Source organism: Pantherophis guttatus, chromosome 2, assembly GCF_059756535.1.
Source record: "Pantherophis guttatus breed Tessera chromosome 2, ASM5975653v1, whole genome shotgun sequence".
Taxonomy (NCBI): domain Eukaryota; kingdom Metazoa; phylum Chordata; class Lepidosauria; order Squamata; family Colubridae; genus Pantherophis; species Pantherophis guttatus.
In genome coordinates this window covers 293,099,480-293,366,466 of record NC_142064.1, presented here as the reverse complement: position 1 = coordinate 293,366,466, position 266,987 = coordinate 293,099,480, and the positions used below count along the sequence as shown (strand labels likewise).

The following is a 266,987-nucleotide window of genomic DNA, read 5'->3' as shown; positions in this document are numbered from 1 at the left end:
GCTGGGGGCCCTCCAACACCTCGTCCCCCGTAGCTTTTCTTCCTTCAGACGGGGCAAAAAAGGCGGGAAAACCTCCCAGCTGCTTCTGAGGAGCCTAAAAGGCAGGAAAAATCCTCGCACCACATGGGCCAGGTGAGCCTGAGGGGGAGGAGCCTAAAAGGTGAGAAAATCCTCACACCACAGGCCAATTGAGCCTACGGGGAAGAGCCTAAAAGGCGGGAAAACCTCCCAGCTGCCTCTTAAGAATGGGGGGGGGGGAATCTAAAAGGCGGGAAAATCCCTGCACCACATAGGCCAGTCGAACCTGAGGGGGAGCTACCAAAAAGGCAGGAAAATGTGCCTGAGCAGCAGTTCTCTGCCTGGGTATGAAGCTTCCGGAAGGATCCTCCCACTGGCCTTATTTGGCATCCCAGACAAAATTTGGCAAGGGGACCGGAAACAGCAGACGACACCGGCCCACTTTTCCCCACCGATGGTTGGGTGGTTCATTCATGTCCAATTTTTGGATCACCTGCAGCTTTCTTGCTAAAGTTTCCCACAAGTGATGTGCCATTGCCTCTTTCTGGGGGACTGAGGCAGAGTGACTGGCACAAGGTCACCTAGCTGGCTTCATGGCTGAGGCAGTTGGGGAACGCCAGTTTCTGGCCTGGCGCCTTCGCCCCCAAGCACCAAACTGGCTCTCATTTATTAGTTATTTAATAAAATTTGCTTAGTCACCTATTCCAGGGTCTCAAAGCAGTTTAGAAAATCTGAAACAGAATTAAGTTAAAAATACAGACCAGCATGGCTGGCTGGGGAATTCTGGGAGTTGGCCCACAAATCTTAAAAACTGCCAAGTTTGGAGACCCCTGAAATAGACTTAAGCAAAAAACCCCAACTTGAAAGTTTGACCGCACCTCTCGTTGTGTGAAACTCAGGCCTGAAGCCAAGATTAGATTTTAAGGAAAGGGGTTGTTAAGTGAGTCACACCCAACTTTTATCACCATTTTTTTTGCCGCAGTTGCTAAATGAATCACTGCAACTAAGTGAGCCATGCCTTTAAGGGAATCTGGGTCCCCTCCCCCACTGACTTTGCTTGTCCTAACTCCAAAAGATGGTGACCACATGACCCTGGGATCCTGCAACCCATCATAATAAATACACTTAGTTGCCAAGTGCCCAAATTTTAATTATCATCAGGAGAGGACTTTTTTTCAGTGACATTCTGATTTTGAACAGTCACTAAACAAATGGCTGTAAGCAGAGAGGACTACCTGTATATATGGCTGCCCATCTCACAAAACTGTGGGACTGGCTGGCATACAGGTTTTTGTACAGATAGTCCTTCACTTATGACCAGGCATTTAGTGATCTTCACAAAATGACCTCCTCCTAAAATCCTGTGGCCATGACTGTTTACTTCCAGATTTTGGCAAAGGTGTCCCATCAGCTAACAAGGAGTTTGCTTAATGACTGCCACCCAAAAAAAACCTGGAAAATCAAAATTATGTGACACATTTTGTCTATGATCCAGGTTGTGGTTGTCCCAAAGGTGCTTTTTTCAAAAGGCAACTAACTGGACTTTTGTTTTTCCTTGAAGAAGTTTCGCTTCTCGTTCTTCAGTTGAATTGAGGAATGATGAGAAACAAAATCTTTTCAAGGAAAAACCTTAGAATCCGTCTGAAACAAAGGTTTTGCCATGAAAAACGTATATATTATATTAACATTCTATGCAGCACCCAAACATTCTCCTGCACAAAGGAAGCATCAGAGGACTGGAAGAGAACATGGCTATTGCAGCCATTTTGTCCCCGTCTCCCCCATTGATCCCATCAGGCCAGTTGCTGGAACAGGGAATGTTCATCTTGGGGACCCTCAAGGATAGATTGCTGGGGGGGGGAGGAGGGGAGAGCAGACCAAGGGGGGGAGGACACCCCCTACAGATTCTCTAGAACAAAGGTGGGGAACTATGTCGTCCCCTTTATGACTTCAACTCCCAGAATTGCTCTAAAAGCTCAACCTTCAACCTCTGCACCCCACTCAGCCCTCCAGACACCGGCTTGTACCATTTTTTTTTTTATTTACATGTTAAAGAACCAGAAGATTTAACATACAGTAAGATGAAACAGAGCCCTAGAAGATGAACAAGTGGGAATAAAAGAAACAGTAGAAAAAATATACAGTCAACGTAAAAAACTCAAGAGGGCCGCCTCTCCTCTTCCGAAGGGCAGCCGCCCCCGAGGGGCAAAGAACATGCGGTGGCGATTGTGCCAAGGACATACACGGTTGCACTCACTCCGGGTCCCAGGGAAGCCAACGAGGGGGAAGAAGGAGGAGGAGGAGGGGGAATAAATAAAGAACCTCGAGTGCTGGGGGAGGGGGGGAGCAAGTGAGAGGAGGAGGAGGAGGCAACTTTCCTCCCCTCCCCCACCTGAGAGGGGAGGGGGCTCCAAGCTGGAGCATGGGGGGGGCACATCCCGCCCCAGGCCGTCTCTGTCCCTCTGGAGAAGGAGCGTCAACAAACTCAAAACTCGCTAAATGCCGGATAAAAACTACACAAAGGCTTTGGAGTTCAAGGCAGCCTCCCTTCTAGAGCAACCTGTACACAGTCCCAGCAACCCCCCCTCCAACCGAAGCACAAACAGGGTGGGGGACCAGCTCTCGCCCCACCACGGTCCAGTGGGGAGGAGAGGGGAGCCAGCGGCCGAGCCTTCCCGCGCTGACCCCGAGGGGGAGCCCTTCGCTCGTCTCGCTCTTCCGGGTTCCGATCCTGCGGAACCGGCCTCCTCTTCCGGCTTCCCTCTCGCCTGGCCGTCTCTCCTCGCTTGCCCCGCGGCTGCCTAGCTGGAGTCCGAGTCGCTTGTGTCCGAGGAGGAGGAAGAGGAGCTGGAGCTGCTGGAGTCGGAGCTGGAGCTGCTGGCGCTCAGGCGGGAGATGGGCACCTGCTGGGCAGACTCTGGCTTCTCATTGGCTGCAGGAGGGGAACGAGAGAGACAGGAAGGTCAGCCCTGGACCAGGAGAGCCCCCCTCCCACCCACCCAGGCCCATGGCGCCGGCTGCTGCTGTGACTGCCTGACTGACCTTTCTTGGGCAGCTTCTTGGCCGAGTTCAGCTGCCCACTGACGTCCTGCAAGCGCCTCTCCAGCTCCCGCTTCTTCTCCAGGGTCAGCTCTTCCTTCGTCTTGCCCACCGGCTTCTTCAGGGCTGCTGAGGAGAATCCTGGTCAAGGGACTCCCACAGGGCTTGCCACACAAGCACAAACCCTGATGCTTCAGCTCCCCAAAAGGACAAGCTGTCCGGCAACAGAGGCCACCCAGCTGGGCCCCCGACTAAGCCCCTGAAACCCCTATTGCTGCCATGTGATCCTTATGTCAGGCTGATGAACCCACCGGACTCTGGCTTATATATTAAACCATGGTTAAAGAAACCGGTAATGTAAAATGTGAGCCCAGCAACCAGTGTCTCCAGGCAAAACGGAGGCCACCCAGCCGCCTCCTTCTGACAAAGCCTTCCACGCCAGAGAAAACAGCAGCAAGAGCCACGGGGGCATCTGGGCAACGTGATGTGCGGTGGAGGAAGTGGGTTGGAACTAATCCCTGCCTAAAACACCATTTATCAGGACCCTCTGAGGAAATCCAAGTTCAGACCCCCAAGTCCTTATTTTTAAAAATTAAGGCTTTCTGTCTTTCTAGGGAGTTTTCTGTGCCCCCCTCCCAGCTGGGCGGCTTCAATGAAAACCTGGGCAGCAAGGCCGGCACCAATGGCCACCCTCCTAAATGACCCACTTAGAACACAGCTGGGCGGCTCAAGTGGTGGGGAGGCCTCCCACATGAATCCAGCTGGCCAGAGGAGGGAGTTCAAGGACAGACCCACACGAGGAGGAGGAGGAGGAGGAGGAGGAGGAGGAGGAGGAGGAGGAGGAGGAGGAGGAGGAGGGAGGAGGCCAAGAGCGCTTTCCAGGAGCCAAGCAAAATTCAAGGTTGTAAAGCAGCTGAAATCACTGAAAGGCTGCAACTCCCCCCAAGTAGACAAGATGGGGAAGGTCACAGCCGTATCAGGCTGAGCATATATTCCCCCGCACAGAAAAAACCTCAACATGATTTTCCTATCCAGGTTTGTTTGTAAAAAAGGCCAGAATGAAACCCTCCATGGGATCAGGGCTGCCTGCGCCATGAAGGGAGACACCATTTCTACTGCGGGGAGGGGGGAGATTGCCTGAATCTAGCACTGAAACCCTCCTGGAGCCCCCGAGCGGAGGACCAATTCAGGCTGTTTTTCAAAACCAAAGGCAACACGGGAGAAAAACGGGCATGAGGAGACATGCAGACATCTTGCTCTCTTTCCTCCCCCCCCGCCTCGTACCCTGCCTGCGTGAAATAAAACAGGGCAAGGCAGATCGCCCGCCTAGTCCAGAGGGGGCCCCTTCTGCCAGGGTCTTCAGCCCCCCTTCCCCCCCCAGCAGACAAAGTCAGAACAGATTTCCCCACAGAAATGGGAGACCAGCCACGTTCCCCACCCCACCCCCGACTCACTCTCACTGTAGGGCTTCCGGGGCTTCTTGCGCAGGCAGGAGAGGACGTAGTGCTCCAGCTCCCGCAGCGTGGAGGCCTTGAGGGTTTCGAAGTCGATCTCGATCTCCTCCGGGTTGGAGTCCCTCAGGGAGGGCTCCCGCGACTGGATGATGTGCACCACCCGGCCAAGCTTCTCCCCAGGCAGCTTGTTGATGTCCAGGCTGAGCTGGCGCTTCTCGTCGTAGCTCATTGGCTTGCTCTCTTCCTCCTCCTCCGAGTCAAAGAGCACAGGGACCGGGGGAGCCACCACCACCTTGGAGCCCGACTTCTTGGCGTTCCTGGCAGGGGAGGCGGAGGGGGGAGAGGGGCGTTCAGGTGACGGGCAGCCCACCGGCCCTCGGCCGCCAAAAGGGTGGGGTGGGGGGAGCAACAGCTGTCAGACTGTCTTGGCTTGTTTACATACAGAGCTCGCCACGGTCGATCCGCCGGGGAAAGAGTCTCATCACCCAGCTGGTGTTCTCTCCCCCCTCCCCCCGGACACCATCCCCACTACTCACTTGCTCCCGCCGCTCCCACCACCGCTGGCCTTCTTCGACTTCTTCAGTTGGGCCGGGTGAGCGCGGGCTTCCTCGTCTCCTGCTTTGGCTTTGCGCTTATCCGACTTCTTCTTTTTCTTCTTCTCCTTCTTGTCGCGCTTCTTCTTGGGCTTGGAAACCGGTCCCTGGGACAGGGCTGCCAGCTGCTCATGCACTGCCCGCAGCTGGAGGAGGAAAGGCAGATGGAGAAATTGCAGAGGGCCCCCTTCTCTTCCCCCTCTCCCACAAAGGCCAATGGCGGCTCTGCCTCGTCCCCCTCACCTGTTCCTGCAGCTCAGCCAGCCGATTGGCTCGCTCCTCTTCGGAGTCCGAACTCTCCTCCTCGGAGTCCGAGGAGCTCTCACTGCTGCTCTCATCTTCGTCCCCGTCGTCGTCGTCGTCCCCCTCTTCGTTGTCATCGTCCTCCTCTTCCTCCTCATCGCTCGAGGAGTCATCTGTGGAGGACTTCATCAGAAGCCCCGGCTGTGGGAGCGATGTCGAGGGGGGGCTGACATTGAGGGGTTCATCAGGCATCTTGGCGTAGCTGAATTCAAAGACGTCCTGCAGGACCATGGAGACAAATCCCCCATTATTGCTCTGGCCACCAAAACAGGGAGGGGCGCAAGGAGGCCCCCCATCATCGGATTCCCGTGGCTCACCTGCAGCTTGCGGGCCATGGCCACCACATCGTGGTCAGGAGGATTGTACTTGTAGCAATTGGAGAACATCAGCCGCACATCAGAAGCAAACTCCTGTGCATCGTGGTACTCCCGGTTCTCCATCTTGCGCTGCGGGGGGCCCACGGGACAAAGGGGAAGGAAACAAGGGGATGGGAAGAAAAGAACACAATGAGGCCACAAAATCCAGAGCATTCAACACACACGCAGGGGGTAATACAATCTCTGGCAACGAAATATCCCCACGGGACCCATTTAAGTCCCAACTGAGAGTGCTGCAAGTTTATTTATTTATTTAATCACATTTCTATGCCGCCCAACCCCCAAGGGACTCTGGGCGGCTTACAACAAAGGTTGCCCCTAACCTTCCACAAAGTGACTCGGGCACATGTCGTGGGGCCCGGGGAGCCAAACCCTTTTCCGCACCCCATCATTTATCACCCACAAACTACAGAACCCATCACTTCTGTGCATTAGTGCACAACAACTATTCGACACAGGTGCTACCAGCCCAAGCAACCAGCTTCATCTCAGGCCTGCAAATATATGCGGTACTGCATATATTTGTCAACCTTCCCCACGCCAAAAGCAAGACCACCAAGCAAAATTGCAGCGTTTTCGGAAATGCCTTTTTATTGCTGAGAAAATGCTTGGGGGCCTCCCCTACTATAGGCTGTAGGCCAAGCACTGGAAAATGTTTTCTGACACATTTGCCCTATCTTCTCTCTCAGGGCCAGGCTTTACACCCTATTGGCAAGGGAAGCAGAGCAGAGTGGAGGAAAAAAGGTGGCCCACTTTGGGGGCAGGGAAGCGCAATTCCCCCCCCCTTTTAACGCTATCGTTCCACATAGAAAGCCGGTTTGGTCTACCGGCCAAGACACCAGGCTAGAAAGTAGGAGACTTGCAAGTTCAAATCCCTCTCTCCCAACCCACTTCACATCGTTGTTATGGGGAAAATGAGAGAATTGTGTCTCATTGTGGGTTCCCTACCTTGGTAATTTATAAAAATAATGAAGGTGGGCTAGGAAGAAAATAAATAACCAGATAGGAGAAGGTGCAATCAATGTGTTTTCATTTCCATCTCACCCGGTGAAGCAAAGCAAAAGCAAGGAAAAGGAAGCCATCAGGAGAACCGGTGAATGCCTGGCTCTATCCCTGCACTCTACCCCAAGGAGATTTCACTGCTGCCATCCATGGCCCACCCACCCGCCTGCCCGGGAGCCCTGTCAAAGCAAGTTCAAGAGAACCACCAGATAGATCCGAGGCGCTGCCCTGCCCTCCAGCTCACCTTAATGCTACTGAGGTCCATTGGGTGCTTGATGATCTCGTGGTAATCGTGGAGACCCAGCGCGGAGGCGTCGACAGGCTTGTAGAAGGGCCAAGCATAGGCCGCGTGCTTCTTGGAGACGAGCTCCTTGAGGATGCCATTACAGTACTTGAGCTGTTCAGAGAGCTTGCCTCTCTTGGACGTCTGGTGCTGCTGTGAATCTGGCAGGTCTTTCCGGGGAGGCTTGATGGGGCGCCCGCTCTCCCTCCGGGCAGGAATCTTGGCCGCCTTGGTCTCCAAGATGGCAGCGGAGGGAGAAGACTCTCCTCCGCTGGTGGCAATGATGGCCGTGGGCGTGGGAGTCGTGGTATCTGCTTTCCGCTTGACGCCTTTTTTCTGTGGATGGCAACAAACAACTTAGTTGAATTCCCAGTGACCGGGGGATGCTGATGGGACCCGAGGACAGCATCCCCCGGTTACAGTGCTGTAACTGGGGGATGCTGATGGGACCTGAGGACAGCAGCCAAAGCCCCTGGCCCGAACAGCAGCCTCCTACCTAGCCGACCACGGTGCCTGCCATCGTGCTCCGAGCTCACCTTGGTCACCGGGTGCGTGGGCGCAGGGACGGCCAGCAGCGGCTGGGAGGCAGCGGTGGAGTGCAGCGGCTTGAGGAGAGGGGTGGAGATGACGGAGGGATGGGGGATGTTGATGATCGTGGTGGGGATGTCTGTGCTGCTGGAGAACAACCCGGTGTGGGACACCGAAGAGATGGCCGGAACTTGTTGGGCAGCGGCATTGGCTGCTGCCAGGAGGGCTGGGGAACAAAATCACCACAGATTAGCAGAAGAAACAAGTTCATCCCCACTGTCCCATTCCCAAACCAGGAGCACCTCCCCCTCCCCACCCCTCTTGTAAGGCACGCAGGGTTTAAAACCTCTCCTGGTCCTTTCTCCCTGCCAACTCCATGACTAGTGCCTGGATCTCTGCGCCTCTGTTACCTGCTGCCCGAGATGCTCCCTTCTTGTGGCTGTTCTTGGCCACGGTGATGACAATCTCCTGCTCCTCCTGCGGCATCTGGGCCACTTTCTGCAGAAAGATCTTCTCCAGCGTCTGGGCCATCAGCACAATATCGTCTGTGGGCTGCAACGAGCAACAATCAGCAAAAAGGCAAGGGGCAGATTGCGTGAAGCTTCGCAGATTGATGCCGTGACCACCTCAGTACCACTTTCCTACCAAAACCTTCAGGCAGAACTAAAAAAAGGTTAGCACTAAGAACCCTAAAACTGCAGAAAGTCTCCAGAAACTTTCCAAAAACAGCTGATGAGGATTCAGCAGTCGGCACATCTGAGGTTACTGTTCTTAATCTCAATGGATTCTCAAATTAAGTTTGAGCCAGACCTTCCTACAGTAGGAAAACAGCCTCCCATAGCTGACCTGCACTAGAAGAAAGCAACTTGCTGCAGATCTGACCAGCTGGACAAATTCACTGTACGCAGGGCAGTCGTTTAGGTGCCTGGCACACAGGATTTAAAGCAAACCAGTCAAACCAAGTCCACTGCTTCATCCCTTGAAGGACCAGGAGCACCCAGAGACGCGGCTACAGGCACCTCCATCTCCAGGCTCACCTTGTTGTAGATGTAGCAGTTGGTGAACATGGTGTTGAAGTCCTGCATGCATTCGGCTGAACTCCAGTAGTAGCTGTTCTCCAAGCGTCGCTTGATGGTGCCCATGTCCATCGGCTGCTTGATGATTTTGTGGTAGTCCTGCAGACAGAGAGGGGCATGCAGGGCCCGGCCATCAGCGACACTGCAGCCGCTCCTCACGCAGACAGACAGACACCCGGGGTCCCCCTCACTGCCTAGGCAACTTTGCAACTAAGCAGCTAACTTTGCAACTTTGCAACTAAGCATTCAAAGTTTATAAGAATGCGTCAAAAACACAAGGAAGCCCCCCCCCCCATTCTGGCCTTAGGGACACATCTACGGCCTATTTCTGAAAAAGCTACTACCTCCCCCTCACCCGGGCCACCCTACTACTTGAAAGGACTGCGCTCCCATGTAACCAAACAAGCTGACAAGCATAAACCTAGACAGATTTTACCTCTGGGCTTTAACTCCTTAGGTGCCGATCGTTAATTTTGGGGGGCCGCTTGATGTCTTCTACAAAGTCATGGATGGGAATCTGCAAAACGCATTCAGGTCAGAAGAGATTAGACGGGGAATGGCGCAGAAGCAGCTGCATCCTCTCATCCATGCCTTTGTAGGGACATGAGGGAGGAGGACCGGCTGCAACCTCCACATGGCCCCCCAGAGCCTTTCGGTGGGAGAGACCCTAACGACTCGCAAGGACCCTGACTGACTGTCACTCCGCTAAGGGAAATGGCATCTTGTCGGGGAGACGGAGCCCGAGATCCAAAAGCCAACACGGCAGCAGCCAGAAAAGACAGAGATGATGGACCCGACACCAGCGCCACTCCTGACCACCCCAAGCTCTGCCCCAGCCGTCAGCCAGAGGGAGGGAGGGAGGGAGTCCTGGGAAAAGCCAGAAACCACACAAGCGGGATGTGCACGACCAGGCCCCCCACCAGGGAAGGAAGGGATGGTTACCGGGAGCCCCAGCTTGACCGCGTCCACCGGCTGGCGGAAGGGCCAGGCGAACTGGTGCTTCCAGAGCGCTTTCATCACCACTTTGTGCAGGTACTGGAGCTGGTTGGTAACCCGGCCAGGCTTCTTGGGGTTGGAGACCTCGGGAGGGGCCGGGTTGGCCTGGGCCAGCTGGAGGGCTGGGACGGAGGCCATGGTGGGGCTCTCGAAGCCCTCGTAGAGCAGCGACGGCTTGCGGATCCGCTTCCCCGGCGTCGACTCCACCGCCAGGCCCACCAGGCCGGCATTGCCCTCGCCCAGCAGCCTGCAAGAAGACGGGGACAAGGGCCGCTCAGCGGAGCCGGGCAGGAGCGCGAAGAACGCCGCCCGGCACCGTAGCGGAGCGCGACACAGAGCCAGCGAGCGAGCGAGGCAGGTCGATCAAGCCGGGGAGCCCAGTGGCGGGTCGCGCTCTCCCTCCCTCCCTGCTCCGACCGAAGCGGGAGCCTCCCGATCGCGACAGGCGCGCGAGGCTCCGGGCGGGCTTGCAGGAGGGCGCCCGGTTGCTAGGCAATCCGGCCGCCGGGCCCAGCCCAGCCGCGCCGGCAGGGAGACGTCCGTCACCGCCGCCGCTCCTCCCTATCTCCCTCCCTCCCTGGCCGCCGGTACCTACTTGCCGTTGGGGTTCACGTTCTGCAGCATGCCCGCCGCCGATGCCCCGCAGCCGCCGCCGCCTCCTCCTCCTGTCTCCCGGGAGGGTTTCGCTGCAGCAGCAGCAGCAGCCGCCGCCGCCGACGGCGCCTCCGTGGCCTCGGGGGAGCCCCCCACCTTGCTGGGCGCGCGGCTCACAGGCGCATCGCGGGGAGGGGCCGCTGCATGGCGGGGCGCGCGGGAGCGCCGGGTCTTCCGCCTCCTCCTCCTCCTCCCGCTCCTCGGTCGGCCGAGCGGCGCAAAAGCTCAGAAAATGGCGGCCTCCGCAGCTGCGCGGCGCTGCAGGAGAGTTCCCGCTCGCGAGGCCTCGGGGGACGCCGCCTGCCGCGGGGCACGAAATACGGGGCGCCGCCAAGTCCCGGGAGCCGCCGCGTCCGGAAGCGCCGGGAGCCGGGCCGGTCGTCGCGGGCGGCGCCGCGGATGGCAGTGGATTGTAGGGGGGACTACGGTAGCCGCGCTCCGCCTCGGCCGGCGGGCTCTCCCTGAAGGGTGGGACGGGCGGGGGCGGCCACCGCTACGGAAGCCGGGAGGAGGATCCGAGTGGTGGCTACAGCGACGGCTGGCGATTGGGGCCCGCCGGCGACGATGTCTCTGGATAGAGTCCGCCCCCTCTTCGCCGCACTCGCGCTGGCTCCCTCGCGCGCAGAACAAGATCCTTCCTTCGCTACAACGAAATGGCGCCTATCGGCCTGCCCCCGACCGCCCTTATATAGACGCTCGCCGCGCCCCGATTGGCCGAGAGAGGGGCTGACATCACCATCCCGCCCAGCCACGCCCGTTCGGAGCCTCGACAGATCGCATGGGGCGGGACGACGGACGGCGGCGACCCACGATTGGGCGACACTCGGGTCAATCACGCTTCCGCTCTCCGCCCCCTCCAGTGCCCCCGACTCTGGCGGCCGGTTCACGCATTGGGCCTCGCTGCTATTCGTTCCCTCCCGATTGGCCCGCGCGCCGAGCGGGGGCGGGGCGGCAATAGGAGCGCGCCCGTTGGCTGTTGTCGTCCTCTGCTCACCGCGGGGGGAAGGGAGGGGAGACGGGAGAGGCGCCATTTTGGACAGCGGAGAATCAGGGCGGCGGAAGGGGAACGGCGGCCCCGTCCCCTTCCTCCCTCCGAAAGAGTCCCTACCCCGGGAAATGAAGCGTCAGGCGGGAAAGCGGGCATTGGCCGCCTCAGCCGGCGCTTCCTGCCAAAATCCGTGTCTCTCCTCAGGCGCCGCACAAAAGATGCTGAGCCGCAGGGGGCTCGGCCGAAGCGCCTCGACGGAATCCCTCACCTAGAACGCCCACGGCCCCCCCCCTCGGCCTTCCAACGCAGGCCGCGCTCTTGCGAGTATGGCAGCCGAATGTCGCCGCTGAGTCATTTCCGGTCGGGGAGGGTCCCCGGGTCTGAAGGGCGCACGGGAGCGAGCTCCCCCCCCCTTCGCCAGGACGCCATGACTCAGCGATTCCACGGGCGCTTCCATCTCGCGCGGAGGGAGGGGGGATGCCCGCTGATTCTATCACACACCCCTCCGTAGATTCCATCAAACACCTCCCCCCCCCGGTCCCTCAGGTTGGCCGCTGCGTATTGAGGCGCCGCCTGAGTCCCCCCCGGCCCCCTCAGCGCCTTCGAGGCGGAGGCGGGAGCCGGGCCGTCACGTGACCGCCGAGCGCCGTTCCCATTGGCCGACACTAGCGGGAGGGGCCGCGAAGCGAAAGGCCCCGAGTTCGCCTTCCCCGCTCGCCGGACGGCGCCGCCGGACCGGGAAAGAGCGGGAGCGGGGAAAAAAACTGGTCCTCTATGTAGTTAGTGAAGCGAAAATCCTACCAAGCGCTGCCGCGGCCGCCATGGGCGGGCGGGTAAACTTCACGTCACCGCGCTCCGATTGGACCCCGCCGTCACGTGACCTCCTCGCGGCCGTCGTTCCGAAAAGCCCGGATGCCGTCGGAGAACCGTTCGTTCCGCCTTTCCCGCCGCGCAGCCTGCCGCCGACTGAAACGAGTCCCGAAAAAAACGGCCCGCCGATGCGGTCCCTTTCCGTCGGCCCCCGCCCCCGTCCGAGTCCCGCTTTGGGCGTAAAATCAGCATGGCTCCCGCGACGCCCGGAGATACCGACTGCGCATGCCCCGCCTCACTCCCCCCTCTATCTACTACCGCGCGTGCGCAGCGGTGCGGGAGCGGTGGGACGCGTGCGCAGTCGCGGTTTGTTGCAGCCCGCCGCCGGGCTCCGAGTCCGAGTCCCGTGGCGCCTGATGGGTGCGGAGGTTTCCTTTCTGGTCCCGCAACGGCGGGCGGGACTAGGGGGCCCTCTGCGCACGCGCAGAAGGTTTACGCTTTGCCCAGCCGGAGAAGCGCCGCGCGTGGCTGGCTGGCGGGTGGGAAGGAAAGTCCCCGGGGATCCGGGCAGATGACCTCTGGTGTCCCCTGCAGCTTTCCGATTGAAGGAAGCTCCTCCTCAGGGGCCAAGGGCGGGGGTATGGGGTGGGCGGTGGGGGGAGGGAGGAATGAAGGCGAGCCCCCAGGCTGGAAAGAGCCGCCTCGGCCGCTCAAGGGGGCCTGGAAGTCCCCGCAAGCCCCGAAGCTCCCCTTAGAAAGAATCCCCTCCGCCAAGCCGATCGCAGCAAGCCCCCCCCACACACATTTCAGCCCACCCCCTCCCCCAATTAGGGGTTCCCTTCCCCCCCCCCGCTGCCGTTTCTCCCCGGGGCCCCAGAATGGAAGGTGCGGCATAAACGGCCAAGGGTTGCTGGGTTTGGGGGTTGAGGGGGGCACTGATGGGGAGGGTGAAAACGGGGGGTGGTGGTCCTTGAAGGCACCTGAATGAAGCTGGTCTGGTGGAAATAAAACCTTGACTGGGTATTTTATTTATTTATTTAATTTATATACCGCCCTTCTCCCAGAAGGGACTCAGGGCGGTGAACAGCCAAAATTAAAAAACATACAAATACAAAAGTTGAGATAATTAAAAAGAATTAAATCACTGGCTTCCCAATTTAAAACCCCCAAATCCATAAAATTTAAAATCCCAATTTATTTATTTTATTTATTTATTTACTTTGAATTTGTATACCGCCCTTCTCCCTGAGGACTCAGGGCGGTGAACAGCCAAATAAAAACATCAAATACAAATATTAAAATACAGTTAAAAATATATATATGAATTTGGCCCCGTTAATTAAAAACGATAAACTAAACAATTAAAAAACACTTTAAAAAATTAGGCCAGCCCGGCTTGCTGGAAAAGGAAGGTTTTAAGGGCACAGCGGAAGGCACTGAGGTCGTGGATTCTCCTTATCTCTGGAGGCAATTGATTCCAGAGGGTAGGTGCCCCCACAGAGAAGGCCCTCCCCCTGGGGGTCACCAGCCTGCACTGTTTGGCTGATGGCACCCCGAGGAGGCCCTCTCTGTGGGAGCGCACAGGTCACTGGGAGGCCGTTGATAGCAGCAAGCGGTCTCGAAGATAGCTAGGCCCTATGCCATGGAGCGCTTTAAAGGTGATAACCAACACCTTGAAGCGCACCCAGAAGACCACTGGGAGCCAGTGCAGCTCGCGCAGGAGCGGTGTTACATGGGAGCGCCAGGCTGCTCCCGTCACTACCCGCGCTGCTGCATTCTGGACCAGTTGGAGCCTCCGGGTGCTCCTCAAGGGGAGCCCCATGTAGAGAGCGTTGCAGTAGTCAAGGCAAGAGGTGACGAGGGCATGAGTGACTGTGCACAGGGAATCCCGATCAAGAAAGGGCCGCAACTGGCGGATCAGGCGAACCTGACAAAAGGTCCCCCTGGTTACAGCCGTCAGATGTTCCTCCAAGGACAGCTGCCTATCCAGGAGGACTCCCAGATTGCGAGCCCTTTCTGTGGGGGCCAACGACTCGCCCCCAATAGTCAGGGATGGAGTCAACTGACTATATCGGGATGCCGGGAGCCACAGCCACTCAGTCTTGGAAGGGTTGAGCTTGAGCCTGTTCCTCCCCATCCAGATCCGTACAGCCTCCAGGCACTGGGACATCACTTCAAGGGCATCGTTGGGGTGGCCTGGGGTGGAGATGTACAGCTGGGTGTCATCAGCGTACTGGTGGTATCTCACCCCAAAGCCACGGATGATCTCGCCCAGCAGCTTCACATAAATGTTGAACAGGAGGGGCGAGAGGACCGACCCCTGAGGCACTCCACATATAAGAGGCCTTGAGGTCGACCTCTGCCCCCCTGCCAACACGAACTGCGACCGGTCGGAGAGAAAGGAGAAGAACCACCGTAATACAGTGCCCCCCATCCCCAACTCTTCCAACCGGTGCAGCATAATACCATGGTCGATGGTATTAAGAACCATTTAGGCTAGGCCGGCTTGATGGAATAAAAACGTCTTCAGGGCCTTACGGAAAGTGCGGAGATCCGGAATCAGCCGTATTCCGGGAGGTAGCTTGTTCCAGAGGGCGGGTGCCCCCACAGAGAAGGTTCTCCCCCTGGGGGCCGCCAGCCGACATTGCCTGACAGAAGGCACCCTGAGGAGGCCCTCTCTGTGAGAGCGTATTGGCCGGTGGGAGGTTATCGGTAGCAGCAGGCGGTCTCGCAAATACCCTGGCCCTAAGCCATGGAGCGCTTTAAAGATGAGAACCAACACCTTAAAGCGCACCCAGAAGGCCACCGGGAGCCAATGTAGCTCGCGCAGGAGAGGTGTTACGTGGGAGCACCACGTCGCTCCCATAATCACCCGCGCGGCCGCATTCTGCACCAGCTGGAGCCTCCGGGTGCTCCTCAGGGGGAGCCCCATGTAGAGAGCATTGCAGTAGTCCAGGCGTGACGTAACCAAGGCATGAGTGACTGTGCACAAGGAGTCCCGATCCAGAAAGGGGTGCAACTGGCATATCAGGCGAACCTGATAAAAAGCCCCCCTGGCCACGGCCGTCATATGCGGGTATAAGCATAATTTTATTTCTATACCGCCCTTCTCCCAAAGGACTCAGGGCGGTGTACAGCCTATTTAAAAACACAAGACAAACATCAATTAAAAATTTAAAATTATTAAATAAATTCGGCTCAATTTAAAACCCCAGAAATTTAAAATACCCCAATCTAAAATTATTATGTTGATAGCCCGGCCTGGCGGAACAACAGGGTCTTCAGTGCACAGCGAAATACCCAGAGGTCAGAGATCTTACGTATTTCCAGGGGCAGTTCGTTCCACAGGGCTGGGGCTCCCACAGAGAAGGCCCTCCCCCTGGGTGTCGCCTGCCAACATAACTTGGCCGATGGCACCCTGAGGAGACCCTCTCTGTGGGAGTGAACTGGCCGGTGGGAGGCTATCAGTAGCAGAAGGCGGTCTCGAAGGTACCCGGGTCCTATGCCATGGAGCGCTTTAAAGGTGGTGACCAACACCTTGAATCGCACCCGGAAGACCACTGGGAGCCAGGGCAGCTCACGCAGGAGGGGTGTCACATGGGCACAACGAGTTGCGCCCATAACTACCTGCGCGGCCGCATTCTGGACCAGTTGGAGCCTCCGAGTGGTCTTCAAGGGAAACCCCATGTAGAGAGCATTACAATAGTCCAGCCAGGAGGTGACAAGGGCGTGAGTGACCATGTGCAAGGCGTCCCGGTCCAGAAAGGGCTGCAACTGGCGAATCAGGCGAACCTGATAAAAGGCCCCCCTGGCCACGGCCGTCAGATGCTCTTCTAAAGACAGCGGTTTATCCAGGAGGACGCCCAGATTGAGAGCCCTCTCCGTGGGGGCCAATGATTCACCCCCAATAGTCAAGGATGGCACCTGCTGACTATATCGGGACGCCGGAAGCCACAGCCACTCAGTTTTGGAAGGGTTGAGTCTGAGCCTATTTCTCCCCATCCAGACCCGCACGGCCTCCAGGCAGCGAGACATCACATCAAGGGCATCGTTGGGGTGGTCTGGGGTGGAGATGTACAGCTGGGTGTCATCAGCGTACTGGTGGACTTTCACCCCAAGACCACAGATGATCTCACTCAGTGGCTTCACATAAATGTTGAACAGAAGGGGCGAGAGGACCGACCCCTGTGGCACCCCCCAAGCGAGATGCCTCGAGGTCGACCTCTGCCCCCCTGCCAACACAAACTGCGAGCGGTCGGAGAGGAAGGAGGAGAAGCACCGTAGCACGGTGCCCCCTATTCCTAACCCCCTCAACCTCTGCAGCATGATACCATGGTCGATGGTATCAAAAGCCGCTGAGAGATCTAACTCAGGAGGACAGAGGAGCAACCCCTGTCCCGAGCCCTCCAGAGATCATCCACCAACGCGACCAATGCCGTTTCAGTGCTGTGCCCCTGCCTGAAGCCCGACTGGCACGGGTCCAGATAGACAGCTTCCTCCAGGTACTGGGGTAGCTGTCATGCCATCACACTCTCGACAACCTTCACCACAAAACGAAGGTTGGAGACCGGACGGTAGTTGGCTAATTCAGCCGGGTCCAGGGTGGGCTTCTTGAGGAGGGGCCTCACCACCGCCTCTTTCAAGGCGGCAGGAAAGGCACCCCCACTCAGAGAAGCACTTATAATTCCCTGGGTCCTGCTTTGGCTTGGCTGCCCTTGGAGGGCGATGGGGACTCTGGCCGAAAACCTCTTTTGGAGTCCCTGGAGGGAACCATTTGGAGTTTTCTAAAGAATTCTGAAGAAATTCCACCAATGGGGCATCCCCTTCTCCTCCTGCTGTGGGATCCCCCCCCCAGACCATGGCAGAGGCTCTTGCTTAAGTCACCCCCCTTTGGGAGTTGGGAGAGGACGCCCCCGTGCTAAAGGGAGGCCCCTTGGGAAACCTAGGCCCAGCTCAGCCTGCAGCCCCCCCCATCCCTGTCCTTCCCCTCCAGGTTCCCTTTTCCCAATTCCAGGAAGTTTCCGGGGTGTTTTCCTAACCAACCTTGGCTCTGGAGGGAAGCTGCCCTCCTCCCCTGTACGCAGGGGGCCCATTCTGGGTCCTGGAACAAGGGCCCCTGCCTCATCCCAGGAGAGGTTGGGGGCTACTCAGGAACAAGAGGTGGGCTCCCTCTCCCCCCTCCCCAGCCTCATCCTCTTTATGGCTGATTGCTGCTTTTGCACACGCATAGAACCCAAAGCGAAGAAGGAACATCCACACAGACCAGGAAGTTCAGGCCCAGCCCCATAGCCAGCACTGTTCTCTCTCTCACCTGTTCCTGCAAAGAGGCAGCAAGGAATGAAAGCTCTCCCCAAAAAAGGGGCCCGGTTCCTCCTCGGCTCCCCCTTCCTGCCTTTGGTGAAATGCGAAAATCCAGAGGCAAATTCACCAAGCAGCCTCCATGCTCAGGTGAAGAGGCTCCTGTGTTCTTTGTCCCTGGGCTTCTCCTCTGCAAGGGGGCCTCTCCCTTCTCTGATCGTTCCCCTGGCAGAGAGCGACCCACAGGCGGCCCTAGGGCAGTGGGTCTCAACCTTCCTAATGCCGCGACCCTTTAATACAGTTGCTCATGTTGTGGTGACCCCCAACCATAAAATTATTCCTAAGACCATTGAAGATACGTGTTTTCCGATGGTCTTAGGCGACCTCTGTGAAAGGGTCGTTCGACCCCCAAAGGGTTGAGAACCACTGCCCTAGGGGGAGGCAGAGCACCCCAGTCCTGGGGGGGACGGACGGACGGACACGGTTTCCAGATGGTGATTTCATCCAGCCCCCACCCCAGGTGCCCCCCTCCCCGTTAATTCCTATCCAGGTTCGGATTTGTACCAGTGGATATTTACAAGGCTGGTTTGTGGCCTCCCTGCTGCCTAAGGTCTTTGCTGCCTTTGGGCTGCAGGTCAGGCGGCCGTCCCTGGCAGGCTGAGGGCCGGTACAAACGGCTGGCCAGCTCTGGTAGCAGCCCTTTTGCCCCCTTTCTCTCCCGGGACCTCCCGCCCAGACTGGGCCAAGCCACGCTCGCTCCCAGGCCCACCCAATTGGCCTCTCAGTCAAAAGCGGCGCCCGCTCGCCCAGCTGTACTATCTCCACTTGGGAGCCGAAACTCGAGGGCTTCCCCTTGGCTACAGGTGACGAGGGCGCGCAAAGGAAGCGGATTGGCCGGCGGGCCCCAGAGGCGGCTCCGGTGGGCGCGGAGCGTCGGGCTTCTCCCCGGGCCCCAGAAGGACGCTGGGCGAGCGGACAGGGAAGGAGATGGGTCCCGCACTCCGCCGGTGGGCGCTGCCGGCCTTGGCTTTGATCTGGGCGGCCATGGCCACCGCTGGAGGTACAGACGCGGGCTGGGGTGGGGGGGGCTGCCGACCAGCGTCTGCCACAGCAGGAGCCCCGCTATCCCCCCGCGTCCACACGTGCCCTTGACCCGAATGGGGCCGCTTCCTGGCTTCCTCCCTTGGCCCGTCACGTGACGAAAGAAGCCGCGTTCGTTCAGCAGGCAAAAAGCTCCCCGCCACCGACCAGCGGGACCCCGCCCGGTCACGCTTTGCTGGCTGTGCGGACGGCCTGTTGGGCAGAACAACAGGGAGCAGCCGGGACGGCGGCTGGGCACCCCCTTCGCCCTTCGTGCGGAGCTATTCCCGCCAACCCCGGCAGCTCTTCCAGCTCTCCCCGGAGCCTCGCCTTCACTTCCGCGAGCGGCGCCCGGACGGCCTCGGCCGGGGGGACTTTCCCCTGCGCTCCTGAGCCCCCCCCGCCCCTCGACGTTTGCCTCGGGAGAGCTGTCCAGGGAGGGGGGGCTCGGAGCCGCTGCGCCCCCTCCCTCTCCTGCTTCTCCTCCCAGTCCCTCCTTAAGCTCGGGGGGCGGAGGGGCGGCTAAAACCCCGTTTACCGGACAGATCAAGGGGCTGGTCTCCGAGTTCAGAGGACGCCTCCGCCCCTCGTTTGCTCCCCCCCCCCCCCGCTGGCGCTTCTGCTGAACGGCGAAGGGCCCTCGCTCCAGGTTTCGTTTTCTCTTTAAGGGAAGGAAGTTTCAATCAAGGGGAATCTTTGTGGCTCTATTTGAGGGGTCCTTCGTGCGCTCTGAGCCTCTCTGCTCGCTTTCTTGCACCCACAGTAGGTAACATCATCAGGGCCAGTAAGGAGTGCTGGCAACAAACATCGCTCCTTGGGTAGCACTGATGGTGTTACCTAGTTTGGGTCATGAAACGCCTGCAAGGAAACAGCCAGAGAGGCTCAGAGAGCACCAAGGACCCCGCAAAAGGAAGCTTCCTTCAGCCGGGCTCGCTGCAAGAATGTCTCTTCCGTTGGAGCCCAGGCAACCTCTGGCAGGCGCTTCAGCTGCCTTCGCACGACCCCCCCTCCCCAAGCTACCGGGGATGGCGAGGACCCCGCCGGGGGAGGAGGGACTCAGCGCCTACCGAAGCGGAGGGGCGAAAGGCGAGCAGGGGCCCTTTAGCAGTTTCAGGCTAAAGCTTTAGGCACAGCCAGAATGCGGGTTACTTCAGAGAGGCTGTGTGAACGCAGCCAGTCGATGCGCCCCCAAGAAGGAAGTCTTGTCCTCCCCAGCAGCTGAGAAAGGACCAAGGGGGTGAAGGAAGGTCGAGGAAAGCCAGAATGACAGGGGTCGGAGGTCTAAGACTATTTGCACAGTCCCAGACAGGCTTTCCCCCTCCCCCTCCCATTTCAGGGGCTTTGGAACTTCCCAAATGGCAGCCACCGCCCCCGATCCATGGGGTGGCTGGGTGCGGGGGACCTGCCAGAGGAAGGCGCCGTTCTAGGAGTCCCAAAGGCCCCGACATCCTGGGATGGTGTCCCTCTGTCCGTCCCCAGTGCCTGGCATCCCATGGGGCAAAGGAAGGGGGGTTGCGGGTTCTGTAGTCCCAGGCCGATTGTTAAGGAAATATACAATCCTAAAGGGACTCTTAAAATAAGTTCTACGGGACTGGTTCCGTCAAAAGTCCCTTTTACATTAGACTTTTATTATGTCAATCTCGCCCCTCCCCCCCGCCCACCGCTGTTTTCTTCCCTTTAGTCGAGTTTCTTGGAGGGAGGGAGGGAGGGTGGGGGCGCTCTGGTCCTCCCGGCCGGCACTTCAGGCGGTTCCGTCTGCTGAGCCCTTATCCGGGGCAGCCACGGCTCTCTTAACCACAGCAGCGGTCAGAAAAGTCAAGATGGCAGCCGCGTCGGGACCATTCTTTATGATCCGCGCCGTGCCTGGCGGAGTTCGGGGGGGGGCTTTGACCGCCCTTTGAACGAAATGAGCCCCGCGTGGGGTCTCGCGCGACCTGGCCACGGGGGCTGCTTCCCAACCACGCGACGCTCCAGGCGCTGGGTCCAGCCTGCCGTGTGTGTGTGTGTCTCCGTCCGCCCCCTCCTCCTCCTCCTCCTCTTTTCCCTCTCGTCCCCTCCAGAGCAGCCCGCGCACCTCTCCTCCGAGGTGTTTTTTTGCCAGAAGGACTCCCCGCTTTACGGCCTGGCTCAGACGCTGGACGATGACCTGCTCTTCTGGTACGACTTCCCGGGCTCCAGCTGGCGCTCCCGCCTGCCCGACTTCCAGCCGGAGACGCAGCTCTCCGAACCGCAGATCGAGGCACGGAAGAAAGTCTGCGACAATGTGCTGCCTTACCTCACCTGGTTTTCAAACCAGTCCATTTTTATCCAGTTCCCCAAGGCCAGAGGTGAGGCGCGCGGTGGGGCTGGGCGGGGGGGGGGGGGGAATAATCGGAAACCCTTCATTGGAGGCTCGCTTACCAGCTCTCCCTCTCCCAGCCAGCGGCCTGAACTCTCTTCCATCCTTGAATGCAGGAGTATCCAAGCTGTGCTGGCTGGGGAACTCTGGGACTTGAAGGCCATAGGTCTTAAGATGCTCCTGATTTATGGCTGCTTCCTTTATTTTATTTACTTTGTTCGTCTGCAACTCTGCACCGCCAAAGGTCATTTTACAGTAAAGTGGGCAGCCGCAAGGTGTCATTCAGCATCCCTGCCAATTAAAATGCAATTTACGCCCATTAAAAGGAAATGGATGCCGGAAGTATCCTAATGTGGATGGCAGCCAACTCTCTCTGGGGAGGGAAGTCCACTGACCGGAGGGGGGCCCCACCCTGGTAAAGAGCCACTGACCCCTTTGGGTGGGGAGGGACCTGGGGGAGAGGAACGGCTGGACACCCTTCAGGCCTAGGTACATGTGGGAGGAAGTGTGAATAGAATCACAGAGTTGGAAGGGACCTTAAGAGGTCTTCTAGTCCAACCCTCTCTTGTGCCAGAAGGCCTCTTAAAGCCTGGATGGGGTCTCTCCGGACTTTGGGGTCTCTCCGGGTCTTCTGGGTGCTGAGCCTGGTTTTCGTCCCTCCGGAAACCCTGAGGCCATCCCGGGAACTCACTCGGCCATCTCCTGCAGGAATCCCCCACGTGGAACTCTTCACCCTCCGGCCCCTGGTGCTGGGCCAGCCCAACGTCCTGGTCTGCTCGGCAAGAAACATCTTCCCTCCTGTGGCCAGAATCATCTGGGCCTTCCAGGGCCAGCAACTGACCCAGGGCGTCTCCTCCACCCCAGTCTTCCCTGTCCAAGAGCTGGACTTCCAGATCTTCTCCTACTTGGAGGTGACGCCCCAGGCGGGGGACGTCTACAGCTGCAACGTTAAAAGCCTGGGGGGCAAGTTCGACAGCATGGCCTACTGGGGTGAGCCACAGCCTCCCACCTCCCCTCCCGGGCTGCCACGAGAGACCCCTCCCCACCTGACCCCTTCCTCCTGCTTCTCTTGCAGTCCCCAAAGACCCCATCGCCTCCAAGCTCCTGGAGAACGTCCTCTGCGGCCTTGCAGTGGCGGTGGGAGGGGTCTTCATGATCGTGGGGATTGTCCTGCTGGCCCTCTCCTTCAGGGTCCGGAGCTCAGGTAGGGGGCAGTGGGTGGGAGGGCAACGTTGGGTGGGAATCAAGGGCCTGACTTCCCCGGGAACCCCTCCGCTGCTGCCTCAACCTGTGGCTTGGCTCACTGGCAGAGCTTCTCCAAATGAGGAGCAAAGCTGCAGGACAGATTTTAGGGTGTGTGTGAGAGGAGCCCAGGCAAGGCGGGGTGGGGGGGAAGCAGGGTCCTTCTGGTTGGGGGGGGGCAGAGCAGGCAGGACCAGGGGTGAAATCCAGCAGGTTCTGACAGGTTCTGGAGAACCAGTAGTGGAAATTTTGAGTAGTTTGGAGAACCGGCAAATGCCACCTCTGGCTGGCCCCAGAGTGGGGTGGGAATGGGGATCTTGTAGTATCCTTCCCCTGGAGTAGGGTGAGAATGGAGATTTTGCAGTATCTTTCCCCTGCCACGCCCACCAAGCCATGCCCACAGAACCGGTAGTAAAAAAATTTGGATTTCACCACTGGGCAGGACCCCACTTTTTAGGGTTGAAATCACCCTTCTTCTCTTGTTCTTAGACTGAAGGTGCCCTCAGCAAGAAGACCCTCCTTTCCCACCCCCCATCCATGGATCGGCATGACCCGGAAGCCTCGCTGGGAAGACCCCCTGGATGTCAGAGTTCCCCCCTCCCCAAACTGAGCAGGGAAAGCCATTTTTTGGGGAGCTGTTTCCTTCTCTGGCCCTCAATCCCAACCAGCAGCAGAACAATCTTTCCCTGGCAAGGGGGGCTGGAAGTGGGGTCCCACCTGGGTCACCCCAATGGATGGAGGCAGATTGCAGATTGAACCCCATTTCTGCCACTAAACTGCCCCCCTTCCCTGCCTTTGAGCCTCATTGTTACCAGGGTGGGAGCTGCCCCCCTCTTGTGTTAAATTGGTTCCCCTCCCCCCTCCCTCCCTCCCCCCCCAGAACACTGCAAACCAGAAGAGGCGTTTTTGTTGGCTTGTAGCAAAAAAAACCTTGATCAAAGCTGGAGGAACTGAAATGGGTCCAGGTGTGCTGGGGGGGGCAGAAATTGGTCCCAATCCCCTCCTGCTTCTATTGGGAGGAAATCCCATGGAAGTCAAGGTGCCTTGGAATTGCCCTCCCTGCCTCCATCCTCCCAGGGCTGCCATGAAGAAGTGAAACCGTGGGTGGGTGGGCGGGCGGGTGGGGGAAGGGGAGAAATCTTCCTGGCCAAGAATGGCCAGAAGAGAAATTCTTGTGTAAAACATAAATCTGCATACTATGGTAACACGGTAGAAGGAGGAAGCTGAGAGAAAATTACTAGGCTACAAACACTGTAAAACGGCTTAAATACAGAGAGAGATCTTTGAAGCTTTATTCAATTATTAAAAGTTTTAAATCACATGCACAACCTGTGTCTGGATTCATTGGCTGGGGCTTCTGAGGTGGTCAAAGGAGGAACCCCCTGCCCCATCGTGCTTGGGGTGGGAGACCAAACCCTTGGATGCTGTGGGGGGGGGATTAGTAGTTAAAACAACAGTGATTAAATCTGCTAGTTTGAAGAGATTTCTAGTTTGTGGATTTACAGGCAGCTGCTACCTATAAGTTGGGTTGACAAAATCAGAAACTTGCAAGCCTCCCTTTCAGAAGGGCTGAATTGAGGGGAGATGAGCAGCAGCCCTGAGACTGGAAAAAGGCAGTGAAACTTCGGGAGGGGGAGGGGGAGGGCCCACAGGCCGGGATTGGGGGGAGGGGGAGGCTATGGGTTTCAAAAAGAGGAAGGCCTCAGCCAGAGGCGCGTGGGAGAGAGACTTTTTAGGACTTTGGATCGGGTGGTTCTCCTGGGCCAAACCCTTCCCGAGCCTCAGACTGGAGGGAAGGCGGCGTCCTCGCGCTGGCCTGTAATCACGCCCCCCCCACCCCCCTTTGGATGAGATTGAACCCACCGAGGCGTGGACGGCTTCGCTTGGTCTCGGGTGTCAGCGATGCTCCGGGCCTTACAGAAGCTTTTCCTCCAGGCAAAAGCGCCCCTCCCTACCCGCGCGTTTCCTCACAGGGAGGGCCAGACGGGCCCCTAAAAGGCCCGCTATTCCCACGCCCGACCTCCTCCTCCGGCGCTTCTGGCTGGAGGGAGTTCCACTGCTGCGAGGCTCCGGAATGGAGGAGCCATTTCCATTTTACAACCGCCAGAGCCCAGAGCGTTGGGCTAGAAGCCCCCTGTTGCACGGCGCTTTGGGAAGGCAGCTATGGCTGAGCTGGGCTCAGGGCGCGAAGGGACCCTTCTAGATCCCGAAACTCCGCCTGGCCGACCTCGGTGCTGCGAGGCCCAGCTGCCGGGTCCGAGGCCGGCTGCCCTCCTGCCCGGTTCTCCTTCCCTACAACTCCCGCCCCGTCCTCTACTTTCGCTCGGGGCCGTGGAAGCGAGAAAGGGACTGCTGCTCCCCGCCTCGCTCCTCCGGCGACTACAAGGCCTAGAACCCCCAAGTGGAGAAGGGAACGACCCCGGGAGCCTTGATGCTTGTTCACGGGGAGACTCAGGCCAAGCCAGGCCAGCCCCCCCCCACCCCCACCCCGCGGCTGGAGCGGAAGCCGGAGGCTTAAACACACAAAGGACGGTTGCAGGAACTGGGTACGCCTGGTTGAAGGAAAAGAAGGCCCGGGGGTGACAGGGTGGCAGTCGTCCAATATCTCAGGGGCTGCCCCAGAGAAGAGGGAGTCAAGCTACCCTCCAAAGCCCCTGAAGGCAGAAGAAGCAACGGAAGGAAACTCATCAAGGAGAGAAGGAGAAACTTTCTAACTGTGAAAACAATTAATTAGTCAGTGGAAGGATTTGCCTTTAGAAGTTGGAGGTTTTTAGAAGAGACCGGACTGCCATTTGTCCGGATTTATACAGGGCTTCCTGGTTGAGGGGGAGGTTGGACTAGAAGACCTCCAAGGGCCCTTCCAACCCCGTCATTCCGTTATTCGGGACTCCTTTCAAGCGCCTCGGGACAATTTCCCTCTCCGGCGCTCAGACGGCTGGGCTTCCCCAGCGACTGATGACGCGCCGGCGTCCGCCTTCGCCATTGGGTGGCCGCGTCGGTAGGACGCTTGGCCGGGGGAGGGGCGGGCGCGGAGAAGGGCGCGCCAGTCTGGCTCGGGGTCTCGTCCGGGCAGCCCTTCCCGAGAGTCTGCCAGACCTTCCGCCTCCGCGGCCCGCCGAGATGCCGCCTCCGTGGCTGCTGCTGATCCTGGCGCTGAGCGCCCCGCCGGCAGGTAAGGCCGCGCCTCGAGGGGAGCCATTCCCGGCTGCGCCCCTCCCCACGCCCCCCGCGACCCCCCAGGCGCCTCGCCACTGGTCCTTCCCGCAGCCAGAGCCCTGGCGAAGGGGGCCCGCCGCCCAACCGCACCTTAAGGGGCGATGAGTTTGGGGGTAGACCCGGTGGGGCAGCAGGTGGGCTCGCCGCGGGGCCAGGTAGAACTTCCATGCCCGGCGGCAGTCTATCTGTGAATTTCAGTCATCCGGAGGCGTTCCGAGGTAGAACGGGGGGATCCCGGGGAATCTGCTTACTCCGCGCGGAGGCGGGGGCGCCATCAACCTGGGAGGCGGGAGGCCCAAGGGGTGCGGATTTGGGGGTCTCCTGCCCATGTAAAGAGCGCTTTTCCTGGCCACCGAGTTCCTCGGACGAGCCTCTCTCCGCCCCGGTTTCGCTTTCTTTTTTAACCGCCGGGACTGAGACGGAGCGCCGAGGAGGCGGGAGTTCGCGTCTCTCTGCCTTCCAGCTTCCCTCCGGGCGGACGTCTTGGGCTCCGATTCCCATCCTCCACGGCGCGGGGGCCGCAAGGGCTGGGCTACTCCCGGAGGCGGGCCCGGACCAGGACGGCTGGGCATTCCCCGGAAGAAGGGCGGGGGTCTCTGGGCTGAGGCGTCCCTCCCGGGCAAGGCCGCAAGACCGCGGAACTCCCTGCCTCTGGAAAGCCACAGCAGTGGGCGGGCAGGGGGCTTCCTGGCAGCCGCGCCCTGATCCCCGCTTCCTCCCCCCCCCGCCCGCAGGTGGCTTCGTCCTGCACCTGGAGACGGACTGCTTCCTCTCGGCCGACGGTCGCCTCCTCCAGCCCCGTTGGACCCTTTTCTTCAACAAGATGCCCTTCACCTGTTTCGACTTCCAACGGAAGGCCTTCGTGCCCTGCGGCCTGGGCGCCTCCGTGCCCTGGAACTACAGCGGGGAACCCGTGGCTCAGTGGCTCATGAAAAACTCCCAGGAGCTGCCCCAGGAAGACGCCCAGCGGTGCCCGCTGCAGGGCCAGGCGCTCTGGGGGCAGACCGGGGACAGGCGGAGTGAGTGGGGGACGGGCGGGCGCTGGGTGGGAGAGGAGCGCCTGACTAAAGGAGGGGGCTCCTCCTAGAATACCGGCTGGAAGGGGTCCTAGAAGTCATCTAATCTGACCCAAGTAGACGGGGGCAGAGGAGTTGATTAGAAAAACCTTCCAAATTGCTGGGCGGGGGGGGGGGCTTGACCTCCAACTGGAAGCGGGGCAACTGTGCAGAATGCCACAGTCTGGTCCCGCCTAGCAGGCAGGGCGTTGAGCAGGAGTTAGTCCGGGTGTCCTTTGGAAGCTTTGATTTCAGATCAGAGCATTTTAATTTGGGGAGGCGCTTCCAAGGGAGGGGTGGGGGGGAGATCGGTGGGGAGTGGGGTGCAGAGAGAGAGGGAGGGCGCAATCCAGCCTTCCCTGTCCGTCTTCCTTCCTCAGCTGCGCCGAAGGTCCTCATTTCCCCGGTTGCCCCTCAGAACACTCCGTATCCCATCATGCTGGCCTGCATGGCGTGGGGCTTCTACCCAGGGGACGTCAACATGACCTGGCTTTGGAACGGGGAGCCCGTGAAGGATCGGCTGGACCCCCCACGGGTCACCAGTAATGGGGACTGGAGCTACCAGGCGCGGCTGACGCTGCCGGTCGATCCCCAGAAAGGGGGCAGCTACACCTGCTCCGTCCAGCACTCCAGCCTGGATGCGCCCCTCACCGCAGAATGGGGTGAGTGGGAGGGAGGGAGGGGGGACAACTCACTTTGTGGGATATCTCCTCCTGTCAGCTGCCCCCGAAGCAGCAGGGCTGGGCCTCAAGGGGACCTCTGTGCATGTGCAGTGTTCTCATCTCTCAGGGGTTTGCAGGAAAGCCTCTGGACAAGGGAGCAGGCAGTACAGGGACCTGTCCAAGAATTGAGGCCCCCCCAACTACAACCCCCCCCCACTTAGAAACTGCATAAATGTCCATCTTGGGGAAATCGGAACAGCCTGTGGGACTCCCCTCCACTGGGGGACTGATGGTTTTTCTTGGACAGTGTCAGTTTTAAGATGCCTGGACTTATTCCCAGAATCCCTCAGTTGTTGAGTCTGTGTGGCGGCTGGGGAATTCTGGGAGTTGAAGTCCTTGCATCTTAAAGTCTTAACGGTGTTCAAGGGCAGAGGTCTCCCTTCCTTTGGCGTAAGTCGAGGACCCTAACCCCTCGAATGAGGGAACCAGAAGCGTCTTCAGCAGCAGAAACACTCGGGGGGGGGGGGGAAAGCCTTGTGTTGGGCAAAGGAGCCCGAGGGGGAACCCTCTCTCCATTAAGGGGGTGACATTAAGAGACCCCCCCCTTTTCTGTCTCCCTGCTCAGCCCCAGGCCTCCCCTCGGAGCTCTGGATCAAAATTGGGTTCTCGGTTGCCGTGATGGTGGTGGGGACGGTGTTCCTGGTGGCCGGCCTGGTCTTCTGGAAGCGGTCAAGGCTCCAAGGTGAGCCCCCCCCAAGAGCGGAGGGGGAGCCCATGCAGGGGGCCGAGGGTGGGGGAAAAAGGCCTCTGGGGAGGGGCTGTTTCATGCAGGGAGGAGGGGCTGCAGATGCTCCAAAGGGGTCTTTGGGGTGGTCCCTGGCTCTCTGGGGAACTGAGCCCCCCCCAACCCAAAGGGCAGGGGCTTCAGCCATGGAGGGGGCTCAGAAAGAGGGCACCTGGGAGGTCTCTGCCTGTGGATGTGGATGAGGGAAATTGTAGTGCAGCAGCAGCAGAGGTGGGGGGAGGAGGGCTGGCCCCCAGTACTTGGGCCCACCTGGGACCCCCAAACACCTGACCAACCCATTGCCTCCCCTCCCCTGCAGGATACTCCCTCCTGGAAGGCGACAACTACCCCCATGAAGGTGAGTCTGGCAGCAGTGGGGGGGGCAGACTGACAGCCCCCCACCCATGCTTGGGCCCCAGCCCCCCCTTCCCTTTTGGCAGCCCCAGGAAGCCTCTGAGGCAACAGAGGAGCCCAGCAGCTGCTCCGTCAGGAGGGGTGGGCTGGGGGTGCCAGAAGACCCCTCCCTCCGTTTCTCTTCCTGTCCACTCCCACCGTCCTACCCCAAAGACCGGACCAGGTTTGGCTCTTGTGGGCCTCCTCAGGGGTTGGGTCTTGGGTGTGTGTGTGGAGGGGTCCCCCACCCCAATTTCTGTGTTTACTGGAACATATTCTTACCCCCCCCTCTTCCCCCTCCACAGGTCGGTAGCTTTCGGACTCCTCCTCCCCGAGCTCAGCTGCACCCCAGCAGCCCCTCCCTTCCCCCTTCCGAGGGCAGCTTGATCCTGGGGGGGTCTCCAAGAGGCCCCTCCCTCCCCGTAAAGGCCTTTGTGCACCCAAGTGCGGTTGCAGCGGCCCCAGAATGAGGAGCTGGGACCCCCGGCAACCCCCCTCCCCCACGCTTGTAGATGTCGGGGTGCTGGCTCTTCCTGCGCACCGGCTTCTCCCCCAAGGCGGGGCTCAAGAAATAAAAACATGGCTTCCACCCCCCCCAGTTGCACTGCCTGATGGTGTTGGGAACCCTTTGGGGGAGGGGGGAGAGACGGGTGCAAGTGGGGGGATTTCCAGGAGAGGATTTGCTGTTTCACAAAAGGGACCTTGAACTTCCGGGCAGGAAGCGGCAAAGGCGGTGCCAGTCGCTGCTCACTCGCTCGCTCGCTCTCGGGGAGGGAGGGGGGCGAGGCCTCCGGTGGCAGCCAGAGCTGGCAAGGCTGGTGATGCCCAGGGACCCCCGAGGGGCAGAGGCCTCTCCAACTTTCCTCCCCTGTGGGGGTCCCTCTTCCCCCCCCGTGTCTGATTCTGCCGAGCAGCCACGCCAACCCCCCCATGGCCCGCTTCTCCCCCCCCCCATTCCAAGGCTTGTGGGCTCCCCAGGCAGGAGAGCCAGTGTGGGGTGGGTGTATATAGGCGAGCAGGATCCCCCCCCCAGCCTACCAAAAGCTGCCCCATCAGCCCTGAAAAAGAGGAAGCGAGAAGCGCAGCTCCTCCCCCTTCGCTCAAGGGTGAGAAATTACCCCCCCCCCAAAAAAGAGGGAGGGAAGCGAGGAAACCCCCTTCCGCAGCTCAGTTCTTAAGGTCTAATCACATGAAATCTTTTTAAAGCTGAGTTTGGCAAGGCCGGGGTGGGAGGAGGGGGAGGGCCTCCGTGCTCCCTCAGCTGCAAGACCCCCCTCCCCCCCCAAAAAGACGGGCTGGGAGTGGGCTGCTTCCCAGAGAAGTGAGAAAGACGACATGAGGAGCCTGGTTTAAAATGGGAATCCAAAGTTAAATCTGAATAAAAAGCTTTGCAGCCTTTAGAGTGGAGGGGGGGGGCTAGATGACCTGAACCCCCCCACCCCCTGCATAGGTCAGGGATAATACCAAGGACAGAGCTTCCCTCGAGGGGGGAAATCCGATTCCTGCTTCTCAGATTCTTTGAACGTTTCCCCCACTCCAGCCGATAGCTCTGGATCTCCTGTTGGTCTCCCATCCAGGGACCGAGGTTGCTCTTTCATCACATGGACTGTGGGGATGACAATGAGAGGCGCACGGCAGTTCTGGAGGGCTCCCCCAAAAGGGACACATGTGGGGCCTAGAGACTTTCTGCCAGTTCCTCCTTGGGGGACCTCTGAGCAGGGCCTGGAAGCCAAGGATTTGCACCCCAAACACGAAGGCTGAACTGCCACCCCAGGCCCCTCACAGCACCCCTCCCTCTAAACCCAAGGGGGATGCACTGCCAAAAGCCCCCTCCCCCCCTGAGTTGAAGCATGGGGTCCCCCAAGCCTTGGGCAGGTATTTCTGGGCCGAGGATGATGGGCCCCGGTGGAGCCGAGAGAGGGCCGTTTGAGGCTAAGCCAAAGGAACCTCCCTCCTGACCTCCAGGGCAGGGCAGCTCCCATCATCCACAGCTGGACAGCCAACAGATAAGGAGGGAAGATGCTAAGTGGACCCCATGACAAGACGGGAGGCCCAGTGCCAAAACCCAAACCTCGGATCCCCCCCCCTCTGACCCTGGCAGACGAGGACCCTGCCAGGCCCCCCTTCAGACCCCCTGGAGCCTGCCCTGTTTTGCTGTCCCCCCAGGAACACCCCTCCCCCCCAAAAAAAAGAGGAACGCCAAAGACAGATGTCAAAGGAGCAATATTGTCATCAGTTCCACAAAAACAGCTGTAAAAAGGCAGGAAACAAACTTTGCCCCCCCCCCATCGCTCCTCCTCCCCCCCCCACTGGAGGAGAGGGACAGGGAGGGCAAGAGACCCCTCCCCCCAGGCCTCCCTGGGAGGAGGAACCGAAAAGCACGGGCCTCTCTGCCCTTCCCCATTGGCCCCATTGAAGGTTTGGGGGGGGCGAGTGAAGCATTCCCCCCCCCAGCGAAGCATCTTCTTGAAGAAGCACCTTGAAGGCAAGAGGGGTGCCCCCCCTACCTGCCCCCCCCAGTTGCTGTCCATAGGTTGCCCCCCCAGCCCTCGGTTATTTCTGTTCCTTGGTGGGGGCGTAGTAGAGCTCAAGGGGCCTGCTCAGCTTCCAGTATTTCTCGTTCACCAGCTCCAGAGTCGCAGAACCGTTCAGCGTCTGAGCCAAGGAAGGACACGGGGGGGGGTGGGGGGGCTGTCAGTTAGAGGGTCTTCTGCCCCTCGGCCCAAACCCTCCCCTCACAGACCCTCAGCCTTCCCTGGAAGAAGGAATTCCTCTCACTCTGAGGGAAAACGGGTGACTTGGGCAAGCGAGTCAAGCTGCACGGACCCAACCGGCAGCATTTGCTGGAGGGGAAATCTTAAGCCCCCCACCCTCATAAAGGGACCCCGACTTTCTGGCTACCTCTTCCCACCGACCCCAGCCCCGTGGCCCCCACCTCACCGTGAAGGCCCCTCCGGCCGTGGTGATGTAGATGGTGTACTGCTTCTCGCTGACATCGTCCAGGGCGGGGGGCTCGGGGCCCAGGCCCGGGGTCTCCTCCAGGGCGATGCGCAGGGCCAGGTATTTGGACAGGTGGTCCACCGTGGCATTGGCCGTGGTCTTGACGTATCTGCCAGCCCGGGGGAGAAGAAGTGAAGGTAAGAGGAAAGGATGGAGGGGGGGGGCTACCCCAGTGCCGGGGTGGGGGAGAGTGGAGAGGAGCTGCACTCCAGGTGGGGTTCACACATGCCAGGTCCAGAAGAAACCCCCACCTCCCCAAAGACCTTCCCCCCGTCAGACCCCTTTAAACTGCCCCCATCTTGGAAGGCTGCCCCACAGCTGCAATGGGCCCCCACGGAAGAGCCCCTCGTCCCCTCACCTGGTCTGGGAGTAGCCCCCCTTCTCCACCAGGATTGGGTGAGGCCGGAAAACCAGCTCGATCTCGCTGCTGCTGGACTCGGCTCCGGGTTCAGGGCTGCCGCGCCCTCCTTCGTGGGAGGTCTCGGGCTCGGCGCACGACTCGTCCGAGGCCCGCGAGCGCTTGCAGCTGGGCCCGGCCTCCGGCTGGCTGGGGGCCGAGGCGTTGCTGAGATGGGACCGGCTGTCGCAGTTGTCCTCTGCCCCACTGAAGGTGGTGTTGTCTGACTCCTGCGGGTGCTTCCGAACCCGCTGCCCCCTGGCGGAGGACAAAGGCCGAAAAAGCGAGGGGGGGGAGTGGGCACTGTGAGGAACACCAAGTCTCCCCTTTCACCCCCTGTTCCACCCAAAGGATCCCCCCAGGGGTGAAATCCTTTGCAGGCCGCTATTGGTTCACTGCCCGCTCATGCGTGGTACACGCCAGATGCATACTGTGCGCCCACATGCAGTCAGATGCACGCTGCATGCACGATGCGCGCCAGACACACGCTTCACGTGGAAAAAGGAGCCGTTTGGAGGTAAGTAGAACAGTGAGGGGGAGGGACTTTTTTTACTACCGGTTCGCCAAACCGGTAGATTTTATCACTACCAGTTTGCCCGAACCGGTGTGAACCGGTAGGATTTCACCACTGGATCCCCCCAGAAGAAGACTGGGAGGGAATGAAGCCTCTGGTTTGAGCGGGGGTTGGACTAGTGGACCTCTGGGGCCCCTTCCTAAAGGAACCTGGAGGGGAAATGCAATGGCAGATTCGTGGGGGTTTGCCCTCACACTCAAGAAAACAATTCCTAAATTCCAGGTGACAACCCCACCCTAAGAAAAAAAAAAAAGAATATTTTTGTGGCAATGACAGAAGTGATTTCTGGGCACAGCGGCAAAAATTGCACGAGGAATTGAGCCCCCCCCCCCCGCAAGGGCTCCTGCTTTGCTTCCCTCTGATGGGGAGGGGCTTCCCAAGATTTTTTGGGGTGAGTGCATAAGAGGCAGAGGAAGGGGAGGCGCCCGGCTGCCCCTACCGGTTCATGGCCTGCATCTTGAGCCCTTCCTCCATGCTGCTGCGCAGAGCCTGCTGGTTGTGCAGCCGGTTGAGCTTGGCCAGCACCCGGTCCTGGTGGGCTTCGTACTCATCGCGGCTGGGGTAGATCTTGGAGATGAGGGCATCGAAGTTGGGGTCGGGGCGCAGGGAGCGCTTGGACACCAGCTTCTTCCGGCAGGTGGGGCACTCCTTGTTCCTGCAGGGGGGGCAGGAGGAGGAGGAGGAGGAGGTGGAGGCGCTGGGGTGGCCCCGCCGGACCCCCTCGGAGGCGCCCCTCGGCCCCCTCCTACCCGCTGCGCAGGGCGGTGACGATGCAGTCGGAGCAGAAGCGGTGCAGGCACTCCTTGGTGGTCATGGTGTGCTTCAGCATGTCCAGGCAGATGGGGCACATCAGCTCGCTGTGGAGGCTGCGGGGAGACACGGCGATCTCCGTCCCGTCCATGACGGCCTCCTGCGCGGAGAGACGGGGAGGGGGCCGGGTCAGCAAGGGTTGGGGCGCCTGTGGTGGCCTGAGGGCTCTGCCAGCGAAAACCGACTCGCGAGCTCCGTTTTCAGCTGGGTCGGCCTCCTGCAGCCCTCTGCCAGGGAAAACGGAGCTCCGGAGGCTGACCCAGCCGGAAATGGAGACTGAGAGCCCCCTTTTGCTGGTCCTTCGCTGTTTCCAGCCCATGGGCCTTGAGTTCGACACTCCTGCTCTTTGGGGCCTTGGTGAAAGGGCCCCCACGGGTGGAAGGAGCCTTGAACCCTCCCTGCCAACCCTGGGCCGCTTGCCCCCCCCTCCCTCCACCCACAGCCCCTCACCTGGGGGGTGCGGTGCAGTTCATACAGGCTGAGCTCCCAGGTCTTGCTGGTGGTCTGGGCGTTGGCTGGGGCGGCCATGGCAGCGCTGGGGGTCAGGAGGGGTGGGGTGTGGGGGGGGGGCTGAGCAGAGAGGGGAGCTCCTGGGTGCAGGTGTGTGCGGCCTCCGAGAACAACCCTGCAAGTGGATTTAGAGAAAAGCCTCAGAGTAGCTGGGCTGCCAAGCAACGGCCCCAAGGAGCCCCCAAATCCCAGAACGGACAGGGCCTGGAACGGGCCTTGGAGGTCATCTAGTCCAGCCCGGAGAGTGGCTGGTGCAGGGCTTAAGATGGGGGGGGAAGCAGCCCGGCCGGATTCTCTGCTGCTAAGGCCGGATGCCCTCACCCGTCAGCCCCAGCCCCGTGGCCGGGGAGGATGGGTCCCGTCCTCGGGCTTTGGAACCCCAGGGGCGGCCGAGAGGCTGCGGCCCCATCTGCCACGGCCGGCGGGAGGGGCCCCGGGAAAGCAGCCAGTGCGACCCCCGCCCCACCCCCCCCAGAGCCGAGCGAGCGGAGCAGGGGCCCCACCGCGCCCCCTTGGGAAGCCCGAAGGCTCCGCGGCCGCAAAACCGAGTCTAGGAAAGGCCAAATCTTGTTTTTTTGGGGGGGACGGCGGCCGCCATGAAAGGGTCGCCCCCTCCCCACATTTTCCTCTCCGATGGGCTTCCAGTTCCCCCAAGTCCGGTTTCCTTCCTTCGGGCCGGGGCGCCTCCCCCCTTTCGCCCAATGAAGGAGCCGCAGCCCCTGGCTGGGAAAGGCCGGGCGGCGCTCTGTGCACGCCCAGAGGACCCCTCCCCCTCCCCCCCCGCCCCCTCCCTCCCCTGCAGCCCCGGCCAGCCCCCCTCCGCCCTCTGCACGCGCTCAGGAGGCGCCTCGCCCGCCGCTCCGCTCTTGAGCCGGCGCCCTCTGCACATGCTCGCCGTCCCCGCCGCTGCGCCCGAGCGGCAACAAAAGGGCCGGGCCCCCCTTATGGGGAAGGTCAGTCGCCCCTCCCCCCCCACTGCAGCCCCCCCGCCGCGCCCCCCACCTTCGGTCCCGCGGGGGGAGGGGCCACCGGAGCCTTTTTCCCCGCTCTTCCGTCCTCCGCCTCCCGCTCCGTCTTTCCCTGCCGGGGAGGCGGGCGAGGGTGGGAACCTCCGAGAGCGTCACTTCCCCTCCCCGCCCCGTGACGTCACGAGAGGGGTGTTCCCCCCCACCAAAGTCGCCCCGCCCCCCCCGACAGCTGCTCCGCGGGCAGCCCCCCCCGCGCGCGCGCGACCCGCAGGTGCACCAGAGCCCCCTCCCTCCCCTCCCCTCCAGGGGGCGGGGGGCGCGGAGTGGCTGTCCCGGGTGGGAGGCAGGCGGCTCCTGCCCTTCGGGGTCTCCCGCACCGAGGGTGGACGGGGGAGGGCTGGGGGCGTCTCTGGGGGCTTCTCCGGAAGCCGGATCGGTTCCGCCCCCCCTGGAAGTTTGGGTTAAGGGGCGCCTTCTCCCCACTCGGTTTGAGGGGGTGGGCTTTCCCTCCGAGGAATCGGGAGCCTCTCCCCAAAGAAAAAAGTCGGGGGGGGGGAGTCTCAGGCTTGCGGTGGGCTGGGCCGGTGGCTACCCTGACTTTATTGCCCCGTTTTTAAATAAACCTGATATGTTTGCCCCAAAGAAGGAAAAAAATGGGGGGTTTTCTTCCAACAATTTAATCTGAGTAGAGGAAAACACAAGGGCACCTGGCTGATTTTGAACTCAGAGCAGGACCCGGGATGGGGGACCACCAGGCGATCCCAGGCTGTGCCCCAGATGCATCAAGGGCGAGGTTCTTCGGGGCTCCTGCCAAGCACGGCCGATCCAGGGCCCGGCGGGTGGTCCATGGGGACTTGGCTTCCTTTGGGTAGCACCGGAAACCGTCTCTGGCCAGAAGCCCCTGCCTGACTGTTTCTTGGGTGGAAGAGCGACCCCCCTCCCCAATTGCCCCTGGGGAGGCCCTCTCCCTCTGCCAGTTAGTGCCCTCTGGGGGCTGCAACCAAGCTGGCCAGCGACTCCCTTTGAGCCTGGGGTGGGGCCCCTGATGGGGCAAAGGGGGGCCCTCCCTCCAGGCTCTGGGCTCCCCATTTTCCAAGGGACAGAATTGAGCCCAGGGCTAAAGCTGCCTCTGGCTCCTGAGCCAGCCTCTGGGTGGAGGGGGGTGAGGGGGGGACTGGCCTGGGCCTGCAGAAATGCCCACCTCCCTCCCAAGAGGGGGGTTCCCTTCCAGGCTTTGAGGGGAGATGAGGAAGGCCCTGGAAAGATGGACCCTCGGAGAAATTAAAGGCCAGCCTCACCCGCATAGTGAATGGGGGAATAGCAAAGAGGCCAGTTGGGCCCAAAGCCTTGGGGGGGGGGCTACGGGTTTTGTTCTCCTCTGCGGAGGGTCAGCCGGAGGGAGGCCTGGCTGCTGGGAAGGGCCGGCTGGTGGGCCTGGACGGAGCGAGAGGCTGGCAGGATCCTGAAAGGGCCTGGACCACCCAGGCGGAGCCCGCCCACTCTGGCACAAGAAAGGGGCCTGAGGTGGGGGGCAGGAGAGGGGGGCAGGCTGAATGAGGCTCAGGGATGGGGACCGCTCTCTGTTGTCCCCCCCTCCAACCCAAAGAAATGGGAAGCCCCCCCCTTTTTTTTTTACATGGGAAAGTGGGGATGGGGAGACTTTTTGAGGGCTGGGATGCAAAGGGCATCCCAGGCATTTTTTATTTTTATTATTTTTATTATTATTAATAATAATAATAATAATAATAATTTAATTTGTATACCGCCCTTCTCCCAGAGGGGACTCAGGGCGGTGAACAGCCAGAATTAAAAAACATACAAATACAAAAGTTAAGATAATTAAAAAGAATTAAATCATTTAGGAAGGGAAGTGGGGCTTCAGCCCATTTTACACACCCGGAAGGTGAGGCCAAGAGAGATCTGGAGAGGGAGAAGCCTCCCCCTGCCCCTTTCCCTGCTTGCAAAGGAGGGGGACACCAGATTGGGGAAGTGGAATGTGGGGGAAGGGCTCCATCCTGCAGTGGCTCCATTTCCTTGCTCAGGCTGTCCAGAGAACAGCTTCCGGTCAGTTTCCAGCATTCCACGGAAGGTGAGACATCAGGGAACAGCCAGAGGCTCTGCATCGCTCTGGGCCACACCTTCCAAGTGGGACTGCCCCACTTTGCCATGATGGAAACGGGATCTGGCATTAGACGCTGTTCTGGTGCCCCGAAACTTATGGGGCTGCCGTTCCCCATTCACACGGGTCCCCCATGGGGGCAACTCTCAACAAAAAGGCAGCGCAGCCGCAGGGCGGATCTGACGGGAGCCCTTTTTCCTTGGAGGAAGGGTGGGGGCCAAAGCGGGAGGGGAAGCGCTTGGGGGTTGCAGCCAAGATGGCTTTTGAGTCGGTCTCGGGGGTGCTGTGTGGGGCAGAAGCTGGCGGGTCACAGAAGAAGAGCTGCTTGCGCCCTCTTGGACCCAGCACTGAGGGTATTTCGGGCAATTTCTTTACTTCTTCCTTTCCAAAACTAGACCCGTAGCCCCCCCACCCCAGCCAAGAAATATATATCCGTTGAATCCTGTGCCGCAAATCCTTCGGAGAGCCGGAGGGCTGGGCCCCGGGGGGCCTCTTGGGCCGCTGACCACCAACCCCGGCTCTTGATGTCCAGACTCAACTCTCGGTGGAGAGACAAGAATTGCGTTTGGACAATCACAAGCCGGGGCTCCAGGTTGGGGGGAGGGAGAACCGAGAGGCGGCCATCGGAGTCAGCAGAGCTCCGGGCCCCGGCTGGCCCCGAACACCCCTGGGAGGGGAACAGCGTGGTGTCCCAGCCAGCTGCCCCTCCCAAGGCAGGCCCTCTTCCGTTCTTGCCCCTGCCAAGTTTTCCTCATTCTGTACGCGTGAGTCTTTCCAGGGACGGAACAGATAGAATAACAGTGTTGGAAGGGACCTTGGAGGTCTTCTAGTCCAACCCCCTGCTCAGGCAGGAACCCCTATGCCACTCTAGGACAAATGGCTGTCCAGTCTCTTCTTGAAAACCTCCCGTGATGGAGCACCGACAGCTTCTGGAGGCAAGGAGTTCCACTGGTTGATTGTCCTCACTGTCAGGAAATTTCTCCTTAATCCCAAATTGCTTCTCTCCTTGGCTGCTTGGTTCCATCCGTTGCTTCTTCTCCTGCCTTCAGGGGCTCTGGAGAACAGGGGGAGCCCCTCTCTTGTCTCCCAGGGGGTCTGGGTCTCCCTCAAGAGCTTTTCTGAAGGTAGTTGTGGGTGAAGCTGCGATGAGTGAAGCTTTGCCACATTTTTCGGATGTACCGGAAAGGTGTCTCCAGTTTCGGACATTTTCCCAGACCAGAAAGTAAGCTAAGTAAGCAACAGATTAAATGTGTTGTGTTGGATGCGTGTCATGTGTGTTTTTTTTCAAAGCACGTGAAGCAGAGAGGCAGGTTCTCTTACCTTGGGCCCCTAACCCCCCTTCCTCTTGTGCCCAGGGCCAAAACCCACCACCCTTTCGGAAAAGGAGGACAACTTTGGAAGGAAGTTTCCAGAGTCAATTAAAATCTTTCTTTCTTTCTTTCTTTCTTTCTTTCTTTCTTTCTTTCTTTCTTTCTTTCTTTCTTTCTTTCTTTCTTCTTTCTTTCTTTTTCTTTCTTTCTTTCTTTCTTTCTTTCTCTTTCTTTCTTTTTTCTTTCTCTTTTTCTTTCTCTTTCTTTCTTTCTCTCTCTTTCTTTCACTCCCTCCCTCTCCCTCTTCCCCCCTCTCTCTCACAAGCTGCCTTCAGCCTCCCCCCACCTGCCTGGGGGATGAGGACTGCTGGGACACCCATGCGGAAGGAGCAGCCCCTAACCCCACTGAGAATAGCTGCCGTCCCACAGCTTCCATTCCTCTTCCCTCCTCCGGCTTTTTTCCTTCCATGTTGTCGCCGTGACCCCGAAAGAAAAGAGAAGCTGCAAACAGGAGGCCTGCCCTCTCGCCTCCAACACGTACAGAGTGCAGACTTCAGGAAATAATGTTAGCAGGGGGGAAAAATCACATAAATTCTGGCTTCTCTCTCTCTCTCTCTCCCTTCAAACCAAGGACCAATGAGGGTTCTAAGTGGCCCCACATTCTGATTTTCTTGCCAACCTCCCTGTGTGGCTGATGTGTCATCCCTGAAACAAGGACCGCTCAACTGACCCTCCTCTTTTGACCCCTCCTGCAGGGTCGCCTGTGCCCTGGGTGCCTTTTCTGGATGGCCTCGAAGCACGGGGCATCCTGGCTCTCAGAGCTCCCTGGGATGCCAAAGGGCAGGGCAGCAGCTGGGCAGACCATGCTGGGGAGGGCGGCTCTGCTGGCTGCCAGGAGGAAAACTCACCACCCAAAAGGGCAGCCTGGGTGGCCAAAGCAGCTCCCTTTCCTGCTTCCCAGACAGCCCCGTGACCCCCTCCCCTCCCTCCCTCCCTCCCTGGCTGGCATCCACTCAGCCCTGGCACCTGGGAGCCCCGAGGCCCTGCCGGGTTCAGGGGGCAGAAGGAGCCTTGGGGAAAAGGACTGGGGTGCAAAAATGGCTTTGGCCAATGGGGCACTGCGAGGGGGCTGGGAGCGGCTGCCTTTCGCTGCCTCCTCCGCCTTTGGGGTGGGGAGCAGGGGTGGGGCCCCCGGGCCCTACATTGCCTGCTGAATCCAGGCCCGCCCGGGGACGCAGCAGGCGAAAGCCAGCGCGGGATGCAGCCCTTCGGGAGCTCCGTCGCAGCTTCTCTCGCCGCTTTTCCGCCCGGGCTCCAGAGGCGCGCCGAACAATACCTGAAAAGAAACCCGGGCGGAGGGGGGGGGCAAGTGACGTCATCCTCCGTCCCGGGAAAGGCGGGCGAGAGGCGGCTTCCCACCGGCTCCGCTCCTGCCCCGGGCGACAAAGGCGCTTCCGACACAAAAAGCGGCAGGCAGAACCCGGCAAGATAGGAGAAGCTGCGTTCAGACGACGCGCCTTTCCGCAACCCGGGTCAGCTCCGCGCTAAGAAAGTCTGGAACAAGAGAGAGCCCGGACGGCCTCCCACCGCGCCGGCCAGAAGTGAGCGGCCACCTCTGGGCCGAGCCCGGCAGCCCGCGCCAGGCTCCGAGGCACCTTTAGCTAGCCGGCGGTGTCTGCTTAAACCAGGTTTAAAGGAAGCTTAGCAAGATCGTTTCCTCTCACTCTCACTTCCCTCACGGGGTGGCTGGGGGAACCAAGGAGGGGCAGTCAGGGACAGGCAAGGGGGGCCCGGCTGCCCCTCTCCTCTGCCTGTGGGATCCCACTGGGGCTGGACTACAGTTCCCATCATCTAGCATACGGGAGCTGTAGTGCAAGGCAGAGTATTCTCGTAGCTAAGAATGGGAAGCCTACCTTGAGGCCATCTAGTCCAGCCCCTGCTTGGTCCAGGGAAGCAAATAATATGGGGACCAGCCCCCACCACCCCGCTCTCGGTCACGCGTTCCTCAACCCAGCTACTCCCTTAACTTGGATAGCAGCAGAGCAGAGGGATTCTGGGCACCATCCGCCCCAGCCTGCCTTGGCCGAGCCCATCTGCTTCTTGGCAGCGCTAAGGACAGCCGTGCTGCGTGAACGTACCTGATGTAGGCTTCCTCCTCTCTTGGGGGGCGGCGACCCTTGTGCGGGTCAGAGAGATTCGATGCCCCCTCCATTCCCCTCGGTCTGGAAGCGCAATGGGTTTCCCCGTCTCAAGGGGGGAAGAGCTGGAGCGCCCCGTTTCCAAAACGCCCCAGTCGCGGGATGGGTGTCCACGACTTCAGCCCCAACCGCTTCCTTAGCTGTGCCCCCAGACTGTCCTGCGGGGCTGCCCCCCGCCCCCCTCCAGCAGCCCCGGGACCAGAGCCCCCAAGACTCAGCTCTCGCAGGACGTCTTCGCAGCCCGTGGCGGGGGCCCTGCTCTCCCCCGGGTTGGAAGCAGGGAGAGCGGGGGGCTTCGGCGGCGGCTCAGCCCCAGAGGAGTGGCGGGACATTCCAGACGCTCCAGACGAGCAGGGAAGGGGCGACCGAGGCCGCAGCAGGGGTCGCCGGGACGGTCCGTCCCCCAGGCTAGGAAGCAGGACGCGGGAGAGCGGATTCCCACAAAAGAAGAGGAGGAGCGGGGCCAGCAGCCAGCGGGCAAAAAGGCCGGCCTCCGCTCTACAGAGCCTCCACATTCGAAGGCAGTATATCCCGGAATGCCAGATCTTGGCAGCCATCTCTATTTCACGGGCCCCAAACCGCCCGCAACCCCCATGAAGGAAGGGACCCCAAACTAAGGCCGGCGGTGGGGAAGCCCCTCGACTTCAGCCCAGGGACTGACCGTAAAGGCTGCGCAACAGGAGGGAGGCGCAGGATGGACCGCGGTCCCGCTCCGCTCGCGGAGGCGCTGACTGACCTGGTTGCCGGGCGGCTGGTGCGAAGGCAGCGGCGGGGCCCTGGGCGGCGAGGGCTCCTTCCCTCAGCCTCCGCGCCCCCGGCAGCCCCGCTCAGGTGCCGCCGCCCTGGTGCCGGGGCGGAGGGAGGCGGCGAGGAGGGCGCGGCGGCCTCGGCGCTCCAAGGCCATCCTCGCAGGTCGAGGGACTCCGGGGCGCCCGCAGGCCCTTCCCGCGCCTCCGCTCAGCCTTTCTCGCCTCCCGCGGAGTTGGGCCCCCCGCTTTCCGCCACGGGCGCTTCTCTCCAAGTTCCCGGCCAGCACCGTTCATCCCTCGGACGACCCCAGATAAAGCTCGGTCCCGCCCCTCGCCCCCCGACGCCGAAGGGAGGTTGGGAAGGAGCCGGAGAAAGTGATTCCCCCTGGTCCCCAATGGCAGGGGTGGGTGGGCTTCCCCACCTCCTCCACGGATGCGGATAAAATAAGGGGGACCCCTCCCCAATTTCCCCCCAGCGTCGCTTCCTGGGGGTCTTGCTGTCAGGAAAGTTGCCCCTTCTCTCCGCCCGCCTTGGGGGAGCAGTCCCCGCCTCCCCCGGCCCGGCTGCTTCTCGGGGGGCCTGGGCAGCTGTGCCCACAATAGGACGGAGGGGAGGGGGAGGAGGGAAGGCGAGCGGCTGAATAGGGGAGAGGCCGCCTTCCGTCCCCGCTCAGGAGGAGGGGGGGCCGGAGCCACCCAGGGAGACGGGGGTCGCCCGTTGCCCTGGAGATGGGAAGGGATGCCAAGAAGGCCCCGGCGCCCGAGGACCCCCCTGGGGTTGGGGAGCACCCAGCCCGGGCCCCGGTGGGTTTGGGGGGGAGGCGCACCAGCTCCCGCTCGCATCCCCTTTTATGCCCCCTTCGGTTGCCCCGGGTGACGAGGCCGTGAATGGGAGGTATGGGGAGCCGGCGGCTTCAAACGGGGCCCAGAGAATAGAGACCCCGGGCTAATCCCTCCCGCCTTCCCCACCTCCTCACCCCCGTGCTCTGCCCGCCCCCTCCATTCATCCCGGCCAGAAAGAAAGGCTGCCAGGCCGCCTTCCTGAGTGTGTGCGTGTATGGGGGGGGGGAGCTGGGGGGGGGACGGTGTGCATATCCCAATTTTGGGAGCTCCCAACACGCAAGGAGACCCAACTGATCTTCCCTCCCCTCCAGACCTCCAGTTCCACTGGGAAGACAGAACCAGGACAGGCTCTTCTTAACTCAACCCCCCCCCTTTTCAGGCTGGTCTCCTCTACCTTTTCCAGCTCTGTGCCAGGCGGAAGTACAACCGGTGAAGCTTTCCTCAGCACTTAGGAAGCCCCCCGAAAACCCTCCCAGGGCAATCGTTGTTAGGGCATGTTCATTCTGTGAAAGGATTGGACTAGAATGCCCATTATCCACCGATCTGTGACTGCTTCCCACTTCCCCAGGCAGGGGACGGACAGGGAAGAGTTCATGGAAAAGGGTCCTTTTGCCCCTGGAGGGGTTAGAGTTAGGGGTCTCCCCTCTGCAAACGGATCTTGCAAACTTTGCTTGACTCAAGTGGGGAGGGTCCAGGCTCAGCCTGGCATCCTGTGGGCCTCCCTGGAGCTCTGGGTGGGTGGGTGGGTGTCCCCAGCAGATTTGGAGAAAGGAGGCTCCGGGTCCCCCCTCTGGGATCTGACCTGGTAGAGAAAAATGGCCGCACTCCCTGAAGCAGCTCCCTGCGCTCCACTCTCCCCCCCCCAGAATTGCTGCTGGGAGAGGCACTAAAGACCCCCAGGGACGTTACCACCCCCAAACTGCCCAGCCTGATGGTTTATCAAGCCGTTTCCCAGGAGAGCCATCCCGTGATATATTGCCACGGGAGGCTGAAGAAATTCTCGTGGCACATTCTGTGCCTGGAGGCAACTGGGGGTCCAGGGCCGTCCTCCAGCCCCTGGAAGACCCTTCCCCACTGCCAAGCCAGAGCCTGAGTGCTCCCAGGGAAGAGACCCCCTCCCTTCTCCCCTTCAGGCGGGGCTGAGGGACACGGCTACCTTGCACACCCCCACTAAACGTAAGTTAAGCACAATTCACAAAAGTCCCTGGTGGAAATGGGTCAGCACATTGTGGGAAGTTGTGTGTTGCGTCTTTGCTCCCTGCGGAGGTTGTGTGTGTGTGTGGGGGGGGGGTTTACGGTCCTGTATTTTATGAATGCAGCCACTAGGTGCATCAATCTAGTGGGTTTTAATGTTTTAAATGTTTTTTTTTAATGCATTGTAAGCCACCCTGCGTCTCCGGAGAAGGGCTGCATGTAAGTTGAATTAATAAATAATAAATAAATAAATAAATAAATAAATCTGCATGAAGGCTGGGGAGCATTTCTGCCCCTCGGCCCTTGTGGGCCGATGCCTTCTGCTTAATCTGTCATGCTGGAGGGGGGGGGGCCGCCTTGTTGAGGGGACCAGAGAGGCCGCTCCCCCCTTAATCTTTGGAAGAGTCCCAAATGGTCTGAAGGGGCCTGTGAGCCCCCCGCTAATCCCCTGCCCCACACCGTCCTTCCACGCACACCCCAGTAATCCTTTCAGCAAACATTGGTTAGTGTGCCTGCATCCCCAGCCCAGCTCTCCGTAATCCCTGGGAGGAGGGGGCTCGCTGACCCCCAACTTGCAGCTGGCACATGCCCCCCCCCGCGACCCACAAGCCTTTGGGGGAAAGAACCACAGAGGTCACGGACAGCACGGCCCCCAAGAGGCCCCTCTCCTCGGCGTCTCCAGGAAGCCACTGGCTGGTTTGGAGCACATATCCCCACTATGGGAAGGGTGCCCACATGATGATGGGCTGGCCAGAGCTGTGGCAAAGCCCCATCCAAGCCCGAAGGGGGCAGGAGGTGGGGCAGCAAAGCCCCTGCTGGCTGGTGGGAGAAATTGCCCAAGCTCTGCTCCCAGAAGGACCAATCCTCCCAGTGTAGATCCCATGGGGGACCCCCGGGAGACTAAAGGCGGGGACCCAGGAGAGGCTCCCCCATTTTCCCCAGGGTCCAGTGGGGCCTCCCAGAAGCCTCCCAGGGGCCTTCTTGCTCCCTATGCCAGGCCTGGCATTGATACCAGCCCTCCCCACACATGCCAGCCCTCCAACAGCAGAGACAGCCATGGGGTCCCTGGCCGATTCTGGAAATATGACCACGGGGCTGGGGGCTTTTTAAGGGTCTTGATCATCCTCCAGCAAGGTTTTGAGCCAGGCTGTTTATCAGGGGCCGAGATGGTGAGCAATATTCAAGAGGGCCCAGAGGGGGCTGCAGGTGGGGGTCCTTCCTGCAAGGAGCCTCCCAGAGGCCGGAAAAGCCTTTGGTGGCATTTGCACTGGCACTAGACCTGGGCCAGCCTTCCCCGCTCTGCTCCCCCCACCCCCGAGACCCCTTGGGAAGAGCTGCTTCCTGGCTCTGCTTCCAGTTCCAGGCTCCCTTCTACCGCCCAGCACTTTCCCCCCTGTGCAAATCCCTCCGTGGGTAACTCCTCCGTGACTGGCAGGCTCCCCGGCTCCCCCTGGACTGGCTTCTTCTCCGAAGCCTTCGCTCCGACACAAACGCGGCCCCTTTTTCAGCCTAAGTCTTATTGAGTGTGAAAAAGCACCTTTATTTTAATTCAACCGATTGCTCAATTAATCCACAGGTGAATATAAAACTCCTCCTAGCCACCACCAGCCTGAAACAGCAATTGTACCACTCTGCTGGGGTGGAGGGGGGGAGCCAGGGCAGGAAGAGGCTCCCTCCGTTCCGTACAGGTCCAGGGCCCATCCTCTACGGCGCCCTGGCAGCGACGGGCATCGGCCGGGCACCAGGTCCGTCCATGGATGCAGCGTCTACTGGAAGAGGCCCAGGATCCTTCCTGGAAGTGTGTGCCTGATGGTCTCCCCCAGCAGGGGGCGGCAGAGGCTCAGATGAAGAGGCCCCCTGGTGGAGGAAGCAGTGCTCAGAGCTGGGAAGATGAATGCTGGACCAGCCCCCCCCCCCCCCCTCCCAGGCAGCCCTACCTGTCACTTCCAGGCTGGCCCCTGTGATATACCGGCTCTCGTCCGAAGCAAGGAAGGCACAGACGTCGGCCACATCTGGGGGGGGGGAGGAGGAGCGGGGGGGGGGATCAGAGTGACCCCCGGAAGAGAGCGAAGAGCAGAGCCCACTCCAGATGCCCCGGGGGGGTTAAGCAGGTTCCTGCAACCAGGCTGCTCTCCTGGCCACCAAACCCAGCTGCCAGATCTCGGAAGGAGCCCAAAAGCCCTTTTTCCCAGCTGAAGTTTTATTCTAAGGAAGAAGCTTCTGGAAAACTCTGGAAAAGGGGCTTCTGCCTTCCGAGGTCTGGCTCTCACAACGCCTTGCGAGCGGCATCGGGGTCTTGCACCCAGATTTGGTCACCAGACTATAAAAAAGGATATTGAGACAGTAGAAAGAGTGCAGAGAAGAGCAACCAGGATGGTGAGGGGACTGGAGGCTAAAACATACGATGAAGGAACGGTTGCAGGAACTGGGCCTGGCTGGTCTAGGGAAGGGAAGGACCAGGGGAGACAGGAGAGCAGTCTTCCTATATTTGAGGGGCTGCCCCAGAGAGGAGGAAGGGGGTCCAGCTATTTTTTCCAAAGCCCCTGAGGTCCAGACAAGGAAGAATGGATGGAAACTGAACGAGGAGAGATTCAGCCTGGAAACAAGGAGGGATTTTCTGACAGGGAGAACCATCAACCCGTGGAAGAGGAGTTGCCTTCGGAAGTTGTGGGAGCTTCATCCCTGGAAGCTTTCAGGAAGAGACTGGGCTGCCCTCGGTCAGAAATGGTGGTTGGGCTGAGGGTTGGACTAGATGACCTACAAGGTCCCTTCCAACTCTGTGATTTTGTTCTGTTCTGAGTTGAGCATCCTGTGTGGACCCAGGTGGGAGCTAAGGGTCCTCTCCTCATGCAGTCCAGGCTCAGCCCCTCCAGCAGGGACGCCTTTTCTCCCCACTGGGCCGATCGCTTCCTTGCCCCACAGCAGACTCCAGACCTCTTTTTTTGGGAGCTCCCCCCACACCCCAAGGGACGGACGGAGGATGGTCGCGTGGGAGGCAGAGAGGATCTTTGCCGAATGTCTCCCCAGGCCCAGATGACACGGGGAGGGGCAGCTTCTCCTGAGCGGCAGGCAAGAGGCACTCTGGGGGTGAGCAGAGGCTCCCTTTCCCTCCGGGTCCCCCCCCCAATGCAGCAGCTCGATGGAGGCCTCACCTTCAGGCTCCCCCAGGCGTCCCATCGGCACCATTGCAGCAAACTGGGGAAGAAACGGAAGGAAATCGGCCACACGTCCCTGGGACCCCACCTTGTCTCTCTACACACACACACACACACACACACACACACACACACACACACACACAGAGGTCCTGCAGGAAGTGCTGACCTTATCCAGGACTTTGGTGGGGACCTTGTCCGTCATGGGGGTGCGGATGAACCCTGGCAGAACGGTGTTGCAGCGGATGCCGTACCTGGGCAAAGGAAACGGAGGAAGAGGAGGAGGAGGAGGAGGAAGAGGAGAAGGGACGGGGGGAGGGGCGGCTTTGGCACTTCTCTCTCTCACAGAGGAGACCCCCACCGTTCGCCCGCTTTGCACAACAGCACTAACGTTAATTGAAGCTTTTGTCCTCGCCTCTCCCACTAATGGCTCCCTCTTAGAGCAGACCCCATGGAGTACAGGCAGTCCTCGACTTATGACAGTTCATTTAGCGACCAAAGTTACAACGGGGCTGAAAAAAGCAACTCGGGACCATTTTTCACACTTACGACCCTTGGGGTCATGTGATCAAAATTTAGATGCTGGGCAACTGATTCGTATTTATGACGGCTGCGGTGTCCCGGGGGTGTCCCGTGATGCCCCCAGGAGGCCTTCTGACAAGCAAAGTCAATGGGGAAGCCGGATTCGCTTAACAACCAGGTTACTAATTTAGCAACTGCAGCAATTCCCTTAACAAACGTGTCGAGAAAGGTCGTAAAACGGGGCAAGACTCACTTAACAAATTCCTCCCTTAGCAACAGAAATTTTGGATTCCATTGTGGTCGTAAGTCGAGGACTACGTGGGATAAGGACGGAGGAGCTTCCGGCCAAAAACTGCACCCCCAGAGGCAAAGGAGAGGAGGAGGGAAGAGGAGGGAGCCTGGCCAGGCAGGAGAGGAGGGTGAGGCAATCTTTTGTGGAGCCCCCCCCCCCGAGGGAACCTCACCTGGCCAGCTCCTTGGCCGCCGTCTTGGCCAGGGCCTCCACCCCTGCCTTGGAAGCTGCATAGTTCACCTGGCCCAGATTCCCCACCTGGCTGGGGCGAGACAGAGAGGTGGTGAAGAGGGGGGCCCTGAGGGCAAAGAGGGGGCCTGGGGCCCAGCCTCTCACCCCCCTGCCCTTCTTCCCCTCCCCTCGCACCTTCCCTACCACGCTGCCCAGGTGGACGATGGAGCCCCCGCTGGCCCTGCTCTCCACCAGCGCCTTCGCCACGGCCTGCGTCACCAGGAAGGCCCCCTGCGAGGAGGGAGAGAGAGAGGGAGGTCCTTGGTGGCCTCTGAGCTTTCTTGCAGGCTTTGCAAAAGAAGGGATGGGGAATAGAATAAAGAATATAGAATATAGAATATAGGATAGAATCCGGAAGGGACTTTGGCTCAAGCAGGAGATCCTAGATCATTGCAGGCTAAGTGACTGTCCAGGAAAAGCCTCCATCTGCCAAAGGGGGCAGATCCAGGGTCATCCGCAGATGTCACCCACCCCTCCAGCGAGGGCTGATGGCGTTCCCTGGCTGGGTGATGAGACGTCTGGAAGGAAAGATCTTCCCCCCCCCCCACCACCATCCCAGCCCTTTCATCTTTGGGGGTGGGGGGGGGAAGGGGCACCTTCAGGTTGACCCTCAGGACGGCCTCGAAGGCGGCCTCGCTCTGCCGCAGCAGGAACTCGTCGCGCGTGATCCCCGCGCAGTTCACGCAGACCGTGGGGGGCCGGGAGAAGCGCGCCTGCGCAGAAAGGGAGGTGAGGAGGCGGAGCCCTGCGGGGGAGGGGTTTGTTCAGGCCCCGCCCCCGCCCCCTCCCCCCCCACCTGCAGCCCCCTCAGCAGCTCCTCCACGCTCTCGGCGCAGCCCACGTCCACCCGCGCGGCCTGGTGGTCCCCCGGCGGCATCGCCCGCAGCGTCTCGGCCGCCCCGGCCTCGTCCACGTCCGCCGCCGCCACCGTGGCGCCTTCGCGGGCCAGTCGGAGGCTCACCGCCCGCCCGATGCCGCTGCCGGCCCCTGCGAGGAGGGAGGGAGGGAGGGAGGGGGGAGACCCCGTCAGGCCCAGCCAGGGACCCCCCGCCCCCCCACAACCGACACGCCCCTCCCCCACCTCCCCCCCCCGCACCGGTGACCAGCGCCAGCGCCCCGCGGAGCCTCAGGTGCGCCGCCATGGCCGGAAGCCCCTTCCCGGAAGAGGGCGGCGCTCTAGGCGGCACTCTCGGTCCTCCCGAGGGAGCGCGCAGGCGCAGATCGTGGCAGCTATTCCCACCGAGATCCACCCCTCCCTCCCCGCGTGCAAATCCCTGGTCAAGCGCTGGGGGGCAAAAGTTCTCGCGCGGAGGGAGGGAGGGAGGGAGGAGAGGAGGAATGGCCCAGCTGCTGCAGGGGCAGGCAGACTCACGCACGCGCAGAGCGAGAAATCCGCCCCCCCTCCCTACACAAACACTGCAAAAGCCCCCAAGGGCTGCGGGGGTCCCCAGTGGCCCCCTCCCGACTCGGCCTGCCGGGAGGGCTCAAAGCCTCCATGGTGGGGACGTGGTGGGGGCAGCTGCACAGGACCACCTCCCCGTCTGGGGGCGTTGAGAGGCAGTCCTCGACTTATGACTTACGCTTGAGCCCCAAATTTCTGTTAACGGCCCCGTTTTACGACCTTCCTTGCCACAATTGTTAAAGCCAATCCCAGCAATTGATAAGTTGGCAACCTGGTTGTTAAGTGAATCTGGCTTGTCAGGAGGTCGCAAAAGGGAGACCGCGTGACCCCAGGAGACTGCAACCGTCATAAACACGAGCCCACTTGCCTAGCGTCCGAATTTTGACCATGTGGATATTGCAGGTGTCAAGTTTCCGAAAGATGCCCTGTGTGAAACTTTTTCAGTGCCGTTGCAGGTTCAAGCGGTCACTGCTGTAAGTCAAGGACTTCCTGTATTGGGGAAGGAATCCCTTTTCCCACAGGGCACCCCGGGAATCATTCCTTCCAAGGCCCCAACCGGATTGGTTAAGAAGGGGGCGAGGGCCCTTGTGGGGCACTTTAGTGGGACAACGCAACGCATCACAACGCACAAATCGAGCCCTGTGGAAAGAGCAGAACGGAGCTGGATGGGACCTTGGAGGTCTTCTAGTCCAGCCCCCTGCTCAGGTGTGGCGGGAGAGGGAGGGACGTGGGAAGCTGCAGGAAGGGAGGGCGCTCAGCACCCCCACCTGGAGCCAAGGGGGGGGGGGGGCGTTTCCAGCATCTGGAGCACAAAGACCACAGGAGAACCTCTGGAGTCTGGACGTCTTTATTGAAGGAGTTCCTCCTCCCTTTCCTGGCTCCTCCTCCTCCCTCCCTCCCGGAAACAGAAGCCGGGTGGACGGCCACGTCTCCTTAGATAAGAGGCCGGGAGCCCTTGGCAGCCTTCCAGGGGGCAGCCCTTCGCCCATCCCACCACTCACCCCACCCGTCATATAAAAAAGGAGATACGAAAGAAATGTATACCGGAACCTTCTCTCTCACTCTCGCTCACTCGCACACCAACACCTGGACGCCATCTGGCTCCTCTGAAAGCATGATTTTTGTTTATCCCCCCCCCCCCGCAACCCCCACCCCTCTGCCCCTCTTCCCTCAGCAGGCCAGGCGTGGGGAGGAAGAGACAGAGGGCAGGAAATGCGATCTGGGTCTGCACCGTCCAGCAGAAAGCTTGTGGGGGGGGGGGGGGTTTAGAAATTGCAAGGAAGTGCACAACTCGCTGTCATCCACCTTCTCTCACTCACACACATACACACACACATACACAAACAGTACAGGCGCACCGGTTCCCAGGGTGCCCCATGGGACAGACAAGTTGGTCCCCTGGACGGCCAGACCCGTTTCCTGCTCCCGTCCTTGCCCTGGAAGACAGGAACAGCCGGGGCCTTCCGTGGAGTCCTCTGGAGCAGCGTGGGGGGAGGAGGCAGGGGGGCACCCACGCGGGCAGGGGCGGCTCCTTCCAGCGGCCTTGCTGACCCCCCTCGCCCGACGCCAAATCTCCGCCTCGTCCTCTCTACTCGTATTGGGCGATGAAGACCATCATGACTACGCCGCCCAGCAGGCTCAGCACCTCCAGCAAGGACTGGACCGGTCCCGCCTCCTGCAGGAGCTCTGGGATCACGGAGACGGTGGCCACGTAGATGAAGCCGCCGGCCGTGAAGGGCAGGATCCAGGCAGTGGCCACCTCGCCCACGCCCTCCGCCAGCAGGGAGCAGACTGTGCCCGCCAGCGCCCCCAGGGCCGTCACTAGCTGCAGCTTCATGGCCTGGGCAGAAGAGGAGGCCGGTCAGCCGAGACCAGGGAGACCCCCTCTGCCCCTCTTTGAACTAAGGACCCGTAGTGCCCCCCCCCCCAGCCCTCCACACACACACACGCCCGTCCTCCCGGGAGCTACATAGGGAAGAGCCCGCAGGCTTTTTGGGCCGGGGTCCACGAGGGAAGCCTCCCCACCCACCTTCCGCTTCGTGCAGCCAGACTGGACGAGGATGGCGAAGTCGCCCACTTCATGGGGCACCTCGTGGAGCAGCACGGTGAGGGTGGTGATGGCGCCCACGGTGCTGCCCGCCACGAAGGAGGCGCCCAAGGCCAGCCCGTCCGTGAAGTTGTGGGCGAAGTCAGCAGCCAGGTTGAGGTAGCCGGCCACACGCATGGCTGGAGGAGGGGGGGGGAGAGAGGGAGCAAGAGGTCAATCGGGATGCTCTGGCCAGATGAGCCCAGCACGCCCGCCCCTCTGGATGCCCCGAGCCCCCCTCACCAGACTCTGGAGGTGCCTCTGCCTTCCTGGCAGGGGGGGCGGCTGCTTTCCCTGCCGGCCCTCGGACCTCTTCCTTCTCCCCTTCGTCATCGCTGCTCTTGGCCTTGGCAGCTGCAGGAGAGACGGAGGAGGCGTGTGAAGCAGGAGGTGGTTAAGGACGAAGCTGCCCTGATGGGTCCCCACATCCGCTGGGCCTCCCTGCCCCAAATCTCCCGGGGGGAGAAAGAGGTCGGAGGGTTTCATCCACCCAGAGGAGTCAGCAGACTGGACCCAGAGCTGCAGCAGCAATGGCCCTTAGTCCGCTTCACAGCCCTCTCTAAGCGGTTTACAGAGCCAGCCTCTTGCCCCCCAACAATCTGGGTCCTCATTTTACCCACCTCGGAAGGACGGATGTCCGAGTCAACCTTCAGCCAGTCAGGATCAAACTGCTGGCTGTGGGAATGCGGAGTCTGCCTGCAATGCTACATTCTAAGCCCTGCCCCACTGGAGGCCTTTAGGAGCTGCTATGGGGCACAGATTCCAGAGGGATCCCCCTCCCCATCCACGGGGGGTGGCTGGCCCTCCACCCCTCCCAGCACCAGCAGCCCAGCAGCCGGCCGTGGCAGCCGTACCCACCGTGAGCGTGAGTGTGGCCGTGTCCCCCTTTGACGTGTCGGACGAACTTCTCCACCACCAAGAAGGCCACGAGGCCACTCAGGACCCAGAGGCCGACGGCCATTGTGTGCTGGTGCTCGGGGCCTGGAAGGAGGCGAGGGGCAACACTTGAGGGGGGGAGGTTTTCTCTTTCTAAGGATTGCCCCACACCCCATAAAAGCTGAGGGAAAAAGAAAGCTTCTCCTCCGTTTGCCCCCCAGTTCGGCCACCGGGGAGCAAGGTGTCCAGACACCCACTTCAGAGTTTCCCCTCTTCGGCCACCAGGACTTTGCATCGCCCCCTACCTTGGTGGGAGTGGCCGTGGCCGGAAGGCTTGGTGTGGGAATGGCCGTGGCCGCCACTGCCTCCTTCTCCGTGAGGAGCGTGGGACTCTGCGGGGGGAGAGAAGCACCGGGAGTGGGGCCTCTCAGCTTGGGAGAGGGGGCCACCCACCCACCCACACCCACGGACCCCGTCCCCTCCCCCTGGGGCCCGTCCCTTGCTGCTGGCTTCGGCAGCCTCCGTGTGGGGCCGGGGGGGGGAGCCCTGTGTGGGTGTGTGGGGGGGAGACTCACCCAGGGCGTGGGGGATGAGGTGCAGGAAGGCGTCCCCCAGGAGGCCCCCCGAGGCGAAGCTGAGCAGCAGCTTGAGCAGGGCCTGGTGCTGGGGGCTGTTGGACTCCACGGGGATCAGGAAGAGGATGAAGTAGGGGGCGGCGCTGATCAGGAGGGTCGCCCCGAGGGCCTGCGGGGGGAGGGAAAGGGCAGGGTGGGCAGCAGCCCCTCCTCCAGCGGAGAAAGCAAAGGGGGGGGAGAAAAAAACCCCTCCAGGATGCATGCTGGGAGAGACCCCCCCCACCTCCACTTCTCTGGAGGCAGCCAGGAGGGCAGTAGCCCCCCCAACCCCACTCAGCCCCTGCGGGGATCCCACCTGCACCCCACACCGGCTTTCCCTCCCACCGCAGAGACAGAGAGAGGGGGGGGTCGGGGGGGGTGTTGCCCCACTCACGTAGCTCCACAGCCGGAAGGGCTCCAGCTTCTCCCTCCTGGGCGGGGCGGAGGGCCTGGGACCCCCGTGGCTGTGCGGGGGCTGGTGGGCGTGGTCCTCGTGGGAGTGGGCGTGGCCGTGGATCTCCTCGTGGGCGGGGTCTCCGGGGCCGGGGCCGTGCCAGATGTGCTCGTGGCTGTGGCCGTGGCAGCCGTGTCCCTGGTGTCCTCCGTGGGAGTGGGCGTGGAGCCCCTCGTGGGAGTGGGCGTGGTCCTTGTGGGGCCCCTCGTGGGCGGGGTCTCCGGGGCCGTGCCAGATGTGCTCGTGGCTGTGGCCGTGGTGTCCTCCGTGGGAGTGGGAGTGGCCGTGATGCGCGTCCCCGTGCTGGCCGGAGGCGGCACACAGCAAGGCCGCGCACACCGCCAGGGCCGCCGTCGCCCCCCGGAGCCCTCCGCCGCTGCAGCCGCCCATCGCCATCGCCCTGCCGGGGGAGACGCGCCTTAGCCGGGAGCCCCCGTCGCACCCGCTTCCCAGCCCCCCTCCCCCCGCCTCCGCTCTGCCCGGACTCTATGGCCGGGCTCCCCCCGGGGGGGCCCCTCTGCGCCCGCACTCTATGGCCCCCGCGGGACCCCCAGGCTCACCCGGCTTCCAGAGACGCGCCGGGCTCAGACCAGACGTGGCACCCAGGCCCCGCCCACCGCGCCAAGGCCTCGCGAGAACATCCACGCGCCCTCGCTCTCCCGCCCGCTTCCGACATGGCGCCGCGGGGCGCCCCGCCCGCCACCATCATGGCGGCGACCGCGGCGGCTCCGTAGAGGAACGAGAGGCCGGCCCTTAACAAAGATGGCCGCCGCCCGGACTACGCGGGCGGGGAAAGTTTCCCTCCTCAGCCTCCCCGGTTCCGGCACCTCCGCCCTTGGCGGCACCGGAAGGCCTTTCGCGCACGGAAACTCTCCTCCTCCGCGCGGCCAGGGAGGCGGCCCCCGCGAGGAAAGGGGCCCCGCTCAGGCCCGCCGCGGAGCACGCCGGGAGTCCCCGCCGGGGCCAATCGGCGGCGGCGGTCGCGGGGCATGCCGGGAGTCTGGCCAAGGCCGGAGAGCCGCGCCGAGGGCCGCGCGGTGCATGGTGGGTAAGCGGCGGCGGCGGCGGCGCCCGGCGGGGGCGGGGGCGGCGGGAGGGAGCGGAGTCCGGGGCGCCCGGCGGGACCCAGCGCGGCCATGGGGGACGCGGGACGGGGAGGAGGAGGAGGAGGAGCAGGTAGGGGCCGCCCCCGAGGGAGGGGAGGGGAAGGGAGGCGCCCCGAGGATCCCCTTCTGCCCTCGGCGGAGGCTCCGCGTGCCCGGCGGAAGGTCCCGGGACGCCCCGATCGAGGCTCTTCCCAACGGGGAGCCCAACGCCCGGAGGCCCCGACCGGCCCTTCCGCCGTCCTCGGCCTTCGCGGGGAAGGAGGGGCGGCCTCTCGAGGCTTCCTCCCGCGGGCAGCAGCCCCTTTTTTGGGGGAGGGGGAGGGGGGGCGGGTGGGGGGCGCCCAGGCTGACCGTGGGGGGAGGGGAGAACCGTCCCGTCCTTCAGGGGAGGAGCCTAGACGGAGCCCCGCCCCTTCGCCCCTGCGGGCTCTCTCCCCCCCCCGCCGGAGACTTGATCTTTTTTTGTGGGGAGGGGTCTCTCTCTCTCTCTCTTCATCTGCCAGGATCGGCCTTGAAGGCCCCCCCCCCTTTCGCCTTGATCCCGGGAGGGGAGGGGTCCCTCTGAGCCCCGTTCATCCGAGGGGGCCGCGCTAAAGGGCCGGGAAGCCCCTTCTGCCCCCCCCCTTTCTCCTCCTTGGGGGAGGACTGGCTTAGTTTGACACCCCCCCCCCCCCAGCTTCACCCCAGGAAAAAAGAGCCTTTTTTCCTTTTATTCCCCTTTTTCCAAAGGGCAGCTGGACTTTCTGGCCAGTTTTCTTTTCCTTCCTCTGAAAACCTTTTCCTTCTCCTCCAAGAAGCTTCCCTGGTTCCAGTGAAGGGAAAAAGCTTCTTCCAAGAAGAGCGAAACGTCTTCCAAGGGGGGGGGGGAAACAAACAAACTCAAGACATTCCGGTTGCTCTTTTCCAGGGGTCGGGGGGAAGCATCTTTGGGAGAACCGGAGGACGGGGACTCTCGGGAGACGTTGAAGCCCTGGTGGTCTGGGCTGCTGTCAGTAGGGCAGCCCCCTCCCCACCCCTGGAGCTCTGTGGCCTTCCTTTCTCTCAGCCCCCCATCGTCCTCTCCCTCCCTCCCTCCCGCCCATCAAACCTAAAACAAAATAGGCTGGGACGCCGCTCTCAGCTTGCTCCGGTGCTGATCTCTGTCAAGAGAGAAATTCCCTCAAATCCATTTATTTTGCTGCCTCACCTCAGCTCCCAGCGTTGGCTTCTTCTCGGGTGCTGAGCCCTTCTGGCCTCCTAACCGTTTCGGCTGCCCTGTTTTCCTGACCCTCCTCCGAGGAGCCGCCACTGGTTCAGACCCGGCCAGTTGGCTTTGCCCAGCCCGGTCCCTCTTGTCCGCTCTGACTGGCAGCGATCGCTTGCCGGGATTTGGGGCAGCAGGCCTCGTCCCATCTTTCCGGAGCTGCAGGATGCAGGATCCAAGCCCCATTGGCACAAAGGGAAGGAAATGGTTCCCTCAGCCACCCACACCCCCCCCACTCACTCACAGGTGTTTTTTTTTTTTTTTTAAGACTTATGATTTGGGAAGGGAGCTGGCCAGAGGCAGAATTCGCCACCTGTGCCCACCAGGATGCGTGGCTGAACGTGGGGGGGCAGGAGAGGCCCAGGGGGGCTCCTGTCGCAGGAGGAACCTCCGTCCTTCCCTGTCCACGGGAAAGAACCAGCCCAGCCCTCCTGGGGGAGTGGGGGGTCCTCAGGAGGGGCTGGGCCGGGCCTGGCTTCTCCAAGGACACGGCCAGTGGGGCAGCACTGGGGTTCTGAGCCCCCTTGCTGACAGTGGTTGCTGTGGGCAGAACGGGATGCTGCCTGGCTGCCCCTTCCTTGCTTAGCCCTGGCCCACCCAGGGAGGGAGCCCAGCTCGGGGACGGGGGGGGGGGGGGCTGATCCCCCAGGGTCTGTTTCGAGCTTTGCTTGAAATGCCCCCCCCTCACCCGAAGAGGTCTTCCCATGGGGCTGAGAGGGTGCTGTGCAGGGAAAGGTCGGCTCTGAAGGGGTGGGGAGAGGGAAAAGGGCAGTCCCGAGGACCCCTCCCCACTTCTCCTCCCTCTGTCCCAGGAAGCAGCGGCGGCTGGGTGCCAGCCGGTCATGTGACTGCCGAACGCCTTGCAAAATATCCGGAGAGGGAGGAAGCTGTGGGAGTCTGGGTGGGGGCTAAGGAGGAAGTCTTCAGGGAGAGACTCTGCAACCCGACATCTGGGGTGGGTGGGTGGGTGGGTGGGGGCTCCAACTGTTATATTAACGTCCCCCCTCCTTTCTTTTTCCTCCTCCTCCTCCTCCTCCCCACCCTCTGAAGACTGCAGGAGTCCGGACAGCTCTTCGCTCAGCAGCTCTCCCCCTTTGCGGGGCCTGGGATCCTCCCCGCCGCCTGAGCCTCCCCCCCCTCTGCACCCCTCCATGATCGGCTCGGCCATGACCAGCTCCATCGGTGGGCTTGGCTCCCCCTTCCCGGTCATCAGCTCCTCCATGGGCTCCCCGGGGCTCCCGGCCACCCCTTCCATCGGCTACGGGCCCGTCAGCAGCCCCCAAGTAAGCAGGGACCGCAGACGATGGGCGGGCGGATGGGGCGGCAGGGGCCCTGGGCCCCGGCTCTGAAGGCCCCTCCACCCCTTCCAGATCAACTCCACAGTCAACCTGTCCGGCCTCCACTCGGTCAGCAGCTCGGAAGACGTGAAGCCTCCGGTGGGCATGAGGGTCCTGCCAGGGCACCCCCACAGCGGCCTGGTGCCCGGGAAGCGGCTCTGCGCCATCTGTGGGGACCGGTCTTCAGGTAGGTGGGGCAGAGCCACCCACGTGTTTGCGGAGGAGGGTACCTGAACGAGGGAGGGTCTTTTGGGGGGAGGGGCTGGTCTTTGGATGGGCTGGGATTTTGCGGGAGGGAGGGAGGGAGGAGGCCATGCCGGGCCCGGGGTGAGCCCTCCTGTGCCCCACAGGGAAGCACTACGGGGTCTACAGCTGCGAGGGCTGCAAGGGCTTCTTCAAGCGCACCATCCGGAAGGACCTCACCTACACCTGTCGCGACAACAAGGACTGCATCGTTGACAAGCGCCAGCGCAACCGATGCCAGTACTGCCGCTACCAGAAGTGCCTGGCCACCGGCATGAAGCGCGAAGGTAGCGCAAGGGGGTGGCAGGCGGAGGGCCCAGGGGTGGCACCCCTCCCACTGCTTTCTTCCGGGAGGGAGGGGGGCTACCCCCCAGCAATGCCTACCACCCCTTTTGCATTCATGACGCAGCCGTGCAGGAGGAGCGCCAGCGGGGCAAGGAGAAGGACGGGGAGGGGGAGCTGGCTGGCACCGGCGCCAACGAGGACATGCCGGTGGAGAAGATCCTGGAGGCCGAGCTGGCCGTGGAGCAGAAGTCAGACCAAGGCGTTGACGGAGCCGGCACGGGGGGCAGCTCGGTGAGTTGGGGAAGGGGAGCAGCGGGATCAGAGCGGTCCCTCCACCACCCCACCGAAACAGACGAGGTAAGGGGGCAGGGTGGGGTGGAGGAGGGGGCGGGTGGGGGAGGGAGGAGGGGGAGCTGTCGGCGAGCGGCTCCGCCTGGCGTGGGGGGTCCCAGTGCTGGCTCAAGCGTCCCCCGTCCCACCCTCCACCTGCCTGTTGCCCCCCCCTCCTTTTTTCCTGCAGCCCAATGACCCGGTGACCAACATCTGCCAGGCTGCGGACAAGCAGCTCTTCACCCTGGTGGAATGGGCCAAGCGCATCCCCCACTTCTCGGAGCTGCCCCTGGACGACCAGGTCATCCTGCTCCGGGCCGGTGAGTCAGCCTGGGGCCTGGCCTGGCCCTCGTCCATTCGGGAGGGTCTCCCGGACACTCACAAACCCCTGGTCTCACGGCGTCCTCTCTCCCTCCGGCAGGCTGGAACGAGCTGCTGATCGCCTCTTTCTCCCACCGGTCCATTTCGGTGAAGGACGGGATTCTGCTGGCCACCGGGCTGCACGTCCATCGCAACAGCGCCCACAGTGCCGGCGTGGGGGCCATCTTCGACAGGTGCGGGGCGGGCAAAGGGGGCTCGGGGGAGTAGGCTGCCCCTTGGGACCAGAGACCCCGGTTGCAGAAGGGCAAAGGGGACCCTCTTGGCTCTCCACCCCCCAGCTGAGCTTCCCCCACCAAAGGTGGCCCTTTTGCCTCCCCAGGGTGCTGACCGAACTGGTGTCCAAGATGCGCGACATGCGGATGGACAAGACGGAGCTGGGCTGCCTGCGTGCCATCATCCTCTTCAACCCAGGTGGGCCTTTGCTCATCGACAACCCCCCCCACCCGGAGAATCGCCTCCCCCCTCCTGGGCGTGACCCCCTCCCATCTTGCTCTCTTCCCTCCCCTCCCAGACGCCAAGGGCCTCTCCAACCCCGGGGAGGTGGAGCTGCTGCGCGAGAAAGTCTACGCCTCGCTGGAGTCCTACTGCAAGCAGAAGTACCCGGATCAGCAGGGGAGGTAGGGCTGGCGAGGGGGGGAGCTGGGCGGGAGACCCCCCCGGGCCCTCCCAAGGGGTGGTGGTGAGAGGAGAGACCTTGGCAGGGGGGAGGCTCCCACCCCCATCTCTGCCTGCCTAGGCGCTCTCTTTGGGGGGAGGGAACGAAGGAGGGTCTTCCTATTGCACTCCAGCCCCCGGGCCCTTCAAAGCCTTCCTGAGGAGGGACAAGAGCCCCCTCCTCCCCACTGAGGGCCTGACCTTCCCCCCCCCAACCGCCCCCCCCTCCCAGGTTTGCCAAGCTGCTGCTGCGTCTGCCTGCCCTGCGGTCCATCGGGCTGAAGTGCCTGGAGCACCTCTTCTTCTTCAAGCTGATCGGGGACACCCCCATCGACACTTTCCTCATGGAGATGCTGGAAGCCCCCCACCAGATGTCCTGACCCCACCCCCCACCCCAAGGACCGGAGGATTGCTGCCAAGAAGGCCGGGAGCTCACCCACCCACCCACCTACCCACGCACGGTGCTCTGTGTTGAGGCTGGGGGCTGTACTTCCCAGCCACAGTGGGGTGGGGGCTAGCCCCCTCCCCGCCTTTGCATAAATCACGGGGTCCCCCTCAGCCAGCCTCTGAGTGCTGGGGGGGTCCTCGCCCGGGGAAGGGCTCCCTGTAACGCTGCTCCTCCCAATCGGTTTGCGTGAGAAGCCCCCTGGGCTGGGGGAGGGATGTGCCAGGGCTCCTCCCCCCCCTCCATTGCAGCTTGGGAAGTGGGCCCCCCCAGCCGGCTTTTTGGCACTGGGTTTCTGGCAGCCCCGTCCCGGTTCTGAAGTGGTTCCCGTTTCTTGTGGGGGGGCTTCATTGAGTTCCCCCCCTCCTCTTCTGGCTTAGCACTTTGACTGTATCGGCCCTCATCTATGCAAGGGGCACGGCCTGGGGGGGGGGCAGAGCACGCCCTCATGCCAGACAGCCTGCTCGCCCCCTCCTGGCACAGGGGAGCCCACTGCCCCACGTCCTTGGGGTGCCCAGGGGCTGAGCTCCCCCTCTCACCCCCAAGAGGGTCGGGGGCTGCCCTGACTGTGGCCGAATTGGAAGCCCCTCCCTGCCCCACCCCCTCCCCTCCCTTGGCTGATGCCCTTCCCTCGCGCTCTGAGCACTGGCTTTGTAAGGCCTGAGGGGGTGGAGAGGGGGGGGGTCTCCCTCTCAGTCTCCCCCTGACTACAGGCTTCCTTCCCCCCTCCCCCATTTATGTGACCTCCCCCAAAGACCCACTTTGGGGGAGCTGTTGGTTTAATCAGCCTGCTTTTTCCAAAGGGCAAATCGTTTGCGCCCCCCCCTCCCCCCGCTTTGTTTCTCTTCCTTCCCCCATTTTAATTGTTTGGGCGCCCGGGGCACTCTCTTTGCTCCCCCTCCGCCTTACCCTCAATCAGGAATGCAGAACTTCTGAGCATGTGCAGAGTGCCAGGCTGCGATGTCGCCAGAGGCTGCCCGGCTATTATGGAAGAGATGGACCTCCGCCCTTTGAGGGGAGGGGGGGGCACGGATGTTGAAACTTTGGGGGGGCTCCCTGAGCATCCCCTGGAGGGTGGCCACAGGCGGTTGGAAGTGGGCCACGGGGTTCCCCAGCCCAGGCGAGACCGGCGTTCCCGCCGCCTGCAAGCCGGGTCCTCGGACGGCCACCTCTGTGCAACGGACTACGTTTCAGTCGTTTGGAATCCTAGTTAGGTTTCTCTGTGGCTTCTGCTCAAACCTGGTTAATAAAAAACACAGCTGTTGTGTTTGCATTACGTACCACGCAAATAAACCATGTATTGTGGTTTTAAGGTAGTAGTCTGATTTCTCACTGGGTGCAAAGCCCCCCCCACAGCCCCCCCTCCTCCTCCCCCTCCCCAAAAGACCGGCTCTTTCGTCGCCTGGGTCGGGGAAAGTCCCCCTTTTTTTACTCCCTGCAGTTCTTCCCTCGGCCGCTGGGGGGAAGCCGCCCCCTCTCACCTGGGCAAGGGCCGGTTCCCCGCTGCGCCGCCTCCGGGGCGATTCCCTCGCCAGGCTGGATGTGGGGCGGGGGGCTCCTGGACCCCAGAGCCCCCCAGGAGCCCCCCCGCCCCTTCAGGGAATTCCCCGCATACCGTCGGCTGGAAAAGGCGGCCGGGGCTGCGCTCTCCCCCCCCCCGTGGCCTGGGCTGACCCCCGTTGCCGGCCGGCCTGCGCTCGTCTCCCCCGGGGGTTCCTGCAGGCTCCTTTCGCCCGACGCGCACCGAAGGGCCTCGTCCGTCTCTCGCCGGGCGGAGGCGGGGGGCTCCCTGCGCTGGGCTGAGCTGCGGGGCTCCTGAGCACGTGCAAAGGGCGCGAGCGCTCCGGGGCTGGCAGGGCGGGCGGAGGTTCTGCGGCCGGAGCCGCCACACCCGCAGCCCAGAATAGCCGGCCGCGCATTCCTCGCCGTCCTGCCGGCCTCCACCCAGGGCGCCGGCTCTGGTCAGGCTCCCCCGGGGGCCTTTGCCCCCTCGCCTTGCGACCGCACAGGGCTCCCCGCGCGCGCCGGGGTGGGGGAAAGGGGGGAGCTGGGCATTGGGGGGGGCACCGTGCCTTGGCCAGCTCCCGAGAAGGGGCAAAGGCAGAAGGGCTTCCTGGAGGGGGGGGCTCCTCCCATCTGTCCCCCACTTGCTGAGCCAAGAAGCCCCCCTCCCCCCTTAAGACACCAGCAGCTCTTCCTCTGCCCCAGAGGGGAGGGGCCGGCCAGATCCTAGGAAGAAGGCTGCAATTAGGCAGGGTGGAGTGGGACGGCCGCAGCACCCCACCCACCCCAAGGCTGGTCCCCGGAGGGAGGGCTGCCCTCCCTCCCTCCCTCCCTCCCTCCCCTGCCTGCAGCTGGGCCACCAGAGACGCCAGAGCCCCTCAGGACGCCCCCTCCCCTCCCCCTTCTCAGGACTGGCCTGGGTCTTGCATCCACACATGTCACTTTCTCGCCCCTGGAGCTCCTTTCTCACGCCCCACGGGCTTCCCTGGTCTCCGTGGGTGAGGATGGCCGCCTCGGGAGACGCAGAGGGACCTGCCAGGGTTGCGCAAGGGGCACACTGAGACCCAGGCTCCTGTGGCCGAGGCTGGGAAGGGGTGGGTGGGCAACGGGAGGGCCGCCTGAGCTGCGCCTTGTTGGCTGCGGATGGCTGAAGAAGCTTGATACGGATGGATGCATATCATCGGAAGGATCCCACGGGCCTTTTCTGCAGCTGCATCACAGCTGGGGCTCACTTTGTCTGCCTGTAGCTGCCTCGGTTACTTTTTACAAATAACAAGAGTTCATGATCTTTTCTGCGGGTACTGTGTGCCAGTATGCCCCCCCCCACCTGCCCCAAAACACCTGCCTTGGTCTGCCTTTGCATTCTGTGGGGCCCAGATGCCTTGTCCGAATCCAGCAAACGTCTCCCAGCGTACGAGCAGCTCAGAAAATTCCTAGGCCTCTTGCGAAAGGCTGCTCTGAGGCTCAGCTCGGGGGCCTCTGAACGTGGCCACTTTAAGGACTTGTGGACTTCCACTCCCAGAATTCCCGCATGGCTGGCTGAGGAATTCTGGGAGTTGGAGTCCACAAATCTTTGGCTCAGCTCAATGGTAGCAGAGGAGATGGTGTTGCCCCCGGCTGAGAGAGGAGGGGCAGGAGGTTGCTTCTCTTCTGGAAGAGTCTGGAAGGGTCCAGAGACCCCAATACCAGGTGGGGAATCTGCATGGGTAAGAGCGGGGGGGGGGGGGGGCTCCTCATTGCAAACCAAAGGGAGAATTGGGGACCGAGAGGGTGGGGGCCCCTGATGCTACTCTGCAGGGAGAGTTGGGAGGGAAGGGCTGCTGTCCCCACTGGCTCCACATCGGCCTGGCCCCACATCACACTGAGCCAGGGAGATGTTTGTTTGGCTCAGCCCAATTTAATGGCTTAATGACTTCTCTGGACCCAGAGAATGATGGTTTGTGCAGGAAACCATGTTTTAAGGAACCGCATTGTGCGACGCCAGCCTTTGTCTCCTCCTTCTGGGTCAGGATCTGGCCAGGAAACACCAGATCCTCTGTGTGTGTGTGTGTGTGTGTGTGTGTGTGTGCGCGCGCGCGCAGGGATTCCGCCTGCGATAGAAGTGGGGCTGTTCTGCTTCCAGTGGCCTCCTTGCCTGCCCCGGGGAGGGGAGGGGAGGGGAGGGCACAGCTGGGATTCCCCCTCGCAGCACCTGCTAGCATCTTTTGAGAAAGTTGAGGGTGTCACACCTGTAGCCTCCCCTGCGCAAGCAGGACTTCCCCCCTCCCAAGGCAGGGAATTCTGAATTTTCCAAATATTATGTTTGTACGATATTGTGGAGTGAGAAGCCTGATGCTGATTTCAGCTCCTTCCCCAACTGAGCCTGGGAGGCTCTCTTGGCCCAGCACCCCCTCCTGCACCAGCCCCACAGAGAAGGACAGGAAGGCGGCCGGCTAATTTCGGCCTCCTAATTACAGTCTCTCTTCTGGACTCCTGGCTCAGCCGGAGGGGGAGGAGAGGGAGGCCCCTGCCGGCCGAGGAGAGCACTGTGAAGCGGGACCACATCTGCCGGAGGGACGTCCAGCTGTGGCCAGAGAGGGCTTTCGAGGCAGAAGAGCTGCGGTCAGGGCAGGGCTGGCCGGGCACAGCTGCGAGAGAAGCGGCTGATGTGCAGAACGGGCAGCTATCATGCTGGGGCAGGGAGGGCAGGAGGGAGGGAGGTTCCTGGCTGCTGTTTGAAAATGGGGCCCTTGAGGGGATGGGGTGACCCTCTTGTGGGATAACAGCAAATGCGCCTCTGCACGCACACACACAAGCACAGCCGCTCTGAGTACGGGGGCACAATGGTGGCCTGTGGAACTCATGGCTACAAAGAGGGCCAAGGGCTCAGGTGGATCTAAAAGGGCCTGAAAACTCCTGGGGGCAGCAGGGCTGCGACTGAGGAGTTGGAGGAAGAAGGGAGGGCGGCCCCCCCAGTGCCCAGGGGAGGGGGCCAATGGGAGGAACCCCGTGCCAAGGGGGGCCAGACTGCAGGCCATTCTCCTATCAGCCGAGGGGGGGGGGTTCCCCTCCTGGCCACTCTTTTACTTCATGGACTCCAAATGGGGCAGGCTCCCAACTTCACGGCCTAGAATAGTGTTGGCCATCCAGAAGCCCTTCGCGGCCTGTGGGGGGTTTCCTGTGAAATGTCCAGACCCCAATGTCCTGGCCCTTGGGGCAGAAGCATCCAGACCCAAATGTGTAGAGTTCCAAGCTCACTACTTGATTGCATTCTGCCTGTCGTACAGGAATCTCCTTGGACTGGGAAGAGATAGACGGAGCTCCGTGCAGCTGAAGGGGTGGGTGGGTTTGAGTTCTGGACCCCCTGGCAGACAGCTATGCAGGGACTCCAGGCTAACGCTGGGTTTGAGGCGCTGCCCCCTCCCTGGCTGGGGGTTCCCCAACAGGAGCCTCTCTCAACAATGGGAGATGCCACCCCTCCCTCGCCAAGCCCACAAGGCTGCCTCTTGGCCCTGCCCACCTGGAGAATCTCAGCCCGCCCCTCCCTCCCCTCTCTCGGTAACAGAAACAACAACAGTAACAGGATAACACAATGGGAAGGGACCTTGGAGGTCTTCTAGTCCAACCCCTTGCTCAGGCAGGAGATCTTACATGATTCAGGACAAATGGCTGCCCAATCTCTTCTTAAAGACCTCCGCTGATGAAGCACCTACAACGTCTGGTGGCAAGCTGTTCCACGGGCTAATTGTTCTCGTTGGGAAGTTTCTCCTTAATTCCAGATTGCTTCTCTCCTTTTATTAGTATCCATCTGTTGTTTGTTGTCCTGCCTTCAGGGGCTTTGGAGAATAGGTGGAGCCCCTCCTCTTCTCTGTGGCAGCCCCTGAGATCCTGGACGGCTGCTATCATGTTCCCCCTTCGTCCTCCTTTTCACTAGACTGGCCAACCCAATTCCTGCAACCGTTACTCTCCATATGTTTGAGCCTCCAGCCCCCTAATCATCTTCCTCGCTCTTTCCAGAGCACCTGCTCCCATCCTTTGGGCCAAGGGTGGGAGGATAGCAAGGGGGGGGGTGTCTCCTGGCTTGACCCCAAAGTACAAGAGGAGCAGCTGCTGTGGGCACCTGAAGAAAACCTCTGTCTTTGAGGGTCTCCTGGGAGATTGGACCTCTGGAGTTGGGGGGGGGCAGTTCTGGGTATTGCTGACATAGCAGGAGATTCCTGAGGAACTCGCAGCTGCCTGTGGCTGGGCTCACTTCCTTGAGCTGGGCACAGCGGGGGGGGGATGGGGGCTCTTCTCCCAGCATCTGTAAAGAGGCCTCTCCTTTGATGGGCTTTTAATGTGGATTTGAAGCTGTATTCTTACCACTTCCTAGGCTGTTCTTCAGCACCCCGTGGGGCAGAAAAGACGGGGCATCTCTCAAGGAAGTTACACCCCACTCCCCCTGAAATGGGGAATGGAGGGCAGGAAGCTGCCCTCAGCAGCCACTTGGGGCTCCCCAGGGTCCGTATCACTGCAGAGGAAGGGGACAATCTGGGTCTGGGGGCTCCTTTGGGGGTCCGTGTTGGGGGAGGGGCGTTCGTGGGTGCCAAGCCGTGGGATGGGTGGGGGGCTCAAAAAACTCCATATTTTTTTGGGGGGGCAGGATGGAGCTAGAGGAAGGGCAGGGCCGGAGGAAAGCGGGGGATATCTTGGAGGACCCCCAGAGGAGATCTAGCGGGCTCCAGGGCGGGCATCCAACCGGTTGAGAGCCGCTCCAAGGGAAAGGAGACGGGGCAGGGCGAGGGAGGCGCCCACGCGGGAAGGTGGCTGGCGGGGCGGGGGCGGTCAGGCCAGGGCGGCCCTGGGGGTTGGGCGGGGCGGGGGCTGTCCAGGCCGGCCGAGAGGCAGAAGGACCGGACGGCGAGCCAGGCTGCCTGGGGCTGCACCGGAGCCACAGCGAGACCGTCGCTCCCGAGCCTCTCCGCCGACATCGCCGCGGCCCCAGAGTCGCCCGTTCCGAGGGTCGCTTCGCCTCCGAGGGCCATGGAGCTCGCCCGGCGGCTGCTCGTGCTGGCGTTGCTGGCGCTGCCCGCCTGCCTGGCCGCTCAAGCAGGTAAGCGCCGCGGACGCGCCCTCGGGTCGCCCGCCTGGAGGCAGCGCCGGGGGGAGAGTTGCCCGCCCCCGCAGGCGCTCTGCTTTGGGGGGGGGAGGACCGAAAACGCTCAATTTGCGGGGAGAAGCTCGGCGGGGGCGCGAGAGCTTCTTTGGCCGCCGCTACCCGTCGAGCTGCCAGGCGCGCTTCTTGCCCCCTCCACGCTCAGCACAGAGCGGGGCGGCGCTGAGGGGCCTTGCAGGGCTTCCAGTCCAGCCAAGTGGCCGTCCAGGCTCTGCTGAACCCCCCCCCCCGAAGTGACGGAGCGGCCCCGATGTCGGGCGGGCGGCTCGCCTGAAGGCCGGCAGGTGGCGGGCGCGGGTCCGACGGGCGCCGCCACGTGGTGAGGTGCCTCCCGTGGGTGGCTTGCCCGCCCGACGGGGACCGGGCAGGGAGGGGCGGGGGAAGCGCGGACGCGGCCCCGGGCTGGAGGGGCGAGCCTCCCCCGCTCCCAGCGCCAACAGGCAGCGCTTGTGCGGGTTGGCGGCGGGCGCGGAGCGTCGAGGCGGACGGGGAGCCGGGCTCGCAGCGGCCGCCTCGCCTGCCCTTCCCTCCCCGCTGCCCAGACAGGGCGGCCTTTGTGCGGCGGGAACAGAGGCCGAGTGTGCGGTGCGCTGCCTCCCGGGCGGGGCTTGTTTGCCTTTGGGCGGCGGCCCGAAAAAACTCCGCGGCGGCCGCCTCCCCCCGCCCGCCCCCCCCCGGACTCTGCTTTGCCCGCATTTAGCCGGCGCCCCACTTGGCTCTTCTGCCTTTGGGGGATCCCCCCCGCGCCCCCCGCCCCCCGCCCCTCTCAAGCATCCCCGGCCCTCGAGGGGGGCCGCCTAGGGTAGCTTCGGAGAGTAAAACGGGCACGGATACATTTCATAAATGAAAGAATAAGGGAAGACAGCCCCTCTCCCACTGCGCTGCCCAGATACTCATTGCCACTTGATGTTCCCTTGTCCCATTCTTGCCTGGGATGACGGGGTGGGTCAGCCAGGCAGCCGCCGCTCCCCTGAAGTCACCCTGCCAGGATGGGAACCCACTTGCACTGGGGAGCCTCAGGTGGAACAGGTGGAAAGGCGGGAGGGGAATCAGGCGCCATTGGGGGGGAGGGGGGTCTGGAGAGGTCATCTAGTCCATTTTCTCATGGGGGCCTGCAGGCCTACAGGGGACCTGGGAGGGACCAGCTTGGAGTCACATCATGATCTGTGTGGGGGCCAAGAATTGACAACAGACAGATAATAGCCACCAGGCCACGGAAAGGGATTCTATGGCTTTACACACTTGGAGTATTTTATGCAGTTTTGGTCACCATGACACAAAATATGTGGAAACTCTGGAAAGAGTGCAGAGAAGAGCAGTGAAGATGACGAGGGGCCTGGAGCCTAAAACACACAAAGAACGGTTGCAGGAACTGGGTATGGCCAGTCTACTGAAAAGAAGGATTAGGGGAGACACGGTAGCAGTGTTTCAATATTTGAGGGGCTGCCCCAAAGAGGAGGGGCTCCACCTATTCTCCAAAGCCCCTGAAGGCAGGAGAAGAAGCAATGGATGGAAACCAGCCAAGGGGAGAAGCAACCTGGAATGAAGGAGAAACTTCATTGCAAGTTAGAAAAATTAATCTGTGGAACAGCCTGCCACCAGAAGCTGTGGGTGCTCTGTCCCTGGAGGCTTTTAAGAGGAGGCTGGACAGCCACCTGTTTGAAATGATGTAGGGCTCCTCCTTGAGCCGGGGGTTGGACTAGAAGGCCTTCGAGGTCCCTTCTAGCCGTAGAATTCTAGATTGTAATAGCAAAAGCAGTTAGACTTATATAGTGCTTTCCAGCCCCCTCTAAGCCTCTGACCCACAACAATCTGGCTCTTCATTTTACCCACCTCGGAAGGCTGAGTCAGCCTGGAGCCTGGTGAGATTTGAACTGGCAAATTGCAGGCAGCTGGCAGGCAGCAGAGGTAGCCTGCAGGACTGCACTCTAACCACTGCACCACCTTGGCTCGTTGCGGTAATCATTGCCATTGGCCCAGCCTCCCACCTGGAGACTGATGGGGGCTTTGTAACCCTCCCAACTCTCTTCACCGGTAAAATGAAGCGTGGCACAACTGTATCTGTTGGACTTCTGTCTGTATGCTCTGTGATCCCACTGCTGGGCTTTGACTGGATGACTTTGGGCCCAGCCACTTTGTGCCAGCTCAGCTTACCCCGTATAGCCTGGTCCATATGCCAAAATTCAGACAGAAAGTAAGTGAGGAAAGTTTCTGCCTTGCTGAGGTTTAGGGGACCTTACCTGTTGGGCTTCTGCCTATTCAGATTCCAACTGAAGTGTAGATGACTCCTCCCTCCCTCCCTCCCTCCCTCCCTTCCTTCCTTCCTTCCCTTTCTTCCTTCCTTCCCTTCCTTCCTTCCTTCCTTCCCTTTCTTCCTTCCTTTCCTTCCTTCCTTCCTTCCTTCCTTCCTTCCTTCCTTCCTTCCCTTCCTTCCTTCCCTTCCTTCCTTCCTTCCTTCCTTCCTTCCCTTCCTTCCTTCCCTTCCTTCCTTCCTTCCTTCCTTCCCTTCCTTCCTTCCTTTCCTTCCTTCCTTCCTTCCTTCCTTCCTTCCCTTCCTTTCTTCCCTTCCTTCCTTCCTTCCCTTCCTTCCTTCCTTCCTTCCTTCCTTCCCTTCCTTTCTTCCCTTCCTTCCTTCCTTCCTTCCTTCCTTCCTTCCTTCCTTCCCTTCCTTCCTTCCTTCCCTTCCTTCCTTCCTTCCTTCCTTCCCTTCCTTCCTTCCTTCCTTCCTTCCTTCCTTCCCTTCCCTTCCTTTCCTTCCTTCCTTCCTTCCTTCCTTTCCTTCCTTCCTTCCTTCCTTCCTTCCTTCCTTCCTTCCCTCCCTACATTTCTGCCCTATACCTTGTGCAAGAGACCAGTCAGGCTCAGTCAGGTCCAGCATGTGGTTCAAGAGACCAGGAAATATCAGCCCCCTTTTAGCAGGAAGGGGGGGCTCAGCCCCTCCTTGCCAGCCCCTAGAGACCCCTCCGGACGGGATGCCAGGAGCCCTTTGCATTCTGACTCCTTGGAAGGCTGGCGGTGGGTCTGAAGGGCTTGGCCGCACTCAGCAAGAAGGGAGAGAGAGCTGTGATGGGGGGGAGGGGCTGACACCCCCACCCCACCCCGGTTTATACTGGGGATCTTCCCTGCTGGCTCCTCCGCCTGGAGTCCTGGGGCTGCACCAAAGAGGGTAAAAATAGCAGGATAAACTATGCAAAAGCTCCGTCAGGAACGATGGAGGAGACTTTGGAGTTAACACAGAGCTCTTTGTCGGCAGCAGCCAGGCTGGGCAGGAGGAATGTCCACCCCCCCAACCCCCCACCCCTAAGGGCAAAGGCAGCCCTCTGAGCCCGGAGCTCTCCGCCCGAGCTGGGGGGGGGGTGGGGTTGCGGGGAGACCCTCAGATGTCTCTGTGTCGCCCCCAAACCTGGCAACGCTTTGCATCAAAGCTCTTTTAAGGACCCCTTCGCAGCCAGGACGGTCCAAGCTCTCCAGCACGGTTCCCTCTCAACTCCTGGGCAGGCGCTGGCTGAGAGAGGGGCCTGTGAGGTCATCTAGCCGGACCTGTGGCCAAGCAGGAGAGCCTCCTCGTGGGCCCTGCAGTCTGATCCTTCCAAAAAAGTGAAAAAATAGTGAAATCATTCCCCTCCCCACCTCCGGAGATGGCTGGTGTGATATTAGGCACGGATGCCTAAGTTTGCCATGGGAGCGGGGGGTGGGGTGGGGGAGCCCTACAGGTGAGATAAGGACAGAGAAGCAATTGGGGGAGGAAAAGAATTTTGGTGGCAAGAAAAAATAAGAGCCCCCCCCACCCCTCCTCCCCTGCTGTCCCACACTTGTGAATGCTGGCCTGGCAGGCTGGTCCGGATCAGGCAGCTCTTTGGGGCAGCTGGTGGGGCAGGAGAGGCTGCCTGGGGACACGGTCAGAGGGACTCAACAACTCTCGGCTTTCTTGAAGGTCAAGAGGTATTCCCGGTGGTGCCCTTTTCCCCAAAGAACAAAATGTGCCTAAGTCAGACCCCGTGGCCGGGGAGGGTGGCAGCACAATCTTGGGGGTGGGGGTGTTTCTCTCTCTTGGGGGGGGCTGCATCAACACAGGACGGATGTGTAGGAAACCAGGGTTGACAGACATTGATGCTAAACCATCATCACCGCTCAGCTTTCTATCTAAAACTCCAGAGGGAAAATGTTCCCACATGTGCAGCAGCTGCTCGTAAGGCCAGAGCTCTTCTGGTTGCATTAGCCATCAAGATTTGCTCCCTATATATTCTCAGCTCTACGGAATTTATTCATTTGTATTGATTGATTGGTATTTCCAAACCTCCCGCCTCCCTCAAAGAGGAGCTCAATAGATGGTGCACAATATAATATAACCCATAAATTTTAAAAATGTATAAAAATTAACATTAAAAATTAAATTACGGTTAAAAATTTCAAAATTGTACAGTAATGACAATTAAACATCAAAAGGGAGAAAAATTCCTTTTCTTCCCAAGGGCCAAAGTTTTTTCCTGCCTGGAATCTGGGATTCTTTTGATCAGAAAATCCACCCAAAAATTATTTGTCCCTGATTTATTTTTCAAATGTTTAAAACTCTCCCTCTCTCTGTCTCTCTCTCTATCTATTTTATCATGTCTATCGTTATCTATCATCTCTCTATTTGTCTATCTATCTTATCATATGTATATATCATTATAATCTATCTATTTTATCCCCCCCTCTCTCTTTATCTTATCATGTGTATATATCATTATCTATCTATCTATCTATCTATCTATCTATCTATCTATCTATCTATCTTATCCCCTCTCTTTATCTATCTTATCATGTGTATATATCATTATCTATCTATCTATCTATCTATCTATCTATCTATCTATCTATCATCTATCTATCTATCTATCTATCTATCTATCTATCTATCTATCTATCTATCTATCTATCTTATCCCCTCTCTTTATCTATCTTATCATGTGTATATATCATTATCTATAATCTATCTATCTATCTATCTATCTATCTATCATCTATCTATCTATCTATCTATCTATCTATCTATCATCTATCTATCTATCTATCTATCTATCTATCTATCTTATCCCCTCTCTTTATCTATCTTATCATGTGTATATATCATTATCTATCTATCTATCTATCTATCTATCTATCTATCATCTATCTATCTATCTATCTATCTATCTATCTATCTATCTATCTAATCTATCTTATCCCCTCTCTTTATCTATCTTATCATGTGTATATATCATTATCTATAATCTATCTATCTATCTATCTATCTATCTATCTATCTATCTATCTATCTATCATCTATCTATCTTATCCCCTCTCTTTACCTATCTTATCATGTGTATATATCATTATCTATCTATCTATCTATCTATCTATCTATCTATCTATCTATCTTATCCCCTCTCTTTATCTATCTTATCATGTGTATATATCATTATCTATCTATCTATCTATCTATCTATCTATCTATCTATCTACCATCTATCTATCTATCTATCTATCTATCTATCTATCTATCTATCTATCTATCTATCTATCTATCTATCTTATCCCCTCTCTTTATCTATCTTATCATGTGTATATATCATTATCTATAATCTATCTATCTATCTATCTATCTATCTATCTATCTATCTATCTTATCCCCTCTCTTTATCTATCTTATCATGTGTATATATCATTATCTATCTATCTATCTATCTATCTATCTATCTATCTATCTATCATCTATCTATTTATCTATCTATCTATCTATCTATCTATCTATCTATCTATCTTATCCCCTCTCTTTATCTATCTTATCATGTGTATATATCATTATCTATAATCTATCTATCTATCTATCTATCTATCTATCTATCTATCATCTATCTATCTATCTATCTATCTATCTATCATCTATCTATCTATCTATCTATCTATCTATCTATCTATCTATCTATCTTATCCCCTCTCTTTATCTATCTTATCATGTGTATATATCATTATCTATCTATCTATCTATCTATCTATCTATCTATCTATCATCTATCTATCTATCTATCTATCTATCTATCTATCTATCTAATCTATCTTATCCCCTCTCTTTATCTATCTTATCATGTGTATATATCATTATCTATAATCTATCTATCTATCTATCTATCTATCTATCTATCTATCATCTATCTATCTTATCCCCTCTCTTTACCTATCTTATCATGTGTATATATCATCTATCATCTCTATCATCTATCATCTATCACCCTTCAATATGCCTCCCACCCTGGCACCCCTTCCCCTGGGGGTGGGCTGGAGCTGTGCTCCCAGTGAGGGCCTGTCGAGGGGTGGAAGTGGGGACCCCCTCCTGGTTGGTCTCCAGCAGCTTCGGAGCCTTGTGGTGCCCCCCGTGTCTGGGGAGGGGTTGACACAGAAACTTGTAGGCATCACTTGGTGGCCTCCCCTTCCTGCCTGGTCTGGCTGTGGGAGAACCCATTTTGCAAGGGCCACCCTGCAGCCAGGGGGACCCCCATAGCGGACGGCGGGGCAGCCCCCTTCACTTCCAGCTGCATCCCAGAGGTGCCCCCTTCCTTCCTTCCTGCTGGGTGTGTGTCCGTGTTTGTGTGTGCTTGTGCACCACATGTGTGTGTGTGTGCGTAGTGTGCAGGCGTGAACAAAGAGCCTTTTCATGGCCATTAAAACGTCTGGCCTGGCAAGAGTGAAGGTGGGCATCGGATGTTTCTGCTGATGCCCGAAAGGGGGGCTCTGCCTCACGTGGAGACCCTCCCCCCAAAGGGAGGCAGCCTCCAACCTGCCTGGGGCCCAACGGGGCCCACTAAGCAGGGCCTCCTGAGACCCAGTGGGTGAAATCGCCCTGCGGGAACAGGAAGGGGGCTGCACCAAGGGGAGGAGATTTGGGGAGGGGGCTCCATCCTCAGCCAGCCTGTCTCTCCTCCACCCCCTCTTACGCAGCTGACCCAGTGGTCGATGTCCTGGCGGTGCTGCAGCTGCAGAAGGAGCCCGAGGGGGTCCGCAAGACGCCCGGCTTCTGCCCGCAGAGGCGCACAGGGTCCAAGCCGGACGCAGCCTTCCGGATATCCAGGCGGGCCCAGATCAGTGCCCCAACGCGACAACTCTTCCCAGGTATCCCCCCGCCCAAGGCTGCAGGTGGGACGGAGGGACTTGAGGTCTCGTCTTTCACCCAAGCCCAGAAAGGCACTTAACCAGATAAACCAGGACACGGTGAACCCCGGATCATCAGCGCTGCAAGCAAAGCCTCACCTGGTGAACTCTGGCCTGCAGCGCTGTCCAGGGTGGGCGTCGCTTTTCTCCAACCGGCCTTGGGGACCCAGAGGCTGGGAAGGGGCAGCGGATCCCCCTCCCTCCCGGCCACAGATCCTGCCTGTAGCCGAGCCCCCTTTGTAGCTCCTCCCCCCCTCCCCAGGTGAGTTCCCCGAGGACTTCTCCGTGATGGCGCTGCTAAAGGCCAAGCCGGGCCGCCCCGTCTTCCTGCTCTCCCTCTACGACCGGCACGGCGTGCAACAACTGGGCGTTGAGCTCGACCGCTCCCCGCGATTCCTCTACCGCGACCAGAGCGGCCGCCCCGCCCCTGAGGACTACCCGGTCTTCCGTGGGGCCAACCTGACCGATGGCAGGTGAGTCCCCTCCGCCCTTGGGGGAGCCCGGTCAGCCCCGCCATGCCAGCTCCGGGGTGGGTGTCCTCCTGGGGGACCCTGCGAGCAACGGAAGGCGAGACACACCAGACAGCCGGTCATGGCAGTGAAGCCTGTCTCTCCCGGGGAGGGAGGGGTCCCTAGAGGGGGGCCTTGCCTTCAGTGGCTGGACGGTTCTCCTTGGGGCGCAGAACAGCCCGTGGGACCCCAGAAGGCAGCTTCCATTGGGGGTCCCTGCGGTGGAGAAATAGGGTGAGATGGGGGGTGGGGTGGGGTGGAGGAAGAGTCTCCTGGTTCCAAGGGTCTCCAGGGCTCCTTCCTTGCCCATCAGCCTCCTCCCTCCCCCAGCTGGCTCAAGGCAATCCCCGGGTCGGGTAGAGTCTTGCCTGTAGTGGAAGTGGGGGTGGCTCCCCCTTTTTGGCCAGGTGCTCCAAGTGGAAGCTGGAGACCCTCCAATTGGTGGGGCTTGACTTCGGCTTTGTGCTTGGACCGCATGGGGTGGACTGCATGGCCTCACGGAGCCCTGTGGCTTTGGGATTCCCCAGCTCATGTTCCTGGGCTGCGAGAGGCCCCGGGACCTTCCTGACGCTGCCGGGGAGCATTCAGTCTTGGGGTTCCCCTCCCACAGGGCCCTTTGGCTCCAGCTGGCAAAACCAGAACTGGAGACGGGGGAGAAAATTCCAGGCTCTTTGGTCCTTTCTCCCCTGCAGGCCAGGCTTCCTGCAGCTAAAGGCCGGAGGGGCTTTTGACTCTTCCTTCTATTTAAAATCGTGTGTGTGTGTGTGTGTGTGTCAGAGGAGGGGAGAGCAGACAGGAGCAAAAGCAGAGAGTTTTAACTTCTGGGGCTGAGACCCACCGGGAGGAAAGGAGCGAGAGGCCGCTGGAGGCTCCTGCCCCAAACACCCACCCGGAAAGCCAGAAGCTCTTGACCTGGCACTGCAGACGGGCAGATAAGTTGGCGCCTGGCAGGCTCCGGGCCCGACAGGCCAAGCTGGGTGCCAGGCGCCACTCTGCCCGTCCTTCTCTGGAGGCCCGGCTCAGCCTTCCGGTGCCCGTGTGGCCTGCGGGGGCTGAGTGGGGGGGGCTGCCTTGTCCCTGCAGGTGGCATCGGGTGGCACTCAGTGTGAAGAAGAAGCAGGTGACGCTATTCCTGGACTGCAAGAAGAGAGCCACCGTGCCCCTCCCTCGGGGGAACAAGCCCGTGCTGGACACCAAGGGCATCACCGTCTTCGGGGCCCAGATCCTGGACGAGGGGGTCTTTGAGGTAGAAAGCGCCCACCACCCCTCCCTCCTGCCGCCCTCCCCTGTTGTGGGTCTGAGCCCCCCTCAACCGCCCTCCTGTGCCTCTTCCCCCCCCTCCCCCAGGGAGACATCCAGCAGCTGCTGATCAGCTCCAGCCCCCAGGCTGCCCACGACTACTGCCCGGACTGCGGGGGGGCCCCCCAGAAGCCCCAAGCCCAGGAAGCTCAGCAGAGGCCCCCCAGGCCTGAGGTGAGGAGGGGGACAACCTGGGGGCATCTTTTTCCACTGGCCTTTGGCACTCAGGGCTAAAAGGAGGTTTTGTGGGAAGGGAAAGGACCTGCCCGCAGATTCGAAGCCCCAGAAAAGATCACCCCAATTTTAATAAGAGGGAGAGGGGAAAAGGGGGAGCAGTCTGGGCTCTTCTGAACAGGAATGAGGAAAACACATCTGGACTCCATGCCACATTTGAATGCCAACGGGAGCTACCGTGGCACAGAGTCAGGGTACTGAGCGGCTTTAAAATTTGATGAATAAATAAATGTATTTTTGTCAAAACCTCTTTGAACCCCGATGGAGCTTCCAGATGGAGTACGGAAGAGCTTCAAACTGCCTCAGGGTTCATAGGATTTTAGTCGGGAGGGACTTTTTGAGGCCATCTAGTCTGACCCCCCAGCACAAGACTCCCAGGCGGGTGCAGCCCAAAATCACTTTCGCCTTTTCTGCAGCCGCCTCACCCGGCTGGCTCAAAGTCTCTTTTGCAACCGAGTTTGTCCTTTTTCGTAAGAAGCCGATCAAAGCTGGCACGAAATCTCCACCCTGGACGGTGCATTTCTCAGTGCAGGATCTCCGAGCGATAAATAAATGACTTCAAGGGATAAATAAATCCAGGAGAAGTTTTGGCCTCCGAGAAGAAACTTCTGGGATTGTTTTGGCAACTTTCTTGGCCACTTGGGAAAGACAGAGGGCTTCTTTCACCAACAGTTAATCACTTAATCATTAACAGATTTATATAGCCGTCCATCTTCACACAGGTAAGTCCTCAATTTACAACAGTTCCTTAGTGACCGTTAAAGCGGCACTGAAAATAGTGACTTATGACCATTTTTCAAACTTATGACCATTGCAGCATCCCTATGGTCAAAATTCAGATGCTTCACAACTGACTCATATTTATGATGGTTGCAGTGTCCGGTGGGGGGGGAGGTCCCGGTGATCCCCTTTTGCGACCTTCCGACAAGCAGAGCCAACGAGGAACCCAGATTCACTTAACAACTGCGGCCAGAAATGTCGTAACAACAGAACAACATAGCGACAGAAATTTTGGGCTCAATTGTGGTCGTAAGTCGAGGTTTACTTGGAGTCAACAGCTAGAGCAGTTCAAACAATAATTAATAACAGGTGTAGTTACCAATTAAATTAAAAATAAAACTGGGAGAATGGGCCAGCATTTTACGTACAGATGGTCCTCACCTTATGACCAGAGCCGAGACTAAAATTTCCCATTGCTAAACAAGTACAGCGCAGCCCTCTCCCCATATCTCTGGGACCCCCAGAACTACTGAAACGACCAGGTTTTGGGGGATTTCCTAAATGCTGATAGGGTGGGGCTAAATTTACCTGCGGGGGAAATGAAGCATATTTTTTAGAAAATCTTTTTAGCATAATAACCTGGGAAGGGACCCTGGAGGTCTTCCAGTCCAACCTCTTGCTCCTATCCCATTTCAGGTAAATGGTTATATGTATATATTTATGTCTCCCCCAGAAAAGGGAGGGGTGCACCCACCAAATCTAGCAAGGAAGCTCCTGCATTTAACTGGGATTAAACCCCACCATTGTGGCTGGAACGGATGAAGGGAACTTCACTTCAAACTTTCTCCCTCAAAGTTTCACGAGAGGCTGTAATGGATCTTCTCCCCAGGGTTCAATGGAGGGGGGGGGCTCATTCTCCCCCTCCCAACATGAGCCCATTGTGAATTGTTCTCCTCTGTGGGGCCGACCGCAGAGCTGAGCCCTGTGAAGTCCTGCCAAGCCACTCGCTTCAGATGAAGTCGAAAGATTTGGAGTTCTGCGTCCGGTTGAGAGAGTAGAGGTAGTCCTCGGCTGAAGACCACAACTGAGCCCGAAATTTCGGTTGTTAAGTGAGACATTTCAGTGAATGTTGCCTCATTTTACGACCTTTCTTGCCTCGGTTGTTAAGTGAATCATTGCAGTTGATAAGTTAGTAACCCGGTGGTTAGGTGCAGCTGGTTTCCCCGTTGACTTGGCTTGCCAGAAGGTCGCAAGAGGGGATCACGTGATCCCGGGGCACTGCAACTGTCATAAATATGAGTCAGTTGCTAAGCGTCCCAATTTTGATCACCTGATCATGGGGGGAAGCTGGAAAGGCCATAACTTCCAACTATTGCTTAGCGCATTGTAAGCCGCCCTGAGTCTCCGGAGAAGGGCGGCATATAAATCAAATTAATAATAATAATAATAATAATAATAATAATAATAACAGCTGTGAAAACTGGTCATAAGTCACTTTTTTCAGTGCCTTTGTAACTTTGAGCCGTCACTAAATGGACTGTCGTAAATCGAGGACTACCTGTACAAGAGCGACAAAGAGGGTTAGGGGACTTGAGGCCAAAACGTACGATGAACGGTTGCAGGAACTGGGCCTGGCTAGTCTAGTGAAGAAAAGAGAAGAGAAGGACAGGATAGCAGAGGTCCAGTATTTGAGGGGCTGCCCCAGAGAGGAAGGGGGTCCATTTACTCCCCATAGCACTGAAGGCAGGACAGGAAGCAGTGGGTGGAAGCTCCTCAGAGAGACCTGGGGAGGGGGTGTCTCTCAGGGGAGTGGGCTCCATGTGTTCAGACACCCCCTTGGCCCCGCTTTCTGCTGGACCGGCCCTTCCTCTGGCCACCTTCCTCCATCGCTGCCTTTGTGGCCCCCGCTAGACACCGGCCAAGACGAAGCCCCCCACCAACGCCGAGGCCAAGCAGCCCCAGAAGCGCCAGCTGCCCGGCCCTTCGCCCACCGCCCTCAAGACGGACGCCCTGAAGGGGAAGCGGCCCGGTGGCCCCAAGGAGCCCCGTGACGGGAAAGCGCTCGGCAGCGGGAAGGCCTCGGCTGCCGGAAAGCCCCCCAAGGCCAACAGCCCCAGTGCTAAGGCGACGTCGGCCGGCAAGGCCTCTGCGGGGAAGAAGGCAGGGGGCCCGGCCCAGGCAGCCCGGGGGCCAAGAAGCAGCTACCAGCAGGTAGAGCCAGAGGGAGGGGCTGGGGTTGGCAAGTGGGGGAGGGGGGAGCCCCGAACAAGAGAAGCATTCCTCCTTGGGCTGGTCTGGAGTGCACGGGGAGGACCCCAGCTTCTCCAGCCCCCCTCCAGCTCCTCTTGAACCCTCCGGTGGGCCTGGCTCAGCCCTGGTTTCGTGCCCCAGCTGGGCGTGAGACCCTCCGCTTCCCCCATTCGTTGATTCCTCTGGGCTTAAATGATCCCCGTTGCAGAATTGGGCCCCGGAGCCCGACGGGGACATTTGCACTAACCAACTAATCCTCCCTTCCCTCTGTCTCCTTTCTCGCTTCTTTCTTCTCTGAATTCACCACCAACCCTGATTTTACCTCCGTTGGTGGGTGCCCCTCCCTCCCTCCAAGGACGCCGGTCCTCTTCCCACTGAGCAGCCCCGGGGGGCTCACCAGCACCCCAGCCGCCCCCCACCTCCTGAGGCTACTTCTCGGAAGGCCTCACCTCCTCCCCTCTCGTCACCATGGGTGGAGGTAAATGACGGCCCCTCCCCGTGGCCCCAGCATGCTGGTGCAGAGGGACTCGGCCCAGGGGGCAGGAGGTATGGGGCGCGGGGCATCCCTTGCTGCTGGGCAAGGCTCCCCCACCGGTGGGGTGCCTGGCAAGGTCTCAGGTGCTGCGGGGCGCTTGCTGCAGACAACTTCCCTTTCCTGGGCTAACGTCCCGTTGGGTTCCCGTCCTGCCTGGGCCAGGAGGAGGCAGCCAAGGAGGAGGAGGAGGGTCTCGTGCCTGACGTGGGGCTGGACCATGGAGACGGCGATCCCAACCCTGGCGAGATGGGTCCCCTGCTCTCAGCCCAGGCCCCCTACGATGCCGTCGTAAGTGGGAGCCTCCCTTGTGTCCTGTGTCACTGTCTCTGTGTCACCTGTCCATCCGTCCATTGCCCGTTGCTGACTGGCTCTCCTGGCGCCATGATTCTGGCTGGCTTTGTGGGGGGTGGGAGTTTCCCTTCTTTTGTGGCTCTTTCGCTGAACCGTGTGATGCTGTGGGCACCTCCGTGTTTCCCGTCTGTGTCTTGTGTCCGTGTCCGTGTCCTGGTCTGGTCTGGTGGGTGGCTGCGGATTTCCTTTGGGCTTCCGGTTCCCAGCTGCCTTTGGGTCCCCTCTTGGTTGGCACAGGGGCTTCCTCCTGCCTTCCCCACCACCCAACACTGGGTGGCAGCAGCACCTCCTACCCCTTCCCCTATTTTGCCATGCTCTGAACCCCTCTCTATGGTTCGACCGGCTCTGGCTTCTCCTGCACTTGCTCCTGGATTCCCTCATTTGCATGGCTCGGTCACCATTCTCTTATGTCCTGTGACATCACCCCGTTTGATGATGTCACTTCCTATGAAGTTATGTCACGTGACATCTCTTCTTCTGATGATGTCACTTCCTATGAAGTTATGTCACGTGACATCTCTCCTTTTGACGATGTCACTTCCTATGAAGTTATATCCCGTGACATCATCCCATTGATGATGTCATTTCCTATGAAGTTATATCCGTGACATCACCCCATTGATGATGTCATTTCCTATGAATTATGACCTGCCCCATCTGTCATATCATGCTTTTGATGACATCATTTCCTACTAGGATGTGCCCTGTCCATCCTTACGCCTTGATCTCTCTAACCATGAAGCTGATTTCCATGGAAATGCAGACAGGCCTTTTTCCCAGTATAACAATACCACTGGTCCCAGTCCCTGCTATACTGGAAAAGGCATTTCCTCCCCACCCCCCACAATTAGCACACAGTAATTCCAACCCCATTCCTTCCCGCCCCCCTCCCTTCACTCCAGAGCATTTCAAGAACATTTTTCAGAGTATTTTTTTCCTTAATAGGATTTGGTTCCAAATATTTTTTTTTTTTAACTCTGAGAAATTCTTGTGTATTTTGACAGATTTTTTAAAATTCTAAAGTAGGCAATGTGGGAGCCATTGGGCCCTCGTTTTAGAGATACTCTCTTACCGGATTCCTTGGTGCCTTCAGCCATGGCAGAACTTCTAATGGACTTGGAGAGTTCTTAATAATTCTTAAATATTCAGAGCTCCCGCCTGGACTGGAAGACCTGGGCTACGTCCAGAGACGATGGCCCTGCCTTCAAACGAGCCCTTGTTGAACTGGATGTCAAACATCAGCTCAGGAAATGTTTTATGACACTTTGCATTATGTCATAACCTGTTTTATAACCCCTGCAGTTTTCTTTTGGCAAGCTCCTCCCCCCCGCCCCAAGTGCTTTGCCATTGCCTCTTTCCTAGGGCTGAGAGAGACTGACTGGCTCAAGGTCACCCAGCTGGCTTGGTGCCCAAGGTGGAACTAGAACTCACCGTCTCCTGGAACTGGCTGTCATTCATACGTTAGCCATGAATGACTGGTCGACTGAATTCAGTCCCTGGGGTCAAAGTGCCTTTTCAGTTCTCCGTAGCCGTAGCAGCCACATTTAATCATCTCTGTGAGTGTAGGGGCTTCAGGGGCTGCCCCAAAGAAGGGGGGGGGGCTTCCCACCTATTCTCCAAAGCCCCTGAAGGCAGGACAAGAAGCAAATGGATGGAAACTAATCAAGGAGAGAAGCAACCTGGAACTAAGGAGAAACTTCTCACTGACCGTGAGAAAAATCAACCAGTGGAACTGCTTGCCACCAGAGGCTGTGAATGCTCCAACACTGGAAGTTTTTAAGAAGAGATTGGACAGCCATTTGCCTGAAATGCTATAGAGTTTCCTGCCTGAGCAGGGGGTTGGACTAGAAGACCTCCAAGGTCCCTTCCAACTCTGTCATTCTATTCTATTCTAATGTCCCAAAGATGCTTTTTTCCCAAAAGGCAACTGGACTTTGTGGGTTCTTTTCTTTCTTTGAAAATGTTTTGCTTCTTATCCAAGAAACTTCTTCAGGTCAAAAGCTGAAGAAGCTTCTTGGATGAGAGGTGAAACTAGAATAGAATAGAAGAGAAGAGAAGAGAAGAGAAGAGAAGAGAAGAGAAGAAAAAAGAAAAAAAAAGAAAAAAGAAAAGAAAAGAAAAAAGAAAAAAGAAAAGAAAGAAAAGAAGAAAAGAAAAGGAAAGAAAAGAAAAGAAAAAAAAGAAAAAAAAAAGAAAAGAAAAGAAAAGAGAAAAGAATAACAAAGTTGGAAGGGACCTTGGAGGTCTTCTAGTCCAACCCCCTGCTCAGGCAGGAAACCCTATAGCATTTCCGACAAATGGTTTTCAAAGTGGGGGAAAAAAGCAAGAAAATCCAGTTGCATTTTGGGGGAAAAGCCCCTTAGGGCAGGGGTCTCCAACCTTGGCAACTTTAAGACTTGTGGACTCCCAGAATTCCTCAGCCTGCAAAGCTGGGAGTTGAAGTCCAGAAGTCTTAAAAGTTGCCAAGGTTGGAGACCCCTGCCCCAAGGGGACCCCCATGATGGAGACTCTCCGCAGATGTTTTCCCACGAATGTTCTCACAGTGGCCACTTTTTCTTCTCTTTTGATCCGGGGTGTGTGCACAATAGTCAGGATATTTTTTTTGGGGGGGGTGTTCCCCAAAGCAAGTGGGATTAAAATAAAAAGCCTTAAATGAACCGAGGCGATGCATCTCGGTCCTTACGAAGAACCCTAGAAGGCAAGGGCTAGCAGGGGTCCTGGAGACCATCTAGTCCACCCTCCTGCCCAGGGCGAAGGAGAGTCCAGCAACAGTTGAGCTGCTGATGATTGAAACTCGGTAACTTTTGTGGGGATTGTGGTGGTTGTGCGAAAGACGTGTGTGTGTGTGTTTGTGTGTGTAAGGGTAGAATTCTGTTTTTCCTCCTGTCGGAGCCCCTCTTTGTGCCACTGAGATGGCTTGGCGTGTGGCACCTCCCCATGCAGGAGGAGGGCATTCGGTGTGACTGCGTGTTGTGTGTTTGTGTGCACGTGCTACAGCAACACAATGCTGACAATCTCCTTCTTGTGGCTACATGTGTGCAATCCCCAGGCAGTTCTCGGAGCCCGAGGCCTGAAGGGAGAGAAAGGGGAACCAGCTGTCTTTGAACCTGTAAGTCTCCGTGGTTGTCGGTGTGTTTGTGGGTGTGTGTGTGGGGGGTGTTGTGAGGCAGACAGCCTGAAATGTTGGCTCCATTCCCTTCTTCAGCCACAATTCCAGCTTGGTCCTTTTTCCCTGGTCCCGTTTTGTCACCTTTTGATCTCAGAAAGTCCAGAGTCGTCTCCCCTCCCCCACGAGCCCCTCCCCACCTGGGACAGAGATGAAGGTGGCCAGTGGTCTGGACGTTGTCTGGACACCCCCCCCTTTCCCATGTGGCAGCTGGGGCCACCTCTGGCCGGCCTTGGCTGATGGGAAAGGAGATTGACAAATCCTGGGCTTTAAGGACAGGGATGGGAGGAGGGATGGGAGGCCATCAGGCGATCCCAGGGCAGGAAGGAACCTGGTGGGAAAGGTGGGCAGATCCCTTCCACAGAGGTCAGAGCTGGGCTGGTGGGAGGATCCTTTGCGGGGTGTGTGTGTGTGCAAATTGGCTTCCATGCACTTAAAGTTGATATTTTTCAACATTGACAGCTTGACGATGGGTGGACTTCAACTCCCAGAATTCCCCAGCCAGCTCTGCTGGCTGGGGAATTCTGGGAGTTGAAGTCCACCCATCGTCAAGCTGTCAACGTTGAGAAAGAGTAGTAAATGAAGACCAAGCCATTGGAGTGGAGAGCCTAGTGCCCAATTGCTGCCGGTCATTGCAGGGGGGGTCAAAGGTCAAGATTAGCATCCCTTCCTGGCCCCCCTGTCCTGGGTCTCCCTCCCTCCCTCCCTGGTGGGATGGGCCCCCGCTCCGAATCATCCCCAGTGCCCAGTTTTATGGCCAGCCATGCCAGCTTCTGACGGCTTCCCCGCAGGGAGGCTCCTTATGCCCACCTCCCTGGACAGAAGGGGGAGAGGGTCTTTTTTTTCGCCCACCTGACCTCCTTTTTCCTCTGCAGGGGATGATCGTGGCGGGCCGCCCTGGTCCCGAAGGACCCCAGGTAAGAGCTGCGGGCGCTGGGTGCTGGGAGGGGTTGGGCAGGTGGGGAAGAGACGGCTGAAGAGACGCCTTCTTCCTCTGCAGGGCGTGAGTGGGCCGCCTGGCACCCAAGGGACGCCCGGACCTCCTGGCGACCCCGGAGAGCGGGTGAGTGGGGCACCCTCCCCATTGGGGGTCTCGAAAGGGGCAGAGGGGGACGCAGGACGGGCTGGGGGCAGGTACGCCTGCAGTCTCTGAGCATGTGCAGAGTTCTACTATCGCAGCTCACCGGGCGCCCCCGATTCCGTCTCTTGGAATCACTGCAATGCCAATTGTTCCTGAGTCAAAGGTTAAAGGCACTTTGCGCATGGCCCAAGACGCCCTTTTTCCCATCGGCTGTCCAGTCCACTAATTCAATAAGGTTGGAGCTCGGGGTCTGTGGGGCTTCCACCCCAAGTAGGTGGCCTGGAAGGAGCCCGAGGACTTTTTTGTATGGGTGAATAGTTCCCTGCCCCCCACTCCCCCCCTCGGCTGCCTTCAAGCTGTGCTTCAGGGGGATGATGGGGGTTGTAGTCCGGGTAACGCAGAGGGCACCGTGGAAGCTGGAACTGACACTCCTCCTCAAGGAGGACTCCTTCCCCCATGGGTCCCGGCCAGGGATTGGGGCCCGGACTTGTGTGTGTGTCGGGGGGGTGTGTCGCTGTGTGTTTGTGTGTTCAGCCTCTCTGCCTCCTTCGCAGGGTCCCCCTGGACGGGCCGGATTCCCGGGGTCAGACGGACGTCCAGGAGCCCCCGGCACCTCCATGATGCTTCCGGTGAGTCAGGACTGGGAGGGAACGTCCTGGGGGGGGGCGGCTGGGGGTCGGTTCAGCTCCCCAGTCCGGGAGGAAGCGGCTGCTGGCTCTTTTGGGTTCCTCCTGTGAAGCTCCCTCGATTCTCCCCTCCTGACCGCAGTTCCGCTTCGGGAGCCCCGCGGGGGGCCAGAAGGGGCCCGTCGCGATGGCCCAGGAGGCCCAGGCCCAGGCGTTCCTGCAACAGGCCCGCGTGAGTCCAGCCGGCCCCCTTCCTACGTTTATGGGGGAGGGGGGAACCGGAAGAATTCAGAAGAGCAAAATAAGCGTCCCCTATTCGGGAGCTCCCAATCCGGGGCCCTGCTTTTGAGCCTCTGGGTGCCCCCGACTTAAAGGTGGAGGATGGGTGAGTAGCTGAGAGGGCCTGTGGGGTCTCTGGGGTGGGGAGAAGGACACAGTGGGGATGGGAGGATTCATGCCAGCCAGGTGTTGGACGGGGGGAGGGAGGAGGCGACCCCCTTTTTCTTAGCTCTTGGGGGGAAATCAGACAGGAAGCCCCAAACCCGCCTAGGTTCAAAGTAAAGGGGGGAGGCAGCTGTCTGGAGCCCCCCTCAAGCCCAGTGCCTGATGCTCCAGGGTCTCTGGGGGGTGTCTCTGCTTGCCTGACCCCTTTCCTCCCTTGCCACAGCTGGCCTTGCGTGGCCCTCCAGGACCGATGGGGTACACCGGCCGCCCAGGACCCATGGTCAGTGTGGGGGGGGGGCTGGATATGGGGAGGGGGCAGTGGTGAAATCTAAAATTTCTTACTACCGGTTCTGTGGGCGTGACTTGGTGGGGGGGGGTGTAATGTGACTGGGTGGGAGTGGCCAATTTTTTTTTTTTACTTTTAAAACCGTTTTTTACATGTAAAACCATGTAAAAAATGCTTTCAAAAGGCTCTGACGATCCCCGCTGAGTTCAGGAGGGATCGTCAGAGGCATTTAAAAGAAAGAAAAGGCTCTGATGATTGGCAGGGGGGGCGGGGGCAGGGATTTCTCCGAACCGCCTGCCGCCATCGCTACCTACTCGCCCGAGCCGGTCCGAACCGGGAGCATTTCACCCCTGGGAGGGGGGCCCTTGGGCCCTTTGGTGCTTCAGCCTCTGCTGGGCCCCTGGCTGGGGAAGGCTCCCCACTGCGTTTGGCCCTTCCCTCCCCAGGGGCCCGGCTGCCATATCCCCCTCCTGTTTCCTCTCTCCTAGGGTGAAGCTGGAGGCCCCGGCGTGAAGGGAGAGCCTGGAGATTTTGGGCCCCAGGTAAGGTGGACTGACTTGTGGGTCCCCTCCCCTCCACACTTCGCTCTCTAGGGCAACCGATAACTTTGTGCTCTGCTGAGGGCCCCCATGCAACCGGGATGTGGGGTGCCTGGAAGGGGGGGGTCCCCTCTGATGGCTCTGCCAGCCCCTGGTAGGTCCCCCCTTTTTGCCCGACTAAATCTTGGTCCCTCTCTCTCTCTCTCCTCCTCCAGGGGCCCCAGGGGCAACAGGGACTGAGTGGCCCCCCAGGGAAGCCCGGCCGTCGCGTAAGTCCACTTTTCTTAGTTGAAGGGGAACACAAGTTGTGTAACAATCACAGCACAACAGGGGAGGAGGGGGAGCCTCCGAGCGGAAAGGGGGGCCTCCTCCTGACCCCCCCCCTGTGTGTCTCCAGGGCAGGGCTGGCGCAGACGGCGCACGGGGGATGCCTGGGGAGTCCGGCCTGAAGGTAAGGACCCTGTTTCCACAAGGGGGGAGGACTCGAACTCGGCTCTCCCACCCCTCACCCTCTGCACGAAGACGGTGCTGGCCTTGCAGCCAAGGGCTCTGGGGTCAGGCCCTCACTGACCTATGTGGGGGGACCCCCCCGGGCTCCCTTCCTTTGGGGGACCCCTCATCATCCTCCCCCATGCCCCACCCCCGCCTTTTTCTGCTGCTCCTGCTCCTCCCCCTGCGAGCAGAGCCAGAATGACTGGGGCGGGTCTCCTAGTCACCCCTGCGGGGGTCCCTTGGGGACTCTGAGCCCCACATCTGCTGCCCCCGCCCCTTCTCTCACCCTCTTCTCCTGCAGGGCGACCGGGGTTTCGACGGGCTGCCCGGCCTCCCGGGGGACAAAGGATACCGGGTGAGTGGGGAGGAGAGTTGGGGGGAGGGTTGGGGGCCGCCGCTCTTGGTGGGGCCCCTCACTGTGCTGCTTCCGTCCTTGGCAGGGGGACCCCGGTGCGCAGGGTGTCGCTGGACCTCCGGGCGAAGACGGCGAGAGGGTAAGGCCCGCGAGGGGAAGGGGGGAGTGCAGACATCCCTCTAAAGAACACATCCCACCTTGAGGACTAGCAACTTGAGCTTTCATACGGACCCAGGGGAGGTCCTCAGGGGGAGGGGCTCTGGCGGAGGGTTTCCCTCTGCCTCCATACACAGAAATGGGAGGGTGAAAATGGAAGCCGACTGGCCCCCTTGCAGACCCCCTTCCTTTCCCCCCACTGCAGGGAGACGATGGAGAGATTGGGCCCCGCGGCCTCCCCGGAGAACCGGTGCGTAGCATCCCCGGTGTGGAAGGTGGGGGGGGGGGGCAGCAGGTCCTGTGCTCTCCCAGGCTTGCGTGGAGAAGGGCATTTAAAGACCCTCACCCATGTCCCCCACCTCAATTCCTTGGGGTTCCCCAGAGCAACGAGTGGGGGGGTTGGTCACCCCCCCAAGGCTCCTCTGTGGGCCCCTCCCACCCATCCTGCCTTTTCTTTGCAGGGACCGAGAGGGTTGCTTGGCCCCAAGGGGCCCCCGGGCATCCCAGGGCCACAGGTAAGTGCTGGGGAGGAGGGACCCCCCGGGCCCCCCTCCCTCGGGGATTCCTCCGGCCCTGCCACTGACCACTGGCTCTGGCCTGTCTTTCCCTTGGCAGGGCGTGCGTGGCGTGGACGGCCCCCACGGCCCGAAGGGGGGTCTGGTAAGTGGATGGGGGCCGGCTGGGCAAAGGCAAAGCAGCAGCCGTGGGTTTTGGAAGGTTGGCCAAGGCATGCTGAAGAGCTTCTGAGCATGCGCAGAGCGCCTTCCCCACCAGTCTTTCTGCCAGCCTCAGGGGGTCGGAGGGAGCAACTTCCGAGGTCTCGGGGTCCCAAAAAGGCCCCTCTGAGGAAGACGGGGCCCCTTCGCCACACCTGCAGCCGGAGAGGGCGGGTCTGGGCCCTTTGGGGCGGTGTGGTGGCCGGTTTCGGCCCAGGTGTTACAGGGGCAGTTGTCGTCGTATAGTGGCTGCCAGGGATGATGGGAGCTGCAGCCCAGGACTGGCGCTTGGGGGGTCCCAGGCGGAGGAAGGATGCACAGGGGAGGGGGCTCTTTGCATGTTCATGGACAGCGAGGGAGTAGATCCCTGCCAAAGAAGGGCTGGGCTGGATGGTCTCCAGTTACCTCTTAAGGGGCTGATTTGGGAAGTTGAAACGGGATTGGCTCCCGGAAGGGACACCACCAGGAGATCCCAAACGTCCCCCAAACAGGCCAGGGAAGCCACTTGGTTTAGGCTGCTGGGGAAATATCTAGGGTGCATCCAAGAAGCCCCCCCCTCCCCTGGGCTCTGTCTTGATCTGACGCCCCACCTCTGTTTGTCTGAACCAGGGTCCGCAAGGGGAGCCGGGACCCCCCGGCCAGCAGGGGACACCTGGGGCTCAGGTAAGTCCAAGAGGGGCGGAGGAAGACTGGGGTGAGTGGCCGGCTGGGCGAGGGGCAGCGGCTGCTTCTCACAGGGGTCTATACCGCTCGTGGCTTCCCAGCTGTCAGTTCCTTAAGGTAGACTGCTTTTGACTATGGAGGTTTGGCGGAGGATTAAGAGCCCCTGGTAGCTCCGCAGCCTTACCCGTGCCTTGAGTCCCCCCAGGGCAGCTCTGGAGAGAAGCAGCTGCCCCCCCCAAACACCAGGGGGCTCTTTAGCCCTTCATTAGCCCTGGAAAATGCCTGCCCCCCTCCCGCACTTGCCTGGGGGGCCAAGGGCAGCCCCACTCCTCTCCCCAGCAAGGGCTGTCTGGTGGGGGGGGGCTGGTTTGCTAGGTTCCCCTCCAGGTAGGCAGGTGGCGGAACAGTCCTAGCTGAAACTTTTCTGCTGTTGATGCAAACTTTAATTCCCGGTTTGGTTCCAGTTCGTCTCTGTTTGTGATCCGAAGCCTCTCAGGCACCCCAAAAACTGCATCTCCAGCCCTCTGTGTGTAGGGGGGGGGACAGGAGGGTCTTGGCCTCCAGGACGCCCCTCACCCCCCTTTTCCTTCTCTGCTTCCAGGGTTTGTCGGGACCGCAAGGCGCCATGGGGGCCCCGGGGGAAAAGGTGAGAGTGGGGGCAGTGGGGCAGGGGGCCCTCTATCCCCAGAGCCCAGGGCGGGGAGAGGCTTCCTGGCCTTCTGGCTCCAACAGGGTCTCCCCCTCTCTTGCAGGGACCCCAAGGGAAACCCGGCCTTCCCGGGATGCCCGGCTCGGATGGACCCCCGGTGAGTGTCCCCCATCGCCCCAACCTTGGCCTTTCTGGAGGGGCCCAACTCCTGAGTCTGTGCCCCGGATGGGGGGAAGGAGCAACGGGGCTGAAGGGCTGCCGTGGGGCAGAGTGGTCCCCTGGCAGAGCCCAAGGAGCCAGTGGGGTGTGGCTGAGGCCCCATGGTAGGGCTTCCCCAAGATTTTGGGGGCCCCCTGACCCCCTGCCCTCCTCTCCCTGCAGGGCCACCCGGGCAAAGAGGGACTTCCTGGCACCAAAGGCAACCCGGTGAGTGGACGGGCGTGGCGGCTGCCCTGGGCTGGCACAGCCTCTCCGGGTGGCACCCGCCTGCCCCGCCCGAGCCTCCCCAAGCTGCCCGCGGGGGCTGTGGGGGCAAGGAGAGCCCCTGGGGGCGAATGGCGGGCCATGGGAAGGGTGGCTCCGTGGCTGCCAAGGGCCCCATCCTGGCATGCAGCGCCATGAAGGGGACCCTCCCGAGCGGGCACTGCTGCCCCCCATCTGGGGGAGGGAAGGAAAGCAGCGGGGGTGGGGGTGGGGCTTTTGGAGGGATCTTAGAATGGGAGCTTCAGGAGAGGTTTTTTTTGGGGGGGCTGAGGGGGCCTCTCTGCCTGGGGGCATTTAAACGCTGTAAGAGCCACATTGATCATTTATTCATTTTTGATTGATTGATTGCAACTGCCCATCTCAACAGGTGACTCTGGGCGGCATGGGTCATATAAGTGGGGGGAGGTTGGGCTTTTGTCATGGGGCCCTTTTGGAGGTGCAATTCCCCTTTGAGCCACCAGGGGGAGGAGCGTGAAGCAGCTATCCGCTTCCTCGGTTCTCCAGCAGGGGGCAGACCTGAAACAACTCCCACACACAGACTAAGTCCAAGCAGGGCAGGTTTCCTGCTTGGGGGGGGGCATAATTCTTGGGGGGGGGTTGATGGTGAGTTGATGGTGTGGGGCCTGATCCTGCCTCTCCCCTCCTCCCTTGCAGGGCCCCTCTGGCCCCCAAGGCCTGGTGGGCTATCCGGGTCCTCGTGGAGGAAAGGTGAGCATGTGTGGTGACCCCCCCCAGGGATCTTGTGGAGGGGGGAGGGACTCAGGAGGAGGGCAGTGTCTGGCTTTCTTGGGTGGGAAGGGGGGGGTCATGCTGGGTCTTCCCCCCCTTGGGGAGGGGCTGAGCTCCTCAGAACTGGGGGGGGGGGCTGGAAGCAGGGAGAGCTCCGGAGGGAGAATGGGGGGGGGGATGAGGGACTGAAGGGGTCTCAGGAGCCCACCTTGGCCCCCCAGTCCAGAAAAGGGCCCCCTCCCTGCACATCCCGTGCGGCATGTTGTTCGTGCACTCAGGGACAACTTCTTCCCTTGTCCTGGGGTCTCTGCTGGGAAGCATGGGGCTTGTAGTCCGACCCATGTTGCTGAGTCCGTGTTCCCCCTCAGGGTACCGATGGCGTCCGAGGCTTGAAAGGGCAAAAGGGAGAGAAGGTGAGAGCTTCCCTTTTGCTTAAGGCTCTGCCCCCCCCCATCCCCCACAAGCCAGGCCCACCTCACTCGCATCCTCACGACAACCCTGTGAGGTGGGCCGGGCAGGAAGGGGGAGGGGGAGACGGGCCCAGCGTTACCTAGTGATTTCCACGGTGGGGTGGATTGGAATTTGAGTCCCCGTGTCTGATGCCTGATGCCTGCAGCCCCATGACGCAACCGGGGCTGCTTGAGGTCATCCAGCCCACCCTCCCTTGCCCAGACTCTGTTTTTCCTGCAGTTGTGGCTGATGGGTTTTATGCCCTGAATGGAGGGGAGACATTCGGGGGTTCCAGCAGGGCCTCCCCTCTTTTGCAACCCGGCCCCTTCTTGGGGTGCCCCCTCATCCTCAGAGGAGGCAGATCTTTGGGGGTCTGGGTGTTTTCATGTGGGGTGCCCCATTTCCTCCCCCCCTTGCTCTGAACTGACCCTGCTGTGAATCACCTCGATGGGCACCCCTGGAGGGCAGCTGAAGCTCCCCATCTCTGAGCAGTTCCCCTCCGCCAGCCCCCCCATCAGAGGGGCAACGGGGGGGGTCTGAGTGGAGTGGGGGGGTCCATCCAAAGCCCCCTCCCTCGAGCATCTCCTTTTCCTTCTGCTGTGCGATTCTGTCTCTGAGCTGGCAGGTTGGGGTTTTGGGGGTCCTGGTGCAGCTGTTTTGGGGTCCCACCTGTTCCTTTCCCTCCCCCCTTGCTGAATGCTGCCCTTCGGCCCCCTTCTTTCCTTCCTGTAGGGCGAAGAAGGCTTCCCTGGCACCAAGGGCGAGGTGGGGCCGAAAGGCGACAGGGTAAGTCCTCCCACGGGGGTGGGGGGTGGGGGGTGGGGTTGGGATCTGGACTGGTTGGGCTGGCCCCTCGGACGACCCTCTGCCTTCTCTGTGCAGGGTGAGTTGGGGGTCCCGGGATCCCGTGGGGAAGACGGTCCCGAAGGCTCCAAGGGGCGGACGGGCCCCCCTGGCGACCCCGGCCCCTCCGGACTCACGGGCGAGAAGGTGCGTAATGGGACAGGGAGGGGGCTTCGGAGTTGGACCTCCCCCGCCTCCCCCACCTCTGCTGACCCTCCTTCTTCCCCTTCTGGCAGGGCAAACTTGGGGTGCCGGGTCTCCCCGGATATCCCGGCCGACAAGGCCTCAAGGTGAGTAGGGGTGGAGCGAGCGGGAGAAGAGAGCAGGGGGTGGAAGGGGAATCGGGGGCTCCCCGTTGGGGGTCGAACCAGCCGAGTGAGCTGGAGGGGGGGCTGGTCCCCCAATGGTGGCCCTCCCCTTGTTTCTGACCCCCCCCTTTCCTCTTTCCTCCCCAGGGTTCCCAAGGTTTCCCCGGCTTTCCTGGGTCGAGCGGAGAGAAGGGGCTTCGGGTAAGTAGCACCCCTTCTTTTTGGGGGGCCCTCCTGGGGCCACTCAGAGGCCTGGAAGGGCCCTCAAGGGAGCCAAGAGGAGGGCCCCCTGAGCTCCTGCAGGGAAGTGAGGAGGGTGCAGAGCATCCCACAGTCCCAGAATCTCTCAAAAGCCCCCCACCCCACCCCCCACAGCTTCCCTCCTATCACCTTCAGTCTGCCTAGTGCGCTGTTGTTGGTTGCAGCTCCAGCTGGGGTGTGTTTGTGTTGGCTCAACACAAGAGACACAACACAACACAAGGAGACAGACGGAGCCTACAGAGGCTCCGTCTGTCTCCTTCCTTCCTTCCTTCCTTCCTTCCTCCCTTTCTTTCTCTTCCTCTCTTTCTCTGTCTCTTTCTTTCTTCTTTCTTTCTCTTTCTTCTTTTTCTCTCTCCCTCCCTCTCCCTTTCACAAAAGTTGACGTCAAAGAAACGGCCTGCAAAGTTTCTCTTGGACGCTTTTCCTAAGAACTCTGCACATGCTCAGGGTCCTTCCAATGCAGGATAAGGGGCCCTTGTGAGGGATCAGGAAGGAAAGCTTCCGTTCGTGTTAGTGGAGCCCCGGAATAGCCCCTCCTGGGATGTCTGGGTGCAGAGGGGCAGGGCGTGGGGGGGGGATGTTGTGGGGAGGGGGCTGCTTCTTAGGCTGGTCTTTGCTCTTCCCCTCCCCTCCCACAGGGTCTCTCTGGGAAAATGGGACCGCGAGGAGAACGAGGACCCTCCGTGAGTGACAGGGATGAGTTTGGGGGGAGGGGTCTGGCAGGGAAGGATTTGCCCCCCTTCCCTGCCCCTTTCCCTTCTGGCGCCAAGTGCGAAGGACGGGTGGAGGGTCTGGCGGGGTTTGTCACCTGCTGGTGGCTCTCAAGCGGGGCTGGGGTGGCCTCCGGGGTGCAGGGCTGTGGCCCCCGGACGGACGGACGGACACTCTCTCTCTCTCTCTTTCAGGGCCCCAGAGGACAGCGGGGGCCACGAGGAGCCACTGGGAAGTTCGGAGCCAAGGTGAGCCTGATGGTGACGGTGATGGGAGATTCGGAGGTAGACTGCTCCTGGATCTGGAGGTTCCATGTCGGGAAGGAGGGGAAAGTCGATAGATTTTCAAAATCCGAAAGAAAAATTTGGAGGGGAAAGGAAGCTAGTTGCACACACCGCTTGGGCATCTGTGCGTGATAAACTGGCACATTTACACAAACCGATCTCTGTGTCTGGAAGCTGCGATGCCCGGATTTGCGCAGACGGGCATTTCTTCCTGGCACCGCACCCTTGTGCCCCATCTGCACACAACTCAGCGGAGGGTTCGGCTGCCTTCATCCAACCTTTTTAACACTTAGCGTTGGTGCAAATCCTCCCACGTGGTTGTCTCTTACGCCGACGCAGAGAAGCTCAGGGCGTCCGGCGGGCTGACCGCGGGCACAAGGGCCCTGCCCTACGGCCTGACCCCTCTCTCTTCTCCCCCCAGGGCACCTCTGGTGGCGAAGGGCCCTCGGGGCCCCCAGGCGAACGGGTAAGCTGAGCCTCCTGATTTGGCCCTGTCCAGCAACTGGACACCTGGCCTTAAAACACCTGGCGAAAGGAGGGGTCCCCTCGCCCTCCGTGCTCCACCATGGGGGGCTCCCGTCTGGAGGTGGATCGGGGAGGGGGTCTCTGTGGAAGAAGCTGAGCAGGTTCAAGAGCCCCGGAGACCATCATCCTTTCCAAGCCAGGGCTGCTGAGCTCCGTGGCCGTCTGGAGGTGCTGAGTTCCCGTTTGGGTCCAGCTTTGGGGGGGGGCACTGTGGCACGACCCCTAATGGGGGGGCTCTCCTCCTCTTCCTCCTCCTGCAGGGGCAACCAGGAACTCAGGGGCCGAACGGATTCCCCGGACCGAAAGGCCCCCCGGTGAGTCACGGACCCCTCCCCTCCTCTGTCCCCCCACTGCCTGCCCCCCTCCCCAGCCACTGACTCTGCCCCCTTTCTTTGTCCACAGGGGCCCCCCGGGAAGGACGGGATGCCGGGCCACCCGGGACAGCGTGGAGAAGTGGTGAGCGACGACCCCGTTATGTCCCTGCCTTGCGAGGGTCCCCCAGCCAGCTACTGCCCCCTCCCCTCCCCCGTGGGCTGATGTGGGGCTCAGATTAACCCTGAGATCGACTTTTTAGATTTACGTCTGAATCAAAACGGTTCCTTCCTCCAGCACCCAATGGTTGAGATTAACATAATAATTTGTGCAAATTTCCTGGAGGTTTCATCGAGAACCGTTTTCTAACTCAAAGCAACCTCACAAGGTCGGTTTTCTGGGGAGGGGGGGAAGGGACTAGGAAGAGGCCACTTTCAGAATGAAAGAGTGATACAAATCAAAGAAGCCAATAAATCTTAATAAATCACTAGCAAGACTCCGAATTCTTCAGTGCGCTCTGCACATGCTCAAGGGGCCTCTTCTTCTCCATGCCCCCCCCCTCACCTGCTTCTGGCTTTAGAGACTAACAGGGAAGACTCCGGTTTCACTTTGAGAGGGTTCCGGGTGCGAATTCCGCCCTTTCCCGGCTAGGCTGGGGCAACCGGGTTGGGCCCGGTTCAGAGGGGAGGGGGTATCGCTGCCCCCCCATCTCCTCCCTGCCACCCTCTCCTCTTCTGTCTCCCAGGGGCTGCAAGGCAAGGCTGGATCCCCAGGCGGCCCCGGAATTGTGGGGCCACAGGTAACGACGGATGCTCCCGGAAAGGGGGTGGGTGGGAGGGAGGGAGGGGCAGCAGCCCTTCAACCGGTCTCCATCCCTGCTGCTTTTTCTGACAGGGGTCCACGGGAGAAACGGGCCAGATGGGGGAGAGGGGCCACTCGGGCCCCCCAGGACCTCCAGGAGAACAAGGCCTGCCAGGGCCCTCCGGGAAGGAAGGGACCAAGGTAAGCCCCCGTGGCCGGCCATGCAGAGGCTTCCTGCCACCCCTCCGTCCCCCTCCCCTCCCTTGTGGCCCCTACGGAGGGAGGGCTCCAGGGGACCTAGGGCTGGGCACCCACTTCCCCCATTTAGCGGCTGTCACCCCCCCCACAGCTGTCCCTTGTCCACCGGGCCCTCCCTGCGAGGGGTGGCTTGGCCGTGCAGAGAATCGGGGGGGTGGGCTGCCCTCGTCCTCCGCTGTGGGGCCGGGGGGGGCATTGTGACGCTCCGTGTTTCTTTCAGGGCGACCCAGGAACCATTGGAGGCCCCGGGAAGGATGGACCCCCAGGGCTACGGGGCTTCCCCGGAGAGCGAGGCCTTCCTGGCACGGCTGTACGTACCTGGCCTCCCACTGGAGCGATGGTTGGCGGGGGGGGGGTAGAGACCCCATCTGGGGAGGGAGCAGGAATAGGAAGTCCCCATAGAGTTTCTTTCTTTCTTTCTTTCTTTCTTTCTTTCTTTCTTTCTTTCTTTCTTTCTTTCTTTCTTTCTTTCTTTCTTTCTTTCATCCTTCCTTCCTTCCTCCCTCCCTCCTTCCTTCCTTCCTTCCTTCCTTTCTTTCTTTCTGATCCGTTCTAGAGGGGTCCTTGGTCCCCCTGGAAACCTTTCCAGGATTCTCCGTGCTGGATTTTCCCTCTTGCTTTGCCCAAATAAAAGGCTGTTTCTGAGAAGGCAGCAGGTCCTGCATCTACAGAGCCAGAGCCGGAGGCACCTCAGAGGTCATCTAGATTAGCCCTTGGCCCGAGCTGAAAAAGAGAAAGTGAGAGAGAGCCACCTGCTCCCGGCAGACCCCAGAGGGGCATCCCAGTGGCTCAGGGGCTGCCCTATGGCAACTGTTACTCAGTGCTAGACTGCTCCTGAGCTGGAGGTTTCATTGGTACTCCCCAGCTGCCGGCCACCTCCGTCCTGAATCTCCTGCCCCTTTCGGGTGGCCCTCGTTGGATTAGGAGGTGGTGGGTTGAAGGACTCTCTCTCTCTCTCTCTGCCCCCCTTTTCTCAGGTCTGATCCTCACCAAGCCCCCTCCTTCCTCTCCCTTGTCCCCCTCAACCTGGTGGGGCTCCAGGGCCCGCAGGGAGCCCCCTCCTCCCCCAGGCAGTGGGGCAGAGGGAATACTTGCAGGCAATGAATGGCAAGACTCAGGGTGGGCTGAGGGAAAGAGGACCACTCGCTCGGGCCCCCTTTTCCAACTAGGCCAGTGGCCAGCAGGGAGCCTTGGGGGGAGAGGGTCCTGCTGACCCCTCCTCCTGGAGAGCCAAAATCCAGATCTGCCCCATGGCCAGCTTCTGTTGGGGTCAACAGCTACCCGTCTGTTTGGGGGTGCTCAAAAGGGCCCACCCTCTCCTGAATTGGGGCCTACCAGAGCCCCCATTTCTGCATTGGGGCCCTGCTCCAGGGGCCCGTGGCCCTAAGGACAGCATCCTTCTGTGGCTCCCGAAGCAACGGAGCTGGTCACTCTTTGAAACGGCCAAAATTGGTCAGGAATGGGAAGACATCACCCCCCCCCCAGTCCAGACCTGAGGGTTGGGGGGAAGTGGAAGGCGGGAGAGAGGGGGTCTTGAGGGCTTGGGGGGGGAGTCCTTCATCTGGGGGAAAGCCATCGAGGGGAGGTGGGCCGGCTAAGCCTCTTCTCTTCCCGAGCAGGGGGCCTCTGGACTGAAAGGCAACGAGGGACCTGCCGGCCCCCCAGGACCAGCGGTGAGTATTTTGGCCCCTCCCTTCCAGTCACCCAGGGATCCGGCTGTAGCCCGATCTTACTGGATCACGACCTCCTGATACAATCGGAAATTGAAATCTCCAGATCCTTCTGGGCCTGTGCTGGGCTGCTTCCTTAACAGACACCCCCCAACTATCCCCACTGCCCCCCCAAGGCCAGGGGACTGCGTTGGGAAGGAGAAAGGGAGGGAGGGATCCAGCCTCAGCCCCCCCCCGCTCATGAGGGGCCCAGAGGAAAGAAGGAGACCCCCCCCCACTCACTGCCTTGAACCCTCCCAGTAGAAGATTTCCAAGCTTTTGGTCCCTACCGTCTCTGCCTGGTCCCAGCCTCCTTTGCTGGCTGGGGAGGATGGGCTTTAGAGTGAGAGGCAGGGTCAGCGTGGAAATCTCCTGCCTCTCTCTTTGTGCCCGTCGTGTGGAGGCTGGGACTGACCACCATTTTCTTTCTCCTTCCAGGGATCTCCCGGAGAGAAAGGTCCCTCAGGATCAGGAGGCCCTGTTGGGCCCCCAGGCAGACCTGGCCCCCAGGGGCCACACGGACCGGCTGGAGAGAAGGGCGTGCCTGTGAGTAGAGGCAGATGCCTTGTGGTGGTGGTGGGGAGACAGGGAGGGGACACTGAGGAGCTGAGGTTGAGGGTCTACAGGGGAGGGGGAGGGGGAGCTAGCGGAGGGGGGGACTCCATCCTCTCAGTCTAAGTTTCCCTCTTCTCCCCCAGGGTGAAAAAGGGCCCCTTGGCCCCGCTGGTCGTGACGGTGCCCAGGGCCCCATTGGGCTGCCGGGCCCTGCAGGGCCACATGGGGGCCCGGGTGAGGATGGTGATAAGGTGAGTGGTTGGTGGGTTGACCCGGTGGGTGCATCCCCGTCCTGCCCCCCGTTCCCTGGACTGAGCCTTCGTACTCTCTGCCTTTTCTTTGCCTCTGCAGGGAGAAGTGGGGGACCCAGGTCGCAAAGGGCCCAAAGGCGGCAAAGGCGAGCAGGTAAGCTGAACCCCTGCGCTGGAGTCGCAGTGGGGCGGAGGGAGGCGGGCTCTGCGGCTGTGACTCTGCTTGTCGCCCAGGTGATAAACTCCTCTTCCTCCTGCAGGGTCCCCCCGGGCCCCCAGGCTCCCTCGGTTCTCTTGGGCAGCCAGGTGCTGCGGTAAGTATCCATGGGGTTCCACGGGTGGCCCACCTCGTTTCCGGTTGTACCTCTGGTCCTCCGGGTGCCATCCCTTGGGGGTCTCTGGAGTAAGGCGAGGGGCCCCTCGGTGGAGACCTCCACAGGAAATGGGCAGGAGGGGGGCGAGGAGATCTGGGTGTGGCTCTCCTTTGGGTACCAGCTCTCCGACTGCCTCTTTCTATGCTGCCTTTAGGGTGCGGATGGTGAGCCTGGAGCGAGGGGCTCCCAGGGCCCTTTTGGGACGAAGGGGGACGATGGCATCCGAGGATTCAATGGGGCACCAGGACCGATTGGCTTACAGGTAACAGACGGCCGTGGCAAGTGTCACCCTGCTGCCCACTGATGAGCCGGACGCCACTCACACGCTCTTTCTCGACAGGGGCTGCCTGGACCATCTGGGGAGAAGGGGGAGACCGGAGATGGGGGACCCCTGGTAAGTGCCACCGCCTTCCTCAAGGGGGATCCCTCCCAGACCCCCAGACCGCCCCCCATGTGGCTCCTACCCAGCTCTGTTGTCAAGAAGTGAGATGTGGACGCTCATCAGTATTTTCTTGCAGGGACCCCCGGGACCCCCAGGACCACGAGGCCCAGCTGGGCCCTCCGGAGCTAGCGTGAGTGTGTCTCCCACCCTCTTCTCCATTTGATTCCTTCCCTCAATGGATTGCCAGGGCTGAGCCCGGTTGGATCTCTTTTTCCCCACAGGGTCCGCAAGGCCCCCCAGGAGGGATCGGAAACGAGGGGCCGCCGGGACAAAAAGTAAGTGGGTTCTAGGGGTTGCTTGGCAAAGGGCAGTGCGTGGTATTTGGGGGGAGGCCCAGAGGTAGGGGTTTCCCAAGCTCCTTGGGAGGATCTCACATCAGAGGTGGATCTTGGCCATGGTCCTCGTGGCTCTCTCTGCACAGAATCCTTCCTCTCCTGTGGGGGACACTGAGACCCCTTAGACCAGGGCCCCCCAATCCCTGAGCCGCAGCCCATTCAGAACCAGGCCGCAGAAGCGTTGGGCGTGTGCAACAGGCGAGATTGCAAGTGCACACACGCAGCTCCATTTGTCTGAGCAGTGGGCACACGTACTTGCCACTCACACAAATGGAGCTATTCACACGCACACTTGTCCGCTGCTCGCGTGGAACCATTCCCCCCCGTCTGCCGCCCCGCTCGTTTGCAAAGCTGGAAATTTTGCAGGCTGCCCTCTTAGACGGATCAGCTCTCGCAACCTTTGCTTGTCCAGCCGGGCTGGACCATTGCTCCCATCATCCCCAACCACAGCAGGGAGAGTTCCCGCCCTCCTGGGAGGGCCACTTCAGGGCCAAAGGCAGCTTTCCTTAGTTGTATCAAGCGTATCGTTGGGATCACCATGTCCCGGGAACCAAACGGTTGTCCGCAACCAGCCGACTCCCCGGGACTTTGGAGGGTCAGGAGGCAAAATATAGCAGAGGAACACAAGGGGGGCCTGATTCACTAACCTCCCTTCTCCCATCCCAGGGCGAATCAGGAGAGCAGGGTGGACCCGGAGTCCCCGGAGAGTCCGGCCCGAAGGTGCGTCTCTTTCTTCTGCCCCCACGATTGTGTCGCCATACCTGCTGTGCCCCCCTGGACCCCTCTTCTCCTCCTCCTGCCCCTTGGCACCAGAGCAGAGCTCCGTGGCCCCGGGTCCCACGTGGAGCAGGCTTCGCACACCCTCCTGCACATCAGGGCGGGAAAGTGGGCCACCCCGTGCCCCTGACCCCAAGTACCACAGATCCCCCCCAATATGGCCTGGCTGCCTCCCCCCCCCAGTTGAAGGCTTAAGAGGAGCTTTGGTGCAGCAGGGCGCCCTGTTTTCCACTTCCTGCGTGTTGAGCGGTGTACTGCCCCTGCATCTGGAGGCTCCGTGTCAGCTCCTCAACTCTAATAGCCCCTCCTCTCTCCTCAGGGCCCGCGGGGTGAGCAAGGAGAGAAAGGGGAAGCCGGAAGCGCTGGTGTGGCTGGGCCCCCCGGAGGGAGAGGCCCCGTTGGGGACGATGGGCCCAAGGGGAACCCGGTAAGGGAAACTGCAGAAATGAGAGGGGTGGGTGGGGAGGAGGAAGTCTGCCTCCCCCACCCTAGAGTCATGTAGATTACAAGCTCCAGTAATCTCAGAACCAGATAAGAGATGGGATTTGTAGTATGCAGTCAGGGAAAGTTGGTGTAGCCAATTTATTGGTGAATAAAGCTGACATAATGGCAAAATCTGGTGGGTTTTTTGTGTGTGGGGGGGGGAATCTAAGGGTTAGTTGAGGATGAAAAGAGCTGAATTCAATATTTATCTGGGGGGGGGGAGCGGAGACAAATGGGAAGCCGGACTCTGGTGACCTTTGACTTTTCTCTGGGCACAGGGCCCGGTCGGCTTCCCTGGAGACCCCGGACCCCCTGGAGGAATCGGGCCCCGGGTGAGTATGACCCTCCCCTCATGGCTGGGCCCTCCCCCTCTGAGCCTGCCCTCCCCCAAGGCCAAAAGGCCACCAGACCCATGTGCCTTTCCCCACAGGGCCAAGACGGCGCCAAAGGCGAGCAAGGAGAAAACGGTGAACCCGGAGAGGCGGTGAGCATTTGTGGGGGGTGGGGGGGTTAACTTTAGACACTATCTGGGATGTGGCTGGGTCGAAGCCCCCTGCCCACTTTCCAGCAGGAAGCGGGCCACCTCTGCCCCATGGCTTCCCACTACACCCCCCTCGGTGGCCTCCTGCTTCTGCCCTGAAGCTCCTGTCTGTCCCTAACCGCTCTCCTTCATTTCCAGGGGTCTCCGGGGCCATCGGGTGAGGCTGGTCCCCCTGGGCCACTCGGGAAGAGAGTAAGTTGGGGGCCCACCTCATTGGGGTGGGCAGGAGATGTCCTGCACAGGGACCCGGGATTGGGAGTCACAGCACAAGGGGAAGAGAAAGGCAGCCAGGGCCCATCCAAGGCCCCCAGCAAAAGACCACCCCCAAAATCTGGACTCGGGGACCACTTCTCCTCTGGGGTCAAAGCACGGTGTCCTCCCCCCACTCCTTCAACTGCAGGGGGCCAAGAAAAGCCCCCTCCCTTCTTGAGAACAAGGTCTCTGGACTGCATTGGCCCCTGTTTCCGCCCAGCCCCATCTCTCCAGAGGGGCAAAGACCCCCGACCCAGTCAACGGAATCTTCTTTCTCCTCTGCAGGGCCCCGCTGGATCCCCCGGCCCTGAGGGACGGCAGGGGGTGAAGGGCAAGAAGGTGAGTGGGGCTTCCTCTGGGTGGGGAGGTCACCATGCCCCCTAGAAGGAGGGGGGCTGGGCTGGGCCTTCCGGATGGCATCTAAAACTCCCTCCCCCTCCTCTCCCTCGCAAGGGGCCTTTACTCCTCACTGAAGGGTCTTTTCCAGGCAGAAAAGGGAGGGGGGAGATGAGAAGGATGGGGGTCCCAACTGCAGCGAAGGGGGCAAGGCTGCTATTGAGCAGGGGCTCCCAGTCCTCTTCTTGGGCCCCAGAATTGGGGAGGGGGCCTGCCCAGGCTGCGCTGGCCCTCTCAGCTGGTGCTCTGCTGGTGCCTCCCTCTGGACCAGAAGCTGAAGGGGACTCCATCCTGAGTGGGCATCGCAGGGTGTGCAAGTGTGGAGGGACCGTAGAGGTCATCCAATCCAACCCCATCAAAGCTGGAAGGAGCCAAGCTAAGCCCTCTCCTCTCCTACGGGTGCTTTCTTCCCTCGGTCTGACCATTATCCCACCCTAACTCTGCCCTCTCCAGGGAGAATCGGGAGTCCTCGGGCCCCCTGGCAAAACGGGGGCCGTGGGGCCCCAAGGGACACCTGGAAAACCCGGCATGGAGGGCTTGAGAGGCGTCCCTGGATCTGTGGTAAGAGGGGCAGGAGCTGCCTCCTTGCTTGGGGGGCTGTCCGGCTCATGCTGGGGGTAGGAGGCTGGGAAGGTTGGGGGGGCCAAAGGGAGCCCCTTTCAGAATCATGGACCCTTGGAGGATGGGGTGTGTGTCCGAGTTCTTAGGGGTCAGCAGGCAGCCCCAATTCCCTCCCTGAAGGGGGGCCGACATTCAACTCTCGGTCTTTGGCCTCTTGCAGGGGGCGCAAGGCAAACCAGGGGCCACGGGCCAGGCTGGGCCCCCAGGGCCTACGGTGAGTAGCCACCCTTTTTTGGGGGGGACCAAATGGGTGAGTAGGGGGGATGTCAGCCACCGGAGGTGCTTAAGCTTCCTTGGGGTGTTTCTTCCCGCAGGGCCCCCCTGGACTGCCTGGCCTGAAGGGCGAGACGGGCCCCAAAGGAGAGAAGGTAGGAGGGGCCAGGCGAGCTGGGTTTGGCCCTCGCCCCGGGTGAGCAGCCTTCTGGGGAAGGGGAGGGAGCCCCCCCACCTGCTGACCCCCCCCTCTGTCTCCCCACAGGGCCACCCGGGACTCATCGGCTTGATTGGACCGGCCGGAGAGCAAGGAGACAAAGGGGACCGAGGGGCCCCTGGCCCCTCAGGGAGTGGGGGTCTTAAAGGAGAGACTGTAAGTGCTGGGGGGGAGGGGGGCTTGGGAGGGGGCTTAAGGGGCAGGGAGCAGCTTAACTCCCCCTTGCTCTCTCCCTGCAGGGCATCCCTGGACCGACGGGCCCTCTTGGCCCCGCGGGGCCCCCTGGACTTCCTGTGAGTAGCACCTGACCCCCCCCCCACCCCTGAGCCCCCTTACGCCTCCTGAACAGAGACCCCCAACTCTCGCCTTCTCTTTCAGGGGTCTCCCGGTCCTCAGGGCGCCAAAGGAGCCACGGTGAGTTTGGGGGGGTGGGGGATGGGGGGTGGGAGGAGCGAGGGGGGGGAGAGAGAAAAGGGAGGAAAGTCTCTCCTTGAGGACTAACCTCTTGGCGATTTGATTCCAGGGTGAAGCTGGACCCAAAGGACAACGAGGCGTTACCGGGCCCCCTGGGAAGCCGGTAAGATCCGACTCCACCCTGCCTCAGTTTCCCCTTGGCAGAGGAGATCCAGGAGAGGGCTGGGAGGTGCCTTTCTTCGTTTTTAGCCCCAGTTTTTCCAAATCTGCCTTAAAAAGTTTCCTAAAATGTTTAAAATAGCAGGAATAAGGCCCTGGGAGCACTTCAAAGGCTGAGAGTGGATCCTGGCCAAAGAGTTCATTGGATTATCTGATTATTTTATGTTTTAAATGTACATATGGGAAGTCCTCGACTTATGACCAAATGTCCATTGCTAACTGAGACAGATGTTAACTGAGTTTTGCGCCATTTTACAACCTTCCTTGCCACCGTCCTTAAGTGAATCACTGCAGTTGTTAACTTAGTCACACGGTCGTTAAGTGAGTGGCTTCCCGGTTGGCTCTGCTGGTCAGAAGGTGGCAAAGGGGATCACGTGACCCCGGGAAACGACAACTGTCATAAATACAAGTCAGTTGCCATGTGTCTGTATTTTGATCATATAACCACGGGGATCTGTGATGGCTGTAAATGTGAAAAATGTCACTTTTTTAGGGCCGTTACAACTTCAAATGGTCACTAAATGAAGTGTTATAACTCGAGGAATACCTTTAATCAGGGGTGAAATGCTCCCGGTTCGGACCGGATCGCCTGATCCGGTAGTGATGGCGGTGGGTGGTTCAGAGAACTGGTAGCAAAACTCCCTGCAGCCCCCCCCCCACCATGCCTAGCTGAGCCACACAATCATCAGAGGCTTTTTTTTTTTTTTACTTTTAAAAGCATTTTTTCTACAACCTCTTCCGACGAAAAAATGCTTTTAAAAGTAAAAAAAAAAAAGCCTCTGATGATCGCGCGGCTCAGCTGGGATCGTCAGAGGCTTTTCAAAGCATTTTTTTCTGCAACCTCTTGGCGGAAGAGGAGGTTAAAAAAATGCTTTGAAAAGTCTCTGACGATCCCAGCTGAGTTGCCTGATCGGCAGAGAGGCTTTTCAAAGCATTAGAAAAAATGCTTTGAAAAGTTTTTTAAAAAAAAGTTGGCCACGCCCACCCAGTCACATTACACCCCCCCCACCAAGCCACGCCCACAGAACTGGTAGTAACAAATTTTATATTTCACCCCTGCCTTTAACACCACCTTTAATCCAAAGCGTCTTTTGACCTGGTTCACACCATTTTCGCAACCCAGCTGTTTCCTGGGTTCAGGCAAGATACAGGGAGTCCTCAACTTACAACATCATCACTGAAAAAAGTGACTTAGGACCATTTTTCACACTTACGACCGTTGCATGGTCACATGATCAAAATTCAGGCAATTGGCAACGGACTCCCATTTATAATGATCGCAGCGTCCGGGATCACATGATCCAGGGGTGAAATGCTCCCGGTTCGGACCAGATCACCCAATCCGGTAGCGATGGCAGTAGGTGATTTGGAGAACCGGTAGCAAAAATCCATGCCCCCCCCAGCCCTTGCCCAACTGAGACGTGCGAACATCAGAGGCTTTTTAAAAAACTTTTAAAAGCATTTTTAAAATGCTTTTAAAAGGCTCTGATGATCCCAGCTGAGTTGCCTGATCGTCAGAGGCTTTTTTTTCCTTTTAAAAGCAAAAAAAAAAAAGCAGCTTTTAAAAGAAAAAAAAAAGCCTCTGACGATCCCAGCTGAGCAATGCGATCCTCAGAGGCTTTTTAAAAACATTTAATAGCAATGCTTTTAAAAGTTAAAAAAAGAAGATTGTGTGCCACAGCTGATCACCCCCCCTCGCGCGCTGTTCTACTTACCGCCTGCCTCCTTTTGGCCTGCACTGCGTGTGAGCACCTCACATTTGGTGCATGGTGCGCACTGCACATGCGCAGCCAGGGAACCGGTAGTAAACGGGTTCAGATTTCACCACTGACGAGCCAAGTCAAGGCCAAAGCCGGATTCCCTTAACAATCATGTTGCTAACTTATCAACAGCGTTGATTCACTTAACAACTGCGGCGAGAAAAGTCATAAAAGGGGGCAAAACTCAACAAACGTCTCACTTAGCAACATAAATTTTGGGCTCCATTGTGTTCGTAAAGTGAGGACTGGCCGGGTGGCTCCAACCTGCTTGAGGCGCCCCACGGGAGCCTGGAGCGTTGTGTGAACGGGCGTAACTTCTTGGGCAGGGTCCGCCGGGCGAGGCCATCCAGCCGCTGCCCATCCAGCGCCACAAGAAGAGCCGGCGCTCGGTGGACGGAAGCCGGCTGGTGGAGGAGGAGGAGGAGGAGATGGCGGCCGACGGGGCAGCGGGGCAGCCGGCCTCCCGGCGCGTGGAGGAGATCTACGGCTCCCTGGAGTCCCTCCGCCAGGAGATCGAGGGGATGCGGAAGCCTCTGGGCACCCAGGACAGCCCTGCCCGCACCTGCCAGGACCTCCGGCTGAGCCAGCCTGAACTGCCCGACGGTGGGTGTAACGGGATAACAGAGCTGAAAGGGACATCTGAGGTCTTCTAGCCCAACCTCCTGCCCGAGCGGGAAACCCTTTCAGACAAACAGCTGTCCGGTCTCTTCTGGAAAAAAGGGCTGCTTGCTTCCCCCAGGGTGATTCCCGGGCCCCCCCTCCTGAGAGGCTTCTGTCCTGGGGGCGGTGGTGCAATCCCTTTGCCACCGGGGCATTGTGCCATGGACTACATTGATGGGACAGCCGCTGGGGCCTTTGTCAAACCCAGAAGCTGCTGGACTAACTACAACACCCAGCAGCCTTTTCCAGCAGAGGAAGGGGGCAGCCCCAGGTCCTCAGATCTGTCCCCCCCACCTCCTCCGTGCCTGGACCCCACCCAGGGTTCTCCCCGTAAGACCTCTGGGGCACCTGTGGAAGCCAAACAGGAAATCCTGGGGGGGGGGAATATATACACCCCAAATCACCACCATCAAACGGCGCCCTCTCTTTTTGGGGGATGGGTTTGCAAAGGGGCCACTGGAGTCATGGGACGCCTCCCCCCCCCCAACTAAAGGCTCAGTGGGGAATTTTGGCCCTTCCTTCTTCCCAGGCGAATACTGGATCGACCCCAATCAGGGCTGTTCCCGCGACTCCTTCAAGGTCTATTGCAACTTCACGGCGGGGGGCGAGACCTGTGTCTTCCCCAGCTGGGAGTCTCGAGAGGTGAGGAGGGGGCCCTGGGAGGGAGCCTGCTGCCCCCCCAAGCAAATGCTGAAAACTGACGTCCCCATTTCTGCCATTGGGGGGTGGGCAGTTTATGAAAATGAGGATGGGTCCTGAAATAGGGAATCCAGTGGCACTCCTGGCAATGTTAGGCTGACCCTCCTAGGGTGGGAAAGCACCTAGTTTGGGCACCCCTATGTTGCTCCAAGTGGCCGTGGTGGGCACAGCCTGTCCGGGCAGGGGGCAGAGGCTGCGTTTCAGGGTGAAGGGTTTTGCACAAGCATCTTCCGGCCGAGGCTGCAGTTCTGTGGTTGCCTCTTGGTCTCCCATCCAGGTACTAACCAGGCCTGGCCCTGTGAAGACCAGGCCGCCTTTGAATGGGGCAGAGTGGCTGTGGGTCTCAGCCCCATGGATCAAGCCCTCGGGTGTGTGTGTGTGTGGACCCCTTTAGAAAGCCAAGGGGCAGAATTTGCCTTTGGGGCCAGCCAGAACAAGGCCCCGCTGCTCTTGGGTGCCCCCCTCTCTCTCCGGGTCAGAAAGCACTTGCTTCGGCCCCTCCTGGCTCAAGAAAGACCCCCAATTTCCTGAGCCCCCTCTCCGTTTGCAGGTGCCAATGGCTGCGTGGGAGGAGGAGACGCCCCCAAGGTGGTTCAGCCACTTCCAGAAGGGCCGTCGGGTGAGTCCCCTGGCTGGAGGGCGGGGTGGCTGCAATGGGTCCTCCCCCTCGGTCTCTCGCCTGAATCTCTCCTCCTGGAGGGTGTTGGAAAGACACGCAGCAAAGAGGGTGCCGATCCCAGGATTCCTGGGCTGGAGGGGTGCCTGACCGCAAAGCTTGTGATGGGGAGACCTCTTCCTTGGGGGGGGGCCTCTGGGGGGAGGCGAGGAACAGGGGCTTCCACCGGGAAATCCTCCTTCCGTAACACACTGCCAACCATGGTGGCCACTCAGCGGCTCAGTCCTTGTGCTGCATTCACGCAACACCCCAAATTGCATTCCGAAGGACCTGGAGTGACTTTGGTGAAACTTGCCAAGCCTGGGCGGGGTGACTCTGGGTGTGTGTGTGTGTGTGTGTTGGGAGCAATTGACTTCATTTTTCTTGGAACTTGATGAGTTGTGTGAACGCAACCCTTGCTTGATGCTGGATAGGGACACCAACACAGTCAACGTGGTTCCCCAGGGCTGTGCAAAGGGATCTGTGCAGTGAGGTGGAGGAGTGACAGAAACCCCTGAAGGCCATCTAGCCCACCCTCCCGCTTGGGAGAGCAGTCACCCCACCCCCAAGATCCTCACCTCCCCCTCCTCCCCGGTGCCTCCCCAGTTCTCCTACGTGGACGCGGATGGCCGCCCGCTGGGCGTGGTGCAGCTCTCCTTCCTGCGCCTGCTGAGCACCTCTGCCCGCCAGAACTTCACCTACCACTGCCAGCACTCGCTCGCCTGGCACAGGTCGGGGTCCCCCGCCTTGGAGGGTTACCAGCAGGCCCTGCGTTTCCGGGGCGCCAACGAGGACGACCTGAGCTACGACAACAGCCCCTACGTCAAGGCCCTGGTGGACGGCTGTGCGGTGAGCACCCGGGAGGGGAACAACCGCAAGGGAGGGCGGAGGACAGGACTCCCTACTCAGAGAGGGCAGGACGGAAGGCCTTGCCCCTTCCCTCCTCACCTGGATGGATTCTGGGGGTTTCTCCCACTATCGGGTGCTGGTGATACGACGTTCCCACCTTCCTGACCGGTGGACGGCTGGTGGAAAGCAGGGCTCCTGGCTTTCCTTTGGGGAGGGGGGCAGTGACCCGCCTCCAGCGGTGACCCTTCTCTTCCCTCCCCAGGCACGGAAAGCATCCGGCGAGACACTCCTGGAGGTCAACACCCCCCAAGTGGAGCACCTGCCTTTGCTGGACGTGCACCTGACGGACTTTGGGGAGCCCGGGCAGCGCTTCGGCTTTGAGGTGGGGGCCGCCTGCTTCCTTGGCTAGAGCAGAGACCCCAGCGCAGCCGGCAGGAGGAGGACGACCACCTTCCTGGTGCCCACCAAACAACCGAGAGCATGGGTGGGGCGGGGTTGGGGGGAGGATCAGCCAGAGGCCCAGCAACTGGGAGATCGATGGGGCGCAGAGACACCCCCCTCCTGAGGATTCACCAGTCATGGGAATGTTCTCCCTCCAAATTCTCTCCTCTCTGCACCCCTCCCCAATGCTACTGAACCCCCCCTCCCTGCCAAATCCCCCACAAGGCTCTGACCCCCCTCCCCAGATGGACCTCATCCTGCTTCAGTGGTTCCTTCCATCCATGCTGATGGAGACCCCCCCCGCAAATAGCAGAGTCCTTAGTCAGCAATGGACACCCCCCCACTAAACCCCACCTGAGCCCCACCTACTTCAGCCCTTTCCAGCCCCACGGAGGGCAACTTCAGCCTTGCCCCCCTCCCCTTGAATTGGGTGGCAGGCTTGGAAATGGGGTGGGCTTCCACATCGTCCAAGGAAAGCCCCCCCCAGCCATTTCTCTCTTCTTCCTCTCCCTCCCCACCCCCGTCCACCCCTCCCCCCATCCTTTATCCCGCACAAAAGTAATTGGCAAGAAGAAAAAAGTCCAAAGAAGAAAGAGGAACCCATATATTTTATTTTGTTTTTTATACAGAAAAAATAATAATAAATTAATTATATTATTTAATGGAATCAATATTAAAAAGAACCTTTTTTTCCTTGCTGCAAATTTGTAATCTTGAAAATGGGTGTGTGTGTGTTGGGGGAGGGGGGAAGTTCCGTGAGTTTGAGATCCCACTTTTGCGTGCAGGAAATTTAAAGAAATATATTGAATTTTCTATTGGTCGGCTGAATGTCCAACCAACCAATGATTGGGTTGGAAAGAGCTGACATAAGGAATGTTGGACAGATCACCCTATATTTTGCTGATTTGTGGGGGGGTCCCACTTCCTCTTTCCCTGCTTTAAAGGGAAGGTCCCTCAATGCCAGGTGCGGCCCTCCCCACTTATGGGTTGTGGACCAATGGTTCCTGCCAATGATGCCTCCCCACCTGCCCAGATCAGTCCCACCATCAGAGGTGCCCAACCATAGCCACTTTAAGACTTGTGGACTTCAATTCCCAGAATTCCCCAGCCAGCATAGCTGGCTGGGGAATTCTGGGAGTTGAAGTCCACAAGTCTTAAAGGGGCCAAGGTTGGACACCCCCGTTTTGGAACGCACTACATTCCTGAGAGAGGGGCTGCATCCTGTTTCAGAAGCACTTTTTCTGCTTTCGAGTTGTGTGACTGCGGAACCACAGCTGATGTGGGAGAAGGGAAGGAGGGGCCAAAGCCATCGAAAGGAGGCCGCCATCATCATCGCATCTTGTGGTGGGGAGTTCCACAAACTTACATCTTGTATTGAGGATCTTCTCAAAACCTCTCTGGATAAGAATGGAATACAGTTGGTCATTAACTTATGGCTGCTCGTTTAGTGACTACGTTGTGACAGTGCGGAAAAGCGTGACTTACAACCAGTCCTCACACTTACGACCATGGCAGCATCCTCGTCGCAGTCGTGCGATCGCAATCCGGGCGCTTAGCTTGGCATTTGTGACCACTGTGTCTCGTGATCGCCACTGGCAGCCTTCCGACAACGGCGAAGCCAGCGGGAAAGACGGCAAACGGCAGCTGCCGACACCTCGCTTAAACCACGGCTAAACATGGTCGTAAAATTGGATGCGGTCACATGTGACACCTCACTTAATGACTGGGTGGCCTGAGGCTGAATTTGCCAGTCCCAATTGTGATTGTACACTGCAGACTGCCTGCATCTGGCACCCAAAGAATTGTGACATCACCAATCCGCGGAATGTTAACCTGGGAGAATTTTGTCAGTCGCTGCACAGAGACACACCTGTTTCCTTCTTTAGAGAAGGGCAGGCAGTCCTCAACGTAACAGCATATCATTTAGTGACTGTTCAAAGTTACGACGGCACTGAAAAAAAGGGACACGACCGTTTTTCACACAACTGTTACAGCATCCCCATGACCAGGCCATCGAAATTCAGCCACTGGGTGACTATATCTATGACGGACGGAGAGTCCTGGGATCACGTGATCCCCTTTTGCGATCTTTTGACAAGCAACGTTAATGGGAAAACCAGATTCAGTTTACGACCGTGTTACTAATTTAATAAGCAGTGATTCACTTAACAAACGTGGCAAGAAAAGTTGTAAAATGGGGCAGAACTCTGTCTCACTTAGCAATGGAGATTTTGGGCTCAATCTGAGGACTCTGTGCTCCAGCTCATGTGACACACACTCACCAACCCTGAACAAGAGCAGCCACCAGCAAGCTGCTCCCGTGGGGATGGTAGGGGGGGTGGGTGGGGAGTGTGGGTGAGTCTGGCCCCCAATTCCGTTGCCCCCCACTCCCCACTGGATTCCAGGGAGGCCGCCTGAGTCAGAAGAGAGTTTATTCACAGGACTGTACAAGGGGAAGGGGGCCTGGGGGGGGGAGGGCTCTGCCCTCAGAAGTTGGGCCGGTGCTTCTTCACCTCGACCATCAGGTGGTGGATGTTGATCAGCTCCGAGCGGACGGGCAGCGACTTGAGGGGGGGCAGTGCCAGGACCTTGTGGAAGCGGTGGTAGTACTGGATCAGCTGTGTCAGCGCCCCCTGCAGGTGAAGGTGAGGCAGTGAGGAGGAGCTCGGCCCCGCCTCTTCCCCGGGCCCTGCCTCCTCCCTGGCCCCACCTGAATGATGGTGGTCCCGTTCTTGAAGTTGGTGAAGGAGCGCATCACGTCCTGGCTGAGGGTCTCCACCGAGGCCTTCCAGGTTGCGGCGAAGCCGCGCACCAGCTGCGTCACTCGGGCTGTGGGGCAAGGAGGGGGGAGTGAGCGGCACCAGGACCCCCTCCTCCTGCTCCTCACCCCCCTGGAGTCTGTGCCCCCCACTCACCTTCCTCTCCTCGCAGGCGCTCCAGCTGGCCCCGTTCGGCCAGCCCCTCCACCTCCTTCACGAAGGCAATCATGCCCCCGAACCCCGGGGCCAGGAGCTCCTCGATGAACTCCTGCCAGGGAAGGGGGAGGGTGAGCTCAGTTGAGACAGAGGGACCCCCTCCCCAAGGCTCACCTCAGGGCATGGGGCGCCCCACACTCTACCCACTGAATACCTCAACTTCCTGACTCTACACAGGGAGAACGTATCAGTCCTGCATCTGAGCCAGCTCTGCGTCAGCGCCTGGTGTGTACCCCAAACACCTCTCCCCCGTTACCCCAGGGGAGGGAAAGGTAGGACCCTCACCCCTGAGATGTGGCTGGAGACCCCCCCCCCCGGCTTCTTGGAGATGGGGAGGGGGCCTCCTGAGAATGGAAGCTGCAACACCTGCTCCCCCCGACCCACCTGTGTTCGGGCATTCAGCAGCTGCTGGAACCCATCCACCTCTTTGCTCTCCTCCACCGCTCGCTCCTGGGGAGGGCAAAGGGGGCAGACATGAGGGGGGGGAGGCTTTGCCCTTCTAACCCTCCCTCCTCGCTGGGCACCCCCCTCGGCAGCCTGCATACCATCAAGACACCCAGCATCATGTCGTAGTTGTTGATGAGGAAGATGAGCTGTTCTGTGCGAGAGGAGAATTCAGCCGCCACACGCAGGACAAAGTTCTCCACTTCGGTCTGGGGGTTGGGAGGGTGGGAGAAGCAGGGAGCATGAGAAGAAGGCCCACCCCCACCTCTGGACCAGCCCCACCAATATTAGGAAATGCAAGAACACCCCTCCCCCCAATTCTAGGAGGTGCAAGATGCCACCCTACACCCAATGGGCAGGCTGAGGCCAGAGGTTAGCCAGACGGGCCAAGGAGAGGCAGGATGGAGGCCCAGCCCCTCCCCCTCCCCCTCCCAGAAGACACCCCCCCACCCTTCAGTCCCTGGCTGCATCTGGCATGCAGAGAACCAGGAAACCAGACAGTCCAGAAACGTTTGCTACCCTGTGGGCAATGCCCCATGCAAAGAGCCAGGGAGAGGAAAGGTCCCCTGGAGGCACCTATTTGGGGAGGGGAAGGGTCTTCAGCAGCACTGACGGGCTGCTCCCCTTGCAAGGAGGGTCTCTCCTGTCCCGAAGAAAAGCCCACCTGGAGCTGCCCCAACAGGGCCAAAGTTCGCTCATGAGGGAAAGTCTGGTTGATGCTGACGATGGCCGAGGAGAACTCTGCGTACCGCCGGGTGATCTGTGGGTGGAGTGGGGGGGGGGAATGGGAGTTCAGGAGAGCGGAGAAGTGGGATTAGGGGCCTCTGGGCTCCCCAGACACAACCACGGAAACTCCCTCCTTCCTGCCCGGACCACAGGCAGGCAAGTGTCCTGGCATCCCTGCCGGCCCCTCCCCAGCTCTGCTCCAATCCACCGCCAGCTCCCCCCACCCCATCTCCAGCAACTTGGGGGCTGTTTGGTGATAAGTCCACTGCGCACATTCTGCCCTCCCCACCAAGAATGGGGGGCATTCAGCCCTCCCTTCCCGAGGGGGAGTGCCGCCCCCGCGCACACATACGTAGTGGGGCCGCGTGTCGAGGAAGCCCAGCTTCTGGGGGTCCGTGCTCTGGATGCTGTGGATGTTCAGCTCCAGGATGTACTCAAATCGCGGCCAGAGCAGCTCCAGCAACGTGTCCCAGTATCTGGAAGGGGTGCGTGTGAGGGGGGAGCATCACCCAGACAGAAGACCCCCACCTGACCCCCACCAGCCCTGGCTGGCCGAGGGAGAGCCTTGGGGAGGGAAAGAGGGGGCTCACTTGTCGATGGCCGGGACGTTGCGCTTGGCCACCAGGGTCTTGAAGCGAAGGACGATGTGGATGCAGAGAAAGACGGCGATGCTGTCGTAGCAGTCGCTCACGTAGGCATCCATGTGCTTCTGCGGGGGGAGGGAGGAAAGATGCATGGGAGGGGCCCCCCACCTCTCGGGCCCCACCCCTCCCAAAGGGTTCTAGGACTGCGGGGCCCCACTGGAGCCAGGCGTGAAGGTCCCGTGAAGGCCCCAGGGCCAGAAGGATCCGGAAAGACACGGATAATGGGTGCCTCCAAGTTATGCCTGAAATTTCGATTATTTTGAGTTCCTTGCCGACAAAATCGAGGAAGAACAACAGAAAAGCAGAGTCGGAAGGGACCTCAGAGGTCTTTTAGTCCAACCCCCTGCTCAAGCAGGAAGCCCTAGGCCATTCCAAACAAGGGGCTGTCCAGCCTCTCCTTAAGAAACCTCCAGTGATGAAGCACCCACAACTTCTGGTGGCAAGCTGTTCCACTGGTTAAGTTCTCACTGTTAGGAAGTTTCTCCTTAATTCCAGGTTGCTTCTCTTCTGGATTAGTTTCCACCCATCGCTCCTTGTCCTGCCTTCAGGTGCTTTGGAGAATAAGTTGACCCCTCCTCTTTGCGGCAGCCCCTCAAAGACTGGGGTACTGTTATCACGTCCCCCCTAGTCCTTCCTTTCATCAAATTTTAGTAAGGAGCTTTGACTCCCCCCAAGGGAGGGAGCCCTCCTGGTCTAGCCCCCCCCCCATCGGACATGGCTGCAGATGCTCACGAGGAACATGGTGAGGGTCTTGCCCATGATGGCGTTGAAGAGGTCCAGGGCGGGGGTCCCGGCCACCAGGAAGAAGTCGCAGAGGAAGAGGTATTCCCGGCAGCTGTTGTCCAGCAGGGCGTAGTGCTGGCTCCGGAAGAGGGACTCAAAGGGATACTGCGCAGAGGAGGGGGGGGGAAGGCAATGCTGGCAGGGCCGAAGGGGCAGGGCCCTCGGGACCCCCAGCCCACCCCGGCTCCACCACCTCCCTCCTCCACAAAAACCCATTTCTTCCCAAGACTTTCCATCGGACGGGAAAAGCAAGCAAACCCCAAATGGAACGACCTGCCAGCAGTCCCATGCTCTGGACTACAATTACCCTCATTCCCGGCCAGGCTCTGCTTATGGGCCAAAAACCTGCCGACCTGGAGGCTCCCCCCCCCCCCCATGACATGAAGCTACATAAACCAAAAGGCGCCCGAAGGACATAGAAATGCAGCCTGAATAGGAGGGGCGGGGCCGGACTTACTCGGACGTCACTCTTCTGCGCCGAGTGGGGGACGATGATGGGTCCTTCCAGCTCGGCGCTGCTGATGACGTTCCCCCGGTTCCCCAGGGTGAAGATGGTGTTCCGGCTGCGGAGGGACGGCTTGGAGAAGAAGCGTGTAGGCAGCCGCAGTCAAGGGCCACCCTGTGGCAAAAGGGGCCACCCCGTCCACGCCAGGATCCTTCCTCCCCCTCCCCTGGCCCCAAACACGAGGGGTGGGGGAGACACAGCCAAGCTGCCTGCAAACCCCCCTCACGTGCCGGTCCGGCCCCCTCGGGAAGGATATCCTTCTTGCCGGTGTCTTCCACCCCCATCAGGTCGTCCTTCTCAGCCACCTCCTCGTACTGTAGGTTCAGGAGACAGAAAACGGGGCCCAGCTTGGCACGGAGGGAGAGGGGGCCGAGTCCGGGGGAGGGGAGACCCTCTGCCCCCTGCCCCGGGAGCTCACCTGGAGCTTCATCAGGCGGTTGGTGTAGGACTTGAAGTAGCTGAGGTAGATCTTGCTCATGGTGTCCACGTACTCATCCCGCACCTCCTTGGCGATGACCCTCTCGTGGCCCAGCAGGAACTGGTAGAAAAACCTGCGCCCCAAAAGAGGAGGAACTTCACTCATCCCCTACCCCATAAAAGAAGGGGAGGGGGTCCCAATTTACTGTCCCTAAACTGAGCAGGTGCCCCTTGGTCAAGTGGGCTGGGATCGCGCCCAAAGCATTCTGGGAAGCCCCAGACCGCTCCCCAGGAGCCCCAGGGAATGCTGGGAGACGTTGCAGCCGCCGGGACCAACCTCCTACCTGTACTTGAGCAGGGCATTCTGGGGGATCTGGTAGTTGGTCATGGGTTTGCGGAAGGAGTAGACTTTCTGCAGGATGAACTCTCGGATCTTGGCCACCGCCTGGTTGAGGAGGGAGAACCACCCGTGTGGCACCTCTAGCCAAAAGCTGGGCACCAGCACCCCCAGGTCTGACCCCACCCTCACTCCCCTGGCAATGCTGCAGCCAGAGCTCTGCAGCCAAGGGCTGAACAGTGATGCCTGGACACATCAGTGGGACTATTGGGCAGACAGGACAATCGCGAGGGACAGAAGGAAGAACCGCAACTGAGACAGCAGAGAAAAGAAACCGGAGTCTGGGCCGGAATGGGTAACGTGAGAAAGCCCCTCAAACGTGACCTTCCCTAGTCCTCACAAAGGCAGAGGAAAGGAAGGGGAAGGGCATTCAGACATGCAGGTCTCTGGAGATTCTCAGTCCTCCAGGTCACGGTTGTCCCAAAGGTGCTTTTTCTGGAGGCAACTGGACTCTCTTGTTTGTTTTTTTTGGAAGACGTTTTGCTTCTCATCCAAGAAGCTTCTTCAGCTCTGACTGGCTACTTCTGCTCCCTGCCGGCTGCCTGCAACTTGGCAGTTCGAATCTCACCAGGCTCAAGGTAGACGCAGCCTTCCAAGGTGGGTAAAAGGAGGACCCAGATTGTTGGGGGCCGGAGGCTGACTCTGTCAACCGCTTAGAGAAGCGGATATAAGCGGGATAAGGGCTACAGAAATTCGCAAAATCTCTGACCTCCGTGTATTTCGCTGTGCCCTCAAAACCATGTTGTTCCACCAGGCTGGGCTATCAATATAATGATTTTAAATTGGGTTTTTAAATTCGGGGTTTTATAAATTAGGCCTACTATTTAATAATTTTAATCAATTTTAAATACTGTCTGTCTTTGTGCTTTTAATTAGGCTGTACACCGCCCTGAGTCCTTCGGGAGAAGGGCGGTATAGAAATAAAATTAATAAATAAATACTGCTATTACTATTTTGCAGGAGTGACACCTGCACAGCTGAAGGGCCCCTCGCTCTGTGGTGCTACCGAAGGGGGTGGTGGGTGGGGAATCCAGCATCTGAGCCCTGCTGCTCCGGCCCTTAGTTCCCTCGGGGCCCCGGCCAGGATCTCGGCTTCTCACCTTGGCCTTCAGCTTGTCCAGGATGTCGGCCACGTCCGTGCAGGCCATGGTCTCTCGGAAGGCCTGCTCTTTGACGGCATTGATCTTGTTGTTCAGCTCGTGCAGCTGCTCCAGGAAGGCCTGCTCGGTCACCGGCGTCTCCAGGATGGTGCTGGGGACGGGAAGGGGCATCAACGGGGCGTCCTCTCCCCTCCCCCTCCGGACCCCCACGCTCTTTCCTCTGCCAGGTCTTCTCCCCCTCCTAGGGGGATGGGCCCCTCGGCCCTGCCGGACCTGATCATGACGTTGGGCACCACCAGCTCATCCACCAGCTGGGAGAGGCGCCCGCGGACGGCCTGGCGGTTGCGCAGCCGGACGTTCATGGCGACCGACTGCTCCTGCAGCGTCTGGATCTCACAGCTGATGCTGCTCAGGTCGGACTGGAAGGAGCTCAGCATGGCCTCCATGCGCTGGCGGGAGGAAGGAAGGGACCACCCTCAGTATCGGGGGAGGAGGGGGGGAAGGAAATAAGCAGGACAAATCCATCGTATCCTCCCTCCAAGGACAAGCATTCTGGGGTGTAGGAAACGGGTCCAGATCTGCACACAGGAGCCCCTTCAGATCAGCCTCCCTAACTTCTACCAAAAGGAAAAGGAGGCACCCACCCAGACGCCCCCACCCCCCACCCCTTACTCCCTCAGGACACCTGGGAGAAGCCCCACAAGGGGGAGTCTGGCCTCGGAATCCCAATTCGGCCAGGCTACGTGGGGACTTTGTTCACACAACAGGAGAGACGTGAGGGGTCCCTGGGGGAGGCAACATCATCAGTGCCCAGAGAGCACCAAAGGCCCCTCATGTCTACCCTGGGCCGTACAAATATTCTCCTTTATTAGGACAGACTCGGTTACACTGGGTTGGCGTGTTGTGTGAAGGACGCCCGTGAGTCAAGGCACCTTCACCTTATATAACCGTAGCCAATGACTTTGGGAAGCCCTGAGTTAGTGCACTGACCCTCTAATGGCTCAATCTTTCCCTCCCATCCTCCTTCCCTCCAGGGAAGCCCAGGCCCTCCCTCCAAAGAGGAGAAGGGTGAAGTCCCCCGAGGGGAGGAGAAAGGCAGCGAGGTCCAGAGCTCACCTCCAGGACGGCATCACAGGCCGTGATCTGGGTGTGCAGGGAGGCAATGTTCTTGCTCTCCTTAATATCTGGGGTGGGGGTGGGGGGCTGCTAAGGACAACAGTGGGTTGAAGGGGTGAGGTAGGGGGGGTTTCAGGAAGCCCCCAGGATTCAGCCTCCCCTGAGCAGGCGGAGGATACAGTCCTTGATGGAGGCGTTTTCGATCTGCTGCAGCTCCTGTTCCACCTGCTTGGAGTACTGGCGGAGATCCACCCCCTGCTAAGGCAGAGAGAGAGAGGGGAGTGATGAAGGGAGCCCCTCCCCTCAAGGCCATAGCTCCCCTCACCCCCAGCCCCAGCTTCCATTTTTTCCCACCGTCTTCAGGGCCTCCTGCACCAGAGCGTCCTCCAGGTTGGCTTGGATGTGAACTGAAAGAGAGTGGGGGGGGGGGGGAAGGGAAGTAAGGCCTGCAGCAAACAGACTTTGGCCCCCTCCCCAGGTGACCTGACCCCCCCCCTCAGGTGCTGCCCCAGGACTAGAGCCCCCTCCCCCCCACTTCCTCAGCTGCACCAGGAAGAACGTCCTTTTGCCAAGCTGGAAGGAGGGAGGTGGGGGGCTGTTGAGACACAGCAGCTCGTACTGGGAGATTGGGAACGGCTCTTTCCAACAGCAGAACCTTTCTGGGAGAAGTGGGACTAGAAACTTTCTGTGTGTCTTTCCTGCAGTGTGTGTATGTCTGTATGTGTGGGCGTGCGCGCGATGACAAAGACACCGCGATGGATGCAACGTCATTGTGGCTTCTCCTGGACACCTGAGTTTCCACCCTCTCTGAAAGTGTCTCTAGGCTGCAGGGGTCTCCAACCACCTCAGTCCTAGCTGTAGAGAGGCTGCAGGGGTGGGGTGGGAGAGGACCCCCCCCCAAAAAAAATTATGCCCAGCTTACTGTCCACTTCGTCCAGGATGAACTCTTCGGAGGTCAGGTCCAGCTCTCCCAGGTTGAGGGGCAGCGCCTCATCGCTCTGGCCCTGGAGGGACACAGCAAAGGCCCCCTTTATGCCCCTGATTTTTTTGGGGGGGAGGTCAAGCAAGGCAGCCCTGTGCTGATACAAAGGGCCTTGCACCCCACCCCCGACCCTGCTTCCAGCGGGTTTAAGGGCAGGGGCTGCTCCAGAGGGCTTGCAAAGAATGTTCCATTCAGCAGGGAAGGATGGGCCACGTAGTGCAGAGGGCCAGAAGGAGAGTGCTCTCTTGTGCTTTTACCCCTCCCTCAAGGAACTTTTAGAATAGAATAGAACTGGAAGGGACATTGTAGTCCAGCCCCCTGTTGAGGCTGGAGACCTTAGACCAGTGATGGTGAACCTTTTTTCCCTTGGGTGCCGAAAGCATATGTGCTCTGCCCCCCAGTGTATGTGCACATAACCCCCCCACGCTGCCCCACACCCCCACGCATGCGGTCACGACCCCCCCGGCCCCATTTTGGGCCTAACAGGCCTCCCTAAAGCCTCCAGAGGCCAGAAATGGCCCGTTTCCAGACTTCCGGTAGGCCCGTTTTTTGTCGTCCCCAGGCTCCAGAGGCTTTCCTGGAGGCCGGGGAAGGGTGAAAACAGCCTTCCTGGCCCCCCGGAGGCTGGAAATGGCCCATTTCCAGACTTCCGGTAGGCCCGTTTTTTGCCCTCCCAGAGTCTCACCACAAGTGCTGCGCTTACCTGGAATCCAAAATGGGCCGCATGGAGACTTCTGGGAGGGGAGGGGCGGCATGGGCAGGGCCATCCGAAAATCAGATGGCTGGCACGCACATGAGCGCTGGAGCTGACCTAGGGCAACGGCTCCGCGGGCCACATCACAACTCTAGACCATTTCAGACAAATGGCTGTCCAATCTCTTCTTAAAAACCTCCAGTGATGAAGCCCCCACAACCTCTGATGGCAACTCATTAATTGTCCTCACTGCTAGGAGGTTTCTCCTTAATTCCAGGGTGCTTCTCTCCTTCATTAGTTTCCATCCGTTTGCTTCTTTTCCTGCCTTCTGGTGCTTTGGAGAATAGTTTGACTCCCTCTTCTTTGGGGCAGCCCCTCAAATACTGGAATACTGTTATCATGACACCCCTGGTCCTTCTCTTCCTTAGACTACTAGACATACCCAACTCCTGCAGCCGTTCTTTGTGCGTTTTAATCTCCAGGCCTTTTCATCACCTTAGTTGCCATGGAAGCTGACAGTAAACAGCCCAACCAAAGAATCACCAATGGGAGCAAATCCCATTTCTTATTAGCCCTGATGACGGTCTCTAGTCGGGTAATGAAACATCTGCGCAAAAAAACCCAGCAAGCAGCCAGGGCTACAAAGATTCTCCTTTATGGGTTTGATTCCCTCCAACCCAGAAAGTCCATGGGGGAAGCCACTTATCACCTGTTTCACTAATTTAAAAACAGCAGTGATTCACTTAACAACTGTGACAAGAAAGGTCGTAAAATGGAGCAAAACTCACTTCATAATGGATGGAAACTGAACCAGGAGAGATTCAACCTGGAAATAAGGAGAAATTTTCCGACAGTGAGAACAAGAAACCCGTGGAACAGAAGTTGCCTTCGGAAGTTGTGGGAGCTTCATCACTTGAGGCTTTCAAGATGGACTAACATCTGTCAGAAATGGTGTAGGGCAGGGGTGGGCAATTGTGGCTCTTTTACAACCTGTGGACTTCAACTCCCAGAATTCCTGAGACAGCTTGGCTGTCTCAGGAATTCTGGGAGTTGAAGTCCACAGGTTGTAAAAGAGCCACAATTGCCCCACCCCTGGTGTAGGGTCTCCTGCTTGGGTGTGTGTGTGTGTGGGGGGGGGGTTGGACTAGATGACCTACAAGATCCCTTCCAACGCTATGAATCTGAATTTAATCTGACTACCTGCATACGTCCAAATCCAATTGCAGATTTAAACAATGGGCGCGTATGAATTATGTTAGCGGGGTTTCAAGCATTAAACTTTATGCTTTACCCCAGGATGAAAGCATGATAAAATCGCCATGATACAGAACCCTAGAATCGCCATGGCCAAGGCCCCCGTGTGTGTGTGTGTGTGTGTGTTAGAGAGAGAGGGGGGGGAGAGAGAGAGGGGAGGGGGTCTCCCCCCCCCGCAGTCAGGCGGGGGAGGGGTCGGGCCAAGCCCCCCCATCCCATCTGTGGGCCCCAAAGAGGCGGGTGGGGGAAGAGCCCCTCCTGCAGCCCCTTCACCTTATGGGGCGCCCCTGGCAGGCAGCTGGGGCACAGGGGCAGCTGCCATGCGCAGACCAGGCTCCCTGCAGAGGGGCATTGTGGGAAGGTCCTGGCGGGGCCGCTCTTGGTCTGGAGGGCCTGGGGGAGGGGGAGGGGTCTTCACCCCCCCGAGGAAGGGAGGGGGCGCCCCAGGAAGGCCCGGAGGGGTGGAAGCGGCCTTGCACGGGAGTAGCATCTCCGCCCGTCCCGCAGGCAGGCCGAGACTCCACCGGTGCGTCGCTTCCGGGACCCCCCAAGGTCGCAGGCGCCCACCCGCCAGGTGCTGCCCGCCGGGGGTGGAGGGGTCAAAGGTGAAAGGGGGCGTGGCCGGGATGGATGGCCCCGGAGCGAGGCCGAGGGAGGGAGGGAGACCGAGCGCCGCCCACCTCCTCCTCCTCCGTGTCCCCCGGGCCGAACTGTCCCTGCGGGCGCCGCCGCATCTCCTCCGGTTCGGAGCCCACCGCGGACGCCATCGCCGCACCGGCTGAACCACTTCCGGGTTGCGGGAGGGCACTTCCGGTCCCTTCTAAACCTGGGCCCAAGGGACTCCGACTCCCAGGGATCCCTGCGGCGACGTTAGCCTCCACGGCAGGAGTCACTGAGACTTCCTTCCGTCTGGAAAAAATAATAAAAAAGGCGCTTCTGAGTGTTAAGCGGGTCGGAACATTTGTTTCTCCTTTCTAGTTTCCCCTCCGGACACAATAGGGCGGGCACACTTCATCCCTCGCTCGCAGAGATGTTCTGACTGTACGATATATGGCCTCAAGCCTCCTCTACATTTTAGCTCTCTATGATGTAGGCCCAAGTGGCCTAGTAGTCTAAGGCGGCGAGAGACGCTCCTTCGTTTCTAATTCTATGGTCGCCATACCGGAAGTGTCGGTAGTTTCACTTCGGCTCCGTGGGGCGGGACCGACGTCGGGCCTCTCGCGCTGCGCCGCTTCCTTTTCCGGCCGAGTCGAGAGCGAGAGGAGCCGGTGCGCAGCCATGGTGAGTGATGGGGAGGCCCATAATCCACCGCCATCCGCCGCGGGGGCCGCGCTCGGCGGGTCAGGAGCGGGGTCGGGGGCGCCGGGGGTCTGCTGCGGGGACCGCGGGGCTGGAATGGGTCGCTCCCCGGGCAGGGCAGAGCTTCACCCTCCCCAGGTGGAACTGGACCGCTTGAACTTCAGCCTGGACGGAGGGGTCCGGCCTGTGTCGCCCCCCCGGACCTTTGACCTGTGCCCTCTGGCGATTCTGGGGCTCTACAGCATGGCGGTTTTATCATGGTTTCATCCTAGTTTGCTTTAGCTCGTGTGTTGCATGGCCAACATAGTTTATATGCGCGCTTATATTTAAACCTGTAACTGGGTTTGGACGTATGCATGTATTCCTCGACTTACGACCACAATTGAGCCCATCATTTCTGTTGTTGAGCGAGACATTGAGTTTTGTCCCATTTTACGACCTTGTCACAGTTGTTAAGTGAATCACTGCCGTTTTTAAATTAGTAACGCAGGTAATAAGTGAATCTGACTTCCCCCTTGACTTTGCTGGTCAGAAGGTCGCAAAAGGGGATCGCGAGACCCCACCGTCGTAAATAGGAGCCAGTTGCAAAGCATCTGAAATTGTGCAAAACGGTCTTGTTTCAGTGCCATTGTAACTTTGATGGTCACTAATTGAACTGTTGTAAGTCGAGAACTTTCTGTAATACAGCTTATTAGCATTGTGTATCAGTGTTTGCATGACCTCTGTGGGTGCCATGGACTAAATAAATATTGAACCTGGTTCCCGGTGCCCGGCTGGTGCCCTCCTCTTCTCCAGCCTTTGTCTCTGGTGCTGCCTGCGGAGAAGAGCAGCGGAGCTCACTGGGAGGGGGGGGGCGCTGCAATGGGGACAGCGCAGGAGTCTCGCGCCAGGAAGCCAAGCTGCGTCCCAGGAGAAGAGCTCCTCCCCCCCCCGGCTTGTCCCCCCCTTGCAAGGCCGTTTCTCACGCAGCCGCTTCCTTCTCCCCACAAGTCTCTCGTGATCCCAGAGAAGTTCCAGCACATCCTGCGTGTCCTCAACACCAACATCGATGGGCGGCGCAAGATCGCCTTCGCCATCACCGCCATCAAGGTGGGTGAGAAGGCGCTGGGAAGCCATCCCGGTGGGGGTGGTGGGGCGACTGTATGATGGGTGGGGGGGGGCGGGCTGGCCCTTCCCTTGAGCTGGGCGAGAGGGTGGAGAAGCGGTGAGGCCTTTGTTGGGCCGAGCCCTGACTGGCACTGGCAGCTCTTGCCAAAGTCTCTGTGGAGCCCCTAACAGCACATACAGGTAGTCCAGGAGCCCCAAATTTCTGTTGCTAAATGAAACATTTGCTATGTGAGTTTAGCTCCTTTTACGAATTTTCTTGCCACTCTTAAGTTGAATCATTGCATGTTTTAACTTAGTAACACGGTTGTTAAGCGGATCTGGCTTTCCCCTTTGCTCGTCGTAAATACGAGTCAGTTGCCAAGTGTCTGAATTTCGATCACATGACCATGGGGATGGCACAGCAGTCGTAAGTGTGAAAAACTGCCCAAGTCACCTGTTTCAGTGCTGTTGTAACTTTGAAGTGGTCACTAAGTGAACTTTTGTAAGTCGAGGACTGCCTGTATGTGCGGGGTCCCCACAGAGCTGCCTTAGGGAGGTTTAATGCCTGAGAAAAGGCATTTGATTGCATAAGCTTAGAAATTGAATAACGTTAATAATACCCGACCGGTGCTTCCCTTGAGACCGGTTCTGCTCCGGCCAGGCCAGCCTCCTTGACACCAAGGGCTGAGCGAGGGTCTTGGGTTTGGACCCCCCCCCCGGGGCCTTCATTGAGGGGGCTGTTCCAGTTCCACCCACCTGAGCAAAGACCCTTGTCGGGTCAGCAGCCAAGTCTGGAGTCTGGAATTTTGAGCTGTGCTACGCAGATTGGTTAAAAAGCACGTTTATCGTATTGGGTGCATTGGCTCAACTTCCATTGGGGCTCTGCTGTATTGGCTTTGAATTGGGGGGGTGGGCAGAAAAGCTGCAGTGGAAGCCCCTCTTTGTTCTGTTCAGATCTGAAAACATGACACCCCCCTCCCTTGCATCTTGGCATTCTCTGGACTTGCTAAATTGTGTGAATTCATAAAGCCAGGTGACATGAATGCTGATGGCAGAGAGTATCGTTCTAGTCCCGGAGGCGCAAGCAACTGGACCAGACGGCCCCTGGGGTGGGGGTGGGGGGTGTTCTGCCTGGCATCCCCGGGGGTCTCCCTCTGAGCGTCTCCCGCTTCCCTCCGCAGGGGGTGGGCAGGCGTTACGCTCACGTGGTGTTGCGGAAAGCGGACATTGACCTGACCAAGCGGGCTGGGGAGCTCACGGAGGATGAGGTGAGAAGGGCTGGGGAGCAGTGGGGGTCTGGATTTCGGGGAGGGGGAGGATGAAGCCGGGGTGGGGGGAGGAGTCCCTGCAATGGCTAGAGCCTCTTGGTGAGCAGGGAAACCCAGGACCCCAACGGTCCCTCTGGAGGCAAAATAGCTATCATGAATGGCGTGGTGGGTCATGCAGGGATTAGGTGACCTCTTGGCTCCTTCTACGATTCTACCCCCAGCCCTTTTTTTGGCACCCCACGAGGGGAGGGGTCTGGAGCCCCAAAACAAGGCCTTGTCTCTTCCCTGGAAGCCAAGGCAGAAATTGTTCCGGCCCAGGCCGTACCGCAAGGCACCGGGAGTGTCCGTGGGAGGCTGTTCCCCTGTGGGGAACAGGGGCTCATTGCCAGCTGGGTGTGTGTGTGTCTGTGGGGTGGGGTTGTCAGTGGACCCAAATGGCGTCCAGCTGATCTTCTGGCGGGAGCCCTTCCTTCCCCACCCTCGGCTCCATAATACCAGGCTGGACCGGCCTCGTGCCCTGCCCAGTGGGGGCCCTCTGACCTCTCGGACTCCCCAGGTCGAGCGCGTCATCACCATCATGCAGAACCCCCGGCAGTACAAGATCCCCGACTGGTTCCTCAACAGGCAGAAGGACGTCAAGGACGGCAAGTACAGCCAGGTGAGAGCCGGGGGGCCGGGCCTTTTCCCGGGGGTGGGCCTGGGCGGAACTGGCAGCCAGAGGGCCTTGGGGATGTTTGGGGGCAGAGGCCAGGCAGGGGACTCTGAGTGGGCAGCAGAGCCTTTGCTGAGGCCTCCTCCCCCTTCTGACAGGTCTTGGCCAACGGGCTGGACAACAAGTTGCGCGAGGATTTGGAGCGCCTGAAGAAGATCCGGGCCCATCGGGGCCTGCGCCACTTCTGGGGGTGAGTGGGGAAGGCAGAGGGGACCCCAACAGCCGCACTCTGGGCTCCTGGAGTGAGCGGGGGTGGAGTGCATGGCCTCAGGGACCCCTTCCTGATCTGTTGTCCTCATGGGTCCCATTCTTTCCCAGCCTCCGTGTCCGTGGCCAGCACACCAAGACCACCGGGCGCCGTGGCCGAACGGTGGGCGTCTCCAAGAAGAAGTAAACCTTTTGTGCTAATAAAATGTTTTCCTCACAGGTCTCTGGCCGTCTCTTCCTTGGGGCGCGTGGGGGGGCAGAGGTGGGGCACCTGGCAAGTGCCGTGGCCGTGGCAGGGCCAAAGGGACGGGGCTTCCGGGCGGTCTCCCGACCAGAAGGGAGAGTGCAGGACTGGGCCATGGCCAATTGTGGCCAGGGGTTCCCAAGGCCAGGCTGGGAGTGGGCCATTCCCTTTCCCTGGGGGCCCCAGGAGAAGCTGGGGCTGTTGTGGAGGGCTGGACACAGAGGGTTGTGAAGGTGTGTAGGCAGGCACCGACACACACAACCTGGATTGAAACAACAGAGGCCTCTTTCAAGCTGAATCCAACACACTTGTCTGGTGTTTGTTTATATACATTCGATCTCTTAATTTCTGATCGACCTCTTGAGGGCCAGACAAGGAGAGACGGACGCTGTAAAATGCCCAGGTCTGCTCTAGGTGGTTCTGGCTGGGGATGAGGGTTGCTGTAGTGGGACTGGACGGGGACGCCAAGTGACTCTGTTCTCTGGTTCCTGGTGGGCTGAGCACTGTTTGTGTAATGATTTGGGGGGGGGGTAACTGCACCGGTGGGATTCCCGCGTGTGGCTCCATTTAAGGTGCTGCAACTGGCTGGGTTGGCACAACTAACGGAGGTTAAAATGAGGCCTCCTTGGCCTCTTTGCAGCTGCTGGGCGCCAAAGGTGCCACAAGAGGCTCTCCCTGCCCCTCCCCCCCGTTTCCTGAGGGGGGGCAGCCATTCCGAAGTGGCCTTGGGGGCCCAATGAAGGCCCCACCCGGAGCACCGGGGACTACAGCTCCCAGCGCAGCCCTAAAGCCGAGCGAGCGAGCGACTGCGGCGTTTCCCGGGTCCGCCCCGCGCTCGCCCTGCCTTAACGAGGGCAGGAAGGAAGCGTCCGAACAGCCGGTCCGCTCGGCGGCCGCCGCCTCTCCGCTCGCAGCCGGATCCGCTTGCAGGCTTTGGCGCGGCGCCACCCGGCCTGTGACCTCCTCGCCCGGCTTCCCGCTAGAGCCGCCTCCGGGTGCCGCAGCCTCCCGCCTTCCCCGCGATGCGCCTGGACGGCTGGAGCCCTGCCCGGAGGCGCGGCGGGTCCGGATGCTGAGCCGCTCGCTGCGCTCCCTCCGGCTGCCGGGCGACGGCGAGGGCGAGGCGGCCGTCACGCTCCGAGCCGTCCGCAGCCGCAGCCCCGATGCCCAGGAGCGGCGCCAGCCCGACGCGCCGCCGGTGAGCAGCTCCAGGGTCTCCGTTGCCCCCCTCTTAAGGCGCGGGGCCGGGCGAGGCGCGCTGGGCGTCCCCGGAGCTGCGGAGCGCCAGGGCGGCGGCGGCCCGGGACCTGGAATGCAGCCCGGCCTGTTTGGGGAAGTGGCGCTGGGCGGGCGGGCGAGGCGGAAGGCGCAGCAGGTTGGCGGGGCCGGCGGCGGGTGGGGGCTCCCATGAAGGGGCTCCTCCGCCTGGGGGGCTGCCTGGAGCCGGGGGGCGCGCCCGAGGGGCCGCCGCTCACCCGCACGCGCTGGTACTGCCTGCCCGCCAAGGTAGCTGGAGGGGGGGCCGCGGGGGGAACCGGGGGGGGCGGGGGTCTCCCGGGCGCCTGCAGACCCTCTTCCTCGCCCTCCCCTCCCGGCAGGCCCCGCTGGCGTCGTGGGAGGAGGCGGAGGAGGGCGCCGTCTACACGGTGAGCGCGCGGGGGCCGGCGGGGCCCGGCGGAGGCGGAGGCGGCGGCGGGGTAAGTGGGGCGGCGGGGCCGTCGGGGGGGGCGGCGCGGGGCCGGGGCCGCCGCTTCCTTCCCGCTCTCCGCCTGCCTCCTTCTCCCCCTGCAGGTCGAGGGGGCGGCCGGCGGAGCGGAGCCGTCCGAGGGCAGCGCGGGAACTTCCTTTGCCGCCTCCGCCGCGCAGTCCCGGGCGCTGAAGGCCGGCTCGCTGCCCCGCCTGGTGCGGCACCTGCTGGAGGCTCCGGCTCTCGGGGACGCGGGCTACCGGCCGGCCTTCCTGGCCACCTACCGCAGCTTCGCCCAGCCGACCGTCGTCCTGGGGCTCCTCCTGGAGAGGTGGGGGACCTGGGGGGGTCGCGGGTGGGATTCCACAGGGATCCTCCTTAGAGAGCCAGGCTGGGCGGCCCTGCACCGCCCGTGAGCTCCCTCTGCCTCAGCCTGGCCCACCTCACAGGGCTGTTGTGAAGGGAACAGGGGACCAGCTCCTCTGGGTCGGGGAGAGCCAGCCTTCCGTCTTTTGAAGCTGCTCTGTTTCCCTCCCCCCCCAAAATAGGCTCCAGGCAGTGACCGGATCCAATGCTCGCAGCCCCCAGAAGATGGAGGACCTGCAGCGGTGAGTCTCCTCCCTCTGGCCCTCATCCCTCCCCAATCCCTCCCCCCTTTGCTGGGAAAAGTGGGGCTTCTCCTTCCGCAGTGGCTGACCCTGCCATGCTCAGAGGCACCCTTGTTCTGGATTGGGCCCTTTTCATCCTTTGCAGCCCATCTGTGTCCCCCCCCCCTTGTCCCTCCACTGAGCTTTGCAGCTAGCCAGTCCATGGCGGGGGGGGGGAGACAGGCTGTTCCCCTGCACCCCCCTCCTTGCAGCTGCTCAGGCTAAGCAGGGCCCCATGGACTTTGTGCCCCTCATTTGGGGCACAAAGCTGGTGTGGACCAAGGAAGGACCCAGACCAGCAGCTGTTTGTCTGAGGGCTCGGCAGAACCTCCCGCACCAGGAGCAGCTCATCTCAAAATATCAGGGCCCTGCTGGTTGGTCAGTGAGGGGCTTTTGTGCTGGGAGAGTTTGCACCATTGCGCCCGGTGGGGGTGGGGGTGGTCCAGCCCTGATTGTGTCTCTGTCTTCCCCCTCCCCGCAGAGCCCTGGCTTCCCTGCTCTGCTCCTGGCTGGACGGCTACCCCCAGGACTTTATGGGGCTGGAGCCCCGCCTGCGGGAACAGCTGGTGAGCTGGCTGCACTGGGCCTGGGGAAGCAGCCCGGGGCCCGAGAAGAGCCTGCCGGAAGTTCCGAGCAGGAGGGACTCTCTGGCGGTTGAGCGTGGAGGAGAGGAGGGCCCCGGCCAAGATGGGGACCCCGATCCCCACTACATCCTGGGGCTGCAGGCGGAAGAGGTGGCTGCGCACCTCACAGCGCAGGACGGGGTGAGTGCGGAGGGCCGGGCTGAGGCCTGCACCCTCCCTTTCCAGCTGTGGCATCTCTCCCTGCTCCCCTGGCCACAGAGTTGTGGGGAGGAAAAGGATTTTGGGGAGCCCCCTGCCAGCGGGCAATGGCTTATAAGGGGTTTAGGGTGTCCAGGCCCCACACCTGGCTTGGAGGGCTCAGAGCCCCCTTTATTTTTCCTCTGTGCAATACCCAAAAGTTATTTTTTCCTGCAGTGCACCTAAATTTTCCTGCAGTGCGCCACCTGGAGGTTGTGCGCCTCCATTGCAGGCTCCTCAGAGGCCTCCTTTTCAGCTTTTATACCTTTGTGGTTCTTTTCTTACCTGTGGCTCTCCCAAAGGTGCCCTTTTTTCAAGAGGCAACTGGACTTTTTGGGTTTTTCTTTGAAGACGTTTCGCTTCTCATCCCGGAAGCTTCCTCAGCTCCAACTGGATGGTGGGGAAGGGAAGGATTTATATTCCTTGCAGACAGCTGGTCACTTGAGGCCCCTTGGAGGTTTGTCTGTGTCCTCAGGGTCACCTGAGTGGTGCAAATGGGTGTGGAGCCTTCTTGGAACGGTTGAAAGGATTTTGTTGTAGATTGGAGATAGGTGATGTCATATCCCTCCCCCTCTGTTGAGAGAGGGTTGCTCAATTTTGACGTAGACGGCCTCTTGGACCCCTCTTTCAAACCAGCAGTCCTCCCTGTCCAGATTGTGGACTTTGCTGTCTTCAGAAGAGGGGCCTGTGTCTTTTGAATGCAGATGGACTGCTGAATCTAGTCCTGATGGGTTTGTTTCTCCTGTGTTGTGCCATTTGTTTGTGAAGTGGCTGTTTTGTTTCCCCAGTGATCTGCACATGGCTCACTGCATTGTACTGCATATTCCACGTGGCTCAGTTTCTGTCTTGGGTGTCTTATCTTTGGGGTGGACAAGCTCCTGCCTTAGTGTATTCTTGGGTTTCAAGTGTGCACATATGTTGTGTTGGCTGAAGATCCTCCTGAGCTGTTCTGATATGCCTGCAACATACGGAATGACAACGTTGCTTCGTTTATTGTTTTCTTTGTTATCTGTCGTGGAGGAGCTCCCTCAGGGTCTTTGTTGCCTCTTGAAAAAGCCCCTTTGGGACAACCATGACCTGGACGGCTGAGAACCTCCATAGACCAGGGGTGTCAAACTCAATTTCATTGAGGGCCACATCAGGGTTGTGTTTGACCTCGGGGAGGGGGGGACGGTGTGTGTGTGGCCAGGGGCGTGGTCAGGGTAGGCATGGCCAGCTTGACGTCGCTCATCAAGGCTTCATTTTTGGCTGCAACGGCCTCCTGGAGCCCTTTGCCAGTGGAAATGGAGTCAGGGAGGCCACGTCCCACCTGGGCTCTGTTTTCACTGGCAGAGGCCCATAGGCCAGTCCTTTACTGTTCCAGGGCAGCCCCACGGGCCAGATCTGAGCACCTTGTGGGCTAGATCCAGCCCATAAGCCTTGATTTTGGCACCCCTGCCCTGGTGTACCTACTGTGTGGTTGCATGGTGTCTGTTTTGAGGTGGGGAGAGACACGTCTGGTCTCCGGTGACCCCTCTCTGGCTGTTCCCCTCCAGGACCTCTTCCTGCGCCTGGTGCCCCACGAGTGCCTCGGCTCCGCTTGGTCTCAGCGTGACAAGAAGGGCCATGAGGGGGACTGCCCCACCGTCCGGGCCACCGTGGCCCAGTTTAACCTTGTGGCCAACGCCGTGATCTTTTCCTGTCTGTGGGACACGGGGCTGCGTGCCACCCAGCGGGCCCGGCTGCTGGAGAAGTGGATCTGCGTGGCTGAGGTGGGTCCCGATTCGGCCCTCCCAGGAACGGCCTCCCGGATCAGGACCCACAACACCCCTCTCTCTCTTCTCTCTCTTTTTCTGCCCCCTCTCAGGAGTGTCTCCTCCTGCGCAACTTTTCCTCGCTCTACGCCGTGGTCTCCGCCCTGCAGTCCACGTCTTTGCACCGGCTGAAGCGGACCTGGGAGGAGACCTCCAGGTGGGTGAGGAGGGGGCAGGAAGGAGCCGCCAGCTGCCCGTCCTCGTTCCCCTGCCCCATGCCGAATGCCTGATCTGTGGGGAGGGAGGAAAATGGGCCCTGCCCCCTCATAAGGCAATTGAAAGGGCCTCGGCCAAGATGGAGGTGTGGGGGAAAGAGGAGACATCTGTGGAAAAGGGAGTTTCTGCTTTTTCAATGCTGCTAGTTGGGTTTAATCTCTCCCCCTTAAAGTGATTTTAAAGAGTGCTAAAATACGGTTAGTCCTTGACTTACAACCGTTCACTTAGTGACTATGAACTTACAACAGCCCTCCAAAAAAGGCTTTCCACACATAAAATTCAGGTGCCCCCCCCCCCCCAACGGACAGGTATTTGCAACAGTTGCAACATCCGGAGAGGGGAGGAATGTCATGTGATCACCACTTGGGATCTTCCTAGCCAGCTTCCAGATGAGCAAAGCCAATGGGGAAGCTGGATTCGCTTTACGCCCGCATGGTTCATTTAACGGCAGTGATTCACTTAATGGTTGTAAAATGGAGCGTCATTCTTTTAACCACTGCCTTGCTTAGCAATGGAAATGCTGCGCTCAGTTGTAGTCATAAGTCAAGGAATACTTTTAATTGTAAATGGATTTTAGTCGGGAGGTTTTAAGTTTTGGGCCAAAATTTGTTTAATTCTTTTAAAATATTAAATTTTGTATTGGGATGTGTTTTATTCTTGGCTGTGCACCGCCCTGAGTCCAGCAGGAGAAGGGCGGTATAAAAATTTAATAAAATAATAAATAAATAAATAAATACCTGTAAAGCAGAGCCAGTTTACAATATATGAGGAAATGTGCTTTGACTGATAATTCTGAAAAGGCTGGGGCACTTTTCCAGATGCGCCTAAATTTGCCCCAGAAACAGGGCTGGGAATTCTGGGAAGCAGGTGCCATCCCAGGAAGGGCCAGATCCTCTGCCTCCGAGAGCCGCAGTGGAGGATGGGCTCTGTGTCCCCGGGAGCCCCATTTTTCCACAAGGGGCCATTAGGCCCATAATGGCAACCAGGAGCGTTCCTGTAGGACCAGACTGATCCCCCTGATCTTGAGGGTCCGGGGTGGGGTGTCCCCCTTCTTCAAGGAAATCAGGTGCCTTCTCTGTTGGCAGGGAGTCTGCCCGTTGCTACGAGGAGCTCAGCACCATTTGCTCGGAGCAGGATAACTACAGCCAAAGCCGGCAGCTCCTCTTCCAGGTAAGGCCCCATGGTGCTCTCCTCCCTGCTGCCCGGGCTGTGAGTTGGGGGTGTGACACCTGCAGGGAAGGGGCTGGAAATTTCCACTGAGATGCAGCCCCACCTCAGGAATTTCAGCAGGAGAAGGAATTGTGATGCGGGGTGGGGGGAAATCTCTTTTAGCAGAAGAGAACATCTATATATCGGGGTTGAACCATGATCGTTTGAACTTTGGTTGTTTGCTTGTGAGGTGTTTTGTTTTCCAACATCAGTGTGAGGGAGTGTGGGGTTTGCGCCCCATTTATATAGAATAGCTGGCCTTGCCGGTGTTGGTGGGAGTGCGATTTCCCCCTTGGTAGTTCCTTGGTATTGTTTTATGCTTGATGGTTTGTCTGGTATTAATCCCCGTTTATCTGGCTGGTAGCAATAGAAGACAATCTCTGTGGCTCAGGAATGGACTGTGGAATCCTTTGTGCTCTCTGAGTTTGTTTGTTTGTTTTCAGACGTTTCATTACCAGAATAGATCACACCTTCAGTGCTAATGAGTGTGTGGTTTCCTCTCTGTTTTCATACAGCAGCTGCCAGTGTTGATGTGAGTGTGATTTTCTCCTCCGTAAATCCTTGATTAGGGCATTTTTTTCTGCTTGGTTGTTTGTCTGGGGTTAATCCCTGCTTATCTGGGTGTTGGCTGCTGACAAGGAGGTATTCTAGTCATTTTGTTCCCATCCTTCCTTGTCTTTTTGTTTCCAAGTAACTTGGTAACCGAATAACAACCCAACTTTTGTAAGAACAGAATTCAGATGGATACAAACGTATTGCAGCAACCCAGAACACCAGGAAAAGGAAGCAGACCGCCATTTTCCAGCAAAACGGAGACAATGGCAACTTTATTAAAATATACCTGACCATCTAGTACAGTGTTTCTCAACCTTGGTAGCTTGAAGATGGGTGGACTTCAACTCCCAGAATCCCCCAGCCAGCGCTGCTGGCTGGGGGATTCTGGGAGTTGAAGTCCACCCATCTTCAAGCTACCAAGGTTGAGAAACACTGATCTAGTAGGAGTAGATGACCTGCAAGATTCCTTCCAACTGTTAAACTCAACCCACGACAACACAACCAGCCTAAGGTGTGAAAAGGGCAATGTTTATGGATTAACAGAGTTGGAAGGGACCTTGTAGGTCATCTAGTCCAACCCCCCGCCCAAGCAGGAGACCCTGCACTATTTCTGTCAGATGGCAGTCCAGTCTCTTCTTAAAAGCCTCCAGGGATGAAGCCCCCACAACAGTGGTGGGTTTCAAATTTTTTTTACTACCGGTTCTGTGGGTGTGGCTTGGTGGGCGTGGCAGGGGAAGGATACTGTAAAATCCCCATTCCCTCCCGGTCAGCTGGGACTCGGGAGGCGGAGAATAGATGGGGGCGGGGCCAGTCAGAGATGGTATTTACCGGTTCTCTGAACTACTCAAAATTTCTGCTACCGGTTCTCTAGAACTGGTCAGAAACCCACTTCTGCCCCACAACCACTGAAGGCGACTTCTGTTCTATCGGTTGATTGTTCTCCCTGTCAGAAAAATTCTCCTTATTTCCAGGTTGAATCTCTCCTTGATCAGTTTCCATCCATTGTTCCTTCAGGTGCCTTGGAGAATAGCTGGACCCCCTTCCTCCTCTCTGGGGCAGCCCCTCAAATATAGGAAGACTGCTCTCCTGTCTCCCCTGGTCCTTCTCTTCCCTAGACCAGCCATGCCCAGTTCCTGCAACCGTTCATCGTATGTTTTAGCCCCCAGTCCCCTCATCATCCTGGTTGCTCTTCTCTGCACTTTTTCTACTGTCTCAACATCTTTTTTATAGTGTGGGGACCAAAACTGGATGCAGTACTCTAGGTGTGGCCTTACTAAGGCTTTATAGAGTGGTATTAGTACCTCCCTTGATCTTAATTGTATCCCTCTGTTAATGCAATTTAGGATTGCGTTGGGTTTTTTGGCAGCTGCTGCTGCACACGGCTGGCTCATATTTAGCTGGTTGCCCACTAAGACTCCAAGATCCCTCTCCCACTTACTGATATTAAGCTGTTGCCATACGTTGAAAATATCTCAGAAACAACCAAAGGACGATTATCACCACACAGCATCACCATAACACACAAACCAACTATAAGCCCCTCCAAAACATATTAAATGGTTCAAGAGACCCGGAAGCCCCAGGGGAAAAAAGAAAACAGAGGAGTCATCTCCCATATACAGTGTAATGACTGCAACAGCCATTGTCAAAGATAAACAGGCAGATTAGCACCGGGGTTTCCAACCTTGGCAACTTTAAGACTTGTGGATTTCAAACTCCCAGGGATGATGACTGAGGAATTCCGGGACTTGAAGTCCACAAGTCTTAAAGATGCCAAGGTGAAAGACTCCTAGATGAGCAAATGAATCCATGAACACCAAATGGTGAAAATTCAGCATAGGGACAGACTTGATCATAGTTTCCGCTATGCATCCTAGGCCAAGCTAAATGTAAAAATTCTAGGGAATTCCTGCAAGGTTGGCATTCAGACAAATGAATGCAAAGAGCCTTGGTAGTACAGTGGTCTAAAGCACCCTGTTATTAAGAACAGCTGCCTGCAATTACTGCAGGCTCGAATCTCGCCAAGGCTCAAGGTTGACTCAGCCTTCCATCCTTTCTAAGGTAGGTAAATTGAGGACCCAGTTGTGGGGGCAATAAGCTGACTTTGTATAAATATATACAAAAAGGATGAAGGCTATTGCTGAGCACATTGTAAGCCGCCCTGAGTCTCCGGAGAAGGGTGGCATATAAATCAAATTAAAAAAAAAAAATCAGCCATCAATAGCCACAAAGAGATGAAACACGTTAGCTCGCCATTCGAATGAGACAGCAAGAAAACTAAGAAGGAAACAAAAAGTACCCAGAACAGATCCCCTCCAATAGCCAATGCCCAGATAAGCAGGAATTAACCCCAGACAAACAACCAAGCAGAAAACAATACTGTAACCAAGAAACTACAAACAGTCGCTTAGGTGAGATGGGCGGTATAGAAATTTGATAAATAAATAAATCTACTCCCGTTGCGAAAAACCCCACCTGGTAGAGCAAACAACTGTATGTAACATGTAAATGAAGACTGAATCAAAAAGGCAACTGTACATATTAAACTGAGATGTTTTGTTACTTATCCAAGTAACTTCTTCAGTCAAAATGGGGGGGAAAATTGGGTTTTTTCCGTTGAAAGAATTAACTCTGCCATATTGACTGCAGGGGTTTCTCCCCAAAATGAAATGCAATATGTAAATCGTTTTGGGATTTACAGAAACCCCTGCAGTCAGTATGGCAGAGTTAGTACAGGTACAGATTAACCTAGTTGGAAGGGACCTTGTAGGTCATCTAGTCCAACCCCCTGCCCAAGTAGACCCTGCACCATTGTAGTGCATTGTAGTACATTGCAACAACTCTCCATGCCTACCCAAAAAATTGTTCATTTTCACTGAAGAAGTTACTTGGGTGCCTCCCACCGTCCTTGGGTTTTCAACTCCCATCATCCCCGGTCGCATCCTAGCAGGGGGTGATGTGTCCCTCCAAGACCCTTGAAGGGGATTTGAGGCTTGGTTTGATGGGGGATGGAAGCTGGATGTTTGCTGTGCTTCTCCCGTTTCAGTGCTGCATTGTGGGGGCTCCTGTTGGCCTTGGGGGGCTATTGGAGGGGGGCGTTTCCTCCCCCTCCCAGCTCTTTCCGTTTTGCTCCCCCAGGAAGGTGGGCCTGGAGCAGCAGCGGGAGGGGCCGAGCTCCCCCATCGCAAGCATCAGCGGAGGCTGCTGGAACAACGCCCATTGGTGAGGGGGGGTCTGATCTCAAGGAGGGGGGGCTGGTCTCTGGGAGAGGACAGGGGGGCCATGGTCCTTAACCTCCGGTGTCCTTGCAGGGCGTGATCCCCTACCTGGGCACCTTCCTGAAGGACCTGGTGATGCTGGATGCGGCCACTCCCACCCGCCTGCAGGTGAGTGGGGGGGGGGAGCCAGAGGAGTTTTGCTGCTGCCCCTCCCCCAGCATGGGTGGTAGAGGGAGGGGTCTGCAGGCCAGGAGGGAAGGGGGACAGCAGCAAAGCTGACACATCTGTTGGGTGCCCAAAGAGTTGCCTGAGTTGTGTGCACAGATGGTTCCCAAGTTACAACCCTCTATTGATTGTTCGGGGATAAGATGACACTGAAAAAAGTGAATTAGAATTGGTTTTCACACTTACGACCGATGATTCGCTTAGCAACTGCAGTGATACATTTAAAAAGGGTGAAAAAAAGGGGACAAAATTCACTTAACAACTGCCTTGCTTAGCAACGGAAATTTGGGGCTCCGTTGTGGTTGTAAGTCGAGGACTCTGTGCATGTGTGTATGTGTATATGTGCAGTGTTGCGCCAGCCTCTTCCAAGAGGGCCTGTGGCAGCTTTCCCCCCTGCTTGGTGGGTGCTGTGGATTATGGGAACAGAGGGTGTCCATTTGGGGGAGCAAGATCCGGAGAGTCTCATCTTTAAAGAGTGTGGCCCTGTTTCGAACAGCTCTGCAGAGGCGGGAATTCAACTGGTGAAGTGTGTTACTTTAGCAAAAAGCAATCGGCAGAGTTTGCATTGGGGGAGGGGGTGTTTGCCAGCCGGACACCTCAGGTGCTCCTCGAATTGGGCCGCCTTTCTTTTGAATTGTGCCGCCCAAAATGGAATTGTGTAGGCCGGGGGTCTCCAGCCTTGGCCACTGTGAACTTCAACTCCCAGAGTTCCTCAGCAAGGTGGCTGAGGGATTCTGGGAGTTGAAGTCCACAAGTCTTAAAGTGGCCAAGGCTGGAGACCCCTGGTGTAGGCGACACAATTGCAGCTGACCAACTGAGCCGGTTGCTGCCCGGCCCAGATCCTCTGTGTGTGTGTGTGTGTGTGTGTGTGTGTGTGTGTGTGTTCGTCATGCAGGTGGTGGGACTCAACAGTTACCAGTGAAGCTCCCTTGAAGGGCAGCGTCCTGTGTGCCTCAAGGTCCTTCTCTGAAATGGGTGCAGTCTTGGGGGGGAGGGGGCTTGGGTGCAGCTGGGCCTGGGGGCTCACCGGGCATCTCTCGGCTCTCTTTGCAGACCAGTGGCTACATCAACTTTGAGAAGCACCGGAAGGTAAGTGCCGTGTGTGTGTGGGGGTGTGTGGAGTAAAGGACCCCCTTGGCCCCCTCCCACCTTGGCAGGACCCCCTGCTCCTCTCTCTTCTCCTCCTTCCCTGCAGGAGTTTGAGATCCTCACCCGGCTGCGCCTCCTGCAGGCCAAATGCCGCAACTACGCCTTGGCTCCCGACCGGGCCCTCCAGCGATGGCTGCGGTGCCTGCCCCCCCTGACGGAGACCCAGAGGTGGGTGCGGGGGCTCTGGAGGGGGGTGGGCTGGGCCTAGACCCCCAATCATCTCCCCATTTCCGATTCACCCCCCTCTCTCCCTCCCAGTTACCAGCTGTCCTGCGCCATTGAGGTCCCCAGCGAGGGAGGAGCTCCCCCCAAGCCCAGCAAGCCCACCTTGGTGATAACACGCTGCACAGAGTAAGGACCGGGAGAGGAGGTTCTCGGGGGTCTCTCCCCCCCCATTTCCCACTGACCCCTCTCTTTCCTCTCCAGCCTGATCGCCTTGCTGGGAGTGAGTGCCCCACTGCCCTGGGACAGAACTGGCTCCCCCCACGTCTCGCCCAACCTGCTGGGCCCATCAGCTGCCTCCCCCACCGCCCTGGGGGCCCCCCAACCAGTCCAGGTGAGTCAGCCCCCTTTCCTCAGGACTCTTCTGGGGGGGGGGAGGCTGACCCCCGAAGTGAAAAGAGCTGAGTCAAGCGTTGCTGAGCCAATGGTCTCGCCCAAGTTTCTAGTCCTCAGTATTATTTAAAAGCCAAGCCACAGAGAGGGCAGGGTTCTTCCTCTCATGGGGTCTTGTTTGGGGGCCCCAAACTTGTTCTCCGAGATCTGACGGACTTCAAAGGGCCCCTTCCCCATGCTTCATGCCCCCCTGCATGGAAGGGACTTTGCAATGTGAGTCCATCATCCTAGACAAAAAAGGGGCCCTCCTGTCACCCCTTTGGGGCCTCTTCTCTCCTTCCAAGGGGGACCCACATTTAAGGAAGCCTTCAGTGCTCCTTAGGGGGAGGCAGTGAAGGTTGGAACAGTCTTTCCTCTTCACAGAATAAGGGGAGGAGGAGAAAGAGAAGGAGAGGAAAAGGAGAAGAAGGAAATGTGGAGGGGGAAGAAGAGGAAGGAGGAAGGAAGAGAAAGAGAAGAGGTGGAGTAGGAAACAGAAGGGAGAAGGAGAAGGAGAAAGAGGAGGAGCAGGAGGACAAAGAAGGCAGGATGAGGAAGGGAAGAGGAGGAAGAGGAAGGAGAAGAGAAGAGGTGGAGGAGGAAGAGACAACGAGGACAAAGAAGGAAGGATGGGGAACGGAAGAAGCAGGGAAGAGGAAGATGGAGGAAGAGGAGGAAGTGGAGGAGGAAATAGAGGAGAGGGAAGAGACAGGAGGAGGACAAACGAAGGATGACGAAGGAAAGAGGAGGAGGATGGGGGGAAGAGAAGAGGAAGAAGAAGGAGAAAGGAAGCAGAAGGAAGGAAGAGGGGGATGAAAAAAGAGGAAGGAGGTCTCTAACACGGATGGACCAGTGAACATACATGTAACCCAGGTGGATGGGGCCCTCCTGGGTCCTCAGCGCCAGTTTTCTGCCAGGGACCCTTTTTTAAGCAGGAGGGCCACAGGACAGCTTCCCTGGTGACTCTCCATGGCTGGGACCCTGCGGGGCCCTTTCCCTGAATCCAGTGCCGATCCCCGCTGCCTAACTTCCCTTCCCCTCCTCTGCAGGGCAAGTGGCCCTCCGTCTCAGCCTTGGACATGTCACCCCCATCCTCCCCCGGGGACGGCCTGGCCCCGCTCCCTGACACAGGGGGCGGCTTCATCAAGGGCCACCGGCGCTCGGCCTCCTGCGGCTCCGTCTACCCCCAGGCCCCCAACAAGGGCGGCGCCTCCCCCTCGGACTGCTGCATCATCCGGGTCAGCATGGCCCTGCAGAATGGCACCCTGTACAAGAGCATCCTGGTGAGTGGGGCGGGGGGGAATTTGGTGGTTTTCACATGACCGTTGTAGCATCTCCATGGTCACCTGATCAAAATTCAGACGCTTGACAACGGACTCATCTTTATGTCCCTGGTTCATGGGATCCCCTTTTGCAACCTCCTGACAACTCCGTGTTACTAACTGAAAGACTGCAGTGATTCACTTAAGGACTGTGGCAAGAAAGATCGTAATAATGGGGCAAAATTCATTTGTCTCGCTTAGCAACAGAAATTTTGGCCTCGGTTATGGCCGTAAGTCGAATTTATTTAGTTTATTAAATTTATATGCCGCCCATCTCCTTGATAGGGTGGGCAGTTTACAGATTATAAAAAGATAAATAAAAAGCAATTAAAATTTTTTAAAACTAAGCAAACCACCATGGTTATAGTTTAGCTCTCCAGATTTCAATCAATCGTGGCTGAGTTCCAGTTTTCAGCAAGTGGTGCTGAGCTTTTCCTCTGACCAACCGGACCGCCATTCCACTTAGAGGTCCCTAGAAGGGCTGCAAATGCTGAACAGGCCAGACCAAGCATGGGACGGATGCTGATCTCGCTCAGCAAGCGCTGAATGGCATTTCTGTCTGGGGGGGAGGCACCTGTGGGGCTGGCTGGCCGACCCCCTTTCTCCATGTTCCTCCCCAGGTAACAAGCCAGGATAAGGCCCCCACTGTGGTGGCAAAGGTGCTGGAGAAACACAACCAGGACCAGAATCTGGCACATGACTACGAGCTGGTGCAGTTGTTGCCGGATGGCCGAGGTGAGGGGAATGGGGGCTGTTGGTGGGGCTGGCCAGGCTGCCCCACAAAGGGGGCCAGGGGGAGTGAGTGTTGTGGCCAGTACAGAACTTTTTTTGGAAGTCAACCTGGGAGGGTGGGGTCCCTGCAAATCTGATTCCGGAAAGCGACATCTCTGCACACTCGAGACCCCAAGGTCCTGTGTTCAAATTCAGATTTGAGTATGGCAGCCTTGATGAGGCCTGGCCTAGATGATGTGTGTTGGAAGGGGGTTGCTGGGGGGGGTGTTGGGGAGGAGGGAGGGGCTTTCCTCTTGGGGCTGCTCCCTTGATCCCCCCACTCTCTCCCACAGAGCTGGTCTTCCCCCCCATGGCAAACGTCTTCTATGCCAGGAACGGCTTCAGCTTGGACTTCCTGCTCCGACCCAAGGGGCCACCGAGGAAGACCCCCCCTCCGACCCCCCCACCCAGGAGCCCCCGAGCCAGGGAGACGGACATCAGCGCCACCTTCCCGAAGATCAAGGCCACCGGCCGCAGGATCGCCCGGGCCCTTTTCTGAGGGGGAGGAGCTCTGGAGTGGGGGGGCCACATATGGCTCTGTTGGGGACCCCCAGACAAGATTGGGACCTCACTCAGGACACGAAGTGGGGGGCCCCTCAACAGCCCCCCAGGTTGTGCAAGAGTTCTGGAGTCTCTGCTGCCCAGAGGACCGAAAGGCAGGGAGGACTGTGGGGCGGCCGTGGGGCTGAGTGGGGCGTCCTGGAAAAGGCCTCTCAGGGGGTCTCAGGTGACTGAAGGGCCTTCATTGCTGCTTCTCCAAGGAGAGTCTCTCCTCTGTGTGTGTGTGTGTGTGTGTGTGAAGACCTGCGTGCCTGTTCAGCAGAGCCTTTGCTGGGATACAAATATGGGGAGGGGGGCTGAGTTTTCCCCCCTCATCCCCCTCGTTGGCTTCTCTGCCCTCCCAGCGTCTCTCAAGCGACCCGTTTTCTGCTTCTCCTTCCCAGAGTGAAGGCTGGGATCTCCCTGGATCTGGTGGCCTTGGCTAAGGGCAAGAGGGGTTTCAGCTGGAGGGTCGCAGCCGTGGCTGTGAGTGGTGGGGGGGTCTCTGCTGGTTGGGAGGTCCGGGGCGACAGGCAAGCCTGGGCCAGACTAGATGGCCTCTACTACCTCCTCCCTCCGAAGAAAGAGAGGAGGCCGGGGAGCCTCAGCAGGAGAAGCTCCATCCCTCATTCTTCTCACCCACCTGCCAGGTGGAGCCTCCGTCTTTCAAAGGTTGCAGGAAAAGCCAGAAATTCATCAGCTACAGAAAAACCAAAATCCTTTTGCATCCGATAACTGGATTAACTCCTGAGTGCTCTGGGAGGAAAAAAGATGAGGAAGAAAATTAGAATATGAAATAAAATCTTTGGTGTAAATGTTTCTGGAGAATCTATGGGGGAAAACGGACCCCTTCCCTTTCAGTTTCCCCTCCCCCCCATGAAGGCCTACACTGCAGGGGGGTGGTTGATGGGCAGGGACCGGAGGGAGGGAGGCTCCGCCCCTTTCAGGGAGGAGAAGGCTGGGAGGGGCCAGATGACGCCTCCCCATCTCCTTCCCTGGGACTTCCAAGGGGGGGGCCTGAGTTCAGCCGTGGGGCTGCAAAGGGGGGCTCCTCCCTCCCTCGAGAGGATCCGTATTGAGCAGGAGGAAGATGGGGTGGCCATGGGGGAGGCAGCAAAGGGGGGAGCCAGAAATGTCAGAAGGAAAAGTGGGGGGGGGGGACAGGAAGGGCAATTTAGAGCCCTGCAGTGCTCCCTCCCCCTCCCCCAATGACAGGAATCCTCCCCCCCTTCCCTCCCTCCTGCAGCATCCCAGAACCTGGAAGAAGTTTTAGTGTTGTGTATTGGTGTTTGAGGGCACCTCATTCTGGAGTTTTGCATAAGGAAAATTTGAAATTTCAACACTTTTATTTGTCTAGAGCACGAAGGTCGTGCAGGGCAAATTCGAGGGCGGTTTGATTTGTTTAGAAAGAATTTTTTTTTTAAAAAAAGGAAGAATTAAAGGATTTTTAAAAACGGGGGGTGGGGGGAGAAGTTCAGGTGAGGGAAGAAGAGGAGAAACTCACCTGCAGGAGGTTGGATGGGAGTTGCTGGAAGGAGAAAAAAGAGCCAATCAGGAGCCTTCCTGGGCTGGGGGAGTCAGGGGAGCCCCCTCCCTCTCGATAGATCCGATGACGTTTCTGGATGGGAGGAAGCTCTCCAAGTAGATTTCTCCCCACTTCCTACCTATCTAGACAGGCTGGATCCCTCTGTCGTGTGAAGAAGGGATCATCCAGATCACACCCAGCCCTTCAAGATCAGACTTTGCCCTGCAGGTGTTAGAGAGCCGGCTCCCCTCCAGAGGTTGTGGCTGCTCCATCCCTGGAGGCTTTGAGGGAGAAACTGGGCGGCCCTTTGACCAGAGGGGCATAAGCTCTCCTGCTTGAACAGGGGGTTGGACTGGATGACCTCCAGGGTCCCTCCCAACTCTGTTATTCTGGATCCCGTGTGTTGCATTTCCAGGTGTCAGAAAAATCCCCAAATCCATTTCTCCACCCTGACCTCGACCTACCTAGGCAGGGTGGATCTCCCAGGGGTCAGACTTCCTGGCCCAACAAGACCTTCCTCCACCAGATGACCCCCTTCCTCTCCAGCCCCACAGACTCCCCTTTCCTGCCCTTCAGGGTGAGGGTCAGGCATTGACCAAATCCCCCTCAGTCAATTGCGGAAGGCAGCTCTGCTTGCAACTGCTGAAATCCCGCCAGGAGGAGACCTTTGGCGCCATCAAACTCCCACCTCCGCCTCTCCCGGGTCCTCGGAAGGGCTCGATGGGCGGACAAAAAGGCCAAATCCAGGCTGAACAGCTGAACATCCCCCGGCCCCTCCGAGAACCATCTCCTCCAAAGGACCCCTCGGAGGCTCCTCTGCCTGGAGACGGATGACGCTTCCAAAGCTCCATTTTTCATTGGATGTGACAGACATTCGACTTTCTGGAAGTCAGAAAGAGAATTCCGCAGCGCTGCCGCTCCCTCCCCTCGCTTTTCCCCTTCCCTCCCCCTCTCTCACTTCGCTTCCCACTCCCTCTTCCCACTCGCTCCCTCCCCACTCCCTCCCACCCCCCATTTTCCATTCTTCTCTGTATGAGCAGCTTTTCCTCCCTCCGGACGAAAGACTGGGGGTCGGGCTTCCCTAACCCTAACCCTGCACCTGAGACCGGCAGGAAAGGGGGGATTGGCCTTAGGGGGGCCGGGGAAAGGGGCTTGAAGACCCCCAATTTCCTCCCTTGGGCCCTGAACCTCAGGCAGCAGGCAACAAGCCTCAATTCTCCCTCAGGGCAGCTCAGGGACTCTCCTCCTCTGCCCCATGGCTGAGTCTGCAGGTGGGACAACCCCTTGGTCCTCTGGCCCATTGGAGGCGGCTGAAGGGGCCCTTCCCCACCACCTCATTATAGTTCTCTAGTCCTTTTCTCCCTCAGTTAAAGCCCATTGAAGAAAGGAGTCCTTGACTTGTAACGGTTCATTTAGTGACCATTTGAAGTTAAAATGGCACTGAAAAAAGTGACTCTGCCTAATATTCCTTCTTTTAAAAATATTTTTATTTGTGAAGACAGTAGAAGCTTATTCGTTCCCATCAGTGTCTTGTCCATTCGTTGCAGCCTCTTTAAATACGTTCCAATTTCTGCCCTTGAAGGAATCTCCTTGTAGAGCCTCCACGGCTTCTGCCGGCCAGTCTCCCTAGTTCTCTCCTGGGTCCTCTGATGAACCTTAAAGGCTTCTCTGCTGTCCGGAGCCTCCCAGAGAGAGGATCGGAGGGGCCAGGAGGGGGAGGGGGAGGGGCAGCTTTAAAGGCTCCCTGGGGGTTGGAGAAGGCCCCGTCCAGGGTCTCCCGTCCCCTGGTGGCAAAGGCCCCGTATGGGGGGAGAGGAGGGGGGGCTGCTTCCAAGGCGGCCTCTGGTCTGCTGGGTTTCCCAGGAGCCTCTTTCCTCTTCCACCAGGTGCAGAACCTGCCTCCCAGGTGAGGCCAGGGGAGTCCAAGCCCCCCATGACTCTTGGGGGGAGCTTCCTCCGGGCCTCGGCTAATTCACACAAAGTTCATCCGTTTCCTCTGGTTGGTTGGGAGGCTCCGAATATTCCCCCATCCCTCTTTCCCCCCTTTTATCTCAACCCAAATGCATTGAAGGAGGTTTTCGTCTTTCTTCTGTTGCATTTCTAGATCAGTTTGTTTATTTTATATATATATATATATGTGTGTGTGTGTATATATAGTGAAACTCCACCTCCTCTTTTATTAGGTCTGTTTCTTTCAAACACTTTAGATGTGAAGATATTAAATGGAATAGCTGGAAGAGGAAAGTGCACAATGGTGCAGAACAGTCGAGGGAGGGAGGGCTCCTGTATGAGGAGATCTGCACTCTGATTGGTTGCTCCAGTTGGAAAGGGGGAGTTTCCCTTTTTTCCCGCCTTTTTCTTCTGTGCGCTGTTTGAGATTTACCTCAGGATGTTCCTGACTGTTTTCTCTGCAGTGAATCTTAAATACATTTATATGGATACGAAATAACAAGTTTGTGTCCGTGTCTCCCACTTCCTTTGGACAGCAGCTGCACGATTCCTCCACACTAAACCTCTTCAGTTGCACCTTCCAATTTTGGGTTTCTTCCCACGAAGTTTCAGTGATTGCAGCAATGTCACACCTGCCTTTGGGCTCCACCTTCACCCCGTTTCTTCCTCGTACTTTGAGAATTACAGGCATCTGAGTCCCTTTCGACTGACCCCAAATTCGGCTTCTACATCTCCTGTTTTGTCTCCGAGTTTCCCTTCCTTCTTTCAATTTGGCTGATTCCTGCGAGATTTGAGTTTGGAATTTGCTTCTAAAACTTTGTCTCCCTCTCACTTCGGTCTCACTTTCAAGCCCTTCGGATGAGGCGAGCCGGTTGGTGTCCAAAGCCGACCTTCTCGGTTCTTGTGAGGGGCAGCTCATCCCCTGCCAGAAGCCCCCCATGTGGCTGTTGTGGACCATGGTCCAAGAATCCCAATTCCTCTCGAGTGAACCATCCCCTAAGCCAGGCTTGACTTCCAAGGTGCTGCCTTCCCTCCTTGGATGGTTCCCTTTATTGGGAGAGTGGAAGAGAAATCCCCCTGTGCCCCCAACTCTTTGGCTCCGTTGCCCACCTGCTCCCAGTCTCTTGGCATCGTTTCCAGGGACTTTTTCATTCCTCCCAGCATGAAAGAGGAAAAAGGGATCAAAGAATCTGTGAGATGAGGGGGATGGAGTGACAGGTCAGCCCAGTATCCCTGGGGACAGTCTAGGCCAGTGGTTCTCAACCTTCCTAATGCCGCGACCCTTTAATACAGTTCCTCATGTTGTGGTGACCCCCAACCAGGGGTGGGTTTAAAAATTTTTAACAACAGGTTCTGTGGGCGTGGCTTATTTTGTGGGTGTGGCTTGGAGGTCATGTGACTGGGTGGGTGTAGCTAGCTGATAATGTGACCGGGTGGCCATGGCTATGTGTATAGGGACTACTCAGAGGGCTGAAAAAAGTCATTTCTGACAGATCCTCGCACTTTTGACTGGTCCTCACACTTATGACTATCCTCACATTTATGCCCGTGCAGCATTCTTTTTTTTTTTTTCAAAATATTTTTTTTCCCCAACATAACACTTAAAACACATCTCTTTCGAGAGCGAAGTCTTGATCCGGTCATGAATAGGTACAATTGCTTACATTTTAAAAAGGCTCCATTCACAATTTCCCATTATATCTTTTAAAATTCAAAATCAAAATATAGAAAAATTTTTAGTCAAAGCTCTACAGTAAAAGTTCGAAACCTATAAGAACAAGTTTTAATATAAATTCTAACATCATCATCTAAACAAATCTATTATATCAATACAATTTTAATTTCAAATTAACTCACTCATTTTTATTTCTATTAATCAATCTTAATCATATCTTTTTTTTTTATTGAAAAAGTTTTCAAATACAAATTTCCCCCCCTTTTTTTCTCCTCTCCCTCCCCCTCCCTAACCCCCCTCCCCACCCATCCCCCCCTGTGACTTCTTCATAACAAAAAAAAAACCTAATTCATAACAGATTACTTACTCCCTCCTCTAGATATTGACCTTTACTTACTAAAAATATTATTAATATTATAACATCCCCCTTTATCCATACATATCAAAAAAGAGAAAAGAAAGGGGAAAAAAAAGACATTATACTATGACATTATAGAATAACTTCTCCACTTTAAAACTATACGATAAGTCCTACTTTGACATTTAATCTTCTATATATATTACTATAACATTTCAAAGCGGCCTTCCCCATAAAATCTAGTTTAACATTTATTCCACTCTATCCATTTCCTCCACTCCCCTAAATATAACACTTAAAAATCCCTTTTCTTAGACTAATCAATCTACTAACTAGCTTATTCCCCCACTATCATGCAAAATTGCCATACACAACATTTCTTAACATCTTTGATTCACTGCCCACACTACTTAAAAATATATGTCTATATTTTCCATTATATCTAAATAAAAGAAAAAGAAAAGACAATGACTTTAAATTTATAATCCATATAGTATCTTCTTTGAGGTCTTTCCACTGGATTGGTAGAACCAACATCCATAATCGGGTAAAATAGCTTGCTGGTGCAACAGTTTATTCAGGATCTTCAATCATATCTGCCCCCATCAGTAGTAAATATCTTCTTATATGTATAAAAGTAAAAACAACCACCCGAGTGACATTATAATTATATTCCATATAGTAATAATTGTGGGTTTCATCAGGATTATTAATTCCCATCATCGTAGTGGGTAACAACCCGATCTTCTGCATGCCCCAGCATAATTCTCTTGCCTTGTGATTCAAGATAATATAATATGTTTATCAACACAAAAAGAAATTCCAAAATGGATAATTCAAATCCATCAGTTTAAGGCTCGTTTCACGTCCCCAGATTACGGCCATGCAGAGATCTGCCACAATCCTCAGGATGATATTAACCAATACGTCGCCTCTTCTGTGTTTACACATAATCGTTCATATTTTAAAATCATTGGCTTCACTGTTGCCTGATTTAGAAATTTCTGTTTTTATGCCACCTATTTCTTTTTTTCTTTTCTTTTTGTGGGTTTGGTTTCCATCCTGGTTCCCTTTCTACAAAATGTGTATCATCTGGTCGGTTTTTATTCTGCTTTGTAGATTGGTCTTGTTGGTTTTGCTTTTGTATCTCATATTTCTTTTTTATCCCTTGTATATCCCCTAATTGGTTTCCATGTTTATCCTTGCCTTGATAAGTCATCACATTAAGATTAGATGCCTCTTCTCTCAAATTTGTAGATAGTCCAGCTGGGGTATCCAATAAATCCAAAGGCAATTCATCTGGTACAGTCTCTGTAATTCGATATTTTACCTTTATTTCCGGCTCCTTCTGCTTATCCTGTATTATACCTGGAGATGTTAAGTTCATTTTCAACCTATTTTGATAAAATTCTTCCGCTCTTTCAACAGTATTTAGCTGATATCTTTCTCCTTGGTATCTAAATATAATACCAACTGGGGCGTCCCACCTGTAGGAGATATTTCTCTTTTTTAACTCATTCACCAGAAAACCAAATTTCTTCCTTTCCATCAATATCTTAGGTGGGAGTTCCTTGTAAATCCAAATCTTTCTTCCATACAATTGCAAATTAGAATTGAAGGAATTTTGAACGATATTATTCCTAATTTCCTTATCTGTAAAATAAATCACCACATCTCTAGGCAATTGCCTTTGCTTAGCAATCCAGGAGTCGATTCGATAAACTCTGTCAATCCTACAAAACACTTCGTCAGGTTGAACCTTTAGAATCCCAGCTAGAAATTCAGAAGATATTTTCCTTAAATCATCTCTATTATTTTCCTGCAAACCTCTTAATCTTATCGCATATTCTGTGAAATTATATTGTACCATTAAAATCTCTTTTTCAATCTTCTGTTGCAGATTTTCTGCATTACCATACTTTTGATCAGCATCCATTTTAGGTTTTTCTTCTAAGCTATTATCCTGAGTGTTTGTCAAATCATTTTCAATTTTTTGAATTCTATTGTCCAATTTATCTTGAATTTCTTCCATTTTAGACTCTAGTACATTAGTATTTGTGTCCAACTGTATCATAAATCCTGTAAAACCATTAACCACTTTTGAGAATTTTTTCTCCAAAAAATCAAACTTAGATTTCACCAATTCTTTAATTTCCTGCTTAAATTTTTCAAATTGCTGATTCACAATCTCCTCCCTTCTTTCAATCTCCTCTATAAAAAATTCTATTATATTAAAATCAGGTTTCTGAGACTGAAGAATTAAGACTTGTTCCTTTAAGTTGTTGGTGGGGGGATCTTGTTTATCTGACTTTATGAGTCTCAGTGCCATGTTTCCGCCCAGGCAGGCTTTGTTAAAAAAAAAAGCAAGAAAGACTTCTTTCCAATCAACAACAACATCAGGTCTCCAAGGGAAAAAAAAAAAAAGAAAAAGACACAGGAGCGAAGTTTTGTCTACAAATGTAGCCAGTGGTATTTATTCCGCTACATTGTAGTAATAGAAAACGGAAAGACTTTCCCTTTCAGCCTCTCCTCCAGCCGACGCCATTTTAAAAGGCTTTTTTTTTTCCTCTTTCTTCTCCTCCTCTCTCTTAAGTAATTTTTTTTTTAAAAAAATCAGTAAAATACTTGCGGTTCAATATTACAGGTCCAGCTCACATTTTCTTTGAGTAGTCTGTTAAATTTGCAGGCTTGCTTTTGACGCCTGGCTCTGCATCAGCAGAGGTCTCCCAAAGCCCGGAGTAGCGGCTGGGGATACGGGGCATCTCATCCGCTCCGTCCCAAAAGTAAAGGAAAAACTTTTGGGACTCCGCAGAGAGTTCTACCCACCCCTGCCGGCTCTATCTCCGTTTCCTCATGGAAACGGAGTTTTTTCGAGCCGCCATTCCGTTGTGAAGGCAGCTCTAACAGGTGATGGAAGCTGACGATCCCAAAGGAACGTCTGGCAGCGACAAACAGCAACCCGGAAGTCAATCTTAATCATATCTTGTTCTTCTTCACCTTATATCTTTTTCCATCAGTATCAAAAAAGAATTTTTTTAACAATATTCTAACCTCTTGTTCTAATTATTTACCTTACAATTTTATCACCACAAATCTTGATTTCAAATTCTATGCCCCTCCATTCTTATTACACTTTATAAAACAAAGTTCTATCTAGTTCTTAGTCTCTTGACCCTTTCCTTAATTCTTAATATCTTAAACTTTATCAATTTATCTTTGATTTTATCTCCCTTGTCATCTATTACTCTTTTCATGTTACACAGATTTATCACAAAAATATGTTTTGTTTAATCTAATTTCCAGTATATTTTCTTCCATACCTCCCTCTGTTATTTGGCTATTATTCAACATATTCTGTTTGGTTAGTTCCCAACATATCTTTCTCCAGAACACCAACTATTTTTGGCTAATTTCAATATAATCTCCTCCGAGCCTATCATCATTATTGGCTGCTTTCCAGCATATTATATTTGGCTGATTTCCAGCATAGTTTCCTCCTATACTCCCTCCATTGTTTGGCTGATTTCCAGCATATTCTCCTCCAACTCTACTCCTGTTTGGCTGATTTCCAGCATTTTATTGGCTAATTTCCAGCATATTATATTTGGCTGATTTCCAGCATAGTCTCCTCCAGGACTCCCACTCTTATTTTGCTGATTTCCAGCATAGTCTTGCTCGAACTCTCCTATAATTATTTGGCTGATTTCCAGCATTTTAACTAGTTCCAACATATTTCCTCCGAGTCTCAAACTCTTATCTAGTTGGTATCCATCCCTCTTATTTTAACTTCCCCTTAACATATAATTATCTATTTTATGTCAGCTTCCAGCACAATCTTTCAAATTAATTCTCAATATATTTCATAATAATCATCATTTCCAGTATATATTAAATTAAATCACAATTTATCGCTAATATCTGTGTGTTTGATAGTTTGTTCAATAAAGCCTTAGTCCAGCATACTCATCAAATTAACATTTGTTTACCAATTAAAATTAAAGCATATTACATCAAACAGTAAATTTTCCTTAAAATTGTCTCACAATAATATATACTCTTCTTTATTGTTTTTAACCACCTGTATATTATCCTCTATTTTAATTGCCATCTCTTATTTTCTATTTTTATTACTCAAAAATCTTTTCTGTTTTTATCCAAAAATCATATATACTTTTAGGCTTTTAATCTTTACATTTCAGTTCAGTTACATTTAAAATTTATTACTTTATTTCCTCCTTTTCTTTCTTTTTCTATCTGTCCATAATTGTTCCATTTCAATGTTCATCCATTCAAATTAAAAAATTCTGTATGTCCCTTTAATGCTTTTATAATGTCTGTTTTGTGTGTAGTGCATCAACTTCCTATCTTTTTTCCCTGCGCCACACCTAATTTTTTTTTTCCAAGGCTTGTTAATTTTCATTGTCTAATGTCCAAAATATTCCTTCTTTCTTCTTAAAATCATCTGGGACAGAATAGAAACCTCCAAAGTCCATAAATCCAATGTAAATTTCAAGGCAATCCAAAGTAAAAAGCCATTTAAAATGTTCCTTTTTCAAACGGAAAGAAAAGTATCTTCAATCCACTTTCCTGCTTAGTCACTGCAGACTCCATGGCAATTTTGTAGCCATCTGTCTGTCTATCTTCATTAGCTTCATTAACTTTCAAAGGTGTAAATTCCCAAAGAGACATTTCTCCCAACCGTTCCAAATAAAAGCAAAGTCAATTTACTGGATTGTTAACAGTCAATTCTTCTAAGCCAAATTTAACAAAACAAAGACTATTTTGGGTCCTCATTCCATTTTTTTTCTTTTCTTTTAAATCTTCAAGCCCCATGGCTCTGTAGCCGCTATTTGAAGTTTGGGGTCTTATTTTTTAAAGTCCAAATATGTGTGTTGTTTTGCCTGAGTTGGTGTCACTCACCCGGTTTCGAGACGTTCGCTCCCTATTCTTCTCCACTACTCCTCCTCTCCTCCAGCACGATCCTTGTTCCCGGCTGTCGCAGTATCAGGACAGCCGCCATGGCTGTCGTTCCACTGCCGCCAACGTGAAGGAAAAGCCTCCGGCCCCGAGGAACCTGCCCGTTCCTCTCGGCCACCCAAGGGGTCCCTTCTTGTCCCCCTGTCCCTTCAAGACAGGGGAGGTCCGCAGACCTGTCAGTGGCAGTTTAACAGATGGGATTTTGGCAAAGCTCTACGGAGCTGGCCATTTCCCATCTGTGTCCCTGCAGCACCAACCGGAAGTCGCAGCATTCTTAACAACCATGTCACACATTTCACAACTGCTTCTCTTCACCATGGTGATAAGATAGGGCAAAAAACGTAAAATGTGAGGATAGTCGTAAATTCGAGATCTGGTCAAAAGTGCGAGGACCAGTAAAAAATAACTTTTTCAGCCCTCTGAGTAGTCCATGGACACAAAAGGACTACCCAGAGGGCTGAAAAAAGTGATTTCTGACAGGTCCTCGCACTTTTGATCGGTCTTCGCACTTATGACTGGTCATCATTTATGCCCATTGTAGCATTCTTAACAACCGTGTCACTCATTTCACAACTGCTTCTCTTCACCATGGTGACAAGATAGGGCAAAAACGTAAAATGTGAGGACAGTCGTAAGTTCGAGGACTGGTCAAAAGTGCAAGGACCAGTCACAAAAAACTTTTTCAGCCCTCTGAGTAGTCCATATGCATAAAAGGATACAGCAATAGAGAGGGATGAAGGAAGGAAAGGAAATTAGAGTAGGAGGGAGGGTAAGAGAGGGAGGAAGAGAGGAGGAGAAGGAGAAAGGAAGAGGAAGTAGGGAGGAGAAGAAGAGGGGGGGAAGAGAAAGTAAGAATGAAAGAAAAGAGAGAGGTGGTAGGTTTGAGGAGAAAGATTGCTGTACAATAAAAAAAGATGAAATGGAAGAAAGGCAACCCCAAACAAATATAAAAATATTAAGATAAAGAATGAATTGTTAAACTTTCAAGAATAAAAGAGAACAAATATGAATAAATAGCAATAATTAGAAACACACATACAAACATACAATGTATTTTCTTTGAACAGAGTATTTGGCTGGTTCACAAATTTAAACAGGGTTTAGTCATTTCAATTAAATTTACAATTTCTATATTTCCTTTTTGCCATATTTATTCCTCATCTATTTAAAAAAAAAAACAATATTACCCTTCATCCTCATCTCTAATTTGAATAAAATTCAATTTTTCCCTTCTATTCTATATTATATCCCTTCCCATTGTCATCTATTTTTATACCCATCCTCACATTGGTTAATTATGTAATTATGTAATACAGTTGTTTAATACAAATTCAACATTTTAATATAAATCAATTAGTTATATAACTAATATATCTTTTTTTTATATTAATCAATATGAATAAGAATAAGAATAATAATTTTTATTTTTTTAAATTTTATTTTGAATTTAAGAAATAATTTTATTTCTATACCGCCCTTCTCCCGAAGGACTCAGGGCAGTGTATAACCTATTAAAAGCACAAGACAAACATCATTTAAAATAATTTAAAATTATTAAATAATTCGGCTCAATTTAAAACCCCAGAAATTTTAAACACCCAATTTAAAATTATTATGTTGATAGCCCGGCCTGGCGGAACAACAGGGTCTTGAATGCACAGCGAAATACCCGGAGGTCGGAGATCTTACGCACTTCCGGGGGCAGTTCATTCCACAGGGCTGGGGCACCCACACAGAAGGCCCTCCCCCTGGGTGTCGCCAGCCGACATAACTTGGCTGATGGCACCCTGAGGAAACCTTCTCTGTGGGAGCGAACTGGCCAGTGGGAGGCTATCAGTGGCAGAAAGCGGTCTCGAAGGTACCCGGGTCCTATGCCATGGAGCGCTTTAAAGGTGGTGACCAACACCTTGAATCGCACCCGGAAGACCACTGGGAGCCAGTGCAGCTCACGCAGGAAGGGTGTCACATGGGCACAACGAGTTCCGCCCATATCCACCCGCGCGGCCGCATTCTGGACCAGTTGGAGCCTCCGAATGCTCTTCAAGGGGAGCCCCATGTAGTCCAGCCGGGAGGTGACAAGGGCGTGAGTGACCGTGCGCAAGGCGTCCTGGTCCAGAAAGGGCTGCAAATGGCAAATCAGGCGAACCTGATAAAAGGCCCCCCAGGCCACGGCCGTCATATGCTCTTCTAAAGACAGCCATGCATCCAGGAGGACGCCCAGATTGCGAGCCCTCTCTGTGGGGGTAGAGATTCACCCCCTGTAGACAGCGATGGCGTCAGCTGACTATACCGGGACGTGGGTAGCCACAGCCACTCGGTCTTGGAAGGGTTGAGTCTGAGCCTGTTCCTCCCCATCCAGATCCACACGGCCTCCAGGCAGTGGGACATCACATCAAGGGCATCGTTGGGGTGGTCTGGGGTGGAGATGTACAGCTGAGTATCATCAGCGTATGGATGACACTTCACCCCACAACCACGGATGATCTCAACCAGTGGCTTCACATAAATGTTGAACAGAAGGGGCGAGAGGACCGACCATTGCGGCACTCCCCATGCGAGGCACCTCTGCCCCCCTGCCAACACAAACTGCGAGCGGTCAGAGAGGAAGGAGGAGAACGGTGCCCCCTATTCCTAACCCCCTCAACCGCTGCAGCATGATACCATGGTCAATGGTATCAAAAGCCGCTGAGAGATCTAATAGGACTAGGACAGAGGAGCAACCCCTGTCCCGAGCCCTCCAGAGATCATCCACCAACGCGACCAATGCCGTTTCTGTGCTGTACCCCTGCCTGAAGCCCGACTGGTACGGGTCCAGATAGATAGCTTCATCCAGGTTCCGGGGAAGCTGTCATGCCACCACGCTCTCAACAACCTTCGCCACAAAACAAAGGTTGGAGACAGGATGGTAGTTGGCTAATTCAGCCGGGTCCAGGGTGGGCTTCTTGAGGAGGGGCCTCACTACCGCCTCTTTCAAGGCAGCAAGAAAGGCACCCTCACTCAGAGACGCACTTATAATTCCCTGGAGCCAGCCTCGTGTAACCTCCCGGGAGGCCAGTACCAACCAGGAGGGACACGGGTCCAATAAACACGTGGCGGCACTAGTCCTACCCAGAAACCTGTCCACATCCTCGGGAGCCACAGGATCAAATTCTTCCCAGATAACATTCTCAAGACCTACCCTCGTCTCCTCCCCTGGACTCATCCAATCGGAGTCCAAGCCATCCCGAATCCGAGCGACTTTATCATGCAGGAATTGCACAAAATCCTCAGCACGACCCTGCAAGGGATCTTCCCACACTCCCCCCCAAAGAAGGGAGTGGGTCACCCTGAACAGGGTGGCTGGGCGGTTCTCTGCAGATGCGATAAGAGCGGAAAAATGGTTAGATTTTGCCGTTTTTATCGCCACTAGGTAGGTCTTGATATAAGACCTCACCTGTGTCCGGTCGGAATCAGATTGACTAGCCCTCCAAATGCTCTCTAGGCATCTTTTCCAACGCTTCATCTCTCTCAGCTCCTCAGAGAACCAAGGAGCCAATTGAGATCGGCATCGGGTCAGAGGCCGCAACGGCACGACGCGGTCCAAAGCTCCGGCGGCCGCACCCTCCCAGGTGGCCACCAGCTCTTCAGTCGAGTCGTGTGCCAGAGTCTCAGGAAACGGCCCAAGCTCCGTCACGAACCTTTCGGGGTCCATCAGGTGCCTGGGATGGAACCATCTGGTCGGTTCCATCTCCCTGCGGCGGGGGAAAGCGGTAGGAAAGTCCAGGTGGAGGAGCAAACGATCTGTCCATGACAAGGGTTTGATATCTAGGTCCCCTCTACCAAGATCATTCAACCACTGACCAGAGACAAAAATCAAGTCCAGAGTGTGTCCCCCTATGTGAGTGGGGCCTTGAAATAACTGGGCCAGGTCCATAGCCGTCATGGAAGCCATGAACTCCCGAGCCGCCTCAGACGCCTCACCTGCAGATGGAAGGTTGAAATCCCCCATGACTATAAGTCTGGGGATATCAACCGCCACCCTGGCAATGACGTTGAGTAGCTCGGGCAGGGTCGCTGCCACGTGGCAGGGAGCCAGGTACGTAGTCAGCAAACCCATCTGCACCCCACGGCCCCACTTCACAAAGAGGGACTTGCATCCAGCTATCTGAGGAACAGTGGTCTCCCTCGGACAAAGACTTTCCCTAATAATCGCTGCCACTCCTCCACCCCTCCCCTGGGCCCTTGGCTGATGAAATGCAAGGAAACCTGGTGGACACATCTTGATGAGGGGGACCCCCCCCTTGGCCCAACCAGGTTTCTGTAATACCTGCCAGGTCCGCACCCCCCTCCAAAATAAGATCACAAATGAGGGGGCTTTATTAACAACCGCCCTGGCATTACATAACATCAGCCGCGGACCCAGGGCCTGAGGCTCTGTGCAACCCCGGACACGAGTCGCGCATTGGGGGCCGGAGTGTGCAATATGAACATGAATATTCCAATTATTTCCATGCAATCCAATTTCTTACAAATCAATTAATTATATTTACCAATAATAATAAACCAAATAATTTCCCCCATATATTCCTCCAAACCACAACTTAACCATTTCTGCCTTCAACACAATATACAATTAATAGTATCTCAATTATTATAATTCCCTAGTTAAATAGAGCTTTTTTTCTTTTGTGTTTTAAAATCTTGAACCTCCTCTTTTGCCCTAAATTTCCCATTGTTTGCAGTTTTGCACCTACCTTTTTTGGTGAGGAAAAAAAAGAAAAAGAAATCTCTCTCTGCCTCATTTTGTTACATTGCAGCAAAGACCCTGCTTTACTTTCAGTTTCGCTTTTTCAGCATAGCTAGGGGGAAAAAAATCTGCTCCAGGAATTTATCTCTTTGCAGCTAGCTAGCAACAGAGCCCGCTGCAAAACAGCTGAGAGCAAATCAGCTGAGAGTCGGGATGCTGATCAAATCAACTTATGGTAATTAACCTATGCGTAAACGGAAAGGGGCTATTTTTTTTCTATTTTTGCAGGCACCAGTCTACTCATTTGTTTTCTTTTAACACTGATCAGCTGTAGGGCGGCCCTTTGAAGCCCCGCGGCAAGAATTTAAATGGTTTGTTTCACTCTAGCCATCAGCTGGGACTCAGGAGGCAGCAATAGATTGGGAGTGGGCGGGGTAAGCGACCGGCGACTGGCGATCCAACAGAGGCAGAGGGTGAGGGTCAGTGAAGGTGTGGGGGGGGGTGAGAGAGGGCTTTGGCGACCCCTGTGAAATGGCCGTTTGACCCCCAAAGGGGTCGTGACCCCCAGGTTGAGAACCGCTGGTTTAGATGGTCTCCACCCCTCCCTCACAAGGAAGAGCGGCCCTGAAAGGAAGCTGGGGTCTATATGTGTCTCAGCAGGAGAAGGTCCAGGCTGACATTCTCATCCTTGCCCAAACCTGCCACCTTCAGCCTCCATTTTTCAAAGGTTGCAAACAGGACAAAGAGTCATCAGCGACTAAAGAAAAAAATATCCTTTTGCATTGGAGAGCAGGATTAATTCATGAGTGCTGTAGAAAAAAAGATGGGGAAGAAAATTAGAATATAAAGAGAAACATTTACTATAAATAACATATTTTTCTTCCTTTTTAGCTCCCACCCACAAGGCAGGCCCACACTGCAGGGGGGTGGTTGATAGACAGGGACACATAGAGAGAGAATCCGCCCATTTCAGGGAGGAAAAGGCTGGGATGCTTCATATGAAGAAAGAAGACGGGGCTACGATGGGGGTGGCAGCAAAGGGGGGAGCCTGGAGTCACTTGGCCAGAAATTGTGGGAATTCTCACAAGGAGAAGGGGGGGTCAGGAAGAAGAGCCTGTCAAGGTTCCAACTAATGAACGTAAACGAGTCTGTATGGGGTGCCAAGAAGGATCCTCTCGGATTGGAGTGAGGGGGGGGGTTTCCAGTTCACGGCAAAAGTTTTGGAGGGAGTTCATTAAGATGAGAGGGTCATCTCAAGGGCTTAGCTACCCCTTCCATCTGAGTACGAATGGAGCTGTAGAACGAGCTAACGTAATGATAGAACAATTTAATTTAATTTAATTTAATTTATCAAATTTCTATGCCGCCCAACTCCCAAGGGACTCTGAGATGTCAATACCTGAGATGCCATGTTAATTATCAGCAATTCAGCTGGGCAGACCTCCTGCCATTTGCTGAAGTGGCCTACAATACCGCAGTGCATAGTAGCACGGGATTCACCCCTTTTAAAATAGCCACGGGGTGGAATTTGTCCCCTGAATACCCTCGGGAACAGTGAGCCTAACAGAATGGGTGGGTTGCTTACAAAATGCATGGGGGAATGTAAACATCGGGTGTTCCCTCCCCAAGGGAGGAATGGGAAGGAATGGCCCCGACCTTCCCTTTGGCAATTTCCCAAAACTTGGAAAAATTCTGGGCAAGATTTTAGCATTTGTGTGCGTTTTGTTTTTGATTGCAATACTTTTTCAAAGCTTTGTAAGGAAAAGCTGCCCAAAATCCAAAAATCTGCTCTATCCAAAGCAAGGAGATATTGTTCAGGCATGTTTTTTTTAAAAAAGGAACAATTAAGGAATTAAAAAAAATCACCAATAACTTGTAGGAGGGGCTGAGATGAGGGAGGAAGAGGAGAAACTCACCTGCAGGAGGTTGGATGGGAGTTGCTGGAAGGAGAAAAAGACCCAATCAGAAACCTTCATGGGCTGGAGGACTCAGAGATTCCCCCTCCCCATTGATAGCCCATAACACTTTGGGGGATCTTCCCTTAATATCGCCTCAAAAACAAATTTATGTTAGTATTTCTCAAAGGGACCCTCTTGGCCACCTGCTAAGCTTGAGGAGAGGCCTCCCCTAGAGGGTCCCCTCCCCACCACCTCTCCTCCAGCCCCCCAGACTCACCTTTCTTGCTCTTCAGGTAGGAGAAGAGCCCCACAGCCAGGAAGGCCACTCCTATCACGGCCCCCATGATCCCCGTCCACAGTTTGCTCCTGGCAGAGCTGGAGGAACGGGGCTCTGGGGAAGGAGAAGGAGCCTCACCTGAGCAGGAGGATCAGGCCCACCTTCCCCCAGGAGGCTCCATTCCGGCTCTCCCCATGGGGTGGATCTCTCCCCCTTCTCAGGGCAGGATTGGGTCCACAGACCAGGAGGGGAGGGAGGGGAGGGAGGGGAGGGAGGGAGGGGCTTACCCCACTGGCTGGTGATGGGGGCCTCCAGGCTGGCGTGCTCCACCTTGCAAGTGTAGACATCCCCCCATTGGGGCTGGGTCTCCAACATCACCTGGAGCTGGTAGGTCCAGTCTCCGTTCTGGAGCTCCTCCCCGAAGGCCACGCCCTCCTCCTCCGGCCGCCCGTTCTTCAGCCACTGGACCTCGATCTCCACGGGGTAAAAGCCGGTCGCGGTGCAGAGGAGGATGGTGTTGGGGGAAGAGGGCTCCATCTTGGTGGGGGAGATGGAGACGGTGGGCTTGGCTGGAGGGAAGGAGGAGAAGGAGCCACATGAGAGACACAACAGGGCCCAGAATGGAAGACCAAGTTGGTTAGTTCAGGCCAAGATCCCTTTTTACTTCTGAAAATATACTGTGTTTTAAGTCATCTTCCAAAGTAAATTTCAGCAAGAAATTAAAAGGATCCTGAAAGAGGGAAAAACGTTAAATCCTTCCTGATTGGGATCAATTGCAGTCTCCAAAAAAGAATTCCCCAAATAGGCAAGTCCGACTGGGATAAAAGCTGGAAACGCCCCAGAGGTGGAGGAACCTTCTGCCAGATGTGGTGGACATGGAAATAAATAACGCAGAAAACAGGAAGGACAGATGCAGCACAAGTCGGATGATTCTTGGGATCTCGTTGAAAATGAAACCGCACTTTTAATTAGGTCTAATACCACAACATTTGTTTGTTTGTTTGTTTAGTAAACTTAGTTATTTAGACTCAGAAGTGATTTTTCCCAGAGAAATGGAGGCTGAATTAATTGTGGGGAGAGTTGAGGGAAGGTTGGGAGCCTCTCTTGGTGGCTGGAGAAAAGCTTTGGCCTCTTGGGGGAAGGAGACGCCCGGATCTCCCCGGAGAGAAAAGTCAGCTCAGAAGTCCAAGAAAAAGGAAGAGAAAATTCCCCCAAAGAGACTCAAGAAACATCCGGTGATTTCAGGTCTCCTAAACTGGAGCCGGACCAACAATTGGCTTTAAATACACGGAATATTTATTGACAGAACAGGAACCCCTGGAGAATTATTGGCCTCTTGTCTGAAGTATTTTCATGGAAGTAAAAATAATACTTTAGATGAAGAAGAAATTATATGAATCACAATGAAATTCAGGATCAATATTTTGGATTTATAATAAAAATGCATTCTATTTATGTGGATGAAGCTTGTGAGGAGCTAAAGCAAAAAAACATCCAGAGATTTTGGTCCTGTCCCTGAACCAGAGGAAGGAAGGAGGGGGGGGCGGAAAAGAGGAGGGGAGGATGGGCTTTGGAGTCTTTGGGCAGCTGATGAAGCTCCTTTCCCTGAAGGGAAAATCCCCCCCCCAGAGACCCCCAAAAGGAGGGAGGAGGGAGGGAGGCTCTGAGAGGCCCACAAAAGAGAGACACTCACAACACCAACACAATTGGCCCTTGGGGCACTTTCGGAGGTTATGAAAAAATCACTAGATAAATTAATAAAAGTGGTGAAATTTCTATGTTAAATATTATTGGAATGAGAAATATTTCAAGTACTGTGCCAGATGAGAAGAATGTTGTGTTCATTGTAGGGGAAAAATACACTTTAAACATTGTCCAGAAACAAATTAAATAGGTGGATATTATTTTCTCCATGAAAATATCCTCTTTGGTAGTAAAAACATTTCCAAATGCATCTTATGTGGCAGCTGAAAATCCTCCCAGGTTGGCAGGGAAGAATTTAGGACTGAAAATGAGTTTTGCCTCCAGACTGAATATGTGGAGAGCAAAATCTCTGTTGGTTCCCCTAAAATATTTAATGATTTCCGGAAGGAGCAAATGCTCCAAGAGGCTTTTCTCTCTTCGGATCTGGAGGACTGCCTGCATGGAGCAGGAGAGAGAGAGAGAGAGAGAGATCTGGCTGGATTCCCCCCCACAAAAAAACATATTTGGATGGATTTTCTTGTGTGTGGGGGGGGATGGATCAAAGAGCCTTGGTACTACAGTGGTTTAAAGCACCCTGTTATTAACACAGCTGCCTGCAATTTACTGCTGGTTCGAATCTCTCCAAGGCTCAAGGTTGACTCAGCCTTCCATCCTTTCTAAGGTAGGTGAAATGAGGACCCAGTTTGTGGGGGCAATAAGCTGACTTTGTATAAATATACAAAAGGATGAAGGCTATTGCTGAACGCACTGTAAGCCGCCCTGAGTCTCCGGAGAAGGGCGGCATATAAATCAAATTAAAAAAAAAAAAAAAAGGGATCCCAGATTCCAGAGAGGAGAGTTTGGATTCTGGGAAGAAAAGGGAGATTTTGCACATCTGAGAGTGTAGAATAAATAAATGAGAAGTAAAACCTCCATCCGGGAGGATCCCAAGGAATGAAATGAGGGGGGGGGTGTGTCCTGGCATCCCCCTCCCAGAGAAGAGCCCCCCCTCCCTCCCTCCCAGACTCACCTCTCCGGCCAATCAGGCGCTCCTCCCTCTTGGGCGCCTGGTAGCTGTACACCTCGTAGTTGTTCCGGCAGACGGAATCCACGGCCGCCTTCGCGCTCTGCAGGTAGAACTTATCCCTGTTCCAAGCGTCCGCAGCCGCCTCCCCCAACTCCGTGACGGCCACGAACTCCCCGAGGTCGCTGTCGAAGCGGAGAATCTCCTGCCGGTCGTAGAAGTAGCTCTGCAGGAACCTCACCCGCTGCGTCCCGTTGAGGAAGCGGCACTCGGCCTTCCTCTGGTGCAGGAAATGGGCTGCGAGGGGGAGGAGGAAGAAGGCGGTCAGGAGGGACTCCAGGGCCCATCGCTCCCAGAGGAGGAGGGGGAGGGTGGCAGGGGACCTTCTGAGAGAGACTGGGGGAAAACGCCCCCTGAAGGAGGGAAAGGGAAGTCTCTCAGTCCCAGAGAGAAAGGGAGGCTTCCTGAGGGGGTCTGGAGGGGGGGGAAGAAAGGGGGGGAGGGGAGGGACCTCCTCCAGCCTCCCAGGGAGGAAAAAAGGCAGGCAAAAGCTCAGCTGGTCGGGCAGATCTCCTCTCTGCAGGAAAGGTTGGTTCTCAAGGGGCAGGAATTAGGGGGGGGGGAGAAAGTAACGTCCATACCCCCCCACTCTCTCTTCCTTTGGGAGGGGATATGGGGGAGTGTACACAATGAGGACATCTAGACGGACTCTCCCGGGGTCTCCCAGCCATTCGAACCCCCACCTTCCCTGGGTCCCCCCAGCTTTTCTTCTTCCCCCGAATCTTCAGCCCAACTCCCTCCCTTTGGGGGATTCTCGGGGATCACCCCTGTTTCCTCTCCCCCTCCCCAAAAAGACCCCCTGCCACCTCCGCACCTCAAAGGGAGGGTCTCCAGCCCCCTTCGCAAAGGGGAGCCCCCAATCTCCTTCTCCCTCAGTACTCCCCCTCCCCCTCCAGGTCCCGATACAGCAGTGGGGGATTATAGTTTCCCTCTTTCGCTTTTCCTCCCCTTCCTCTTTCCATGCAGCCCCCTCCCCCCTAGACGCTGCGGGGGGGGCGAGAGGGGGGCCCGGCTGAGACCCCCGCTTCGGCTACAGTCGGGGAAGGGGGGAGGGGTCCTCCTGGGGGAGATGTGGAGAGAAAGGGGGAGGAGACCACGCAGAGATCGAGGCTGTTGGAGGCTCTGGAGACCCAGCAGCTTTTTTCCCTCCTCCGGGGGGTCCCTCCCAGCCCCCTCCTCCCCCCAGCCCCCTCCAGCCCCTCCTTACCGGGGGTCTCCTCCCCCCCTTCGCTCCCGGGGATCCGGGCCAGCGCCCCCAGCAGCAGCATCAGGGGGAGCCCAGCCAAAGCCATGGAGGCTCCCCACAAGCGCCCCAAAGAGGCGGAGGCTCCCAGCCCCACAGGAGGAAACGGTGGGTCTGGATGGGGGGGGGAGGAGTTTTCCTCGGACTTTGGAATTGGGAGTGTCCAGAAGAGCAGGAGGACCAATGGGAATCCTCCCTTCTGCAGCGTCATCGGTCTCCGGGCAGAGCCTCCCTTGACTTCGCCCGATGCAGGAGATAGTTCTGCGCAGAGAGAGAAGCGGAGAAAGTGGGAGGGGGAATAATTTCACTCTTGGGGGGCTGCATTCTAGAGGGTCTTTCATGCCAGCTCCGGAGGGGAGGGTGGACTTCCTTTTCCCACCCACCCAGGATTCTCCTCCAATCCCTCTTTGTGCGCCTGGAGGGGCGGACTAGATGCCCTCTGAGTTCCCACCGTGCCCAGAAGGAGCCTAAGCTGGAGCTGCTGGAGTCCAGAAGGGCAAAGTGGATCCAGAGCTCGAGGGGTCCTTCGGGGCTCAGAAGGGGAGGAGGGAGCCCCCAGCAGCTGCGCTGGATGACAAGGGGGGAGGGGCAGCCCCACAGCCAGCCAGGACTTGGGGGTCACACGCTCCCCCCAATCCGAAGGGAAGCCAGGAAAACCCTCAGCTGACAGTCCAGGCAGGATCTGCAGGGATCTCTCCTAATCCATCCAGATTCTACACCAACAACTTAACTTAATCCGTAAATTCCAAAAATCCAGATTTGGACTTCTCTTCTTTCCTCTGCTCAAAAAGGTTTTGTCTCCATCTCTGCCCACTTTTTCATTCCATCCCTTCGTCCCTCCTGGGGATGGAGGTTTCTCTCCATTTTTGCCTATGAGGAATTCTTGCTGCAGTCAGCAGGTCCAGTAATAAAGTCATAAATTCATATTTCAAGTTCCTTGTCCAGGAATCCCGAGAGGAAAACTTCTGGTTGTCAATAAGTGCTGTGGGGTTTTCTGACCCACCGCATAGAGGTCGGCTTCAGTTCCAGAATGGCTGCTGGTGAGCTGGGGGGGGGAGAGAATCGGGGGGGGCGGGGAGAATCATCCCCCTGAAGGACCGGAGGAGGGGAGCCCATCGGGGGTTCAGCCCAGCGCCAGGAGGGTCCCCGGCAGCTTCCCCTTTTAAGGAGAGTCCCAGGGTTTCTCCCCCTTCCCCCTATGCAGGAGGGGCTGGGGGGGCCGAAGCCTTCGGGTGGGGGGAGGGCCGAGGGGGAGAGGGAGACTCAAAGGCTGAAGGGGGCCTTAGAGATCTTCTAGTCCAGCCCCCCCTGGCCGAGGCAGGAGCCCTTATCCCACCCTGGACAAATGGCTCTCCGACCTCTTGAAGACCTCCGGGGATGGCGCCCCCCTCCTCCCCCCCCCGATTCCAGATGGGGGAGGGGCTGCTGCACTGATTCATTGGTTCTCAGGTGATGCCTCCCCATCTCCTCCCCTGGGACTTCCAAGGGGGGGGGGTCTGAGTTCAGCCATGAGGCTGCCAAGGGGGGCTCCAGGGAGAAGAGGGAAATTGTCCCTAATTGACTTAATTAGGGGCTTAATCAAAGGGGAGGCCTCCCACCCTCCCTCCCTCCCTCCCTCCCTCCCTCCTGTCAGGGAGGTGCCCACGACTCTTCGGAATTCACGAATGTGTTCCTTGATGGGCTTCCCTCTCTGGACTAGGCTTCTGAGTTCGTCTTCCACATGGGTCCTCCCCTACTTCCTCGTACCTCGCCCGCAATAGTTGCAAGAAATCATCTGCGTCTTGCAGTTGGGGGGCTCTATTCTTGTGGAGGGCTGATGACCAAGTCTTTGCTTCTCCCTCCAGCCCTTCTGAAATGGCATTTTAATTGTTTTGTTTATCATTTTTAATTAATGGGGCCAAATTTATATATATCTTTTAACTGTATTTTAATATTTGTATTTGATGTTTTTACTTGGCTGTTCACCGCCCTGAGTCCTCAGGGAGAAGGGCGGTATACAAATTTAAAATAAAATAAAATAAATAAAAATAAAAATTGACCAGGGCTCTGGGGAATGGGTAAAGGTGCCCATAGCTCTCGATATAGACCTCAGCTGTGTCGAGGAACTGCGCCACCTGGTCTGGATCCCCATCAAATTTCCCTCTGAACCGGGGTGGCTCTGCCCTCGGTGGCCCCTCCTCCCATGGCCGGGCTCTCTGTGCCTGTCTGGGGTATTGTTGGGCTTCTTCCTCATCTCTCATTTGGGGGCGGGGGGAGTGATGTGTGGAGATGGTGTTATCTCAGTTGCCGGCAAACCGCACTGGGTAAACAACGTTACCATCTGTCCTAACCTTCTTAGAAATGTAAAACAGGATGTGTGGCAGAAGACCTTATCTCAGACATACCAGGCATGGCAACCCAACACGTAGGCCATTGTCTGTTACAGGAAATAACATGAGGGAAACACGAGGGATCCCATGTGGACTTCACGAGCTTTCTGTAGCCAATCAGCATCCGTAAATGTTGATTGAAGTTTTGCCATGATAGTTGTAAAATGTCAATAAAAGGAAGCCTCCTGGATGGAGTCAGGGTGCCTTCCCCAAGGTACTTTCACACTGAGGTACCTTGATCAAGGTGCCCTCCCACCGAGGGGCCTTCCCGTGAACCATCATCCTGCCTACGCGTCTTTCTTCATCGAAACAACATCTGGTGACCCCGACGTGATTCCTCTTATGCTTACTTGGCCGGACGAGCCCAGGTGCACCACAGCGAACTTCGCTCTCAAAAATTCGTAAGTATGGGGCGGGGGAACTCTCAGCTCAGCAGAGGCTTCATGCAAAAAAGCTGCAGACAATACTTAGAGATAATGGAATGGCAGGAATTAAGTGAGTTAGACTCACCGCCACGAGCAGAAATAAAGCATTTGTTGCGGTGGCAAAAATGTAAGGAAGCAGTAGAGGTTATGGGGACTCATAAACTCAAGGCACCGTCTCCATCTCTCTCTCTGTCTTCTGATCAGGGGTCTGCTCTCCCTCCCTCTCATTTTCAGCTAACTTTGCCGGCTCCACAGCCAGTAGAAATTAGTTCCCCGACAGCTCCCTTATTGGTTTCTCCTTTACAGGAGATGTTTTCAGCTGTCAGAGCAGGGTTTCAGGAAGAGCAACAAAAAGGAACTCTCACTGGGGAAGAAATAACAGAGGGTCTCCAAGCTTTTCTTGTCATACAGATGGTTAATCCCCAGAGACAAGATCAATATCAGTGGAATCTTTTGCCATATAAAATTTTGAGAGAGCAAAGGAAAGGAATCACAAAGACAGGTTTGTGTTTCACCTATAATACTGAGATGGTGGAAGGAATAAACCATGAATATATTTTGTTTCCTGAAGATTGGAAGCAAGTTTTTCTAATGATTTTAACATCAATAGAGTATGTTGTTTGGGACAGAGCAAAAAAGAGTTTTTTCCTATAGTCATGTCTCCTCCTCCTGTCTCTTATCTGCAGTTCCAGAGTCAAAGCAGATAATGCTGGGTTAATTTAATCACTCAGGAATCTGTGGAATTTAAATTTACTTTGGAGGCTCTGGGTTTAGTGGGTCTTATCTTACCTTGATCTATTGCTAAATTTTATTTGGTATATCATCGTATGGATGATATTTTAATTGGAGCTTAAAAATATAACTTGATTGGCTTTCTGAAATATAAAATGATTTATGTGTCTATGGATTGTAAATTGCACCAGAATAAATACAGCTGCACGTTTCTTATCTGTACTTAGGACATAAGGATTGCTGAGAGGCAGAGCTTTCCCTTCTTGAATTTAAAACTCCCGGCTGGGAGATTGCTTCAAAATGATTGGAGGTCAGCTGCTTGAGACTGCAACATCAAATCTCTCCCCCACAGATTTACATGAATGGGGAGAATAACAGGCTTTAATTGAGCTGTGTGTTTGCCATCAAGAGCTGTTACCGGAAGCCATTTGGTGCTGAGTCGAGCTGCTTGAGAGTAGAATCAATTTCTTGTTTATAGGAAAGCAGGCAAGAAATAAATGCAAGCACAGCGTTTCCAGGCTAGCCTGTTTAAACTGTAAGAGTAACCCTTTTTTATATCCTAAAACGTCTTTTGATTTTCTATGTGACCCTTTAAAGTCTTTTGAAATTCTTAAGAAATAATTGTTTTATAGTCTACTCTGTTTTTCCTAGCCCTTTGTAATTGTTCGTTCTCTATAATTATTCAGCTTGCTATTTCTGTGTTTTCTCCTTTCCTCATGTGTTAAAAATTCTAGTTGCTTTAACTTGATTTCTTTTCCTTCTTGGGTGTTTGCTTTTCTTTCCTGTGTCCCATATCTGCTTTAATGTTGCTGGCCCCTGTAATTTCGTCCTTCCTTTGTTGTGTAAAATAAGGTGGCTTCAGCTTCTTAATGTCCCATGGAGAAAGATGGGGGCTGAAACTCTGCCTAAGTTTCTTCGATCTTTCAACAAGGGTAAAACATTTTTGATGGAAATGAGGCAAATAAAGCCATTCAATACAATATACTTTTTGCTGTTCTAAAACTCCCAATATTTTTATGTAGTTTACTAGTCGGAAATATTAAGAAATAACTGACAATCTCTATGAGAGATTCAAACCACAAATTAAATACTCAAGATGTTATTAATTTTCTCAACTGTAGCACATACTACAGATGAAACTATAATTAAATCTCCTGGCTTTTTCTTTTTAGTCAATAATTCAAATAATGGATTAAGTAAATGCGTAGGTAAGAAAAAATATGAGCCAATCCAATTAATAGTACCCAGCAATTATTGCAAATTTACTAAAGAAATAACTTTTGGTAACTTTAAATAAGGAAAAGCCGGAGCAGGAAAAACTGCAACAGTTTATGTCAGTGGTTCTCAACCTTCCTAATGCCGCGACCCTTTAATACAGTTCCTCATGTTGTGGTGACCCCCAACCAGGGGTGGGTTCTAAAATTTTTTACTACTGGTTCTGTGGGCGTGGCTTATTTTGTGGGTGTGGCTTGGAGGTCATGTGACCGGGTGGCTGTGGCTAGCTGGTCATGTGACCGGGTGGCCATGGCTATGTGTATAGGGACTACTCAGAGCGCTGAAAAAAGTCATTTCTGGCAGGTCCTCGCACTTTTGACTGGTCCTCACACTTATGACCATCCTCACATTTATGCCCATGCAGCATTCTTAACAACCATGTCACTCATTTCACAACTGCTTCTTTTTACCATGGTGATAAGATAGGGCAAAAAACATAAAATGTGAAGACAGTCGTAAATTCGAGATCTGGTCAAAAGTGCGACGACCAGTCAAAAATAACTTTTTCAGCCCTCTGAGTAGTCCATGGGCACAAAAGGACTACCCAAAGGGCTGAAAAAAGTGATTTCTGACAGGTCCTCGCACTTTTGACCAGTCTTCGCACTTATGACTGGTCATCATTTATGCCCATTGTAGCATTCTTAACAACCGTGTCACTCATTTCACAACTGCTTCTGCTCACCATGGTGACAAGATAGGGCAAAAATGTAAAATGTGAGGACAGTCGTAAGTTTGAGGACTGGTCAAAAGTGCGAGGACCAGTCAGAAATAACTTTTTCAGCCCTCTGAGTAGTCCATATGCATAAAAGGATACAGCAATAGAGAGGGATGAAGGAAGGGAAGGGAAATTAGAGTAGGAGTGAGGGTAAGAGAGGGAGGAAGAGAGGAGGAGAAGGAGAAAGGAAGAGGAAGTAGGGAGGAGAAGAAGAGGGGGAGGAAGAGAAAGTAAGAAGGAAAGAAAAGAGAGAGGTGGTAGGTTTGAGGAGAAAGATTGCTGTACAATAAAAAAGATGAAAGGGAAGAAAGCCAACCCCAAACAAATATAAAGATATTAAGATAAAGAATGAATTGTTAAACTTTCAAGAATAAAAGAGAACAAATATGAATAAATAGCAATAATTAGAAACACACATACAAACATACAATGTATTTTCTTTGAACAGAGTATTTGGCCGGTTCACAAATTTAAACAGTGTTTAGTCATTTCAATTAAATTTACAATTTCTATATTTCCTTTTTGCCATATTTATTCCTCATCTATTTTTTTTAAAAACCAATATTACCCTTCATCCTCATCTCTAATCTTAATCAAATTCAATTTTTCCCTTCTATTCTATATTATACCCCTTCGCATTGTCATCTATTTTTATATCCATCCTCACGTTGGTTAATTATGTAATTATGTAATACAGTTGTTTAATACAAATTCAACATTTTAATATAAATCAATTAGTTATATAACTATCTTTTTTGTATATTAATCAATATGAATAAGAATAAGAATAATTTTATTTCTATACCGCCCTTCTCCCGAAGGACTCAGGGCAGTGTATAGCCTATTAAAAGTACAAGACAAACATCAATTAAAATAATTTAAAATTATTAAATAATTTGGCTCAATTTAAAACCCCAGAAATTTAAAACACCCAATTTAAAATTATTATGTTGATAGCCCGGCCTGGCGGAACAACAGGGTCTTGAATGCACAGCGAAATACCCGGAGGTCGGAGATCTTACGAATTTCTGGGGGCAGTTCATTCCACAGGGCTGGGGCTCCCACAGAGAAGGCCCTCCCCCTGGGTGTCGCCAGCCGACATAACTTGGCTGATGGCACCCTGAGGAAACCCTCTCTGTGGGAGCGAACTGGCCGGTGGGAGGCTATCAGTGGCAGAAAGCGGTCTCGAAGGTACCCAGGTCCTATGCCATGGAGCGCTTTAAAGGTGGTGACCAACACCTTGAATCGCACCCAGAAGACCACTGGGAGCCAGTGTAGCTCGCGCAGGAGGAGTGACATGTGGGCACAACGAGTTGCACCCATAACTACCCGCGCGGCCGCATTCTGGACCAGTTGGAGCCTCCGAGTGGTCTTCAAGGGGAGCCCCATGTAGAGAGCATTACATCCAGCCTAGAGGTGACAAGGGCGTGAGTGACCGTGTGCAAGGCATCCCGGTGCAGAAAGGGCTGCAACTGACAAATCAGGCGAACCTGATAAAAGGCCCCCCTGGCCACGGCCGTCATATGCTCTTCAAAAGACAGCCGTGCGTCCAGGAGGACACCCAGATTGTGAGCCCTCTCTGTGGGGGTAGAGATTCACCCCCAATAGTCAGCAATGGCACCTGCTGACTATATCAGGATGCCGGAAGCCACAGCCACTCGGTCTTGGAAGGGTTGAGTCTGAGCCTGTTCCTCCCCATCCAGACCCGCACGGCCTCCAGGCAGCGGGACATCACATCAAGGGCATAGTTGGGGTGGTCTGGGGTGGAGATGTACAGCTGAGTATCATCAGCATACGGATGACACTTCACTCCAAAACCACGGATGATCTCACCCAGCGGCTTCACATAAATGTTGAACAGAAGGGGCGAGAGGACCGTCCCTTGCGGCACTTCCCATGCGAGGCGCCTCGAGGTCGACCTCTGCCCCCCTGCCAACACAAACTGCGAGCGGTCAGAGAGGAAGGAGGAGAACCACCGCAGAACGGTGCCCCCTATTCCTAACCCCCTCAACCGCTGCAGCATGATACCATGGTCGATGGTATCAAAAGCCGCTGAGAGATCTAATAGGACCAGGACAGAGGAGCAACCCTTGTCCCGAGCCCTCCAGAGATCATCCACCAACGCGACCAATGCCGTTTCTGTGCTGTACCACTGTCTGAAGCCCAACTGGTACGGGTCCAGATAGATAGCTTCATCCAGGTGCCGGGGAAGCTGTCGTGCAACCACGCTCTCAACAACCTTCACCACAAAACGAAGGTTGGAGACCAGACGGTAGTTGGCTAATTCAGCCGGGTCCAGGGTGGGCTTCTTGAGGAGGGGCCTCACTACCGCCTCTTTCAAGGCAGCAAGAAAGGCACCCTCACTCAGAGACGCACTTATAATTCCCTGGAGCCAGCCTCGTGTAACCTCCCGGGAGGCCAGTACCAACCAGGAGGGACACGGGTCCAATAAACACGTGGCGGCACTAGTCCTACCCAGAAACCTGTCCACATCCTCGGGAGCCACAGGATCAAATTCCTCCCAGATAACATTCTCAAGACCTACCCTCGTCTCCTCCCCTGGACTCATCCAATCGGAGTCCAAGCCATCCCGAATCCGAGCGACTTTATCATGCAGGAATTGCACAAAATCCTCAGCACGACCCTGCAAGGAATCTTCCCACACTCCCCCCCGAAGAAGGGAGTGGGTCACCCTGAACAGGGTGGCTGGGCGGTTCTCTGCAGATGCGATAAGAGCGGAAAAATGGTTAGATTTTGCCGCTTTTATCGCCACTAGGTAGGTCTTGATATAAGACCTCACCTGTGTCCGGTCGGAATCAGATTGACTAGCCCTCCAAATGCTCTCTAGGCGTCTTTTCCAACGCTTCATCTCTCTCAGCTCCTCAGAGAACCAAGGAGCCAATTGAGATCGGCATCGGGTCAGAGGCCGCAACGGCACGACGCGGTCCAAAGCTCCGGCGGCCGCACCCTCCCAGGCGGCCACCAGCTCTTCAGTCGAGTCGTGTGCCAGAGTCTCAGGAAACGGCCCAAGCTCCGTCACGAACCTTTCGGGGTCCATCAGGCGCCTGGGACGGAACCATCTGGTCGGTTCCATCTCCCTGCGGCGGGGGAAAGCGGTAGGAAAGTCCAAGTGGAGGAGCAAACGATCTGTCCATGACAAGGGTTTGATATCTAGGTCCCCTCTACCAAGATCATTCAACCACTGACCAGAGACAAAAATCAAGTCCAGAGTGTGTCCCCCTATGTGAGTTGGGCCTTGAACTAACTGGGTCAGGTCCATGGCCGTCATGGAAGCCATGAACTCCCGAGCTGCCTCAGATGCCTCATCTGCAGATGGAAGGTTGAAATCCCCCATGACAATAAGTCTGGGGATATCAACCGCCACCCCGGCAATGACGTTGAGTAGCTCGGGCAGGGTCGCTGCCACGTGGCAGGGAGCTAGGTACGTAGTCAGCAAACCCATCTGCACCCCACGGCCCCACTTCACAAAGAGGGACTCGCATCCGGCTATCTGAGGAACAGTGGTCTCCTCGGACAAAGACTTTCCCTAATAATCACCACCACTCCTCCACCCCTCCCCTGGGCCCTTGGCTGATGAAATGCAAGGAAACCTGGTGGACACATCTCGATGAGGGGGACCCCCCCCTTGGCCCAACCAGGTTTCTGTAATACCTGCCAGGTCCGCACCCCCCTCCAAAATAAGATCACAAATGAGGGGGCTTTATTAACAACCGCCCTGGCATTACATAACATCAGCCGCGGACCCAGGACCTGAGGCTCTGTGCAACCCCGGACACGAGTCGCGCATTGGGGGCCGGAGTGTGCAATATGAACATGAATATTCCAATTATTTCCATGCAATCCAATTTCTTACAAATCAATTAATTATATTTACCAATAATAATAAACCAAATAATTTCCCCCATATATTCCTCCAAACCACAACTTAACCATTTCTGCCTTCAACACAATATACAATTAATAGTATCTCAATTATTATAATTCCCTAGTTAAATAGAGCTTTTTTTCTTTTGTGTTTTAAAATCTTGAACCTCCTCTTTTGCCCTAAATTTCCCATTGTTTGCAGTTTTGCACCTACCTTTTTTGGTGAGGAAAAAAAAGAAAAAGAAATCTCTCTCTGCCTCATTTTGTTACATTGCAGCAAAGACCCTGCTTTACTTTCAGTTTCGCTTTTTCAGCATAGCTAGGGGGAAAAAAATCTGCTCCAGGAATTTATCTCTTTGCAGCTAGCTAGCAACACAGCCCTCTGCAAAACAGCTGAGAGCAAATCAGCTGAGAGTCGGGATGCTGATCAAATCAACTTATGGTAATTAACCTATGCGTAAACTGAAAGGGGCTGTTTTTTTTCTATTTTTGCAGGCACCGGTCTACTCATTTGTTTTCTTTTAACACTGATCAGCTGTAGGGCGGCCCTTTGAAGCCCCGCGGCAAGAATTTAAATGGTTTGTTTCACTCTAGCCATCAGCTGGGACTCAGGAGGCAGCAATAGATTGGGAGTGGGCAGGGTAAGCGACTGGCGATCCAACAGAGGCAGAGGGTGAGGGTGAGTGAAGACCTGGGGGGGGAGCGAGAGAAGGCTTTGGCGACCCCTGTGAAATGGCCGTTCGACCCCCAAAAGGGTCGTGACCCCCAGGTTGAGAACCGCTGGTTTAGATGGTCTCCACCCCTCCCTCACAAGGAAGAGCGGCCCTGAAAGGAAGCTGGGGTTTATATGTGTCTCAGCAGGAGAAGGTCCAGGCTGACATTCTCATCCTTGCCCAAACCTGCCACCTTCAGCCTCCATTTTTCAAAGGTTGCAAACAGGACAAAGAGTCATCAGCGACTAAAGAAAAAAAATCCTTTTGCATTGGAGAGCAGGATTAATTCATGAGTGCTGTAGAAAAAAAGATGGGGAAGAAAATTAGAATATAAAGAGAAACATTTACTATAAATAACATATTTTTCTTCCTTTTCAGCTCCCACCCACAAGGCAGGCCCACACTGCAGGGGGGTGGTTGATAGGCAGGGACACATAGAGAGAGAATCCGCCCATTTCAGGGAGGAAAAGGCTGGGATGCTTCATATGAAGAAAGAAGACGGGGCTACGATGGGGGTGGCAGCAAAGGGGGGAGCCTGGAGTCACTTGGCCAGAAATTGTGGGAATTCTCACAAGGAGAAGGGGGGGTCAGGAAGAAGGGAGTTCATTAAGATGAGAGGGTCATCTCAAGGGCTTAGCTACCCCTTCCATCTGAGTACGAATGGAGCTGTAGAACGAGCTAACGTAATGATAGAACAATTTAATTTAATTTAATTTATCAAATTTCTATGCCGCCCAACTCCCAAGGGACTCTGAGATGTCAATACCTGAGATGCCATGTTAATTATCAGCAATTCAGCTGGGCAGACCTCCTGCCATTTGCTGAAGTGGCCTATAATACCGCAGTGCATAGTAGCACGGGATTCACCCCTTTTAAAATAGCCACGGGGTGGAATTTGTCCCCTGAATACCGTTGGGAACAGTGAGCCTAACAGAATGGGTGGGTTGCTTACAAAATGCATGGGGGCATGTAAACATGGGGTGTTCCCTCCCCAAGGGAGGAATGGAAAGGAATGGCCCCGACCTTCCCTTTGGCAATTTCCCAAAACTTGGAAAAATTCTGGGCAAGATTTTAGCATTTGTGTGTGCTTTTGTTTTTGATTGCAATACTTTTTCAAAGCTTTGTAAGGAAAAGCTGCCCCAAATCCAAAAATCTGCTCTATCCAAAGCAAGGAGATATTGTTCAGGCATGTTTTTTTTTAAAAAGGAACAATTAAGGAATTAAAAAAAACCACTTGTAGGAGGGCCTGAGATGAGGGAGGAAGAGGAGAAACTCACCTGCAGGTGGTTGGATGGGAGTTGCTGGAAGGAGAAAAAGACCCAATCAGAAACCTTCGTGGGCTGGAGGACTCAGAGATTCCCCCTCCCCATCGATAGCCCATAACAGTTTGGGGGATCTTCCCTTAATATCACCTCAAAAACAAATTTATGTTAGTATTTCTCAAGGGGCCCCTCTTGGCCACCTGCTAAGCTTGAGGAGAGGCCTCCCCTAGAGGGTCCCCTCCCCACAACCTCTCCTCCAGCCCCCCAGACTCACCTTTCTTGCTCTTCAGGTAGGAGAAGAGCCCCACAGCCAGGAAGGCCACTCCTATCACGGCCCCCATGATCCCCGTCCAGAGTTTGCTCCTGGCAGAGCTGGAGGAACGGGGCTCTGGGGAAGGAGAAGGAGCCTCACCTGAGCAGGAGGATCAGGCCCACCTTCCCCCAGGAGGGTCCATTCCAGCTCTCCCAATGGGGTGGGTTCCTCCCCCTTCTCAGGGCAAGATGGGGTCCATAGACCAGGAGGGGAGGGAGGGGAGGGGCTTACCCCACTGGATGGTGATGGGGGCCTCCAGACTGGCATGCCCCACCTTGCAAGCGTAGACATCCCCCCGTTGGGGCTGGGTCTCCAGCATCACCTGGAGCTGGTAGGTCCAGTCTCCGTTCTGGAGCTCCTCCCCGAAGGCCACGCCCTCCTCCTCCGGCTGCCCGTTCTTCAGCCACTGGACCTCGATCTCCACGGGGTAAAAGCCGGTCGCGGTGCAGAGGAGGATGGTGTTGGGGGAAGAGGGCTCCATCTTGGTGGGGGAGATGGAGACGGTGGGCTTGGCTGGAGGGAAGGAGGAGAAGGAGCCACATGAGAGACACAACAGGGCCCAGAATGGAAGACCAAGTTGGTTAGTTCAGGCCAAGATCCCTTTTCACTCCTGAAAATATACTGTGTTTTAAGTCATCTTCCAAAGTAAATTTCAGCAAGAAATTAAAAGGGATCCTGAAAAAGGGAAAAACGTTAAGTCCTTCCTGATTGGGACCAATTGCAGTCTCCAAAAAAGAATTCCCCAAATAGGCAAGTCCAACTGGGATAAAAGCTGGAAACGCCCCAGAGGTGGAGGAACCTTCTGCCAGATGTGGTGGACATGGAAATAAATAACGCAGAAAACAGGAAGGAGAGACGCAGCACAAGTCGGATGATTCTTGGGATCTCGTTGAAAATGAAACCACACTTTTAATTAGGTGTAATACCACAACATTTGTTTGGTTGTTTAGTAAATTTAGTTATTTATTAAATTTATTTGCCAAAGTGGCCACAACCAACCCAAAGTCTTAGAGACACTCTCCTAGCGGTGTAAAATGTGATTATTGCAATGAGCATTCGATTTTTGTCTCATTCTAACTTACGAAAAAAAAGACAAAACGCGATTTTCATATCCTTATTCTCTTAGACTGTACAACTTTAGATTACGTACCATTTCAGCATAAAGCTTATGAATAAAAAAAATGTCCACTATTTTGTGAAAAAAAATAGTGAACATAATGTGAAAAAAGTGGACTGTCCGCTCAAATAGTGGACACCTGGCAACCCTGGCAACCGAAACAAGACTCAGAAGTGATTTTTCCCAGAGAAATGGAGGCTGAATTAATTGTGGGGAGAGTTGAGGGAAGGTTGAGAGCCTCTCTTGGTGGCCAGAGAAAAGCTTTGGCCTCTCAGGGGAAGGAGACGCCCGGATCTCTCCGGAGAGAAAAGTCAGCTCAGAAGTCCAAGAAAAAGGAAGAGAAAATTCCCCCAAAGAGACTCAAGAAACATTCGGTGATTTCAGGTCTCCTAAACTGGAGCTGCACCAACAATTGGCTTTAAATACACGGAATATTTATTGAAAGAACAGGAACCCCTGGAGAATTATTGGCCTCTTGTCTGAAGTATTTTCATGGAAGTAAAAATAATACTTTTGATGTAGAAGAAATTATATGAATCACAATGAAATTCAGGATCACTGTTTTGGATTTATAATAAAAAGGCATTCTATTTATGTGGATAAAACTTGTGAGTACCTAAAGCAACAAACCATCCAGAGATTTTGGTCCTGTCCCTGAACCAAAGGAAGGAAGGAAGGAAGGAGGGGGGGGGCGGAAAAGAGGAGGGGAGGATGGGCTTTGGAGTCTTTGGGCAGCTGATGAAGCTCCTTTCCCTGAAGGGAAAATCCCCCCCCAGAGACCCCCAAAAGGAGGGAGGAGGGAGGGAGGCCCTGAGAGGCCCACAAAAGAGACACACTCACAACACCAACACAATTGGCACTTGGGGCACTTTCGGAGGTTATCAAAAATCACTAGATAAATGAATAAAAGTGGTGAAATTTCTATATTAAATATTATTGGAATGAGAATTATTTCAAGTACTGTGCCAGATGACAAGAATGTTGGGCTGTTTGTAGGAGAAAAATAAACTTTAAATATCATCCAGAAAGAAATTAAACAGCTGAATAGTATTATTTCCATGAAAATATCCTCTTTGGTAGTAAAAACATTTCCAAATGCATCTTATGTGGCAGCTGAAAATCCTCCCAGGTTGGCAGGGAAGAATTTAGGAGTGAAAATGAGTTTTGCCTCCAGACTGAATACGCGGAGAGCAAAATCTCTTTTGGTTCCCCTAAAACATTCAGTGATTTCCGGAAGGAGCAAATGCTCCAAGAGGCTTTTCTCTCTTAGGATCTGGAGGTTTTCCTCTTATGGAAGAAAGATCTCATTGGATTCTATGGTGAGACGTTATTTTTGGAGAATCTCTGGAGTTACAATGGGAACATTAAACTTAACCAGTTCTTAAGTGATGATGCTTTCAAGACTTCTCTGATTCGAATAAAGGAATATAATTTTTCTGTAAAGGCCGAATAGCAACAAGGGCAGCTAAAATCCTTGATTTCCGCAATGCTTTTGGCTTCTGAAACCCCATCAGTGGATAGAAACATAGAAGATTTTTATTACAGAAAGAAATAAAATGTAGAAAAAGAAATGTAGGCAACATTGAAGGAATCTGGAAGAGAGAATTTATTTTATTTATTTATTTTATTAAATTTCTATACCGCTCTTCTCCTGAAGGACTCAGCCCGGTGAACAGCCAGAAGATAAAACACAGAGAAACAAAATTTAAAATAGATTAAAACGGATTAAATAATTTGGCTGAATTTTAAAATACCCCATAATTAAACAGATTAAAATTTGTGTTTAAAATTTAAATTTAAAAAAGGAGAAGATTTAGGCCAGGCCAGCTTGATGAAATAAAAACGTTTTAAGCGCGCGATGGAAGGTGAGAAGATCCGGGATCCTCCGTATCTCCGGGGGGAGCTCGTTCCAGATCGTAGGTGCCCCCACAGAGAAGGCTCTCCCCCTGGGGGCCGCCAGTCGACATTGTTTGGCCGACGGCACCTGGAGGAGCCCCAGGAGGAGAGTTTGGAGCCTGGGAAGAAGATTTTGTCCATCTGAGACTGCAGAATAAATAAATAAATAAATAAATAAATAAATAAATAAATAAATAAATAAATAAGGAGTAAAACCTCCATCCGGGAGGATCCCAAGGAATGAAATGAAAGGGGGGGTTCTGGTGTCCCCCTCCCAGGGAATAGAATAGAATAGAATAATTTTATTTCTATACCGCCCCTCTCCCGAAGGACTCGGGGCGGTGTACAGCCAAGTAAAAACACAATACAAAATCACAATTTAAATTTAAAAAATTATTAAAAATATTACATTTAAGGCCAATTAACTAAAAAACCCCAGAAATTTAAGAATTCCAAATTTAAAACTCAATTTATGAAGCTAGCCCTGCCTGTCGGAAGAGCAGGGTCTTAAGAGCACAGCGGAAAACTCGGAGGTCAGAGATCTTACGTATTTCCGGGGGCAGTTCATTCCACAGGGCTGGGGCTCCCACAGAGAAGGCCCTCCCCCTGGGTGTCGCCAGCTGACATAACTTGGCTGATGGCACCCTGAGGAGACCCTCTCTGTGGGAGCGAACTGGACGGTGGGAGGCTATTGGTGGCAGAAGTCGGTCTCGTAGGTACCCGGGTCCTATGCCATGGAGCGCTTTAAAGGTGGTAACCAACACCTTGAATCGCACCCGGAAGACCACTGGGAGCCAGGGCAGCTCGCGCAGGAGGGGTGTCACGCGGGCACAACGAGGTGCGCCCATAACCACCTGCGCGGCCGCATTCTGGACCAGTTGGAGCCTCCGAGTGCTCTTCAAGGGGAGCCCCATGTAGAGAGCATTACAATAGTCCAGACGGGAGGTGACAAGGGCGTGAGTGACCGTGCGCAAGGCGTCCCGATCTAGAAAGGGCTGCAACTGGCGGATCAGGAGAACCTGATAGAAAATCCTCCCGGTCACGGCCGTGAAGTGCTCTTCTAAAGACAGCCGTGAATCCAGGAGGATGCCCAAGTTGCAAGCCCTTTCCGTGGGGGCCAATGATTCGCCCCCAATAGTCAGGGATGGCACCAGCTGACTATATCGGGACGTCGGAAACCACAGCCACTCGGTCTTGGATGGGTTGAGCCTGAGCCTGTTCCTCCCCATCCAGATCCATACGGCCTCCAGGCACCGGGACATCACTTCAAGGGCCTCGTTGGGGTGGAGATGTACAGATGAGTGTCATCAGCGTACTGATGTACCCTCACCCTAAAACCATGGATGATCTCACCCAGCGGCTTCACATAAATGTTGAACAGAAGGGCCGAGAGGACCGACCCTTGCGGCACTCCCCATGCGAGGCGCCTCGAGGTCGACCTCTGCCCCCCTGCCAACACAAACTGCGAGTGGTTGGAGAGGAAGGAGGAGAACCACCGCAGAACGGTGCTCCCTATTCCTAACCCCCTCAACCGCTGCAGCATGATACCATGGTCAATGGTATCAAAAGCCGCTGAGAGATCTAATAGGACAGAACAGAGGAGCAACCCCTGTCCTGAGCCCTCCAGAGATCATCCACCAATGCGACCAATGCCGTTTCCGTGCTGTACCCCTGTCTGAAGCCCAACTGGTAAGAGTCCAGATAGACAGCTTCATCCAGGTACTGGGGGAGCTGTTGTGCCACCACACTCTCAACAACCTTCGCCAGAAAGTGAAGGTTGGAGACTGGACGATAGTTGGCTAATTCAGCTGGGTCCAGGGTGGGCTTCTTGAGGAGGGCCTCACCACCGCCTCCTTCAAGGCGGCAGGAAAGCTCCCCTCACTCAGAGAGGCATTTATAATCCCCTGGAGCCAGCCTCATGTAACCTCTCGGGCGGCCAGTACTAACCAGGAGGGACACGGGTCCAATAAACACGTGGCGGCACTAAGCCTGCCCAGAATCCTGTCCACGTCCTTCGGAGCCACAGGGTCAAACTCTTCCCAGATAATGTTCTCAAGACCTACCCCCATCTCCCCCCCTGGACTCACCCAGTTGGAGTCCAAGCCTTCCCAAATCCGAGCGACTTTATCATGCAGGAACTGCACAAACTCCTCAGCTCAACCCTGCAAGGGGTCTTCCTGCCCTCCCTCCCAGACTCACCTCTCCGGCCAATCAGGCGCTCCTCCACCTTGGCCGCCTCGAAGTTCAACGCCCGGTAGTTGATCCGGCAGACGGAATCCACTTGGGCCTTCACGATCTGCATGAAGTGCTCATCCCTGTTCCACTTGTCCACATCGGCCTGCCCCAACGGAGTGACGGCCACAAACTTCCCGCGGTCGCTGTCGAAGAAGGCGATCTCCTGCCGGTCGTAGAAATACCTGAGCAGGAACCGCACCCGCTGCGTCCCGTTGAGGAAGCGGCACTCGTGCTTCCACTGGTACAGGAAATTGGCTGGGAGGGGGAGGAGGAGGGGAAGGAAGGGCGTCAGGAGGGACTCCAGGGCCCATCGCTCCCAGAGGAGGAGGGGGAGGGTGGCAGGGGACCCTCTGAGAGACTGGAGGAAGACGCCCCCTGGAGGAGGGAAAGGGAACTCTCTCAGTCCCAGAGAGGAAGGGAGGCTTCCTGGGGGGGGGGGAGAAAGGCGGGAGGGGAGGGACCTCCTCCAGCCTCCCAGGGAGGAAAAAGGCAGGGAGAAGCTCAACTGGTCGGGCAGATCTCTTCTCTGCAGGAAACGTTGGATCTCAAGGGGCAGGAATTGGGGGGGGAGGGCTGGAGGGAAAGTAACGTCCATACCCCCCACTCTCTCTTCCTTTGGGAGGGCATATGGGGAGGGGGCATAATGAGGACATCTAGACTGACTCTCCTGGGGTCACCCAGCCATTCGAACCCCCACCTTCCCTGGGTCCCCCCAGCTTTTCTTCTTCCCCCGAATCTTCAGCCCAACTCCCTCCCTTTGGGGGATTCTCAGGGATCACCCGTTTCCTCTCCCCCTCCCCAAAAAGACCCCCTGCCACCCCTGCACCTCAAAGGGAGGGTCTCCAGCCCCCTTCACAAAGGGGAGCCCCCAATCTCCTTCTCCCTCAGTACTCCCCCTCCCCTCCAGGGGGATTATGGGGGTGGGGGCTTCTTGGTCTCCTCCCCAAATTCAGAGGCTCCCCAGAAGGGCCCGAAGCCCCCCTCTTGCCTGACCTTCACAGCCTCAAATCTGAGATTCAGGAGAAAAAGTGAAGTTTCTGAAGAAGCGAAAAGACTTTTGCTCAAATGCCTCTTTTCCCTTCTGGGGATTCAGGGCTGAAAATGCCTCAGTTTCCCTCTTTCGCTTTTCCTCCCCTTCCTCTTTCCATGCAGCCCCCTCCCCCCTAGACGCTGCGGGGGGGGCGAGAGGGGGGCCGGCTGAGACCCCCGCTTCGGCTACAGTCGGGGAAGGGGGGAGGGGTCCTCCTGGGGGAGATGTGGAGAGAAAGGGGGAGGAGACCACGCAGAGATCGAGGCTGTTGGAGGCTCTGGAGACCCAGCAGCTTTTTTCCCTCCTCCGGGGGTCCCTCCCAGCCCCCTCCTCCCCCCAGCCCCCTCCAGCCCCCTCCTTACCGGGGGTCTCCTCCCCCCCTTCGCTCCCGGGGATCCGGGCCAGCGCCCCCAGCAGCAGCATCAGGGGGAGCCCAGCCAAAGCCATGGAGGCTCCCCACAAGCGCCCCCAAAGAGGGAGGAGAAAGACGCTCCCAGCCCCAGAGGAGGAAACGGTGGATCTGGATGGGGGCGGGGGGAGTTTTCCTCGGACTTTGGAATTGGGAGTGTCCAGAAGAGCAGGAGGACCAATGGGAATTCTCCCTTCTGCAGCGTCATCGGTCTCCGGGCAGAGCCTCCCTTGACTTCGCCCGATGCAGGAGAGAGTTCTGCGCAGAGAGAGAAGCGGAGAAAGTGGGAGGGGGAATAATTTCACTCTTGGGGGGCTGCATTCTAGAGGGTCTTTCATGCCAGCTCCGGAGGGGAGGGTGGACTTCCTTTTCCCACCCACCCAGGATTCTCTTCCAATCCCTCTTTGTGCGCCTGGAGGGGCGGACTAGATGCCCTCTGAGTTCCCACCGTGCCCAGAAGGAGCCTAAGCTGGAGCTGGCGAGAGTCCAGAAGGGCAAAGTGGATCCAGAGCTCGAGGGTCCTTCGGGGCTCAGAAGGGGAGGAGGGACCCCCAGCAGCTGCCCTGGATGACAAGGGGGGAGGGGCAGCCCCACAGCCAGCCGGGACTTGGGGGTCACACGCTCCCCCCAATCCGAAGGGAAGCCAGGAAAACCCTCAGCTGACAGTCCAGGCAGGAAGAGGCAGAGGGAATCTGCAGAGATCTCTCCTAATCCAGCCAGATCCTCTCCCCAGACCCCGCCCCCCTTCACGGGGGAATCTCCGTAGGGATCTCTTGGCTTCACAAGAGAAAAGGGCGATTTTCCTTCCTTGCAACACGCGTCTCCCCTGCACCTCCTTCCGGTTCCCCAACCCCAAATGTGAAGGAATCTCCCTCTTCCTTTCTGTGGGTCGGGACCCCCCTTTTCCTTGCAAAGCAGCCCCGGATGAAGATCCCGGAATGAAGTTCGGCCGTTTCTCCTCCGCTTCCCGCTCCTTTCCTCGGAGAACGTCCACATCTTCTCCCATAATGCACCACAATCTCTACTTTCAGCAGAAAAAAAAATATATAACGTTACATTTTGGAAGAAATTTTTCCATCTGGTTGTGCAGCTCTAGAGTGGAATCGTGATGAGATTTGGATATTTTGGCTGTGGGACAGGAAGGCCCCTAAAACAAAAGGCTCCTTTTTATGATGCTTCATGCAGGAGGGGCTGGGGGGGGCCTGTCACGAGTGTTTCCAGGATTGCTGTGGCTACCTGCCTACTCACAAACAGTGTGGTTTCAATCAAGCCATCTTTGCAATTACCTGCAAGCCTTCCCCGCCCTAGTTAATTGCAGGTTAACTCCCCATATAAGCAAGGACCTTTTCGCTTGCTACTTGGGCCTAAACCCTGGATTTAGACCTAGATGCAAGAACTCTTGCTGGAAGCTGCAAGCAGAGCTCAGTGCAACGTCGCAGATGGGAGAAGAAGCACAGATAAGGACTCCAGACACTGTTGCAGAGAAACTCCTACAGATGCTTGCCTTTTGCTGTTTTGAAGCACGCAAGCTATCATCGGGACTGCTGTTGCTGGACATTCTTCCTCCCACACACTTCAAGCTACGTTTGCTGTTTGAACTGTTTTTACTTCAGGTGACTTTTAGCTGTGAAGTTTGTGCTGCCCCCACTTCAATTACCTTGATGATGTATCGACACCGAAGCTGCTTATCTTCATGTTAGCTTTATTCTCTTGTGAGCTGTTTCGGTATTGGGGAGAGGAATCTAGGGAGATAGCCTTGCTTCACATACCCAGATAAGACTTTGTTTTTAATGTGCTTTCTTAAAGACATAGTGCTTTTTAAATGTTTTAAAGTAAATTATATTTTTACACAAGACGCCTCTGTCAGAATTATTTCAGTCTCAGTGTGTTTGCTCATGAGCTGGTTCACGGTCCGGGGGTACCCCTCAACCCCATTTCATAACAGGGCCGAAGGCTTCGGGTGGGGGGAGGGCGATGGGGAGAGGGAGGCTCAAAGGCTGAAGGGGACCTTAGAGATCTTCTAGTCCAGCCCCCCCTGGCCGAGGCAGGAGCCCTTATCCCACCCTGGACAAATGGCTCTCCAACCTCTTGAAGACCTCAAGGGATGGAGCCCCCCTCCTCCCCCCCCCCCGATTCCAGATGGGGGAGGGGCTGCTGCATTGATTCATTGGTTCTCAGGTGATGCCTCCCCATCTCCTCCCCTGGGACCTCCAAGGGGGGGTCTGAGTTCAGCCATGAGGCTGCCAAGGGGGGCTCCAGGGAGAAGAGGGAAATTGTCCCTAATTGACTTAATTAGAAGGTTAATCAAAGGGGAGCCCTCCCTCCCTCCCTCCCTCCCTCCCTCCCTCCAGAGGTTTCCTATTGAGCAGGAGGAAGATGGGGCGGCCATGGGGGAGGCAGCAAAGGGGGGAGCCATAAATGTCAGAGGGAAAAGGTGGGGGGGACAGGAAGGGCAGTTTAGAGCCTGCAGTGCTCCCTCCCTCTCCCCCAATGACAGGAATCTCCCCCCCTTCCCTCCCTCCTGCAGCATCCCAGAACCTGGAGGAAGTTTTCATGCTTTGTGTGTGTCTGTTTTGGTGTTTGAGGGCACCTCATGGTGGAGTTTTGCATAAGGAAAATCTGGCTGAAATTTCAACGCTTTCCTTCGTCTGGAGCAATGAGGCCCTGCAAGGCAAATTCGAGGGCGGTTTGATTTGTTTAGAAAGAATTTTTTTTTTTTTAAAAAAAGGAATGAAAGGATTTTTAAAAACTGGGGGGAGGGGGAGGGGTTCAGGTGAGGGAGGAAGAGGAGAAACTCACCTGCAGGAGATCGGATGGGAGTTGCTGGAAGGAGAAAAAAGAGCCAATCAGGGCCCTTCCTGGGCTGGGGGAGTCAGGGGAGCCCCCTCCCCATCGAGAGATCCCACAACATTTCCTGATGGGAGGAAGCTCTCCAAATAGATTTCTCCCCACTGCTTCCTACCTACCCAGACAGGCTGGATCCCTCCATCATGTGAAGAAGGGATCCTCCAGATCACACCCAGCCCTTCAAGATCAGACTTTGCCCTGCAGGTGTTAGAGAGCCGGCTCCCCTCCAGAGGTTGTGGCTGCTCCATCCCTGGAGGCTTTGAGGGAGAAACTGGGCAGCCCTTTGACCAGAGGGGCATAAGCTCTCCTGCTTGAACAGGGGGTTGGACTGGATGACCTCCAAGGTCCCTCTCAACTCTGTTATTCTGGATCCCGTGTGTTGCATTTCCAGGTGTCAGAAAAATCCCCAAATACATCTCTCCACCCTGACCTCGACCTACCTAGGCAGGGTGGATCTCCCAGGGGTCAGACTTCCTGGCCCAACAAGACCTTCCTCCACCAGAGGACCCCCTTCCTCTCCAGCCCCACAGACTCCCCTTTCCTGCCCTTCAGGGTGAGGGTCAGGCATTGACCAAATCCCCCTCAGTCAATTGCGGAAGGCAGCTCTGCTTGCAACTGCTGAAATCCCGCCAGGAGGAGACCTTTGGCGCCATCAGACTCCCACCTCCGCCTCTCCCGGGTCCTCGGAAGGGCTCGATGGGCGGACACAAAGGCCAAATCCAGGCTGAACAGCTGAACATCCCCCGGCCCCTCCGAGAACCATCTCCCCCAAAGGACCCCTCGGAGGCTCCTCTGCCTGGAGACGGATGACGCTCCCAAAGCTCCATTTTTCATTGGGTGAATCCGATGTTCAACTTTCTGGAAGTCAGAAAGAGAATTCTGTAAGACTGCCACTCCCTCCTCTTGCTTCCCCTCCCCCCTCTCCATCCTCACTTCCCCCTTGCTTTTCCCCTCCCCCTCACTCTCTTCGCTCCCCCAATTCCCCTCCCTCGCTCCCTCCCCACTCCCTCCCACCCCCAGATTTCCCTCCTGCTCTGCCTGGGCAACATTTCCTCCCTCCTGACGCAGGACTGGGGGTCAGGCTTCCTCATGCACCTGAGGCCGGCAGGAAAGGGGGGAGGGCTCCCAGGGGTGGAGCATAAAGAGGGGCTCGTAGACCCCCAAATTCCTTCCTTGCACCCTGAGCCTCGGGAAGGTGGGAAAGGCTAAAAGGCTACTGTATTTAGAGGTGGGGGCAAGGACCAAGGAAGGCGAGTCCCCCACTCATTTTAACCTTGTCCCCTCTCTCTGGACAAGGGGAATTGGGTTCCCACGAGGTCTTCCAAACTGCAGGAACTGGGAAAGGGGGGAGGGGGAGAGATCCAGGGAGAGGAATGGGAAGTGAATCTTTTGAGGGAGGCGAGTTCGAGGAGGGCCTGAAGCTTCTCCCTCCTTGTCTTGGAGGAGTTTCAGCCTCTACAGCAGCCCAGAGGCTTCCTGGTGGTCTCCCATCCTCAGGCTCACCAGGCCCATCTCTCTCAGCTGGGTGAGGGCATCGGAGGCTGGGCAGCTGCCAGCTGTTGAGGGCTGAGGATCAAATGCCAGCTAATGGTTGGTGAGGCCAGATCAGAGCCCCCACCCTCTCCCAGCTGCAGCAGGCAGACATCCCACAGGGCGCCTATCCTGAGACGGCCTGGATCCTCTCCTGGGATGGGGGGAGGGGCAGCACCAGCCTCAGCAGGCCAGAACTGGGTCCCCTCCGGCAGCTGAAGGAGGCGGCAGAGTCCGAACCTGCCCCACAATTGTGTGTTTGGACACAGCCAGTCACCCAAAATTGGCCCCAGATCCAGAGAGACTCTGGTGGGATCCCATCGCTCTCCTGATCAAAGCAGGTTTCCCCTCCCCCACAAGACTTTGATTCTCTCTGAGTTCTCCCAGACACCCCCCACATACACACACACACACACACACACACACACACACACACACACACACACAGAGCAGCCCTTCCTTCTCCAGCCCCCAAGAGCTGCAGAGGCGCTTGGGCTTCGCTTCCCCAGCCTGAAGCTTTGGGCTCCTCCGAAGCGGAACTGAGGACCTGGCCAGGATCCAGCAGGCAACAAGCCTCCATTCTCCCTCAGGGACTCCCCTCCTCCTCCTCCTCCGCCCCATGGCTGAGTCTGCAGGTGGGGCAGCCACAAGGTCCTCTGCCCCATTGGAGGCGGCTGAAGGGGCCCCTCCCCACAACCTCATTATAGCTCTCCGGTCCTTTTCTCCCTCAGTTGAAGCCCATTGAAGGAAGGAGTCCTTGACTTATAACGGCTCATTTAGTGACTGTTCAAAGTTACAATGGCTCTTCGCCCAATATTCCTTCTTTTTAAAATATTTTTTATTGCTTTGAATGTTTTTTTAATACTTTCATGTAAATACCTGTTTTTATTTCTTTTGTATGCAACACAGAGTCACTTGTTGTGAGATGAGGGGCTACATAAATTTGAGAGAGAAGATGAGAGAGAGAGATTTGATGGATGGATGGATTGTTGGGTTTTTATGGAATGAAAGGCTGAAAAACATTCCTGGGTCAGCCAGATACAGTTTATTGTGCAGGTTCAGAGCCAGATTTGTACCTGAAATTCTGAACAAAGGAAGAGTTCTGATACATCTGCTTTTATACATATCCAAGACAAAGGATTCGGTGAGCTCATGCATTTTTCCATATATGGTTAACATACACTTGTTATATGATAATTGACACTTCCTAATTACTAAACCATTATTTTCTAATTTATAAGATTATCTTTAGCTAGACAACCTTCCTTAGTTCTGTAATTACTAATACGGGAGATTTATTGCTGTCCTTAGGTAAATTTATTGGATTAAGTAACTCTTTGTAACATACATGTCCTTGTGTCTTTGACAGTGAGGCCCCTCAGATGTTTTCCATATGGCTGTCCTTCCGTGACCGCTAGGCCTCATCAGAAGATATATTACCAATAATGGGATTTAGCTGATTTTTAATGTTTCCATTTCCTCTGTTTGGTTGGGAGGCTCAGAATATTCCCCCATTGCTCCCTCCTTCTTTCCCCCCCTTTTATCTCAACCCAAATGCATGGAAGGAGGTTTTCATCTTTCTTCTGTTGAGTTCTGTTGGTTATTTCTTATAATTATTCTTCCTGTGGTGGCCCCAAGACCCCGAGATGAGGAAGGGGAGGGGGAAATCCTGCCTCGGTGATGGAGGCCACTGGAGTCCTGCAGAGTCAGTCTGGATGACCTCTGGAGGGGGCGAGGCTCAGTTGGAGGGCTGTCTAGGGGCATCTAGAGGTGATGGGGAGAAGGGAGGGGTCTTCCACTTAGGGCTGCCCCATTGAACTCCCCCCCCTTTTTCCGAGAGAGCAGGTCTTCCCCTCCATGACAATGTCTTCTGCACCAGGAACGGCTTCAGATGGATTCCTTGGAGGTCATCTAGTCCAACCTCCTGCTCAGGCCTACACCATTTATACCATATAGCAGGAGACTCTATACCATTCGAATCTGAGCCCCAAAGAGGGAGGGAGCCATTGGGTGCCCAAATGGGGCAGGACCCTCCAGTTGTGAAGGGGAGAAATGGCTGAAATGGCTGGGTGAATGTAGGGGAGTCTCGGGTGCCCCCCAATGGCTCCCCACAAACGCTCAGGGAGGACCGTGTCTGCTGCCCTTCTGCTCCTCCAAAGGGGGCTTGAGGGGAAGCAGAGCAAGGGGGCCTCTGAGCAGAAAGGGGGGTCCTGTCCCTTCGCCTCCCTGGATCTGCCCACCCTCCTCCTGAACCAGTTCTGGCTTCGGACCAAAAGTAGCCTGGATGGTGGATCCAGAGGCAGCGGAGGGAGGAGCCTCCTGCGGGGGCAGCAAAAAGGAAGAGGAGGAAGAGGAAGGGAGGATTCCAGGGTTTTCTTACATCTGAAGTTTATTCTTTTATAGCAAAGCGAAGGGAAGGGAAGTGAGTGGGAGGAAGAATAATGTGGATGAAGCTGCTGTGGGTTCAAAGCCAGGAGAGTTGAGGGGTCTGGAGTGACAGGTCCACCTAGCATCCCTGGAGACAGTCTAGATGGTCTCCACCCCTCCCTCACAAGAAAGAGAGGCCCTGAAAGGAAGCTGGTGTGTATATGTGTGTCTCAGCAGGAGAAGCTCCAGGCTGCCATTCTCCTCCTCCCCCCAAACTGCCACCTTCAGCCTCCATTTCTCAGAGGTTGCAAACAGGACAAAGAGTCATCAGCTGTTAAATAAAAAATATCCTTTTGCATCGGAGAGCAGGATTAATTCATGAGTGCTGTAGAAAAAGAGATGGGGAAGAAAATCAGAATATAAAGAGACACTTTTACTGTAAATAATAAATTCTTCTTCCCTTTCATCCCCCACCCCCAAGGCAGACCCACACTGCAGGGGGTGTTCTGTCCCCAACCCCACGCACACCCACCAACAGACGTTCAGGAGTTAAAGACCAAACCAGCCGGCAAAATCCTTTTCCTTATGATAACGGAACTTGGCAACAACCTAGTGGCTGCCTGCCAAGAGTTTATTATTTACAAAGAGGAGACATAACTTCTCCCCACTTCTGATACATCAAAGGAAAGCAGCTCAATAATTACGGAACTAATCAAGTCCAGAGATACTCCAGCAAAGTCTTAAAGCAAAAGTCCAGCAATGCAGAATGGCATGGAAGCTTTCAGCTTTGTTCGTCACAAGGTTTGACTGGGCCCTATCTCTTGCCCTTCGGCAGACACCGAAGGCATTGCCAGAGAGGAGGGTCCCCTTCACTCTCGGAGTCCTCTCCTGACAATGACACAGGCTCCGGTAACGGAGCCACAACAGGGGGGTGGTTGATAGGCAGGGACACATAGAGAGAGAATCCGCCCATTTCAGGGAGGAAAAGGCTGGGATGCTTCATATGAAGAAAGAAGATGGGGCTACGATGGGGGTGGCAGCAAAGGGGGGAGCCTGGGCTCACTTGGCCAGAAATCGGACCGGAGGGTGGGGTGCAGTTCAGGGTGAAGTTTTGGAGGGAGTTCATTAAGTTGATAGGGTCATCTCAAGGACTTAGCTCCCCCTTCCATCCGAGTACGAACGGAGGTAGAGAACGAGCTAACACAATGATAGAACAATACCTGAGATGCTATGTTAATTATCAGCAATTTAGCTGGGCAGATCTCCTGCCATTTGCTGAAGTGGCCTACAATACCGCAGTGCATAGTAGGGGTGAAATGCAAAATTTGTTACTACCGGTTCTGTGGGCATGGCTTGGGGGGTAATGTGACTGGGTGGGCATGGCCAACTTTTTTTTTTTACTTTTAAAAGCATTTTTTTGGCGGAAGAGGTTGTAGAAAAAATGCTTTGAAAAGTAAAAAAAAAAAGCCTCTGATGATCATGTGGCTCAGCTGGGCATGGTGGGGGAGGGGGGCGCGGGGCTTTTTGCTACCAGTTCTCCGAACCACCCGCTCCCATCGCTACCGGATCGGGCTATCCAGTCCGAACTGGGAGCATTTCACCCGTGCTGTCACCCCTTTTGAAACAGCCACAGGATGGAATTTGTCCCCATTCCTGAATACCCTCAGGAACCCCCCTCCACAGTGAGCCTAACAGAATGGGTGGGTTGCTTACAAAATGCGTGGGGGAATTTAAACCTGGGGTGCTCCCTCCCACAAGGGAGGAATGGGAAGGAATGGCCCCCTCCTTCCTTTCCCTTTTGCAATTTCCCAAAACCTGGAAAAATTCTGGGCAAGATTTTAGCGTTTGTGTGTGCTTTTGTTTTTGATTGCAATACTTTTTCAGATCTCTGTAAAGAAACGTTGCCCAAAATCCAAAAAACTGCTCTATCCACAACAAGGAGATATTGTTCAGGCAAGTTTTTTTTTTTTAAAAAAGGAACAATTAAGGAATTTTAAAAGCCACCTATAATTTTTAGGAGGGGTTGAGATGAGGGGGAAGAGGAGAAACTCACCTGCAGGAGGTTGGATGGGAATTGCTGGAAGGAGAAAAAGACCCAATCAGGACCCTTCATGGGCTGGAGGACTCAGTGGGACCCCTCCCCATTGATAGCCCATCATAGGTTGTGTGATCTTCACTTATAAACCCCTCAAAAAAGAGAAGCTGCCAAAAATATTCCCCAAGGGGCCCCTCTTGGCCACCTGCTAAGCTTGAGGAGAGGCCTCCCCTAGAGGGTCCCCTCCCCACCACCTCTCCTCCAGCCCCCCAGACTCACCTTTCTTGCTCTTCAGGTAGGAGAAGAGCCCCACAGCCAGGAAGGCCACTCCTATCACGGCCCCCATGACCCCCGTCCAGAGTTTGCTCCTGGCAGAGCTGGAGGAACGGGGCTCTGGGGAAGGAGAAGGAGCCTCACCTGAGCAGGAGGATCAGGCCCACCTTCCCCCAGGAGGGTCCATTCTAGCTCTCCCCATGGGGTGGGCTTCTTCCCCTTCTCAGGGCAGTGTGGGGTCCCCAGAGCAGGAGGGGAGGGAGGGGAGGGAGGGGCTTACCCCACTGGATGGTGATGGGGGCCTCCAGGCTGGCATGCCCCACCTTGCAAGTATAGACGTCCCCCCGTTGGGGCTGGGTCTCCAACATCACCTGGAGCTGATAGGTCCAGTCTCCGTTCTGGAGCTCCTCCCCAAAGGCCACGCCCTCCTCCTCCAGCCGCCCGTTCTTCAGCCACTGGACCTCGATCTCCACGGGGTAAAAGCCGGTCGCGGTGCAGAGGAGGATGGTGTTGGGGGAAGAGGGCTCCATCTTGGTGGGGGAGATGGAGACGGTGGGCTTGGCTGGAGGGAAGGAGGAGAAGGAGCCACATGAGAGACACAACAGGAAAGAAACTACGCAGAAGACGGGAAGGACAGATGCAGCACGAGTCAGCCCCTCCCCCCCCAGCCTCCAGGACCCTCGAGGGGGCAGCCTCAGCATCTCCTGGGTCCCCAGAGGTGGAGATGAAACCTTATCACATCAGCAGACGGAGGAGACCTCCAGCCCTGGTGACGGATGGCCTCACCCAGCGGCTTCATGCGGAGGTTATAGAGGAGAGGAGAGAGGACGGAGCCAAATGCCTCTGGGCAGCCCTGAAGGTGATCAAGCAAGTTTGCCAAGAGAAAGAAAGAAAGAAAGAGAAGGAGAAGGAGAAAGAGAAAGAGAAAGAGAAAGAGAAAGAGAAAGAGAAAGAGAAAGAGAAAGAGAAAGAGAAGAGAAGAGAAGAGAAGAGAAGAGAAGAGAAGAGAAGAGAAGAGAAGATCTTTGTCCCAATTTTCTTCGGTGTTTCAATCACTTTTCAAAAAGTTTTATTTGGAGAGAGAAAATTTCTCCTTCCACTTTCCCTTTTCTCCCTTTAGGATCCACAAGATGCAGAAATAAACAAAAAAATCAGCAAAAGATTTCAGGGGGAAAAGTGCAAAATGTGATGTGGCTGCAAAACCCCCCAATTTTAGGCAGCCTCAACAGAAAGAGGCATTTTGAAGGAAAGGGCAAAGGAGCCCAATGGGGGGGGGGCAGCCCTTTGCTCCCCATAACTGCCAGAATCCCCTGAAGGAAAAGTTTCTCCTCCCATTGAAGATGAGAGACCCTGGATCCCCCCTTCAGAGCAGGAAGGGCAGAAGAGCTTTTGGGGGATCTCATGATCTCTCTCAAGGATCCTTTCTGGGGGGGCTTTGGGGGGATTCAAAGGGAGACCCACCCAGCCGGCCTCCTTCCCAGCCGCAGGAACCGGCCATTCCTGGGGAAGGAGGTGGGGAGGGGTCCCTCTGACTCCCAGAGGGAAGCTTCTGCCCTGGATGAGGGGGGCAGGGAGTGGGGAAGGGATCCAGAGGGGATCTGGGATCTGGATCCCCTCCTTCAGCAAATGCTCCAACTGGCACAACTCTTGGATGGATTAATGGGGGGGGGGTTAGTCTGGATGAGCCCCCCAAGAGAGTTGACAATAGATCCATTCCAGCCCAGAGTCCTTTGCTAACCATTTTTTTTTTCTCTTGAGGGATTTTCTTATTAACAGTAAATTCTATGATGCTTAAGAAGAACCCATTTTTAAATGGTTCTTTGTAATCCCAACCTGGGATCTGGTCAGGTTTCCATGCAGACAAATAGCAACATTTCAGGTGTGAGTTGTTTTTATTTTCCAGGAAAATCCCATTTGCCTCTTGGGACATTAAAGGCCTTTGTGGAATTGCTAAAAGAAGGCAGAGGCTTTACAAACTGAAAATGGCTTTTTTTTTTTAACAAGAAATGCAAATTTTGGATGAGAAAAAGACGTTTAGCAAGAAAATGGAAGGCTCAGATTTTAAAGCTGCAATTTGGTATTTTTATATTTTTATTTTTATAGCCCATCCCAAACCTCATTATTTACAATACTGCAGTGTGAAGATTTTGGGGTTCCAATTTGGCCAGATGGGAGTTGCTGGTTGAGAGCCTCTCTTGGTGGCCAGAGAAAAGCTTTGGCCTCTCAGGGGAAGGAGACGCCCGGATCTCTCCGGAGAGAAAAGTCAAAGAAAAAGGAAGAGAAAATTCCCCCAAAGAGACTCAAGAAACATCCGGTGATTTCAGGCCTCCTAAACTGGAGCCGCACCAACAATTTGCTCTAAATACACGTAATTTAATAAATATTCCTGTTCTTTTAATAAATGGAGAATTATTGGCCTCTTGTCTGAAGTATTTTCATGGAAGTAAAAATAATATTTTTGATGAAGAAGAAATTATATGAATCACAATGAAATTTAGGATCACTATTTTGGATTAATAATAAAAATCCAGAGATTTTGGTCCTGTCCCTGAACCAGAGGAAGGAAGGAGGGAAGGAGGGAGGGAGGAAAAGAGGAGGGGAGGATGGGCTTTGGAGTCTTTGGGCAGCTGATGAAGCTCCTTTCCCTGAATGGAAAATCCCCCCAGAGACCCCCAAAAGGAGGGAGGAGGGAGGGAGGCCCTGAGAGGCCCACAAAAGAGACACACTCACAACACCAACACAATTGGCACTTGGGGCACTTTCGGAGGTTCTCAAAAATCACTAGATAAATGAATAAAAGTGAAAGTGAAATCTCTATGTTAAATATTATTGGAATGAGAATTATTTCAAGTACTGTGCCAGATGACAAGAATGTTGTGCTGTTTGTAGGGGAAAAATGAACTTTAAATATCATCCAGAAACTAATTATATAGCTGAATATTATTATCTCCATAAAAATATCCTCTTTGGTAAATGCATCTTATGTGGCAGGTGAAAATCCTCCCAGATTTGCAGGGAAGAATTTAGGAGTGAAAATGAGTTTTGCCTCCGGACTGAATATGTGGAGAGCAAAATCTCTGTTGGTTCCCCTAAAATATTCAATAATTCCCGGATGGAGCAAATGCTCCAAGAGGCTTTTCTAAAATCATTGATTTGCGCAATGCTTGGCCTCTGAAACCCCATCAGTCAATAAGATTTTTATTAGACAAAGAAATAAAAGGAGAAAAAGAAATGTAGGCAACATTGAAGGAATCTGGAAGAGAGAAGGAAAGAATCTGAGGCTTCAGGGCTGAATGGAGGCCCAATTTCTTTCTTAGGACCCCAAATTCAGTTTTAAGGTTTGTGGGTGTTTTTGGATTCTCCCCCCAAATCAGGAGCCTCCCCAGGAAGGAAGAACGGAAGAGATCAGGATTCCTATCATTGGGGTTTTTACATCTCGGTTTAAGCATTGAATCTTGATTACAAATTCTAGCCTGCTTCCGTTACTCATCTGTTTCTGTATTGGATTGAAAAGCTGCTGGACTGGAAATGACTCTGAATGAAGAAAGATGAAAAAAAAGCAGGAGATCCATAGAAAGGGGTCGACGGGGGAAAAAGCATCTGCTAATTCTTTTTTTTTTATTTTGGGTGAAAAATAAGGTTTTATCCCAAAGTGCCCAAAAGCAGCATTTCTGGGGCAGAGGAAGAGAGGGAGGGGCTTGTGGGTGGGAAGAGGGAGGGAGACGGGAGGTTCCTGAATAGGATAGAAATGAATCAGGGATAGAGAGAAATATATATGTAGATACAGGGAGTCCTCGACTTACGACCACAATTGAGCCCAAGACTTCTGTTGCTCAGTGAGATTTATTTATTTATTATTCGAATTTCTATACCGCCCTTCTCCTTTCGCACTCAGGGCGGTGAACAGCCAAAATAAAAACATTTATACATAAATACGATTAAAAATAGATTTAAAATAATTAAATTTGGCCCATAGTTTAAAATTTATCAATTTAAAATCCATATCAAAATTTAAAACCAACCATAAAATCATAAAATCAAGAGAGACCGGCTAACTGAAAGAGATGAGTTTTTAGGGCCCGACGAAAGGTCCGGAGGTCGGAGATCACTCGTATCTCTGGGGGTAGATTGTTCCAAAGGGTAGGTGCCACCACAGAGAAGGCTCTCCTCCTGGGGGTCGCCAGCCGGCATTGTTTGGCCAATGGCACCCTGAGGAGGCCCTCTCTGTGGGAGCGAACTGGCCGGTGGGAGGCAATTGGTGGCAGAAGGCGGTCCCGTAAGTACCCCGGCCCTAAGCCATGGAGCGCTTTAAAGGTGGTCACCAACAGCTTGAAGCGCACCCGGAAGTCCACCGGAAGCCAATGCAACTCGCGCAGGAGAGGAGTCACATGGGAGCGCCCCGTCGCTCCCATAATCCCCCGCGCGGCCGCATTCTGCACCAGTTGGAGCCTCATTCTGCACCAGTTGGAGTTTGTTCAATGAATTTTGCCCCATGTTACGACCTTTCTTGGCTTAGGACCTGGTTTCCTATGGGACCGCCTACTACCACCAATAGCCTCCCACCGGCCAGTACGCTCCCATAGAGAGGGGCTCCTCCGGGTGCCATTGGCCAAACAATGTCCAATGGGGAGAGCGGAGAGCCTTCTCTGTGGGGGCGCCTACGATCTGGAACGAGCTCCCCCTGGAGATACGGAGGATCCCGGATCCGTGCACCTTCAGTCACGCGCTCAAGATTTTCTTATTTCATCAAGCTGGCCTGGCCTAAATCTTTTCCCCTTTTAAATGTAAATTTTAATTTGTTTTTAAATTATTGGGTATTTTAAATTTGTCTCAGCCAAATTATTTAATTCGTTTTTATTCTATTTTAAATTTTTGTATTTATGTGTTTTATTCTGTGGCTGTTCCACCGCCCTGAGTCCTTCGGGAGTAGGGAGGTATATAAATCCAATAAAAACAAAACAAAACAAAAAACAAAACACAGTCATTAAGTGAATCACTGCAGTTGTTAAATGAGTAACAAGGTTGTTAAGTGAATCTGGCTTCCCCATGGACTTTGCTTATCAGAAAGTCGCAAAAGGGGGTCACGTGACCCTGGGACGCTGTGACCGTCACAAGTCTGAGTCCGTTTGACCACGTGACCCTGGGGAGTCTGAACGGTCGTAAGTGTGAAAAACAGTCATAAGTCATTTTTTTTCACTACTGTTGTAACTTTCAACGGTCACTAAATGAACTGTTGTTAAGTGGAGGACTGCCAGTATTGAGCAGGAGAGAGAGAGACCTGGCTGGATTCCCTTCCCCCACCCCCACCCCAAAAAAACCTTATCTGGATGGATTTTCTTGTGGGGGGGGGAATGGATCGAAGGGATCCCAGATTCCAGACAGGAGGAGAGTTTGGAGCCTGGGAAGAAGATTTTGTCCATCTGAGAGTGTAGAATAAATAAATAAATAAATAAATGAGTAAAATCTCCACCTGGGAGGATCCCAAGGAGTGAAAGAAAAGGGGGGTCCTGGCCTCCCCCTCCCAGGGAAGAGCCCCCCTCCCTCCCTCCCCCCCAGACTCACCTCTCCGGCCAACCACCCGCTCCTCCGCCTTGGCCGCCTGGTAGCTGAACCCCCTGTAGTTGTGCCGGCAGAAGCGATCCACGGAGGCCTTCTGGTACTGCAGGATGCGCTCATCCCTGTTCCAGGTGTCCACATCGGGCTGCACCAACGGAGAGACGGCCACGTATTTCCCGAGGTCGCTGTCGAAGTAATAGATCTCCTGCCGGTCGTAGAAGCGCCTGTCCAGGAACCGGACCCGCTGCGTCCCGTTGAGGAAGCGGCACTCGGACTTCACCTGGGCCAGGAAATGGGCTGCGAGGGGGAGGAGGAGGGGAGGGAAGGCGGTCAGGAGGGACTCCAGGGCCCATCGTTCCCAGCCACTGGCAGAGGAGGGGGGATCTACGCGGGAAGGGGGAGGGTGGCGGGGGACCTTCCGAGAGAGACTGGCGGAAGACGCCCCCTGGAGGAGGGAGCGGGAACTCTCTCAGTCCCAGAGAGGAAGGGAGGCTTCCTGGGGGGTATGGAGGGGGGAGGGGAGGAAAGAGGGGGAGGGGTGGGAAAAGGCAGGCAGAAGCTCAACCGGTCCAGCGATCCCATTCAGTCTCTGCAGGGAAGGTTGGATCTCAAGGGGCAGGAAGGATGGGGGGAGGGGCTGGAGGGAAAGTAGCTTCCATCCCCCCCCTCTCTCTTCCTTTGGGAGGGGATCTGGGGAGGGGCCACAATGAGGACATCTAGACCTACTCTCCTGGCTCTCCTGGCGTCTCCCAGCCCTTCAGTCTTCACCTCCCCTCCGTCTCTCCCCTCCCCTTTCTTCTTCCCCCGAATCTTCAGCCCAGCTCCTTCCCTTTGGGGGACTCCTGATTCCTCTCCCCCTCCCCAAAAAGAGCCGCTCAAAGCGAGGGTCTCCCGCCCCCATCACAAAAGGGAGCCAGTTTCCGAGGAGCAACTCAGACCCCCAACATCCTCCTCCCTCCCTTCCCCCTCCCCTCCAGGGGGATTATGGGGGGTTCTTGGTCTCCTCCCCAAATTCAGGGGCTCCCCCAGAAGGGCCCGAAGCCCCCCTCTCGCCTGACCTTCAAAGCGTTAAAGTTGAGACTGAGAAGAAAAAGTGAAGTTTCTGAAGAAGGAAAAAGACTTTTGCTCAAATGCCTCTTTTCCCTTCTGGGGATTCAGGGCTGAAAATGCCTCAGTTTCCCTCTTTCACTTTCGCTGTTCCTCCCCTTCCTCTTTCCCTGCAGCCCCCTCCCACCCAGGCACAGGAGAGGCTGCCACCCCCACCTGGCTACATGGGGGGAGGGTTAGGATTAGGGTCCCTCTCCGTCCTCCTGGGGGGGCTGTGGGGAGGAAGGGGGAGGAGACCACGCAGAGATCGAGGCTGCTGGAGGCTTCCTTCCCCCTTCCCAGCCCCCTCCTCCCCCGCCCAGCCCCCTCCTTACCGGGGGTCTCCTCCCCCCCTTCGCTCCCGGGGATCCGGGCCAGCGCCCCCAGCAGCAGCATCAGGGGGAGCCCAGCCAAAGCCATGGAGGCTCCCCACAAGCGCCCCAAAGGGGGGAGAAAGACGCTCCCAGCCCCAGAGGAGGAATCGGAGGGTCTGGAGGGGGGGAGGAGTTTTCCTCGGACTTCGGAAGAGGGAGAGTCCAGAAAGAGCAGGAGGACCAATGGGAATCCTCCCTTCTGCAGCGTCATCGGTCTCCGGGCAGAGCCTCCCTCGACTTCGTCCGATACAGGAGAGAGTTCAGCGCAGAGAGAGAAGCGGAGAAAGTGGGGGAGGGGAATCCCTTCAGTCTTGGGGGGCTGCAATCTGGGGGGTCTTTCATGTCCTCTTCCTTTTGCCCCCCTCCCCCCCCGATTCTCCTCCAATCTCCCATCTAGTCTCTGTTTTTATTTCTTCTGTAAGTAAATATTAACCATTTCTATACCAACAGCTTCACTTAATCAGTAAATCCCAGAAGTCCAGATTTCATTTTTTTCTGCCCAAAGCCCAGAAGGGGCTTCCAGGTAGAAAAACAGCTGGAAATCTATTCTTTCAAAAAGTTTATTTCTCCATCTCTGCCCACTTTTTCATTCCATCCCTTCCTCCATCCTGGAGGTTTCTTTCCATGGAAGGAATTCTTGCTGCAGTCAGCATGTCCAGTAATAGAGACTCTGGACTCTGCAGGGGGCGGGGATGAGCTGGTGACTATGGACACAAACACACAAACACACACACACGCACACACACACACACACTGACCCCTCCCCACATTTCCTGGCCCCCAGGTGAAACCCCCAGGGAAGCCTCTGACCTTTGACCCCCTTCCTTCCTGGCACAGGGGCTGCCGGAGGGGAGGTCTGACCCCCAGCGCTGTGGGGTTTAGGCCGGTTTGGGTTCCAGAATGGCTGCTGTTGAGCTCAATGGGGGGTTGGGGGGTGAATCAGAAGGGGGGGAAGAATCAGCCCCTGAAGGACTGCTGGAGCGGAGACTGTCGGGGGTTCATCCCAGAGTCTGGAGGGTCTCCGGCTGCTTCCTCTTTTATGGACAGTCCCAGCCTTTCCTCCCCTCCCCCCACAAGCAGAAGGGGTGGGTGGGCAGAAAGCTTGGAGGGCAGGGCCGATGGGGAGAAGGAGACTCAAAGTCTGGAGGGGACCTTAGAGATCTTCTAGTCCAACCCCGTGGCCTCCAGGGATGCAGCCCCCTCCTCCCCGCACAATTCCAGTTGGGGGGCTGCTCCATTGATTCATTGGTTCTCAGGGTCAGGAAATCCCTCCTGATCCCTTCCAGGTCGGATCCCCCTCGGAGGATGATCCCATTTTCCCTTCCATGCTGATCGACCTTCTCAGGGCTTCGGCTTCTGTCAGTTGAGGGCTGATCCCTAGAGATGCTGCCCCACTCCGTGATCTGCTTGTGAGATCCCAAGTGAGCGAGGAAGATCCCAAGGGCAGGAGTGGGACTCCAGTCGGTCTTCCCCTCCAGGAAGGGTCCCAAGTGGAGTTTCCCCCCACCCAGAGCCCAGCCAAGACCCCCCCATCCCCCCTTCTCTTCCGGCCCAAGCCCAGAATTCAGGGAGGTCCCCCCCCCCCGTCTGAGCAGCGGCTCTTCCTCCCTCCCCCCCCAATTCTCAGCCAAAGGGCCCTCAAGGCACTTTTTCCTCCCTGGAAATTTTGAGGGTGTTTTTTGTCCCTAATTCCCTCCAACTTTTGTACGTGTGTTCATAAAAAACTTCTTTTGAAGAGAAATATCGTTTCCAAATAAATGCAGCTTTTCCCACCTTTCCAAATCTCTGCCGTGATTTGAAATAAACCTTTAAGCTCCATAAATCTCAGAAACATTTTATATTAGGAAGGAGCAGATTCTCCTTTCCTGCAGTTTCTTCTTTGCCAGGGAACTCAACGTTTTGCCTGCAGGGATCGTGAGAGAAAAGGGGATTTTAGGGGGAAAGGAATCAGTCCTGGGACTCCCAAATCCTAAGAATCAGCCTCTGAGATGAATTTAGTTCTTCTGGAGGGAAGTTGGAGGAAACATTTTCCCAAAAGAAGGAGAAGAAAATCCATATCCACGGATAGGATGTGTCAGAGGATCTGAGCGGATTTTCTTCCTTGGAAAAGGTTTCAATATTATTTAGGAAGGATGAATGGAAGGACAGTATATTAAACTGAAGAATAAATTTATAATTTATAGAATAACCTTGAATTTTAATAGAAATCCTGGGGACTTCAGGGATCCTATTTCCTCCACTATAGGATTACAGCCTTTTCACCATCACAGTCTGGAAATCTCTCCCCCCCCCACAAACTATCCCAAAAGGAGACCTTCTGTTTCTTCTTCTCCTCTTTCACTTCATCCATAGAAAACTTTTTTTTCTAGTCTTTGGGGGAGATTTGGGTTCCTGTGAGTTACGCAAAGGCGGCTTAGAGAGATCCTGAATTCCGGATCCTGTTTCAAGAGCTTTGGGGGTCCAGAGGTGGCCTGGGTCCTTTCCAGGGATGGGGGGGCTGGAGGGGTCAAACTCCCCCCTGGCCCAGCACCAGCCTCAGCAGCCCAGAGCCAGGTCCCCCCCAGCAGCTGAAGTCCGCATCTGCCCCACAGTTGTGTATCTGACACAGCCACTCACACACAGTCAGCCCCAGATCCAGGCAGCCTCTGTGGGGCCTCCCTCCCTCACCTGACCAGGCAGAACCTCTGGACCCCTTTCATGCTTCCAACCCCCCAAATATTGTGCTCTTCCCCGAGTTCCCTCTGACAACCCCAGCTACACACACACACACACACACACAGAGCAGCCCTTCCTTCTCCAGCCCCCAAGAGCTGCAGAGGCGCTTGGGCTTCGCTTCCCCAGCCTGAAGCTCTGGGCTCCTCCGAAGCGGAACTGAGGACCTGGCCAGGATCCAGCAGGCAACAAGCCTCCATTCTCCCTCAGGGACTCCCCTCCTCCTCCTCCTCCGCCCCATGGCTGAGTCTGCAGGTGGGGCAGCCACAAGGTCCTCTGCCCCATTGGAGGTGGCTGAAGGGGCCCCTCCCCACAACCTCATTATAGCTCTCTGGTCCTTTTCTCCCTCAGTTAAAGTCCTTGACTTATAACGGTTCATTTAGTGACCATTTGAAGTTAAAATGGCACTGAAAAAAGTGACTCTTTGCCTAATATTCCTTCTTTTTAAAATATTTTTTATTTGTGAAGAGACAGTATCTCCTCGTAGAGCCTCCACGGCTTCTGCCGGCCACAGTCTCCCTAGTTCTCTCCTGGGTCCTCTCTGATGAACCTTAAAGGCTTCTCTGCTGACCGGAGCCTCCCAGAGAGAGGATCGGAGGGGCCAGGAGGGGGAGGGGGAGGGGCGGCTTTAAAGGCTCCCTGGCGGTTGGAGAAGGCCCCGTCCAGGGTCTCCCCTCCCCTGGTGGCAAAGGCCCCGTATGGGGGGAAAGGAGGGGGGGCTGCTTTCAAGGCGGCCTCTGGTCTGCTGGGTTTCCCAGGAGCCTCTTTCCTCTTCCACCAGGCCCAGAACCTGCCTCCCAGGTGAACCGAGGGGGAGTCCAAGCCCCCCATGACGCTTGGGGGGAGCTTCCTCCGGGCCTCGGCTAATTCACAGAAACTTCCATCTCTTTCCTCTGGTTGGTTGGGAGGCTCCGAATATTCCCCCATCCCTCTTTTCCCCCCTTTTATCTCAACCCCAAATGCATTGAAGGAGGTTTTCGTCTTTCTTCTGTTGCGTTTCTAGATCAGTTTGTTTATTTTTTATATACATAGTGCAACTCCACCTCCTCTTTTATTAGGTCTGTTTCTTTGGAGCACTTTAAATGTGAAGATATTAAATGTTGAGAGCTGGAAGAGGAAATTGCACAATGGTCCAGAACACACCGTTGTGGCTGAGTCCGTGCAGGCTCCTGTATGAGGTGATCTGCGCTCTGATTGGTTGCTCTGGGTGGAAAGGGGGAGTTTCCCTTTTTCCCGCCTTTTTCTTCCATGTGCTCAGAATGCTGTTTGAGATTTACCTCACAATCTCCCGGCATTCCCGACTCTCTTGTCTGCTGTGAATGTAGATGGGAAATACATTTATTTACATAAAACTACAAGTTTGTGTCCGTGTCTCCCACTTCCTTTGGACAGCTGCTGCCTGATTCCTCCGCATTAAATCCCTTTAGTTGCACCTCCCAATTTTGGGTTTCATCCCATGAAGTTTTGGTGATTGCAACAATGTCACACCTGCCTTTGGGCTCCACCTTCACCCCGTTTATTCCTCGTACTATGAGCATCCGTGCAGAGGCATCCGAGTCCCTCTTTTTTTTTTTTATTGCAAAAGTTTTACAATTACATTTTCACCCCTTTCCCCCCCCCTCAACCCACCCCAACCTTCCCAACCTCCCTAACCCTCCCCTCCCCCCGGACTTCCATACAGTATACTCATATCAAGTAAAAAAAAAAAAACCCTTTGTATAAAACTTATATAAAACTTGAACCCCTCCCTCCCCCTTATAATTTTCTTTTTTATCTTCATTACATTAAAATATTACTGTCTTGACATATCATTTTCAAATGAAAGCTATTTGATACTTCCTAGTTTGGTATTTGTTCTGAACATATTCTATCCACCTTTTCCATTCCCATTCATAAGTCTCTTGTAAGCAGTCTTTTAGATATGCTGAAATCTTCGCCATCTCTGCAAAACTGGTCATCTTCAAAGTCCATTCCTCGATAGTGGGCAAAGCTTCATTTTTCCAGTATTTACCTATCAATAGTCTCGCAGCTGTTATCATGTACAATATCAACTTTGTTTCACCCGAAGTAAAACCCTTAACTATACCCAGTAAAAACAGTTGTGGAGAAAATTGAATTTTTTTCTTTAAAACATTCTGCATAACCCACCAAATTTTTATCCAAAAAGCCTTAACTTTCCTACAAGTCCACCAAACATGATAATATGTAGCATCCAAACAGTCACATCTCCAACATTTTGGCTGAACATTAGGGTACATACACGACAATTTTTGGGGGTCTAAGTGCCATCTATAAAACATTTTGTAAAAATTTTCCCTCAGATTTTGCGACTGTGTAAATTTAACATTCTGAACCCAAATTTTTTCCCATGTTTCCAACATCACTGGTTCTTCAAAATTTTGTGCCCACTTAATCATACAATCTTTAACTAATTCAGTTTCTGAATCCCTTTCTAGCAAAACATTATAAAGCCTTTTGATATGCATTGGACCTTTCTCTTTTATATGTCTAACCAATTCTTCCTCATGCAACATAATACCAGTTTTTTGGTCCTCTTTCCATCTCAATTGTAGTTGGTTATATTGTAGCCAAGTTAAGTTAATCCCTTCAGCCAACAGTGTCTGTAGTGTCTTCAGCTGCCATCTGCCCGCATCTGTAAAAAGAACCTCTTTGTATAAAAACCCCCCGAGTGACATATTTGTATTCCACAAAGTATGACCAAGATCCAGCCATAGCGGTATTTTATAATCCCATTTGAATCGGTGCTTCTTCCAAACTCTCATCAAAGAGTCTCTAAGTATATGGCTTTTAAATACTTTATCCACTTTGTTGTCATAGAATAAGTAAGCATGCCATCCAAATTCAAGATCAAAACTTTCTATATTCATTATTCCAGTCTTTTTCCTTCCAAACCAATCACTTGTTAGAGTCAAAGCTGCTGCATCATAATATAACTGTAGGTTTGGAAGTTTAAGACCTCCCCTTTCTGGAACATCTTGCATAATTTTCAATTTCACTCTCGGTTTTTTCTCGTTCCAGACAAACTTATTCACTCCAGTTTGCCACACTTTCAATTGCTTATCACTTTTAAGCACCGGAATCATTTGAAACAAAAAAAGAAATCTTGGCAAAATGTTCATCTTAACTGCTGCTATTCTTCCAAGTAGAGACAGCTGCAGTTTTTTCCATGTCTCCATATCTTTTTGCAACTCTCGCCACAACACCTCATAATTATTTTGAAACAATTTCGTGTTTGATTCTGCAACCTGAACTCCTAGATATTTTACCTTTGGTACAATCTCAAAACCTGCCCTCCTCTCAAGCTCGTGTTTACGATCTTGTGTCATATTTTTAACTATCATCTTAGTTTTTTTTTGATTCAGTCTAAAATCTGAAACTTTAACATAGTCTTGTATAATGTCCTTCATCAGGATTATTGATTCCATTGGCTGTGTTAAGGTAACAACCAGATCATCTGCAAATGCTTTTATTCTGTAATCCTCTTGCCTTATCATTATACCTTTCAAGATATTAGAGTCCCGTATTGTATTTAACAAGACTTCTAGTGTTAAAATAAATAAGAGTGGGGACAACGGACATCCCTGTCTTGTTCCTTTTTCAATTTTAAACTCTGTTGTCAAACTTCCATTAATAATAATCTGTGCCTTTTGCTCTTGATAAATTGCTGAAATCGCCTGTATAAATTGATCCCCAAAGTCCATCTTTTTTAAAGTCTTTAGTAGAAAATTCCAATCCACTCTATCAAAGGCCTTCTCAGCATCCAAGAAAACCAGCACTGCAGGGATCTGTTTATTCTTCTCAAGATATTCCAATAAATCTATTACTTGCCTTACATTGTCCTTCATGTATCTACCCTCGATAAATCCCGCTTGATCATCATGAATCACCTTTTGGATTACTGGCATTAACCTGTTGGCTAATACTTTTGCATAAATTTTGTAATCAGTATTCAGAAGAGATATTGGTCTATAATTCTCCGGTTTTTTGGGACCTGCTTGCTCTTTTGGTATCAGAGATATATAAGCTGTTGTCCATGATGGGGGTATTTTACCCCCTAGTTGAATATTACAAAATAGATCTCTGAGTTGTTTCACCATTTCTACTTGCAAAGTTTTATAATACACTGCAGTCAAACCGTCCGTTCCAGGAGCTTTGGCTGTTTTTAATTGTTTAATTGCTACTAATATCTCCTCCTCTGTTATAGGATAATTCATTCTTTCCTTTTGTTGGTCAGTAATTTTTGTAACTCTTGTATTAACTAAGTATTTTTCTATAAGTCCATTCTGCACATCCTCTTTAGCATATAGTTTGGTGTAATAGTCCACAAAAACTTCTTTAATTAATTTTTGTTGAAAAATTTCTGTCCCTCCAATATCAATACTATCAATAGTCCGTATACTCTGTTTTTTCCTCAATGTATAGGCCAACCATCTGCCCGGTTTATTGGCATTACAAAATGTATTATGCTTCGCATATTGTAAGTTTGTTGCAACTTGTTCCGCCATAAGCATTTGAAATTGGTCTTTCAGAATTTTTATAGCACCACGTATTCTTTCATCTGTTGGGTTCTTAATAAGTAACTGTTCTTTATTCTTTATTTCTGCTTCGAGTCCCTTTTTGACTGACCCCATATTTGCTTTCTACATCTCCTGTTCTGTCTCCGAGTTTCCCTTCTTTCTTTCCATTTGGTTGATTCCCCTGAGATTTGAGCTTGGAATTTGCTTCTAAAACTTTGTCTCCCTCTCACTTCGGTCTCACTTTCAAGCCCTTCGGATGAGGAGAGCTGGTTGGTGTCCAAAGCCGACCTTCTGGGTTCTTGTGAGGGGCAGCTCATCCCCTGCCAGAAGCCCCCCATGTGGCTGTTGTGGACCATGGTCCAAGAATCCCAATTTCCCTCGCGTGAACCATCCCCTAAGCCAGAGTTGACTTCCAAGGTGCTGCCTTCCCTCCTTGGATGGTTCCCTTTATTGGGAGAGTGGAAGAGAAATCCCCCTGTGCCCCCAACTCTTTGGCTCCCTTGCCCACCTGCTCCGAGTCTCTTGGCATCGTTTCCAGGGACTTTTTCATTCCTCCCAGCATGAAAGAGGAAAAAGGGATAAGAATCTGTGGGCTTCATTATTTCTGTAAGCCCCTCAGTCACGTCTTTGATAGCTGCTCCTGGGAAACAACCAACCACCTTAGTTTGATTGTCCGTCTTAGAAACGGCTGTTTCAGTTCCCCTAAACAATGAATCAACACAAGACTTTCTTTCTTTCTTAAGGAAGAGGAAGGAAGGATTCCAGGGTTTTCTTACATCTGAAGTTTATTCTTTTATAGCAAAGCGAAGGGAAGGGAAGTGAGTGGGAGGAAGAATAATGTAGATGAAGCTGCTGTGGGTTCAAAGCCAGGAGTGTTGAGGGATCTAGAGTGACAGGTCCACCTAGCATCCATGGGGACAGTCTAGATCAGTGGTTCTCAACCTTCCTAATGCCGCGACCCTTTAATACAGTTCCTCATGTTGTGGTGACCCCCAACCAGGGGTGGGCTCTAATTTTCTTTACTACCGGTTCTGTGGGCGTGGCTTATTTTGTGGGTGTGGCTTGGAGGTCATGTGACCGGGTGGCCATGGCTATATGTATCGGGACTACTCAGAGGGCTGAAAAAAGTCATTTCTGACAGGTCCTCGCACTTTTGACTGGTCCTCACACTTATGACCATCCTCACATTTATGCCTGCGCAGCATTCTTAACAACCATGTCACTCATTTCACAACTGCTTCTCTTCAACATGGTATAAGATAGGGCAAAAAACGTAAAATGTGAGGACAGTCGTAAATTCGAGGACTGGTCAAAAGTGCGAGGACCAGTCAAAAATAACTTTTTCAGCCCTCTGAGTAGTCCATATGCATAAAAGGATACAGCAATAGAGAGGGATGAAGGAAGGGAAGGGAAATTAGAGTAGGAGTGAGGGTAAGAGAGGGAGGAAGAGAGGAGGAGAAGGAGAAAGGAAGAGGAAGTAGGGAGGAGAAGAAGAAGGGGAGGAAGAGAAAGTAAGAAGAAAAGAAAAGAGAGAGGTGGTAGGTTTGAGGAGAAAGATTGCTGTACAATAAAAAAGATGAAAGGGAAGAAAGCCAACCCCAAACAAATATTAAGATATTAAGATAAAGAATGAATTGTTAAACTTTAAAGAATAAAAGAGAACAAATAGGAATAAATAGCAATAATTAGAAACACACATACAAACATACAACGTATTTTCTTTGAACAGAGTATTTGGCCAGTTCACAAATTTAAACAGTTGTAGGAGGTTAGCATCCACCCCTTTCCTAGAAGAATGAAATATTTTGGGAAATATTAAAAAGGCAGAATATTATATTTCCCTGGATGAGAAATGGAGAAGCATATTTTACAGACAAAGCAAATCCCACCTTCCTGCCCCCCACCCTTTGTTAATGGGCCAGAGGCAGAAAGTCAATCCTTTGTCAAAGGACATTTGCAACACAATAGCAACAGAAACTAACACAATGGGCCCCATCAAGCCATGTGATCCTGTCCACCATTAAACCATCTTTCCAAGCAGTCTCCATGTTTCCAGTGTCTTTTTCCCCACTTGGAGCAGAACCCAGAAGGATATTTCTTCCAACACAGTATTTAGTCATTTCAATTAAATTTACAATTTCTATATTTCCTTTTTACCATATTTATTCCTCATCTATTTTTAAAAAAACCAATATTACCCTTCATCCTCATCTCTAATCTTAATCAAATTCAATTTTTCCCTTCTATTCTATATTATACCCCTTCCCATTGTCATCTATTTTTATATCCATCCTCACATTGGTTAATTATGTAATATCACAGTTGTTTAATACAAATTCAACATTTTAATATAAATCAATTAGTTATATAGCTACCTTTTTTGTATATTAATCAATATGAACATGAATATTCCAATTATTTCCATGCAATCCAATTTCTTACAAATCAATTAATTATATTTACCAATAATAATAAACCAAATAATTTCCCCCATATATTCCTCCAAACCACAACTTAACCATTTCTGCTTTCAACACAATATACAATTAATAGTATCTCAATTATTACAATTCCCTAGTTAAATAGAGCTTTTTTTCTTCTGTGTTTTAAAATCTTGAACCTCCTCTTGCCCTAAATTTCCCATTGTTTGCAGTTTGCACCTACCTTTTTTGGTGATGAAAAAGAAATCTCTCTGCCTCATTTTGTCACGTTGCAGCCAAGACCCTGCTTACTTTCAATTTCCCTTTCTCAGCATAGCTAGGGGGGAAAAAATCTGCTCCAGGAATTTACCTCTTTGCAGCTAGCTAGCAACAGAGCCCTCCGCAAAACAGCTGAGAGTAGGGCGGCTCTTTGAAGCCCTGTGGCAAGAATTTAAAGTTTTTTTCCCCTCTAGCCATTAGCTGGGACTCCGGAGGCAGCAATAGATTGGGAGTGAGCGGGGTAAACGAACAGCGACCGGGCGATCCAGCAAAGGGTGAGTGTGAGTGAAGGCGTGGGGGGGGGGCGAGAGAGGGATTTGCCGACCCCTGGGAAATGGCCGTTAGACCCCCAAAGGGGTCGCGACCCCCAGGTTGAGAACCGCTGGTCTAGATGGTCTCCACCCCTCCCTCAGAAGAAAGAGAGGCCCTGAAAGGAAGCTGGTGTGTATATATGTGTCTCAGCAGGAGAAGGTCCAGGCTGCCCTTCTCCTCCTCCCCCCAAACTGCCACCTTCAGCCTCCATTTCTCACAGGTTGCAAAGAGGACAAAGAGTCATCAGCTGTTAAATAAAAAATATGCTTTTGCATCGGAGAGCAGGATTAATTCATGAGTGCTGTAGAAAAAGAGATGGGGAAGAAAATCAGAATATAAAGAGACACTTTTACCGTAAATAATAAACTCTTCTTCCCTTTCATCCCCCACCCCCAAGGCAGACCCACACTGCAGGGGGGTGGTTGACAGGCAGGGACACATAGAGAGAGAATCCGCCCATTTCAGGGAGGAAAAAGCTGGGATGCTTCATATGAAGAGAGAAGAAGGGGCTACGATGGGGGTGGCAGCAAAGGGGGGAGCCTGGGCTCACTTGGCCAGAAATTGTGGGAATTCTCACAAGGAGAAGGGGGGTCAGGAAGAAGAGCCTGTCCAGGTTCCAACTAATGAACCCAAATGAGTCTGTATGGGGTGCCAAGAAGGATCCTCTCGGACTGGAGGGTGGGGTGCAGTTCAGGGCGAAGTTTTGGAGGGAGCTCATTAAGTTGATAGGTTCATCTCAAGGACTCAGCTCCACCTCCCACCCGAGGACGAACGGAGGTATAGAATGAGCGAACGCAATGATAGAACAATACCTGAGATGCTATGTTAATTATCAGCAATTTAGCTGGGCAGATCTCCTGCCATTTGCTGAAGTGGCCTACAATACCACAGTGCATAGTAGGGGTGAAATGCAAAATTTGTTACTACCGGTTCTGTGGGCGTGGCTTGGGGGGGGTAATGTGACTGGGTGGGCGTGGCCAACTTTTTTTTTTTACTTTTAAAAGCATTTTTTTGGCGGAAGAGGTTGTAGAAAAAATGCTTTGAAAAGTAAAAAAAAAAGCCTCTGATGATCATGTGGCTCAGCTGGGCATGGTGGGGGAGGGGGGCGCGGGGCTTTTTGCTACCAGTTCTCCGAACCACCCGCTCCCATCGCTACCGGATCGGGCTATCCAGTCCGAACTGGGAGCATTTCACCCCTGGTGTTACCCCTTTTGAAACAGCCACAGGGTGGAATTTGTCCCCATTCCTGAATACCCTCAGGAACCCCCCTCCACAGTGAGCCTAACAGAATGGGTGGGTTGCTTACAAAATGCGTGGGGGATTGTAAACATGGGGTGCTCCCTCCCCAAGGGAGGAATGGGAAGGAATGGCCCCCTCCTTCCTTTCCCTTTTACAATTTCCCAAAAGGTGGAAAAATTCTGGGCAAGATTTTAGCGTTTCTGTGTACTTTTGTTTTTGATTGCAATACTTTTTCAGATCTCTGTAAGGAAACGTTGCTCAAAATCCAAAAAAACTGCTCTTATCCACAACAAGGAGATTTTGTTCAGGCAAGTTTTTTTTTTTTTTTTTTTAAAAAGGAACAATTAAGGAATTTTAAAAGCCACATATAATTTGTAGGAGGGGTTGAGATGAGGGGGAAGAGGAGAATCTCACCTGCAGGAGGTTGGATGGGAATTGCTGGAAGGAGAAAAAGACCCAATCAGGACCCTTCATGGGCTGGAGGACTCAGGGGGACCCCTCCCCATTGATAGCCCATCATAGGTTGTGTAATCTTCACTTATAGCCCCTCCAAGAACAGAAGTTCCCATAAATATTCCCCAAGGGGCCCCTCTTGGCCACCTGCTAAGCTTGAGGAGAGGCCTCCCCTAGAGGGTCCCCTCCCCACCACCTCTCCTCCAGCCCCCCAGACTCACCTTTCTTGCTCTTCAGGTAGGAGAAGAGCCCCACAGCCAGGAAGGCCACTCCTATCACGGCCCCCATCATCCCCGTCCAGAGTTTGCTCCTGGCAGAGCTGGAGGAACGGGGCTCTGGGGAAGGAGAAGGAGCCTCACCTGAGCAGGAGGATCAGGCCCACCTTTCCCCATTCTGTTTCCCCCAGAGGGAGGGTTTCTCTCCCTTCTCAGGGCAGGATGGGGTCCCCAGACCAGGAGGGGAGGGGCTTACCCCACTGGACGGTGATGGGGGCCTCCAGGCTGGCATGCCCCACCTTGCAAGTGTAGACGTCCCCCCATTGGGGCTGGGTCTCCAGCATCACCTGGAGCTGGTAGGTCCAGTCTCCGTTCTGGAGCTCCTCCCCAAAGGCCACGCCCTCCTCCTCCGGCCGCCCGTTCTTCAGCCACTGGACCTCGATCTCCACAGGGTAAAAGCCCGTCGCGGTGCAGAGGAGGATGGTGTTGGGGGAAGAGGGGTCCATCTTGGTGGGGGAGATGGAGACGGAGGGCTTGGCTGGAGGGAAGGAGGAGAAAGAGGTACATGAGAGACACAACAGGAAAGAAAAGACGCAGAAGACGGGAAGGACAGATGCAGCAGGAGTCAGCCCCTCCCCCCACAGCCTCAAGGACCCTCGAGGGGGCAGCCTCAGCATCTCCTGGGTCCCCAGAGGTGGAGATGAAACCTTATAACATCAGCAGACGGAGGAGACCTCCAGCTCTGGTGACACGATGGCCTCACCCAGCGGCTTCATGCGGAGGTCATAGAGGAGAGGAGAGAGGACGGAGCCAAATGCCTCTGGGCAGCCCTGAAGGTGATCAAGCAAGCTAGCCAAAGAAAGAAAGAAAGAGAAAGAGAGAGAAAAGAGGAGAGGAGAGGAGAGGAGAGGAGAGGAGAGGAGAGGAGAGGAGAGGAGAGGAGAGGACAGAAGAGAAGAGAAGAGAAGAGAAGAGAAGAGAAGAGAAGAGAAGAGAAGAGAAGAGAAGAGAAGAGAAGATCTTTGTCCCAATTTTCTTTGGTGTTTCAATCACTTTTCAAAAAGTTTTATTTGGAGAGAGAAAATTTCTCCTTCCACTTTTCCTTTTCTCCCTTTAGGATCCACAAGATACAGAAATAAACAAAAAAAATCAGCAGAAGATTTCAGAGGGAAAAGTGCAAAATGTGATGTGGCTGCAAAACTCCCCAATTTTAGGCAGCCTCAACAGAAAGAGGCATTTTGAAGGAAAGGGCAAAGGAGCTCAATGGGGGGGGGCAGCCCTTTGCTCCCCATAACTGCCAGAATCCCCTGAAGGAAAAGTTTCTCCCCCATTGAAGATGAGAGACCCTGAATCCCCCCTTCAGAGCAGGAAGGGCAGAAGAGGTTTTGGGGGATCTCATGATCTCTCTCGAGGATCCTTCCTGGGGGGGTGGTTTGGGGGGATTCAAAGGGAGACCCACCCAGCCGGCCTCCTTCCCAGCCGCAGGAACCGGCCATTCCTGGGGAAGGAGGTGGGGAGGGGTCCCTCTGACTCCCAGAGGGAAGCTTCTGCCCTGGATGAGGGGGGCAGGGAGTGGGGAAGGGATCCAGAGGGGATCTTGGATCTGGATCTCCTCCTTCAGCAAATGCTCCAACTGGCACAACTCTTGGATGGATTAATGGGGGGGGGGTTAGTCTGGATGAGCCCCCCAAGAGAGTTGACAATAGATCCATTCCAGCCCAGAGTCCTTTGCTAACCATTTTTTTTTCTCTTGAGGGATTTTCTTATTAACAGTAAATTCTATAATGCTTAAGAAGAACCCATTTTTAAATGGTTCTTTGTAATTCCAACCTGGGATCTGGTCAGATTTCCATGCAGACAAATAGCAACATTTCAGGTGTGAGTTGTTTTTATTTTCCAGGAAAATCCCATTTGCCTCTTGGGACATTAAAGGCCTTTGTGGAAGTGCTAAAAGAAGGCAGAGGCTTTACAAACTGAAAATGGCCTTTTTAAAAAAAAAAAACAGGAAATGCAAATGCAAACAGCAGGAGGACAAAGCACATTTTATCTGCCCCACATCATGTCATTCAAGATTTATTTTTGATATCAAGCTTGATGCCTAATATAATAAAATAGGAGACAGATATAAATCAGAGTTTCTTGTAAAAATCAAATCCAGAAAGCACCCACAGGCAGACTGATTCAGCTGGATTCATTAAGTTCTTTATATACATATATATAATTCTGGGGAGAGTTGAGGGAAGGTTGAGAGCCTCTCTTGGTGTCCAGAGAAAAGCTTTGGCCTCTCGGGGGAAGGAGACGCCCGTATCTCTCCGGAGAGAAAAGTCGGCTCAGAAGTCAAAGAAAAAGGAAGAGAAAATTCCCCCAAGGAGACTCAAGAAACATCCTGTGATTTCAGGTCTCCTCAACTGGAGCCGCACCAACACTTTGCTCTAAATACACGTAATTTAATAAATATTCCTCTTCTTTTAATAAAGAACAGGAACCCCTGGAGAATTATTGGCCTCTTGTCTGAAGTATTTTCATGGAAGTAAAAATAATACTTTTGATGAAGAAGAAATTATATGAATCACAATGAAGTTCAGGATCACCATTTTGGATTTATAATAAAAATGAATTCTATTTATGTGGATGAAGCTTTTGAGCAGCTGAAGGTTTTTCACAAACTATCCAGAGATTTTGGTCCTGTCCCTGAACCAGGTAGGGAGGAAGGAAGGAGGGAAGGGAGGAAAAGAGGAGGGGAGGATGGGCTTTGGAGTCTTTGGGCAGCTGATGAAGCTCCTTTCCCTGAAGGGAAAATCCCCCCAGAGACCCCCAAAAGGAGGGAGGAGGGAGGGAGGCCCTGAGAGGCCCACAAAAGAGACACACTCACAACACCAACACAATTGGCACTTGAGGCACTTTCGGAGGTTATCAAAAATCGCTAGATAAATTAATCAAAGTGGTGAAATCTCTATGTTAAATATTATTGGAATGAGAATTATTTCAAGTACTGTGCCAGATGACAAGAATGTTGTGCTCTTTGTAGGGGAAAATAAACTTTAAATATTGTCCAGAAACAATGTAGCTGGATATTATTATCTCCAAGAAAATATCCTCTTTGGTAGTAAAAACATTTCCAAATGCATCTTATGTGGCAGGTAAAATCCTCCCATGTTTGCAAGGAAGAATTTAGGAGTGAAAATGAGTTTTGCCTCCAGACTGAATCTGTGGAGAGCAAAATCTCTGCAGGTTCCCAGAAAATATTCAATTATTTACCAAAGGAGCAAATGCTCCAAGAGGCTTTTCTCTCTTAGGATCTGGAGGTTTTCCTCTTATGGAAGAAAGATCTCATTGGATTCTATGGTGAGACGTTAATTTTGGAGAATCTCTGGGCTCCCAATGGGAACATTAAACTTAACCAGTTCTTAAGTGATGATGCTTTGAAGACTTCTCTGATTCTAATAATGTACAATAATTTCCCTGGAAAGGCCAAATGGCAACAAGGGCAGCTAAAATCCTTGATTGGCCTCTGAAACCCCATCAGTCAATAAAAAAAATATAGAAGATTTTTATGAGACAAAGAAATAAAAGGAGAAAAAGAAATGTAGGCAACGTTGAAGGAATCTGGAAGAGAGAATGAAAGAATCTGAGGCTTCAGGGCTGAATGGAGGCCCAATTTCTTTCTTATGACCCCAAATTCAGTTTTAAGCTTTGTGGGTGTTTTTGGATTCTCTCTCCCCCAAATCAGGAGCCTCCCCAGGAAGGAAGAACGGAAGAGAACAGGGTTCCTGTTATTGGGGTTTTTACATCTCGGTTTAAGCATTGAATCATGATTACAAATTCTAAGCTGCTTCCGTTACTCATTTCTTTCTTTATTGGATTGAAAAGCTGCTGGACTGGAAATGACTCTGAATGAAGAAAGACGAAAGAAAAACAGGAGATCCATAGAAAGGGGTCGACAGGTGAAAAAGTGTCCACTAATTCTTTTTTTTTATTTTGGGTAAAATGAAACCCACATTTTTTATCCCAAAGTGCCAAAAACAGCATTTCTGGAGCAGAGAAAGGGAGGGAGGGGCTTCTGGGTGGGAAGAGGGAGGGAGACGGGAGGTTCCTGAATAGGATAGAAATGAATCAGGGATAGAGAGAAATATATATGTAGATACAGGGAGTCCGCGACTTAGGACCACAATTGGGCCCAAGATTTCTGTTGCTAAGTGAGGCGTTTGTTTAATGAATTTTGCCCCATGTTACGACCTTTCTTGCCACAGTCATTAAGTGAATCACTGCAGTTGTTAAATGAGTAACAGGGTTGTTAAGTGAATCCAGCTTCCCCACGGACTTTGCTTATGGGAAGATCGCAAAAGGGGATCACGTGACCCTGGGATGCTGTGACCGTCACAAGTACGAGTCCGTTGCCAAGCATCTGGATTCTGATCATGTGACCCTGGGGAGGCTGCAACGGTCATAAGTGTGAAAAAGGGTTATAAGTCATTTTTTTTCACTGCTGTTGTAACTTTCAACGGTCACTAAACGAACCGTTGTTAAGTGGAGGACTGCCTGCATTGAGCAGGAGAGAGAGAGACCTGGCTGGATTCCCCTCCCCCACCCCAAAAGAAACATATGTGGATGGATTTTCTTGTGGGGGGGAAATGGATTGAAGGGATCCCAGATTCCAGGCAGGAGGAGAGTTTGGACCCTGGGAAGAAGATTTTGTGAATCTGAGAGTGCAGAATAAATAAATAAATGAGGAGCAAAACCTCCGTCCGGGAGGATCCCAAGGAATGAAAGGAAATGAAGGGCGGGTCCTGGCCTCCCCCTCCCACGGAAGAGCCCCCCTCCCTCCCTCCCCCCCACTCACCTCTCCGGCCAATGAGGCGCTCCTCCCTCTTGGGCGCCTGGTAGTTGTACACCCCGTAGTTGTGCCGGCAGAAGTAATCCACATGGGCCATCCCATGCTGCAGGTACTGCTCATCCCTGTTCCACTTGTCCACATCGGGCTGCATGAACGGAGAGACGGCCACGTACTTCCCGAGGTCGCTGTCGAAGTAGTCGATCTCCTGCAGGTCGTAGATCTGCCTGTACAGGAACCTCACCCGCTGCGTCCCGTTGAGGAAGCGGCAGTCGCCCTTCGCCTGGTACAGGAAATGGGCTGCGAGGGGGAGGAAGGCCGTCAGGAGGGACTCCAGGGCCCATCCTTCCCAGCCGCTGGGAGAGGAGGGGAGGATCTACGCGGGAAGGGGGAGTTGCTGGAGTCCTTCCGAGAGAGACAGACTGGCGGAAGACGCCCCCTGGAGGAGGGAACAGGAACTCTGTCAGTCCCAGAGAGGAAGGGAGGCTTCCTGGGGGGTCTGGAGGGGGGAGGGGAGGAAAGAGGGGGAGGGGTGGGAAAAGGCAGGCAGAAGCTCAACCGGTCCAGCGATCCCATTCAGTCTCTGCAGGGAAGGTTGGATCTCAAGGGGCAGGAAGGATGGGGGGGGGTGGAGGGAAAGTAACGTCCATCCCCCCCACTCTCTCTTCCTTTGGGAGGGGATCTGGGGAGGGGCCACAATGAGGACATCTAGACCGACTCTCCTGGGGTCTCCCAGCCCTTCAACCCACACCTTCCCTCCGTCTCTCCCCCCCTTTTCTTCTTCCCCCGAATCTTCAGCCCAGCTCCCTCCCTTTGGGGAACTCCTGATTCCTCTCCCCCTCCCCAAAAAGAGCCTCTCAAAGGGAGGGTCTCCCGCCCCCTTCACAAAAGACCCCCAACATCCTTCTCCCTCACTTCCCCCTCCCCTCCAGGGGGATTATGGGGCTGGGGGTTTCTTGGTCTCCTCCCCAAATTCAGGGTCTCCCCATGAAGGGCCTGAAGCCCCCCTCTTGCCTCCCCTTCAGAGCCTCAAATCTGAGATTCAGGAGAAAAACGGAAGTTTCTGAAGAAGCCCAAAGACTTTTGCTCAAATGCCTCTTTTTCCCTCTTTCACTTTTCCTCCCCTTCCTGTTTCCATGCAGCCCCCTCCCACCCAGACCCTGGGGGAGGGGCGAGAGAGGCTGCGACCCCCACCTGGCTACCTGGGGGAAGGGTTAGGATTAGGGTCCCTCTCCGTCCTCCTGGGGGGGGGAAGGGGGAGGAGACCACGCAGAGATCGAGGCTGCTGGAGGCTCTGGGGACCCATCGGCTTCCTTCCCCCTTCCCAGCCCCCTCCTCCCCCGCCCAGCCCCCTCCTTACCGGGGGTCTCCTTCCCCCCTTCGCTCCCGGGGATCCGGGCCAGCGCCCCCAGCAGCAGCATCAGGGGGAGCCCAGCCAAAGCCATGGAGGCTCCCCACAAGCGCCCCAAAGGGGGGAGAAAGACGCTCCCAGCCCCAGAGGAGGAATCGGAGGGTCTGGAGGGGGGGAGGAGTTTTCCTGGGACTTCGGAAGAGGGAGGGTCCAGGAAGAGCAGGAGAACCAATGGGAATCCTCCCTTCTGCAGCGTCATCGGTCTCCGGGCAGAGCCTCCCTTGACTTCGCCCGATGCAGGAGAGAGTTCGGCGCAGAGAGAGAAGCCCAAGTCTTCAATTCAGGCCCCTTTTCACTCCTCTCTAATATTCTGTGCTTTAAGTTCTGTTTTCAAGCCAATTGCAGCAAGAAATGAAAAGGGATCCTGAAAGATGGAGAAAAGATTCCTACTTGGGATAATCAGTTGCAGTTTCCTGTCCTGCCCCAAAACCTCCCCAGAGCCCCCCTAAGACCGCCTCAAAGGGAGGGTCTCCCGCCCCCTTCACTAAAGGGAGAGTTTCGGGGAGTTAATTTCCGAGGAGCAACTCAGACCCTCAAATACCCTCCTCTCAAAGGCCCCCCTCCCCCCGCCCTCCAGGTCCTGCTTGAGGAATTGGGGATTATGGGGTGGGGGAGGGGTTTCTTGGTCTTCTCCCCAAATTCTCTCCCGAAGAAGCTCCACTCTTGCTTGACCTTCAAAGCCTGAAATTTGACATTCAGAAGAAAAAGTGAAACTTCTTTTTCTTATACTTTTGGTGGCATTTGTGGATTCAGGTCTGAAAGCGCCTCAGTTTCCCTCTTTCGCTTTCCCTCCCCTTCCTCTTTTAACGGAAGAAACTTTGGGGGCTCCAAATTGATTCAGGCTTTGAAATTCTGCCTCTCTTGCCCCTGACCCCTTTCCCAAAATCTCCCCTGGGGGTCTCAGTCCTGCCTTTCCTCTCTCCAACCCCCCAGCATCCGTGGTTCCCTCCTAGCCCCCTCCTTACTGGGCGTCTCCTTCCCCCCTTCGCTTCCAGGGATCTCCGACAGCGCTGCCCCCATCAACAGCTGGAGGAGCCCAGCAGAGCCCATGGATGCGGCCCACAATGCCCCCCTCCCAAGAATGGGGAGACCTAGAGGTTTCCAGCCCCAGAAGCAGAGTTGGTGGGTCTGGACTGGGTGGCAGGTAAAAGAATTTGGGGGAGGGGACTTCCGTTGGCACCGCCGGCGTCGTGGATGGTCTTTTCAGACTGCCAGCCCTGCGATTCCGTTGGAGCCGTTCTGACAGCGCTAATTTCTCCTTCGGGAGAAGAAGGAGAGGAGAGCCGGTGGTCGAGGGTAGAGCTCCCCGGGAGCCCCTAGAGCAATTCCAGGGGCTTGGAGGGTGAGAGCTCCCCGTTCAGCCCACTGAAGCTCCGGATCCGTGGCGACTCCGTTTTAAATGGAGCTAGACGCCGGCGACCAAATCTGCTGTCAACAAAGAGACTAATTGATTCCAAAAGCAGGCAGAACGGAAGCAGGTGAACAAGCCTTTGCAAGTATGTTGCTTAACTCCTGGGATACATTGTTTCCACTTGATTTTGCTGAGCGGAAGGAGGAAATGGCGTTTTTATTATGGCTGGAGTGAAAGTGAAAGTTAAGTGCTTGTTAAGAGATTGGTGCTTAGAGACTAGACTTAAGCTGCTGGGATTTGAGAGCTGGGTGTAGAAAAGGCTATCTTGCTTGATAAACTACAAATAAATTTGAGAAAGTTGCTTAAGAGATGTTTTGGCTCTGAAAAGAAAAATTTTCTTAAAATAATATGGCTTCCCAGCAAGGAGTTTCTGAAAGTGGTGGAGGCTCTCTAATGGCGTCAGAAATGACACAGAGAACTGACTCACAGAGCCAAGAGGATTTTTTCAGAGACCTTACAGAATTTATAAAGGAAGCCATGAATAACCAAATGGCAATTATTAATAACTTTACAGTAATCATGGAACGAAAATTTATAGAGCTGGTGGAGGATATAAAAGCAAATGAGGATGTTTTTGAAGGAAAGCATGATGACAATGAAGGAGACATTTTGATTAAAACAGAGAAGCTGGATTTGGCTGATTTTCAAGAATCTTCAAACTTTCTTCCTGCCCTTTTGGAATTAACTGACAGAACTTTTCAAAAATATAATTTGGAGCAGATAGAAGAAGAAACTGATCAGCCCTACGAGGTTTCGGAAGATTTGGCAGAGGCCTTCACACAATTAGAAATGCAACAACTGGACTTTTTTTTGCAAACTCATCGAGCTAACTCTTCGTTCTATGAACTGACTGATTATATAAGCAAGAAGAGTCGATATGGGGGCTCCAAATCAGAGGAAATGATTTCAAGAAAGGGGCAAGTTTTAAAGATACATCAACCTCCAGTTGAAAATCAAAACCTCCTTAAAATAAAAGTAAGAGGGAGGAAGAAAGATTGGAAAAAATATAGAAAGAAAGGAAGAAGGGAAGATTAATTTTCTTTGGTCTAATAATTGATATTTTAATGACTAATTACAATGATTAAGTAAATGAATTAAGAATTCAATTAATGATTAATTAAGGTTTAAGAAAAAATATTCAAATTTTGAGAATAAAAGTAGGAGGGAGAGTAAAATGATTAAGAAAATGAACTAAGAATATCTTACAGATGTATTACAAGAATTCTAGGCTCTGAATGATCTATTAGTGTTTCTTAATGTTTTTAAAACTCTTAGGCCTAAAGGATTATATGTTATTTTGAGTTTAAAGGGAGGTTGATGAATAATTTGTAGAAAGGGAGTTAAGGGGTCTAGGGAGTTATAGTCTTGCATTAACTTAGCATATTTTAGTGTATGCTTGATAAAACTTATACCCTGTTTTTCTTCTGGGAAGTCTGGGGAGGCGGGTGGGAAGGGAGGGGTGGAAGGTTGGGTTTATAAATGTTTAAATATACAAGTGAAAATGTTATTTGTTTGACTATAAAAAATAATAAAAACTTTTTTTCAAAAAAAAAATTGGGGGGAGAAGGTTCGTTCTCTCAACTTGTGGGTCGCTTTCCGAAGGTTTCCTTCCCAGGCTGGGTCCCATCATCTTCAGCGGAGTGGAGGGGAAAGGGTTAAAAAGGAGCTTCCTTCTCTCAGAGTCAGCCTGGAGAGTAGCCAGAAGCAGCAGAACCAATCAGAATTCCCCATTATGCAGTGTCATCGGTCTCCGGGCAGGGTCTCTCTTGCTTTCACCGACTGGAGGAGACAGTTTGAAGCAGAGACAGAAGCGGAGAACCCAGAATCACAGAGTTGGGAGGGGCCTCGGAGGTCTTCTAGTCCAACCCCCTGCTCGGGCAGGAGGCCCTAGGCCAATCCCACCAAATGGGCAAGAACACAGAGTTGTAGTTGATTGGTTGGAGAGTGTGGGCTCGTGTATGAGGTGATCTGCGCTGTGATTGAGTGCTGGGTGAGAAGGGGGAGTTTCCCTTTTTCCCGCCTTTTTCTTCCATGTGCTCAGAATGCTGTTTAAAACAGCATTTAAAACAGATTTAAAATTTAAATTTTTTTTTAAATGTTTAATTGGTTTGTGTTTTTTTAAATTTTAGGCCAAATTTATATAGATTTTAATTGTTTTTAATATTTGTATTTCATGTTTTTAATTCTGGCTGTACACCACCCTGAGTCCTCAGGGAGAAGGGCGGTATATAAATTGAAAAATAAAATAAAAATAAAAATAAATTTACCTCACAATCTCCCGGCATTCCCGACTATCTTGTCTGCTGTGAATGTAGATGTGAAATACATTTATTTACATAAAACTACAAGTTTGTGTCCGTGTCTCCCACTTCCTTTGGACAGCTGCTGCCTGATTCCTCCGCATTAAACCTCTTTAGTTGCACCTTCCAATTTTGGGTTTCATCCCATGAAGTTTTGGTGATTGCAACAATGTCACACCTGCCTTTGGGCTCCACCTTCACCCCGTTTATTCCTCGTACTTTGAGCATCCGTGCAGAGGCATCCGAGTCCCTCTTTGACTGACCCCATATTTGCTTTCTACATCTCCTGCTCTGTCTCCGAGTTTCCCTTCTTTCTTTCCATTCGGTTGATTCCCCTGAGATTTGAGCTTGGAATTTGCTTCTAAATCTTCGTCTCCCTCTCACTTCGGTCTCACTTTCAAGCCCTTCGGATGAGGAGAGCCGGTTGGTGTCCAAAGCCGACCTTCTGGGCTCTTGTGAGGGGCAGCTCATCCCCTGCCAGAAGCCCCCCATGTGGGTGTTGTGGACCATGGTCCAAGAATCCCAATTTCCCTCGAGAGAACCATCCCCTAAGCCAGGCTTGACTTCCAAGGTGCTGCCTTCCCTCCTTGGATGGTTCCCTTTATTGGGAGAGTGGAAGAGAAATCCCCCTGTGCCCCCAACTCTTTGGCTCCCTTGCCCACCTGCTCCAAGTCCTTTGACATCGTTTCCAGGGACTTTTTCATTCCTCCCAGCATGAAAGAGGAAAAAGGGATAAGAATCTGTGGGCTTCATTATTTCTGTAAGCCCCTCAGTCACGTCTTTGATAGCTGCTCCTGGGAAACAACCAACCACCTTAGTTTGATTGTCCATCTTAGAAACGGCTGTTTCAGTTCCCATAAACAATGAATCAACACAAGACTTTCTTTTTTTCATAAGGAAGAGGAAGGAAGGATTCCAGGGTTTTCTTACATCTGAAGTTTATTCTTTTATAGCAAAGCGAAGGGAAGGGAAGTGAATGGGAGGAAGACTAATGTAGATGAAGCTGCTGTGGGTTCAAAGCTAGGAGAGTTGAGGGATCTAGAGTGACAGGTCCACCTAGCATCCGTGGGGACAGTCTAGATGGTCTCCACCCCTCCCTCAGAAGAAAGAGAGGCCCTGAAAGGAAGCTGGGGTGTATATATGTGTCTCAGCAGGAAAAGGTCCAGGCTGCCATTCTCCTCCTCCCCCCAAACTGCCACCTTCAGCCTCCATTTCTCACAGGTTGCAAACAGGACAAAGAGTCATCAGTTGTTAAAGAAAAAATATGCTTTTGCATCAGAGAGCAGGATTAATTCATGAGTGCTGTAGAAAAAGAGATGGGGAAGAAAATCAGAATATAAAGAGACACTTTTACTGTAAATAATAAATTCTTCTTCCCTTTCATCCCCCACCCACAAGGCAGACCCACACTGCAGGGGGTCTTCTGTCCCCAACCCCACGCACACCTACCAACAGACGTTCAGGAGTTAAAGACCAAACCAGCCGGCAAAATCCTTTTCCTTATGATAACGGAACTTGGCAACAACCTAGTGGCTGCCTGCCAAGAGTTTATTATTTACAAAGAGGAGAGATAACTTCTCCCCAATTCTGATACATCAAAGGAAAGCAGCTCAATAATTACGGAACTAATCAAGTCCAGAGATACTCCAGCAAAGTCTTAAAGCTAGCAATGCAGAATGGCGTGGAAGCTTTCAGCTTTGTTCGTCACAAGGTTTGACTGGGCCCTATCTCTTGCCCTTCGGCAGACACCGAAGGCATTGCCAGAGAAGAGGGTCCTGGAGAGGGAGGCCTTGCCAACTCCTCCCCTTCACTCTCGGAGTCCTCTCCTGACGATGACACAGGCTCCGGTAACGGAGCCACAACAGGGGGGTGGTTGATAGGCAGGGACACATAGAGAGAGAATCCGCCATTTCAGGGAGGAAAAGGCTGGGATGCTTCATATGAAGAAAGAAGACGGGGCTACGATGGGGGTGGCAGCAAAGGGGGGAGCCTGGGCTCACTTGGCCAGAAATCGGACCGGAGGGTGGGGTGCAGTTCAGGGTGAAGTTTTGGAGGGAGTTCATTAAGTTGATAGGGTCATCTCAAGGACTTAGCTCCCCCTTTCATCCAAGTACGAACGGAGGTAGAGAACGAGCGAACGCAATGACAGAACAATACCTGAGATGCTATGTTCATTATCAGCAGTTTAGCTGGGCAGATCTCCTGCCATTTGCTGAAGTGACCTACAATACCGCAGTGCATAGTAGGGGTGAAATGCAAAATTTGTTACTACCGGTTCTGTGGGCGTGGCTTGGGGGGGTAATGTGACTGGGTGGGCGTGGCCAACTTTTTTTTTTTACTTTTAAAAGCATTTTTTTGGCGGAAGAGGTTGTAGAAAAAATGCTTTGAAAAGTAAAAAAAAAAAGCCTCTGATGATCATGTGGCTCAGCTGGGCATGGTGGGGGAGGGGGGCGCAGGGCTTTTTGCTACCAGTTCTCCGAACCACCTGCTCCCATTGCTACCGGATTGGGCTATCCAGTCCGAACTGGGTGCATTTCACCCGTGGTGTCACCCCTTTTGAAACAGCCACAGAGTGGAATTTGTCCCCGTGCCTGAATACCCTCAGGAACCCCCCTGCACAGTGAGCCTAACAGAATGGGTGGGTTGCTTACAAAATGCGTGGGGGAATGTAAACATGGGGTGCTCCCTCCCCTAGAGAGGAATGGGAAGGAGTGGCCCCCTCTTTCCCTTCCCTTCCCTTCCCTTCCCTTCCCTTTTACAATTTCCCAAAACGTGGAAAAATTCTGAGCAAGATTTTAGCATTTCTGTGTGCTTTTGTTTTTGATTGAAATACTTTTTCAGACCTCTGTAAAGAAATGTTGCCCAAAATCCAAAAAACTGCTCAATCCACAACAAGGAGATATTGTTCAGGCAAGTTTTTTTTTTTTTTTAAAGGAACAATTAAGGAATTTTAAAAGCCACCTATAACTCTTAGGAGAGGTTGAGATGAGGGGGAAGAGGAGAAACTCACCTGCAGGAGGTTGGATGGGAATTGCTGGAAGGAGAAAAAGACCCAATCAGAAACCTTCATGGGCTGGAGGACTCAGTGGGACCCCCTCCCCATTGATAGCCCATAATAGGTTGTGTGATCTTCACTTATAGCCCCTCAAACAAGAGAAGTTCCCATAAATATTCCTCAAGGGGCCCCTCTTGGCCACCTGCTAAGCTTGAGGAGAGGCCTCCCCTAGAGGGTCCCCTCCCCACAACCTCTCCTCCAGCCCCCCAGACTCACCTTTCTTGCTCTTCAGGTAGGAGAAGAGCCCCACAGCCAGGAAGGCCACTCCTATCACGGCCCCCATGATCCCCGTCCAGAGTTTGCTCCTGGCAGAGCTGGAGGAACGGGGCTCTGGGGAAGGAGAAGGAGCCTCACCTGAGCAGGAGGATCAGGCCCACCTTCCCCCAGGAGGCTCCATTATGGTTCCCCCCACAAGGAGGGTCTCTCCCCCTTCTCAGGGCAGGGTGGGGTCCCCAGAGCAGGAGTGGAGGGAGGGGAGGGAGGAGCTTACCCCACTGGACGGTGATGGGGGCCTCCAGGCTGGCATGCCCCACCTTGCAAGTATAGACGTCCCCCCATTGGGGCTGGGTCTCCAGCATCACCTGGAGCTGGTAGGTCCAGTCTCCGTTCTGGAGCTCCTCCCCAAAGGCCACGCCCTCCTCCTCCGGCTGCCCATTCTTCAGCCACTGGACCTCGATCTCCACGGGGTAAAAGCCGGTCGCGGTGCAGAGGAGGATGGTGTTGGGGGAAGAGGGCTCCATCTTGGTGGGGGAGATGGAGACGGTGGGCTTGGCTGGAGGGAAGGAGGGGAAGGAGCCACATGAGAGATACAACAGGGAAGAAACGACGCAGAAGACGGGAAGGACAGACGCAGCACGAGTCGGATGATTCTTGGGATCTCGTTGAAAATGAAACCAGAGTTTTAATTAGGTCTAATACCACAACATTTGTTTGTTTGTTTAGTAAACTTAGTTATTTATTAAATTCATTTGCCAAAGTGGCCACAACTAACCCAAAGTCTTACAGACACTCTCCTAGCCGTGACTGCCACCTGCTCTCCGGGAGTCCAGGAGAATCTCCAGAATTGCCAACTGGGTCTCTGCGACAATGCAGCTCCACCCAGAAGGAAGTTGGTTAAAGTCCCCCATCTTGGGGCTCCCAACACCCAAAGCCCTTTGGCCTTTCCAGGGTTCAGCCGAAGCCCCTAACCCCCATTTCAGCCCCTCCCCCCACAGCCTCCAGGACCCTCGAGGGGGCAGCCTCAGCATCTCCTGGGTCCCCAGAGGTGGAGGTGAAACCTTATAACATCAGCAGACGGAGGAGACCTCCAGCCCTGGTGACGGATGGCCTCATGCGGAGGTCATAGAGGAGAGGACGGAGCCAAATGCCTCTGGGCAGTCCTGAAGGTGATCAACCAAGCTTGACAAGAGAAAGAAAGAAAGAGAAAGAAAGAAAAAGAAAGAAAGAGAGAGAAAAGCGGAGAGGAGAGGAGAGGAGAGGAGAGGAGAGGAGAGGAGAGAAGAGAAGAGAAGAGAAGAGAAGAGAAGAGAAGAGAAGAGAAGAGAAGAGAAGAGAAGAGAAGAGAAGAGATCTTTGTCCCAATTTTCTTCGGTGTTTCAATCACTTTTCAAAAAGTTTTATTTGGAGAGAGAAAATTTCTCCTTCCACTTTCCCTTTTCTCCCTTTAGGATCCACAAGATGCAGAAATAAACAAAAAAATCAGCAGAAGATTTCAGGGGGGAAAGTGCAAAATGTGATGTGGCTGCAAAACCCCCCAATTTTAGGCAGCCTCAACAGAAAGAGGCATTTTGAAGGAAAGGGCAAAGGAGGCCAATGGGGGGGGGCAGCCCTTTGCTCCCCATAACTGCCAGAATCCCCTGAAGGAAAAGTTTCTCCCCCATTGAAGATGACAGACCCTGAATCCCCCTTCAGAGCAGGGAGGGCAGAAGAGTTCTGGGGGATCTCATGATCTCTCTCGAGGATCCTTCCTGGGGGGGCTTTGGGGGGATTCAGAGGGAGACCCACCCCAGACCAGGCTCTGCCTGCACCCAGCCGGCCTCCTTCCCAGCCGCAGGAACCGGCCATTCCTGGGGAAGGAGGTGGGGAGGGGTCCCTCTGACTCCCAGAGGGAAGCTTCTGCCCTGGATGAGGGGGGCAGGGAGTGGGGAAGGGATCCAGAGGGGATCTTGGATCTTGATCTCCTCCTTCAGCAAATGCTCCAACTGGCACAACTCTTGGATGGATTAATGGGGGGGGTTAGTCTGGATGAGCCCCCCAAGAGAGTTGACAATAGATCCATTCCAGCCCAGAGTCCTTTGCTAACCCTTTTTTTTTCTGTTGAGGGATTTTCTTATTAACAGTAAATTCTATAATGCTTAAGAAGAACCCATTTTTAAATGTTTATTTGTAATTCCAATCTGGGATCTGGTCAGGTTTCCACGTAGACAAATAGCAGCATTTCAGGTGTGAGTTGTTTTCTTTTTTCAGGAAAATCCCATTTGCCTCTTGGGACATTAAAGGCCTTTGTGGAATTGCTAAAAGAAGGCAGAGGCTTTACAAACTGAGAATGGCCTTTTTTTTTTCAACAGGAGATGCAAATTTTGGATGAGAAAAAGACTTTTAGCAAGAAAATGGAAGGCTCAGATTTTAAAGCTGCAATTTGGTATTTTTCCATGTTTATTTTTATAGCCCATCCCAAACCTCCTTATTTACCAGACTGCAGTGTGAAGATTTTGGGGTTCCAAGTTGGCCAGATGGGAGTTGCTGGAGATTTTAATTGGATATTTTTTTTTCTTTTTAAATACCTACCAAGAGACACAACTTTCTCCCTCGGCCCTTCCAGGAACTCAATTTAATAGACAAATAGAGACCTCTTGATTTAAAACAGCAGGAGGACAAAGCACATTTTAGCTGCCCCACATCATGTCATTCAAGATTTCTTTTTGATATCAAGCTCGATGCCTAATGTAGTAAAATAGGAGACAGATATAAATCAGAGTTTCTTGTAAAAACCAAATCCAGAAAGCACCCACAGGCAGACTGATTCAGCTGGATTCATTAACTTCTTTATATACATATATATAATTCTGGGGAGAGTTGAGGGAAGGTTGAGAGCCTCTCTTGGTGGCCGGAGAAAAGCTTTGGTCTCTCGGGGGAAGGAGACGCCCGGATCTCTCCGGAGAGAAAAGTCAGCTCAGAAGTCAAAGAAAAAGGAAGAGAAAATTCCCCCCAAAGAGACTCAAGAAACATCCGGTGATTTCATCCTGTGTCTCCTAAACTGGATCCGGACCAACAATTGTCATTAAATACACGGAATATAATAAATATTCCTGTTCTGTTAATAAAGATCAGGAACCCCTGGAGAATTATTGGCCTCTTGTCTGAAGTATTTTCATGGAAGTAAAAATAATACTTTTGATGAAGAAGAAATTATATGAATCACAATGAAATTCAGAATCACTATTTTGGATTTATAATAAAAATGCATTCGATTTATGTGGATGAAGCTTGTGAGGAGCTAAAGCAACAAACCATCCAGAGATTTTGGTCCTGTCCCTGAACCAGGTAGGGAGGAAGGAGGGGAGGGAGGAAAAGAAGAGGGGAGGATGGGCTTTGGAGTCTTTGGGCAGCTGATGAGGCTCCTTTCCCTGAAGGGAAAATCCCCCCAGAGACCCCCAAAAGGAGGGAGGAGGGAGGGAGGCCCTGAGAGGCCCACAAAAGAGACACACTCACAACACCAACACAATTGGCACTTGGGGCACTTTCGGAGGTTATGAAAAATCACTAGATAAATGAATAAAAGTGGTGAAATCTCTATGTTAAATATTATTGGAATGAGAATTATTTCAAATATTATACCAGATGTTAATAATGTTGTGCTGTTTGTAGGGGAAAAGTGAACTTTAAATATTGTCCAGAAACAAATTAAATAGCTGAATATTATTATCTCCATGAAAATATCCTAGTAAAAACATTGCCAAATGCATCTTATGTGGCAGCTGAAAATCCTCCCAGGTTGGCAGGGAAGAATTTAGGAGTGAAAATGAGTTTTGCCTCCAGACTGAATATGAGGAGAATAAAATCTGTGTTGGTTCCCAGAAAATATTCAATAATTTCCAGAAGGAGCAAATGATCCAAGAGGCTTTTCTCTCTTAGAATCTGGAGGTTTTCCTCTTATGGAAGAAGGATCTTATTGGATTCTATGGTGAGACATTATTTTTGGAGAATCTCTGGAGTTAAACTTAATCAGTTCTTAAGTAATGATGCTCTCTGATTCTAACAAATAAATATAATTTCCCTGGAAAGGCTGAATGGCAACAAGGGCAGCTAAAATCCTTGATTTGCGCAATGCTTTTGGCCTCTGAAACCCCATCAGTTGATAAAAGAAATATAGAAGATTTTAATTAGACAAAGAAATAAAAGGAGAAAAAGAAATGTAGGCAACATTGAAGGAATCTGGAAGAGAGAATGAAAGAATCTGAGGCTTCAGGGCTGAATGGAGGCCCAATTTCTTTCTTATGACCCCAAATTCAGTTTTAAGGTTTGTGGGTGTTTTGCCTGCATTGAGCAGGAGAGAGAGAGAGAGAGACCTGGCTGGGTTCCCCCCCCCCCCAAAAAAAAACATATCTGGGTGGATTTTCTGGGGGGGAAATGGATCAAAGGAGGAGAGATTTTGTGAATCTGAGAGTGCAGAATAAATAAATAAATAAATAAATGAGGAGCAAAATCTCCATCCGGGAGGATCCCAAGGAATGAAAGGAAAGGAAAGGAAAGGGGGGTCCTGGCCTCCCCCTCCCAGGGAAGAGCCCCCCCTCCCTCCCTCCCCCCCACACTCACCTCTCCGGCCAATCATTCGCTCCTCCCTCTTGGCCGCCTCGTAGCTGCACACCTTGTAGGCTTGTCGGCAGAAATAATCCACAGCCGCCTTCTTGTCCTGCAGGTAGAACTTGTTTCTGTTCCAGGCGTCCGCATCCACCTTCCCAAACTCCGTGAGGGCCACGAACTTCCCGAGGTCGCTGTCGAAGGGCACGAACTCCTGCCGGTCGTAGATGTATCTTTGCAGGTATCTCACCCGCTGCGTCCCGTTGAGGAAGCGGCACTCGTTCTTTCCCTGGACAAGGAAATGGGCTGCGCGGGGGAGGAAGAGGGGAGGGAAGGCCGTCAGGAGGGACTCCAGGGCCCATCGTTCCCAGCCGCTAGCAGAGGAGGGGGGGATCTATGCGGGAGGGGGGAGTTGCGGGAGTCCTTCCGAGGGAGACTGGCGGAAGACGCCCCCTGGAGGAGGGAACGGGAACTCTCAGTCCCAGAGAGGAAGGGAGGCTTCCTGGGGGGTCTGGAGGGGGGAGGGGAGGAAAGAGGGGGAGGGGTGGGAAAAGGCAGGCAGAAGCTCAACCGGTCCAGCGATCCCATTCAGTCTCTGCAGGGAAGGTTGGATCTCAAGGGGCAGGAAGGATGGGGGGGAAGGGCTGGAGGGAAAGTAGCTTCCATCCCCCCCATTCTCTCTTCCTTTGGGAGGGGATCTGGGGAGGGGCCACAATGAGGACATCTAGACCGACTCTCCTGGGGTCTCCCAGCCCTTCAGTCCTCATCTTCCCTCCATCTCTCCCCCCTTTTCTTCTTCCCCCCAATCTTCAGCCCAGCTCCCTCCCTTTGGGGGATTATCTCAGATCACCCCTGTTTCCTCTCCCCCTCCCCAAAAAGACCCCCAAGAGCCTCTCAAAGGGAGGGTCTCCTGCCCCGTTCACAAAAGAGCCCCAACATCCTCCTCCCTCCCTTCCCCCTCCCCTCCAGGGGGATTATGGGGCTGGGGGTGTTCTTGGTCTCCTTCCCCAATTCAGAGGCTCCCCATGAAGGGCCATAAACCCCCCTCTTGCCTGACCTTCACAGCCTCAAATCTGAGATTCAGAAGAAAAAGTGAAGTTTCTGAAGAAGGAAAAAGACTTTTGCTCAAATGCCTTTTTTCCCTTCTGGGGATTCAGGGCTGAAAATGCCTCAGTTTCCCTCTTTCGCTTTTCCTCCCCTTCCTCTTTCCCTGCAGCCCCCTCCCACCCAGGCACAGGAGAGGCCGCGACCCCCACCTGGGCTACATGGGGGAAGGGTTAGGATTAGGGTCCCTCTCCGTCCTCCTGGGGGGGGGCTGTGGGGAGGAAGGGGGAGGAGACCACGCAGAGATCGAGGCTGCTGGAGGCTCTGGGGACCCATCGGCTTCCTTCCCCCTTCCCAGCCCCTCCTCCCCCGCCCAGCCCCTCCTTACCGGGGGTCTCCTCCCCCCCTTCGCTCCCGGGGATCCGGGCCAGCGCCCCCAGCAGCAGCATCAGGGGGAGCCCAGCCAAAGCCATGGAGGCTCCCCACAAGCGCCCCAAAGGGGGGAGAAAGACGCTCCCAGCCCCAGAGGAGGAATCGGAGGGTCTGCAGGGGGGGAGGAGTTTTCCCCGGACTTCGGAAGAGGGAGAGTCCAGAAAGAGCAGGAGGACCAATGGGAATCCTCCCTTCTGCAGCGTCATCGGTCTCCGGGCAGAGCCTCCCTTGACTTCGCCCGATGCAGGAGAGAGTTCGGCGCAGAGAAGAAATTCAGGCCTATTTACTCCTGAAAATAATATTCTGTGCTTTAAGTTCTGTTTTCAAGCCAATTGCAGCAAGAAATGAAAAGGGATCCTGAAAGATGGAGAAAAGATTCCTAGTTGGGATAATCAGTTGCAGTTTCCTGTCCTGTCCCAAAACCTCCCCAGAGCCCCCCTAAGACCCCCTCAAAGGGAGGGTCTCCCGCCCCCTTCACTAAAGGGAGAGTTTGGGGGAGTTAATTTCCGAGGAGCAACTCAGACCCCCAAATACCCTCCTCTCAAAGGCCCCCCCTCCCCCCGCCCTCCAGGTCCTGATTGAGGAATCGGGGATTATGGGGTGGGGGGTTCTTGGTCTTCTCCCAAAATTGCCCCCCGAAGAAGCTCCACTCTTGCTTGACCTTCAAAGCCTTTGAGATTCAGAAGAAAAAGTGAAAATTCTTTTTCTTATACTTTTGGTGGCATTTGTGGATTCAGGTCCGAAAGTGCCTCAGTTTCCCTCTTTCGCTTTCCCTCCCCTTCCTCTTTTAGCGGAAGAAACTTTGGGGGCTCCAAATTGATTCAGGCTTGGAAACTCCCCCTCTCTTGCCCTCGACCCCTTTCCCAAAGTCTCCCCTGGGGGTCTCAGTCCCCCCTTTCCTCTCTCCACCTCCCCCCACAGCATCCGTGGGTCCCTCCCAGCCCCCTCCTTACCAGGCGTCTCCTTCCCCCCTTCTCTTCCAGGGATCCCCGACAGAGCCGCCCCCATCAACAGCTGGAGGAGCCCAGCAGAGCCCATGGATGCTGCCCCACAATGACCCCCCCCAAGAATGGGGAGACCTAGACGTTTCCAGCCCCAGAAACGGAATTGGTGGGTCTGGACTGGGTGGGAGGTAAAGAGTTTGGGGGGAGAAGGTTCGTCCTCTCGACTTGTGGGTCGCTTTCCGAAGGTTTCCTTCCCAGGCTGGGTCCCATCATCTTCAGCGGAGTGGAGGGGAAAGGGTTAAAAAGGAGCTTCCTTCTCTCAGAGTCAGCCTGGAGAGTAGCCGGAAGAAGCAGAACCAATCAGAATTCCCCCTTATGCAGCGACATCGGTCTCCGGGCAGGGTCGTCTTCTAGCCCAACCCTCTGCTCGGGCAGGAGGTCCTATGCGCCATTCTCCCCACAATGGTGGTCCTGTGTCCTTTTGGAGGCCTCCAGTGATGGAGCTCCCACAACTCCTGAAGGCCACTTCTGTTCCTCTGGTTGGTCGCTCTCCAGAAATTCCTCCTTGGTTCCAGGTTGCTTCTCTCCTCGGTCCGCTCCCCTCCATCGTCTCTGGTCCTGCCTTCCAGTGCTTTGGAGAAGAGGGGGACCCCTCCTTCTTCCTGGCAGCCCCTCGGGAAGGTGGAAAAGACTAACAGGCTACTGTGTTTAGAGGTGGGGGCAAGGACCAAGGAAGGGGAGACCCCCACTCATTTTAACCTTGTCCCCTCTCTCTGGAGAAGGAGAATTGGGTTCCCACGAGGTCTTCCAGACGGCAGGAACTGAGAAAGGGGGGAGGGGGAGAGATCCAGGGAGAGGAATGGGAAGTGAATCTTTTGAGGGAGGGGAGTTCGAGGAGGGCCTGAAGCTTCTCCCTCCTTGTCTTGGAGGAGTTTCAGCCTCTACAGCAGCCCAGAGGCTTCCTGGTGGTCTCCCATCCTCAGGCTCACCAGGCCCATCTCTCTCAGCTGGGTGAGGGCATCGGAGGCTGGGCAGCTGCCAGCTGTTGAGGGCTGAGGATCAAATGCCAGCTAATGGTTGGTGATGCCAGATCAGAGCCCCCACCCCCTCCCAGAAGCAGCAGGCAGACATCCCACAGGGCGCCTATCCTGAGGCGGCCTGGATCCTCTCCTGGGATGGGGGGAGGGGCAGCACCAGCCTCAGCAGGCCAGAACTGGGTCCCTCCTGCAGCTGAAGGAGGCGGCAGAGTCCGAACCTGCCCCACAATTGTGTGTTTGGACACAGCCAGTCACACAAAATTGGCCCCAGATCCAGAGAGACTCTGGTGGGATCCCATCGCTCTCCTGATCAAAGCAGAACTTCTGGGCTCTTTTCAGGTTTCCCCTCCCCCACAAGACTTTGATTCTCTCTGAGTTCTTCCTGACACCCCCACCCCTCACACACACACACACAGAGTTTCTTTCTCCAGCCCCCAAGAGCTGCAGAGGCGCTTGGGCTTCGCTTCCCCAGCCTGAAGCTTTGGGCTCCTCCGAAGCGGAACTGAGGACCTGGCCAGGATCCAGCAGGCAACAAGCCTCCATTCTCCCTCAGGGCAGCTCAGGGCCTCCCCTCCTCCTCCTCCTCCGCCCCATGGCTGAGTCTGCAGGTGGGGCAGCCCCTTGGTCCTCTGCCCCATTGGAAGCGGCTGAAGGGGCCCTTCCCCACCACCTCATGATAGCTCTCTGGTCCTTTTCTCCCTCAGTTAAAGCCCATTGAAGAAAGGAGTCCTTGACTTATAACGGTTCATTTAGCGACCATTTGAAGTTACAATGGCACTGAAAAAAGTGGGGGAGCTTCCTACGGGCCTCAGCTAAGTAACAAAACCTTCATCTGTTTCCTCTGGTTGGTTGGGAGGCTCCGAATATTCCCCCATCCCTCTTTTCTCCCCTTTTATCTCAACCCAAATGCATTGAAGGAGGTTTTTCTTTCTTCTGTTGCGTTTCTAGATCAGTTTGTTTATTTTTTATATATATAGTGCAACTCCACCTCCTCTTTTATTGGGTCTGATTCTTTGGAGCACTTTAAATGTTAAGATATTAAATGGAATAGCTGGAAGAGGAAAATGCACAATGGTCCAGAACACACGTTGTGGCTGAGTGTGTGCAGGCTCCTGTATGAGGTGATCTGCGCTCTGATTGGTTGCTGTGGGTGGAAAGGGGGAGTTTCCCTTTTTCCCGCCTTTTTCTTCCATGGGCTCAGAATGCTGTTTGAGATTTACCTCACAATCTCCCGGCATTCCCGACTATCTTGTCTGCTGTGAATGTAGATGTGAAATACATTTATTTACATAAAACTACAAGTTTGTGTCCGTGTCTCCCACTTCCTTTGGACAGCTGCTGCCTGATTCCTCCGCATTAAACCTCTTTAGTTGCACCTTCCAATTTTGGGTTTCATCCCATGAAGTTTTGGTGATTGCAACAATGTCACACCTGCCTTTGGGCTCCACCTTCACCCCATTTATTCCTCGTACTATGAACATCCGTGCAGAGGCATCTGAGTCCCTTTTTGACTGACCCCATATTTGCTTCCTACATCCTGCTCTGTCTCCGAGTTTCCCTTCTTTCTTTCCATTTGGTTGATTCCCCTGAGATTTGAGCTTGGAATTTGCTTCTAAAACTTTGTCTCCCTCTCACTTCGGTCTCACTTTCAAGCCCTTCGGATGAGGAGAGCCGGTTGGCGTCCAAAGCCGACCTTCTGGGCTCTTCTGAGGAGCAACTCATCCCCTGCCAAAGCCCCCCATGTGGCTGTTGTGGACCATGGTCCAAGAATCCCAATTTCCCTCGAGAGAACCATCCCCTAAGCCAGGCTTGACTTCCCTCCTTGGATGGTTCCCTTTATTGGGAGAGTGGAAGAGAAATCCCCCTGTGCCCCCAACTCTTTGGCTCCCTTGCCCACCTGCTCCCAGTCTCTTGGCATCGTTTCCAGGGACTTTTTCATTCCTCCCAGCATGAAAGAGGAAAAAGGGATCAGACTCTGTGGGCTTCATTATTTCTGTAAGCCCCTCAGTCACATCTTTGATAGCTGCTCCTGGGAAACAACCAACCACCTTAGTTTGATTGTCCGTCTTAGAAACGGCTGTTTCACTTCCCCTAAACAATGAATCAACACATCCCTTTCTTTTTTCCTTAAGGAGGTCCAGTCTAATTTTTTCCCCTCTGCCATTGGTACATTTGGTGTTGTCCCTTCTCCAGGTTCTTGCACACTGTCTTGCAAGGGGAGGCATTGTTGACAGGAGCCCAAATCTTCTCAGGCAATTTCAGACAATTCCTACAATCACACTCCGACCTATTTTTCCTATGGTGGCCCCAAGACCCCGAGATGAGGAAGGGGAGGGGGAAATTCTGCCTCGGTGATGGAGGCCACTGGAGTCCTGCAGAGTCAGTCTGGATGACCTCTAGAGGGGGCGAGACTCAGTTGGAGGGCTGTCTAGGGGCATCTAGGGGTGCTAGGAAGAAGGGAGGGGTCTTCCACTCATTGAACTCCCCCCCTTTTTCCCAGAGAGCAGGTCTTCCCCTCCATGGCAATGTCACCAGGAACGGCTTCAGATGGATTCCTTGGAGGTCATCTAGTCCAACCTCCTCCTCGGGCCTACACCATTTATACCATCAAGCAGGAGACTCTATACCATTCGAATCTGAGCCCCAAAGAGGGAGGGAGCTATTGAGTGCCAAAATGGGGCAGGCCCCTCCAGTTGTGGAGGAGAGAAATGGCTGAAATGGCTGGGTGAATGTAGAGGGGGGGTCTCGGGTGCCCCCCAATGGCTCCCCACAAATGCTCAGGGAGGACCGTGCCTGCTGCCCTTCTGCTCCTCCAAAGGGGGCTTGAGGGGAAGCAGAGCAAGGGGGCCTCTGAGCAGAAAGGGGGGTCCTGCCCCTTCACCTCCCTGGATCTGCCCACCCTCCTCCTGAACCAGTTCTGGCTTCGGACCAAAAGTAGCCGGGATGGTGGATCCAGAGGCAGCGGAGGGAGGAGCCTCCTGCGGGGGCACCAAAAAGGAAGAGGAGGAAGAGGAAGGAAGGATTCCAGGGTTTTCTTACATCTGAAGTTTATTCTTTTATAGCAAAGCGAAGGGAAGGGAAGTGAGTGGGAGGAAGAATAATGTGGATGAAGCTGCTGTGGGTTCAAAGCCAGGAGAGTTGAGGGGTCTGGAGTGACAGGTCCACCTAGCATCCCTGGGGACAGTCTAGATGGTCTCCACCCCTCCCTCACAAGAAAGAGAGGCCCTGAAAGGAAGCTGGGGTGTATGTGTGTCTCAGCAGGAGAAGGTCCAGGCTGCCATTCTCCTCCTCCCCCCAACCTGCCACCTTCAGCCTCCATTTCTCACAGGTTGCAAACAGGACAAAGAGTCATCAGCTGTTAAATAAAAAATATCCTTTTGCATCGGAGAGCAGGATTAATTCATCAGTGCTGTAGAAAAAGAGATGGGGAAGAAAATCAGAATATAAAGAGACACTTTTCCTGTAAATAATAAATTCTTCTTCCCTTTCATCCCCCACCCCCAAGGCAGACCCACACTGCAGGGGGGTGGTTGACAGGCAGGGACACATAGAGAGAGAATCTGCCCATTTCAGGGAGGAAAAGGCTGGGATGCTTCATATGAAGAGAGAAGACGGGGCTACGATGGGGGTGGCAGCAAAGGGGGGAGCCTGGGCTCACTTGGCCAGAAATTGTGGGAATTCTCACAAGGAGAAGGGGGGTCAGGAAGAAGAGCCTGTCCAGGTTCCAACTAATGAACCCAAATGAGTCTGTATGGGGTGCCAAGAAGGATCCTCTCGGACCGGAGGGTGGGGTGCAGTTCAGGGAGAAGTTTTGGAGGGAGTTCATTAAGTTGATAGGTTCATCTCAAGGACTCAGCTCCACCTCCCACCCGAGGACGAACGGAGGTATAGAACGAGCGAATGCAATGATAGAACAATACCTGAGATGCTAAGTTCATTATCAGCAATTTAGCTGGGCAGATCTCCTGCCATTTGCTGAAGTGGCCTACAATACCACAGTGCATAGTAGGGGTGAAATGTAAAATTTGTTACTACCGGTTCTGTGGGCGTGGCTTGGTGGGGGTGGGGTAATGTGACTAGGTGAGCATGGCCATTTTTTTTTTCAAAGCATTTTTTTTACCACCTCTTTGGCCGAAGAGGTTGCAGAAAAAAATGCTTTGAAAAGCCTCTGATGATCCCAGCTGAGTCGCATGATCATCAGAGGCTTTTTTTTTTTATTTATTTTTAAAAGCATTTTTTTGGCAGAAGAGGTGGGCATGGTGTGTGTGTGGGGGGCAGGGCTTTTTGCTCTTGGTTCTCCCAACCACCTGCCACCATCGCTACCAGATTGGGAGATCCGGTCCGAACTGGGAGCATTTCACACCTGGTGTCACCCCTTTTAAAATAGCCACAGGGTGGAATTTTCCTCATGCCTGGATACCCTCAGGAACCCCCCTCCACAGTGAGCCTAACAGAATGGGTGGGTTGCTGAGTCTTCGGAGAGGGGTGGCATATAAATTGAATAAATAAATAAATAAATAAATGTATGGGGGAATTTAAACCTGGGGTGTTCCCTCCCCAAGGGGGGAATAGGAAGGAATGCCCCCCCCCTTCCCTTCCCTTCCGCAATTTCCCAAAATGTGGAAAAATTCTGGGCAAGATTTTAGCATTTGTGTGTGTTTTGTTTTTGATTGCAATAATTTTTCAGATCTCTGTAAAGAAACGTTGCCAAAATCCAAAAAACTGCTCTATCCATAATCAGGAGATATTGTTCAGGCAAGTTTTTTTTTTTTTTTTAAAGGAACAATTAAGGAATTTTAAAAGCCACCTATAAGTTTTAAGAGAGGTTGAGATGAGGGGGAAGAGGAGAAACTCACCTGCAGGAGGTTGGATGGGAGTTGCTGGAAGGAGAAAAAGACCCAATTAGAACTCTTCGTGGGCTAGAGGACTCAGGGGGACCCCCTCCCCATTGATAGCCCATAATAGGTTGTGTGATCTTCACTTATAGCCCCTCAAACAAGAGAAGTTCCCATAAATATTCCTCAAGGGGCCCCTCTTGGCCACCTGCTAAGCTTGAGGAGAGGCCTCCCCTAGAGGGTCCCCTCCCCACAACCTCCCCTCCAGCCCCCCAGACTCACCTTTCTTGCTCTTCAGGTAGGAGAAGAGCCCCGCAGCCAGGAAGGCCACTCCTATCACGGCCCCCATGATCCCCGTCCACAGTTTGCTCCTGGCAGAGCTGGAGGAACGGGGCTCTGGGGAAGGAGAAGGAGCCTCACCTGAGCAGGAGGATCAGGCCCACCTTCCCCCAGGAGGCTCCATTCCGGCTCCCCCCACAGGGAGAGTTTCTCCCCCTTCTCAGGGCAGGGTGGGGTCCCCAGACCAGGAGGGAAGGGAGGGGAGGGGCTCTTACCCCACTGGACGGTGATGGGGGCCTCCAGGCTGGCATGCTCCACCTTGCAAGTGTAGACATCCCCCCGTTGGGGCTGGGTCTCCAGCATCACCTGGAGCTGGTAGGTCCAGTCTCCGTTCTGGAGCTCCTCCCCAAAGGCCACGCCCTCCTCCTCCGGCCGCCCGTTCTTCAGCCACTGGACCTCGATCTCCACGGGGTAAAAACCGGTCGCGGTGCAGAGGAGGATGGTGTTGGGGGAAGAGGGCTCCATCTTGGTGGGGGAGATGGAGACGGAGGGCTTGGCTGGAGGGAAGGAGGAGAAGGAGGCACATGAGAGACACCACAGGAAAGAAATAACGCAGAAGACGGGAAGGACAGACGCAGCACGAGTCGGATGATTCTTGGGATCTCGTTGAAAATGAAACCACACTTTTAATTAGGTCTAATACCACAATATTTGTTTATTTGTTTGTTTAGTAAACTTAGTTATTTATTAAATTCATTTGCCAAAATGGCCACAACTAACCCAAAGTCTTACAGACACTCTCCTAGCCGTGACTGCCACCTGCTCTCCGGGAGTCCAGGAGAATCTCCAGAATTGCCAACTGGGTCTCTGGGACAATGCAGCTCCACCCAGAAGGAAGTTGGTTAAAGTCCCCCATCTTGGGGCTCCCAACACCCAAAGCCCTTTGGCCTTTCCAGGGTTCAGCCGAAGCCCCTAACCCCACATTCAGCCCCTCCCCCCACAGCCTCCAGGACCCTCGAGGGGGCAGCCTCAGCATCTCCTGGGTCCCCAGAGGTGGAGATGAAACCTTATAACATCAGCAGACGGAGGAGACCTCCAGCCCTGGTGACGGATGGCCTCACCCAGCGGCTTCATGCGGAGGTCATAGAGGAGAGGAGAGAGGACGGAGCCAAACGCCTCTGGGCAGCCCTGAAGGTGATCAACCAAGCTTGCCAAGAGAAAGAAAGAAAGAAAGAGAAGGAGAAGGAGAAGGAGAAAGAGAAAGAGAAAGAGAAAGAGAAAGAGAAAGAGAAAGAGAAAGAGAAAGAGAAAGAGAAGAGAAGAGAAGAGAAAAGCCGATATTTGTCTCAATTTTCTTTGGTGTGTCAATCACGTTTCAAAAAGTTTTATTTGGAGAGATAAAATTTCTCCTTCCACTTTTTCTTTTCTCCCTTTAGGATCCACAAGATGCAGAAATAAACAAAATAATCAGCAGAAGATTTCAGGGGGAAAAGTGCAAAATGTGATGTGGCTGCAAAACCCCCCAATTTTAGGCAGCCTCAACAGAAAGAGGCATTTTGAAGGAAAGGGCAAAGGAGCCCAATGGGGGGGGGCAGCCCTTTGCTCCCCATAACTGCCAGAATCCCCTGAAGGAAAAGTTTCTCCCCCATTGAAGATGAGAGACCCTGAATCCCCCCTTCAGAGCAGGAAGGGCAGAAGAGCTTTGGGGGGATCTCATGATCTCTCTCGAGGATCCTTCCTGGGGGGGCTTTGGGGGGATTCAGAGGGAGACCCACCCCAGACCAGGCTCTGCCTGCACCCAGCCGGCCTCCTTCCCAGCCGCAGGAACCGGCCATTCCTGGGGAAGGAGGTGGGGAGGGGTCCCTCTGACTCCCAGAGGGAAGCTTCTGCCCTGGATGAGGGGGGCAGGGAGTGGGGAAGGGATCCAGAGGGGATCTGGGATCTTGATCTCCTCCTTCAGCAAGTGCTCCAACTGGCACAACTCTTGGATGGATTAATGGGGGGGGTTTAGTCTGGATGAGCCCCCCAAGAGAGTTGACCATAGATCCATTCCAGCCCAGAGTCCTTGGCTAACCATTTTGTTTTTCTCTTGAGGGATTTTCTTATTAACAGTAAATTCTATAATGATTAAATGCTCCAAGAGGCTTTTCTCTCTTAGGATCTGGAGGTTTTCCTCTTATGGAAGAAGGATCTTGTTGGATTCTATGGTGAGACGTTATTTTTGGCGAATCTCTGTGCTCCCAATGGGAACATTCAACTTAACCAGTTCTTAACTGATGATGCTTTCAAGACTTCTCTGATTCTAATAAAAGGAATATAATTTCCCTGGAAAGGCCGAATGGCAACAAGGGCAGCTAAAGTCCTTGATTTTCGCAATGCTTTTGGCCTCTGAAACCCCATCAGTTGATAAAAGAAATATAGAAGATTTTTATTAGACAAAGAAATAAAAGGAGAAAAAGAAATGTAGGCAACATTGAAGGAATCTGGAAGAGAGAATGAAAGAATCTGAGGCTTCAGGGCTGAATGGAGGCCCAATTTGTTCCTTTATTGTTCCAAATTCTAGCCTGCTTCCATTACGCGTCTGTTTCTTTATTGGATTTCAAAGCTGCAATCCAATTCCAATCCAATGGAAATAACTCTGAATGAAGAAAGATGGAAAAAGAAAAAGCAGAAGATCCATAGAAAGGGGTCGACAGGTGAAAAAGCGTCCGCTAATTCTTTTTTTTATTTTGGGTAAAATGAAACCTGTTATGTAAATAGGTTTGTTTGGCGGGAAGTTCGAAATAACTGACCCTCAGCTGATTGGCTGACCACTACTGCTGTAAGGTATATAAAGGGAGCTGGCTCCCTGGTTTAGTTGCTGGAGTCTCACCATACAATAAAGAGCTGTTGTCACGAACTACTCTGGCTTGCTGCGTCCTCATTCACCCAACGTAACAAAACCCACATTTTTTTATCCCAAAGTGCCAAAAACAGCATTTCTGGAGCAGAGGAAGAGAGGGAGGGGCTTCTGGGTGGGAAGAGGGAGGGAGACGGGAGGTTCCTGAATAGGATAGAAATGAATCAGGGATAGAGAGAAATATATATGTAGATACAGGGAGTCCTCGACTTAGGACCACAATTGGGCCCAACATTTCTGTTGCTAAGTGAGACCTTTGTTCAATGAATTTTGCCCCATGTTACGACCTTTTTTGCCACAGTCATGAAGTGAATCACTGCAGTTGTTAAATGAGAAACAGGGTTGTTAAGTGAATCCGGCTTCCCCATGGACTTTAGTTTGATATTTGATGATATTTGTGTAATAGGGGATTATAATGCAATAGTAAATGCAAAGAAAGACTACAAAACTGGGGAAAAAAAAACAAAAGAAAAAAGAAATACTTCCAAAAGAATTCTTTACTATGGCTGAAGAACTAAACTTGGCAGACGTATGGAGGGAAACACATGAAGAAGAGGCCCAATACACCTTTTACTCCCATCCGCATAACTCCTGGTCAAGATTGGACATGGCATGGATGACCCCAAGTATCAAAACAGAAGTAGAAAAAATTGAGATAGGCACAAACCAATGGGCAGACCACAATCCACTATTCATAAACTGGAAAGGGGAAAGAAGACGTAAGAGATGGACAATGAACCAAAGATTATGTAAAGAAAAAGAATTTAATTTGATGTTAGAAAAGGAAGTAAAAATATTCTTTCAGATAAATAAAATAGAGGAAACCTCTTTACAAAACACATGGGATACTTTAAAAGCATATATAAGGGGCCTAGTAATAGCATATACGAGGAAAAAGAATAAAGAGAAGAAAAAACAATTAGATAAATTAGAGAAAGACCTAAAACAAATAGAACAAAAACTCCAGGAAAAGCCCCAGAACAAAACAATAAGAGAAGAATGGGAAATGATTAAGCATAAATTGAATTTGATAAACCAAATAGAACTAGCCCAAAAAATAAAAATGGCGAAACAAAACTATTTTGAGCACGCAAATAAAACGGGCAGATGGCTAGCCTATAAACTGAAAAAAGAACAGAAAAAAAGAATGATATACCAATTGAAAGATGATAAAGGAGAAATTCAACATAGTAAAGAGGCCAAAAAAGATATTATTAAGAAATTTTATGCGAATCTATATAATCAGGGGAAAATAGAGGAAGATAAAATAAAACAGTACATAGAGAAATCAGAAATGCCAAAAATCACAGAAGAACAAAGAATTACTCTCAATAGGCCAATAACCAAATTAGAACTAGACGAAGTACTGAAAAAGCAAAAAAACAATAAAACACCGGGTCCTGACGGGCTACCGGTAGAAATATATAAAACAATGCAAGAAGTATTGGGAGAGAATATGTTGCGATTATATAATGAAGCTATGGAGAAAGCCAAGATACCAAATTCATGGACAGAAGCCATAATAACAATGATTCCAAAAGAAGACACAGATCTCCAGTTAATACAAAACTATAGACCTATTTCATTATTGAATGCCGATTACAAAATATTTGCAGCAATCTTGGCAGAAAGAATTAAATTAGTATTAAATACATATATACACCCAGACCAAAATGGATTTCTGCCGGGACGCCAAATAAAGAACAACATGAGAATAATACTTAATGCTTTAGAATACTATGAATCACACCCGGAGAAGCAGGCAGTGTTGGTTTTTCTTGACGCCCAAAAGGCCTTCGATAACCAAAATTGGAAATTTATGATTGAACAACTACAAAATATGCAAATTGGGGAAAAATTTGGGAAAATTATAGCAGAAATCTATACCAAGCAATCAGCAAGGATAATTATGAATGATGATATAACAGACAAATTTAATATAACAAAAGGAGTTAGACAAGGCTGTCCACTTTCCCCCTTACTATATATTCTATCATTGGAAACCCTGTTGAAAAAAATCAGAGAAGATCAAGGAATTGAAGGTTTAAGGATTAATAGAGAAGAATACAAAGTTCAAGCCTTTGCTGATGACTTAGTGTTTTTGACAGAAAATCCTATGGAATCTATACCTAATTTGTTTCAAAAAATAGAAGAATTTGGAGAAGTGGCTGGACTAAAAATTAATAAAAATAAATCTGCTTATCCACAAGAACATCAGCAATTAAAGAAAATAATTATGATAAATTACTAGAACAAACAAAGAAAGATTTAGAAAAATGGGAAAATTTACACATTTCATTCCTAGGAAGAATTTCGGCTATCAAAATGATTATATTACCTAAATTTCTATATTTGTTTCAGGTCACCCCAATTAAAATAGATAAACCGTTTTTTGAAAAGCTGAATAAAATAACATCTAAATTTATTTGGCAAGGGAAAAGGCCACGAATAAAATTTAAACTGCTTCAGGATACAAAAGATAGGGGAGGAGCTGCACTCCCTGACTGGGAGATATACTACCAAGCAGCAGTACTATCGTGGGTCAAAGATTGGATAGAATTAAAGGACTCTACAATTTTAACAATTGAGGGACACGAACTTCAAACTGGCTGGCACTCCTTTATGTGGGATGAGAAATACAAAACACATTCATATTTTAAAACACATACAATAAGGAACTCACTATTACAAATTTGGCTTAAAATTAAAAAACAACATTATATGAAGATACCAAATTGGCTAGCACCGGCTGAATCAATTAGGCACCCAAACTTAACAGATAAGACAAAAATAATTAGATATAAAGATATAATTGACTATCAAGGCAAACTAAAGACAAAACAACAATTGGAGATAGTTTTACACAGAGGAATAGACTGGTGGACTTACACTCAAATACAATCCAAATATAGAGAACATATAAAAACATATGAAATTTATAATCAAAAACAAGAAATAGATAAAATTATATTAGATTCAGAAAATAAATTAATTAGTAGAATTTATAAATTTCTCCTACGCTATAAATTGGAAGAAGAGACAGTCAAAGAAACGATGATCAAGTGGGCTCAAAATATCAAACACACAATACCTCTGGAAAAATGGGAAAAGTTCTGGCAGGTAAACCTAAAGTTAACGAAAGCAACGGCGTACAAGGAAAACCAACTGAAAATGTTTTATCGGTGGCATATGTCTCCAACCAGATTGGCAAAAATACAACCTAAAAATAGCCCGATTTGTTGGAAGTGCAAAAAGGCGCAAGGGACTTTCTATCATTTATGGTGGACGTGCCCGGCAGCAAAGAAATTTTGGTCTAACATCAAAAAATGGTTGGAACAAATAACAAAAACACAGATTGAAAAAGAACCAGAAACATTTTTATTAGGAATATTTAACAAATCATACCCTAAGGATATCAAATATCTTACAATCCACATATTAACTGCTGCAAGAATAACCTACGCAAGAAATTGGAAGCAAGAAAAAATACCAAGTGAAACAGAAGTAATAGAATTTTTTTTAGAATGCGCTGAAATGGATAGGTTAACCAAAGAATTACAAGAAAGAGAAGAATCAGACTATTATAAAATATGGAATAATTGGTATAATTGGTTAAAAATTAGAAATATACAAAAAATATAGGGGATATATTACCGATTGATACATATATATGTAATAAAAAATATTATTAGATTAAAGAGAGGTGAAGGAATATATTATAAGTAGAATTGTAGAACGTCACTCTGAAAAAATGCTTAAGAAGAAATTACACTCTTTTTGTGTATATGTTGTATAAATGTTTGTTGTGTATATGTTACATATGTCTTTTTTAATATTTATATTCAATAAAAACTATTTTAAAAATAAAAAAATAGAGGGTTAATCAAGAGGGGAAGCCCCCCTCCCTTCAGACAATTCATGTGAACAGAGAAGATGGGGCTGGGATGGGGGTGGAGCAAAGGGGAGCCTGGGGGTCACTTGGCCAGAAACTGAGTGAAGTGTCACAAGGAGAAGGGGGGGTCAGGAAGAACAGCCCACAAACTTGGGGCGCTCCCTCCCTGAGGGAGGAGTGGGAAGGAATGGCCCCCTCCTTCCTTTCCCTTCTGCAATTTCCCAAAACGTGGAAAAATTCTGGGTGAGATTGTAGCATTTGTATGTGGTTTTGTTTTGATTGCAATACTTTTTCAGGTCCCTGTAAGGAAAAGCAGCCCAAAATCTCTAACATTTGCTGTATCCACAGCAAGGAGATTTTGTTCAGGCACGTTTTTTTTTTTTTAAAAAGGAACAAATATGGCATCTTAAAAACCACCAATAACTTTTAGGAGGGGTTCAGATAAAGGGGAAGAGGAGAAACTCACCTGCAGGAGGTTGGATGGGAATTGCTGGAAGGAGAAAAAGACTCAATCAGGACCCTTCATGGGCTGGAGGACTCAGGGGGACCCCTCCCCATTGATAGCCCATAATAGGTTGCATTATCTTCACTTATAGCCCCTCCAAGAACAGAAGTTTCCATAAACGTTCCTCAAGGGGCCCCTCTTGGCCACCTGCTAAGCTTGAGGAGAGGCCTCCCCTAGAGGGTCCCCTCCCCACCACCTCCCCTCCAGCCCCCCAGACTCACCTTTCTTGCTCTTCAGGTAGGAGAAGAGCCCCACAGCCAGGAAGGCCACTCCTATCACGGCCCCCATGATCCCCGTCCAGAGTTTGCTCCTGGCAGAGCTGGAGGAACGGGGCTCTGGGGAAGGAGAAGGAGCCTCACCTGAGCAGGAGGATCAGGCCCACCTTCCCCCAGGAGGGTCCATTCTGGTTTCCCCCACAGGGAGGGTCTCTCCCCCTTCTCAAGGCAGGATGGGGTCCCCAGACCGGGAGGGAAGAAAGGGGAGGGGAGGGGCTTACCCCACTGGACGGTGATGGGGGCCTCCAGGCTGGCGTGCTCCACCTTGCAAGTGTAGACGTCCCCCCGTTGGGGCTGGGTCTCCAGCATCACCTGGAGCTGGTAGGTCCAGTCTCCGTTCTGGAGCTCCTCCCCAAAGGCCACGCCCTCCTCCTCCAGCCGCCCGTTCTTCAGCCACTGGACCTCGATCTCCACGGGGTAAAAGCCGGTCGCGGTGCAGAGGAGGATGGTGTTGGGGGAAGAGGGCTCCATCTTGGTGGGGGAGATGGAGACGGTGGGCTTGGCTGGAGGGAAGGAGGAGAAGGAGGCACATGAGACACTTTTGAGGGTCTGTGGAGATTTTCAGTCATGCAGGTCATGGTTCTCCCAAAGGGGCTTTTTTTCCAAAAGGCAACTGGATTTTGTTTTTCCTTGAAGACATTTCGCTTCTCATCCGAGGAGCTTCTTCAGTTCTGACTGTCCCAATTGAAGCTTCTTGGGTGAGAAGCAAAAGGTCTTCAAGGGAAAACAGAGTCTATTTGCCGTCTGAAGAAACTCCTGTGGGACGGTGTTTGGAGTCCTCTTCCAAAGCGAATGGCAGCAGGGAATGAAAAGGGATCCTGAAAAATGGGAAAACCTAAATCCTTCCGGTTGGGATCAGGTGATCTCATCCAAAGGGAAGAATCCTCAAAATAGGCAAATCCGACAGCAGAATAAGAGAATAAGAGAGTTGGAAGGGACCTTGGAGGTCTTCTAGTCCAGCCCCCTGCTCAGGCAGGAAACCCTCCACCACTTCAGACAAATGGTTGTCCAATCTCTGCTTAAAGACCCCCAGTGATGGAGCCCCCACGATCTCTGGTGGCAAGCAGTCCCACTGGTTAATTCTCCTCACTGTTAGGAAGTTTCTCCTTAGTTCCAGGTTGCTTCTCTCCTGGATGAGTTTCCATCCGTTGTTTTTTCTCTCAGTCAAAATGAAGCCACATTTTTTAAAATTAGGTGTAATATTGGAATATTTATTTACTTATTAAAAGTATTTGTCAGCCATCTTATGATGAAATGTCTCTAGGCGGTTTACAGAATTAAAACATTACAATCCTAACATAAATGTTTCCATAGCAACAAAACTGGAACTCCCAATCGAGATAAAATCCTAGGGAAAAGAAGGGGAGGGGGAAGAGGAAGTGTTGGGGGAGGGGAGATTGCCTCTTAATTCAACAACCACCTTCAGTGTGAGGCTCCCCATGAGGGTCTCAGGTCATCCAGCAGAGCCAGGTCTCCGGCTTCTAAAGGGGGGGCATCCCACCTCGGGGGGGGGGACCAAGTGTTCCAGGGGGAGGAGCCACGGGAAAGAAGGCCCTTCTCCTGGACCCCCAGCTGGAATTCCTTGACCAAGTGGGTCAAGGTGAGGTGGGCCAGGCCCAGTGGGGTGAGAGGGTCCCTGAAGGAGCCTGGACTCAGGCCGTGCAGGGTTTGGGAGGCCACGGCCAGCACCTTGACTTGCACCTGGAAGGAGACTGGCAGTCGGTGCACCTCACGGAGCAGTTGTGGCACATGGGTCCCCTTAGTGACTGCAAAAATGGCTCATGCTGCCCCACTCTGCACCAGTGGAAGCCTCCAAACACTCTTCAAGGGGAGGCCCATGTAGAGTGCATTGCAGTAATCTAGAGGTGAGAGGACCACGGCTTGAATGACTGAGTTTCAATCCCTTTTCAAAAATTGCATATCCTCAGCATATGGAGGAGACCTCCACCCCTGGGGACGGATGATCTCACCTAGAGGCTTCATGGAGATGTCGTAAAGGAGGGGAGGGAGTTCTGAGTCCTGAGGACACACAAGATGGCGGCCATAGAATGGCCCTCTCCCTCCCTCCTGAAGGTGGTCAGCCGAGCTCTCCTCCCCCTAAAGCAACCGGATTACCCGGAAGGGGGCTGTGGGGGCGATCCTAGGCCTTCCTGAGGGCTCTAACTCCCCCTTCCTTTCCCTCCAGAGGGGTTCCAGGGGTCTCTTGAGCCTTTTTGGGACCCTCAACTCCTCCGTGGGGAGAGATGGGGTGAAGGGTCAAGAGAGGCCGCATGGGAGTGACTCTGTCCAGAGCCCTGGCAACCCTTTGATTCCAGGATACACCAAGACTCTGCAGGGCCATGCCAAGATCCTTGCTGAGGGGGGGACTTGGGGATTTTTGGAGGGAGACACCCCCCCCCCCCAGACCAGGCTTTGCCTGCAACTGTTCAAATCTCACCAGGCTCAAGGTTGACTCAGCCTTCCATCCTTTCGAGGTAGGTAAAATGAGGACCCGGATTGTGGGGGCAATAAGCTGACTTTGTATAAAAAAGAACACCGCTTGTGGGGGGGGCAAGCCATACTAAGCAGGTATATACAAAAGTATGAAGGCTATTGCTTAACACATTGTAAGCCGCCCTGAGTCTCCGGAGAAGGGCGGCATATAAATTGAACCAATAAATAAATTGAACCAATAAATTCCTGGGGGAGGAGGTGGGGAGGGGTCCGACTTCTTGATGGCAGCCTCTGCCTGGATTGGGGACGGCAGGGGTAGGGATCTTTAGGGGGAAAGGGAAGGTGGGGGCAGTAGGAGCCTGAGATCAGGCAGAACCCAGGATCACATCTGAGCCTTGGAGAGGATCCCTCTTGATCTCCTCCTTCCCCAAATGCTCCCACTGGCACAACTCTTGGACGGATTAATGGGGGGGGCGGTCTGGGTGACTATTTGTTTGAACAAAAATGCAAATTCTGGATGAGAAAAAAATCTTTAAGCAAGAAAATGGATGGAGCAGATTTAAATCCGTGGAAATTGAAAAGTTTGAATTTGGCATTTTTATTGAAAACATCTTCAATTCATATAGATTATTTTTAGTAGGTAAACAAGGAGACTATCAGGTGGCAGGAATAATTTTTATGGCCCAACCCAAAATAAATTTAATTTTATACAAAAATGTACTATTAACATTTGGTGGTTCCAATTGGATCAGATGAGAGTTGCTGGAGAAAGGTTTTAATTCAATTATGCATCCACTGTTGGATCAGAAGAAGATCTTTTCTTCTTTTTAAACACCCCTCCCCCCCCCCAGACACACAACTTTCTCCTTCTGTCCATCCAGGAATTTAGTTTAATCAACATTTGGAGACCTCTCAACTTCAAACAGCAGGAATACACAATACATTTTGTCTGCCTCACACTGTGATATTCAAGATTTATTTTTAATATCCCCTTTGATGCCTAATGCAGTAAAAAAATGGGACCCAGAATTACATTTTTCTTTCTGGTCAAGAACATATAGATTCAATGCTGATTTTGGAAGATTTGGGATAAAAGTATTGCCATTAGGGAGATGCTCCTTTGTTCGGGTCCATTGAATATAGATAAAGTAACAGAAGTGAGGAAATTTCCATGTTAAATATTGCTGGAATGAGAATTATTTCAAATGTGCCAGACAACAAGAATGTTGAATTGATAGTAAGAAATAATTAAATCTTGAATATTATCAATCAGGGGATTATTATCTCCAGGGAAACATCCTCTTTGGAGGTAAAGATATTTCAAACCATCTCTCAAATTGGAGAGAATATCGTTTATTTCTTTACTAAATTATATGCACCAAGACAAATTCCTTGTGTGTCCAATCACCCTTGGCCAATAAAGAATTCTATTCTATTCTAAATTCCAATATCCTATTCCAGGGATGTGATCCTCCTCCTAGCTTTGCTGGGAAGAATTTAGGAGTGAAAATGACTTTTGCCTCCAAATTAAATATCTGGAGAATAAAATCTCTGTCGGTTCTCCTGAAATATTCAATAATTTAGGGAAGGAGCGAAAGGGTCTCCCTCTAAAAAATCTTTCTCTCTTAGGATGGGCTGTTTTTTTTTCTCTTATGGAAGAAATTTCTTATTTCATTCTGTGGCAAGAGATTATGTTTGGAGAGTCTCCTGGGCTCCCAATGGGAACCTCAGACTTAAGCAACTCTTAAGTGGGGATGCTTGAAAGGTTTTTCCATCAAAGGGGTAAAATTTCCCTGGAAAGACCGAATTGCAAAAAGTGCAGCTGAAATCCTTGATTTCCACAATGCTTGGCCTGTGATTCTCTTATCAATTGAGAGAAATAAATAAAATTATGATTACACAGAGAATGTAAATTACAAAAACAAATCTAGGCAATTTGCAAGGAATCTGACAGAGAATTAAACAATCTCTGCTTCAGGGCTGAAAGGAAGCAGGATGTGTTTCTTAGGACCCAAAATTCAGATTTAAGGTTTGTGGGAGTTTTTGGACTCTCCCCCCCACAAATCCGGAGCCTCCCCAGGAAGGAAGACGGAAGGGATTTGGCTGCAGGGGAAGCCGAGTCTGTGACCAAAAAGGGGGCTTCAAGGGGGGCTTTTCTCCCGGACCCCCAAAATCGGCTGAAGGAAATTTCTCAGCCTCTGAATCAGCTTCTGCTCAAGGCAGAGGAAACGCCAGACCAGGATTCCGCCTGATTAGGGTTTGATTCACAATGATAAATTCTATCTGGATTGATTGATTTTATTCTTTAGTTTATTTATTGCTACTATTAGTTTATTATTTATTCTATTATTTAGTTAGTTTATTATTTAGTTAATTTCTTTTATTATTTAGTTAATTTATTATTATTCTTTCTTTCTTTAGTTTATTTTATTAGTTATTTATTTTATTTATTAGTTATTTATTTTATTTATTAGTTTTTTATTTATTTATTTAGCTTTTCATTTATTTATTTCATTTATTTATTTAATTTTATATATTTGTTTATTTTACTTACTTACTTATTTATTTATTGGATTGAAAAGATGCCGGAATGGAAATGACTCAGAATGAAGAATAGAGAGAACGGAGACCTGGAGAGAAAGGATTTCGTGGATTCCCTTTGAAGATTCTTTTTTTTTTAATCCTAAAATCCCAAAGGTCCCAGAGGGGGAGGGAGGCCCCGCCCCTTATTGGCCTTCTGGAAAGGGCTCCCGATGGGGCTCTGGGGCTTTGCTGGGGGGGGGGGCAGAGAGGGGGAGGCAGCCTGAATCCCTTGAAGCCTTTTAATTCGTCTCTTCATTAATTCATTGATTTTTCCACTGAATTGGAGTCATCCTGGCTTTTGAAACAACCACGAAATCTTCATCCGGGAGAGTCTCAATCATGGGAAGGAAAAGGGGGTCCCCTCCCCCAAACTCCCCCCCAAACTCTCCCCCCCCCCACAAACTCACCTCTCCGGCCAACCACAGACATCCTCTGGAGAATCCCGTAGTTGTACCGGCAGAAGGGATCCACTTCAGCCTTCTTGATCTGCAGGAGGAGCTCATCCCTGTTCCACCTGTCCACATCGGGTTGCGCCAACGGAGTGACGGCCACGTATTTCCCGAGGTCGCTGTCGAAGTAGTCGGTCTCCTGCCGGTCGTAGAAGCTCCTCTCCAGGAGCCTCACCCGCTGCGTCCCGTTGAGGAAGCGGCACTCGGACTTCACCTGGGCCAGGAAATGGGCTGCGAGGGGGAGGAAGGCGGTCAGGAGGGACTCCAGGGCCCATCGCTCCCAGCCACTAGTAGAAGAGGGGGGGCGGGGCGGGGGACCTTCCGAGAGAGACTGGGGGAAGACGCCCCCTGGAGGAGGGAACGGGAACTCTCTCAGTCCCAGAGAGAAAGGGAGGCTTCCTGGGGGGGTCTGGGGTGGGGGGAAGAAAGTGGGAGGGTGGAGAGGGACCTCCTCCAGCGTCCCACGGAGGAAAAAGGCAGGCAGAAGCTCAACTGGTCGGGCAGATCTCCTCTCTGCAGGGAAGGTTGGATCTCAAGGGGCAGGAATTGGGGGGGGGAGGGCCGGAGGGAAAGTAACGTCCATACCCCCCCCCCCACTCTCTCTTCCTTTGGGAGGGGATATGGGGGAGGGGACACAATAAGGACATCTACACTGACTCTCCCGGGGTCTCCCAGCCATTCGAACCCCCACCTTCCCTGGGTCCCCCCAGCTTTTCTTCTTCCCCCCAATCTTCAGCCCAACTCCCTCCCTTTGGAGGATTCTCAGGGATCACCCCTGTTTCCTCTCCCCCTCCCCAAAAAGACCCCCTGCCACCCCTGTACCTAAAAGGGAGGGTCTCCAGCCCCCTTCGCAAAGGGGAGCCCCCAATCTCCTTCTCCCTCAGTACTCCCCCCTCCCCTCCAGGTCCCGATACAGCAGTGGGAGATTATGGGGGCTGGGGTGTTCTGTGTCTCCTCCCCAAATTCAGGGTCTCTCCCAGAAGGGCCCGAAGCCCCCCTCTTGCCTGACCTTCAAAGCGTCAAATCTGAGATTGAGAAGAAAAAGTGAAGTTTCTGAAGAAGCCCAAAGACTTTTGCTCAAATGCCTTTTTTCCCTTCTGGGGATTCAGGGCTGAAAATGCCTCAGTTTCCCTCTTTCGCTTTTCCTCCCTTCCTCTTTCCCTGCAGCCCCCTCCCACCCAGGCACAGGAGAGGCTGCGACCCCCACCTGGCTACATGGGGGAAGGGTTAGGATTAGGGTCCCTCTCCGTCCTCCTGGGGGGGGGGCTGTGGGGAGGAAGGGGGAGGAGACCACGCAGAGATCGAGGCTGCTGGAGGCTTCCTTCCCCATTCCCAGCCCCCTCCTCCCCCGCCCAGCCCCCTCCTTACCGGGGGTCTCCTCCCCCGCTTCGCTCCCGGGGATCCGGGCCAGCGCCCCCAGCAGCAGCATCAGGGGGAGCCCAGCCAAAGCCATGGAGGCTCCCCACAAGCGCCCCAAAGGGGGGAGAAAGACGCTCCCAGCCCCAGAGGAGGAATCGGAGGGTCTGGAGGGGGGGAGGAGTTTTCCTAGGACTTCGGAAGAGGGAGTGTCCAGAAGAGCAGGAGGACCAATGGGAATTCTCCCTTCTGCAGCGTCATCGGTCTCCGGGCAGAGCCTCCCTCGACTTCGCCCGATGCAGGAGAGAGTTCCGCGCAGAGAGAGAAGCGGAGAAAGTGGGGGAGGGGATCCCTTCAGTCTTGGGGGGCTGCAATCTGGGGGGTCTTTCATGCCAGCTCCGGCTTCCTTTTGCCCCCCTCCCCCCTCCACGATTCTCCTCCAATCTCCCTTCCTCTGGGCGCCCTGACTGGAGAGGTGGACTAGATGCCCTCTGAGTTCCCACAGTGCCCAGAAGGAGCCTAAGCTGAATCAGCCGAGAGTCCAGAAGGGAAAAAGTGGATCCAGAGCTCGAGGGGTCCTTCGGGGCTCAGAAGGGGAGGAGGGACCCCCAGCAGCTGCCCTGGATGACAAGGGGGGAGGGGCAGCCCCACAGCCAGCCGGGACTTGGGGGTCACACGCTCCCCCCAATCCGAAGGGAAGCCAGGAAAACCCTCAGCTGACAGTCCAGGCAGGATCTGCAGGGATCCCTCCTAATCCAGCCGGATCCTTCCCCTTCACGGGGGAATCTCTGTAGGGATCTCTTGGCTTTACAAGAGAAAAGGGCGATTCCCTTCCTTGCAACACGCGTCTCCCTTGCTGAGAACGTCTGGACGGACCGGCTCCTTCAGATTTCCCGCCCCTGAACCCCAAATGTGTAGGAATCTCCCTCTTCCTTTCTTTCTGTGGGTCGGGATCAGTGGTGGGATTTTTTTAACAACCGATTCTGTGGGCGTGGCTTAGTTAGGGGTGTGGCTAGCTGGTCATGTGACCGGGTGGGCGTGGCTAGCTGGTCATGTGACCGGGTGGGCGTGGCTATCTACATAGGGACTACAGAGGGCTGAAAAAAGTCATTTCTGACTCGTCCTCGCACTTATGACCATCCTCACATTTTTGCCCGTTGTGGCATTCTTAACAACCATGTCACTCATTTCACCACTACTTCTCTTCACCACGGTGACAAGATAGGGCGTAAAATGTAAAATGTGAGGACAGTCGTAAGTTCAAGGACTGGTCAAAAGTGCAAGGACCAGTCAGAAATAACTTTTTCAGCCCTCTGAGTAATCCATATGCACAAAAGGATACAGCAATAGAGAGGGATGAAGGAAGGAGAAGAGAGATGGAAGAAAGAAGGAGAGAGAGGGAAGGAAGAGAAGGGAGGAAGGAAGGGAAATTAGAGTAGGAGTGAGGGTAAGAGAGGGAGGAAGAGAGGAGGAGAAGGAGAAAGGAAGAGGAAGTAGGGAGGAGAAGAAGCGGGGAGGAAGAGAAAGTAAGAAGGAAAGAAAAGAGAGAGGTGGTAGGTTTGAGGAGAAAGATTGCTGTACAGTAAAAAAGATGAAAGGGAAGAAAGCCAACCCCAAACAAATATAAAGATATTAAGATAAAGGATGAATTGTTAAACTTTAAAGAATAAAAGAGAACAAATAGGAATAAATAGCAATAATTAGAAACACACATACAAACATACAATGTATTTTCTTTGAACAGAGTATTTGGCCGGTTCACAAATTTAAACAGTATTTAATCATTTCAATTAAATTTACAATTTCTATATTTCCTTTTTGCCATATTTAGTCCTCATCTATTTTTTAAAAAAACCAATATTACCCTTCATCCTCATCTCTAATCTTAATCAAATTCAATTTTTCCCTTCTATTCTATTTTATACCCCTTCCCATTGTCATCTATTTTTATATCCATCCTCACATTGGTTAATTATGTAATATTACAGTTGTTTAATATGAATTCAACATTTTAATATAAATCAATTAGTTATATAACTATCTTTTTTGTATATTAATCAATATGAACATGAATATTCCAATTATTTCCATGCCATCCAATTTCTTACAAATCAATTAATTATATTTACCAATAATAATAAACCAAATAATTTCCCCCATATATTCCTCCAAACCACAACTTAACCATTTCTGCTTTCAACACAATATACAATTAATAGTATCTCAATTATTACAATTCCCTAGTTAAATAGAGCTTTTTTCTTTTGTGTTTTAAAATCTTGAACTCTTCTCTTTTTCCCTAAATTTCCCATTGTTTGCACCTACCTTTTTTGGTGAGGAAAAAGAAAAGAAATCTGCCTGCCTAATTTTCCAACGTTGCAGCAACAGCAAAGCCAACAGCCTGCTTTACTTTCAGTTTCGTTTTTCAGCATAGCTAGGGGGGAAAAAATCTGCTCTTTGCAAGCAAGCAGCAGAGCCCTGAGCAAAACAGCTGAGAGCAAATCAGCTGAGAGTCGGGAGGCCGATCTAATCAAGGGGCTAATTAGCCTATGCTGAAGCTCCGCGGGCCAATAAAATTACAAAAAAACACCGAACCGTTTGTTAAATTGCTGGCTCGCCCGCCCCTCGCCCACCACTATTTATTGGCAATAGAAGAAATTTTGCCATCTGATTGTGCAGATCCTGATGAGATTTGGATATTTTGGCTGTGGAACAGGAAGCGCCCCTAAAACAAAAGGCTCCGCTTTATGATGTTCCATGAAGATTATAAGGGCATAAAATAGAAAATAAAAGTAATAAGGAATTGGGAGAGGGAAAGAAAGGGGAAGGAGAAGTGGGAGATAAAGGGCAAAAGGAAAAAAGAGAGGAAAAAAACTTTCCCCCAGCTCAATAAAATACAAAGTGAAATTGTAGTCTCTGTTTTTATTTCTTCTCTAAGTAAATATTCACCATTTCTATACCAACAACTTAATTTAGTCAGTAAATCCCAAAAGTCCAGATTTCATTTTTTTTCTGCACAAAGTTCAGAAGGGACTTCCAGGTAGGGTTAGGAATAAATCTATTCTTTCCTCTGGTCAAAAAGTTTATTTTGCCATCTCTGGCACATTTTTCATTTCATCACTTCGTCCATCCCTTTGTGTGTGTCTGTTCTGGTGTTTGAGGGCACCTCATGGTGGAGTTTTGCGTAAGGAAAATCTGGCTGAAATTTCAAGGCTTTCCTTCGTCTGGAGCACGGAGGCCCTGCAGGGAGAGCTTGAGGGCGGTTCGATCTGTTCAGAAACCATTTTTTGTAAAGAAAATGGAAGAATTAAAGGGTTTTTAGAAACTGGGGTGGGGGAGGGGTTCAGGTGAGGGAGGAAGAGGAGAAACTCACCTGCAGGAGGTCGGATGGTGCAGGAGATGAGAAACTTCAAAAATAAAAGAGGATGTAGGTATATAGGTTAGAAATGCATATTTCAATTTTGCTCAGGCAGGGGTTGGACTGGATGACCTCCAGGGTCCCTCTCAACTCTGTTATTCTGTGTTACATTTCCAGGTGTCAGAAAAATCCCCAAATCCATTTCTCCACCCTGACCTCGACCTACCTAGACGGGGTGGATCTCCCAGGGGTCAGACTTCCTGGCCCAACAAGACCTTCTGTGCCACCTTGATGAGAGGCCTCCACCAGAGGACCCCCTTCCTCTCCAGCCCCACAGACTCCCCTTTCCTGCCCTTCAGGGTGAGGGTCAGGCATTGACCAAATCCCCCTCAGTCAATTGCGGAAGGCAGCTCTGCTTGCAACTGCTGAAATCCCGCCAGGAGGAGACCTTTGGCGCCATCAAACTCCCACCTCCGCCTCTCCCGGGTCCTCGGAAGGGCTCGATGGGCGGACAAAAAGGCCAAATCCAGGCTGAACAGCTGAACATCCCCCCCAGCCCCTCCGAGAACCATCTCCTCCAAAGGACCCCTCGGAGGCTCCTCTGCCTGGAGACGGATGACGCTCCCAAAGCTCCATTTTTCATTGGGTGAATCCGATGTTTGACTTTCTGGAAGTCAGAAATAGAATTCCACAAAGCTGCTGTTCCCCCCTCTTGATTTCCCCTCCCCCCTCACTTTTCCCCTCCCCCTCACTCTCTTCACTCCCCCTAACTCTCCTCCCTCCCTCGGCCCTCCAATCCTCATCCCTCCCCCTCACTCTTCCCCCTGGCTCCCTCCCACCCCCAGTTCTCCCTCCTGCTCTGCGTGGGCAAAATTGCCTCCCTCTTGACCCAGGACTGGGGGTCGGCTTCCTCGTACACCTGAGGCCGGCAGGAAAGGGGGGGTGGCTCCCGGGGGAGGAGTGTAAAGAGGGGCTTGGAGACCCCCAATTTCCTCCCTTGGGCCCTGAGCCTCAGGAAGGTGGGAAAGGCTAAAAGGCTACTGTGTTTAGAGGTGGGGGCAAGGACCAAGGAAGGTGAGACCCCCCACTCATTTTAACCTTGTCCCCTCTCTCTGGACAAGGGGAATTGGGTTCCCAGGAGGTCTCCCAAACTGTAGGAACTGAGAAAGTGGGGAGGGGGAGGAGAGATCCAGGGAGATCAGGCAAGGCTGAGAGAGGAATGGGAAGTGAATCTTTTGAGGGAGGGGAGTTCGAGGAGGGCCTGAAGCTTCTCCCTCCTTGTCTTGGAGGAGTTTCAGCCAATTTATTTTATTTTTATTTTATTTTATTGAATTTCTATACCGCCCTACTCCCGAAGGACTCAGGGCGGTGCACAGCCATGAAATAAAACACATACATATACAAAATTTAAAATTGAATAAAATGAATTAAATAAATTTGGCTGAATTAATACCCATAATTTAAAATACCCATATTTTAAAATACAGTAAAAATTTAAAATTTACACTTAAAAGCGAGAAGATTTAGGCGAGGCCAGCTTGATGGAATAAAAGAGTCTTCAGCTCGCGGCGGAAGGTGCGCAGATCCGGAATCCTCCGTATCTCTGGGGGGAGCTCATTCCAGATCGTCGGTGCCCCCACAGAGAAGGCTCTCCCCCTAGGGGCCGACAGCCGACATTGTTTGGCTGACGGCACCTGGAGGAGCCCCTCTCTGTGGGAGCGTACTGGTCGGTGGGAGGCTATTGATGGTAGTAGGGGGTCCCGTAAGTAACCAGGTCCTAAGCCATGGAGCGCTTTAAAGGTGGTAACCAGAACCTTGAAGCGCACCCGGAAGACCACCGGGAGCCAGTGCAGCTCGCGCAGGAGAGGTGTTACATGGGAGCTCCACGCTGCTCCCATAACCACCCGCGCGGCCGCACTCTGCGCCAGTTGGAGCCTCCGGGTGCACCTCAAGGGGAGCCCCATGTAGAGAGCGTTACAATAGTCCAGACAAGAGGTGACGAGGGCATGAGTGACTGTGCGTAACGAGTCCCGATCTAGAAAGGGACACAACTGGCGAATCAGGCGAACCTGATGAAAAATCCTCCCGGTCACGGCCGTCAAGTGCTCTTCTAAAGACAGCCATGAATCCAGGAGGACGCCCAAGTTACGAGCCCTTTCCGTGGGGGCCGATGATTCGCCCCCAATAGCCAGCGATGGCGCCAGCTGACTATATCGGGACGTCGGAAACCACAGCCACTCGGTCTTGGATGGGTTGAGCCTGAGCCCGTTTCTCCCCATCCAGATCCGTACGGCCTCCAGGCACTGGGACATCACTTCAAGGGCATCGTTGGGGTGGTCCGGGGTGGAGATGTACAGCTGGGTGTCGTCAGCATACAGATGGTACTTCACCCCGAAACCATGGATGATCTCGCCCAGAGGCTTTACATAAATGTTGAACAAAAGGGGCGAGAGAACCGATCCCTGCGGCACCCCGCATATAAGGGGCCTCGGGGTCGATCTCTGCCCCCCTGTCAACACAGACTGTGATCGGTCAGAGAGAAAGGAGGAGAACCACCGTAAAATGGTGCCTCCCACCCCCAACCCTTCCAGCCGGTGCAGCATGATACCATGGTCGATGGTATCAAAAGCCGCTGAGAGGTCTAACAGGACCAGGACAGAGGAACAACCCATGTCCCGAGCCCTCCGGAGATCATCAACCAACGTGACCAATGCCGTTTCCGTGCTGTACCCAGGCCTGAAGCCCGACTGGAATGGATCTAGATACGACGCTTCATCCAGGTACTGGGGAAGCTGTTGCGCAACCACACTCTCAACAACCTTCGCAACGAAGCAAAGGTTGGAGACTGGACGATAATTAGCCAATACTGCCGGGTCCAGGGAAGACTTCTTGAGGAGAGGCCTTACCACCGCCTCTTTCAAGGCGGCGGGAAAGACACCCTCACCCAACGAAGCATTTATAATCCCCTGGAGCCAGCCTCGCGTCACCTCCCGGGAAGCCAGCACTAACCAGGAGGGGCACGGGTCCAACAAACATGTGGTCGTGTTCAATTTGCCCAGAATCCTGTCCACGTCATCTGGGGTCACAGGATCAAACTCATCCCAGATAACAGTCTCAAGACCTGCCTCCGTCACCCTCGCTGGATCTATCCAGTCAGAGTCCAGACCTGCCCGAATCTGAGTGATTTTGTCATGCAGATACTGAACAAAATCCTCGGCTCTTCCCTCCAAGGGGTCCTCCCGCGCTTCCTGGTGGAGCAGGGAGCGGGTCACCCTAAACAGGGCGGCCGGGCGATTATCTGATGACGCAATAAGAGCAGTAAAATGGGTACATTTTGCTGCTTTTATCGCCACTAGGTAACTCCTAATATGAAATCTTACCAATGTTCGGTCAGATTCAGAAAGACTAGCCCTCCAACAGCTCTCTAGGCGTCTTTTCTGGCGCTTCATCTCCCTCAGCTCCTCGGTAAACCAAGGAGCCAGGCGAGATCAGCGCCGGGTCAGAGGCCGCAAAGGCACGACTCGGTCCAGGGCTCCAGCAGCCGCCCTATCCCAGGCAGCCACTAGGTCCCCAGACGAGGCGTGAGCCAGAACCTCCGGGATTGGCCCAAGCTCCATCTGGAACCTATCAGGTTCCATCAGGCGCCTGGGGCGGTACCATCTTATCAGTTCCGCCTCCCTGCAGCGGGGTGCCGCGGTTCGAAGGTCAAGGCGAAGGAGAGAGTGATCTGACCATGACAATATCGATGACTATATCCCCTATCTCGAGATCACTCAACCACTGTCCAGAGACAAAAACCAAGTCCAGTGTGTTTCCCCCAGTGTCAGTAGGGCCATGAATTAGTTGGGTCAGGTCCATGGCTGTCATGGAAGCCATGAACTCCCGAGCCACCTCAGACCTCACCCACGGATGGCAGGTTGAAATCCCCCATGACCATAAGTCTGGGGGTATCAACCGCCACCGCGGCAATAATGTTGAGTAGCTCGGGCAGAGCTGCCGCCACGTGGCAGGGACCCAGGTACGTGATCAGCAAACCCATCTGAACCCCGTGGCCCCACTTCACAAGGAGGGACTCACAACCAGCTGTCTGAGGTGCAGTGGTCTCCCTCGGCCTAAGGCCTTCTCTAATAATAACCGCTACTCCCCCGCCCCTCCCCTGTGACCTTGGCTGATGGAATGCATGGAAACCTGGTGGGCACATTTCTACCAGAGGGACCCCTCCCTCTGGGCCCAACCAGGTCTCCGCAATACCCGCCAGGTCCGCTCCCCCCTCATAAACAAGATCACAGATGAGGGGGGGTTTATTTACTACGGACCTGGCGTTGCACAACATCAGGCGAAGGCCCGGGCCCTGAAGGTCTGTACTACCTGGAGAACAGGTGGAGCCTTGGGGGCCGGAGCACCCTACCGCTTGAAGAAAGCAGGTGCGTGCTCCCTTAACATGATATGGCCCCCTGCTCCCGCCATATCTACCTCTCCCACACACAGTACCGATGGTAAAAACATAGCTTGGACCAGCTAGACCCCCTCCGGATACCCCCCCGCCGAACGTCCTGGCCAAGCCCGACTCTCCCCCTAGAGGCTTCCTGGTGGTCTCCCATCCTCAGGCTAACCAGGCCGATCTCTCTCAGCTGGGTGAGGGCATCGGAGGCTGGGCAGCTGCCAGCTATTGAGGGCTGAGGATCAAATACCAGCTAACGGTTGGTGATGCCAGATCAGAGCCCCCCCCCTCTCCCAGCTGCAGCAGGCAGACATCCCACAGGGCGCCTATCCTGAGGCGGCCTGGATCCTCTCCTGGGATGGGGGGAGGGGCAGCACCAGCCTCAGCAGGCCAGAACTGGGTCCCCTCCTGCAGCTGAAGGAGGCGGCAGAGTCCGAACCTGCCCCACAATTGTGTGTTTGGACACAGCCAGTCACCCAAAACTGGCCCCAGATCCAAAGAGACTCTGGTGGGATCCCATCGCTCTCCTGATCAAAGCAGAACTTCTGGGCTCTTTTCAGGTTTCCCCTCCCCCACACAGAGTTTGATTCTGAGTTCTTCCTGACATCACATAAACACACACACACACACACACACACACACACACACACACACACACACAGAGCAGCCCTTCTTTCTCCGGCCCCCAAGAGCTGCAGAGGCGCTTGGTCTTCGCTTCCCCAGCCTGAAGCTTTGGGCTCCTCCGAAGCGGAACTGAGGACCTGGCCAGGATCCAGCAGGCAACAAGCCTCCATTCTCCCTCAGGGACTCCCCTCCTCCTCCTCCTCCTCCGCCCCATGGCTGAGTCTGCAGGTGGGGCAACCCCTTGGTCCTCTTCCCCATTGGAGGAGGCTGAAGGGGCCCTTCCCCACCACCTCATTATAGTTCTCTGGTCCTTTTCTCCCTCAGTTAAAGCCCATCGAAGAAAGGAGTCCTTGACTTGTAACGGTTCATTTAGTGACCTTTCAAAGTTACAATGGCACTGAAAAAAGTGACTCTTTGCCTAATATTCCTTCTTTTTAAAATATTTTTATTTGTGAAGAGACAGTAGAAGCTTATTCGTTCACATCAGTGTGTCGCAAAGCGAAGGGAAGGGAAGGGAGTGGGAGGAAGAATGATGGAGATGAAGCTGCTGTGGATTCAAAGCCAGGAGAGTTGAGGGGTCTGGAGTGACAGGTCAGCCCAGTATTCCTGGGGACAGTCTAGATCAGGGGTCCTCAAACTTTTGAGCAGGGGGCCACTTCAGGGTCCCTCAGACTTTTGAGGGCCGGACTGGCTAAGTGGGTGTGGCTGGGGGGGAATGTGACTTGGTGGGCGTGGCTAGGTGGCCATGTGACTGGGTGGGTGTGGCTAGGTGGCTATGTGATTGGGTGGGCGTGGCTAGGTGGCCATGTGACTGGGTGGGCGTGGCTAGGTGGCCATGTGACTGGGCGGGTGAGGCTGGGTGGGCACAGCCAATTTAGCAGTCCATTAAATAATACACACAAATGAAACTTTAATTGGTTTTCCTCCTGGGAGTCTTTTATTTGCTTTTGTTTGACTTTTCTTTTGACTAGATTGTTTTTAAAATTGTTTACAAGTCTAGTGGGCCACTTCAGAAAACTCAGTTTTGCAGCAATTCACATCCATCCATCCATCTCTCTCTCCCTCTCCTTCTCTCTCCCTCCTAGAAGAGCAAATGGGAAATGGGGAAGACAAACCTTGCTCCATCCCATCCCATTTGCTCTCTCTCTCCCATCTCTCTCTCAGGAAAGAAACGTCAGCCGCTTGCCCAGGTCCATTAGGCTGCGGCCACCGCAAGTGGGGAAGCCAGATCCCCATCGGAGACTTGGCTGCCCAGGCTCAGCAGAGATGTGGGGGGTGGGGGGTGGAGGAACGCAATCCCGGCTGGACTTGGGCAGCCATAGCACCAATGGGGATCGAGCTTTCCCCACTCGTGGCCGCAGCCTAATGGACCTGGGCAAGCTGCTGACAGCCTTGGTGGTGTGCGAGAGGAACACGCCTTTCTAACTGGCCTCTTCGCCTCCTTCAGGCTGCACAGGTCTGCTGAGTGGCGGTGGAGTTGCCACCCAGGAGCTGCCAGGAGTAGAGACCCCCAATGATGTGCCTCTTTCACTGGGGCTGTTCAGCAGAGAGAGCAGCGCCCCGCCCTGTCCTGCCAGGCAGCAGCTCCACAGTGCTTTCGGGACGCTGCCCGAGTGACACAGCTCCTCCTGCGGTCCCTTCCCTGGACTGAAGGCAGCCTTCAGCCTTGCAGCCCTCCCCCCACACCCCACCGCATCTCCATTCCGAGCTCATGCACCTGTTGGCAAAGCGGGACTGGTGAGAGGCGAGCGAGCTAGGGAGTGGGCGCTGCAACAGCTGCTGCCTTCTCCCTCCCCCCACCGTCGCTCAGCTGCCCGCTCCTGAAAGAGTTCAGCCGTCTCCGCCACTGGAGAGGGAGGGTGGCAGCCAAATTCCAGGAAGGCATGGCTCGGGAGTAACCGGGCCTCCTTCCGTGTGAGCAGGCGAGTTGGCAAGGCGCCACCCAAACTGGTGCCTAAGGCTCAAAGGCTCTCTTCCTCCAGCCTTGGGGTGAGTGCTGCTTCTTACCACGCCCCCGCCCCCCGATGCTTCAGGGAAGCCCAGATGGCCCCACATGTTCTGTCTGGTAGCAGAGAGGGAAAGGCCGGGTTGCCCCCCACCATTTCCTGCAGGGTCTGCTGGCAAAGCGCCCCTCTTGTGCACCCACGGCTGCAGTTGGGTGCATGAGGGGAACATGCTTCATGCATGGGCCAAGGGCACGACCCGCAAGGGGACCAAGGAGATGACCAGCCGTGACGTGGTCTCCAACTGCAGGGCAAAAGAGATGGGAGGCAGTAGGCAGCAGCCCCCCTCCTCACCTTGTCTTCCCCCGCAATGGGAGCAGTAGCCAAAGACAGAGGCGCAGGGGAGAGGAATGCCGTCCCGCGGCTGGATGCCTCGGACAACCATGTGTCTTGTCCCAACCACATGGGATGGAGCAGGCGTGTGATCCGTATCACGTGCCTCACCCGCCCCCGCCCCTCGGCCTGCTGCCGCCAACTTGCCTGTTTCTCGGAGGGCCAGCTGCGGAGTCCCTGCTGCCACACAAGGACCGTGCAGTCCCTGGCCGTCCCCCGGACCCTCTGACAGCCACAGCAGGTGAGGCACCTCTTCCCCGGGCACCTGTCAGCTAGGAAAAGCCAGCCATGCGAGGAGTGGGTGGGAGTGGTGGGGCAGCGGGCGGGGCTGAATCCCACCACTGTGTGGGCTGGATACATTGTGTCAGTGGGCCGTACTCGGTCCGCGGGCCGTAGTTTGAGGACCCCTGGCCTAGATGGTCTCCACCCCTCCCTCACAAGGAAGAGCGGCCCTGAAAGGAAGCTGGGGTGTATGTTTGTGTCTCAGCAGGAGAAGGTCCAGGCTGCCATTCTCCTCCTCCCCCCAAGCTGCCACCTTCAGCCTCCATTTCTCACAGGTTGCAAACAGGACAAAGAGTCTTCAGCTGTTAAATAAAAAATATGCTTTTGCATCGGAGAGCAGGATTAATTCATGAGTGCTGTAGAAAAAGAGATGGGGAAGAAAATCAGAATATAAAGAGACACTTTTACCGTAAATAATAAACTCTTCTTCCCTTTCATCCCCCACCCCCAAGGCAGACCCACACTGCAGGGGGGTGGTTGACAGGCAGGGACACATAGAGAGAGAATCCGCCCATTTCAGGGAGGAAAAGGCTGGGATGCTTCATATGAAGAGAGAAGACGGGGCTACGATGGGGGTGGCAGCAAAGGGGGGAGCCTGGGCTCACTTGGCCAGAAATTGTGGGAATCCTCACAAGGAGAAGGGGGGTCAGGAAGAAGAGCCTGTCCAGGTTCCAACTAATGAACCCAAAGGAGTCTGCATGGGGTGCCAAGAAGGATCCTCTCGGACCGGAGGGTGGGGTGCAGTTCAGGGCGAAGTTTTGCAGGGAGTTCATTAAGTTGATAGGGTCATCTCAAGGACTCAGCTCCACCTCCCACCCGAGGACGAACGGAGGTAGAGAACGAGTTAATGCAATGACAGAACAATACCTGAGATGCTATGTTCATTATCAGCAATTTAGCTGGGCAGATCTCCTGCCATTTGCTGAAGTGGCCTACAATATCGCAGTGCATAGTAGCATAGGTGTCACCCAGGGGTGAAATGCAAAATTTGTTACTACTGGTTCTGTGGGCGTGGCTTGGTGGGGGGGTAATGTGACTGGGTGGGCATGGCCAACTTTAAAAAAAAAAAACTTTTCAAAGCATTTTTTTAACTATTCAAAGCATCGGCCGAAGAGGTTGCAGAAAAAAATGCTTTGAAAAGCCTCTGATGATCCCAGCTGAGCCGCACGATCATCAGAGGCTTTTTTTTTTACTTTTAAAAGCATTTTTTCAGCGGAAGAGGTTGTAGAAACAATGCTTTTAAAAGTAAAAAAAAAAGTCTCTGATGATCGTGCGGCTCAGCTGGGCATTGCGGGGGGGGAGGGATTTTTGCTACCGGTTCTCTGGACCACCTGCTCCCATCGCTACTGGATTGGGCGATCTGGTCCGAACTGGGAGGATTTCACCCCTGGTGTCACCCCTTTTAAAATAGCCACAGGGTGGAATTTTCCTCATGCCTGGATACCCTCAAGAACCCCCCTCCACAGTGAGCCTAACAGAATGGGTGGGTTGCTTACAAAATGTGTCGGGGAATTTAAACCTGGGGTGCTCCCTCCCCAAGGGAGGAATGGGAAGGAATCCCCCCACACTTCCCTTCCCTTCCCTTCCCTTCCCTTTTGCAATTTCCCAAAATTTGGAAAAATTCTGGGCAAGATTTTAGCATTTCTGTGTGCTTTTGTTTTTGATTGCGATACTTTTTCAGGTCTCTGTAAAGAAACGTTGCCCAAAATCCAAAAAACTGCTCTATCCACAACAAGGAGATATTGTTCAGGCAACTTTTTTTTTTTTAAAAAAGGAACAATTAAGGAATTTTAAAAGCCACCTATAATTTGTAGGAGAGGAGGAGATGAGAGGGAAGAGGAGAAACTCACCTGCAGGAGGTTGGATGGGAGTTGCTGGAAGGAGAAAAAGACCCAATCAGAACCCTTTATGGGCTGGAGGACTCAGCGGGACCCCTCCCCATTGATAGCCCATAATAGGTTGTGTGATCTTCACTTATAGCCCCTCCAAGAACAGAAGTTCCCATAAATATTCCCCAAGGGGCCCCTCTTGGCCACCTGCTAAGCTTGAGGAGAGGCCTCCCCTAGAGGGTCCCCTCCCCACAACCTCTCCTCCAGCCCCCCAGACTCACCTTTCTTGCTCTTCAGGTAGGAGAAGAGCCCCACAGCCAGGAAGGCCACTCCTATCACGGCCCCCATGATCCCCGTCCAGAGTTTGCTCCTGGCAGAGCTGGAGGAACGGGGCTCTGGGGAAGGAGAAGGAGCCTCACCTGAGCAGGAGGATCAGGCCCACCTTCCCCCAGGGCAGCAAGGGAGGGAGGGGAGGGAGGGGCTTACCCCACTGGACGGTGATGGGGACCTCCAGGCTGGCGTGCCCCACCTTGCAAGTGTAGACGTCCCCCCGTTGGGGCTGGGTCTCCAACATCACCTGGAGCTGATAGGTCCAGTCTCCGTTCTGGAGCTCCTCCCCAAAGGCCACGCCCTCCTCCTCCAGCCGCCCGTTCTTCAGCCACTGGACCTCGATCTCCACGGGGTAAAAGCCGGTCGCGGTGCAGAGGAGGATGGTGTTGGGGGAAGAGGGCTCCATCTTGGTGGGGGAGATGGAGACGGTGGGCTTGGCTGGAGGGAAGGAGGAGAAGGAGCCACATGAGAGACACAACAGGAAAGAAAAGACGCAGAAGACAGGAAGGAGAGATGCAGCACGAGTCAGCCCCTCCCCCCACAGCCTCAAGGACCCTCGAGGGGGCAGCCTCAGCATCTCCTGGGTCCCCAGAGGTGGAGATGAAACCTTATCACATCAGCAGACGGAGGAGACCTCCAGCCCTGGTGACACGATGGCCTCACCCAGCGGCTTCATGCGGAGGTTATAGAGGAGAGGAGAGAGGACGGAGCCAAATGCCTCTGGGCAGCCCTGAAGGTGATCAAGCAAGCTAGCCAAAGAAAGAAAGAAAGAGAAAGAGAGAGAAAAGAGGAGAGGAGAGGAGAGGAGAGGAGAGGAGAGGAGAGGAGAGGAGAGAAGAGAAGAGAAGAGAAGAGAAGAGAAGAGAAGAGAAGAGAAGAGAAGAGAAGAGAAGAGAAGAGAAGAGAAGAGAAGATCTTTATCCCAATTTTCTTTGGTGTTTCAATCACTTTTCAAAAAGTTTTATTTGGAGAGAGAAAATTTCTCCTTCCACTTTCCCTTTTCTCCCTTTAGGATCCACAAGATACACAAAAAATCAGCAGAAGATTTCAGGGGGAAAAGTGCAAAATGTGATGTGGCTGCAAAACTCCCCAATTTTAGGCAGCCTCAACAGAAAGAGGCATTTTGAAGGACAGGGCAAAGGAGCCCAATGGGGGGGGGGCAGCCCTTTGCTCCCCATAACTGCCAGAATCCCCTGAAGGAAAAGTTTCTCCCCCACTGAAGATGAGAGACCCTGAATCCCCCCTTCAGAGCAGGAAGGGCAGAAGAGGTTTTCGGGGATCTCATGATCTCTCTCGAGGATCCTTCCTGGGGGGGCTTTGGGGGGATTCAAGGGGAGACCCACCCCAGACCAGGCTCTGCCTCCACCCAGCCGGCCTCCTTCCCAGCCGCAGGAACCGGCCATTCCTGGGGAAGGAGGTGGGGAGGGGTCCCTCTGACTCCCAGAGGGAAGCTTCTGCCCTGGATGAGGGGGGCAGGGAGTGGGGAAGGGATCCAGAGGGGATCTGGGATCTGGATCTCCTCCTTCAGCAAATGCTCCAACTGGCACAACTCTTGGATGGATTAATGGGGGGGGTTTAGTCTGGATGAGCCCCCCAAGAGAGTTGACAATAGATCCATTCCAGCCCAGAGTCCTTTGCTAACCATTTTTTTTTTCTCTTGAGGGATTTTCTTATTAACAGTAAATTCTATAATGCTTAAGAAGAACCCATTTTTAAATGGTTCTTTGTAATTCCAACCTGGGATCTGGTCAGGTTTCCATGCAGACAAATAGCAGCATTTCAGGTGTGAGTTTTTTTCTTTTTTCAGGAAAATCCCATTTGCCTCTTGGGACATTAAAGGCCTTTGTGGAATTGCTAAAAGAAGGCAGAGGCTTTACAAACTGAAAATGGCCTTTTTTTTCAACAGGAAATGCAAATTTTGGATGAGAAAAAGACTTTTAGCAAGAAAATGGAAAGATCAGATTTTAAAGCTGCAATTTGGTATTTTTCCATTTTTATTTTTATAGCCCATCCCAAAACTCATTATTTACAAGGCTGCAGTTAAGATTTTGGGGTTCCAATTTGGCCAGATGGGAGTTGCTGGAGATTTTAATTGGATCGGAAATTTTTCTTTTTCTTTTTAAATACCTACCGAGAGACACCACTTTCTCCCTCTGCCCATCCAGGAATCCAGTTTAATAGACAAATCGAGACCTCTTGATTTAAAACAGCAGGAGGACAAAGTAGATTTAAGCTGCCCCACATCATGAAAATTCCCCCAAAGAGACTCAAGAAACATCCTGTGATTTCAGGCCTCCTAAACGAGCCTGACCAACAATTGGCTTTAAATACATGGAATTTAATGAATATTCCTGTTCTTTTAATAAATGGAGAATTATTGGCCTCTTGTCTGAAGTATTTTCATGGAAGTAAAAATAATACTTTTAATAAAGAAGAAATTATATGAATCACAATGAAATTCAGGATCACTATTTTGGATTTATAATAAAAATGCATTCTATTTATGTGGATGAAGCTTGTGAGGAGCTAAAGGAACAAACCATCCAGAGATTTTGGTCCTGTCCCTGAACCAGAGGAAGGGAGGAAGGAGGGGAGGGAGGAAAAGAGGAGGGGAGGATGGGCTTTGGAGTCTTTGGGCAGCTGATGAAGCTCCTTTCCCTGAATGGAAAATCCCCCCAGAGACCCCCAAAAGGAGGGAGGAGGGAGGGAGGCCCTGAGAGGCCCACAAAAGAGACACACTCACAACACCAACACAATTGGCACTTGGGGCACTTTCGAAAGTTATGAAAAATCACTAGATAAATGAATAAAAGTGAAAGTGAAATCTCTATGTGAAATATTATTGGAATGAGAATTATTTCAAGTACTGTGCCAGATGACAAGAACGTTGTGCTCTTTGTAGGGGAAAAATAAAATTAAACATCATCCAGAAACAAATTATATAGCTGAATATTATTATCTCCAAGAAAATATCCTCTTTGGTAGGAAAAAGATTTCCAAATGCATCTTATGTGGCAGCTGAAAATCCTCCCAGGTTGCAGGGAAGAATTTAGGAGTGAAAATGAGTTTTGCCTCCAGACTGAATATGTTGTAAGTGTGAAAAACATTCATAAGTCATTTTTTTTCACTGCACTAAATGAAATGTTGTTAAGTGGAGCAGGAGAGAGAGAGAGAGAGAGAGAGAGAGAGAGACCTGGATGGATTCCCCTCCCCCCCAAAAGAAACATATCTGGATGGATTTTCTTGTGGGGGGGGAATGGATCGAAGGGATCTCAGATTCCAGACAGGAGGAGTTTGGAGCCTGGGAAGAAGATTTTGTCAAGCTGAGAGTGCAGAATAAATAAATAAATAAGGAGCAAAACCTCCATCCGGGAGGATCCCAAGGAATGAAAGGAAATGAAGGGGGGGTCCTGGCCTCCCCCTCCCAGGGAAGAGCCCCCCCTCCCTCCCTCCCTCCCCCCCAGACTCACCTCTCCGGCCAACCACCCGCTCCTCCGCCTTCGGCGCCTGGTAGCTGTACACCCCGTAGTTGTGCCGGCAGAAGTACTCCACCGCCGCCTTCGCGTCCTGCAGCTCGACCTCATCCCTGTTCCAGGTGTCCGCCTCCACCTTCCCCAACTCCGTGACGGCCACGAACTCCCCGAGGTCGCTGTCGAAGCGCAGGTATTCCTGCCGGTCGTACAAGTAGCTCTGCAGGAGCCTCACCCGCTGCGTCCCGTTCAGATAGCGGCACTCGGACTTCACCTGGTGCAGGAAATGGGCTGCGTGGGGGAGGAAGGCCGTCAGGAGGGACTCCGGGGCCCATCGTTCCCAGCCGCTGGCAGAGGAGGGGGGATCTACGCGGGAAGGGGGAGTTGCTGGAGTCCTTCCGAGAGAGACGGGCGGAAGACGCCCCCTGGAGGAGGGAAGGGGAACTCTCTCAGTCCCAGAGAGGAAGGGAGGCTTCCTGGGGGGTCTGGAGGGGGGAGGGGAGGGAAGAGGGGGTGGGGTGGGAAAAGGCAGGCAGAAGCTCAACCGGTCCAGTAATCCCATTCAGTCTCTGCAGGGAAGGTTGGATCTCAAGGGGCAGGAAGGATGGGGAGGGGGGGGCTCTCTTCCTTTGGGAGGGGATCTGGGGAGGAGCCACAATGAGGACCGACTCTCCCGGGGTCTCCCCCCTTTCTTCTTCCCCCCAATCTTCAGCCCAGCTCCCTCCCTTTGGGGGACTCCTGATTCCTCTCCCCCTCCCCAAAAAGAGCCGCTCAAAGGGAGGGTCTCCCGCCCCCTCCTTCTCCCTCACTCCCCCCTCCCCTCCGGGGGGATTATGGGGGTTCTGGGTCTCCTCCCCAAATTCAGGGGCTCCCCAGAAGGGCCCGAAGCCCCCCTCTTGCCTGACCTTCAAAGCCCCAAATCTGAGATTCAGGAGAAAAAGTGAAGTTTCTGAAGAAGGAAAAAGACTTTTGCTCAAATGCCTCTTTTCCCTTCTGGGGATTCAGGGCTGAAAATGCCTCAGTTTCCCTCTTTCTCTTTTCCTCCCCTTCCTCTTTCCCTGCAGCCCCCTCCCACCGAGGCGCTGCGGGGGGGGCGAGAGGGGGCCCCGGATGAGACCCCCCCGTTGGCTACAATCGGGGAAGGGGGGAGGGGTCCTCCTGGGGGAGATGTGGAGAGAAAGGGGGAGGAGACCACGCAGAGACCGAGGCTGGTGGAGGCTCCGGGGACCCATCGGCTTCCTTCCCACTTCCCAGCCCCCTCCTCCCCCGCCCAGCCCCCTCCTTACCGGGGGTCTCCTCCCCCCCTTCGCTCCCGGGGATCCGGGCCAGCGCCCCCAGCAGCAGCATCAGGGGGAGCCCAGCCAAAGCCATGGAGGCTCCCCACAAGCGCCCCAAAGGGGGGAGAAAGGCGCTCCCAGCCCCAGAGGAGGAATCGGAGGGTCTGGAGGGGGGGAGGAGTTTTCCTCGGACTTCGGAAGAGGGAGAGTCCAGAAAGAGCAGGAGGACCAATGGGAATCCTCCCTTCTGCAGCGTCATCGGTCTCCGGGCAGAGCCTCCCTTGACTTCGCCCGATGCAGGAGATAGTTCTGCGCAGAGAGAGAAGCGGAGAAAGTGGGGGAGGGGAATCCGTTCAGTCTTGGGGGGCTGCAATCTGGGGGGTCTTTCATGCCAGCTCCGTCTTCCTTTTGCCCCCCTCCCCCCCATGATTCTCCTCCACTCTCCAATCTAGTCTCTGTTTTTATTTCTTCTGTAAGTAAATATTAACCATTTCTATAACACTAACTTAATTTAATCAGTCAATCCCAAAAGTCCAGATTTCACTTTTTTTCCCTGCCTCAACATAAAAGTCCAGAAGGGGCTTCCAGGTAGAAAAACAGCTGGAAATCTCTTCTTTCCTCCGGTCAAAAAGTTTATTTCTCCATCTCTGCCCACTTTTTCATTCCATCACTTCGTCCCTCCTGGGGATGGAGGTTTCTCTCCATTTTTGCATATGAGGAATTCTTGCTGCAGTCAGCAGGTCCAGTAATAAAGTCAGGAATTTATATTTCAACTATTTATAGTCCAGGAATCCCGAGAGGAAAACTTCTGGGTGTCAATAAGTGCTGTGGGGTTTTCTGACCCACCGCATAGAGGTCGGCTTCAGTTCCAGAATGGCTGCTGGTGAGCTGGGGGGGGGGGAGAGGATGGGGGGGGGCGTCTTCCCCTTTTAAGGAGAGTCCCAGGGTTTCTCCCCCTTCCCCCTATGCAGGAGGGGCGGGGGGGCCGAAGCCTTCGGGTGGGGGGAGGGCCGAGGGGGAGAGGGAGACTCAAAGGCTGAAGGGGACCTTAGAGATCTTCTAGTCCAGCCCCCCCTGGCCGAGGCAGGAGCCCTTATCCCACCCCAGACAAATGGCTCTCCAACCTCTTGAAGACCTCCAGGGATGGAGCCCCCCTCCTCCCCCCCGATTCCAGATGGGGGAGGGGCTGCTGCACTGATTCATTGGTTCTCAGGTGATGCCTCCCCATCTCCTCCCCTGGGGCTTCCAAGGGGGGGTCTGAGTTCAGCCATGAGGCTGCCAAGGGGGGCTCCAGGGGGACATTGAGAAGAGGGAAATTGTCCCTAATTGACTTAATTAGGGGGTTAATCAAAGGGGAGGCCTCCCTCCCTCCCTCCCTCCCTCCCTCCAGAGGTTTCCTATTGAGCAGGAGGAAGATGGGGCGGCCATGGGGGAGGCAACAAAGGGGGGAGCCAGAAATGTCAGAAGGAAAAGGGGGGGACAGGAAGGGCAATTTAGAGCCTGCAGTGCTCCCTCCCCCTCCCCCAAAGACAGGTATCCTCCCCTCCTTCCCTCCTGCAGCCTCCCAGAACCTGGAGGAAGTTTTCGTGCTTTGTGTGTGTCTCTTTTGGTGTTTGAGGGCACCTCATTCTTTTTTTTTTTTTTTTAATTTGATTTATATGCCGCCCTTCTCCGGAGACTCAGGGCTGCCCTCAATGTGCTCAGCAATAGCCTTCATCCTTTTGTATATTTTATACAAAGTCAGCTTATTGCCCCCACAAACTGGGTCCTCATTTCACCTACCTTAGAAAGGATGGAAGGCTGAGTCAACCTTGAGCCTTGGAGAGATTCGAACCCTGCAGTAATTGCAGGCAGCTGGTCTTAAGCAGCTTAATAACAGGCTGCCTTAAACCCCTGTACTACCAAGGCTCTGGAGTTTTGCATAAGGAAAATCTGAAATTTCAAGGCTTTCCTTCATCTGGAGCACGGAGGCCCTGCAGGGAGAGTTTGAGGTGGTTCGATTTGTTCAGAAACGATTTTTTATAAAGAAAATGGAAGAATTAAAGGGTGTTTAGAAACTGGGGGGGGGAGGGGTTCAGGTGAGGGAGGAAGAGGAGAAACTCACCTGCAGGAGGTCGGATGGTGCAGGAGATGAGAAACTTCAAAAATAAGACAGTATGTAGGTATATAGGTTAGAAATACATATTTCAATTTTGCTCAGGCAGGGGGTTGGACTGGATGACCTCCAAGGTCCCTCTCAACTCTGTTATTCTGGATCCCGTGTGTTGCATTTCCAGGAGTCAGAAAAATCCCCCAATACATTTCTCCACCCTGACCTCGACCTACCTAGGCAGGGTGGATCTCCCAGGGGTCAGACTTCCTGGCCCAACAAGACCTTCTGTGCCACCTTGATGAGAGGCCTCCACCAGAGGACCCCCTTCCTCTCCAGCCCCACAGACTCC

General features: G+C 54.3%; 18 protein-coding genes and 1 long non-coding RNA gene across 44 annotated transcripts; 7 read left to right on the top strand and 12 right to left on the bottom strand.

Moving 5' to 3' along the window:
* Nucleotides 1-2,039: 2,039 nt before the first annotated feature.
* BRD2 (bromodomain containing 2) lies at nt 2,040-12,432 on the bottom strand. 10 transcript variants are annotated; one of them, XM_087884982.1, is made up of 12 exons: nt 12,113-12,432; nt 9,616-9,916; nt 8,635-8,772; nt 8,008-8,149; nt 7,606-7,823; nt 7,031-7,405; nt 5,725-5,853; nt 5,348-5,626; nt 5,048-5,250; nt 4,512-4,828; nt 3,061-3,186; nt 2,040-2,950 (listed from the first exon to the last, which is right to left on the bottom strand). In XM_087884982.1, exons 2-12 carry the CDS (start codon nt 9,805-9,807, stop codon nt 2,820-2,822), a joined length of 2,250 nt encoding a protein of 749 aa, XP_087741108.1. In that variant the 5' UTR covers nt 9,808-9,916; nt 12,113-12,432; the 3' UTR covers nt 2,040-2,819. The 10 variants fall into 10 exon arrangements, with proteins under 10 accessions (XP_087741108.1, XP_087741109.1, XP_034286766.1 ...); XM_087884983.1 differs by having other exon boundaries at nt 3,061-3,183; XM_034430875.3 differs by having other exon boundaries at nt 10,265-12,428.
* Nucleotides 12,433-18,327: 5,895 nt separating this feature from the next.
* LOC117673478 (HLA class II histocompatibility antigen, DM alpha chain) lies at nt 18,328-23,407 on the top strand. Its single transcript, XM_034430887.3, has 5 exons — nt 18,328-18,479; nt 20,560-20,826; nt 21,546-21,827; nt 21,913-22,041; nt 22,569-23,407. Exons 1-5 carry the CDS (start codon nt 18,407-18,409, stop codon nt 22,571-22,573), a joined length of 756 nt encoding a protein of 251 aa, XP_034286778.2. The 5' UTR covers nt 18,328-18,406; the 3' UTR covers nt 22,574-23,407.
* A 1,687-nt stretch (nt 23,408-25,094) lies between these two features.
* LOC117673477 (class II histocompatibility antigen, M beta 1 chain) lies at nt 25,095-28,783 on the top strand. The gene is made up of 6 exons (XM_034430886.3): nt 25,095-25,251; nt 26,030-26,314; nt 26,731-27,012; nt 27,638-27,754; nt 28,116-28,154; nt 28,495-28,783. Exons 1-6 carry the CDS (start codon nt 25,200-25,202, stop codon nt 28,500-28,502), a joined length of 783 nt encoding a protein of 260 aa, XP_034286777.3. The 5' UTR covers nt 25,095-25,199; the 3' UTR covers nt 28,503-28,783.
* A 1,611-nt stretch (nt 28,784-30,394) lies between these two features.
* Nucleotides 30,395-34,639, bottom strand: RING1 (ring finger protein 1). Its single transcript, XM_034430885.3, has 7 exons — nt 34,483-34,639; nt 33,421-33,595; nt 32,910-33,070; nt 32,600-32,815; nt 31,548-31,844; nt 31,130-31,298; nt 30,395-30,844 (listed from the first exon to the last, which is right to left on the bottom strand). Exons 2-7 carry the CDS (start codon nt 33,496-33,498, stop codon nt 30,743-30,745), a joined length of 1,023 nt encoding a protein of 340 aa, XP_034286776.3. The 5' UTR covers nt 33,499-33,595; nt 34,483-34,639; the 3' UTR covers nt 30,395-30,742.
* A 9,738-nt stretch (nt 34,640-44,377) lies between these two features.
* HSD17B8 (hydroxysteroid 17-beta dehydrogenase 8) lies at nt 44,378-49,151 on the bottom strand. 5 transcript variants are annotated; one of them, XR_009622227.2, is made up of 9 exons: nt 48,158-49,151; nt 47,858-48,048; nt 47,658-47,774; nt 47,197-47,292; nt 47,003-47,092; nt 46,186-46,270; nt 46,014-46,056; nt 44,799-44,873; nt 44,378-44,718 (listed from the first exon to the last, which is right to left on the bottom strand). XR_009622227.2 is itself a non-coding variant. In XM_060690215.2 (9 exons), the coding sequence occupies exons 1-9, from the start codon at nt 48,201-48,203 to the stop codon at nt 44,702-44,704; spliced, it is 756 nt and encodes a 251-aa protein (XP_060546198.2). In that variant the 5' UTR covers nt 48,204-49,151; the 3' UTR covers nt 44,378-44,701. The 5 variants fall into 5 exon arrangements, 4 of the variants coding, with proteins under 4 accessions (XP_060546198.2, XP_060546201.2, XP_034286779.2 ...); XM_060690215.2 differs by having other exon boundaries at nt 47,003-47,088; XM_060690218.2 differs by lacking the exon at nt 44,799-44,873.
* A 143-nt stretch (nt 49,152-49,294) lies between these two features.
* Nucleotides 49,295-53,468, bottom strand: SLC39A7 (solute carrier family 39 member 7). Its single transcript, XM_034430905.3, has 8 exons — nt 53,054-53,468; nt 52,434-52,893; nt 52,001-52,169; nt 51,731-51,817; nt 51,408-51,530; nt 50,793-50,903; nt 50,493-50,689; nt 49,295-50,303 (listed from the first exon to the last, which is right to left on the bottom strand). Exons 1-8 carry the CDS (start codon nt 53,200-53,202, stop codon nt 50,052-50,054), a joined length of 1,548 nt encoding a protein of 515 aa, XP_034286796.3. The 5' UTR covers nt 53,203-53,468; the 3' UTR covers nt 49,295-50,051.
* Nucleotides 53,165-59,829, top strand: RXRB (retinoid X receptor beta). Of its 6 annotated transcripts, none has more exons than XM_060690163.2 (10): nt 53,165-53,541; nt 55,893-56,125; nt 56,213-56,366; nt 56,530-56,709; nt 56,832-56,998; nt 57,228-57,357; nt 57,459-57,591; nt 57,738-57,829; nt 57,930-58,035; nt 58,305-59,829. In XM_060690163.2, exons 1-10 carry the CDS (start codon nt 53,256-53,258, stop codon nt 58,450-58,452), a joined length of 1,629 nt encoding a protein of 542 aa, XP_060546146.2. In that variant the 5' UTR covers nt 53,165-53,255; the 3' UTR covers nt 58,453-59,829. The 6 variants fall into 6 exon arrangements, with proteins under 6 accessions (XP_060546146.2, XP_087741134.1, XP_034286774.2 ...); XM_087885008.1 differs by having other exon boundaries at nt 53,360-53,537; XM_034430883.3 differs by having other exon boundaries at nt 53,403-53,537; nt 56,832-57,064.
* A 5,174-nt stretch (nt 59,830-65,003) lies between these two features.
* On the top strand, nt 65,004-106,887 carry COL11A2 (collagen type XI alpha 2 chain). Its single transcript, XM_087884955.1, has 67 exons — nt 65,004-65,091; nt 72,112-72,282; nt 72,584-72,794; nt 73,914-74,076; nt 74,178-74,303; nt 76,995-77,294; nt 77,689-77,811; nt 78,031-78,156; nt 81,269-81,328; nt 82,261-82,302; nt 82,386-82,448; nt 83,021-83,095; nt 83,235-83,324; nt 83,760-83,816; nt 84,311-84,364; nt 84,577-84,630; nt 84,759-84,812; nt 85,155-85,208; nt 85,294-85,347; nt 85,570-85,614; nt 85,826-85,879; nt 85,980-86,024; nt 86,690-86,743; nt 87,345-87,389; nt 87,496-87,549; nt 87,774-87,818; nt 88,530-88,583; nt 88,973-89,017; nt 89,787-89,840; nt 89,937-90,044; nt 90,134-90,187; nt 90,353-90,406; nt 91,105-91,149; nt 91,372-91,425; nt 91,883-91,927; nt 92,247-92,300; nt 92,389-92,442; nt 93,044-93,097; nt 93,193-93,300; nt 93,578-93,667; nt 94,977-95,030; nt 95,505-95,612; nt 95,765-95,872; nt 95,973-96,026; nt 96,133-96,186; nt 96,401-96,508; nt 96,587-96,640; nt 96,765-96,818; nt 96,910-96,963; nt 97,690-97,743; nt 98,120-98,227; nt 98,562-98,615; nt 98,714-98,767; nt 98,963-99,016; nt 99,362-99,415; nt 99,926-100,033; nt 100,254-100,307; nt 100,408-100,461; nt 100,572-100,679; nt 100,763-100,816; nt 100,902-100,937; nt 101,047-101,100; nt 103,243-103,519; nt 104,106-104,218; nt 104,826-104,894; nt 105,537-105,779; nt 106,042-106,887. The coding sequence occupies exons 1-67, from the start codon at nt 65,022-65,024 to the stop codon at nt 106,186-106,188; spliced, it is 5,505 nt and encodes a 1,834-aa protein (XP_087741081.1). The 5' UTR covers nt 65,004-65,021; the 3' UTR covers nt 106,189-106,887.
* A 1,748-nt stretch (nt 106,888-108,635) lies between these two features.
* On the bottom strand, nt 108,636-119,426 carry VPS52 (VPS52 subunit of GARP complex). 5 transcript variants are annotated; one of them, XM_060690158.2, is made up of 20 exons: nt 118,938-119,426; nt 116,250-116,331; nt 115,682-115,734; nt 115,507-115,582; nt 115,328-115,395; nt 114,485-114,660; nt 114,212-114,362; nt 113,059-113,159; nt 112,716-112,848; nt 112,554-112,611; nt 112,250-112,383; nt 111,742-111,897; nt 110,956-111,074; nt 110,718-110,841; nt 110,304-110,399; nt 109,741-109,848; nt 109,580-109,645; nt 109,136-109,247; nt 108,931-109,049; nt 108,636-108,853 (listed from the first exon to the last, which is right to left on the bottom strand). In XM_060690158.2, the coding sequence occupies exons 1-20, from the start codon at nt 119,022-119,024 to the stop codon at nt 108,707-108,709; spliced, it is 2,166 nt and encodes a 721-aa protein (XP_060546141.2). In that variant the 5' UTR covers nt 119,025-119,426; the 3' UTR covers nt 108,636-108,706. The 5 variants fall into 5 exon arrangements, with proteins under 5 accessions (XP_060546141.2, XP_087741119.1, XP_087741120.1 ...); XM_087884993.1 differs by having other exon boundaries at nt 112,554-112,617; nt 112,722-112,848; nt 115,507-115,585; nt 118,938-119,168; XM_087884994.1 differs by having other exon boundaries at nt 115,507-115,585; nt 118,938-119,064.
* RPS18 (ribosomal protein S18) lies at nt 119,401-123,046 on the top strand. The gene is made up of 6 exons (XM_034430872.3): nt 119,401-119,538; nt 120,547-120,645; nt 121,824-121,910; nt 122,467-122,568; nt 122,721-122,812; nt 122,941-123,046. Exons 1-6 carry the CDS (start codon nt 119,407-119,409, stop codon nt 123,014-123,016), a joined length of 588 nt encoding a protein of 195 aa, XP_034286763.2. The 5' UTR covers nt 119,401-119,406; the 3' UTR covers nt 123,017-123,046.
* An 890-nt stretch (nt 123,047-123,936) lies between these two features.
* Nucleotides 123,937-138,635, top strand: RGL2 (ral guanine nucleotide dissociation stimulator like 2). 3 transcript variants are annotated; one of them, XR_009622206.2, is made up of 18 exons: nt 123,937-124,271; nt 124,672-124,770; nt 124,865-125,091; nt 125,309-125,368; nt 125,889-126,171; nt 127,764-127,979; nt 128,075-128,178; nt 129,323-129,407; nt 133,140-133,223; nt 133,313-133,387; nt 134,498-134,533; nt 134,640-134,761; nt 134,852-134,944; nt 135,020-135,149; nt 136,237-136,470; nt 137,130-137,244; nt 137,574-138,306; nt 138,471-138,635. XR_009622206.2 is itself a non-coding variant. In XM_060690154.2 (17 exons), the coding sequence occupies exons 1-17, from the start codon at nt 124,143-124,145 to the stop codon at nt 137,777-137,779; spliced, it is 2,298 nt and encodes a 765-aa protein (XP_060546137.2). In that variant the 5' UTR covers nt 123,937-124,142; the 3' UTR covers nt 137,780-138,635. The 3 variants fall into 3 exon arrangements, 2 of the variants coding, with proteins under 2 accessions (XP_060546137.2, XP_060546139.2); XM_060690154.2 differs by having other exon boundaries at nt 137,574-138,635; XM_060690156.2 differs by lacking the exon at nt 123,937-124,271 and adding an exon at nt 124,435-124,579 and having other exon boundaries at nt 137,574-138,635.
* Nucleotides 138,636-152,645: 14,010 nt separating this feature from the next.
* Nucleotides 152,646-159,338, bottom strand: LOC148116211 (H-2 class II histocompatibility antigen, E-S beta chain-like). Its single transcript, XM_087885016.1, has 6 exons — nt 159,181-159,338; nt 157,920-158,210; nt 155,494-155,775; nt 155,207-155,320; nt 154,948-154,971; nt 152,646-153,840 (listed from the first exon to the last, which is right to left on the bottom strand). Exons 1-6 carry the CDS (start codon nt 159,263-159,265, stop codon nt 153,827-153,829), a joined length of 810 nt encoding a protein of 269 aa, XP_087741142.1. The 5' UTR covers nt 159,266-159,338; the 3' UTR covers nt 152,646-153,826.
* A 2,298-nt stretch (nt 159,339-161,636) lies between these two features.
* On the top strand, nt 161,637-163,378 carry LOC148116210 (uncharacterized). Its single transcript, XR_015731864.1, has 2 exons — nt 161,637-161,986; nt 162,970-163,378. It is a non-coding gene; the product is annotated as an uncharacterized LOC148116210 (long non-coding RNA).
* Nucleotides 163,379-169,525: 6,147 nt separating this feature from the next.
* Nucleotides 169,526-177,680, bottom strand: LOC117656838 (rano class II histocompatibility antigen, A beta chain-like). Its single transcript, XM_087885019.1, has 6 exons — nt 177,546-177,680; nt 176,118-176,408; nt 171,137-171,418; nt 170,867-170,980; nt 170,608-170,631; nt 169,526-169,626 (listed from the first exon to the last, which is right to left on the bottom strand). Exons 1-6 carry the CDS (start codon nt 177,628-177,630, stop codon nt 169,613-169,615), a joined length of 810 nt encoding a protein of 269 aa, XP_087741145.1. The 5' UTR covers nt 177,631-177,680; the 3' UTR covers nt 169,526-169,612.
* A 6,660-nt stretch (nt 177,681-184,340) lies between these two features.
* On the bottom strand, nt 184,341-193,811 carry LOC148116209 (H-2 class II histocompatibility antigen, E-S beta chain-like). Its single transcript, XM_087885017.1, has 6 exons — nt 193,622-193,811; nt 192,207-192,497; nt 186,925-187,206; nt 186,651-186,764; nt 186,390-186,413; nt 184,341-184,721 (listed from the first exon to the last, which is right to left on the bottom strand). Exons 1-6 carry the CDS (start codon nt 193,704-193,706, stop codon nt 184,708-184,710), a joined length of 810 nt encoding a protein of 269 aa, XP_087741143.1. The 5' UTR covers nt 193,707-193,811; the 3' UTR covers nt 184,341-184,707.
* A 7,866-nt stretch (nt 193,812-201,677) lies between these two features.
* On the bottom strand, nt 201,678-212,195 carry LOC148116208 (H-2 class II histocompatibility antigen, E-S beta chain-like). The gene is made up of 6 exons (XM_087885018.1): nt 212,020-212,195; nt 210,669-210,959; nt 206,085-206,366; nt 205,835-205,948; nt 205,575-205,598; nt 201,678-204,222 (listed from the first exon to the last, which is right to left on the bottom strand). Exons 1-6 carry the CDS (start codon nt 212,102-212,104, stop codon nt 204,209-204,211), a joined length of 810 nt encoding a protein of 269 aa, XP_087741144.1. The 5' UTR covers nt 212,105-212,195; the 3' UTR covers nt 201,678-204,208.
* Nucleotides 212,196-216,702: 4,507 nt separating this feature from the next.
* LOC148116207 (H-2 class II histocompatibility antigen, E-S beta chain-like) lies at nt 216,703-225,234 on the bottom strand. Its single transcript, XM_087885015.1, has 6 exons — nt 225,069-225,234; nt 223,652-223,942; nt 219,327-219,608; nt 219,053-219,166; nt 218,792-218,815; nt 216,703-217,083 (listed from the first exon to the last, which is right to left on the bottom strand). Exons 1-6 carry the CDS (start codon nt 225,151-225,153, stop codon nt 217,070-217,072), a joined length of 810 nt encoding a protein of 269 aa, XP_087741141.1. The 5' UTR covers nt 225,154-225,234; the 3' UTR covers nt 216,703-217,069.
* Nucleotides 225,235-230,123: 4,889 nt separating this feature from the next.
* On the bottom strand, nt 230,124-246,783 carry LOC117657568 (H-2 class II histocompatibility antigen, E-S beta chain-like). The gene is made up of 6 exons (XM_087885020.1): nt 246,612-246,783; nt 245,202-245,474; nt 240,000-240,281; nt 239,725-239,838; nt 239,465-239,488; nt 230,124-230,502 (listed from the first exon to the last, which is right to left on the bottom strand). Exons 1-6 carry the CDS (start codon nt 246,694-246,696, stop codon nt 230,489-230,491), a joined length of 792 nt encoding a protein of 263 aa, XP_087741146.1. The 5' UTR covers nt 246,697-246,783; the 3' UTR covers nt 230,124-230,488.
* An 8,663-nt stretch (nt 246,784-255,446) lies between these two features.
* LOC148116206 (H-2 class II histocompatibility antigen, E-S beta chain-like) lies at nt 255,447-264,827 on the bottom strand. Of its 2 annotated transcripts, none has more exons than XM_087885014.1 (6): nt 264,556-264,827; nt 263,270-263,560; nt 259,956-260,237; nt 259,751-259,864; nt 259,491-259,514; nt 255,447-257,996 (listed from the first exon to the last, which is right to left on the bottom strand). In XM_087885014.1, exons 1-6 carry the CDS (start codon nt 264,803-264,805, stop codon nt 257,983-257,985), a joined length of 975 nt encoding a protein of 324 aa, XP_087741140.1. In that variant the 5' UTR covers nt 264,806-264,827; the 3' UTR covers nt 255,447-257,982. The 2 variants fall into 2 exon arrangements, with proteins under 2 accessions (XP_087741140.1, XP_087741138.1); XM_087885012.1 differs by having other exon boundaries at nt 255,447-257,942.
* Between the last annotated feature and the right edge of the window lie 2,160 nt (nt 264,828-266,987).

What these genes read in the sequence shown, in the direction of transcription:
- COL11A2 (XM_087884955.1), top strand. Translation starts at nt 65,022, where the DNA reads ATGGAGCTCGCCCGGCGGCTGCTCGTGCTGGCGTTGCTGGCGCTGCCC. An exon ending in AACGCGACAACTCTTCCCAG is followed by an intron (nt 72,283 to 72,583) that starts GTATCCCCCCGC and finishes CCCCCTCCCCAG; the next exon opens with GTGAGTTCCCCGAGGACTTC. An exon ending in CGGGACAGCGTGGAGAAGTG is followed by an intron (nt 92,443 to 93,043) that starts GTGAGCGACGAC and finishes TCTGTCTCCCAG; the next exon opens with GGGCTGCAAGGCAAGGCTGG.
- LOC148116208 (XM_087885018.1), bottom strand. Translation starts at nt 212,104, where the DNA reads ATGGCTTTGGCTGGGCTCCCCCTGATGCTGCTGCTGGGGGCGCTGGCC. An exon ending in GCGCCTCATTGGCCGGAGAG is followed by an intron (nt 206,367 to 210,668) that starts GTGAGTGGGGGG and finishes CCTTCCCTCCAG; the next exon opens with CCAAGCCCTCCGTCTCCATC. An exon ending in CTACCTGAAGAGCAAGAAAG is followed by an intron (nt 205,599 to 205,834) that starts GTGAGTCTGGGG and finishes TTCTCCTTCCAG; the next exon opens with CAATTCCCATCCAACCTCCT.
- LOC148116207 (XM_087885015.1), bottom strand. Translation starts at nt 225,153, where the DNA reads ATGGCTTTGGCTGGGCTCCCCCTGATGCTGCTGCTGGGGGCGCTGGCC. An exon ending in GCGAATGATTGGCCGGAGAG is followed by an intron (nt 219,609 to 223,651) that starts GTGAGTGTGGGG and finishes CCTTCCCTCCAG; the next exon opens with CCAAGCCCACCGTCTCCATC. An exon ending in CTACCTGAAGAGCAAGAAAG is followed by an intron (nt 218,816 to 219,052) that starts GTGAGTCTGGGG and finishes TTCTCCTTCCAG; the next exon opens with CAATTCCCATCCAACCTCCT.
- LOC148116206 (XM_087885012.1), bottom strand. Translation starts at nt 264,805, where the DNA reads ATGACGCTGCAGAAGGGAGGATTCCCATTGGTCCTCCTGCTCTTTCTG. An exon ending in GCGGGTGGTTGGCCGGAGAG is followed by an intron (nt 260,238 to 263,269) that starts GTGAGTCTGGGG and finishes CCTTCCCTCCAG; the next exon opens with CCAAGCCCACCGTCTCCATC. An exon ending in CTACCTGAAGAGCAAGAAAG is followed by an intron (nt 259,515 to 259,750) that starts GTGAGTCTGGGG and finishes TTCTCCTTCCAG; the next exon opens with CAACTCCCATCCAACCTCCT.
- RGL2 (XM_060690154.2), top strand. Translation starts at nt 124,143, where the DNA reads ATGCTGAGCCGCTCGCTGCGCTCCCTCCGGCTGCCGGGCGACGGCGAG. An exon ending in CTGGGGCTCCTCCTGGAGAG is followed by an intron (nt 125,092 to 125,308) that starts GTGGGGGACCTG and finishes CCCCCAAAATAG; the next exon opens with GCTCCAGGCAGTGACCGGAT. An exon ending in GTTGTTGCCGGATGGCCGAG is followed by an intron (nt 137,245 to 137,573) that starts GTGAGGGGAATG and finishes TCTCTCCCACAG; the next exon opens with AGCTGGTCTTCCCCCCCATG.
- RING1 (XM_034430885.3), bottom strand. Translation starts at nt 33,498, where the DNA reads ATGGCCGCCCCAGCCAACGCCCAGACCACCAGCAAGACCTGGGAGCTC. An exon ending in GTCACCGCCCTGCGCAGCGG is followed by an intron (nt 32,816 to 32,909) that starts GTAGGAGGGGGC and finishes CCCCCCCTGCAG; the next exon opens with GAACAAGGAGTGCCCCACCT. An exon ending in CGGCCGGAGGGGCCTTCACG is followed by an intron (nt 30,845 to 31,129) that starts GTGAGGTGGGGG and finishes TCCTTGGCTCAG; the next exon opens with ACGCTGAACGGTTCTGCGAC.
- LOC117673477 (XM_034430886.3), top strand. Translation starts at nt 25,200, where the DNA reads ATGCCGCCTCCGTGGCTGCTGCTGATCCTGGCGCTGAGCGCCCCGCCG. An exon ending in GCAGACCGGGGACAGGCGGA is followed by an intron (nt 26,315 to 26,730) that starts GTGAGTGGGGGA and finishes TTCCTTCCTCAG; the next exon opens with CTGCGCCGAAGGTCCTCATT. An exon ending in GAAGCGGTCAAGGCTCCAAG is followed by an intron (nt 27,755 to 28,115) that starts GTGAGCCCCCCC and finishes CCTCCCCTGCAG; the next exon opens with GATACTCCCTCCTGGAAGGC.
- LOC117656838 (XM_087885019.1), bottom strand. Translation starts at nt 177,630, where the DNA reads ATGGCTTTGGCTGGGCTCCCCCTGATGCTGCTGCTGGGGGCGCTGGCC. An exon ending in CCCCATCACCATCCAGTGGG is followed by an intron (nt 170,981 to 171,136) that starts GTAAGCCCCTCC and finishes CTCCTTCCCCAG; the next exon opens with AGCCCCGTTCCTCCAGCTCT. An exon ending in CTACCTGAAGAGCAAGAAAG is followed by an intron (nt 170,632 to 170,866) that starts GTGAGTCTGGGG and finishes TTCTCCTTCCAG; the next exon opens with CAACTCCCATCCAACCACCT.
- VPS52 (XM_087884993.1), bottom strand. Translation starts at nt 119,024, where the DNA reads ATGGCGTCCGCGGTGGGCTCCGAACCGGAGGAGATGCGGCGGCGCCCG. An exon ending in GGAAGACACCGGCAAGAAGG is followed by an intron (nt 112,384 to 112,553) that starts ATATCCTTCCCG and finishes GGCTGCCTACAC; the next exon opens with GCTTCTTCTCCAAGCCGTCC. An exon ending in CGCAGAAGAGTGACGTCCGA is followed by an intron (nt 111,898 to 112,249) that starts GTAAGTCCGGCC and finishes TCCTCTGCGCAG; the next exon opens with TATCCCTTTGAGTCCCTCTT.
- LOC148116211 (XM_087885016.1), bottom strand. Translation starts at nt 159,265, where the DNA reads ATGGCTTTGGCTGGGCTCCCCCTGATGCTGCTGCTGGGGGCGCTGGCC. An exon ending in CCCCATCACCAGCCAGTGGG is followed by an intron (nt 155,321 to 155,493) that starts GTAAGCCCCTCC and finishes CTCCTTCCCCAG; the next exon opens with AGCCCCGTTCCTCCAGCTCT. An exon ending in CTACCTGAAGAGCAAGAAAG is followed by an intron (nt 154,972 to 155,206) that starts GTGAGTCTGGGG and finishes TTCTCCTTCCAG; the next exon opens with CAACTCCCATCCAACCTCCT.
- HSD17B8 (XM_060690215.2), bottom strand. Translation starts at nt 48,203, where the DNA reads ATGGCGGCGCACCTGAGGCTCCGCGGGGCGCTGGCGCTGGTCACCG. An exon ending in TCCTGAGGGTCAACCTGAAG is followed by an intron (nt 47,293 to 47,657) that starts GTGCCCCTTCCC and finishes CCCTCCTCGCAG; the next exon opens with GGGGCCTTCCTGGTGACGCA. An exon ending in CCACCAAAGTCCTGGATAAG is followed by an intron (nt 46,057 to 46,185) that starts GTCAGCACTTCC and finishes TTTCTTCCCCAG; the next exon opens with TTTGCTGCAATGGTGCCGAT.
- BRD2 (XM_034430875.3), bottom strand. Translation starts at nt 10,293, where the DNA reads ATGCTGCAGAACGTGAACCCCAACGGCAA. An exon ending in ACTGCTACATCTACAACAAG is followed by an intron (nt 8,150 to 8,634) that starts GTGAGCCTGGAG and finishes TGCTCGTTGCAG; the next exon opens with CCCACAGACGATATTGTGCT. An exon ending in GGGAGCATCTCGGGCAGCAG is followed by an intron (nt 7,824 to 8,007) that starts GTAACAGAGGCG and finishes TTTGTTCCCCAG; the next exon opens with CCCTCCTGGCAGCAGCCAAT.
- LOC117673478 (XM_034430887.3), top strand. Translation starts at nt 18,407, where the DNA reads ATGGGTCCCGCACTCCGCCGGTGGGCGCTGCCGGCCTTGGCTTTGATC. An exon ending in CCAGTTCCCCAAGGCCAGAG is followed by an intron (nt 20,827 to 21,545) that starts GTGAGGCGCGCG and finishes CATCTCCTGCAG; the next exon opens with GAATCCCCCACGTGGAACTC. An exon ending in CGACAGCATGGCCTACTGGG is followed by an intron (nt 21,828 to 21,912) that starts GTGAGCCACAGC and finishes CTTCTCTTGCAG; the next exon opens with TCCCCAAAGACCCCATCGCC.
- LOC117657568 (XM_087885020.1), bottom strand. Translation starts at nt 246,696, where the DNA reads ATGGCTTTGGCTGGGCTCCCCCTGATGCTGCTGCTGGGGGCGCTGGCC. An exon ending in GTCTGTGGTTGGCCGGAGAG is followed by an intron (nt 240,282 to 245,201) that starts GTGAGTTTGTGG and finishes CCTTCCCTCCAG; the next exon opens with CCAAGCCCACCGTCTCCATC. An exon ending in CCCCATCACCGTCCAGTGGG is followed by an intron (nt 239,839 to 239,999) that starts GTAAGCCCCTCC and finishes CTCCTTCCCCAG; the next exon opens with AGCCCCGTTCCTCCAGCTCT.
- RPS18 (XM_034430872.3), top strand. Translation starts at nt 119,407, where the DNA reads ATGGTCGCCATACCGGAAGTGTCGGTAGTTTCACTTCGGCTCCGTGGG. An exon ending in AGGACGGCAAGTACAGCCAG is followed by an intron (nt 122,569 to 122,720) that starts GTGAGAGCCGGG and finishes CCCTTCTGACAG; the next exon opens with GTCTTGGCCAACGGGCTGGA. An exon ending in GGCCTGCGCCACTTCTGGGG is followed by an intron (nt 122,813 to 122,940) that starts GTGAGTGGGGAA and finishes ATTCTTTCCCAG; the next exon opens with CCTCCGTGTCCGTGGCCAGC.
- RXRB (XM_060690163.2), top strand. Translation starts at nt 53,256, where the DNA reads ATGGCCGCCGCCCGGACTACGCGGGCGGGGAAAGTTTCCCTCCTCAGC. An exon ending in GTGGGGGCCATCTTCGACAG is followed by an intron (nt 57,592 to 57,737) that starts GTGCGGGGCGGG and finishes TTGCCTCCCCAG; the next exon opens with GGTGCTGACCGAACTGGTGT. An exon ending in TACCCGGATCAGCAGGGGAG is followed by an intron (nt 58,036 to 58,304) that starts GTAGGGCTGGCG and finishes CCCCCCTCCCAG; the next exon opens with GTTTGCCAAGCTGCTGCTGC.
- SLC39A7 (XM_034430905.3), bottom strand. Translation starts at nt 53,202, where the DNA reads ATGATGGTGGCGGGCGGGGCGCCCCGCGGCGCCATGTCGGAAGCGGGC. An exon ending in CCTTCCGGCTGTGGAGCTAC is followed by an intron (nt 52,170 to 52,433) that starts GTGAGTGGGGCA and finishes CTCCCCCCGCAG; the next exon opens with GCCCTCGGGGCGACCCTCCT. An exon ending in AGAGGCACCTCCAGAGTCTG is followed by an intron (nt 50,690 to 50,792) that starts GTGAGGGGGGCT and finishes CCCCTCCTCCAG; the next exon opens with CCATGCGTGTGGCCGGCTAC.
- LOC148116209 (XM_087885017.1), bottom strand. Translation starts at nt 193,706, where the DNA reads ATGGCTTTGGCTGGGCTCCCCCTGATGCTGCTGCTGGGGGCGCTGGCC. An exon ending in CCCCATCACCATCCAGTGGG is followed by an intron (nt 186,765 to 186,924) that starts GTAAGCCCCTCC and finishes CTCCTTCCCCAG; the next exon opens with AGCCCCGTTCCTCCAGCTCT. An exon ending in CTACCTGAAGAGCAAGAAAG is followed by an intron (nt 186,414 to 186,650) that starts GTGAGTCTGGGG and finishes TTCTCCTTCCAG; the next exon opens with CAATTCCCATCCAACCTCCT.